We start from the raw sequence: 260,384 nt of genomic DNA, 5'->3' as shown, positions 1-260,384 counted from the left end.
TTGAAGTGAGATGTCTGCTCTCCCGCTCTGCCACTTCTGTGAGAAGCTGTGAGGACAGAGTGAGAAACACAAAATGCAAAAGGAAATGTGTTAGTGTTGAATCCCAAATGCAAAATGATAATGTGCTGCTTGGTAACAGGGTGAGGTTGAAGATTCTCGTTAATTTGTTCAATAAAACCCTCAAAATGTCTCTGTATTCACTAATCAAATAGCACTGAATTATTTTGTTCTTATAGTCTCGATTACTCTACTGATCCACATTAAACACAAATAAAAACTACATGAATTTGCATGTATTTATAACATAGGAGCAGGTGAGATCCCTTCAATCACAGTTGGTTTCCATCCAGTCTGATGCATATGTTCTTCAAAATTGCTTGTGTACATGCTGCCCCTGACTCAGTGACCCTTGTCTGTCTCTACGTGAATTGCTTTCACGGTGTGTTAAACGAGCCGTGGTCGTGTTGGTGTTTCCCTCCACACGGCCGCTGGGGCTCTAATCCGCTGTCTGCCAGAGTTATGTCACACACCAGCTATTGTGGAGGGTTTGATTGAAGACGCCAGATCTGACTAATTGATCCCTCGCTGCAGAGGTGCTCAGACACGTGGGCCAGGGCTGAGATGTGTGAATTGGCAGTCGAGTCACATGACTGGCATTGAGCCAATCAAAATTTTTAGATTCAGACCGAGTGCAGCTTTGTTGTGAAGGGGCGATACTGACAGATGGTGTGTGAGGAACTGAAAATGATTTTAGGTGTGTACAAATAGGGAAGGGTAAATTGGATTACACAAAACCTTCGCTTTCTTATTGCCTTTTATAGCCTGTTGTCCTTTAAAATATTGTATTGAGCTCATCCCTCTCTCTACAGGTCTGCACACTGTAGAAAGCAACAATAACAGAATAATTTTAAAACAGCACAACTATAATTATTTGGCAGGAAGGTGGAATTTATGATGCTAAATGTAACCTTGACTCTCCAGGGACCAATATATAGAGTGTAAACAATTCCCACCTGACAATTACGTTCAGTTTAATTCAGTCAGGTCATATGCTGTGGCTGCAAGGCAGCATGTGATGCTACCATCTGTCCAAACACTGTGAAACAATAACTTCAATTATCACCAAGCACATAGCTAAAATTTCACAAAAGTATTTATACTATAATAATTGTGCTAGTGTAATGTACTTGCAGGCCTATCAGATCCACAAAAGTGAGCATTTTTAAATTTGTATTATTTTTGCCACACTGAAAATGTATCATATGTTGTGTTTATGTTTCCGTGTTAGTCTGTTTACAATTATATTTTACAAGTTGAAAAAAATGCAGCATTAGGAGTTGAGAATTTAAATAGAACAGAATCTGAATGACACTCAACAGTTGTATGTTTTTCATGTGTATTTTGCAGATTAAGGCTGTCTAACACAGGGACAGGTACCATCTGAAAAGTTTTGATGCTGATATGATACCTGAGCTTCGTTACAGTTACCAAAATTATACTTTAATGAAAAATCAGTGCTATCGACACACTAGTTAAACACTGCATCAATACATAAATAGACATATTCACTTGGCCATTTTTTCAGCTCTGCAGAAACCCCAAGATTTACAGTCATAGGTTTAATGCTAACAGCAGGTCTCCCCACACACTCAGACCTCTAACATCAAAGTCTCCATCAGAAATCTTCAAAGCATTTAGCTCTTTCTTTACATCATCCCTCAGAGAGGGACAAGTCTCAAACAAGGCCTGAAAGTGCTCAGTCAGTTTCAGGAAGGACACTGTGGGGTTTGTGGTGGTTTGAACCCATTCACCCTCGCTTATGCTGTACTCCATATCAGAGGCCCACTTTTTCAGTACATCACAGTATGCGTCTCTAAATTTCAGGTGTTTTTTGGCCAGGTCAATAAGAAGTGTAATAGGCAGTGCAGAACACATGTGCCTCAGCATGTTGTGTTTTTTCTGCAGCCAGTCCATGAGAAAATCCTGCGAAGCAGTTTCTGCCACTGAGTTTTTCATTGTCAGCAGAGCTGCAGCGATGACCAGACAGAAATGTTCTGCTGCTCCTTCACATCCCTGAAGGACAGAGTCTAAAAAGTGCTCCGTCCTGCAGGCTTCACTGCTTTGGCTCAATAAAACGTCCAGCCTTTCCATAAGCATCACCCCCTGCACCTCAGCATCAGCACCAACAGCTGAAGAGCCGGTGAGGGGACTCAGGACTTTACACGCAGATTTGCACTGAATAATGTGGCTGCAGAGGCCTGTTACATCCTGATACGCAATGTGCTTGGTGTCTGCAGGACTCTTGCTGTCAAAGAGTGTCGTCATGATGGAGCTGGGCAGCTTAGGGTTGTTCAACAGCCCAACGAGCAAGTGGTGTTGGCTCCGGGAGAGGTCCAAGAAGGAGACCTCTGTGTATCCTGGGAGGGCGGCTCGCAAACTTTGATTTGTGAGCAGGAGCTGCTTCTCTATAACCCTCCTCACCGCGGAGTTATTGTGAAACCTGGAAAAGAGGTGTTCGCAGTATCGGGCCCAGTGAAAAGCTCTGGACAGAGTTTGTTTATCCCACTGCTCCACCACATCACTGTGCGCCGCCACGGCCAGCAGCTCCACCGTACTTGCCAAGTTTTTCAGCACCGCCTCCATGTGGCGCTCTCTGCGTTCAGAGCTCAGCCTCTGAGCCGTGGACAGCCACTGTGGAGGACAAACACAACCTAAAGGTTCACACAAACCACCCCCTGTCGCCGAAAAACTGATATAACTAACTTTATGGAGCTAGTGAGTTAGCTACAGGTTAGTTAGCTAGCGCGTCAAATCAACGAAGTGTAGATAACGTTAGACAGGATTTCCTGTTTCAAAACAAAATCCTGCGAACAGCTAGCGTTACACACAAAAGTGAATATAAAACATTTATAAAGGAATATTTTGTGGAAATAAGCATGACTGCTGTTGTTAAATAAACTCACTTGTTGTCTTCTCTCTCGCTTTCTCTGCTCCCGCCACCCGTTAGTGCCGCTTCTACCACTGCGCATGCGTCCATGAGTCCAAAAATTCAACAGCTGTTTTCCTTCAAAATAAAAGCCAATAATTGCCAGACTGCAGAACTGAGGTAGGAAGCTAAACTAACTCAGTATTTTACTCACACATTAATATTCTCTTATAAATGATCTTCAGTATATGGGCAACATTACTGTAAACAACAACAAAAACATCTATTTTGTAGGATTATAAAAAAAAACTAAACATTTTTTAAATACTGTCTATGTATCTGTGATTGTGTGCTTCATAATGATGGTCATGTATTACTTACCATTTGTCTACAAAACTGCAAAATTGTGTCATTAAAATTTGGTACTCAGAGTTACAGCGAATATAAATTAACGAGATTTGACACAGTTAAGGTCTGCCATTTGGATCAGATTACATGGGCACACATAGGGAAAAAAAGAAATCTATTGAATCAAAGTAAATTAAATTTCACGGACTAACCTGCAGAATTCAGCCCAGAAATGTCATATTGAGGCAACACACAGAGTAGAGAAGAGGGAGGCACTGCCAGCAGGATCATACTTCCCTCCCATCAGCAGCAGCAGCAGCAGCAGCAGCTTGCTGTGAGTGTATATGTGTGTCGGTGTGCGGTCAGATCCTTGTGCAAATGCTCAGTGAGAAAGACCTCCCCGGTTCACACTGGCTCAGTGCTTTTGAGCCTAACCTGCGGGTCGATGCACCGCTGTGAAAAGCATGAGCAGAGGGATCCAGCAGTTCAAAAGGACGAGTGAGAGGAAGGTGCGCACCAACGAGCTGAACCCTCAGGGTGAGCACAGATAAGAAGCTTTTTGTGGACTCATGCAAGACATTTTTTCTGCTTTCTTTCTGCCAAATGAATGCCAGACTTCTGAATGTTTTTATGCACATTCTGTTTTAAGTTTGGGGTGTAACTTGTAACTCCTAACTCCTCTTCCAGAATAATGTCATTTTCTATAGCTTGTTAAAAAGTTGGGGCTCAGTAAATTCTTGCTTCTTCACAATTAACAGAAAGCTGTTAATTTTTGTCATTGTATTTCTCTCAAAATTCAATTGCAGGTATCTTTAATTACACAGGCTCTGGCATATTTTCTTCAGTTGCAGCTCTCAGTCATTTATTTGGTTTTAATTAGTGTATGCTCAGCTGGATTTCAGTCATAACTCATCAGGCTTCCTCCCTTGATCCTATTTCCAGAGTGGTGAAATGTCTGTTGTGGTTGTTTTTATTTGTGACAGTTGTAAAGGAGGAGACAGCTTTAAAATCTTATTGTAGTTGTAAATGAAATGTGTCGCCCAGTGTTTTAATTGGCCAATGCAACACAGTCCAAAACCAAGTTATGGCTCCAAAATCAGACAGAGCAACAAAATATGTGTGTATCACATTCCTCATATGCTGTTTGTTGATGGTGCAAAAGTTTACAATGCAGGGGTCTTCAATTGATGGCCTGGGGCAGCCTGTTAAATTTTAAAATAGGGCAGGATGACATCTGAGGATTTATGGCGCTCCATGTGGGCACTAATAAACACAGAGTGATATCATATAAACAAGCTTCATGTTGAATATATAGGCTTTTGTTTTTTGTGTGAGATCATACAGCAAAATATTCTGCTTTTCTTGACATTTTCTGCTGGATACATTGTACAGCTGCTGATACGTTCTGATACCTGAATGCAACACTCACTCAAAACACACACACACAGTACTTATCTGCAATAGAAACATGATGAGTTCCCTTGTTTATATGGACAAATCAGCCTCCAGATCAGTTTACTGTTGTCGAGGAGAAAGGCATGAAGAGCGGCCAGCCTTAGGAGGACAGAGCCACTCTTGTTTTTCTAATTGATGTGATTCAGCAGTCAAAATTCCCATCCATATGCCTTTCCTGGAGCAATCTGCAGCCAACTGTGGCATGTTATGACGGCTTTACTGAAGTCATGAGGCCTCTCGGACAGAGAAAATGTCTATACAGTATAGATATCCCTGTATATTTGAATATCTTTGAGCCATAAAGGTTATTTGTGTCTGATTCTAATCCCAAATCTAAAACCAGGTGCTTAGCCTGATTCTTAAACATGGTATATGGTACATGCAACATAAAGCCTAGCATAGTGGTGGTGCTGTCTGTGTTTTTGGTTTGAAGTTGAAGAGGTCAGGCTACAGTGTGGTGAGAGGAACCAGGTATGTTTAATAACAGCTGGTTGTTTCTCTAAGGGCTCTTTCCTGGGAAAATGTAGGGGAAACCCAGCAGGATGTTTGGTCATGGTTCTGTCAAGAAGAATACAATCTTTTGAAGTAAGATTACAATTACATCAAGAGAAATGATCAAGCCCTTTAATTTGAGTCAACTCAGCAGAAAACAATATAGAGTATATGTAAAATATATTAAAACAATGAATGACAATACTTAAGAATACATATTTTGCTATGCAAGACAGTGAAATAAATTTGCTGTGTTGAGCACTGAGAGATATTTACATATTTTCAGCTTTGTGATAATGCATTCTTCTGCTAATCTAAAGATTTTTTGAATTATTTGTTTATCTTAAGAAGTAGGTGAGTTTTCTCAACCTACAAAGCAGTACTACAAATGAGTACAGTATATTAAAAACAGGGAATGAACGATTACATCTAATGGGCTAGAAAATAGAATTATTTTTGCAGAGTTTCCCATCAACAGATATGTCAAACACCCGTGTTTTTATCTACACACAACACCGGTGAATGGGCTTGTGTGAATGGGTTTTGTACTTTGAGACATGAGAATTTGTCCCAGTGCCCTTGTTCTGTCTGACCGCCTGCTCCACAGTGGACATGAGAATGTAGCACCTGTGTGTGAGTGCTGAGCTCCAGAGTTTAGTGTGTGTACGCAACGAGGAACTCGTGTTTTCAGGAAGATAAGACGACCTTGGTCGGACATCAAGGTCCTGATGTCCAGTGTTGCACCTCTGTGTGATTTGGTTACAGCCAACTCCAGTGGGACCTTGAAATGTTACACAGCTTTAAAGGTCAGATTCCTCACATTGTGTTGCACTCCCTCGGTATTCAAAGGAAATTTTCAGCTACCACACACTATGGACTAATTGTTCATGGCAGCTTGGCTTCCTTGTTTACATAAGCTCTTCTTATAATTTGCATCAAATGTCCAGATGCTATTTGCCTGCCATGGGGAACAGAAGATGTTCCTGCTTGTGTCCATGGCTGGAGGTAAAAATGTTAAAATGCGACAAATACATTTCATTCAAATTTTCTGTTTCTTTAATGTGGCCTGAACACAGAATGTAGCAATGACAAACATACACGATGGATAGATTAGAAATAGTGTCATCATATCATCCATCTGTGATCTATGCTCTCAACCTGTAACAATAGAGAAGTTAAGGCATGAACTATTAAAAGGACCATGTCTTTAAAAAATTCTGAAAGTTTTAGCCTATTTTCTATTTTCTTTATAAATCTTTAATTCTTAAAGTAAAGCCCCTGGATTAGATGACTACAGCAGCCTTTGAAATAATGCAAGCCTTGAGAAAAAACAAAATTCCTCAGTATCCCTATGATGGCACCATCTCTAATCCTTGACTTTTTCACCTCTCTCTGTTTCACATAGTCTTTCCATCCCAGAGTGAACTTTGGAGACAGTAATCACAGCAGCCGTGCTTTTAAACTGTGAATATTAACTGCTGAGCTGTTGATGTGTGTTGTTACGCTGCTCAGGTCCTAAATCTGGTGCCCAGTTATTTTTTCAATCACTCACTCATCTCAGCAGCAAATCCATTAATAGAGTGACACCGGACTGAAATGTGAAAGATCTTCACATTAAAGCTCATACAGGGAACACTTGCCATACCATGGCAGGATATTGGAAAAGACTGTGAGAAATGTCTCATTTACCCAATGACCTCACTTTAAAGGCATTAAGTAGCTGTTAAATATTGCTCTGAATATTGATGTCAGTTACAGTCTCTCCACCAGGTCGTAATTCAGGGCCTGCTGCAGTGTCGACTGCACTGGATTGATTTGGACTGTATGATTGTCTGTATCATAGATAGCAGCGTCATGTGAAGGAGCTCTTTGTGTCTGGTGTTTGTTGAATAAGAGTCCTGCAGTATGAGTCTGGCTGTATGGTATAAAAGGTTTCTCTTGTCCAGTGAAGAGGCTGGCAGGAACTGTGCTGTCGGGGTCCATGAGAACATCTCACATCATCAGGTGGACTGTAAGCCACACCAGGATTTAGCCAAGAGGACAAAAGCTCCTTTTGGAAATAACAAGCCTAAATGTCAGCTGTAATTGAAGAATGTTGTCATATAGATTAATTCAGGTCATTAATTAGAGTAGAAGTCATTTTAGAGTAGAAATATTACTCTATTCTCTCATAAGTATTACAAGTACTGCATTCAAAAGAAAAAGCGCAGAAGTATGATGAGCTAATTGTCCTCAAAGTCTTCAAAGTAAAAATCCTCGTTTTTCAGTAAAATGACCAATGCATATGCTATTTTATTGAGATGTGTTTATTTCATCATATATTATATTAATGTGTCATTATTACTGATGCATCACTGTGTACGCCGCTTTTTAAGGTTGCAGCTGCTTGAGGCTGAGCTAATTTACAAACTTTATATGCTGTTGGGTAGTTTAATCTGTGACATCACATTATATTTTATGAGTTAATTATAAGTTTTGTATTTTATTCTGCAAAGTAACTAAATGTAGCTGTCACATTAATGTAGTGAAGTGAATAATACAATATGTGCATCTGAAATATTGAGTGGACGTATAAAGTAGTGCAAAATATTAAAGTAGCCTACTTGAAAATCGTACTTACAATACTTTCGTAATTGTATGTAGCTACGGTTCCATTGGCTCCTGAAGAGCAAATTATATACAGTATCTATATATGAACCAATTCAAACCAACACAACAATAGAAATCTGGCCCAAAAAACTTCAATGGAGTTAAATGAACACCTCAGTGACACAGTCACAATACACTGTTATATCAATATAGCGTAGATTTACATGCATTCTCTGGGGTTCCTTTCAGTTCACATTGAAGGTTTACTCTGTCAGAAACTCTGCACGTCTTGTCTTCCTCCTCTCCTTCCTCTTCTCAGGCTGTCGATAGGGAACCATGTGCAGCTCCCTGAGCCCCAAACAGCCCAGTGGCCCTGGCCTCACAGACATGCAGCAGTACCACCAGTGGCTGGCCAGTCGACATGAAGCCAGCCTGCTGCCCATGAAGGAGGACCTGGCCCTGTGGCTCACGAATATTCTTGGTAAGCAACGCTCCAACACATAAAACTAACACCAATCTTATATTTCTGAGGATTCGTCAGCATCAGGGTTCTGTGGTAGGTTATGAGACATTTTATTAGGCATAGACCAATGCAATTCTAATTTACACAACCAGAATGGGCCTACATCTTGTGGAAGTGTTAACTTTCATCTGTTGGTATCTGTTATAGTCATATACACTCTGTTGGTTTAAAAGAAATTCACAAATTTACGTACAAATCATACAGTTGTCGTTTATATTTTCGTATTATAAATCTTCATGGCAGCAAAATGACAAATTTTTCTGGTGTTATTGCTGATTTGTTCAGATCATTGTCTCAGAAATAGCTTGGCTTTGAAAAGCATGGCCTTATCTTTAACATTAATTGAACTGGTATTGCTGATGTAAACACCTCTGCACAGGGACTAGAATCAATCTGAACCTCATTACAAACTATTTTAAAGCACCAGAGTGGGTGGACCTGTTTCCATCTTTACACACTCTCCCATAGATTTGCCATAATTGAATAATGGGGATCATTAATGGTGCTTGAGTAATTCGCAGCCAGTGGAAAAGATTAAGCAGCAGAGTGAGAATCAGCAGAAGCTTTGTGCAAGGTTGCTGTTGTATAATAAATCTACATGAAGCAGTCTGCCAGTCTGACCTGAATTTAGTGACTCCAGTTTAACACAAATCAAGTCTTGGGCATGTTTGAAGAAAGTTGCGTTTCAGGGTAACACATGATAGACTTAGTGTGGTTCACACTTATTTCCATGTCCCTCTAAACCAGTGGTTCTCATCCTGGGGTTAGGTCTTCCACATGTGTCTCAAGATGAATCTAAAGGATCATGAGATGATTTCTAGGGTAGTAAATAATAAAAAAAACATTTTCTTAGACAAATTATATTCATATTTCTGACTTGTCTCTAGTCTTATATACTGTGGGTGAACCTGTTGCTTAGAATTTTTTGTCAAACTATTTATAATGTTGATAATGAACCTTCAAGCTCAATGTACTGTGTATTTTCACACCTTCACACAGCTAATATGATTCAAATAAACTGTCTGTGAATGTAAAATCTCTCTGAGATTTAACCACCTGCAACTCATAGGCATCCACCCTGTGATGGAGGTAGACATGGAGTAGACACTGCTTCATATTAGGGGTTAACAAAAAAGTTCAAAACACAAAAAAGCTTGAGACCCACTGCTCTCAAAGGTGTTGGTTGGCAGGTTTAACTGTGGCACCACAGACCTGCCAATGTCAACACAAAAATGTTCAAATTATTAGAATTGCTCAAGCAGGTTACAACCTAAGAATTAAGCAGTTGTTTGCTGAATTTCCAAGAGGTAAACTGTGTGTTTGTCAGCAAGTTGTGCTAAAGACTGTATAGACCTAACGTTAAAGAATGTATAGACTTAACAAGATAAGAGACAGTCTACTACCTCATTATTTGAGGTTATTCTGTAAAATGTGCTTTTTGATAAATGTATTACTGCATTAAATCTGGTTTAAAATGGTCCACCTAATGACTGGGAGTTATTGGACATTCTGCAGACTTTAAACGGTCAAACTAACATTTGACAAAGGGACTGGAAGCCAATTAAGTCCCTGAAACTGACTCCTGCCTTTGTGCGGACAACTTAAAACAAATTCAGTATCTTCCCTTTTACCTCTGGTGCTCTGCGTGTTTGCACTGGAACCAGCTAAGCCAGAAACCTTTGGTCTGATGTGGTGAGGGATCAAGGATATAAAGGCTTCAAAAGCACAAGCACCCATGTGTTACCAGTAAATACACAGTATCGAACCAGTTCGAGTAGCTTTAAAGTCTTTTTATTCAGAGCAGTGTTTACAGTTTCAGGTGGGAGGAGCAGTGTGGTATAAGGATGAGTCCACTGATTGAGTGGGAGGTGGATGCTTGGTTATACTGATGAGTCATATTGTTGTTGAGAAGGGAGGTTGGTTGGTGGAACGGAGCAATTTATAGGACTGAGTATATGAGCTAAAATATTTCCCTGAGAGTCCTCTGGAATATATTTTTCCTCAAACATTGAGGAGTGAGGGAGAGAGTGAGCGTATAAGACGGGAGCTCACTGAGTGTTTCTCAAGATTTCAATCTTTCTTTTCTGGGCTCATTTACAACATTTGGAACTCATTAAATATCGAACCCCCAGACCCCTCCTCCTATAAGAAACAGAAAAGGGATAAAAAAAAAAAAAAAAAATCTCTCCAGTTTCTTTCCACAGACACCCCCCTGCCACCACCTCCTATTTCACAGTGATCTAACTAAGAAAGAATGGTCCTCTGGAAGTCAGTCAACTGGACACCACATGTTGATCACCAATCCATTTCTGCAAGTGTGCAGGACAATGAAGTGTTACTGTGTACAATCAGAATGATCTTTTCTTATGTAGTTGTCATTGCCACCCCAAGATGTTTTTCCAGAAAATCCCCCCAGATTCCCCCAAATTATGTTGTAAAATTTGAACATTTGGCTTCTACAGAGCTGCATAAATCCAGCAGTGCAAACCAAGCTCAATCAGCCAAGCGGTTTCTGAGAGTCAACAACACCGCATCAGGTTCAGCTCCAACTGGGAATGGACTGGAGATTAGATTTTATTTCCTTATACAGTATATATATTTTTAAATGAGCATTTTTATGATGAATGTATGGTGCTGGACTCCGCTTTCTTTATGTGTCCCCCGGTCAGGTCTGGAAATCACCGCTGAGAGCTTCATGGATCGCTTAGACAATGGCTTCCTGTTGTGCCAGCTGGCTGAGACACTACAGGAGAAGTTCAGGCAAAGTAATGGAGACCTGTCTGCCCTTGGCAACAGCAAGGTACAGAGAAACCTGAGGATTACAGTAGTCTGGCATGATAACACATACAGTGAAAACACTAATCTCGAAGCCAAATCTTGGCAGAAATTGTTCCTAAACTAACTTTCAGCTTGAATGATTTGACAGACAATTGTTTCTGAGGGGGGAAAACATCAGTCTGGCAGTATTGAAAGATTGGATCAGACTGACTGACAATCACTTTAGTCTCAGCTATTTTAACAACTCTCCCGCTTGATTATTAAAGATGTGAAATCCAGACATACTCAGAAATATAATTTTTGTGATTGTTGTTAACTCAAATCCATATTTAGAGTCATTTTATGGTATTGCTACATAAAGTAACTATTAAAATCCTGTGTATTTTTGTATAATTTATCAGGCCTAGATGGCCTAAAGGCATCAATATTGAAGCTTTATTGACTATCACTGAGACAGAAAACAACTATACCCAAGGTTTCCCTCAACAAGATCAATATAAACTATACTCACCTCAAAGAAATGTCAATATCATAACCTCTGGTTGATAATGAAAACTAAAAAATATTAAATAACATCTGTTTTCCATTGTATGTCTCACATATTACTGGTTGATTGGTTCTGTCAGCTCAGCAGCAACTATGAATCCCTACTTTGCAAAGGCCTCCACAATTTCAGAAAGCAGTGCACAAAGGTGGGATGGGGGTTTGGGGGTGGGGGATGGGGCCCAGCAGCATTCAGCAGGGCAGGAATGAAAAAGTGAGGCTGGCAAGGACACATTAACTGACGGGGCCCCACATCCCCTGTGAGAATTGGCAGAACTAGTCCTGAGTCTTGAGTGAGGGTTTATGGAATTGAAAAGATTAAAGGATAACTTTGCAAGTGGGTATCTGTAATTTAACCCAAGCAATCAGCGCAAATGTATATTTCACTCAAGAAAACAAACAACTGGGGTGCAAATCCCTAAAATGTATCAGTGTCAGGGCTACTGCAAGCAAACAATTTTGAGGTCACCAGCACATTACTGACCAATCAAAGGAATAACGTTAAAACATTTTCACATATATTTGTATTTGTGTAAATGTCTATAGAAGCATCCTATTGAGAGCATTTGCATTGATGACCTCTGCAAAATCTTTCAGAGCTTGGTTGGTAGTCTTCAAGCCTCAAGTGTTTTGTCGAGTTTCAAAATAAAAAGAAAATTGTCTTAATCCCTGTTGACTAATATAACTAAATCATTATCTTGCAGACATGAATGTCTGTTGCATTTCTTTCAGTATCTGCAGTTACTATGGAGATCTACTTACACATTGAGCTGACGTCTGTTGCTCGGTGGGATCATATGTTTGATTAGCTCATGTTTCTGCTCAGTCATGAAGGCAGGAAGCTTTATGGTTGGCTCTTTAGTGAGAGTTGTTGATGTTTGCACTGAGGCATTACTGTGCTGATGACGGTAGGTCTCCTGATCTCAGTGTGAGTGCAGCAGCACAGATGTGGGGAAAATACTTGAGGTCAATGACCGTGGGATGACAGAGGAGCTACTGAAATAGAGGAGCCTATTGATCACGGAGGCCAACAGAGCGCAGAGGAGTGCTGAGACAAATCAGGCAACTTCAAAATCAAACAAAGCTGCGTTATGATGTTTTCTAGTGGGCGTGATTTATTGCTGTTTGTCCATGTTATAACTTTATACACCTCACATTAAGTGCTTTCAGTTTAATGAGCTGTTAAAGATGAATAATGTTCTTCATGCCTGATATACTGTACCTCACTTTATGACACATCAGGTTTACAATTCACTGCAAATAACTGTTGCTTTATGGTGGTTCTTTCTGGCTGTAGTTGTTTACTGTTTACCACTTTAAAGAGAACCTCCATCTGTGTTGAAGTCCCATTACAAGTTGATGTGGTGTGTGGAGTGGGACTAAGTGATTCCAGCACAGAGAAACAATAAATCACACTCTGCAGATGCTGTTTCCTGCTCATCTTCCCCTGTGTTTACATCAATCAACATCAACTACAGATGAGGATTATATTTCTTTCTTGTCATATTACCACCATGTGCAAAGTTAAATACAACCGTCACTTTAACTCTAATAATTTATTGCCACACAGACTGAAATTTTAAGCATTATTACGTAATACCAATCACAAATCTCTCTGTTGGTGACAGCTGGTTAGCTCAGCTATTAGCTAAGCTCCACAAAGACTTGAAACAGGGGAAAAGATTGCATGACTCTAACTAATATTCCCCCAAAATGTTGAATTATTCCTTTAAAGTGTCCACGTACAGCTGTGAGGGTAGACGTGTTGAGAATATGCTGCAGGTGCTGCAGGTTTTCTTCCCAGTTGAAAGAAAAGCAAAGTACTTCCTCGTCCTCATTATTAGTTCACATCCATTTAAACATAATGTTTTCCAAAAGTTCTGTACCTCCTGTGCAATTATTACACACGTAAAACTGCAGATATAATTCAGTGAGGCACCCCAGAAATAATAACTTGTCTATCTGATTGTTAGATCTACCACACTGCCAATGTGGTTGAGATTATTTCACCAGGAATGCAAAGTAATTCAACAACAGAAAGGATCCCAGAAAAAAGTCAAAAGGAGAGCCTGGAAAGAAAAGAAAAATACCCACAAAAGCCTGCATATTTCCAGCATGAGCTCATTGCACCTTTCTCATAGCACAGACGCACATATCCTGTATAAAACCACAGGAAGGCGCATAAATCTCTCGGAACAGACCGTGTGGGGGCTGAGACCCATAAGCATGTCATTTGATCCCAAATCATAAAGGGCCTGGTAAAGTAGCCCTGGTTTTCTAACCCGCCGTCTACCATATTGATCTCTATGAAAAAAAGGTCCTTGATCCTGATTTGAAACCAGAGCCTCAGCAGATGGAGAAGAAATCTGTGTAGATAAAGAGTGTGTGGCTCAGTGTTTTGATGGAAACTCTGGGGGTTGGGGGGGACAAGTCACCCCGGTGGGCTTTTTTTTTCTTTGTCAAAGACAAAATAAAAGCTCATGTTCAGTTAAGAGTCTATTCATCATTGAAAGTTAGGGGAAACTCTCCATCTTGGGTTCATTTTTGAGTAACATACATGAGTACATCTACTGACCTTTCTGTCTGCAGCAGAGTATTCCCTATCGGAGGATACCATGTCGGCGGAGCGCCCCCTCCGGCTCTTTCTTTGCACGGGACAACACAGCCAACTTCCTTGCCTGGTGTCGCGAGGTTGGGGTTGGAGAAACATGTCTGTTTGAGTCAGAGGATTTAGGTGAGTCTGCCATAAACATCAGTAAGCTAGAAAACCAGACAAACAGGATCTATAAACAGACCTCAGTTCTCATAGAGGTACAACACTGTCAGCCTTTGGCTGCCACTGGCCACTGCCAGGGCATTGGACTCAGATTTCTGTTTCCTGTGAATGGCCTGATTGTTCAGGTAGGGTATCACACAGGTTGAACTGTTTCCCTCTCCTCCCCTCTGAGGTTCAGAGGACTCTCATCTCCAAGCTCTCTGTCAGCTCTTTTGACATCCATACAAAGCTCACAAGGGCATCAGTCTGCTGGAAGCACTGTGAGGACAACAGCTCTACCTGACCATAAGGACATGTGCATCTTCAATACTGTGCTCAAGCACAAAATGTCTGGAGTAAAACAAAGGGAGCACAGACAGAAGGGTGTGAGTTAGTAGGAAAAGTAGGCCAACACTATGCAAATGTTTTCCTCAGCTCATAACAGGGGCATTTTGCTCTTTTTCTCATTCATGCCCTCAGTATGTTATCTATCTCTCTAAGCTATTGCAAGGATTTCTTGCACGTTATGTCAATGAAATATGTTCACAGTTGAGATATGTGTGGATTGACAATCAGATGTACAGTATGTGACCCTGCCTGTGACAGAAATACCTAAAATATTCACACATTCTTGTAATTTCTGACTAATGGCTCCTTGACCGTCGGTACACAATTTAAACTACGCAAATCATTTCTCAAGACCAAGTTACACGCACACCTTCAAATGCAGCAGAGATGTAATTTTGATATAAAATGTTGTGGAAACACTTTAGAAAACAGTAACAGCTGATGTCTGTCTTCTGTCTTTCTTTCTCTCTCTGTCTTTCTCTCTTCCTTCCTCTCTTTCTCTGGATGGATTTATCAGTTCAGCAGTAGATGTTACAACACCAGGTTTGCTATCATGCAGTGGATATTCTGTCTATAATGCATGGTGTGGTGTGTCACATGTATCATTCATCCTGTGTCCACTCTCACTGTCTGGTCATATAGTCAGTGGGGTTAAAATAAACACCTCAAGCCTGTGTACACAAGTTTGGACAACAGTTTTTTTCATTTGGTATAAACAAAGGAGAGGAACATTTGAATGCATGAAGCTTGTTTTTTCCTGCATCTTTCTGTTGTCTTTTCCATCGCACAGCCACTCATTCTCATTCGTTGCCTTATTACCGATAACATACAATGTCTATGTACTGTAAATACCCAATGCTGACACTTTGTCTCTTTCTAGTTCTTCACAAGCAGCCACGAGAAGTGTGTCTCTGTCTTTTAGAGTTGGGACGGATAGCATCACGGTACGGACTGGCTATTTCATATTTCCTCTTTATTCATTTCAGTTTATCTCTGACTATTTCCCCATATCGCCTGCTTCTCTGGGTTATTTTGTAAATCTTTTCCTTCAATGATACTAATGTAATGACAATACAGGTATAATGTGGAGCCTCCTGGCCTTATAAAACTGGAGAAAGAGATTGAACAAGAAGAGAAAGCGCCTCTACCTCCCCCATTACCTGTTTCTCCAGCTCAGCCCCTCCCTCCATCTCCTGCGTCATCTCCTTCCCCGTCTCCTTCCCCATCCCCAACTCCTCCCAAAGTGACTTCCAGCAAGAAAAGTACAGGGAAGCTGTTGGATGATGCTGTAAGTCAACACAGTTCACCTCTGGTTTTGTTTCTGTTTTTAATATCGTATCAGAGGGGGAACATCTGTAAGAAGTTTATCTTTGTGTTACAGGTAAGACATATCGCTGATGATCCCCCCTGCAGGTGTCCGAATAAATTCTGTGTGGAGAGACAGTCACAGGGTCGATACCGTGTTGGGGAGAAGATGCTCTTTATCCGTGTGAGTATATTATAACATCACCCTATAATGTGGCTTCATGTTTATATGTATTCAGGATCAGCAAATGGCTCTGTTTTTGCACAGTGGTAGGAACATATTCAAATCCTAATGAGCTTAAGGCTATCACGGTGGGAAAATAAAAAAAGAATAAAACTATTAAATGTTTAATGTTTTTGCAATTCAAATGTAAAAGTAGCTATTCATTCTGAAGAATGGTCTCTTTGTTGATTAACACATAAGCAGTAGTTTATTGTTCAGAGAGGTTGAGGTGGCATTGTTTGCTAGAAAATAAAATCTAAAAAGACAGATAATAAAAAATTATAACAGGTTAAAACACAAGGGAATTCATACAATCACAGAAGATTTTCGGGCAGAGTCAAAAGTCAAAAGGCTTGTGGCTCCATTAAAAGAGCATCATCTATCGTCATAACAACAATATCATTTTTTAGGAGCAAAACAACCACAATCAACATTCATGCTCTCAGACCAAACCAGTGCAGACCAGAATCAAAATATTGTTCAAAATTGAAAGGCATATTTTATAAAACCCTCTGCGGATAAGTTTACAAAATTACTCAGAGTTGAATTCACTGTTAGAAAATCTGAACTGTGCAGGCTGAAACTGATGAATGTTCTAGTTTTACAGTTATGAATAGTGTTAAGTGTACTGAAATAATCATTAAAGCCAAAAGACTCAGTGTTACTGAAAAACAGAGAAAACACAGAGCACTTACCTTTTATGCTTATAGGTGGTAACTGAGTATATTTTTTCATCTACTGTTTTGAAGTTCAGTTTTGAACTGCAACTCAACTAGACACAGTACAACATTAAAATCTTACACGTCCGTGCTCCAGTAATGAGAATTAAACTCTGACATGGACATGCTTAATGAGTACTTTTCCATGTATTTCTCCTGATGATACCACTGTCCCCTGTAAAGGACTTTCACCTTTAATGGAGTATTTAAACATTACAGCATAGCTACTTTTTCTGAAGTAATTAGTCTGAATAGTGCATGTACTGTTTGGTATATTAGAGACTAAATATGCAACATATTATTGCTGCATCAAAGATGTATTCAGCTAATGGTAACTGGTAACAGCAAATGCAGCATAATCATAGTCAAATAATAATAACATTGAAAATGTGAAGTAAAACTATGAAGTCTAACAAAGTGGAAATAATAAAGTGTCAGTATCTGTTAACTGAACTGTATAATAAAATGCATTTCTACTATGAATCTGCAGATAGTGCCTAATGAATGAAAACACGTCTTAACTGTGGAGAATTACTCTAATTGTTTTACAGAATTAATAGATTTTAGAGTGGAACATAGGACTGATAACAATAAGGTCTCACACTGCACTGCAAACTCCTCTCCATTCACCCACCATATGGCAGTGTGTTGATACTTGGCTGGCTTTGGGATGAAAGTCATCCATTGTGTCTGAAGAGCCCGTCTTTGCTGTGAGGTCTCATTTGCTGGTAATGGTATTCTGACAATGTCCATCTTCAGCCAAGCATAATGTGGCTCACTGGCTATAAAAGGAGAATAAAAGCCACACATTTCCATATGAGCTGATGACCAAGTTATTACTTGGAAAATATTTTACTAAGCTATATCGCCGAATACTGGCTGTTGCATTAATTACATCTTATAATCACATTGAATCTATCAGTCCAGGCAATGTTACTCGACTTTGGAGTGGAGGGATAAAATGGTTCTGGAGAAAGATAAATGGAGGCTAACACAGATTAGAGAAGTAGCACTGGTTCCCTTGGGATCTTGGTTACTTGGCAACCCACAACCAGGATTCACACCTCTAAGAATGTGATTCATGCCGACGGTATGTTTAGGATGTGCAGACGTGCAAAAGAGTGGCTACTCTTGGATGTCCTCTGCTGTCAGCACATTATATTGCAACTGCTACTGTTAAATCTCAACCACATCAAATCTCAGTCATTGTAAGGTTTGGAAGAACAAAGCTGTTTTTAAATATTAGTGAGTAAAATAAGACACTAATTTGTGAGATAAAAGCATTTCCTGCTAGACTGAACATGACCAACTGTGTAAATCTGAATATTTATTATTATTTATGCCTTTTCTATATCTGAATGCTTTTTCATTGTGTTGCTGGGCAACCAAGGACAAATGGTGAGAAACTCACAGTCTAAATAAAATCACAAACTGGCTTCAAAGGGCTTTAGACCCTTATTTCAGACAAGGAAAAAAACCCTAACATAACCCTAACCCCCTCCCAACAGAAAGGGGAGAAACCTCAGGAAGAGCAACAGAATACATGTGCATTACCACATTACCATATGAACTAGTCACAGTTACAGTATGTGAGATACATCATTTGATCAAGCTAGTGTTAAACCTCTATTCCTCTGTCTGTCAGCCAGCGCTCTTCACGGAGAAGATTCTTTAATTAAAATTCCTCAGATTATTTTACCCCCCCAGCAGCTGTTCCTACTGAAAAGGCATGAATACACGAAGGCCAGTCACTGTCTGTATGCAGCTGCAGAGCGAGGACAACAGTGGCATGCAGCACACATAAGACTCTGCTTCACAATAATCTGTGCAGCCTGAGCGGCTGACCTTCTCAGCCTCTGGAATAAATGAGGTGGTTGTAGCTCCAACAAGGGAGCAGCACTAACATTGGAGTGTCTGTGAGAGGTGCTGTCCCAGCTCAGCCCCGGGCCGGGTTGCTGAGGGGAGACTCAGCTCCAGCAAGGGTCTCGTCCCAGAGCAGCATGATTGAAACCGCTCTGCATCACACAGATCCATTAAATCTACAGTCACAAACCCTGAAGGCCTGTTGCTGGTGATTGGAAGCGCTGCCCTGCCACTGCCCTCTAGATTGATTCTTTTAAGAGGCTTATAAATGTTGCATGTTATGATGCTGGAGGGCAGGAAGTCTCATACCTGGCCAGACTGAGGTGACAATCTCAGGAGGTAGTTTACCCTTTTTATCATTATGATTTACTTTGGTATTTGTCTAGCTCATTCTTCTACCGATTGTGTTTTTTAAAGACAAATGTAGCATCACAGAGGTCTCTACAGTAACCTGCTTATTTACTCTGCTTCTGAGAAAGGCATTCGGTAAACAAGCTTGTTTTAGTGGAGGTGTAATGATGTCTTAATGAGGTAGGTGGTGATTAGGCTCCATAGTGAGGCGGACATGTTTTATGTGCGCGGCCTCTGGGGAATGCAAGTGTCTGAACGTCCAATATACCAGAGCCTTTTATTTCTTCTTCTCTTTATTATAATGGCTAATGTTGCCATGGTAGCCAACCTTGAGAATGTGCCCTGATGCGGCAGGTGGAATCATTTTGGAGCAAATGCTGCAGATTTAATGACAAAAAAAATAAATAAATACTGCATATAATTAAATAAAAAGTCTTGATGGAGACATTCATTCACGTAATGACTTTGGTGATCCCCTGCATTTGTCTGTAGCACCACCATGAGAATTACTGGATTTTGATTTCATTCAAAATTCATGTCCCTCTCAGGAGGAACCATTAGCAATGTGGTGATCCTTTCACTTTTCTTAATCTTAATCTTGTTAATGTAATTCCAGAAATCAAACAGTGTGTTTGTCAGTAGCCTGCTCAACAAGGCATTAGGGTGGTGGGAGACAGAGGAAGCTTCCCTCCTGGGATATCAACCAGTCCGAGGCCTCCACATCAATCAACAAGCTCTGACATCAAAGCCACGCTTAACTGTTCATTCAACTTCAACCCAAAGCCTCAATCAGTGAAATGACATTAATCCTGTAGAACGGAGAGCTCGGCAACAACTGTTTAAAGCTCTCCACTGACACACACCAACATCAGAAGTGATACCATAATCCTATTTCTCCCTGCAGATGCTGCACAACAAGCACGTGATGGTGCGTGTTGGTGGAGGTTGGGAGACCTTTGAGAGCTACCTCCTGAAACACGACCCATGTCGCATGCTCCAAATCTCCCGGGTGGAGGGCAAGACGTCCCCTGTCAGCGGGAAGTCCCCCAACATCAAGGACCTCACCCCTGACAGCTACTTGGTGGTAGCAGCTCACTACCGCAGCAAAAAGTGAGGCTGAAACGAGGCAATAATAAAAGGACACAGAGGAGGACTTCTGTCTGTTGTTTCCTCTATACATAATGGACATGGCTATCTAACACATGCCTGTTTTTATAAATAACTTGGCCACAGACACAACAACATTCATGGAAAGCTCACTTGTGCAATAGTGATGCTTGGTTTTGTTTCCTCACATGAAGAGAATTTAATCAGATGGATGGTTGTGATCAGATGAAGTCTGGAGGCACATTAGTAGGCCCTTAACAATGGCCGGGACTGTGTTTTATCTAGTTTTGCAGAACTGTGGAGCTGGAGCTTTGAAAAATGTGTTAATCATTGCAATATAATGACTTATTTGGGTGTAAGAGAAGCTGTACATTGTAATTGTATTTTAAGCAATATACAGGATCATTTGTAGTAGGTAGAATATTTTCAGTTTTCTGAAAGAAGTTCAGTGAGTGATGGAGGTTTCAGGACCTTCAGGAAGTCTGCAGTCCTTGGCAACCTGGAGTGGATTCCTCGATTTGTTTGTACATGATGGCAGACAGAAAGTAGGCATTCTCCACCAAGGCATTATATTGTTTTTCCTGTTTTCTTTCTTTTTTTACTTATCATTTGGCTCATCATTGTGGCACAATCCAAAGTAATGTCATTAAGCAAATATTAACACAATAGTCTACTGTATAGTATTCTTGTAAAAACGACCACATCTCTCCTAGAAACCAAACATTGTTCATAAAATGTAATGGCTTTTTCTTTATAATGTATGTTTTATTAGGCTAACACAATGACGCAATGCTTAGATTGTTTACATGTTGAATAACTATTCTTTGCAATGCATTTTTATAGCATTATAATTTTTAATAGTTATTCATTATTAGGATGACTCCTGTTTCATATCATTTTTATTATAAGAATAGGCAATCACCTGTACAAGATGCACTATGTAGTTAAATAGAACCTAATTACCCATCAGAGGTTTGCAATTCTTTGATTTATCATGTTACTGGCCTCTAGAGGGAGCACAATCATTGAAATCTGAAGAGTAATCTGTTTCCTAGGTTTAGATTCTTGCAGTTAAGAGACATAATTCACAACATAATCATTCAGTGGGCTGATTTCTCCATCTTCCTCTTTGAAAAATGAATATGGGACCATGAGATCAGTGGCTATGCAATGTAACCCTCAGGCTTGTATGTGCAGTAAATAAGTCCAGTTTCTGTTTGTAGATTTAAAATTTCAATAAATTCTTAAAACTTGAAATATATTTGTGTTTTCATGATTTGCAAAGCATTATTTGGTCAGCTTTTTATCTTGACTTTACCACAAATTATGCTTAAAACAAAGGCAACGGAAGCATGATGACTTGAAGTGTTTAGTCTGCTTGTCCTGTTTTACTTAACCTGTACAGCTGAAGACTCTTAAAATATACAACTACAGGTAAATATTTATTAGCAGGCATAAATCTAAAATGCATGTTGCAAATTTTTATCACTGATAATTTTAACCATATCAAAATCTTATCTGAATGTGGATCATCTTCCTGTCAATTCCAGAAGCGAGATCCACACAAACGTAGCAGAAATGTGATTTATTGTAGCAAATAACATTGGCTTTCTACAAAATGGTGAGAGCACTGGAAGCATTTAAGGATCAAGTGAAGGCTGTAAGAAATGCACTCAATTAAGCAAGTCAAAGTAAAAATTTCACAACATACACAATTCACTTATTCTTTCCTTCAGTTTCTTCACATCTCCATTGTAGTTGACATGAATCTCTCCCAATATAGAAAGTAAGCAAGCCTATTCGCTGTTGACCAAATATTGACAAACTGTGTGCAAATAGATGTCTCACAAAAGCTTGTTTGTCATATGGCAATCCATAAACACATTTCATTTGTCATTTAAATTAAGCAGGCAACACAGTTTGCATACATTGCATACATTATAATTCAATACAACAAACTGAAATTGTGCAGAGAAAAACCAAAAAAAGGCTCTATTAAAGGAGTAATGGGTCATGTGAATGTGGTCATTAAAGGTATTTTCACTTCTTTTCACTTTTACTGGTTGCATAATGTGTTGTTCTACATTATTTAGCATTTATCTGTAGCTGTAGTTTGTGCTTACTGATTGAATCATCAAATTAGCAACTACACAACATTGCACCAAATACAGACCTGTTCTGTTCAAAATTTCATAAATTTGTTTTTCACCAAAACACCAACAGTTTGCATTCCTCCTTCCTCATCAATGGGGGACTTCTATGTGGGATGTGCACTGACTGGTAAATAAATAAATTGCAACTTCAGAACCTGCCAACAAGTTATAGCACTGTTTGCACTTACCTTTGTGCTGCCAACAAACAGAGCCCTGAACAAGGTGAAATGAGCCTTAACTGGATTTTTATAACTGCACATTAATACTACAGTAAGCACACTTAGATTTCTTCGTAAACATAAACTGTGCTCAACTTGTGAAATGTGTCATTTGCATAATGGATTTTAGGAGTCATACAAAAAGTAATGTGGCCATTAACGGATATACAGTGAATATTGATAATTGACTATGAAACCAAAAAAGAAAAGTGTCGTGATGAAGCCTATGTTATTAGTGTGTTGAGGACAGCTCATCTTGATATGACAAGAGTCACCAGAGATACAACTTCACTGTATAATTATATTCTTTTGAGTTATCTAATGCAAGCCACTATAAGACTCTGTCTAATCAACTGTCAAATAAAACTAATACAGTAGTTCATGTATCTTCCTTGACTTGTTCAATGGTCCAAACTGGCTTACGTAACTTGGCAACAAGGGTTGTAGTCCTGCTGTTCTATCTGTAATCATTTAATGACATCATAAAAAAAATTTAAAAAAAGATTAAACAGTGGACACCAGTTCGAACATCTTTCAAGTCATCTTGCAGCAGTTCTTCATGTTGTTTTGGACTTCAGAGTCAAGACTTCAGGTGGTACAATCATGGTTTTCATCCTACCTGCCACTACAGAAAAAAAACAAATGGGGACAAAATATCATATTACAACATCGTTCAGTTGCCAAGAAATTGAGCTTGTTTGTGTATATATATATATATATATATATATATATATATTTAGCATAATACATTAAGGTGCTTTATGTAAGTTTTCTCTGTCACCAAATGTGGTTTCTTGGCAAGTAAAGAAATTAAGCTATGAACTGAACTCACAAATTTTCTTCTAGACTGGCAGGTAACAGCTGTTAATGCTAACGTTAGCTATGTAGCAACAGCAAAGACTTACATAGAGCATCTTTAAATGACAACAGTTTAAGATACTAGTATGCATCAGTAGTAATCACTAAAATACTCACATTGTCAATAAAGGCATTGAATTAAATACAACTGTAAAGTCATCAAGTTCTAATTAAAGAACTCTAAAAACAGAAATGACAGAGATTATCTGTTTTTTTAATTGATATCATCAGATATGAAATTAGTGCTGCTTATTTGACTTAAGAAAGTTGATTCAGTATGTCTGCATTCACAGATATTCATTTGCACTGCACCCAGTAATGACATTTAAGTTGTTTAAGAACTAACACAGCTCGAAGATAAACACAAAACTAACCTTCAACCCACCACCGCCAGACACAGAGGTGGTCATCGCCTGTTTCTCAGTCTCTTCCTGTTTTTTCTTTTTCCTCTCGACAGCTTCTGGATTTTTAACACCCCTGTATGCTGTCTAAAAAACAGAGTGGAACATGACCAAGCGCTAAAATGCAATGGGTCATCATTAACATGTATTTATTTCTTGTTTTTATGTTCAAATTCAATACAAGCTGTCTTAAAAACATGCATGTGTTTCAAAAGCATTTTCTACTAAATAGTATAACCACAACCTCTTCAGAAAGCTCAAGGCGTGTTCAATCACAGCTAGCAAAAGGGCATTCAACTGCCAAATAAGGCAATTCAGCTAAAGGTGCTTTGTATAGTGCAGTACTGCTAACGTGACTGTGGATTAGGACTCAGGAGCTTTCATCTGTGGTAGTGAAAGTGTGAACTGACAGGGTGCCAATTTAAAGATGAAAACAGTGACTTGGAGTAGAGAGATGTGGTAGTTAAAATACTAGCCAAAAGATTCACCTGATCAAGAAGAGGGTTCATTCTGGTTCATGTCTACTTACCTTGATAGGACTTTAGCATGTCTCTTACGGGTTTGCAAGTGGCTTTTCTGTACAATAAAGAATTACTCACCACACTGTCAAGTGCATCTACCTTGAGCGGGGTGTATGTATTTAATAGAGGGCTCTGATGTTATGCTGAACTCAGTCACCAGATATTATTAGGTACATCTCGCTAAAATGAATGCACTTAGGAACAACAGCCTCCAATAAATACCATCTTTACGTTCAACCTTTGATGAATCAGTTTCAGATAAGAGTATAAACCACAGCCTACAATAAATCCAGTCTTCATGGCTGTATGATTTATTACTGTCCTAGTTTAGCTGCATAAGTGTTTTAGCACTTGACACATTGATAAGCATACGAAACCACTTAAAGCTTACCTCTTTTTGTCTCTTCTCGGCAGCCTCGGCTAATTGTCGTCTCCTTGTATCCTGTTAAAACATAGAAAACTTAAGCTAACGCCGCAGACAGACCCTCCCCGCTCAGTTCAACATGCTGGGCCTGGAGCATACTTGTCATGCCAATGTGTACACAGGCTAAACACGGTTAACGCCTCCTAAACATTACCAAGTAGGGCCTACACTGATGATTAATCAAATTCACGTAGGTTCAAATAAGGTGCCTGGTTTTTATTGTTGATATTGGAAGGAAATAGTGAAATTATGACTTATCCAGCGTCACAGCTGGTATTAACAGCTGTAGTAAATTAACTCACGGGATCTGGAGTGACAACAACGTCGTCCGCTGCTCCGCCAAGGCACGGTAAGCACATCCCCATACTTGTTTTTCCAGGCAGAATAAAAGGCAACGTTGAAAATTAGTTAGCAGAGTCTCAGATTAGTCTAAATGGCTACCTGGCTAGGCGGTAAGCCAGTTTCAAACTACCGGGCTGACAGGTAAGGCAACAGCAGCAGCAGCCTCCACTCCCAGCGGTTGTTGTTGGGTCATCTAGCATAACGTTACCGTTACCTAACGGTTGGGTCTGTAAAGCTATGGTAACGTTAGCATTCTAGCTAACGGCTGGTTACTGATTCACTACAAAGCCGGTCTCTGCTACAAGCCGCCTAATGAATAGTTTCTCCTCACACCTCTTGTTTAATCGCATCGGCATTTGGAAAATAGCTGTTTGACAGTCAGACGTCTAAGCCAAATATTTTTTCCTTCTGAGTTTGTTTTGGTTAGAGTTCAACTGGCTGACAAATCCACCAGGGTATGTTCAATAGCGTTAAATTAATAACCGCAGTTGAAGATTTCTGCTAGCTTACTCTGTACACAAAAGTAACCTAACTATCTTGTCAGCAGTGAAATCACTACGAGGCTACTACTGTTTGTCATAATTAACGAATCGGGAGTAGCAGTGTAACTAACACCGTTTAAAAATGTGTTCATTGTGCTTGTGATGTGTGTTTGGTTATTGTGAACATAGCTCAGTGTGGCCGTGGTGACGTGGTGGTGACGCCTCTGACAGCTGGTCAAACAGCGCCACCCCCTGGTGAGGGACCAGACCAACACCAACACCAACACCACGGTCACCATCACCACTCCGGGCTCCATACGAAAGGTTGGGTTGCGTTTTGACCAAAAAAAAAAAAAAAAAAAAAAATGCTGCTTTACTGCTTTTTTTTTAATTGTTGCTCTTAATTTCCCCCGGATTTCGCTCCTGACAACTCCACCTTGTGGAACAATAAGGTAATTATGTATGAAGAAGTTTTTAACCAAACCAGATTGGTTTTCTGGGTCTCTCACAATTTTTGTAACAGGTTTATTGAATTGTTAATGCACAGCCATCCCTCTCGTTCCTCTGCATTTAATAGAGAACAATTTAAAGTACTGTGACAGGCCCAGATCCTCACCCAGCAGCTGGATTTGTTCCACAGAAAAGCTCATTTCAGGAGTTAATCAAGAGGAGCATTTTTGGAGACTGTGAGGCTAACATCCAGATCCATGCTTGGGTCTTAATCTTCATATCTGAAACTTTTAGCTTGTTATTTATATTGGCAGGTTGCCCCCAAAGTTAAAGAAACACATTACTAAACTGTAACATTTATGACATCAGTGTTTTGTTAGTTTATTCAGGTTTTAATATGAACTGTGCTGTTTGATCCTATCCCAGTCTTTCAGTTTTCCCACGTTAGATTCTTTACCATCTTAATCTCTTCCATCTAATATATCTGATTTGGTTAATCCACATGCATATTAATATTAATATATAACCTATAAGCTACAAATGAATTTCTGTGCAATAGCGCGAGATTTGAGAGAAACAGGACATTCCCAGAAATCTCAATTTGGGACTTCCAGAAAAAATCGCAAAAATACTTGCTTAAAAAAATGAATTCCAACAAGGATAACCAAATCTGTCAAAAGTGTAACTAATCCAGGTCAAACTTACCCTTAAGAGAGTGGATCTTCCCTTGCTAGAATCTGTTGTCAATCGTGTAGACTATTGAGAGAGCGAGTGAGTGAGTGATCCTCCACACAGCAGTTCCGTCCAATCAATACTCAACAATCAGTATCCTGGGAGTTAAATGTAGTATGCTACAGCCCAACATCTTAAACTCCACCCATCCATCTTCGCTGCACTGCCCGGGCTGTTTCACAGCTCAAAGGTGCTGCACTGTGGGAATGGCAGGTCCATGAGATTGCACAGTTTTTCTATATATACAAGTTGTCATTCAGAAAGTTACTGATGGGAGATTTGTACTGAAGACGCCAGTACATGCAATGGAAGTCAACGTATCACAGGCTCTTGGCATCTCCTCGGGTAGGTTTAACTCACTGCTGAAGGAGGCACAAGGGATTGTAGTAAAACTGCAGCTGATAAACTGATTTCATAGCTATTGCATTTGATTTCTTTTTAACCAGATATGTGTGTTTAGTGGTTTGTTCTTTGTTATTGTTTACTGTATACTGTCCAACCTGGAGTAAAAGTACACTTGTCTAACAGTTGACCATCATAATGTTCAGTCTTATTTTAAAGCTGTAGCAAACTACTGTAACATATAGTGAAGGGTGCAGGTGAGTTCAGTGTGTATAAAATATGCTGTTAATCTACTTGATGATTTAGTCATGAGCCAGGATATGTAGTGAATGAACAGGGAAGTTAGTGAAGGTGCATCACCTACTGATAGTTTTCTAAGAAGAGTTCACATGGATGCTTCCTTCATGGCATTTTTCATAAATGAGAAATAGATAAAGTAGCCTGTACATGCTTGTAGATTAAACAGAATAATAGTTATCTAGAGCACATTATGTGTCTTTCTTGTGTACAACATTCATTTAGTCTCTGGCATGTTTGCACAGCACTCAGAAAAGCTCCTTGTAATCTTGTGGTGAAACATCTATGGTCAGCCAGTCTGGAGAAAAGAGAGCGTGACTATTTTCTAGGGAAATATCCATTATCGTTCAGTTTAATGAGCTATCCAATGCATGACTGCTGAGGCTTTTATTAGTTGTTCTAAATCATCATTGCCCCAGGCAAAGATGAAAATGGCAAAACTCTTGGCTATGTCGTGATAGCTAATAGGACAGTGTTTTCATCTGTGTTGAGCCATGTGGATAATGTTCAGTGGTGTGCAGAGACTCTGAGGGGGTCATGGGGGCAAACTGTGATGTGGTGGCTCTGCTGGGTGAAGTGTTTACCTCGCTATAAATCATCAAGCATTTGCTGTTGGTTTAAATCCTTCAGTGTGAACCCCCTCATCCAATGATAGATGAGTTGTGTGCACAAAAGTTCCCTGGGAAGAATCTCATGAAGATGAGATTTTGAAAACTCATCAGCCTTTTTATAAGGGAAATAGCAAATATTTTTTTCATCTACTTTCTGAGCAGTGATCACCAATAAAAAAAATACTATAGAGCTATAAAATAAAGCTGTGTATAAGCTTTATTCACTGATAACTTCTTCCTGGAACTTGTCTCTCATTTTGTACAAAACAAAACAGCTTTTCGGTCAAAACTGAACTCTCTCTGGGGTTCGGAGGATTTGACAAGTGCAGGAGAATCTGCATCACTCTGCTCAAAGTCAAGTCCTGTTGTGGAGTCATGATTTTTTTTTGTTTGCCTTAGGGCTACAAAAATAAACAAAGTATAATTGAAAATGCAATATGTGCAAGTGCAATATCCAAATCACGGGAGCTGTAGTTTTTTCAATAAAGGTAAAATGTGTTGCAACATTGTGGTGCATTGTTAGCACCATTGTGGTGCTACAGAGACGCCCCGGCCTACAAATCATATTCTACAGATGCAGGGGAAACATCATTGTTTGGTACAAGGTGCAAAAAAAAAAAAAAAAAAAAACCCTCACCATTATCATTTTTAAAAACTTAAAGTAAAAATAAAATACAAAATCGATCATTCCAACTGAAATCAAATCACAATGTCTGCCAGAATTATCACAAGATGGTTATTTTTGCGTATTGTTCAGCCCTGGTTTGCATGTTACTTTACAACCATGCTCATTGTTTAAAACAGTGTTTACAGACTCTAACTGCTGTTCCTTCATGCAGTTTTTCATCTGATGCATCCCAATATTATATCTGCACACAATGGAAATATGGAGGGAGGCAGTTATGATGTTATGATTTTATGGAAACATTTATGTTCCCTGAAGTGATCACTGCTGACTAATGTAAGCTGTTTAAGAGACATAAAGCTCACAGACCAGGTTGGTGTAGCCATCATGTAATGGAAACACTGCTATATAAATTCCCTCTGGACTTGATGTATACCCCCTTTAGCTTATAGGTATTATGGATATAAACACTGATGCCATTTTTATTCAATTAACAAGTTGCTGGAGAAGATGTCCACCTGGCTGCACTCAAACTTAATTACATTTGTTGTATCATCTGCTGACATTTCAATGTTATGAAGTGTTTGTATACCTACACTAATTATGTTATGCAATGTCCCAAGCTTATCAATAAGCCCAAGATGTGTTTGTGACATTTGTTGCAAAGTGGTAATTTAGTCATGGTAATAGTATTAGTCAGACCATCTGGCTGTGTTGCTTATTTGCTCAGATAAATCATACTTAGGTAATGGAGTGGATACATGGTTAATGGAGTCACACGTTTCTGAGCGGTTACTTGGGAGTGGAATTTGGGGCACCAGGAAGTTCACAGAGGAAGTACCTGCTCATCATCAATCGATCTACTTAATGTTCCCATACTTTTGAAATCTTCAAGACAGTATATGAAGGCACTTAGACTAAACAGCTGTAATGGACAAAGCACATTTTAAGGTAAGTGATTTTTTTTTTTCTGACCAGTTGTCCAGTTCTCTGGTGACCTAGGTGCAGCAGTTTCCATCTTAGTGTTATGACTTCGACCTTCCCTTCAAGTGCAAGAACCTCATTAATGGCAGTCTATGTGTTTGTCAGTGAAGCACAACTGAGAGACAGGAAATTGCACTACATTGGAATCACAACGTACTCCTGTATTTTCAGTGTATTGCACCACACTCCATTCTTGTAGACTTCTTGTAAAAAGCCCTTTGGTAGTAATTACTGTTGCTGTCACGAACTGAACTGCATTTTTAATATTTAGCGTTTCAATAACATACTTTACGCACCAGCATGTCTGGCAGCCACATCTTATTCTCTTGTCGGCTCCATCGAGAAGAGATGCTGAAGGGAGATGTTGCTATTGAACGTGTACAGAGTCATTTCTGTGATGCAAAGTACATTGAATTGTTGGTGAGTCACGCTGTTTGGACTCTGAGTGCATCCCCACGGCTCTTCCTGTTGGTTTTAATGAAGCTGAATGCACACACGAGGGAGGGAGCACACATCAGCACACACTGAATAAAAATCTCTGACTATAGATGTTATTTTTCCATTGTAAACAAATTAAAATACATTATTGTATGTTAACTTGGTTGACCTTAGCAGTGACCTGGTTAGGAGTCAGAATGATAGCCTCTCCATTATGTAAAAAGGCAATTACTACAAAAATAATGGCTCAGCTATAATTTATAATGCACATCAATCCATTTTTAGTCTTACTGTGCTGGTTTTTCCCTTCTAAACATCCACATTTGCGGATTAGAGGAGCTGACATTTAGCATATAATACTGGGTTGGATGACTGTTTGAATTCAAGAATGGACAGTTTATTAATATAGTTCTTAACATCAACATTAATTCACATCCTGAATGTGTAGTTGAAAATAGAAACATTATATAATCATAGAGGCCTTAATATTTAAGACATACACAGTATATTGACTCAGTGCTGATTATTACTATTTTACTTTTGCTAAAAAAGAAAATCAGTTGACATCTTGCTCTAATTTTCCAAAGCTAGAAAACAGACTCTATCACAACAAAGCTGCAAATTAGACAAATGTTTATTCCAGTAATCACCTATCCCTGAACAGTTTAAGTGAATACCTCTGTATTCTGACATCATGAGACATTTCTGCAAGTTTAACTGTTTTATGGTTTTCATTGACAATCTAACCTGATCAGGTGAGTTACACAGTTGGTTTAGAAGGCCAGAGGCTTTTTGCTCCCCATTAGTGTCAAGTGTCAGAGGGTAAAAGGAATTTTAAAGAAGTGTTAAAAATGTATGAGCACAGTAACATGAGAGGGATAAGTAGAGAGCTGTACTGCTGTGATCACCTACACATTTTACTGATCTGAACATACAAGCAATTACATTTTCCCACTGATGACACAAGCAACTGCTATAATGGTTTGAATATACGACAGGATGCCCTTCAAGATAAAAGCAACAATAAGAATTCCTTTAATAACATACTCTGATCACTTCCTTGTCTGATGCTGATGTGTGTCTGCGTGTGTGTTTTGCAGGACCATGTCATCAGGACAACTGTATGTTTGTGCCTCTGCTGGAGAGTCAGGCCTCCAGCTCCTCTGGAGGCGACAGGCATGGTCCTATCAATCGCACCATAAGCCACTCAGTGTCCTGGAGCTCCTCGCTCGCCAACAGCTTCCACTCAGAGACCGAGACCGACCAACACTCCGGTGAGTTTGCCAACAATAAATATGGACCTTTCTTACCCATTGTACACCTTTGTTGATTCTGCCATCGTAAGTGTCAATGAGGCTGTCGGCCGTGGGAGTCTCTGTGCTGTGGCCACTGGACGCCAGATGTACTCAACAGCACAGTAATGATTGGCTGTGTTGACCACACTGTTTATGCCCTCAGTCGAATTGTTTGCTCTGAACTTTTAGAAAAGCTTCATCAGCAGGTCCTTTGGCTGTGAGGCCTCAGAGTAGTAGTAATTTAGTTGAATGTCTTGATCTTAGATGTCACTGTCATTCAGCAGCCTCTGGAGTGAGAGTGAGCGGGGAGCTCTTTGATTCTTTGAACAGCGGGCAAACACAGAGATGTGTTGAATATTAGTGAAGGCACAGCTTTGATTGTTCTTGCTTGTAACATTTCCTTTGACTGGAATATTTAATTGCTAATTTTAGCGTTGAATAACCCTTTTACCATTTAATAACTGCAGTTATTTTCAGTTAGATCATTTTGACTGCTGGAGGATTTTATATCTTTTAACTGTAAAAAATATTGTTTGGCTTCAGATGCAAAGATGATGGGACAGTTAACCATTTTGTTTGGACACTGGAAGAGTATTAGTCAGTATGACAGTCTAGTGTGAAGTATTTAATGATTTCATATTTCCATGAATAATGCAAAAACCCTTTGTGGTTCTTGGAATTTAATGCTGACAGCCCAGTTAGTCATCTTTTTAACCACAGGGTGGCAGTATTTTATTTATCTAAAACCTTGCTCCCTCTGCAGCCTGTCATCTGACCTACATCTCTAAACTAACTGGCAGGAATAGAAGAGATAAAATTTTAAATGGCACTGACCCTATTTATTTATTCATCGGCCCAGTGAAAGAGATGCATTTGCCTGGTAGTTCAATTACATGTTATAAAGGTTGGCATGCACAGCTCTGCCACCAGTGCTCAACAAACATCAGAACAGTGGGAGGAGGAGAGGCGTGCTGAGCTGCAAGAAAACAGATGGTATTTGCATCCACGACAGATGCCAGACTACTCCACAGAATACCAGCACAGACAGAGATTGATACACAAAAGTAGGGTCACACACCAAACCGCAGCCTGTGTTGTTGTTTCCCAGTGAAGACTGACCACATCACGGCAGTAAGTGTGAGCAGTGTGTGCTCACATAGAGACAACATGAACAATGCAGGGCTTCTCCTCAGCCATGGCTTTGAGATCCTGATTGGAGGTCTGCTGGTCTGCAGCTCAGTCTGACTGACATTGAGATAAGACCAGTGACCTTGCAGATAAACCCTGATAAGATCTCAGTGCTTCTGTGCAATTGAAGACAGGGTAAAGTGATGGAGTGACAGAGACAATATTTTGTGGTTTGTCTTTATATTCTTTCTAAGATGAAGGTTTTGCAGTCACATAAATTGACTGTGTGATAAATAATATGCATCCTGTTCAATGTTTCATGCTACATATAGAAGCTGTCAAAAATGTATTTACAGGATCTTCTTTTCAACAGGCACTGAATATTTTTTTTAATTTAACTACATGTACTTGCATTCTTACTACTACCTCATATCTAAACTAACTTACAAAACCCCTAGATTCAGTTCAGCCTCTTCAACATTTTACCTGCGTCTTAATAAATCCAGCAGGACAAATATTCAATAACTTTTAATATGAGGCTATTAACCTATACTACAGTAATTTCCACCTGCACCCTGCTCAGTTTTCATGACTGATATTACATTTGCTCTTGAAGGAGGGATCCCCTGCCACTGCAGCAGCAGTGTGTCTGCACAGCTGATGTGTGAGCCCTGTAGTAGTAAGCCATAGTATTGATTGTTTAGAGTTTTTCTCACAGCCTCTCAGTTGTAAATGCCTGCCAAAGCAAAGTGTTCAGCCTAAAAGAAGTCAGCTGGTCCATATTTCTTTTGTTGCTGTTTTGGTTTAATTTTCTTTTGATAAAGTTACATTTAAACCTGATTGTGGCTGTCAGCCAACAAACTGATGGCTTCAGCACCACAACACATTGTCATCTGTGATTTATTTTAGGGATTACATGATGGTCAGTGGGTTTAGACAATCTGATGGCCTTTGTGCATGTGAAATTCTATCTGAATTTTCTGCAATAGTACCTTGTAGTCTGTCTAAGAAGAAAAAGATAGAATGACTTTTCAAAGATTTTACATTAGTGTAGTAGCTTATCACTTCAAGGCTGATAGAAATATGCCAGAGGGGCTTATAATGTCTTAAGTTTGAAATGATCTTGGCCTCAAAATTAAAAAATGAAATTTATATGCACATTTAAGGTGCTACTACAAAGGGTAATTTCCGAGGTCTTTTTTTTTTTTTTTTTTTTTTTTTTTTCAATCAGCACTGACTGCCTTATATTTAAAGTAGCACCGCAGCCTAACTGTAGCCTGTTTCCGTGCACATATGATCCCTGAGGCTACGAGCAGAATGATTGATGAACGAATCAATATATGTCCTTGTCGGTCCATTTGAGATCTGCTGCCCCTGGTAATTTCCCGCAGCTTATTTGGAGTCAGTAAATCAGGACGGAGGGGGCACGTGTCCATCGCGGGACCTCCCCTACCGCCCGTCACCATGACAACAGCCGTGGATGGTGGCGGATGGGGAGCGGGGGGGGGGGGGGGGGGGGGGGGATGCGGAGCTGAGACAGGTGTTGCTGGGGTTTGCGCATCGCCCGTGAGATCGCTCGGCAGCATGGGAGCGGAGAGAACACCTACGCCTCCTCTCCACAGTTTCTCATGTATTCTGCAATTCTGCTTTTCGAAATACGGAATTTAATCAGCGCTGGAAACCAACTGAACGCCGCAATGGTGCACCACTCGGGCTCCATCCAGTCCTTCAAGCAGCAGAAAGGTTGGTGGCTAATGTGCCAGTTCCGCGTCCCGCACTGATTTATCTCGGAGCCGAGTGTGATGAGCGGTGACTTTCTTCTCTTGTTAAATAGTTTGTGATGTGAAATGGCACTCAGAGCTCTCTGACTCTCTACTTGCTGTAAGAGTGACGCAGAGTTGGAGGTCTTGCAGCTTTCTCCTGGGATGAAGCCTGTTTCTGAACCCTTTTGATATTTTATCCACTTATATATGTTACACTGGCTGGTGTTAACTCATCGTATTTTCACAGTTTCGTATAGAAATCGGGATTATGCAGGTATATTCAATTAACGCCTCACATATGACTAAATTAAACAGAAACACCAAGCTATGCAAACCACATTTGTTATAACACAAGGGAGGGTTGCATTTGTAATGCTGCACAGGAAAAAAAGACCTTTCCACATAATTCTAGCAATGCAGATCTTGGAAAGGTTATTTTGGTCATTTTTAAACTTGGAGTGATTGAACTGCACTCACAGTCATGTATGTATGACATTCAAACATTCACAACCATATAGGTTAGTTCAAGCAACGATAACATCATATTGAGGAAAGATACAAGCTGTTCCATACCGATCTGTTCAGGAGCCTGCAGAATAGTTTGTGCTAGAAGGCAAAGAACCTTCTTTATTTTCTACACCTATCACAAATACCTGCACTCAGGCTTTGTGGTTTTGAAAGTAATAAAAAAAAAATGGATGAGGCTGTTAAAAGTTCCTGTGATGCAGTCAAATGGAAAATACATCTCCACCCAGCAAGTTATTGAAAAAGCAATATGAGACATCAGACTCCAGCTCATGTTGGAGTCCATTTGGCATCTTTGCATCCAGGAGTGGCAATAACTTAACACATGTCATGTAAAAAACTGTCTCCACGCATTGGAGTAAATTCTGTCAAATCTACAGGTAAATACCTATCAAGTCATTCATCTGTGTCTTCCTTTTCAGCGAGACGACACTGATGCACCAGTATTGATTTTAGAGCTCTTTGGAGAACATTAGTGGTTCTTTAACACTTTATGTTAATTATACATGTGCAGGCTGTCTAAATTTAGAAAAACGGAGAAGAAAGTTCTTGTTTCCACGCTTTTACAGCCTCATGAATGAGGGGGAATGACCTCTTAGTGTTTATGTACCTGGCTGAGGAGGATAAAAGGGTCTATCCCCTGGCGTCTGATAAGAGGATGCTGAGCTGAGCCGAGCAGCTAGGAATCTCATGAGTGAGGGATGCCCTGCTGAACAGGGTTTTAGCTTATCTGCTTGTGAAAACAAGCAGATGTAACCGAGCAAACAGGAAAAAACATTGACAAGAGATGTGCTTTTCTTCAAACTTCATTCTTCAACCATGCCACACATGCACAGTGTCGATTGTACTACATGCATTCATCCTGGGTTTAGGGTTTGTTTGTAATTTTTATGATAATCTAAATAGATAATTATAGATAGAATTTTGTTTTATGATATGAATTGTGTTCCATGTAGCAATTATATCATTCCACAGGAAATATTTATCACAGATCGAACCCCTTTCTGGCTTCAGTCCAGCCAGCAGGAAACATGTAGCACAGGATGGTATCAGATTTATGTAAAAATCTGACTACAGGCTTGAGGGCCCACTCAATATGTCAGTGACTGCTAAGTACACCATTAAACTGAAGGCAAACAGGGTGAATGTTGGCTCACAAACTCTTGCTAAGCGATATTCAGAAACTGCACTTCCCCAAACACACATCAACACTATATGAAAGCATAAAAGGCTTAGAGCTGAATATGCGTGTTTAGCATTGATCTTAAAATCAACTGGAGACCAAAATAAATCTCTCTCCAAGTTTGCCTTAAAAAGTTCTCGGCTGAGCTACAGGTGAGAAAACAGTTTTGGTTGAAGACAATAGTTGAAAAGGAGACTGATTATGAAATGAGGTCGATGGGTTTTTACTTCCTGCCTTAATAAAAGATTTCTCTCACTTGACAAAAACTAGAAAATACAGCTACACTGGGACTTTAAAGGTGAATTTCAAATGTTGTTTGGCAGACGAATCATAATTAGCAGCATGTTGATGAAACTCGCTGACACACTGAACGCTCAATATCTGCTAGAAGGTATTTGCTTTCAGGAAATCAAGGTTTAAATGTTACCCAGTTCTTTGTTCATGCTTTTCTATGTTGCAATGATTGGTCGTAGATTAGTCCATGAATTGATCAGTCCATCTCAAATGTCAGAAGTCACTTCTTGGTCTTATATGCTGAATAATTTTGCATGTGTGACTGTTGATCAGACAAAACAAGACATTTGATGATGTCACCTTGTGCTGCAGGATATTTTAAAAGGCATTTTTACTGTTTTCTGATGTCTTATAGACCAAATAACTGATTTATTAAATTATCAGCAGGTTAATTGTTGATGACAATAATTCTTAATTACAACCAACTTCTCTTTCTAACTGATTAATATTGTATATCAAGCAATATCCTGCTCTTCCTCATGGAAATAGTTCATGGATTAGTGATTTATTACTGTTTGTTTATAGGTTGTGTTCAGTGGCTGCTGCGGGACTGAGACTACTGTCCTTTGTTACACTACACTTTTTAACTTCGTATGTGTGCATATACAGTAAATGTGTGTTAACCATGTGTGTCTGTGTGTGTTTGTGTGTGTATGTGTGTTCATGTGCAAACCTTTGGTTGCACAGTCGTAAGCAGGCCACCTGTCCTCTTATGCAAGCAGACAGATGGTTTTATAGATACAGACAATAATTTGAGGACAGATTTGGGGAGACAACATATACAGTATCATCTGTGATTTAAACAGGCTACTGAGGAATATTAGGCAAACATTAGTTTTATGTTCGGTGAGTTGATCTATACTGTGTATAAAGTGCATTTTACAAAAGTGTAGCATGCAAGCTAGACAAACAGTTTACAAAATGATAAAACAAAGGGGTTCTTTTGTTCTGCATGTGCAGCTTTGACACTTTCACAGTCTTTAAATAGTCAGCGGCTGTTTTGTTGCTAGGTTATAAGAACATTACAGCCAGAAGTTCTGCTGGAGCCCAAAGTTATTGTGCACTTTTTAATCAGATTTTGATGACCATGGTGGCATTATGAAACGAAAATGTTCTCCTGTGAACTTCACGCTTGATTTTGTTTACTGAGGACAGTGCAGTTCACAGGCATTCCCAGATGAGGTGTTTACCCGTGGACACAGCAGAGGCTTTGCAGAAAATCCCTTGACGTAGTAGAAATCACAAGCAATCAGCGGGAATAAGAAGATAGTGTGACATTAAAGGAATGGGGAAATATAGAGATTGAGAGAGAAGGAAGATCTTTAATCTGCTAAAATGATGCAACCCAGAGGTTGTGCCAGGATTGTATAACAGGCCCCTGAACGGTTTAAACCATGGGTAAAAAGTGCCATCTGCTCTGAGGTGTGTCCACGGTCAGACTGACGCGCTCAGCTGCACGTGACAGACAGATGACAACAGACAGTGTCTGAGGAGCAAATTATTACCTACTCTGCGTGCACTATTATTCATTTGTGTTGTCCAACAAATACAAATTAAATGGTCCAAAATCCAAAATGTCATTGAACCTCAAGCCTGAATGTTTAACACAGGAACAGTCAAAATGTTTGTTTATTCTTAAATGTCGTAAATGTCGTGAACAACATGACAATTAAATAACATTTTTGACCTTTCAAAAATATTCAGTGACCAATACAGCTACCCTTCTTTTCAATAACTTTTTCCATTGAGTCTGTCTTTTTCTTGATCTGTTCACAATCTACTTTCCTCAAGCAGTAACTACAGCCACCACAATGCCGTTCAAAGAGGTGCATTGTCTTCTTTAACTGTTAATACCATGTGCGAGCAGGTCCCACATGTTCTCAGTAGGATTTAATTCAGCTGAGGAAGGGGGTCATTATTCTGTCATCTTTGAGGCCTTTGCTGACTAGAAGTTGCTCAATACTTATGCACACTTTAATATAAGGTGTTAATCACTGAAGGCTACAACCTCCCTCATTACACAAATACTGAAAATGATTAAATGTAATGAGCAAGTTTATTCAGAAAATCTGAAAAGAATTTTTGTTTGTTTGTTTTTTTTAATTCAATATTTTTGTGTTGATCAGTGTCGAAAAATTATACCTCATGTAAATCAATGTTGTTAGAAATAAAATATGAGAATGTCAAAAAGGTGAACATTTGGACACTACATTCATTTAGCTATAATATACTGTACAGTATGTCATTATAGTCACTTAAGTCATTAGCATGTGTAGCTAAGTCAGTAATCTATAGAATACGTCTGATTTGAATAACTAACAATAATTTATCATAAACATAGATACTGACATATTATATATATGATATTCATGTGTTGAGTGATCACTCTTCACACAACATTTTAGGAAGTACTTGATTCCTCCCTGCTGTAAAGAGAAAATCAAAAGATACTTGATATGCTCCATTCAATCTGAACCTATGAACCTGCAGTTAGTGGTGCAGCAGTTTTTATAACACTCCTGTGATACTGCATCAAAATGTCTTTTCAAATAGTTGAAATGGTGTTTTTTTGATCTTGAATTTATATTATCTGTTCCATCCAGTTAAAGTGAGATTTTATCAGATAAACACAGCAAACACAAGTGTCTAAATTTTAACATTTTGTGATTTATTTTCACACTCTCTGCATGGACTAAATTGAAAATGCAAAAATATTTACTGAAGTACTCATATAATCCAAACTTGAAATCACCATTCGCTGCTCACTTCTGTCCTTGGTCAGCAAGAATTGTTGGTGTGCCTTGAGTGCTAACCATGTCACATTAGATATGAGCTGAATATTCAGGGGCTGATAATGATACCAGTCTAAATCCTAAGTCTATGTGTTCTTTGATACGGTGCCAGGCGGATGAAACACACTCTAATTGCTTTGAGAACGTTTGTGTTGTGCTCGCCTGAGTCCTGCCTCCACGTGATCATTTTTTAAAATCACTGCAGCAGCGTTTTGGACCGGCTGTTTGTGAGTGTGTGTGTGTCTTGTGTTTACTTCTTTGCCCACTGTTTTATAGCAGGGATTCCCTGACATGCACTGTGTAAGAGGAAGGCACAGTAATGATGTGTGTTGTGCTTAAAAAGCTCCTGATGTAGAATGTTCCTCAGTTAAAAGCTGTGACGCTGGAAGTGCTATGGGGTGAACATGGATGAATAATTCAAGGTATAGAAAGAGGAAATATAGATGCATGATGGGAAACAGCCCACTGACCTGAATTCTCTGGTTGGTACTTTGTGCAAAACATCCTTGCAGATAATGAAATAATTGATGCTTCAGTTTCTGCTCAGGTCTCTCACAATGATCATTGGAAAAACTTGACTTAAAGCAAAAGTGATGTCTGTTTTTACACATTTTACACAGTTTTGCCTCATTTTTACAGCATTGTTTTTGCTTCTTCTGCTATTTGATAGCTTAATATTGATCAGAAAATCCTTGACATTTTTCAAATTAAATTCTTCCAGCTGGCTCAGCGTAGATTGGCTACAGACGCACAGAGGAATAGTGCTGTGACACTGCCAGCTATATGCTTACTCTTCTTTTTTATGACAGAGACAATTGAGAGGAGCATAGCAAAACCGATAAACACAACCTCCATTCCTAATTTTTATGTTTGTCACAAACACAAATATTTGTAGAGAGTATACAGTAACAATGGCATATTCTATATAAAATATCATACCCACACACATGCACAGACCGAAAGAAATCCTTTTAATCTCACATCACAAGACTGTCATAGACACGTTGCACAGGAGAGATCCAAATCCCAGATCACGACCTTCCCTGAAGCCCGTCCAGCTCCCCCTCGGCTGAGCCTGAGTGGGTGTTTGTGAGAGCGCACACAGGATTGTTGTCAAGGTCCTGTGTCACGCTGATAAGGAGAAAGTTCAGACATGTTTTTTTCCCGTACCACCTCACAGTGAGCGTCCAGTCCCCAGGCCTCCTGATCTTTCTTTTTCATTCGTCCCTCCTCTGTCGTCACTTCGTTCCTCCTCCTCATGCAGGACTCACAGGCACTCACTCAAAGCCCACAGACTCCCATGCACACGCACGTACATGCGCATGCTCACACACAGACACACACACCCACACACACAGGATTAACTTTCTCCCGATAAACCAGTTTTAGCCAGCACACAGCGAGATTAAACACAGGATTTCACATTAGATGAACCCTTTATATATTTATATAGACTTACACAATACACTGTCTTCAGAATGACAGTGGGACAGAGTTCAGTCTGCCTGCATGAGAAAATCAAGCCAAAGCTTTGGAACAGGGCAGTGATTGTCAGATAACCAGTATTATAGCCTCAATATCCACAGGCTGAGAGATTTGACCAGTGAATTTTTTTTCCATCTACACGTGCTCTGAAATTTCCATGGAAGCAATTTCACACAACACCAGTCCTGTCCAATTTGTGGGTCTATTTTAAACTTTGAGAGTCCTTTGGGACCACTAAGCCTCACCACTATGGGCCCATTAGCTCTCTCTGCTCTGTTGTATCATCTCAGACATGTTGAGCCTTGCCAGTGTCTGTTGGGATTATCTAAACCACCTGGAGTCCAGTAAAAGTACCATTTGGTTACACATACGGGGCTTCCACACTGTAACCATTGTCTGTGTATCGATCAGCGCGATGGAGAGAGAACGGGCAGGGTCTTCTACCTGAACAGTTGGAGTAAGATAGAATGCATCCACTCTAGAGAGACTGTGAAATTACAGCACTTTAGGCTCCTGGCCTTTTGAGTGGAGGCTCACAGCTCGCACCAGTTTACAGTCCAGTCATAAAGCATGTTGTTGCTGCACTTGTTTCTGAGAGAAACAAACCTTCCTGCTAACTGGACCATAAAATCTCTGGTTTCTAAAATGTCACTGCAGATGTAATTGGCACAATATGACTCCATACAGAATAATAGCAGAACAACCTGCAGCTCAGTATTGATTTAAAATATTCAGTTGAATGAAATTGATTGAAATATGAAAAGGAGTAAGGAGGAACCAAAGGCTTGTGTACACTGTAGGAATAATTGAAGCACTGGGAAATCAAGCTTTGTAATTGGCCTGACACGAACAAATAGATTCATTTTGAGTTTACTTGTGTCGTATACATATGTCATATTTGTGCTGAGCAATAATAATTTTATATAAAAAGACTTATTTCCAGCTTCCAGCTGGAGCTCACAGTTTTCATTCATTTCATATCTGTGGGGCTGCACGAGAAATCAACAGCATGATTAGTGGCTCCCCTGGGTCCATGGGCTCACATCTTTAACTGGCTCCATTCTCAGCCAACAGCACCGGGAAATCCCACTGAGGGCCATGTCATGAGAATGAGTTAGTGCACGGCACGCAGCGTGCGGCCCTCAGGTTGCAGAGTGAATTATCAATGCATCTGAACGTTTCGGGAAGGTCGCTGAGAGAATTCCTCACTTTAGTAAGTCACGTTCTCGTTTGAAAAGAGAGCGAGAACTCCTTCATTTCATGAATAAATTTTGTCAGGAGCTGCGGCGCTGACGTTGCTGCCTGCTGTGAAGGTCAGATACAGTCTCCCGCCTCCACTGGTGGACATTCATTATTGTCATTAACCTCTGGCTTTCTCTTTACAATTCATCATACAGTATTGTTGAAGCCCTCATTCAACAATCCTGTCAGCCCGCTATCACTGCCCTCTTCCTCCTCTATAGCTGAAATAACCTTGAAAATGACCTCTACTGGTATTAATAAAACAATGACATGCTAATGAGAAAGCTACCGTATGTAGCAGGCAGCGGGGATGAATGTTGTTATTACACATCTTTGCTGAAGCGGTTGCAGGACTAACAAGCGTATGGTGTGCATGTAGTTTAGTTTTGTGGGGCACCATCACGCGGCTCGTCTTGAGGTATTGACCTGTGTGATTTGATGGAGGGGGAACGCTGATGGTTTTAATGCACTCCTCTATGAAGGACAGGCATTATCACCACCACTGTAGCCCATAAAAGGATGGACCAGCTGATGACTGAAGTGATTTCTCCCTCCCTCCCTTTTTTCCACTCACTCCCTCCATTTCAGTTAGTGCACCAGATCTGGTAAGTGCCATAAATAGGTTTTCTTAGATTTCACTTTTCTTTCTTGCTGTTGATTTTCTTTCCTTTTGTCACTGGGCATTTATGCAGAACAGTGACGTTTGTCTGTCGTTATATCTTTTGCAAGATAGGAGATGACAAGATGAAAAACAGGCAACAAACAAACAACAAAAATGACCAAAAAAACCCCCAAAAACAATAAAATGAATCATTTGATACATGCTACTGCTTTAGTAGTGTCATCAAGTCAAATAGCCCCTAATGTGTATATTAATCTAAAGACATTGATTATTAACAGTTACTGTATATCTCCCTAACTGCTCTGCCAACGCCTTGATTGCAATGCCATTTGCTGCTGCAGCTCGTGTTACCACCCCAACCTCTTCCTCATGTACCACAGATTTAGTATTGTTGACTTCTGTAAGATAAAATGTTGTGTGTGTTCAGGAAAATGTCCCAGACGAAACTATATTTTTATTTATCTGTGTAAACATGCATACATATAAATAACATACAACATGAAAATAAATGTATCAAAATATGAACGTAAAAAGTATCCACTCTTCCCTCTCGTCCTCAGGCATGCACACCAGCATCAGCGAGATCCTGAAGGAGAAGAGCCTGAAGCCGTCTCGCCGCAGCCTGCCCTGCCTGGCCCAGAGTCAGACTCATCCAATCAACCTCAACCACTTCCTGTCTGTGCCTCTGAGCCCGGAGCCCAAACCAGAAGTCGATGGTCTGAGCCAGAGCATCAGCACCTCCTGCAGCCTCCTTCCCCCGCAGACAGGTCAGTCCCCTGAGAGGAACTTACAGACGTCTTCCTAAACCCATCAGTGGATGTGGTGCTTCAGTCATGAGAGAGTGGCACCACCAGTGTGCCGATTTCAAAGTTTAATTACAAACAAGGGTACAACGACTTAATATAAAAGGATTTTAGCTGTGAAGTACTGAACTTGATATGACCGAGCTTTGTATGACGCGGTAATTTCAATGTGATTAAGTTATTTTTCAATTCTAAATACAAGGAAGCAAATCCACATCATGTCTGTGACGCAAACTGTGTCACAAGTGTTTTTCTAGTGCACTTACGTTTCTTTCTGTGTGTCTCATGTTATGCTCAGCAGGAACAGAGTTGGTTGCTCCACAGATTTTCATAATGTTGGTGACATTTAAGGCGTGTGCATAAAACGGATTGTGTGGACTGTGTTAACGCTGCAGGAGATTTAGAAAACAGTCACGTGTGTCTGGTGCACTTTCAGAAGGAGTGAGTTAGTGCAGGAAAATGCTGTTGCACGGAAAACAATACATCACTGTATAGACCTTTAAAAAGAAAACGATGCCTATTGAGGAGGAATATTATTTAGTGTCATTAATATCGTCAAATATATTTAGAGGCCATTGACACTGAGGGCTGTATTTTTGCAACAGCACAAATACTAAGCACTTCAGCTTGTTGGTATTTTCCTGACCTTGGAATGACCTTTGCTCGACCCTTCAGTATTTCGTTGCTAAGCACAGTGTGCACCCGTGGGAGGAGGGATGGGAGTTTCATGCAGATGAGCCAGCACAAGGTGAGGTGTTGCTATTTTGGTGAGAACTGGCTCTTTGACGTTGTGCTGAGAATAGAAATCTAAGGAAACAGGTCTGGGATGTAGACAGGTGGAGAGACGGTGTAGACAGAACAACAACAACAGAGGACATGATCCCACACCAGCTTCCCACCTGTGAACACTGACAGTGTGTTACATCCAGCTTGACACTGGGGTCCACTGAGGTAAAGCTGGATGTAATACATGTTGATGTTTTGTTATTATTGTATTCATTTTATATTTAAATTTGACATTTAACATGTGATTGCTCTATTGTCAGATTATACCAGAAACAGCAAGCTCTATTAACGACAGTCACATCTACATGTCTGAGCCCTCTTAAAGACACTGTGCAGTCGTTCAGCTGCAGTATTTATATGTCTAACCTTAATTAATTTATCTAAGTTTTTTTAATTTTTTTTTATTTCTTCCTGAGCTTTACAACTTCTCTCTTGTTGTTTTTCCTTTCTGCGTTATATGTGTATATCTGTGGAAATACAGCATAATCCAGAGTAAATTCAGTCTGCTTTTGGATTCTCTTCAGCACCCCATGTAGCCCAGTCATTTTTCAGCACAGTTAAATCCAAGTGGGCTGTCTTGGCTTTCAGTGTGAAGGAAATTCACAATGGTGTCTGTAAAGAATGATGCCATATCACTGCAATCAGTATTCCACAACTTTCTGGACTAGTTCTGTGTACTCTTTGTTATTGATTGTATATAGGGGATGTGATCGTTTTTGTGATGTTTTGGATTGTTATGGTGGGATAGATATATTCCTCCACTTTATTACTCTAATGAAATCAATACCAAGCAGCTATGGCTTCTTTTTAACTATTCTCTCGAGACAGATGGACAGATCATCACGCTGCTCAGTTGTGGTCTTAAAATGAACAGAACATAAGACAGCTTTCTCTACAATCCCACATGGGATCAGGGAGGATGCTGACTGGAATAAAACCATAGAAACACACAAAAAAAAACTGCCACAGCTTGTGATTTTGCATTAGGACTAAATTCTTTCCTCTTATTTACGGCCCAATTATGAGCTAACACACACTACAACTTGTTAGCGAGAGACTCTAATTTAACTTCAGTTACTTGATGAAGCTGTTATGTCTATGGTGATTAAAATGAAGTGCTTTAGAAGGAGTTTTGTTGTTTGCTCCCAACTTTTTTGTCCGAATGTATTTCAAAATAATAAACATAATTGAAAAAGATAATAAAAAATTTGCATTTTTTTTACACTTGTAAGAAAGAAGGAGGTAAGGAAAAGTAAGATAAGGATCCAAACCACTGAGCCTCTGGAGCTGTTAGAGAAGAATCTGCCTTATTTATCTTGCCTCAGAGTGTGGGTCTAACCAAAAGTTAATTTGTCTGTGCACATCGGTGGGATGAGTTAAGATTTAGGAAGGAAGGAAACACAATTGGCGTTCTCTCAACATCGCTGCAAGGATCTGTTAAATTGCATCAAGGTGTTGCTCTCAAGCTGGCGCCCACGTTCAAATAACTTTTTTTTATTTAGCTCAGATCTAATTTCAATGTTGGCAATCAGATTAAGGAAAATATTGACTTGAGCAACAACGGAAGACTTAATGCAGATGGGATACTTCGTTTGATTGCTTAGCAGTTCAATAACTGTCTCATTGATTGTGCTGTTTTTGTGTGTGTAGCAGAAGATGGCAAAGATCATTATGTGGAGGAATCAGAGGTGACTACATGTGAAGCAAGGGCAGACGAGTCATTTCTGCTACAAAAGCCTGCGACCCGGGCTAAATTAGAGGCCCGCACAGATTCACTTAAGGTACCACACTCGCAGTAATCCAGTTACTGCCATGAATGTTTACACTGTTGTTATTTTGCCAACACTGAGAAGCTTCAGGTATTAGCAGTTCTGTGTTTGGCACATCTGCATCTAAAATTCAAAGGTGAATCATTGTTGCTACAGGGGAAGACTCCAGCTGATTCCTCTGGGCTGTTTTTCCGAGATGGGAAAAAGCGTATTGACTACATCCTGGTTTACAAGAAGTCCAGTCCACAGGTGGAGAAGAGGTGCACGTTTGAGAAGAATTTGCGTGCTGAGGGTCTGATGCTGGAGAAGGAGGTACGAATATCTGTCCAACCAAAGTTAAAATAGTTGACAGGAAAATAACAACTGAAAAATCATGTAAAATCTGATGTTAGAAGGACAAACTATTGACGAATAATGCCTCCATTCTCACTCATTTCTCACATTTCTGTATTTCTTTTTCTTCAAAGCCCTCCTTGACAAACAACGACATCATGTTTGTGAAGGTCCATGCTCCTTGGGACACGCTTTGCAAATATGCAGAGCAGATGAACATCCGAATGCCTTTCAGGTAACTCTAGTTAGAGAAAATGACTGAAACTTGAACTCCAGGAAGTGAAGGTCAGTTTTTTCAGTCAGTCTCTCTAACTCTAAACTCTAAATCTTTTTTTTCTTTTTAAGGAAAAAATGTTACTTTACGGACTGGAAGAGCAAAACCTTGGGCAGGTAAGAAGTGTGTAAAGCTGTGTTTAAGAATGTGAAGAAAGACGAGGACAGAGAAAGTTCGAGGCAAACCCTCATCGTCACTATTAATGAGTCCGGAATTAATGATGCATCTATCCATAGACTGTGTTTAAATACATAGTATTTACAAAGTCTGGGGTTACAATTTTAAATTAAAGTCAACCCCTGTGCACAGTATGGACAAGAAGCAGTAATTGAAATGGTTGGAAAGACACGTTTGCACTAATCACTGATTAAGTGCAGTACTTTATTTTTGCCAGGATTTATTAATGTGAGCATTGTGATATTTGTTGAAATAAATGTGAGTAATTAAACTTTCCAACCTCTACAAAAAGCATAGCACTGACAGAGCTTTTCTATGAGTACTTGTAATTTTTCAGTCAAATAATTGGAGCTGCATGGGCTTATTTGCATACTATTTTTAGAGAGGTGCACTTGCGCTTTGATGTGATGTTCAAGTGTTGTCAAAGCTCTGCACAGGACTCCAACTTTCCATCTCTTCATCTCACTGGAAGGCAGATGAAAACAGCCCAACAGCAGCTTCTTTTGTTTTGGAGAATAAAACCTTTGGTTAACACACTGCATGTGCGTTTTAATACTGGCAGGTCTAGGCTTTAAAGATGAATAAGATATGAACAATCCAGTGACACATGACAAACATTTTCTGTCACACTTTTGGATATTTCATGCGACAAATGTTTGTATTTATGCTTTGCTTGTACTTTTCTTTTTACAAGCTTGGGGAAGGGAAATTGTGATGTCATGTATTTTCATGCACCAATCAGGATTTAGCAACGTTTGAACATTCACAGTTGTAGGACTATGTTTTTTATGTCACTAGTCCACTAATAATTAAAACACACACTGCTGAGTTATAGCTGAGTTTTTGACTGTTAAACACCAAAAGATCCACATTTTTTTTTTTTTTTTTTAATGAACTGTAACTTGTAGTGTTGCTTATTTAGACGTTGATTTTAATATTATAGTGAATTGTTGTCAGAGGCTTTGAACCTGATGTTCATAAATTTCTCCATGTGGTCATTCAATCTGGTGATGACAGGCAACTGAAATGTTTAAACCAAAGGTGGCAGAAGTTTATGTGTAAGCTTTGAATGAGCCCTTGTAAAGCTTTGAATATGCAACAGTCAGTGAAGTATGATATTACTGGTTTTGAAGGACTGCTGGTTTTCATCCATTTAACTGCAAACATGGTGTGACTCGTGTCGCTCCCATCCTCTGGATCTGTTCTGAACAGGGCTCATGGACATAATCAGCCAGGATAAGTGCGACCTGACAGACTAGCTGCAATAAATGTGGTTGTTTTAGTGTTTTATGATCCTTCACAATGGGGAGTAATATATACTGTGTAAATAAACTATTACAAAAACATTATGCATAAACTGTATTCAGTCATATGTTGTTGTCAGTAGATCTCAGAGATGAAGAACAGATGATGTTGAAGGCTTATTTTGTTATTTCACATTTACATACTATGTACATATTAGTGGTCATGCTTGGAGGACACACACACACTCACACCAACACACACTTAGGAGACAAAATCAGACAGACAGCCATCACTCCCCCACCTGTCCAACTGAGAACAAAGCACTTTTAAATCTTGTGTGAGAGTGATCTTAGTTGCTGTGAAGAATGAGGACCATTATCTTTTCCTCCGAGCTGCTGCAGTCTTTCACTAAGCTGTTGTTCTTAAGAGAAAAATCTACCCGAGAAGTAAATAGGCTTTATGTGTTTACTAATGGACTGTCACTAACTCGTGTCCCCGTGAAGCTGAACAAATGGGCCGTGTGCAGATAGTGACAGCTCGCTGGTTTGCTATCATTACTTTCTATACAGTACCTGTCCTCTAAACGACAACATTCATAAAATGTGCTCTCTCCCCTCAGAATTCACATTTATATTCATTCAATCCATATCAGAGCAGCAGCCTCACACATTAGTCAAAGACCTCTCCAGCAAATCTGGAGTGAAATATCACCAAGCCAATTGATTTTCAGCCACACTGGCAGCATGGATCTGGGGATGGAAGTGACAGACTGTTGGTCGGTCCAACACTTTGGTCCAGACTGAAATCTTTCAAAAAGCATTGGATGGATTGGCAGAACATTTTGTACAGACACTCATGATACCCAAAGGATGACTTGTAATAACTTTGGTGATCCCTGAACTTTTCATGTAGCACCATCATCACATCCAATTGGTCTGTTTATGTCCAAATACCTGCAAATGACTTCCAGTGCATTCCCATCCACCTCAGCTTTACTTTATGTTTAGTGATAATTGGCAAATGTTAGCATGCTAATATGCTAAGGTATGATGGTGAACATGGTAAACATTATACCTGTTAGCTTTGCCATTGTGAGCATGTTAGCACGCTGACGTTATCATTTAGCTCAAAGCCCTTCTGTGCCTAAATACAACCTCACAGAGCTCCTAACATGGCTACAGACTCTTGTCTCTTTTAAGTTGATATACGTTAAAAGGGAGTAGGAAATCATTGCATTCCTTCAGTCTTCACCTGGCCCTTAAATCCTGACTGTAATATGAGAGAACAGAATTATCTTTGGAGTTTGATTGAGCAAACTCACTAGATCACTGACCCCCAGGCTCATAAATCATAAGCAAAGTGAAAAGGAAAAATGATAATGTCTGCAATACACGTGCGTACATGTGCCTGATTCTGTAAATGTGGTAGTGCGAGGTTGTCAGGGTTACGTTAAGGAGAAAGGTTAGTTAGAGTCACTGTTCCACATCAAAGAAAACAATCTTCATGTTAATCTGTGCCGTTAATCCTGTTTCTCTGTTCTTCCGTGCAGCAGGTTTCATCTGAGATGTCGTCAGATAAAAAGCTGGCTTCCCAGAAATCCCATGAAGCTGGACAAAGAGGCCTTGCCTGACCTGGAGGAAACCGACTGCTACACAGCCCCCTTCAGCCGTGCACGCATGCATCAGTAAGGAGGACATTTGCATGTTCTGTTGTGCGTTCATGCCACCACATAAACTGGCCTGAATAAACTCATGATCAAAGTGTCACATAATAGCAGTGTCTGCATCAGTAGTGTTAGTCTGAAACACATCCTGCTCTGTAGCCCTAGTTTCTTTCTCATCCTTCACATTCATTCATGTCCTCAGCTCTGAATGATGAATTTGGAGGCCAGGAGATGAAATTTGCATCACGAAGTCTTGTACATTTGAAATCTTTGAGCATGAACTCAGACGCCAGAACAAGTTGATCATAAATAAGATATTCAAACACAGCAGCAGCTGTCCACGAATTGATTCAATTTCTCCTCCATTCCTTCTTTTTTTTTTTTTTTTTTTTTTTAATCTTCTGAGCTTTTGTTTGATGAAAGGCATCATCTAATCTCATTTGTCAGTGAATCATTTCCACTTTTCCTTGTCAGCCTCAACGTTTTTTAGGAAATAATGATGCTGGAATAAACATGAGCTTTATAGCATGTATTGAGTTTTAATGAACTTCCCGCCATTGTTGGCTCAGCTTTCATTAAGTGCCTTGACTGGATGATATTGATATACTGTTACATGATGAATAGCCAAAGGAGTGTGCTGTTATTTTCCTTCCAGCTTCACTATCAACAACAGAGAGACCTTCTTCTCCAATTCCACCAGAAGCAGAATAGTCCATCATGTCTTGCAGCGCACTAAGTACGAGGACGGAAAATCAAAGATGGGTGAGACACCACACTTTTTCTTTCTCTGTTTCTTTCTCTGTTTCTATGGCAGTGTCATGTTAGTAGCTTCCAATGCTCATTGATATATGATAGCTATTGAATTAAAGAACTAAGGTAAATATTTTGTGCAGACACAGGGGACAAGATGACATCAGCCAATCTGTAACCGGATCCCGTGGAAAACAGGCTCAATAGTTATCACACAAAAATAGGAAACCTTGAAGTCAACAGTATAAATGCCTATTAAATAAACTACTGAAATAAACTTACTGATTGTAATATTACAGCCAATGAAAAGTATGAAAAAAATGCTATTTTCAAAAAAAAACATTATCAAATGACAGAGGTGTAATGTAACATCTTTAATTTTTTCCAACAATGAATAAAACATATATCTAGCAATGAATAATAACAGTCAAAATATCTGAAAAAGTGGGTTTTCAGCTCTGGAGCTATATTTAGCTTCCAGATCTGTGGCACTAAATTTTTTATGTAGAACCAAATAACTTTATTAACTCGAATATTTATTAATACTATACAGAATCAATTGTTTAGGTAAAAAAATAAAATATCTATTTTTATTAGTTTGATTACTGTAAAACATTTAGCAACAACTATTTACATGAATACATGTTGCAAATTGTTCAAAGGGTTTCTGTGATGTTCAGTAGAAATTTCAACCCAGTCCAGTGAGAAATAAGTGATTGGTTAAATGACTTCAAAAGTTCATAACTAAGAATTGGAGTAGAGTTATAGGATTTTGCAATGTCCCAAGAATTTGACAGAAGTTTATATATATATATATATATATATATATATATATATATATATATATATATATATATATATATATATATATATAATTATTATTATTATTATTATTATTATTATTATTAATTTTTTTTTTTTTTTTTTTTTTTTTTTTTTAAAGAAAATGAACTGCAAAAGGTTTTTGGAATGACCCTAATGTTAGTTTGTGATTTCATTGTCTGTGATAAAACCATCAGGGGCTTCAGACCTTAAAGATTTTGCTGGTAATTTGACTTCAGAGGCTGATAGTTGGGGGAATTGTGCCTTTGTTTGCTGCTTTGCTGTGGGATGATTAAAATGTGGGCTGCTGCTGAGCTGCTGCTCTCGTCCCACTTGTGGCTGATCCCTCCTCTCCTTCTGGCTGTTTGTTATTTTGGTATCAGCAGTTGCGAAACTGTCCGTCGACTCCCACTCAACTGTCTTGTCTGACTGCTGCCGACATGTTTTGCTGATTAAAGTTTGGCCTTGAGGGTCTAGAAACAGATTTCGCATTAATATTTTAATACTGTTGACCACTCTACTTTCCAACAAATAAGATCAGCTCTGCCACAAGACTGGAAAATCCTTTTCAGATCTGCCCCTTCGTGCTCCTGCTGTCACTATCGACAGTTTCAGTCAGGGGATGACAATGCGAATGAATGCACTATTGTGCTGTGACAATGACATTTCATTCATTACCTGCAGCCCTGTTAGACACAATTCAGTTAATTTATTTAATGTGATTGAGACAATATTTTACAACCTGCGTCAATGATAGTGTGGACACCAAGTAATTATGGTTCAGCAGAAATGCAAAAGGTTGTTTTGAAGTTCTTGCAGCTGTTTGAAGCTCTAACCTGAGTGTTTTAAGCCTCTAATGTGCTTGTGCAGCTTGTCAGTTGCATAATGGAGTAAATTGTTATGACCGTGGAATGAATCTCTCACTGGACCCCTCTACTAAATTTTTAATGTGGTGTCCTTGTGCTATTCTGGCTATTATCTGTGCCTCCTTTGACATGACATGCTTTATAATTTATGTAGGTATCAACCGGCTGCTGGGCAACAACACATATGAGGCTGCATTTCCTCCTCATGAGGTAAGACAACATCCGTTTTTACTGAAGAGATTCACAAATTGTCAGTCTGTAAATTTCCTCCTGTAATATGGATTTTTTCACTCTTCATCTCATCAGGGTGGTTACAAGAGCAGACATCCTATTAAGACGCACGGTGCCCAGAACCACAGGCACCTCCTGTACGAGCGCTGGGCTCGCTGGGGCATCTGGTACAAATACCAGCCTCTGGACCTCATCAGGTAATGAGCTTTGAAGCAGATGACACAGCATCATGAGCTGTGCTTGGCCATTTACCTGAGCTCTAGTGTCCTGGTTATTATGAACCTCATCCTGTCTCTGATCATGTTCAGGAAGTGTGGTTTAAATAGAACAAACGTAACCTAGTTGTTTGTTTTGATGCATACACTGCATGATTATTAAGTTATCCCGGTTTCTGATGAACAGGCATGTTTATCACTCTCCAACATCCGAGTGTGTCTGATATTTCTGAACAGATGCAGTTGCTTTAACAGTTGAGGATGAACCCACTTCAGTCTTTCCATCTTATCACAAGTAAACCAAGTGAAGGAGGGAAGTGACAAGCAATAGTTTGACATTTTGGGAAATATATTCCCTTTCTTGATAAGAACATCAATACCACTCTCATGTTTGTTCAGTAGAGAGCTGGATCTTGGAGGTGATGAGCTTAGCTTAGCATAAAGACTGGACGCAGGGGAAACAGCTACATTACAGAAGTCATTTTCTGGTTTTGTAAGTATTAAACAAACAAGACAGTGTATAAATTAGTGAGTTTCAGGTGTTATAGATGTTTATAGGTTTTACTTTGGACGGAGCCAGGCTAGCAGCTTCCCCATGCTTCCAGTCTTCATGCTAAAATAAGCGAATTTCCTTAAGCTAAAGCTCTTTTCTTAAAGCACAGGAATGAGAACAGCATCAATCTCACCAAGAAAGCAAATGAGTCTGTTTTTCAAAATGGTGAACTGTTGAACATCGTTTTAGAATATCCCAGCTATGCAGCTCATTTATGTCTTTGTGCTTGAATCAACACTGTCTTTTAGGGTTGTGGCATATGGTGTGAGAAAACAAAAGATAACAGAAGTTGGTTAACCATGAGGACATGTTTTCATGCTGTTTGTACCGAGGTATCTATCTCTATCTGGTGTGTGGCTCATGTTGCAAATCAACAAGCAGAAGTGCTTCATGTCAATATTAGATTTAGATTAGGACATACGTTTTTTGCATCAATCTGATGATGTTTGTTGGTTTTTCATTCACTGGATTCGACAGAAACAGACATTCCCTTCCACTTATTTATCTGTAAACAGTTACTCGACTGAGTTTTTTGTAAATTTACTATATCACACAATATACGGCAATGTCCTTATTTAGACATGCCATGTGATTGTCCGTTCCTTATGAGTTTATCAGTCATCTGTGAAGCACTTAGAACTGCACTAGCCTGTGCATAACGTGCTATACAAATAAAGTTTGATTGATTGATTGATTGATTGATTGAATGATTGATGATAAAAAGTTTAATCTATTTAATCTCATTCCTGGGATGGTAGTGTACATGTAAATGTACTGAGGGGAGATGTGTCGACACTGAGCTGCTCTTCTGGAGCAGTTGTGAAATACTGTAAGTGTCTTGCTCAAGGGCACCTGTGGTTTGGGAAGCAGATACAGTTATTGATTCATGTTCCACCACAGCTACTGTGTGACTTTTTAACCTAGCAGCCTCCCTATCCATTAGGACACCACAAACCACCTCACAGTACACTATCTACACCCACAACTGCACTCTACATGAACATGGCCAGGTTTAATGAACAGTCAGCACAGTGTGTTGGTGGATCTGACCGCTCTGTCTCTCTCCCAGGCGTTACTTTGGTGAGAAAATCGGCCTTTATTTTGCGTGGTTGGGCTGGTACACCGGCATGTTGATCCCTGCTGCCCTGGTTGGCGTTTTTGTCTTCCTCTATGGTCTCTTCACCATGGACTCCAGCCAAGTCAGGTCAGTTCACACAAATGGCATACCATGTAAGATACTGCACATACGCTGTTGCCATAGAGTCCATAAATATAGATCACAATTTAAAACATATACAGTTTTGATTTGCTGCCTTTTCCTGAGCCTGGATTCATTGTCTCACCAGCAAAGAGATATGTGAGGCCAACACTACCATCATGTGTCCGATGTGTGAGGACACTTGTGACCCCTGGACGTTGAGTGACAGCTGTGTCTACGCAAAGGTCAGTGCACTTCTCATCACAGTAATTCAGCATGTTAGAGTTTCTCAACCTCCTCTAGCTTGTTATGACATTTTTAGGTTCAAAGTTTAAAGTTAGTTCACGACCCTATAAACAGGAGAGTTGTCAAGTTGTCATTTGAAATTAAATATGCCAGCATTTCTTTTTTACATAGAGGGAACTGAAAATGACTTGAGATGATGATGCTGTTGTAGTCAATGTGTTTAATTAGGTTTTTGTTGAAGCTATATGAACAAATATCCATATTTTAGGGTTTTGGTTAGACTTTTTTGGAAGTACTATACACGTATACATAACTGAGTTAGATGAGAAGATCAACATCACTCTCATGTCTGTCTGTTAAATATGAAGCTACAACCAGCAGCCTGTTAGCTTAGCTTAGCACAAAGACAGGAAATGGGGGGCAAACAGTTAGCCTGGCTCAGACCAAAGGTAAAACCACTACTGGTCATTTTAACACTTTTGTTTTTTTACCAGATTAGATAAACGACACATTCATGTTAAGTAGTGAGCTTTAGAGGTGCTGTTAGCCAGTAGACAGAGCCAGGCCGCTGGTTGTTGCTTCATATTTAACAGACAGATATGAGAATGGTTTCGATCTTCTCATCTGACTCTCAGGCAAGAAAGCAAATAATCCTATTTCCCAAAATGTTAACTATTCCTTTAAGAAATTTGCCATGTGAAGACCCAAACCCAAGGATGAGAAACGTTGAAGTGTAAATTGTCACAAAGCTGTTGAAACTGTAAATATAACAAAGTCATAATTTTGTTTGATGGGTAAACTCCTTATTTCAGGGTCACTCCTCTTCTTTTCAGAGCAGCCCTTCATGTGCTTGTGTTTCTAGGTGACCCATCTGTTTGACAATGGTGGCACTGTGTTCTTTGCTATCTTCATGGCTATTTGGGGTAGGTGGAGGCTGTTTTTGTTTGTCCACTCTCCTGATTTTGAGAACACTTGTATTACATCAACTGTGCTCTCCGCTTGATACAAACCCTGCTGGAATTCAAATCTATTTATACAATAGTGTGCCAGTGCTCATGCTTCCACTGTCCACTCAACTCCTCCAAACACATTAAGCTTTTCAACTGAGAATTCAATATATCAAAACTCTGCAGTGCAAATACAGGAGATCTTCTCTTTCTAATACACTTGTCAGCCAATAAATCGTGGTCAGGTTTCTTACTCTTGCAGTGCTGTCCTGATGTAATTAGTCGGATAATTAAACATTTCTCCAGAGGGAGATGGTATCATTTGGCTGTCAGGGATGTAGAATTGCACCATGATAGCCATATATTGCAGCTATGGTGCTCATAATATCATTGTAACGTAGAGCGTGAGCGTTACTGTGCAGCATCTGGCCTAGATCCATTTATCTGCCATTGTGGTAAATAATCACCTGTGCCCAGAGGGAGCACTTGGCACATTGTGTTCTGTGTTTGGGCTAAATAAAGGCCAAGGGGAGGTTTGGAGCTGAGGGAGGTCAGACCATCCTCACTGACTGAGGTCTGTTGCTCTGAATCCTGCATGAGGGCTTTTGGCAATGTGGACCAAAGTAGCAGAGCTGCACCGCTGAGAGAGTGCACTCTAGGTCTAGTGTCTGAGTGTGTGTGAGCAAGATAGAGATCAAAAATTGGATAGCCCAAAGGACCAAATGTAAGAAACTGAAAAGACTGCTTTTCTCTTTCTTCAAACAAAAGTGGGTCATGCTATATTAAACTTCAAAATCTTTAACAGCAGCTGGAGTGGTTCTGACTGACGATTCACATTCTGGTGCTTTTTAAGGACACAATTCCTTTGTGTCTCCCACATTTATTTAGTTATTTTGTTTTGCTTTAAACGTATTAACAAAAAAAATACATGAAGCGCTACAAGTAATGATTGAAAAATGCCAGAAAATAGGAAAAAATTGTCTAAATGCGAAAGCCGAAGCTGATGTCATGGAATTACTTATTTTGTCTGACCAACAGTCAAAACGTTTAAATATTCAGTTTTCTGTGAAATATGACAAAGAAAAGTAGCCAATTCTTGTAACTGAGTAACTTAGCTTTGGACCTAAGGGATTTATTTTTCTGTCGATTGCCTAATTGATTAATTGCCTAATTGATTAATAACTAACCTTAGTTTAATCTCTCAACACAAATAACATTGTCAGATGTATAAAACATTCATGATGGACAATTACAGCTGTGTTAAAGCTGCACAGCACTGATCAAATCCTCATGTCAGTTTTCATTAGCAGTCCATCCCACTGCTACAGTATCACATGTACAGTTTATTATCTGTGTGTCTAATGAAAACTGACAAATGAGCTGAATCAGTATTATAGTGTTACAGTGTGCTGTCCATCATAGACCACACATGACTGCACTGCTCTTTTCCACTGACTCTGAGGTTCATTTGTCTCTATCTTTGCACTAATGAAAACTCTTTCACATTTACTGATTCTGATGTGTGCATGCCTTTATAAAAGCCTCGTTTTCTACTGTTATGTATCTGTGAGGAACCAGAGTACATGAAAAGTGTTGACAGAAAATAGATTACAAACATCATATCTGGTGCTGAGTGCAGCCCGAGTCTGAAACAAAGGAAATGGTGCCTCCAGACTGAATTCTGCCCACAGAAGCTTTACTTTTGAAGTCTTTCAAGATCAAATGAATCACATCTGACACAGACACGATTAGGGGGTGAAACACTGTACGAGTAAAGCTCATTTCCCATTGCCAATTTTCCTTAACTTCACCACAAAAGGAAGTAGTGTGTGAACTAATGGCTGTAATCAGTTTCCATAATGGGCCATGCGCATCACTGCAGCCTGTGTTTCACTCAGGATATCTGGTGATTGGTTCTGCTCCATTTCTACAGTGAGTGGCCCATATGATTATCATACTGTCATCATGTGTCCTACATGTCAAAGGCAACCAATAATGTGATTGATTCCTGATCTCCTCTGCAGCCACGGTATTCCTGGAGTTCTGGAAAAGGAGGAGGGCAGAACTGACTTATGACTGGGATCTCATTGATTGGGAGGAGGAAGAGGTAAGTCAGCAATATCCTCATATAGATCCGATATCATTTGATTTCCTCACAATTGTAGTCTGTGTTCATGGCATGCATCTGCTAAATTTGACCTTGCTTACATGATATTAAAAGGGGAATTATTGCTGCATCAGGGACACACAGCTACAGTTCAGTAGTTCTTACTGTAATATGTGTTGCTAATCAGGAGGAGCTGAGGCCTCAGTTCGAAGCCAAATACTCCAGGGTGGAGAGAACCAACCCCATCTCTGGGAAGCCTGAGCCTTTCCAGCCCTTCTCAGACAAACTCAGCCGGCTCATGGTGTCTGTGTCCGGAATATTCTTCATGGTAAACCCTTTGATCTTTGAATAATCTGCCCTTTTGGGATTCAGGCTCAAAATGAGCTCACCATTATTTTGTGAGCCACCTTTGGAGCAGTGTGTGTGCCAGTGGTGGCATAACGTCTCCCCCTGCTGGACAAAGAATGTAGTTAGAGGAACTAGTGGATTTAGCCTTTCTGATGGCCTAATTTCTGTTGTTTACTTATTGCATATGAATGGTGAGTTTTTTATACATAGCTTATTTTTTCTTAATCTATAGTTTTTTCCATTTTTCTGCACACTGCTTCATTATAAGATAAGCCTCCTCAGCCCAAACTGAAGTGCTCCAAAGTAGAGTGATCGTCAGACAGTTATTAAAAAACTCATTCGTCATCCCCTCTTCTCTGCTTCCTTCTCTGCTCAGATTTCCCTCGTTCTGACAGCCGTGTTCGCTGTGGTGGTTTTCCGTCTCATTGTGATGGAGAAATTTGCCTCCTTCAACTGGAAATTTGTGAAGAAGAACTGGCAGTTTGCCACCTCTGGCACTGGAGTCTGCATAAACTTTATGATCATCATGTCTCTCAATGTGGTGGGTGTCTGTTTCATGAAACATTTATTTAGAACTCTGTTCCAGGGACTATAATATCCACAGCCAGAGAGATGGTTGTTTTTTGTTTGTTTGTTTGACTTGCACTGAGATTCCTGTTTGCTTCTGTTTCTCATGATCCTCCTCAACCCTTTCCCTGTTGATGCTTATGAGTACTATTATCTTGTCAGGTGTATGAAAAGGTGGCCTATCTGCTGACTAATTTAGGTGAGCATTGTCCATATGCTGCATTCATTTATACCCTCATTATCTCTCACTTCCCAGATGGTTGGCAAAGCATTTAATATCTCCCCCTGTCCACCCCACAAATCCCTGTGTTTCTCCCCACTATAGAGCACCCACGGACGGAGTCTGAGTGGGAGAACAGCTTTGCTCTGAAAATGTTTCTGTTCCAGTTTGTAAATTTGAACAGCTCCACATTTTACATCGCTTTCTTTCTCGGAAGGTAGGCCGGCTGCCATGAGACTACAGTTCCTGTCTACAGTAAATTTAATGAGTGACTGCGCAAAGATGTTTTGTTTCAAACTCCCATGTCATGGCATCTGCCAAGATTCCCTCCCTTTCCCTCTTCACTGTACGGTTACAAAATACTGCACTGACTAGAAATGTGACTAAGCTGTGGTTTACTAGACATAATAGCAGCTTTCAGTGTCTTTTTTTTCTGTTCTGAGTTTTTCCTCAGATTGTATTTTGCAGCTAATGTTGCCAATCTCAATCTGTTCAGGTTTGCTGGCAGGCCTGGAAAATACAATAAACTCTTTAATCGATGGAGACTGGAGGAGGTGAGTGCAATTAGGCGTCACCATAAGTGGCTGATTATTGCAGCAATGACTGGGCGGATTATTGCCTTCTGTTTCAGGATATATTTAGAATTTTCAAGCAATTCATCTTTTTGATGATCCATCCGTATATTACTATGTGAACCATTAATCTCCCACATAATTACTGGGATTTTCAATTCAAATGATCAAAAAAACAGAATGGGATGAAGCGTGTCCCAGGATTCACTCGTGGCTTTGAATTATCAGGCATGAAATATGGATGTCACAGTTTTATTTAAATGTATTTTTCTCAGTGTCACCCAAGCGGCTGTTTGATTGATCTGTGCCTGCAAATGGGAGTCATCATGTTCTTCAAACAAATCTGGAACAACTTCATGGAGCTCGGTTATCCGTAAGTAATATGTTATTATGACCATTTGCTTCTTTCTCTGTGAACCATCAGAAATGTCACATTCACATCCTGTTTAATGCTGTAGATTCAAGTGATTGGCATTTTACACACCGTATGTAATTTCTGTCTAGTTTTTGTCCTTTAGGCCATTAGCATATGAAAAGGCTTTTCTCCCACAGAAACACATCAAATCCTCTTTTGTGGGGCTTCGTAAAAGGGTTCCTGCAGCACTCGTTACATTGTCAGAAATAATTGCTTTGAGTTGACAGTTAGCTGCTTCGTTCTCAGTTTGCTGCAGAACTGGTGGTCTCGTAGGAAGATAAGGAAAGGAGGTGGAGGAGGGCAGAATGTGGAGAATAAAGCCCAGCTTCCACAGTGGGACAAAGACTGGAATCTGCAGCCGATGAACGCCCATGGACTGGTGGATGAATACCTTGAAATGGGTAAAACAGTCCAGCCCTTTGAAGTGTGATATTTGACTTTGTCTAGAGAGGGAAGGAATCCGTGTAAATTTTGGCTATTAACTCAGTATTTATCATTGCTTTTGCCAGTGATGAGACAGACATCCGTTTCTTTCCTCTGCAGTTCTCCAGTTTGGCTTCACCACCATCTTTGTAGCGGCATTCCCGCTGGCGCCTCTCCTGGCTCTGCTCAACAACATCATTGAGATTCGTCTTGACGCCTACAAGTTTGTCACTCAGTGGCGGAGACCCATGCCTGCCCGAGCCACTGACATAGGTCAGTGTGATCTTCACCTCCTCAGTGTCTCTCACACAGAGCCTGTTTTATTTTTGGATCTGAGCCATTTCTTTTCCAACAGTAAAACGTTTGTGGGAACCAAATATTTTCCAAATATGGCCGAAGGCTTCTTGTGGCATGTTGCCCCATAATTAAAGGAAGAATCCATCCTGAAACATTTAGAAATGCCTCAGCTGTAATGAACACATTATGTGTCAGTCACACAGAATCAAAGAGAGGAGCCTCTAGCTTTAAGCTCACATTTACCAATTGTACAGAGACAAATCTAAGGCAGGAGAGGCAGACAGAGGATTTTCCTCCACTGACACCAACCTCAATAGACTTCATTATAATGCCACCAAGGAACAGGCTGTATTTTGAGTTCACCATTTGATTAAATGCTTGCACATTTCTTCAGAAAACAGTTATGTACTTGAATCATCTCTGGAGGCTGTTGACTCTCACTGTTGTATATTATTAACTGAAGAGAAGTAAATTAAGCAGGATGGTGGAAAGTGAGCATATCAAGACTTCCTTTTCAGTTTTTTTTTATTACTATTGCATCACCATAAAGATCAGTCATTGTCCTAACTGCCTTTCTTCATGCTGAAAACAATATTGGAAAATGTTCATTCTCCTCTGTCTTGGCTGTCAGGTATCTGGCATGGGATTCTCGAAGGTATCGGCGTGCTGGCAGTCATCACCAACGCCTTCGTCATTGCCATCACCTCAGACTATATCCCCCGCTTTGTTTATGCTTTCAAATATGGCCCATGTGTGGACAAGGGACACCACCATGAGAATGAGTAAGGACTCAAAATAATGTGTAAGCAGTGAATATATCCGGCAGAGTGGTTTCTGTTATGGTCTGATAGCGTCTCCTTTCGCTCTCAGGTGTTTGCAGGGGTATGTGAACAGCAGCCTGTCCGTGTTTGACATGGGCGAGCTGAAGAACAGCAGCCAGCCCAGATACTGCAGGTACAGAGACTACAGAGCACCGCCCTGGAGCTCAGTGCCGTATGAATTCACCCTGCAGTTCTGGCACGTCCTGGCTGCCAGGCTGGCCTTTATCATCGTCTTTGAGGTCTGTCAGCACACTGTTTCTTTTTTCTCTGTTCCTCAGCTAAAACTAAATCCTCTTATGTCTCCTCGGGTCTGTGCAACTGCAACATTTTTTTTGGAGATTCATTTTTTTTTTACTTTGAGTCCTTTAGGTGCAGGAAGTTGAAAAATTGTACTCAAAATCTACAGAACAAAACTTAAATTACATGGTGGTTCAGCCAAAAAAAAAAAAAAAAAGGCACCATGTTTCTCCCTCTTTTCTTGGAACGTTGTCAAGATTGTCCTCTGATAATGTTGCCCTGTGCATTGATTTCTGAAGAACAAGTGAGACAGTATACACCTATAAGTATACACCTATAAAACATTATGGGGCTTATACAATTCTGTATTGTGTTCCACACAGTGTTTACCCTGGCATGCTCTATAAATTATGCAGCAAATACTGGCGACTGTGTGTGAGTTCTCTGGAAGGTAACTGATAAATGATTCATGCTTTCCTCAGCACCTGGTGTTTGGCATCAAGTCCTTCATAGCGTACCTCATTCCGGACATGCCGAAGGACCTCTGCGATCGCATGAGGAGGGAAAAGTACCTGATGCAGGAGATGATGTACGAAGCAGAACTGGAGCACCTGCAGAAGGAGAGAAAGAAGAACGGACGGCGTTATCACCACGAGTGGCCTTAGCTTTACCCCGACGTCTCCACTACACGCTGCACCTCACAGCCCTCAACTCACAGGCACAACCTCCCCCCTGCCTGCTTATTTGTGCATTTTAGCTTTGAGAGTCTAGCTTCACTCAGCTGATTCTGTACACCAAAGACACCCTTATTCAGTGACCAGATCCAGATCCCCAAGCCTGTTTGGCTTCAGCCCAAGCTCCAGCCTTGACCCCTCCCTCGCCATCTGTTCCACATCCACAGTTGGAGGCTGCTCTTGGTTTCTGGCTCTGACCATCTCCACCCAGCTCCAATCCCTCACCTGGCGTCATCCAGCAGGTTGCCCTGGGGTCTGTCCTGTGTCATGGCTTCACTGGGAAAACCTGTATAATTGTAATGTTTACTATGCAGATCAAGGGCTGCAGATCACCACTGTTCACTCTTGGCGTCCATCCTGCACTCCTCTCTGTGTGGCAGCTAGCACTTCGCTTTAACTCTGCAGTCTGATGCAGCCAGTAGCATGGCCATGTATTTTTCCCCGTGAGTGTCAGCCAAGCCGCTCTTCCAGAGAGCTCCTGCGGCACTTAGCGTTTTTCTTGTTGCAAAAGTGTTTCTGGTGATGTGGCTACCAAATAAAACAGACACTGTTCTTGCAAAGCGACTGTATATTGCCCTTGAAGCATGCTGATTAATATTTGCTGCCGTTTCATGAACTGTAAAGAAAGAAATAACAAACATAAAAGCAACAGCGCTCATCGTTGAGGATGTCTCAGTACATTTGACAGAGAACTCTATGAAGTCATATAAAGTGCATGGTAATATTGTTTTGTACCTTTTGATAGATAAAGTCCTTGTCTTGATGCCTGGTTCACATGTCTCTGTGCTCAGTGCGAGCTGTGTGTTAATCTCTGTCTGTGCAACTGCTGAGCTTGACTGTCTTGAGTTGAAGAAATGTGAACTTTGTGCGATTTGATTGTGCCTAAAGTTGTGCGCACCACAATTGTGTCACCGACATCACGCGTGCCTGTCCGTGCTGCACGTGCTTTTTTTCAAGTGCAAGAAATATTCTCTCTCCTTGTTCTGTTGTCTGATCTGCTGTAAACTCTCTGAACTCTCCTGTAAGGATTTGTGTTGGATGTGAGTTACACCGCAGTACCTACTCGGGTCTCAGCTAATGGCTCTGATGCACATCCACGGTATACGTTGTAATGCGACTCCCATCAGGAACGACGTATACGCTCGCATGCAGGAGCTACAAATCTGCTCTTCCGGCTTGCGCTCACAGCCTGTTTTTCATTTGCTGTTGGAAACCCTGAAGCGTGGTTGAAACTTGGACCACTTAGGCATACCTGTGGCTTAGAGGTTCAGTTTGCAAGGAACATCCATCCACTGTTCTTCCCTCAGAAAGTACACTAACATACTTCACTTCCAGTCTTTTATTAAGCACACGGTCAGATGCGGTTTCAGCTGATTTCTGACCTCTGTCAATGCGAGCGTGAGAAATTAGGTTTTGTTAAGTGCAGAGTTGTGACACTGCCTTTTATTGTGGTGAGTTCTGGTGTCATGGATTAGAGCAGCGTGTTTTTGCCCAATGAGAACTCAGGAAAACAGGCAGCATGAGCGACACATCCATCTGCGATGCTGAGTCAGAATCATACTCATTTCCTGCTGAGATGGAAAGTTATGTGTAAAGTGAGGCATTAATGAGGGAGTTGTACTTGGTAGATGATGAAAACGTAAATGTCATGTTGATCATGTGGTGGTAAATACGATCATATATGACGGTTGAGATATGCACAGTAAAAGTGGAAGTTACACTAAGGTAACATCTAAAGGTAAAGAATATCACTACCCAGAATGCACTGCACAACACTGAGAAACTTATTCCTCATTTTTCAAGAGTTGTACATTACGTGGATTTGTTCATTTATTTATTTTTCAGTTCTTTGTATATACATTTTATGATGTATGTAATGTTTTTTATACTATTTATTTGTGCTACCAGTCTGAGTTCACCTGTTTTCACCCTCAGATAGACAAAGTATCGTCCACATTTCTCAGGTGTCCTCTGAATGTTTGCAGATGATCAACTTTTTACCATATTTTCTAAGATGCAATCAAAGGTATCCTGCTTTTTTAGAAATATATTTTTGCACTGCAGTGCATTGCATGACTATGATGCACACTCATGATTAAAAGCATGTTTAATTTTCCCTTGCATAATCCCAGTAAGTATATTAGAGTAGAGCGGAAATCATGGAATTCAGTCATGCTGTTAATCATGGGGACTTAAGACGCAGGTTGTTGGCTAAAAAATAATGATGCTTCCACGTCATAAAATTCAAGCCAGTGATTCATCATTTCATTCACAAGAGAGAGATATTTGTTTTTTAAATCTTATTCCAATATTTAGGAAACTACTCCAGGTTTTCAGAATATCTTCCCTGCTATGTGAACATTGAAAATCTATGCATGTTGTTATCCTTGAGTGCTACATTTCTTTTGAACAGGTGCAGATGTAAATGTACTGGTACATTTGTACTGTGGAGTATGCATGACCTAACACCTGCTTTGAGCAGTGCTAACTTCTGTAAAGTTGTTAACAGCGTCTTAAACATATCACTTCCCTTTTTCAGTGTTGATCATTTTTGGAGGTCGGGACAAGACATATGTTTCTTGATGTGGCAGAATTTTATACTGTAAGAGTATTTTCTAAACAATAGCTCAGACTCCAGACTGATTCATATAATCTATCCACTTGACTTAATGTCAAAGAGGTAAAACAAAACACAGACCTATTTAGTTTGAACATTCAACTGGGAATTAGAATAATATTCACCCTCTAACAGCTGAAGCGTTTAACCTAATGGGATAGGGGTACATTTTTGAATAATGACCTTGGACGTTTGACTTGCTCAGCTACTAATCATTTCCGGATGGATCTCCTTCCTGTTATCGTCTCCTCTCTGAGAGCATTAGCTCACCTTCTCACTAATACAAATGCTGCGCAGTGGTGGAAAGGTGTTTCTGATGCCTTCTGCTGTTGGCAATAGCACAATTTGGATATTGTATAATAAGTAATAATGGCATGACCTTGCACATCTCTGAAAACATAGCAGTCTAGAGGGGATTAAGCTTTCTGTTCTATGCTATGCCTCCTAATAGGATTGTGCTTGAGCAAGTGATGTACTTGACGTGGAAGCACAGTGACGCTAGACCATAGATTTAGCTGTACAATAGGATGGTATCAGTCGTGACATGAAGTGTATCAATAACATTGTTTACTTCGTTCCTGTTTACATGTAAAAACATATTGAAATGTATAAAAATAATATAACATAATTTGGATATCACTCTTTTCTGTAATAAATCATGGATTGTATCTTTTAAATCAAATCTTGTCTGTTCATTTTTGTTTCTGTTGGTAAAAATGGCAGACAGGCGGTCTCTGGGCCTGGCACATATCACTATGAGTTAAACTAAATCTGCTTATGGAACAAACCAGAGCACAGCGGAGTGCAGAAATTGTTTTCTCTTTTTTTCCCCGTTATTATCACAAACCACAAATCTTCTTGCCAGAGAGTCTTCATATAACATATTGTTAAAAAGATTGTGTTTCTCTGACAAACCCACTACTTGAGTTTTGTAGGATTTTCCCACTACGTTATGACTGTTTACTGCTGCTGCTGCTCAGCCCTCGTCTCTAACTGCTTTTCCGTTCATGTCATGTCAGTTAACACTCGCCTTCATTTTTTACAGTGAAATCTAAACACTCATGAAAAACAAGAAACAAAGTTCTGGTTTGTTTTAAGCTCTAATGACAGATGCTTAATACTTTTTTTAATTTCCTGCATTCCATCTTACTGTCGAACGTCCACACGAAGATATTTCCTTTCACCTCTTTGACCAGCAGACGTCACGTACAGGCCCAAAAAGCTGTGGTTTCACAGCAGTGCAGAAACTGATTTATGCTCTTCTATCTTGTGGTGCTGCCACACCGTATAAAAGATGATAGGTGTTCTGTGGAAAACTTTTAAGGGGATATTGAAGAAGCCCTTTTGAAGGCAAAGACCTTGCAAAAAAAAAAGAGAGTTGAACTGCTAACAACCCATAGAAACTTGGCAAGGACCCACAGCTAGACACTGATTTCTCTGTATAGGATCATGACAGAACTGCAGAACAGTTTTACTGTATCCCCTCAATCAGTCAATCACTGCTAGAGGTAATGATACACACCTGTTTTTACGATCAGTGATTAAGCAGATGATGGAAATACACACGCGCACACACACACACACACACACACAATGTTATTGTTAACGTTAAAGTTGTGAAGCACAGTCTAGTTAAACAGGAAGCACTTTTTTCACATTTGTACCTCCTAAAAAAAAGAAAGATACTCTGGTTCAGCACAATCTCTTATTTTCCAGCTGAGCTGCCTGTAGCTGCTCCAGTTGGATGTTTTGTTCGAGGCACCAAAGGTAAACCTTTGGGTCTGTCTACCAATAAAATAGAAGCAGCACTATTCACCTATTGTGCAGAGCAGTTTTCCAAAGCAGACACAATTCCAACGCAGCCTCATATATCAGTGAATTTAACCACTCCCCCTGTCGTGCAGACTGCAGACATTAGATCTAGTCTCTACAAGGACCCCCAGGTGACTGATGTTATTCACACAGCGCAGATTTACAGTACAGGTTAGGGAGGTAATCAGTGGGCCCACTGAGACTGCAGCCATAAATCCAGCAGTCCTGAGGCGTAAACATGACAAGGAGCAAAGGATGAGCAGCAGGGGCCAAAGGAGTTACAACACTGACGTCCACAAATCATCAGAGCACACAGATAGCATTGTACAACAAGCTCTTTACCTCTTTGTGTTTTCAGTGGGATCTGTTATGTAAAATTACTGTTGGTGTTAAAGACAAAGCAGGTTTCATGAAAACACTTCCCACTAATTTCATTTGAGTAGTTCTTATTAAGCCATGCTGGAGGTGGGGCTGTGGGGACAGCACTGGCAGTCCGTTGGTCAACAACTATTAGACTGTCATGACAGGGGGTTGAATCCTACTGACTTTGTTGATCTGCTTTTACTCTGCATTTACTGTTCTGAGTGAATGTCTTGACAACTTGTGGATGGCTTGTTATGAAAGTTAGTAAATATTCATGTTTCCCTCACAATGAATTGTAATGATTTTGGCGAGTTTTGGTTTATACCTGAAAACTGGATGAAATTTCAGCTGCACTTTGTGTTGCTCGTCAGCAGATGTTAACAGGCTAAATTAAGATGATAAACATCAGCATGTTAGCATTGTCTTTGTGAGCATGTTAGCATTCTGATCATCAGTATTTAGCTCAAAACACCAACATGCATAAGTACAGCCACACAGCGACATAGACAAGGCTGTGGAGTCCTTTTTAAAGGTGCTTCCCAGTTCACAGGCTGTCAGCGTAATTCTTATCAATCCACTGGGTCCAAGTTTTGACTGGCTCTTCTTATTATGTTCCGACATCAATTCATGATGAGATTTAAGCATCTGAAATGACAGCACACCTGGAAAGCCTGGTTTAAAAGGAGCATATATGCAATATTTTAAACATCCGACACCAGATACTATCATAAATTGTTGCTCTAGGTAAATACAGTAATTTAAGATTTGTGCCTATCAAATGAAGACATTATTTGAGAATCCAACTGGGCCATTTCAAGCAATGAAAATGTATTAACAGCTGGTGAAGATAGCAGTACAGAAGGCATGAAAGATGGGTGAGATCCAGATATGATGCGTGAGTAACGGTGACGGATGAATTGACCCGAGTAAAGCTTCCTGCACTGAGACGCAGCAGCCTCGAATTACTTTGCAGAGCCGGATGGATGAAAGAACTGACACCTGAGCATGGGGTCAATTTGATTCATTCTACACAAACTAGACATAATCTACTATGAGTTTACTTTGTAAATTTCATGCTATTTTTCCTCTTTATGCAGGCTGCTGCAGAGTAAAGACCTGCGAGCTGATCCAACATCCAGCATCTCATCCTCACACTTGCTGGTTTATATTCGTGTTCTGCAGCACAAATTAATCTGTAAATAATTTTTTTTGTTAGTTGAGGTGCTGACAGTCCTGATAGGTCACTGTTGTAAAATACTGACAACCATAGTGCTGAATGTGAATATTGAACTGGTTTACATGCTCATCGGTATCCTCAGTTTAAATGATGAATTGTGTAGAGATCCCCTGAAAACAACAAACAATCCAGGGAAACCTGGGTACAGCAGGATCTGCTGAGAACTGGGAATCATTATTCAAAACAGCAACAAAACACTTGCTATGCTAAGTCAAAATACTTGCTCAAGGGCTGAAAAAGGTTGCACGCACGGGAAGAAGACATCACGAGAGCAGACAGCATAGCACAAAACAGTATGAGGAGAAGAGTGAGGAGGCTGAACGACAGAATCCTGGGACGTGAACAACAGTTACAAAGTTTTAACAAACACTGTTTTCTACAAACAGTCCTTCTGCGTGTATCTACTGTCAGTGGAAGAGCAGAGTCAGAGTCTAAGTCTGGTAGCGGCTGCATGTCAGGATTATGGACTGATTAAAAAAATGAACTGCTGATGTGCTGGCAGTGGAGGGAGTCCAGAGAGTTGGTGTCAAGGCTGAGGGCAGATGTTATTAGTCATCAACACTGCTCCCTTTAATAACACTGGCAGGGGTATGATGGGAAAAATTCACTCCTTTTCCCCCTTTGGATACACATCTGTAACCTTCAGTGGGTTTGTTTCCTCTGGATTTGATGCTCAGCCTTTCCAGAAGGTTTGTGACCTTATTGCTTTTAAACATTGTTGAGCACATGGGCTTATCAAAGCGTCGTCGTTCAGCTGTTGTCTATATGTGTGGGAGAAACACAGATAGCACAAAATGATGCGTCTTGTGGAAGTATTACATTATGGTCTAGTGAGGCTCCTGACAGTGGAATAATTACATCCTTGGCTTCACTGAATTTGTTGATGCATGTATTTTTAATTTTGTAAATTTTTGTCAAATTCATCTTTATATTAACTTCGAACATTTCCAGGCAGAAAAAAAACGAATGGTCACCATTCGTATAAGAGTCTGTCACTTTGTGTATTGCAGGTGTTTTCATACCACTCACAGATTCAACATGCACTTTATAACATTTGTATTATTGAAATAACAAAACTAGAGGATTGTTCAGCGGTTTGTGCTCTCTGGGTGTTTTTTTCTTTTTTTTAATGAGTGTTGATTGGTTATATGTAAATGTCTAAATGCCTTTAAGAGCCTGTTGTGACGAAGAGCTACATGGATTAACCCAGCTTCACGGCTGATAGCTGGCCAAAAACTTCTCTCATGTGAATTATTAAATCTAAATTATTCTTCTGGTTGTGATGAGCACAAGGTCATTAAGATTCACTATGAGTCAGTCTCTGCTGCCTCCCACACAGCCTGCAGGCACTCAGCCCTCTTGCTCTCTCAGATCAGCACTGAGAGGAAACCCATCACCACCATCTGAAAGGCATCTGTCCAAACTACAGCCTTCAGTCCCCCGTGTACACACACACACACACACACACACACACAGTATACAGTACAGGATCAACAAGAACATCCCTTGCAACTCCACTAAATTATATTTGTTGTTGCATCTGTTGCTACATCTGCCTTCAGACCAGCTTTGCCCTGCAGTAACCCGCTCTGTCTTGGTCCGTTTATTCTATCAGTGTTTATGTTGAGAGACACTGTATTTGTTCAGGTGTGTGACTTATGAAGAAACAGAATAAGGCTGCATGCTGGGAAGCCTCAAACTGCCTTTGCCTGTATCGTTCATTCAGCAGTGCAACGGTAGTTTTCAAACAAACGACCTTTTTTCTAAAAGGCTTCACTCTGGTGACCCAAAGTTAGTGGGGTAAATACAAAACACATGCATTTACTGGGTTTCCCACTCTTCTAAAGTGCAATCGTTAAATATTTCCATCACTTCATACTGAATGTTGTGACTGCACTGTTCCACAGATGCCATGACACAGACTTTTTTTTTTTTAAGCGCTGACCCCTTGGTGACACCTCTAAAATCTCTCATGAACTACTGTTGAGGCCTGACTCAGACGTTAAAAGATAAATGAAATAGAAAGTGTTGAAAAGGTTGAACTCAGTCAGCAGAGAAAATATCAGCTTCAGTTCAAGGTCCAGAGGTAAAGATTTCATTTCAATAACACTGAAAAAAATGTTTTAAAGCTGCAATAATTATATTTTTTATAACTAATATCAATTCATGTCTTATATATTAACAATAGATCTGTTTTCATGGGACTCTACAGATCCTCTCAGCTCTAAGGAGCATTTTAACGTCTTTCAGTGCATTGTTTTGGTTTTGTGACCCACAACAGTGCTGTTTTGGGTGAGTCCTGCCGCTCTCATTAGACAGCTGTTTTTAGACAAAAGCTCTGATAAGCTCATTGTACACTGCACGTCCGGCACAAAACAGAAGCCAGACAAAGATAGCGACTAGCTGGTGAGCACAGTGGGGCATATTTTCATGGTGGACCTGATATATTTTGGGGACTTTCCCTCAGGAGATGTTGGAGACCAAATGTAGTGGTAAAAATCGTATATAAGTAAAAGAGAGTGAATATTGGACTTTCACTCATCAGGAGGACAGAAACACAACTCAAAATGAATGATTATGTTACTCAGTGTCTACTGGATGTGTATTGTTGTATGTCAGTGATGTGTTTACACCTGCTCCGCTGCCACCAAACAAAAAGATGATTGCCTCCTTGTTTGTTATACAAGAAGAGTTGAATCGAGGACAATTGGACTTGATTTTAGATTCTTGTTCCAACCTCTTGTAACTGCCTTTCTCTATTTAGTGCTACCTGTTTATATTTTTGCCTGTCTGCTTGAACTCTTAGTTCTGTTTGCCTCTGCTTAGCTCTTACCAACCCATAAACCCTGTTTTTATCCCCCTGCGCTAATCTGCTTGTTGGTCTCAATCGAGGAAGGTGAGAGAATGAACATGCAGCAAATCCAGTCAGTAACAATGTGACCAAATACTTTCTGTACTCTCCATTCCTCTATATTATGGAAAATAGTCGGGTCGGTCACATATTATTTTGTAAAAATCTGTGTTTCTCATCTACCATGTTTTGCAGCGACAAAAGCACCCCCCCCCCCCCCCCCCCCCCCCCCCCCCCCCCCCCCCCACAGCTCCAGATACAGCACAGAATATGGATGGATGGATCAAACGAAACCAGCAGTTTCCAGCCCCGTGTTTACAGCCTGCCATATGTTTCCAGTTTGTGTGAGTCCTGCTGACATACTGAGAGCCGTATCTGAGACCACCTAGTGATGATGTAATTATCCAAGACAGGATGTGCAATAGAGGGGATCATATCCCAGGGGACTCTCCCTCGCTGCAGTAATGTAATCACCTGACTGAAGTCATCAGAGTGAGCTCTAACTACTCTACCCCAACTCTCACAGTCTGGGAATGCAATAGAAATGCATCAGCCGCCCTCCTGCACTCTCTTAACACTCACTATATCTGCTGTTTAAAGCTACATATATCAAAACCTCATTCCTGTGTGCTCCCAGGCCTTTAATTGCATTATCAATAGGGAAATTCTTATTGTTTTGTTCTGTTATGTGATCAGGGTTAGTCAGCCTGGTTTTGTGTTATGCAAAAATCATTATATAACGTTCAAAGGCAATATAATAATATGTTATTTTACATGAAATTTCAAATTCTATATTATTTCAATGGTCAACATTTGGAGAATTTCAAAAACTTGTATCTTAACTTGCAAATTTGCTGATGAAGACTTCTGTTGGACTCGCCTTCCAGGACATGAGACTTGTCTTGTCCCAAAAAAGGCTACTTTAATTTGTCTTTTTTTTTTTTATACACTGACTTACATAAATCAAAATTTTATAAAAGCTCAGAAAATGTTCCTGCTAAGAGAAATACAAAGAACAAAGAAGACATAAAATGCAAATTGATAGAACCTAATATTTCTCTTACAATGACTGACAAGCTACATAAGTTACTGATAAAGTCTAATGCTGTTAAACAAACAAAACACAATGGAATGAAATAAGTCTGTCCTGAAATGGGGCTGGATGAGAAAGACAAAATAATAATTTTAAGTCAAACTGTGAATTTATATCGTGAATCCTGCTTCATTATATAGTCGAAAATATGTTGGCCTATATACAGTAGCCTACATATAATCTCATATGAATGATAAGGGGGCCAATAATAGGCCTAGTGTAAATGTATATACTTAGTCCCAATGTTTGGTGTGACTGTTGTTGGACAGCAGCCTCATGGCTCTGCACTGACGCTGTGTGGTTGGGGGCCACCAGGGGCCCTCTTTACTTGAACAGGCGGTCTGTGCCTTTTAGGTGACGGGGAGCTGTGTAACATGAGTCGGGATGAAAACTGTGCGCTGGATCCAGCTCCCAGTACAGATGCTGGTCGTCAAAGAGAGAGAGGAGGTGCATGATGGATCCCGTCCCACTGCTGCTCATCACAGTCGCATCTTTGCCGTTTTGCTCGGCAGTGTACACCGGACCCCTCCAGCCGGAGATCACCAATGGCACTTTCCACCACTTCTTTGTCCCGGACGGGGACTACGAAGAGACCGAAGACCCGGAGCAGTGCCAGATGTTGTTTAAATTCTCGGATGTGTATCCATGTGGCGCCTCCGAGGAGCGGGACTCCGTGGTGCGGGACGACTTCGTCATCACTAAGCTGCAGGCGGAGGACGCGGCGCGGCTGCTGGAGGGCATCGGCCGGGCCGTGGCGCACGACCTGGACGGAGAGGACAGCTACGGGAAGTTCCTCCGGCGGGAGATCTCCCAGATCAGCGAGGCGTTTTCAAACGTGGACAAGTCTCTGCTGGAGCTGGAGGTGAAGTTCAAACAAAGTCAAGAAACTGAGCTGAGAGAGGAGCAGCAGCTGAACGGCCATGTAGTGAAGCAAGTGGGAGACATCAGGGACGCCCTGAGGGAAACTACGGACATCTCCCTGGGACTGAAAGACAGACATGAGCTGCTCACCCTCATTATTCGCAGTCACGGCACCAGACTGAGCCGCCTGAAGACCGAGTATCTTAACTTTGGCTCATAGTGGGGTTGAAGCAGCTTAGTGTGTGTGTGTGTGTGTGTGTGTGAGAGAGAGAGAGAGAGAGATATAGAGAGGACCCTCCAGTTCAACAAACGACTGGAAAGTTCATTGTGGCTTATGAATACCCATCCTAAGTATTTGAATATATCCGGCCTCGGAGAACTTGTGCCATTAAAGGGAGCTCTAACAAAAACATCAACACATTCCTCTGAGTCAGGAGGGGAAAAGGAAATGTGAACATAAATTATGTCTGGAGGAGCCTTCTGTGCCACTTCTGAGGAAGGCTCTTTATTCAGCAGAAAGTAGGCTATGAAAATATAAAGTTGGATTTATTGGCTTCTGGATCAATAAACCAGCAAACTTTCTGTGTGTATGTTTTAAATGATGATGTTTACAATTTTAGGTTATTATAACTCAGCAAATAAAAACGTAATTTTCATCACGTATCTGAACTTTGCGTTTTTCTTTCAAAGCAAGACCAAATATTCTTCACTGTCTTCTATCAACGATTTTGCTTTTGATGTGTTTTCTGTCGGTGTACGCTACAACAGTCACACAGTGTTGTATTGTAAAACCACCTCCATCCTTTGAGGCTTGAAGTTTATATAAACATAAAACCTTTGAAATCTGAACGTTTGATCTTCGGCAGTTGAAAGCGACCCTCCTCCCCTTGTCTTGTCTTTGCATCACCAAGTTTATTTTTTGGCACTACAAGTGGCAGATTTGACTGTACCTTCCACCGGCCCTGGCTAATTGGCTTCTGAAGTCTGTCAGTGCCTCCCACTTCCATCTGGAAATCATCTCCTCAAGTATGAAATATGGTTTGTCTGAAGGCAGCCACTGTCATTATCATCTATTCTTTTCTCTCTCAGTCTTTTGAGTTCATGGTTGATAGGAAATGAGTTGTTTTGGATGGTACCAATTTTTCTAAAAATAGACTTATAACTGACACATAGCTTGTTTAAATCTCTATCGAAATGCTCTGGTTTTGTGTTGATATAGCACATCTCATTTCAGAGACGCTGTTTATGGGAGGAAAATAGTTTTGAATTCCTGAAAGAAGTTAACTCTGCCCTCCAGGATCTCACACGCAGAGAATAATCTACTTGCAGTGCCTTGAATTTAATGTTTTGAATACCTTTGGTATTTCTCATCTGTTTATTTTCTGTCTTTAACTACCGTTTTAAATCTTCTTCTAGCCATCTCCCGCCTCAGCCACGAAGTTACTGCCATAAGCGTGCCAACTTTTTACAGAGATAATGTCTCTGCAGATGTGAGGGAGCCAGATGGGCGGCCATGGGCGCAACTGGGTGTGATTTCCTCTGTCTGGTTTTCCTCACAGTCCAGCTTCCCCTGGAGGACCCCTTTTTAAAAACAGCTCTCTGTAGCTCAGCAGAGCGCTGAGCTACAGCTCCTTGTGCAGCTCCTTGTGCAGAGAAACCCTATATGTCTATATGGCTCTTAATTTTCAGGGGCACTGCACAGGGCTCAGAAGATTTGATTAAAAGATTTGGTTAAAATTTCCACTGTGTAAATAAAGGTAGAGTGGGGCACAAAGGCTCTAAACAAGCCACCCATCATACTTCATTTGTCTTTTTTTTGCTTAAATCATTGATTCCACCTATAGAAAAATATCTTTTTTGTAGATTAGTTTCAGGTCCTCAGTGCTTAAAAGCAGGAAGGCCTGAGTGTTGAGCCTGCTGTTAGAAGAATGTATTCTCCTCTGACATATTCTAAGGACAAACAAAGAAAGGTCAGGAATGCAGACCAGAGTTGACCTGAGAACAGAGTGATCCTTCTTCGTGCAGAGCACAAAGCCCCAAAACCACATGCCTCTGCAGCATTGTTATTATTAGAAAGATGAGAGTACTAGTACTAGTCCTACTGTAATTATCACTGCAATGAATACTACCACCTACCACCGCTACTAATAGTATTACACTCCTTCAGCTACATCTGCCACTGAAACCTTTTTTTTTATTTTAAAGTCCTTGTTTTAGGAAAAGACAGACACTGGTCTTTGTTCACACTTTAATGAGAACAACATGACTCTGACAGAATCATTTTAACCACTTACAAGGTTTTTTCAGGAGGTTTCTTAGTCTTCATCAGGGGCTCAAATCCATGGCAACAGAGTTTTTTTTTGCAAAGTTTTGCATTGCATTTGAATGGACCAATTCCAAGTCCATCCACTGATGAAGACCATGAGATGAGGTTGAAAGCTATAGAAAAAGCTAGCAAGTGAACCTTTTGATACGTTTGAAGAATAAACTTTCATGCCAAGTGTAGAATGAATCTTTAACAAATGTTACTGAAATAACAAGACAAAATGTAAGTCTAACAGACAGTCTCATATTCACTCAGACACAGTGGCTGAGAAGCATTTTTTAGTAAAAGTTGAAATAATGTACCACAGTGTAGAAATGCAAGTAAAGGAACTGCATTCAAAAATACATTAAAATATACTCAAAGTACCACCAAAAATACTCATTTTCCAGAATTACCCATTTTAGAATATATATAGACATATATATATCTATATATACACATTTTGAATTTATAATTTGATAGAGCGGCATGAAAAATATGTACTTAATGAAGTGTTACAGTCAAAACATGCTCTGACTTCATAAGATTAAATGTGTTAACTTGGTCAGAATATGTGGAGTAATTAGACAGCAACAATGTTACATTACTTCTTAATCCTGTGAGCACATATAGGACGCGTAGGATTTTCTCCTCATTAAACTTGTGGTGCAGCTGTTCTGTTACCAGAGAGAGTTTTCAGTTCAATGCAAGGACCATGTAGCACTGTGAAAGGAGCCATTCTTTGCAATGAGTTTATATGAATTTTACTGCACTTAAGTAAAGAACTGCTTGTTCCCCTGCTGCAGTTTGTTCAGCTCATACACGAGCAATCGACAAGAGTGGGTTACTGCTGCACTAAAACAATATAACTGTCAGAGATACTCATCTTCCAGCTTGTCAGAAAGTGCAGATAATCTTATTCTCTGTGTTTTTAATATTCTGCGTACCATTTATTATCTCATGAACTTATAACTGCTCCAGTGGCCAACACAGTTTAGCAACAAGGATTCCTCTCAGAGCTAACAGCTGCATATAATAACAACTCTATGAAGATATCCAATAGAATTTGAATAATACAATAGTGAAGAGAGGATGCTGAGGAGCGGGGAAACCTCAGGAAACGAGTGAAGCCAGCATTTCAATTGGATGACAGAAAGGTTTCATTTCTCGTAAAAGTTGTGGGAAAGTAATTACAACTCACAGCGGCTGGTATGTATGTTGTCAATGGAAAACAAGAAACTGTTCATTAAATACAAGTGTAAATCTGTGCAGTTGTCAATATGTTGGTGAAGTATGTGATCCTAGAGCTTTTGATGAAGTTATCTGGATTTCCTTTTTTTTTTTATGGATCATTGATGTTTATAAAAGGGAGTTTTATTTCAGCAGACAGTTACTTCACGTTTTCTGTTCTATATTTATTTGGATGGTTTTTTTAATCAGTTTTGGTCACTGACTCAAGCTTTGGCCACTGACGTTGGCATGTTTAAATGTTCAGAAGTGGCTGCATAAAACAGACGCCAGTAACACTAACAGCTGTGCTGTTTAAAAGTGATGTAGTAAAGGTTTTGACTCCATTAGCTGCCTCTCAGCCTGCTGACATACCAATAAACTCATGTCATCATGCAAGAGGACAGACAACCACAAAGACATTTATATGTATCTGCCTAGTGTGTTACACAAGTAACAAGTTTGTTTTGCATGGCTGTTTTATTTTTCAAAAATATTTTGATGGGGGTAAGACCTCAAGAACAACAAAACATTTCCCTCAAACACAGTTTGGTCTTAGTGCTCATATTTTTCCTTGGATAAACACAAATGCATCTGCATACATACAATTTAAAAAGTACATGTACATATCTTGTTTTGAATGGGTACATAATGATACACAATTGCCCTTTGAAATGTGACAGTACACATCCATAGATTGATCTTCAATACAGATTTCAAAGTTGTGCTATGGGTCTTCTGCCAGTGTTTCTTTTTTCTCTTTTTTTCTTCTCAAACTAGCAGATTTTACAGGAAGAAAATTTGTATAACTATTCTCCTCTTGAAGAGCAAGCAATAACACTGAACAGTTCATTCATAAAGAGGGACAGAAAAAAAGCACCGGAGGAACTGAAATCCTCTTCAGTCAAATGTCACCTCTTTTTCATTTTCACGTGCACAGCCAGTGTCCTGTGCTTTCTCTGTGCCGAGCCGTGTGAAGGCTCTCTCTGCTCTGAGTCCCTGGGTAAAACTGTCTCTGGAACAGGGCTCATCACTGTTTCAGGATGAGACAGGTGTCTGTTAGATGTGCGGCGGCCTGTCAGACACAGCCGTTCTCCTGCCTGGGCTTGTGCACCACAGGGCTGTGTGGAGGGTAGAGGGAAGGAGCGAGTGTGCACAGGAAACCAGCCAGCAACGTAAGGCCCAGTCCACCCCACGCACAAAACATAGACCAGCCATAACCATGGCTGATGTCCTCGGGTATGCCGAACATGTAGCGGGGATAGCGGGACAGTTCAAAGTTGATCCCGGCCACACATGTGCAGAGAGAGATTATGCAGCATGTCCCTGCCAGGGAGGAAGAGAAAAGCCCATCAGACATCACAGCAACCCAATTTCATCTCCTCTGATGCATCATTTCACCAGCTTTTCATTGATAAAGACCCTACCGCCCCTCTGTGGTGATTCAGGGTAGTGCTCTTTATGTAAACTACATCTTACCTCCCATGAGGAAGAGCAGTCCAGCGACATACTGCATCAGATCATGCTCCTTACAGCAGCCCAGCACACCTATGATCCAGCCGAACAGGATGATGGATATGGCCATGCCTACGAAGCTCGCAGTCATCCTCTGGAGGTCTGCAAAAGCGCACAACACGAGTGACAGCGTTTGTTGGGGGGTGATGCCAAGTTTTTATTAATTAATTCATCAGATTATGAAAGAAAAATGAGGGAGGACTCACGGAGTGCGTGCCACTCATCCTGCCTTATTGTCTTCGTCAGATTGATTGGCAGATTTCTGGGGAGCGCTGATGATGAGTAGTAGTATTTTATTGGTGTGCAGCGCGGAACCAATCCTGTGGATGTAAACAACGCAGAGAGGGTGTCACATAAGCACTGAGATCAGATGAAGAGGATATCACAAGGCTCTCTGCCCCCCCCCCCCCCCCCCCACTCCCTCCCAAAAAAAGCACCCAACCCCCTTCCACCACCACCCACCCATCCACCCACACCATTGTGGAGTATCTTATTGTACGCATCTCTAGGCTTCTGTTACTACAGCTTGCCCTTTTGTGCTGGGAAGGAACACGGCACATCGATTGTGTTGTAACTGTACTCCGTGTTATGCTGCGTAGGCCTTCAGGGTCTGTGCGCAGCATCAGCACCTTGGATAGCGCATTCGTGCACAAAGTATTTACAGGCAGCGCCTCGCACAACAACACTAATGTCCAAAATAAACACAATATAACACAATTATGACCCCCTCCCCCCCGACAAAAAAACAAAACAAAAAACAAACCTTTAAAGATCAAATCCTCTGTCTCCAAGTCAAATCCCTCCCGGTGGCACTTTCTCCACAGTCCGGTGATGGTGGAGTTGAATTGCCGACTGCAGAGGGACTCCATGGCCGAGGCAGGAGGCAAGAAGTGCCGCTTGGCCCGCAGCAGCAGCTCGCCGCTGACACTGGAGCCCTTCCTCTCCACATTTTTCTCCTTTGGCAACATACGAAGCGGGAGGTTGTTGTTGGAGATGTATATGTAGCCGGGGTCGTTTCTTTTGTTTGAATAATTCTTGCAGCGCTCCCGGTGCCTCCTCGCGTCGGTCTCATACCAGTTGTCAGTGCTGATCGCGATCGCGATCAGCCCCAAAGCGCAAAATGCCAAGAAGAGACCTGCCACGGTTAAAGTCCTCATCGCAGCCATGTTCCATGCGTGTCTCGCCTCAGCGCCGTGATAATTCCACGGGACAGCAGGACTCCGCTCCTGGCTGCTGCTGTCAGTGTCTGAGGTGGGGAGGAAATTGAGCAATACAATCAAATCTGAGACGCAGATAAACCCCCGAAGCCCTCATTTCTTTGATTTCTCAACCATCGGCGAAAAGAGCCAAATTCCGAGGCGGAGGATAAATAAATGTGGGCCTCGATGAGCTATTTTGGATGCCTCCTCTATGCCTCTGAACTCAGTCTAGCCTAGATACTGGCCAGTCCAACATTTCTTTTCCAGTAGATGGAGACAGAGTAAATATTTGAGCGCACAACAAGCCCCAGGCCTGCTCTCACTGTGCTGTAGATTATGATCTGTATGAAAAGATTGCCAAAGTCTGACAGAGGCCAACTAGAGGAAGTAAACTCCTTTTCTTTTTTTTCTTTTTTTTTTTTCTTTTTTTTTTTTTGTTGAAAAGACCATCTCCTGTATCAATTCAGCTGCTGCTGTCTAGAATATTCAGTTATGAAACACTGAAAGAGAGACCAGACTAAACTTCACCGAAAGCCTCATCTTCTCCCTCTGGTGTTCAGGAAACAGTTTCATCACACCCAGCAGGTTGTCTCTGGTAACTTTCCATCGCAACAGAGCCAAAACTACAGCGCCATACTGCTTGGTTGATGTGAAACCACAATCTAACAGCATCATGCAGGACATAAGTGTTAGTTGCTAGCTCTGTAATATCAAGGACAGACGCATGTCTCTGAATCTAGGTTGTATTCCATATATCCATATATCTTCTGGGGGGAAATATACAAGATAAACAAGTTACAGGCGACGTGGCTCCAGACGTTTGTTTTCACTGGTTTCATTCTCATGCTCAAAACTTCCTCAATTGAAACCATAATGCCAAACTAAAAGAGGAACAAGCCCAAATCCAAACTTCACTTTTGGTTTCGGCTCCTGTTTGCTGTAACTCTCAAAAAAAATTCCTACATGAATAAATCATTAACAGGGGATTTGTTGTGATTGATAACAAGAAAACAAGTAGATCACATTTTTCTGCACATGCAGGTTTAGGAAAGCTTGCTTTTCCTACTTGACTATGAAGCTTTGAAGTGGGCCTACATAACAAAATCCTGTTAGTTTGGTTTGAGCTGAGGAGGGGGGAAGTTGAAACATGTGAGGGAACACCACTGACTATGTGTGATAACAAATCATGTCTAATAGTGTGACAGCTCACAAAAATGTTTACATGTCTCAAAATGCCACCCAAAGTGGACACTGATACAAATCTTTATTTTCATATGGTTTGGTGAGGAATAATTTTTAAACAGCACAGATTCCTTACTTTTTTTTTTTTTTTTTGGACCTTAACAGGAATATATGGAATTACTATAGATACAGGCAATTACTTATAATCTACTTTGATTGTACAATTAAACCTCTTACTTATGCAGGAACTGGATCTAAACTTGATTGGCTCATACATGACACTTGGCCATCAGGAAGTAACTGATCATATGAATTTGATAATTGGATGAACACAGGGTCCAACTCATTCCTCACTTTCAGTTCCCGTTTGGCGGCTGAAGTCTGTGCTCAGCAGCATTGCGTGTTTGTCAGTGAAGCAATTAGAAAAAGTTAACAATCATTTCCAGCTTGAAGAACCACGATTCTCATGCTGCCTTGTTTACATGATGGACGGCTATGTCATGTCATCTGTAAGTGCTGCTCCTTTTTTGTTTCATGTTTGACTTTTTACAGAAGAAATCTGCCGTTTCAGTCTCTCATCATACCTTGTGACAATGAGAGGATTTCCTGCTGTTTATTCTGTGTTTCTATGGCTGTTTCTGTTTTTGAATAAGATATATTACAGTTAAATGTGCCTGCTTAAAGTAATTCTAGTGATTCATGTCATTTATTGATTAACCATGTGTATCTGACAAGAAGGGAAAGACTTACTTTTGTAATTTTGTTTGTGTTTAATCACATGAGTGTTTATTTTCTCTGTGGGAATTGGGAAAGTAACCCCTGACATAAAGTAAACCCAACCTTATTGATGAGCATTGCCCCTGGTGACCTGGTCTGTTCTATTATTTATTCAAATATATATCATATATCTATATATGTATATTTCTATTTAATTTTTTTGTATTTATGTTCATTCAAAAGCAACAAAAACAAAGTTTACAAAATAATTGAAATGTAATTCTAGTATAACAAGTAATGGTGATATTTGACATAAATTTGGCAGGGGGAACAGACACTGATTTTTACTTTCTCAATGACAAAATCTAATTTTTCCCCCCTCCAAAGCCCTCAGAGGACGTTATTCCAAGTGAGCCAGAGAATTATCGGCCACCTGCAGAGCTGTACCCCTACCTCACGAACGTAGGGGAGATTTATGAAGGTGAGAAAACTGGATTCAACTGTTGAAAAAAAAAAAAAGAAGAAGATAAATCACTACAGGACTGAGAGCTTAAACCACTGTCACTTTTCAGACCACAGATGGACCTTCCACTCGGACCGTGTGCAGCCGTCGGACTTTGAGAACTCACCAGTGAATCACCTCACAGAGCTTCAGTCTGTGTCCCCTCAGCAGCTGATACAACCCTACCGCTACAGCAGTGAGACTCTGCCCCTTCACCTGGACCCTGCGCTCGCACCGCTCTCTGTGTCACCACAAGTAAGTTCATGTGTGGGAAAGCATCATGGCACCGGCATCTCCACATGTTATCTGAAATGCTGAACTGATGTGCAAACACACTGACTGAATGTGTGTAATCGAAGCCACCACTCTAGAGCAGGAGAATGATCCCCAGTGTTATACTATTATTAAGCAGCAGCGATGAAAAACCTTCATGTCAGGTATTACTACATTATGTGATTCACACAAAAAATCTGATTACTCACTATTTTTCCCCTGCATGGGGAAACATTTACTCACTGCAGTCAGATCTTTACAAGTGTGAGATTCTCAAGCATAAAAGCGAATTGTTTTAATTATCTTTAGATTAACTAATTTGACAAAGCCTTTTCTCCATTTTAAGTGAAAATGACAGCAAATTACTTGACTTCACTTGAGTTGAAATTAAAATCTTGACTAACTGCCACTTATAATCATTTAAATAACTGATTCATCTATCAATTACTTTTTTTAATACTCGCAAGTAGTAGACATAACACACATGATAATGTAGTGACTTGACAAGAAGACATCACAAAAAACAAACAAGAAGAAACATTTCAGATAATAAAAATTGACAATATCATCGTGTTTAGTGACTGAAATGTACATGTGACAGGTGGAGCTTTTCACACTCTTAGAGTAAATGTTTACTTATTTCATAAATATACATATTTTACCCTAAAAGAATAATTTTATTTGGGTACAGTTTCCATCCAGAACCCCCAACATAATATTTAAAAGTGCATATTTAAAATAAATGTTGAGTAGCCATAGCCAGTTCTGAATATTGTCCCACAACCTTGCAACATATAAACAATAGACATACAAATGCAACTGGTCTTCCTCTTCCTCATTACAGAGCCTACGCAATGGTGGTACACACACCGTGTATAGGAAATTACCCTTGCTATCTTGTATATCATTTATAAAAACAATTCCATTCCGCTGAAGTCTTTCCCAAAGGGACGACTTCCTGTCTACTAACAGGTCTAATCTATCATTTACTTTTATAATTACTCCTTTAGTCCATAGATGTCAGAAAAGGTTTTTTTCCAAGCATCATCATAGACGACAAAGAAAATCAGCAAATATTCATAAGCAAAAAGCTGAAGCCAGAGAATTTTTGCATTTTTTCTCAAGTGGTTAATCAATTACTAAGATTGTAGCCAATTATCATCACTCTGTTGATCAGCCTATTGACAAATCAACTTATCATTTCAGCAATAACATTAATATAAACAAATGTTTGGGTATACATGCTCCAACATTGAACATTATGTGGGTCAGTAAATGTTTTGCTGTATTACTGCAATTTTTTTTCCATCCTCACAAACACAGTACATGATGTTGACAGTTGGGGATATTTTCACTGAAATGTCATCTACACCACATGGTCTTGCTGAGCTTTGAATTCTATTTTGGCAAAGCTACTTCCTCTTTTACTACAATGACAGCGTTTAAACAAAAATGTCAGACAGCGAATAATTACAAAACCTGAAAGCGGCTGTCTGTCCCATCCCTGTGTAATCCTAAACAGCAACATGTTTTACATTTCTCCTAAAGATCCCATATTACACACCATCCCTGTGCTACCAGTACCAACCCTCCACCTCGCCCGGCCAGTACTACTCAGAGGAGGAACACAGAGAAATAAGTCCCCCGCTCGAGGTATCAGAGGGGGAAGATGAATTTGAAGACCACAACCACTCCTCCTTCAGAAAAGACATCAGTGAGTATTTCCTTTACAAATTTTCATCTGACACCAAGTCCCATTTACTTAAAGTCAAGGAAGAACTGGTACCACACAAAAAAGCTTTAACAAGTCTCATATTTTTCTACTCCAGACAACAAGAAGAAAATCCGCCTGTACCAATTCCTCCTGGACTTGTTAAGAAACGGTGACATGAGTGACAGTATCTGGTGGGTGGACCAGGACAAAGGCATCTTCCAGTTCTCCACAAAACACAAAGAAGCTCTGGCCAGCCACTGGGGTATTCAGAAAGGAAACCGCAAAAAAATGACCTACCAAAAAATGGCTCGAGCTCTGAGGAACTATGGTAAAACTGGAGAGATTAAAAAAGTGAAGAAAAAGCTAACCTACCAGTTCAGTGAGGAAGTGCTGAGGAACCTCTATTTACGTCAGTATTCTCACTGATGAGGGAACAAAAGCTGTCTGTCTTTATGCTGAAATCACAAAAATAGCCAAGATTGAATTTGCTAGTACATTTGCAATTTTACTTAGTTTTTCTACCAAGTTTTCTTACTTATTTATTTGTGGTGCAAGTGCACTTTGTGTGCATTTGCAAACTTCCATGAAGTAAATTGCTTTATTTCAGACTCAAATGAAGTTACAATAAAATGATGATTAAAGCTCAGGGACAGCTATGAAAAAGAAAAAAAAAGAAATTCAAATGTTTTCATGTGACCTTTTGTCATGAATGTGTTTGAATAAATATTATGTTGTATACTTTTTGTCCAATTACTCAGATTAACTGAATCCACCTTTAAAGAAGGACAAAACACAGGCTCACATGTGCACATGGTATAGCCCTGACAAATGAATATCTCTTTTTTTGCCTTATTAGACAACATCAGTAATATTACAAGACAAAGACAGCATTTACCTGATAAATAAAGTAAAGGGGTTTCAACATACAGCCCAGGGCAGGAATGAAAATTCAGAACTTCAACTGGGAGGACTTTGACTGCCAAATCTGCTGTGCTCTATGGAGGCCTAGAAAGAGGACAGACTACAGATACAAACAAAGACAAAACTCAAGCACACCATCCACACAGACGGAGAGGAGAAATCATGCAATGCATAATCGTAAACCACGCCTGATGCAAAAACAGCTATGAACAACAGCAGAGCAAACACTTCCTGAGGATCAAGACCAGGTTAAAATAAACTGGGAAACACAGACACGAGCCAAGGATTGGAGAGTTGGTCCTGAGAAAAAGATAGATAGGTAGATAGATATGCAGATATGCGCCCCTTTTTGTAGTTTTGTATCTTTTTCTGGTCTTTTGTGTACCTTTATAGTCATTTGTTACCCTTAATGGTTGGTTTTTTTTGCTGCTCTTTGGTATCATTTTACATCTGTTTGTCGTCATTTTGTGTTTTTTTAACTGCTTAAAACAAGAAATGGGCTATTAACAGACACTTCAGGGTCTGGTCCAAAGGCTCCTTGACATTAGTTAAGATGTCATACTACATTTGGCTGTACCTAAGCAACTCTGTTCTGTCTGTTCATATGTATGTAAGAACATTTAAAAGTGTTTACAACTGACAGACTGACTTATCTTATTTTAATAGTTGTTCCATTTTGATAGATGTTCCCTGACTGACAGGTTTCCCACTAGTGGCTTATTCTGAAATAGCACCTCAATTAATGAGATATTTTCTTGACAGACATTTCATCAGTAAAAAATACCAAATGAAATAAATCAATATTAAATCTGAGTTCAGTGTCTAATTTTCTATTTCAAAGGTTATTAACGCCACGCCAAAATGTCTGACTAAAGGTGCTGTCCCAAAAGAGATGGGTTATAGTTTCATTTGTGTTGTGACAGAGGGCACAAATAGGGGGACGACATTTAACCTATAGCTTTACAGTAACTGAAATAACAGGATAACCCCTCAGCAATATTTTCAGACTTATCGCACCTTTATTGAAACAAAAAAAAAAATCCCGGGTAAGAACCATGTTTTTCTCTATCTCTACCATTATGTAAATTATTGCAAAAAAAGGAAACAGAAACAGGTTCACTAGCACCCCTCGATTGTGTTATTTTCATTGATTATTTATTTATTATTTGTTTTTGTGCTCGCCATAAGAACAATAAGAACCGCCCCCCAGAACGATTTTTCTGTGACGTCATTTCAACCAGCCAATCAGAGTCCGGACGTTGTTTCGGTGCGAATTTCAAACGCAGTTGAGTCGACTAACGAACCAGCGGCTGGACAACCGTCGACAGGTCCGGTCCTCGTCCAAGATTTTTTTTTTTTTGGCGATTAAATTTAGCTCTTCGCGCTGGCAACATGAGAGTGAGGTTAGTACTTAACAGTTTAATTAACTGGAGTCTTAATTGTTTGCGTTAACAATGTTATATTCAGGTAGCAAACTCGCTTCCTGATTAGCCAGTTGATTTGAAATTAAGCTAACGCACACAGCTTGTTTCACACGCTGGGGCGGAGTAGCCGTCTGTGCATGTTGCAATGAGTCAGTCTGAACGGTAATTTCATTTTTCTGTTAATATCGTGCTACTCATGAGATTGTGTTACTTAACGTTACAGTTAATGCTATGCCATAGCATCGGCAGCTAGCTAACGTTAGCAGCTCTCTGCCAACAACAGACCTATTGTCTGATTGTAAAACCCTCTTTAATGTTAGTACTGGGCTGGTTTGACTGGTAACAGGCGTTTAAACCCCAGAGCACTTAAAAACTTGCTTTTTCTTCCAGTGAAGTCCACGCTGCAGAATCTGTTGCCTACCTCAACAGAGCACTGGTCAGGTTGCAGGACATTTGGGAGGAAATCGGTATTCCAGAGGAGCAGCGCTTACAGAGAACCAATGACGTCCACAAGCACATTAAAGTAAGACCTACATCAGCTTAAATTAAGTCTTAGTAGTCTTAGGGAACTAATAAACTGACGCATTTTCATTTCCCTTGTCATGTAGGGTTTGCTGGACCTAATGATCGCTGAAGAAGAGGAGCTCAAGAAGAGATTAGTGAAAAGCATAGAGTCCTGTCGCAAGGAACTCAATAATTTGTGCACTGAACTTCAACTGCCCCCCTTTGAGGTACAGCCAGTTGCAGGAAATATATTATTTTCTTTCCCCTGAGAAAATTGCTAGCACGTTTGGACTAACTAACTTTGGATTTCTCTTAAGGAGGAGGATGGCTGCACAATGTTGCAAATGGAGAAAAACAGCCGCACACGTCTAGAGGTGATGAAGGAGCACAAGAAGCAAAGGATGGAAGAGCTTAAAGGCCTCATTGTCAAAGATCGTGAGCTGTGTGATATTATGTGCACTACCCCTTTTTGCATTGACCAGGACTCCATCCCATCACTGAAGCAACTAGAGACATATCATGCCTACCTTGATGATCTCACCAAAGCAAAGGTTTTACTGACTTTCTTTTTTTTTTCTTCTTTTTTGCTCACTTAAAAATATGGGTTGTACCATGCCTTACTTGTAACTGTCTTTCTTAGGCGCATCGTCATGATGAATTTGTGAGCATAAAGAAGGAGATTATTGTATGCATGGATGATCTGGAGCAGAGCCCGGAGACCAGTTTTGAGATGGATGTGATGTGTGAAGATGAAGAGGCATTTTGTCTGTCAACTGACAACATTGCTGCTCTTAAACTGCTCCTCAGTCAGGTGAATTTGTGATATTTGCATTTAGATGTTTGTTAATCTCCTGCCTCGACTTGACATTCAACAATAACAGGTATTATATCGTAATATAATGGCTGCGTCATGTACTTGTAGTTACAAGAACGCAAGGCTGAGAATGAGCGCCGTTGTTCAGCTTTTCGCACTAAGATCCAGGAGCTGTGGGAAAGACTTCAGATTCCCCAAGAGGAGAGAGAAGCACTCTCTGAGCATATGGTCAAGTCAAAGAAGAAAAACATTGAGGCAGTAAGAAATCTTACTTTGTGGTCATTTACCTTACTGATTGAATGCAGTAGTGTGTTGTTTCTCAAAGCTCCACTAACCCTTTAATCACAAGTTGTAGTAATTTGTATTTTGTGCTTCCAGCTCCATGCTGAGGTCCAGCGTCTAGAGGTGTTAAAAATGCAGAGCATGAAAAGTGTCATCGAGGCCATCAGAGCTGAGATTGCCCTTTTATGGGAGAGTTGCTTCTACAGCCAAGAACAGCAGCAGGCTTTTGTTCCATATCATGATGGTGAGTAGCTGTTGTTTCATCACAGATCTCTTACCCTGAAAATGTGCAGGGAGTGTGGGTCTTAGTGCATGCTTTCTTACCTCAGATGATTTCACTGAGGAGCTTCTCAACCTGCACGAGGCTGAGGTCAGGACCCTGAAGAAGTATTACGAGGACCACAAAGAACTCTTTGAAGGAGTCACAAAATGGCAGGACAACTGGACCTTGTACATGGAACTCGACGTGAGTACTATGTTAATAAATGTCGTGGGGAAGCATTTAAAACAAACTGTGATAACATGTGGATCTATGTGCTTCTCATCTCAGAAAAAGGCTAATGACCCTTCAAGGTTTAACAACAGAGGTGGAAACCTTCTGAAAGAGGAGAAGCAGAGAACCGACCTGCAGAAAAGTTTGCCCAAGGTGAGAAAATATTTTAAAAGTTAATTTTATTATTTTATTTTTATAAACATGTTTGGTCTATAAAGGCAAAAATAGGATTGCTATTATGAGCTGTTTTCTGCTTGAAAGAGAATCTGTTAGTGGAGATTCAAACAGGAAAAAAATAAACAATAAAAAATCTGCCCAAACAATCCATATGCTGCATTGTGGAAACAGCTGAGACATTGTTAATGCATTACCAGTTTTGGCCAGCAGGTGGGGTTAAGTATCTTAGTCTGCATTTGGTTTTGATTTAGCACTGTCAGTGCTGAGTCTGTTAACATGACAACTGTGTGAAACAAGTTTTGCTCTTATTTTTTTCTCAGCTTGAAAAGATTCTGAAGACCCAAATTGATGCTTGGGAGCAGGAGCATGGCAAGGAGTTCCTGTTGAATGGACAAAAATTCCTGGACTATGTGCAAGAGCAGTGGAGTCACCACCACACTGAAAAGGAGAAAGAGAAACTGGAAAGGGTATGCTATAGTATTGCTTTGGTTTAAAACCTACACTGTCTTAAATGTTCCTGTCACAAAAGTGTTGTGAATATGATTATATTCTTTTTGTTCAAAATAGCAACTGAAGAAAACTAAACAGACTCAGGAGGACATGTTATATGGAACAACAGTGAGGACACCGTCCAAAAGGCGGATTGCGGGGACTCCCACTCCGGGGAAAGTAAGAAAGGTAAGATGCTGCTGCAGTTTGTTTATTGTGTGTGACATGACTGTGCAGTGACACTGGGTGAGTGAATAAAAAGCTGACCCACCTTTCTTCCTCTGTCCACCTAGCTCAATGGCACCTCGACCATCTCCACTCCCAACAGCTTTCTTAGTTCAGGTCTTGGTGGAACCATGTGCCTGTCCTCCATCCAGAAACCACCTCTGTCTGCCAGCAAGGTATGCTCCCTGTCCTTCTCTCATCTCGCCAACAAGATTTGCATTGTTTTTGAAGGCCAACCACACAATGAAAACCATGAAAGTGGTTAGCACTGTAACTGACCTGCTTCATCTTGATAATGAGGTTAGGTAGGGTGTGTATTATCTCCATTTTTATTTAACTTTGTATATGGATGACCTATCAGGGCAGTTTAAGTGAATGTCTTTTTATGCAGATCTGGTTATATTTTCTTACGACAGTGCTGGTCATCAATGGAGTCTAACTGACTCCTTGTTTTCTGCTTAAGAGGAGATGTTCTCACTGTATATTTATAGCTCAAATGGAGCTATAAATATAGTGTATATGGAAATGGTTTAGTATGGTCAAGATGATTCTTATATGTAGATTTTATATGGTCAAGTCTTACTGTTAATTTAAGCCTCTGTACACACCTTAATGATTAAATGGTGTCAGTTTGTCAACATAAATCTGTCAATTATATATGATATTTAAACATCTCCGAAAGCATGGGAAAATTCTACCAAAAGCTGAATTTGTTATGGCAGCTGGGCAGGAGTGTACTTGTACACTTTCTGAGAATGGGTCACGTGGTAGTTTCTCATTTTTATTGTAATGTGCAAGTGTGTGTTTTGATGGGGTGTGTTTTTCCTTTTTTCTGACCTCTCACTATGATCATAGTCTGAAATTAAGATGAAGGAGTTGACAAAAAACATCATCACCATTCTAGTTGGTCTTGTTGTAGGGTCTTGGCCTGCGAACCCCTGGACATGGAAAGACTCCACGTGCGCTAGACCGAAACAAGGAAAACATCTCCCATTTTAATAGAAATACTCCAAGTGGCACACTAAGGTCTCAGGATACTCAAGATCACACCTTCACCTGTAACGCTATTGCTGGCTCCTATTCGGAATTTGCGGTAAATGCAATTTTACATGTTTAGTCCTTAACTACAGTAAGACCTCTAAAGTACAATCCAATCACAGTAAATACTCAAATTTTCCTGGATGACATAAGTACCATTAAGCAATATTCTATTTTCAGGTCTTTTTGGATTATGTAATGAACACAGTAAATGTATGCCTTACCATATTAACACATCACAGGCATCACAGTTGAGCTAAGACATGTAAATACTAGAAATGACATTGTAAATCTGAAAATATTTCTTTTTAAATTTACACATTTGTTGCTAAAGTTTTATATTTTGCAGACATAAATGACCATGTCATTTTTTGAGTTTTGAAACTAGGCAAAAGATCAACATTGTGTAAAATGACAAAGGATTGTTAGCACATTGGCAGCTTGATTACAAGCAGTGAGCCATCTTTTAGTGCTTTGACAGCTGTATGGAAAAAATGGAGCAAATGATCAAATCCAGCAACTAAAGCAACCAGGCGCACCTTTGCCAAGGCTACATAATGCACTGTATTTATTTAAATACAAAACTTTGTAGAAGCTGATCGTGTGCAGCAAAATTCAGAGACAGACAATGCATAATATAATGAATACACATGCCAGGTTCTTTAGATTCATACAAGTGCAGGAGGTCATGAGAAAATGAACAACATCCACTGTTATTCCTATAAATAATTCCTGACCTTCCAAAGACTCAATAACATGTTCCTTGGGCCACAGTTTGTACCACATTACTCTTAAAATGTGGACATCATAACATTAACATAACATTTTTCCAAAAAGAATATATACCACTAACCCTAACACGATTTTCTTGTACATGGAGTTATTTGACTTTAACATTTTGACACCTTAATATGAACACAGATACTCATTGTCTTTCTTTGTTTAGAGAGACCTCACAAAGGCTTCTAAATCGAATGTGAAGTCAGGACTGCTGAACTCCACCGTCAGTCATCAGTGATGGTTCAGATGAGCTGCTCAGTCACCGGGAGTCATCCAGCTCAGCGGTAGTTTGGTATAGTTTTGGAGTTGTGGTTTGTTTTTTTTTTTTCTTTTTTTTTTTTTCTTTATATATATATATAGTGGACAACAGGGAACATCAATGTAAACTTTTTCAAAAAATGTAAATATTTTAATCTGTGAACATTTTGAGACACTGTCTATCCTGTTTTTGTCTATTTTATTTCAGGGTTACTGCTGGAGCAGGGTCCTATGCTGTATGTATTTTTGTGGCAGTTAAATGATGTTTGTACCATGCTTTGACTTTTTCTTTTGCGGTTAAAGCCTTTTTAAGTCAACAATATCTAGAGCACTACTTTAGTACAGTATCCACAAGCAAAGATTTTCTTCCTCCAGCTGGAATGACAGCTAAATTTGTTCCTCAGAAACTTAACTTGAGTGCTTTTTTATAATCAAGCTGTAAATAAACAATTTTAAAAAAGCATCCATCCTCACTAGGTCTAACTGTTTATTGTCCTGACTAATTTTTAATTATACCTGAATGTTTTCATCCTAGCTCCTATGGTTGAGTTGCGCATGTTTTATGTGAACTCTGAGACCAGAGTTCAGTCAGAAGGCAGCATCTGTTAAATATTCCATGTTGACCACTGTAGATGTGAAAATAATCCTTTAGGAAGATGGTCTGTTTAAGCCATGCGTGTCATGAGCTCTTCAAGAGCCCTCTCACGGTGATTTTCATGAACTAACAGCACTTCCTTGATTGCACTTTGCTGAAAGCCCATCTCATTAAACTGAGTCAGAAGACGCAAGAACTCAGCAGCCTATAATAAAAATACAAAAAACGTGTTAATACATGTCAAACTGAGCAAAAAAAGGTGGCTGTGGTTCTGCTTTTTGTATCACTTTCTAAGTAAATCACCTTGCTCTCACAGTTCTGAAACATCTCCAAGGCCTCCTCTACCTGTGCTTCATCATAGCCCAGTTCACATAGACGGTCACTGGCAACCAGGTATTTTAGGATCTGTTGATTAAAGGACAAATAATTATAAGAATGGCATGCTGCGCCCAAACAAAACACAAATAACACAACTTAGACTTCTTGGTAACCTAATGAAATGCCATCACCACTTAAAATATGTTTTTGGCTTTATAAACCACTAAAAGGCTGCTGTAACTGCATGAATAAGACCTCCCCTCCCTTTGATTAACCCTAAAACAATTATTGATTGAACTTTAATTCACACGATTGGCTTATGGTAGGGTTTGGGGTTTTTTTACAATTAGCTGTCAAACCTGCAATGAATGAAGGCAACTCACAAGCATTTTATTTATGCATTATCAGAGTGGAAGAAGTACTCAGATGTTTTATTTAAGTAAAACTGGCATAGCTACAATGAAGAAATAATTGATCACGTGTTCAAAATTTTACATAAGTAAAAGTTTTAACATCAAAATATATTTAGAGTAGTAAAAGTAAAAGTGCTCCTTATACAGACAGCCCATTTTGGAATAATGTTATTTTAATTATTGATGCTTTAACGTGTAAGCATCAATTTAATGTTGCAGCTGGTAAAGGTGGGGCTATATTTTTTATTACTCAGCTGAATCTGCACGTTATCAAATGTAGTGGAGTAAAAAGTACAATATTTGCCTCTTAAACGTAAGAGATGAAGTATAAAGTAGCAGAAAATGGAAGTATAGAAGCAGAGGTACCTCTAAATTGTACTTAAGTATAGTGCTTGTGTAAATATACTTAGTTACTTTCCAACACTGATAAACAACCTCTAAACCCAAAGAGGTACCGACCTTCTCTGGGCTCCTGTAGCCGGTCTTCTGCAGAGCCAGAATAGCTGTGCGTAAGGGGTAGCCATTCTCTGTGATGGTTTCAAGCAGCTCCCTCTCCTCCTGGCTGAGAGCTGACAACAGCTCTGCTGCTGAGTCAAAGAAAACCCCACGAGAGCCCCCAGTCCTCAGGGCCTGATCAGAAGGGAAGAACAGACAAGCATCGTGAGTTATGAAAAATAAATCAGTAGAGAAGTGATTCATGTATGATAAATATTCTACTCAGAGACACTGACACTAGAAAAAAACACAACCTTCTGTCTGCGGTTCTTGACAACAGGCCCGGCAGAGGAGGGTCGCTGCTGCTGCAGTCTGGATGGAGAAGGACCAGCAGGTGGTGTGTTCAGAGAGTACTTTCTGCCCATAAAACCCAGTGGACGCTGCCTCTTCTTGCCGTTCTTCTGTCCATTGGGGAGGGGGCTGGCCTGCTGTGACCTGTGCTGCTCCAGTGCTCGCAGAGGTTGTTTACAGTCTTGGAGGGAGGTGCTTCTATGGCCTCGGAGGCTCTGAGGTGAGTCAGGCTTACAGTGGTGAGTGGAAGGAACAAGGTGCATGTCTTTGACTCTGGAGAGTGGATCTTTGGGTGCAGTGCTCCTGGGCCGCTCTCTGCTCTTGACAGGGCGAGACGCATCTTCAGCAGAGGAGCCTTCATTGTCCTCGAAGTAACCATCCTCATCCTCTGACTCAGATATGAGGAACCTGACGGTGCGATGGTGCAACCAGCGGGCATCTGCAGAGTTCAGACTGTGACTGCGGGGCCGAGGGTTTGGGGGCCCTGGGTCGCTGCTCCTGCGACTGCCCCTGCGACTCACCTGAGGGCTGCTAAACATTAGCCAGTAAGGGGGGCAGGATGGGGCCAGGCAGACTGGCTGCTGCCCAGTTAAAATCCATTTCTCCAGGTTGAATCCATACTGCAGAGAAAACAAACAAAAAATGTCAAAATGTCTTCAGTGAAAAAAAAACCTGTGAGTAACAACAGTGATAAAATGCAAGAGTTTATCACAATAGTAAAGAAAATTGCAACCCCGAAATACTTCTTAACTTTCCAGTAGGAAAACAAAATAGTATTTTGACTATTTAACACGTTCATTAATAAGTATTTAGATAATTACTCATCACAAGAAACTTACCAATTAGGATACAGACTTTTAATAGAATTATAAATACATTAACATGAACATGGAAACCATTGATTTCACTTACTTGGCCAAGAACTGAGATCTAAATATCCCGAGTAAACACTGCTAATCAATGGATCCCAGAAAGCCTTTTACAAACAGAAAACATGAGACTGTTCGCTGAAATGCTTTTGACCTGAGTTTCTCGCAGTATCCGGTGGCGGTCCGGCACGGCGATATCTGGAGCTGTCACCATCCGTGGTTCCTCCTCCAGTGGGCCCAACAGGCTCTGTAACGGCACGTCCTCCAGCGGGGTCATTGTCGCCCAAATGCGTCAGCGGATAACCTGCATCAGAGGGACCACGAAGAGTTTCTGAGTTTACAGCTGAAAAGGTCAAATCTTTGTTGCGTCTCTGTCATCTCTCACCTGTGTCAGGTGTTTCTCACTGTGGTCCGCGGCGCTCTGAAGCCTCCACAGGTGTCTGGAGTAAAGGACTGTCAGACAGACATCACCGTGCGTGATAAGCCTCTTCATCACTAAGCCTCTGACATCATCATCTGAGGGGTTGTTTACCAGTAATATCCCAGACACCTGTTGTTGTACCTGCACAGGTACAGTACAAACATAGGAATATTCAAATATATGTATATATAAATATCTACCAGAATAATACCAAAGGAAAATTGGAAAATAGCACTAAAGGTTTGTTTTTAATTATTGTTTTACATTTAATCCCTCTGTATTAACTATTTAAGATATATTATCATTTTAGAATCATTTAGAATGTGTTTGTTTTATGATTATTTTATAATTTTTTTACTTGCAGCTTCCTCATCCTGTTTTCAGACAGTTTGACTCTCTAACGTAGACCTGAAGGGGATTAGGGAAATGCTGAGGTATTGGGAAACAAAGATACTTTACAGAGATTAGCTGATTACATAAAGGTGACAGCGGAACAGTGCAACACAACACTGTGATGTCTCGTGCATTCATTTCCTGTTTCAATGATTTGTGAATGTCTTCCGCCGCACTGAAACATTTCATTACACTGAATTCAGGTTTCAAGGTATAACAACAACAACGTTTTGTACAGAGATATACATTTTATTTATATATTTTAAACAATCACAATAAATTTAGGAGTCACAAACTGAGGGTTGGGGAGGAGGGATGGGGTGTTCGGGTTCTGTAACAGACCTCTGAAAACAAAAGCAGTTTTGAAACTCGACTGAGAGAAAAGGAAACTTAAAGCAAAAGGAGAACAGATCTAGTTTAATCTCATTTTATAGCACAGACAGCATATTAAAGAGTACAGCAGCGTGGTTCAGTCAGAGAGCATTTAGGTAGACTTTATTACAGACGTGAATTGTGGTACCATTTAGTAATGTGATATTACATCGCTACAGGTGAGGAGAGTTTCCAACGCTGGGGCACATACAAAGAAAATTAAAATACCTGCTGCTGTGAGAGGTGTTTGACAAAGCAGGTTGAGAGCGGCTGCCAGCTAACTGTGAAAGAGATGATCTGTCTGATAAAAGATTGGAGTCTGGAAAATACAGTTGGAATATCTGGTTAAGGAATATACTTCAGTCATGAATAGAGGATAACTACTTCAAAACAAAAACTTCAGAGGATATTTCACTGACACTTAAGTTCCCGAGCTAACCTGCTAATCCTGCTATGTGAAACAGCCCTCTGATCCAGTCCTGTCATAACAGAGGTCTGTAAGTAAACACATATATATTCCCTAAAGGGCGGGCTTGTGGAGGAAGCAAACACTGAAAAATAACCATTCTGGCTGTTTAAAAGGTCACCATTATGTTTCACCTGCTGTGTTTAGTGTGCTGGTGCGTTACACTTTACAATATGTTCTCCTTAATAGAGGTCATGTCATACAAACTGCTTACAAATGCTACCTAAGCAGTGTAGCTTAACATTTACAGCCTGATTTCACTGTGAGCACCATTATTACAATGGTGGTAAAGAAGAAAACATCAAAACATTGATGTGCTCATGGAATATTATGCCCTTATGATATAAGGCATTACTGGACATGGTAACATCACATCTACACTTTCTCTGCACCCCATGTTTTCAAGTGTACAGTATGATCCCATAATTCCCATTTGCTTCCCTTGCCATTACAGCCCGTCACCACAGAAAGAGAAAACGAACACTAGCTACACATCCTTTCATGAATAAAATTGCATTATCTTTATATAGATAAAATGTTAACAATCCCCAGAGATTGAAATATTTTATAAAGGTCCACCATCTAAGTGCACCACCACAGAATTAACATCTGATGCACAGGACCAAAGGTTGTTACACTCTTAACTTGTTCATTATGAAAACACTCCTCACTGAGAACCAGCAGCCATTACCTCTACTTCAATGTCCACAGCATGTTTGTCAGGGGCTATAATAAAACCCAATCTCGGTCTCCAAGGGTTCATAGTAATCTAATGATTTCAGACAGCATTGTCTTTAGCTGAAATGACTGACATGTGGCTCAGTTGTTAGCAGCATCTGCCTGTCGAGGCCAGTTCTCCTCCTCAATGCCGGAGTCATACTCCTCTTCTGCCGACTCCTTGGCTGGAGCTCTGGAATTCAAATGGAAACTCCAGTTCAGGTTTCAAACCACACAAATATGGAGACTCAGTGTGCTGGGCTTGAGGAATCTGATCTCTAACATCACACACATGTGGCCCTGTTCTGTGAGCAGAGATACTGACCTGATATATCTGGGTTGGGATTTTCCTTCGACGACTTCTTTGCTCAGCTCAACAGCCATGATGTCGGAGTGTGGCACTTCAAACATGGGTTCGAGAAGGAGCTTTTCCTATTGAAAAAAAGATATGTTTGATTGTTGTGTTAAATCAACTTTACAAAAAAAAACAACCTTTTTTTAAAGTTTGAGATCCTTGGCGAGTTCACATACCATGATGGATCTGAGCCCACGAGCTCCGGTTTTTCTCTCCAGAGCCATCCTGGCTATGGCCCTCAGGGCATCCTGAGTCACATTGAGATCACACTGAAACAAAAAACACATTTCAGATTCTAAAAATTTGGTCATTAAGGTCTGAACAAATAGATACCTGTGGTTAAGTTTCTCACCATTAAGGTGAGAAAGTATTTTCTTGTAGATCTAAAAGGGGGAAAAGGGCTGGGTTTGTGGGGGCATGTTGTTTCAGGTAACAAACACTAAACTATGATCCAGAAAGGACAGTTTGAGTAGCAGATCCTTGAGCTTGAAGGCTTGTTCGATGCCACAATACTGTGCAGCATTTTATAATAAAGGAGCAACTTTAAAAAAAATTTTGTCGAGTGCACATCATTTGTGAACATGTATTTGACTGGCCAACACAGCGCCTTGCTAAATGACACTTCACATCAGTTCCTACAATTAAGCCAAAATATTGACTTTTTTTGGCAGATGAGCCTGCATTTTGTTTCTGAAGACCTCTGTGGTGGCACCCCCTCTAAGCAATTCCAATGTTTACATTCAAACAAATAAGGAGACTGGGCTGTTATATGTCTGTATAGAGCCTAACACTGTACTGTGTCAACCTTTATGTCAGAGCCCTTACTTTGTCCATGCTGAACAGAGCCTGGTACTGGGGCACTACAGCGTTGCGTGGTTCAGTCAGGATTCGGACTAGCGTTTCTTCATCCAGGCTGTGCAGAGGAACGACCACAGGAAGACGGCCAACAAACTCTGGGATCATTCCAAACTCAATCAGGTCCCTGGCCTCGACATGCTTCAGCAGTCTGTCCTTCTCCTCAATCTCTGCCACCGTGTCTGTTTCACCGCTGGTGTTGGCCAAGTCTGCCGCAGCCGCCGCACGCCGCCCTTTCCCCAGGTTGGAAGGAGTTCCAAAACCCAAATACTTGAGAATCATGAGACATAAAGATCAGGTTAGAGGTAGGAATGATGACAAACAGGGATCATGGCTAAACATCTGCTGACAGTCAGAACATATGAGCTGTGTTAAAATTACCTTTTCATTCTTTCTTCTGCTAATGATTCTGTCAAGTCCATTGAAAGCACCGGATGCAACGAACAAGATGTTTGTTGTGTCTACCTGCACCGTTTCTCCTCTCAGTTTCCTGGAGTTTTTCTCAGGAACATTGACAATTGTGCCCTCCAAGAGTTTAAGCAAACCCTGACAGAGAGGAAAAGGGAAAAATTAATGACAAAAGTCAATGACACAAGTTTTGGTCAAGCAATAAAAAAGTCAAGCCTGCAGTTTTAAATATTGATTTTACAAAACAATACTGTCAAGATACAATTTGTTGGGTGTTTGATGTCTATAAGCAGACTGCTGCATAAAGGTTTTATTTAGTGTAACCCTGGTGTAATACTGACCTGCTGGACTCCCTCTCCACCAACGTCTCTCAGCTGATGGATTCCAGGCACGCTGCCAATCTTATCAACCTCATCCAGAAACACAATGCCTGCACATGAAATAGAAGAACTGAGCCACAGTGATGCGAGTTTGACCTACTACCATCACCTGAGTGAGTCCCTGTGCTGATAAACATTGTGTGTATAAAAATAGTCTACTTTACAACTTGCAAACATGCAGGACACACTACAGTGTGTGTATCCTTGAAAATTTTGCACTTTACTTTAGTTGACTCAAGTTTGAGCCCATGTTTCTTAACCTCTTTCTGCTTCCTTCCTCTTCCTGCTAACATTTTCAACCAGATCTAGTCAGAGCACATTCCTTAACCAAGTAGGGAACGGAAAGTAAAGACGTGATATAAATGTGCAAATTCAAACAGTTTGTAGCTGATTGATGCAGTCTGTGAAAGTAAACCTACAATTTTTACGAGGGGTTAGTCTCACTGAGTGGTTTTTTACAAGGCTGGTGGAGGTTTTATAGAGTTTGCATTAGTAAACATCAACAGCACCAGTAACAACTTTTCTGTTGGCAAGATTATCTTGGTATGTGTTAAAGAGCATTAGAGAGTAGTGTAGTCTGAAATGATATGGTGGTTATAGTAACATAATAAGACTACAAAGGGAGTCTGATTATCTTTGATTTTATCCTTCATTTCTTTTTCTTTTACTTGCACTGGAAATCTCAATTCGTCTGCTTGCTGCTGTCAAACAAGTATTGCTACTGTCCTATACCGTTACTTGACTGCTGGAGGATGGAGGCCTTGTCGTTACCACATCATAATATTCATCCTGATTTGAATGTGTTCATGGCTGGTCTCAAACCCTGTATTTATGCCTTGTAATTACAACTTTCTTGTTTGTGTTTTCTGTCCACTTTATTTTTCAATACTTTCAATACTACAAAACCAACTTTACTTCAACGTTAATCCTCAGTACTGTGTGCAAACAGATTTCAGTATGCCCATACAACGTGAGAAATGACTGCAAACATGCAAGTGCTCCACTTGCCAATGGCCTATCAGCTGTAATTTGTCCGTCTTTGACTGAATGTGTATATCAGAAAATATGGCATGGTGAAGGAGCTCTGTGATATATAATGTTATTGCAATTTGTTCTGATTTTTGTGAGAAACATAAAACACAGGGTATGATTTTCACATAGGAAACTGCAGTGCTGTTAAATTTAGTCCATCTGCCCACCTTGTTGTGCTTTCTCCACTGAGTAGTTGGCATCTTGCAGCAGTTTGGCAATAACCGACTCAATGTCTTCTCCCACATATCCAGCTTGAGTTAGTGTGGTGCAATCGCAAATTGCAAAGGGGACATCCAGGCAACGTGCCAGTGTCTGTGCCAACAATGTTTTTCCTGAGCAAAATTAGAAGAATCATGATCAAATTTCTTTTGGCAAGACAGATCAATATTGACAAATAAACCACATATTTGGTGGTGTAAATCGTTTTGCTTGGGCAAGTATCACTGTGCGGTTTTACAATTTAGGACGATATTGACACAACACCAACCTGAGCCAGTGGGGCCTAGAAGTATGATGTTGCTCTTCTCCAGTTTAATGTCAGTGTGTGTGGAGTCCAGGACCTCCCCACCCCTCTTCTCCTGAGGTGCCTGCTGGCTCGCCTGCTGCTGCATGGACGCTCCCAGAGCATTTCCATGAGGACTGATTCCTGCAATCTGCAGCAGCTCTGCAACAACAAACAAAGCCACAGGGTTAGCTTCATGACTGGAAAGCAATAACTTGTCGAAGAGCATACGGCACCACAGAAAAGCAACTGAAATGTTTCTATTTGAAACACTCCTGTACAATTAAAACATGCCATTCATTCACTGACAGTGTATGTGTCAATTTGTGCATAGTAACAGTTTCTATGCACAGGCTAAAAATATACATGCCCTGGTCAGTGCCCGTTTGGAGTTACTAAGTGAGGAGGGTTGGACTGCAAATAAGTACAGATGTAAATGTAGGTCACAGGGCCACCTTATCTTATTGTCAGTCAAACATGAACCATTTTCATTTTATTGCTACTGTAGCTCTCTGTACACATTGTAAATGGGAAATTAAACACACACTAACCAGTCATTGCTTCAGAACTGGGGCTGTATTTCATCATCTACTGTATGATCTTAATTAATCATTACATTATTAATTATTTAGGCTGAGCAAGACTATAAACGCGTCACAGGAAACATCTCACTGAAAAAGGCAAGGTAACAACTGGAGGATGCAGAGAGGTCTGTACAGTTTGGCATTTGTGCAACTCATGAAATAAAAAACAAAAAAATGCTATAAAGTGTTATGACTTTTACAGTCACCACTGGCAAAGATGGCAGTAACAGTGAGGAGGACCAATCACTTACTTGTGAATCTGTATTCATCCTCTCGTCGTCTCATCTCTAGCTCTACAGGGAGAGGATGAAAGTACTCAAATCAATATTATCATTAATCATTACCATTATGACATTATCAATGCAATCCTGCAAAAACATTACACAGTTGTGTAAGGTAATTATTGAACAAATGCCAAATAATACAGATTTTGATTAAAGATACATTATAACCAAAGGCCACAGCTGTAACCTTTTACCAGTTATTTTGTGTAGATTTTATAAGAGTAACTCCTCATATTGTAACCCTCTTAATCTGTGAAATATTAAAGATATTGCCCCTACATTTTATTGCTTCATTGTGACAAACTTAAACAAATGCCAGTGTATTTGTTTCAGCACTTGTATGTCAACAAATGCAATGTAATCTTGCATCTCCTAAGTGTTTACTTTATCAGAAATTCAAAACATTCATGAGTGTTTACTTTTACTACTCACAACCTCATACAGCAGGATATAATTATTTAATTTTGTCTTTGCATAATATAAATGACGTACTATAATTATTGCATTAAGCCAAACTACCCGGAAATATTCAGAGGTTCAGCACTACATTTTGGACTAAAACAGATTTCACCAAAACAAAGGAGATACAGAATATTAACACTTTCTGAAGTCACTTAATTTTACAATGAGACGCTTTCTTCTCTTGTGAGCCCTTGAGCTCTGACAAGAAAAGATTTGATGGTCTGAGTTTTTGTACATGTATTACTTTTGTTTCAGTGTTTAAAATAAATTAGTTTGAAACAAACCAATGACGTAAGAAACAAAACTGGAGCAGTCACATCTATAAACTTTAGTCTACAGAGAAGAGTAATACTGACCACGAGGTGTTAGAGAGGGCTGTTTTTCCACCTCCACCTGCTGTCGACTTCCGGCAGGGATGTTGTTGTAGATGCGCTTGTAGTGATTGTATACTGCAACTGCTAACACCTTTTTTGCATAGGACTGGCCAACAACATACTTGTCAAGATAAGCATATATCTGGAAAAAAAAAGTAATTTATACATTAATTCAGTATAAAATTATGATAAAATGACCATTACAATAGAATATATATAACACTTCAGTGAAAACATATTTTGGTAATTTTAGCTCCTGCTTTGATTTCTCACCTTCTTGGGGGGAGGGGGAGGTTTCTGTGCAAATGCCAGTTTCACTGCCTCCGCAGCAGATTCTGGCTCTTTGTTTAGCCCCTTCTTAGAATCCGTTTCAGACAGCACCACAAAAAAGTGATGGCATTTCTCACATTTGACAAATCGTGTTGATGCTACAAAAGAGAAACAAACAGCACAGTCAATTATGAAACATTTCACAACCTGGATAAAAGAAATATTTGAGTCAACAAACAAGTTTTCAAGGTTGCAGATTAAGCCAAAAATAAATATGTGTAATGTGAAAGGGTTGCTCATAATGCTGATATCACAGAGAAACATGAAGGTTGTTGTTGTTTGAGTTTGATCCTGACCTACAGGGAAACTAGCACAGGGTCAGAAACCTACATAATGAAATGCCAAGTTACTTTTTATGTTAAAATGAAAGCATGAAGACTGAATTATAGCTTTCAAAGTTTAGTATTACATTGTGAAGTTTCACCAATATGATGCGATGCCACCTCATTAATTGTATTCATTATTTCCAAAGCTTAGCTGTACAACTATGTAATAAGTTGAACTGTAGATACAAAGACTTTGTTCAGTACTATGTGCAGTATGGGGCTAGAAGAGTGACAGTAAATTTTTGACATTACGACTCCTTGCAGCAGCATAAATAAATAAATGTGAAAAATGCGTAAATGTGCCGCTTAGCGCTGCCTCTGCTATGTATTTGCTTTCAGTACATCTGAATGAATTGCTATCTTCAATGCACTTCTATCTTCAACATTTTACTTCTTTAATAAATAACTTGTGACCAAGCTGCATTACCACTGTGAGAGGGTATTTGGTTACCATCAGATGATGATGGACTGCTGCTTTATGTATGACAAAGCAGAAAAAAAGACAAAACAGAGATTGTCTGTTTATACACTGAGAAAAACTGGGTCAGTAGATATCCACAATGGGTCACAGTAGTAGTCCCATTACTGATCAATGTTCAATTCAGTGTAACAATGAACTTTTTCCATTTGAATGTTAAACCAACATTCGTCTTATCTCTTGTGACTATAAACAGCACCTGAATGGCACACTACAAACTGCCTGTTAACTCATATACAAAAGTATACCTGCATAGTTACAGGTGCAGCAAGTAGTAAGAAATATATAACATTATCATTATAAAAATGTGCAAGTAAACAGAGTTAACAAGGTGGTGAGTGATGTTATGCCAGTGATTGCCAGTGAGTGGTTGGGCAGTAAACATGTACAGTAGATGCACCCCTGGTCAATCACTGACACAAACTTAAAATCTCGCAAAGTTACAGAGACAAACCAGTGCAGAAACTGCAAATCTGATTGAAGTAAGCAGCAGCTTACAAACTCACTGATGTTGTTTTCTGATGTTGCAACACATCAGAAAATGCTCATTAGACAACAATGAAACAAATATCTCCGTGTTTACTTGCACGTGTTTACAAATGACTTGAGGTGGATGTTTGAAGTCCACTATTTATGTAATTTACACTACTGTGTTTACAGTTATTTCTGTCCACACCCAAGGTTTGTACTACAGACGAATGTTTACGTTTGTGATGCTTTAATAACAGAAAATATAATAAAAAAGAAAAAGCACACTTCAACGCAGAATCAGGAATGAAAATGATAATTTGTCCATCTGCTTGGGCAGTACGCTATATTATCCCCCCCGCATCACATATGATGCAGTGCTTTCATATTTTGGACCCAGGACTGCTCATCTCCATTATGTTTTTTATGTTTGGTGAGCAAACATTTATTTCCACCAACTTAGCTACACTTTTGATGTCTAGCTGTGTTGAAATTCAACATAACACGTGTTTCCTCGATTACCTTAAGGTCATATTTCTTTATACCTATTGCTCTTAATCTTAAAGGTTTCACATGCAATTTGCACCCAAACTGTACACTAGGCCAGTTTGGTGATATTACATGGTGATATTTTTAAGTTTACTCACATACAAAGGTCTCTACGTGTGTGCAGGGATCTCCACATTTAGGGCAGCGGAGCTGATTTCCCCCCTTGCCTGATCCTCCAGAGCCAGAGAGTCTCTTCCCCTCACTGATGCTCTTCTGTGTAAACATGACTACGTCAGCAAGTATCAAATTACATTATCACCACTACAGTAGAAGGAGGCCACAAATAAAAGTCACCCTGCAAAAAAGATTACCTTTCCACCATCACTCCCACTGTCCTTGGTTGTTCCATCTTTAGAGCCATAGCACACAGCAGTCTCTGAAAATGACCTTACCCGTACCCGGGTAGGTAAGTGAGTTTCCCGAGACCCCTGACGACTTAGAGAAAAGAACTGAATCCGGGAGCAGGACAATCCTGTAACAACAGCAAAAGTCCTTTTGATTCCTAACAACACTGTAGTCTGTAGTAGAACTCTAATACAAAACATTCATAACTGCTTCTACTTGTCAAGTAACTAGAGAGATGAAATGAATAGTTGATTAATTCATTAGTCAACAGACAGAAAATTAAGTTTTTTAATAGTCAATTAAATGTTTCACGCATTTTAGCAGCAAAAATACCAAACAATTTGTAGTTCTAGCGTCCCCACTGTGATGTTCTGCCTCTCTTCTCTCTTCTTTCTCATACTGTACTGTACATGATAGTAAACTCCATGTCACTGGGCTTTGGATTGTTGATCAAACAAAACAAGAATAATTGGACTGTGAAATACTGTAATGCTGATTTTGACAATTGCATTTCTATTCAGTGTCTGATCAATTCATCATGAAGCTAACCCTTACATTAATTGATAATTGAAATATTTGTTAGTTGCAGCCCTGTGTATTATTATTGTATTATTTAGTTCACAACATATCAGATGAGTCATAAAACTCACATAACAGCCCATAACTATGGTTGTATCAGTTGCACAAACATATTATCCAAGAGCAACAGTTAGTCAGATACATAGATAGTCAGAGTATGTCAATAGTATTCATATGCACTGTAGCTTAACTGTTTATTGTTTTCTCTCTTAACATTATGCAATATTTACTGGCAGGCTGGGTGATGTAGAGATAAAAAGCTCCAGAAACACCTGTAGTACAAAATATAACTTTACTGTCAGACCACCCCGTTTCAGGGTCAGGGATGTGAAATTAAACCAATGCATTTCAGCTTGTGGCCTACATTAGGGTCATGTCTGACGAAGACAGAGACACATTTCTGTGACAACAGACTTAGTCTTTAGACTACAAGTGCTGCTGGAGGTTTTACCTCTTCAGACTTTATCCCTTCTCCAAGCACTTTGGAAGCAGGTGAAGCTGTGCCAGAATTCCCAACTCTGGTCAGTGTAACAAGTTAGCATAGCTGTAGCTACATGACGCTATTTTGTGTCTTTCTTCATGCGTTTTCATTCATGTGCTATAACTCAAAAACAAGAAGTCACAGCTGTATAACTCGATAAAAGGCTGGGTGATGTAACATTAGCTTATCCGTCGCTACTACACGCTTTAAGTAACTTTTCCACCTGCTGTTACATGACTGTCATAACAAGCAGTGATCGGGGTTAGCTAGAGACCTACTTCACGGGCTGGAGCAATCAACACAATGTCACGCAGCGTTAGCCAGAGTGTGCATTTTCTCTCTCTTACCTCTGTGGGCAGTGTTTAGGAACAACCTGGCAGCCGAAGTGCACGGACAAGACATAACTCTTCTTTTGGCTCAAAACCCTGGAGATAAACACACAGTGAACACGGTGTACAGAGAGTGTGGAGGAGGTGGCTGAATTAGCTGGAGGCTAACAGGCAGCGGTGGGAAACAGGAGAGGCCGGTTAGGGTTAAACATTTCATAACTTCGACGTCACCGTTAGCATTAGCAAAGAAAGCAGGTCAGTAATTGGTGAAGGTGTTTCCCAGTGCTGCTTATTACTGGTGACACCAAATTTGTTTACACCTCCTAAAATGTATTAACGGATTGGGGCATCACGGATAAGCACCTCCTACGATCTAAGGCTAAAAATACATGGCACAATAAACAATGTCGCTGGCTAGCTGAGTTAGATAAACAGGTAACTGTTAGCTACCTAAGCTAGGCCCAGGCCAGAGGCACATAGCGTTTCTGCCAGTGGAAATGACAAACAGCCATGGCTGTAGAGACGGCCAGTGTATAGTGGTGTAGCTGTGCGGCTTTACCCTGGCCCTAGGCCGCATACACAACTTAATTCAAACATTAAAAACAACAAATGGCGAGGCAGCATGTAACTAGCTTGCTAGTTTTACTCACGGAGCACGATGAAATCAGTCAGGTCTTGACACTGCCCCCTCGGAAAAACAAATTTGCGTTGTCACTGCCGCTTTCGCTCTGCTGTTTTAATGAGACAGGTCAGTGTGTCATACTAATGTCACAGTCGCTGTTGCATTAACTGGGACGCGCTGGTTTCCTCAGGCCGCTGTTTCCCAGGTGGGACACGACCCAAAGTGATGTAACGCTAACGCTGGCTGTTATGAACTAGGTCGGTTACTCCGTTAGCCAGCTAGCCGTCGCTCCGGGCGCTCCAGTTAGCAGAAGTGATTTAATCAGTGTAACCGGTTTAAGTAATATGGAGGCTTCGTTCGTGTCTATGCAGTTCACACCCATCCCGATCTGTTGAGATCTACGGACCCACAGCACCGGCTCACACGGTGCGTTCACTTGATCCTCGTACTGTGCACAGTTCACAAGAGCTTGGCAAACTTGTGTTGCATTTGGGTGACCACTATAACTGTGTAGTTACATGGTTTTCAACCGGATCTCAACATTAAAAACTAGAACTTAGGCAGTAAAATGAATAAAACAAAATAAAATTGACTAAAATTCTGTATCTTATTGTTTGTATTTTCCTTGCATTTTAAGGCCAAGAAACAGCAGAGTAAGCAGTCAGCAAATCAGAGAGGAAAAGCTTATTTCTTTTCTTGCAGGATTACTAACATCTTCTAACAATCCAATCAGGCACACTCTGCCACTTGATCCCTGGGCCCAGTTCCAGGCAGAAAGTTACCATGGCAAGTTCATTCAAGTTAAGTTTTTCAGTTCATTATTTCAAGTTCAAGTTTATTTGTGGCATTCAAAATAGTTACTGTCACTGTTGTACATGATGACTGAAATAAAAAGAAACATTTCATGTGATTTCCTTTAAATCCCCATCCCCATATACTGCTCCCTCCCCAGCTGATTTAACTGGAGACCATTTTTTATCTTTGCACCACAGACATCCTATACCTCTGGCTAAATTTCTGCACACTCAATCTTCCCGATCACTGAGCTGACTGGCTGTATGCAGGCCTAGACCCCAGAAAATGAGCCAGCCGAGTAGCAAGAGGCTGTCTTATATGCTTCAAAAAGGGGACACAACTTCCCTCTATATCATCAGAATAGTAACATCATACAGGTGCACCTTGTTCTCTCGATATTGAACTAAGTCAAGTGACTCTTCTTTGTTCAGTGATAAGTTACAATATCACCATTTAAACTTTGCAATGAAGTAACTTGGATCTGGTGACATCCAAAGAAGGACGATAGAGGCTGGAACTCCTCCACACATTTGTGAACTGTAACAGTGGCATTTGAGGCCTGTGAAGACGACCCACTTAGATAAACATTTCAAGTCTGGTCTCAAATTATTTAAGACATTTCCTCAAGGTCTGCTGTGTGGACTCTAACTTGATGAGAATACAGTTTTCATAAGTCTGTATGAGGTAAATTGCACTGCTTTTACATTACAGTACCACCTCCTGTTATCTGAGTGTTTATATATTGTGTTACCTCCTAAATTTCCATAAGACAGACTCACAAGATGCTACAAATTCTCTGATAAATTACCAAATAATTCACATACATTGATACCTGGGGCCTTTGGGGCCACTGTGGGTCTGGGACCCCAATGCAATTGCCTTGTTTTTTGCCCAGTTTGTAATCCATCCTTGGCAGTCTACAGGCAGAGGCTCTCATGCAAGGAGGCATACTGATTTCCTAGTTCATGTTCAGACCAGGGTTTGCTCTTCTGACTTGCACAGCAGTGACAGTGTCTGTTTATATCCTCCGCGACAAGGCATTAGGACAGTAGAAAGTCATTCATCGGCTCTTGATGTGTAGCCCTCAGCTGAAGCCCTTGCTCCTTCTTCTTTGTGTTTCCTTGCATCATATACCTATAGTGTATGTACAATACCACACAATACATATGGGAAGAGATCACATGTATATATTACTTTGACCATGAACATGCCATTTAAACAGTGAATACTGGGACAAATTTGGGTAAAGCACTTCGTCATATAACGCTAATATGTACAGTGTGTCACTTATATATTTTCGCAAAATCTAAAAGCAGACTGTTGCAACTCAGAATCTCCACAAAATGAATGTGATACAATGTCCAAAATTCCCACTATTATTCTTCATATCATACTGTGTAAATCCAGCATTGTGGTGTCTTGGTATCAACATGCATTCAGTACTCAGTAATCTCAATTTCAATCTTGATCAATCACACATTTATTGCAAATAATATCCAGTGCAACCTATTAAAACTCTACCAGCAACCTGTGTCAAAATCAGGTCATTGTTTCTTAAATTCATTAAAAAAAATTCATTCATTAAAAAACGGATATGTCAAAAAAAAAACAAAAAAAACAACTTTTATTGCTCTTTTTACATGGTGTTTGGTTATCTTTAGATATGTTTCAGTTTAACTCTGCAGGTTTTCACACTGCTGTTGTCCCACATATACAAATGCTTTCTGTCAGGATAGTATGACAGCATTGCCAAGATGCCATTAGCCGGCCTTAAATCAAAACTTGCATCAAAAGGACTCTCTTTCTTTAAATCAAAGGCATAAGTCACTCTTCTGTCTGTGTCATCTGTAAAATACACTATCCCACATACAATGAAAGCATTTCCTGCTTTAGTAGTAGGATAGGCAGTGTTAATCACAGACTCTACAGTCAGTGTGTCAGGGTTGAGCTTTGCAACCATCATTGTATCATCTGTAGCTGATGCAAAAATGACCCACAGTCCATTTTCGTCCACAGCAAACCTGAAGTACGTCTTTGAGTTTCCGAAAGGGTAAGTCAGTCTGTTATATCTGCTGTTTGCCATGGTCAGAGTGTCTGTCCTCCCAGAGTTCAGGTCAAATCTGTAAAATTAAACATCGATCACAGATAAATTTAAAAGCTAAATATAAAAGACACGTTACATAACATAAAAATTTAAGACTTAAAAAGGGGCAAGTTACTGAGGCAAGAGCAAGTTCTTATATATGTTTAACAGAAACACTTACTTTATCAGCTTGTTTGTTCCTGCATTGTGGAAGTAGAATGACCCCTTGTAAACAACATGCCCACAGCCCTGGTAGAACCTCCCAATGTCTATAGTTTTGTAGCTTCTGCTCTGAAATGCTGAAATGTTATTATACTCCACCAAAACTCGACCTGGGGAAGGAATGCGCATACGTTACAGCAAATCCACAATAATTCACAAAACTCTGTGCTATGGTTGCTGTATGAATCACCTGAAAAATGATCAGCTAGCCAGTATCGACCATCATCCAGCTGTGATACATCTGACATCCAGGCTCCAAAAGTGGTGGTCATTTTGTTGGCTTTGTCCGAACATTTGATACTTTTAATACTGCACTCTAAATGAATAAAGATGTGTTTTAGTATTTTAAAAGTTGATTGATAGATAGATAGATAGATAGATAGATAGATAGATAGATAGATAGATAGATAGATAGATAGATAGATAGATAGATAGATAGATAGATAGATTTTTCTGACCAGATTTTTTCCTTCTCTCATTGGCTGTCACATTGACCTTGTTGGCAGTCTGGTGCGGATATGAAGAGTCTAAAGAAAATGGAGGAAGAAAAAAAAAGACCAATAATTATTTTTGAAAACATGGCGGATGTTTATTCTGTGTTTACTCTGTATTTTTTTGTGCAAGGTGATCACTGCTAATGTATATTTTTGAGCCTCTGAATAAATTACATATTTAAAACAGCATTTTTTGAAGATGATAGATGGGTTTTGAGAAACAAGAGACGTCTTATAAATGAAATCTAAATGTGAGTAAGTCAATACTGAAAGGTACACATGGCAGTTTCTTAGCAGTTTTCATGAGTGTGTCCATAATGTCTCTGTGCTGTTAATGAAAGTGTCATGGAATTAAATATGCATACGTATCCATATCCATATATATGTATATGTGTATGTATATGTATATGAGTATATGTATGTGTATGTGTATGTGTATATGTATATATACACTAATGGTGTTATAGGGCAGCATTAGATGCAAAAGAAAAAAAGTCAATGTTTTTAGGTCATTGTTACTTTTACATATAATTCAAAAGTGTGTTTCCCACTTGTTAATAATTTATTTGGTGCCCCTGTAACATTCTCACTTTTGGTATCATTCAAGGTGCCATCGTTGTCCTCTTGATGAAATGGTACTGACTCTAGAAGATAAAACAATACTGGGATTAACATGTTTTTTCATATAGTCAAAGTTAGATTTTTTCTTTAAAGTTTCCCTGTAACTGAAAATGGTTCTTTACCAAGTTCTGTTTTTGTATTTAGTTTCTTTGAGTCAGTAACATTCAAGACATCTCTGGTGCTGGCAGGTGGATGTGGTGTTGGTGATTCTGCAGAAAGAAAGATAACATTCAGCTTGAAAAGATGTACATATATATAAATATCCATACTAACACTCATATAAGTCACTGTATAGTACTGTAATTCACAAAGTTTACTCACCAGTTTTTCTCCATCTCTCATTGCTTGCTAAATTTAGCTCATTGTCCTTGGAGTCTAAAGAAAAGATATGAAAAACACTAATTCACAATTTCTTCATATGATACTGAAACTTAAACTGTTGCAGTCACCATACTACCTGATTTGAAGAGGAGCTTGTGCATGACTGTGGATATTTATTCTGTTTGCAGCCACTATAACTAGTAAGCAGCACTCTCTGCTTTTTTGTGTAACATGATTATATATCACACCACTGGTAATATATTTCTCCCAACAAAAAGAATCTTAAAATACACATTTTGAAGCCAATGGTGAATTTTATTTTATTTATTTATTCTATTTATTTCTTACCACTTGTCATGGGTGTTTGAATCATGGTTCTGCTGCCATTGAAGGCAACACCGTTTTGGTCTTCAGAAAGTGGCTCTGTAGTGTGAAATGAGACATTAAAGTTGACTTATTGTTATCTAAATACAGGAGACAAAAATGGGACATTTTAAAGTTATAGTTTATGTTTATATAATTCAAAACACAGAATTTCCTACCTTTTAATAATGCTATTGGTGTCTCTCTTTTGGTATCATTCAAGGTGCCAATTCATATTTCTTAAGAGATATATTGTAAGTAGTGCCCAGCTATGCTATCATAAAACCTTTACTGTTCACTTTAATTGTACCAGACTATAACTGTAGTTTAATACCTAGTCAATGCATAAAAGTTGTTGGATATTCATGAATGGCATATGGATGCCAATATAACTGGTAGGAAATACACAGTATTTCTTGTGCAGTGTAAATATAAATTTATACCACTGCTAATATATTTAATTGACCCTTGTAAAGAAAAAAAAATGTCTTTAGATCAGAATATTAAGAATGATGGACAGTTTTTGAGGGAAGAGAAAAAACTACTGAAACTAAATGTGTGAATTAGTAAATACTAATACATATACAATACATATGACATATGACATACCACTTTGCATGGGTTTATCAATAATGGTTCTGCTGATATTGAAGGCATCTCCGCTTTGGTCTGCAGAAAGTGGGTCTATAATATAAAATGAAACATTATATACAACTACTCATGGATAGGTGAAATGCAGAGGTCAAATTTCCTGTGTGCAAACATTCTTGGACAAATAAAGCATTAACTATTTCCAAGTTATGGTCACTCACTTAACATATTCACACTCAAACAGTATTTCCTACCTGTTAATAACTGTATTGGTGTCCCTGTAATATTTTCTGTGTTGGAGTCATTCAAGGTGTTGTGGCTGTTGTCGTTAGGAAATGATAATGACTCTAGAAAGTAAAAGGATGTTTTTTTCATGTAATTAAAACACAGTTTATATTTTATGCTTTTGATACTTTAAGTACATTTTGTTGATATGACTTTCGTACATTAACTTAAGTAGGACTTTGAATGCAGGACTTTTACTTGTAATGGAGTATTTTTATATTGTTTTACTATTACTTAAGTAAATGATGTGAATAAATTTTACACCACTGATTGTTTCACAGTTTTAATACGAACCTCTTCTTTGCATAGTTGACATGAAATTGCCTGAATAAACATGATTGATATAATTTCCTTTCGACATAAATCAATTACAGATCAGTCACATCTGAGGAATTTATCATAATGAAGGAAACTTTCCGTTCCTCTAATGATATGTGGATGCCATTAGACACAAGAATAGAAAAGTTAACCATTCATAAATATCAAGATTTGATATAAACGTGTTATGTTATTTATATATTATATTATATTATAAATGATTGCTTACCAGCTTCCTTATCTATGTCTGTATCTACATCCCTGGCTTCCTGAGCTGAGTGTGTTGGTGTTGGTAACACTGGAAAGAAAGATGAGCATAATACGATGTTAAGATCAAGTCTTTGTGTTGAAACATTTCATGAGTTTCAGCATCTCCTACCTGGTAATAATCTAACTGGTGCCTCTGTGCTGGTTTCACTCCAGCTGTCATGTCTGTTGTCTGGACCAGGTGATACAAACTCTGAAGACAATAAAACAGAGGCCGACCATATATTTCTATATCAGATCAGGCAGCATGTGGCCATATGGTACAGTCTGATTCTAAATACCAAATACAGGACATACAGCAGGACAGTTTCTCACCACTTGTCTTTGTAGTGTCACTGATATATTTATCACTGTTGTCATCCAAGTCTAGAGGAAGAACGGCTGTAGAATGAAATGAGACATCATATTACAAATACTCATGGTGTTATTATGCAGAGACTCTAACTGGGACACAAGAGAAAAACATGGAACAGTTTACAACACAATTCAAAACACAGTGTTTCCCACCTATTGACGGTTCTACTGGTGCATCTGTGGCATTTCCTGTGTTGGTACCATTCAGGGAGTCTTGGTTGTGGTCTGGATGAAATGATCCTGACTCTAGAAAATTAAACAGTACTGTCTTTAACATGTTTTTCTTCATAAAGTCAAAGATAGGTTTGTCTTCAGTCTCTCTGCTGCTAAAATGTTTGTTTACCAGGTTCCACTTCAGTGTCTAGAAGTTTCTCAGAGTCAGTAACAGTCAGGACCTCTCTGGCATCGTCAGCTGGACGTGGTGTTGGTGATTCTGCAGAAAGCATAGTTTTGTATTAAACATCTACTGTTTCCAGTGGTGGAGTGACTAAGTACATTTACTACCGTACCCAAATAGAGTTTTGAGGTACTTTTACTTTACTTGAGTATTTCCATTTTATGCTACTGTATACTACTACTTCACCACAGGAGGGACATATTGTACTTGTAACTGAACTACTTTTATTTGACAGCTGAAGTTATCAGTTACTTTTTTTTTTTACATAAAAAACAACAACAACACAAAAAAACCTATGAAGATTATGCAACACATTTCCAAAGATTAGTAGCTCCTGAGCTTTCTGAATTGTGAAACCTGACAAAAAGTGTGTACTTGGGGCTGTTTGTTACATTTCAGATGTCTGTGAGTTGTTAGCAGTTCTACCAAAAAGACATTTCCCCTCCATTTACCCTACAGGTCCAATGTCTTGGTTGGGAACCGATGGACTGCCCTACCTAACTGTGTATATAGTTGTTAAAACTGCTGCTTACACACTGATGTATAAGTATCAACAATCTAATGATGTCATAGAGGAAAATATATCAGTCACAAGAGACATTTTGCTTTTGATACTTTAAGTACATTTTGCTGATAATACTTTTGTACATTAACTTAAGTAGGACTTTGAATGCAGGACTTCTACTTGTAATGAAGTATTTTTATAATGCTGTACTGGTACTTTTACTTAAATAAATGATATGAATACTTCATACACCACTGATTGTTTCACAGTTTTAATACGAAACTCTTCTTTGCATAGTTGACATGAAATTGCATGAATAAACATGATTGATATAATTTCCTTTCAACATAAATAAATTACAGATCAGTCACATCTGAGGAATTTATCATAATGTAAGAAACTTTCCGTCCCTCTGATGACATGTGGATGACCAGAGGACAAGAACAGAATAACACAAGAATAGAGACGTAATTGTGAAAATCTGACATGACCATTGATAAATATCAAGATTTTGACAAACATGATAAGAATTTGTCATTTTTCATGTATTGGTGAATCTTATTTAAAAAATAAACAAGCATGCCAAAACCTTACCCTTGGCAAACACAAGTCTTGATTTATAACCCTAATTTTCTGTATTGAACCACTTTATGAGTTAATGTTGGTCATATTCTTACATTCTTTTCTAATATTAAGAAAGAAAAAAAACAATAAAAGCTTAAATAATTGCTCACCAGCTTCCTTATCTATGTCTGTATCTACATCCCTGGCTTCCTGAGCTGAGTGTGTTGGTGTTGGTAACACTGGAAAGAAAGATGAGCATAATACGATGTTAAGATCAAATCTGTGCGTACAAACATTTCATGAATGAGTTTCAGCATCTCCTACCTGGTAATAATCTAACTGGTGCCACTGTGCTGGTTTCACTCCAGCTGTCATGTCTGTCGTCTGGACCAGGTGATACAAACTCTGAAGACAATAAAACAGAGGCCGACCATATATTTCTTTATCACATCAGGCAGCATGTGGCCATACAGCACAGTCTGATTCTAAATACCAAATACAGGACATACAGCAGGACAGTTTCTCACCACTTGTCTTTGTAGTGTCACTGATATATTTATCACTGTTGTCACCCAAGTCTAGAGGAAGAACGGCTGTAGAATGAAATGAGACATCATATTACAAATACTCATGGTGTTATTATGCAGAGACTCTAACTGGGACACAAGAGAAAAACATGGAACAGTTTACAACACAATTCAAAACACAGTGTTTCCCACCTATTGACGGTTCTACTGGTGCATCTGTGGCATTTCCTGTGTTGGTACCATTCAGGGAGTCTTGGCTGTGGTCTGGATGAAATGATCCTGACTCTAGAAAATTAAACAGTACTGTCTTTAACATGTTTTTCTTCATAAAGTCAAAGATAGGTTTGTCTTCAGTCTCTCTGCTGCTAAAATGTTTGTTTACCAGGTTCCACTTCAGTGTCTAGAAGTTTCTCAGAGTCAGTAACAGTCAGGACATCTCTGGCATCATCAGCTGGACGCGGTGTTGGTGATTCTGCAGACAGAAAGGTGAGATTTAACTAGAAGAAGTGGTACAAACATCGCATCAATGCCAGTAACAGTAATGAAAAACTAAAGCCTTCAGTCACAAAAACCCTATAATCAAAGTCATTAATTCATATAATTACTAAATGTAAATTGTGGATTATTTCCCACCAGTCTTGTTCATTTCTGTCCTGCTGATGTCTCCTGTGTTGATTTCTTTGAAGGCTTCCCTGGTCTGGAAAGGAGGAGATGAAGCTAGAAGTTTCTCAGAGTCAGTAACAGTCAGGACATCTCTGGCATCATCAGTTGGACGTGGTGTTGGTGACTCTGCACAAATTTTAATTTTGTATTAAACATCTACTGTTTCCAGTGGTGGAAAGTGACTAAGTATATTTACTACTGTACTTAAGTATAGTTTTGAGGTATTTATATTTTACTTGAGTATTTCCATTTTATGCTACTTTATACATCCTGAGAGGAGAGACATAATGTACTTGTAATTGCACTACCTTTATCTGACAGCCTCTGTATCCTCTGTAAGGTTACTGAAATCCCACTTCAGTGAAAAAACAATAAAAGCTTAAATGATTGCTTACCAGCTTCCTTATCTATGTCTGTCTCTACATCCCTGGCTTCATGAGCTGAATGTGTTGGTGTTGGTAACACTGGAAAGAAAGATGAGCATGATATGATGTTAAGATCAAATCCGTGCGTACAAACATTTCATGAATGAGTTCCAGTGTCTCCTACCTGGTAATAATCTAACTGGTGCCTCTGTGCTGGTTTCACTCCAGCTGTCATGTCTGTTGTCTGGACCAGGTGATACAAACTCTGAAGACAATAAAACAGAGGCCGACCATACATTTCTTTATCACATCAGGTAGCATGTGGCCATTCAGTACAGTCTGATTCCTACCTAGTATTAAGGTATGTTAAGGCTGTAATAAAATAAATGTGGAATAAAATGCAAAATACAAGCTGATTGGTCTGTATTGATAGCAAATACAGGACATACAGCAGGACAGTTTCTCACCACTTGTCTTTGTAGTGTCACTGATATATTTATCACTGTTGTCACCCAAGTCTAGAGGAAGAACAGCTGTAGAATGAAATGAGACATCATATTACAAATACTCATGGTGTTATTATGCAGAGACTCTAACTGGGAAACAAGAGACAAACATGGAACAGTTTACAACACAATTCAAAACACAGTGTTTCCCACCTATTGACGGTTCTACTGGTGCATCTGTGGCATTTCCTGTGTTGGTACCATTCAGGTAGTCTTGGCTGTGGTCTGGATGAAATGATCCTGACTCTAGAAAATTAAACAGTACTGTCTTTAACATGTTTTTCTTCATAAAGTCAAAGATAGGTTTGTCTTCAGTCTCTCTGCTGCTAAAATGGTTGTTTACCAGGTTCCACTTTAGTGTCTAGAAGTTTCTCAGAGTCAGTAACAGTCAGGACATCTCTGGCATCGTCAGCTGGACGCGGTGTTGGTGATTCTGCAGACAGAAAGGTGAGATTTAACTAGAAGAAGTAGTACAGACATCATATCAATGCCAGTACAGTAATGAAAAACTAAAGCCTTCAGTCACAAAAACCCTATAATCAAAGTCATTAATTCATATAATTACTAAATGTAAATTGTGGATTATTTCCCACCAGTCTTGTTCATTGTTGTCCTGCTGATGTCTCCTGTGTTGGTTTCATTGAAGGCCTCCCTGGTCTGGAAAGGAGGAGATGAATCTAAATATGCAGAGTAAGAGAAATGGAAAGTTAGCTTTTGTGTTTCGTTGATAATTTAAAACTATTGAAAAGTCATAAAGCCACTGAGGCTACTGAGGTCATGTCTTCCAAATTTTTGGGGGGAATTAGTTTATTTATCTATTCTAGGTGAATAATCCTGCAGTTAAGAACCAACCAACACCTATTTTACAGACTAATTCCAGTATTTTTAGACTCACTATATTTAAATTAGACTTTAGAATTGTATTCCTGTCAGTGTGGGGATGCTCTACGACTTTCATGCTGGGAGATACAATTTACAAATGTATGATTGAAGAATTTATTGAATAAACAAAATGTAATGAAATCATATTAATCAAACAATTTAAATTAAAATCAAAATAAGGAAGATTCGAGTTTTATTTTTGGGTCAATGACCTTGGACTCTTGACCTCAGTGTCTTTAAAGCCCTGACTATGTCACTCTCTGTGGACAATTTGATTATTCAAAGTAACCCAGTGCAATAGGACAATATGCTATTTCACCATATTTTGGTAAAATGGGTAAAACAGTGCATGTTACTCTCCTGGCCATGAGAATAGACAGTGAAGTGATGGCTTTTTGACACTAGTTTGAAAGCAACATGAATTCAAGGTGACCACAGCCAACCCAACAAGCCTAACTTCATAGATTTTTATTTTTTCCTTAGGCACTGGTGTCATTTCTCTGTAAAGGTTTTTAGCAGTGGCAATGAAACATGTTGGCTTAGTATAGAGATGTTCTTACCCCTCAGCATGTTGGTTTGCTGAACACGTCCCCTGGTCTTGTTTCTCGCTTTATTAGAATAACAGGCAGGACAGGCTGGACCAGGTGGACCAGGTGGACCAGGCGGGCCTGGTGGCCCCCGTGGACCAGGAGGGCCTTCAAATATATACATAGCTTCATGTAAGATTTAAACTCACCAAGTAAACAATACTGCTGGTCAATTACAAACGCTCTTTACAACAATAAATTAAATTAAAAAACTGTGTGAATTTGTCATATATTGTTCAAAACTTTTAAGGGAAGCTGTTTTTCTAATTTAAAGCTGGGGCAAAGAATCCAAATCAACCAAATTTTTTACCAAAAATAACAGAGGATTAATTCACAGAAGTTGTGGTCTAGTTTGTTTATTATATCCAACCATCCAACCATCAATCAATAGCAGTTGGCCCTCTGCCATTGAGATTTTATTAGAGGTTTTATTTTGAAAGGTCAGGTTTGCCCTGAAAAAATGTAATCAATTCAGGAGACAAATCACATATTTTGTTAAATTAGGTGAAAGCTTTTCAGATTGAGTCTTGGGGGAATACTGGATGTAGTCAGACTGGTTTTGTGAGATGTGATGTCTTGTCCCTGTTAGACATGTTATTCATATCAGGTTCAAGTATGATGGCGTCTCTCACCCTCACTGAGAATGTCTGTGCAGGTTTCACCATTCAGGTGGAGAGGCCCAGGGTCTCCTTTAGGTCCTGGTTCTCCAGGGGGTCCTTCAGTATACATTGACAAGTTTGTTATCATTAGCTCAAAAGAATGAGTCAAAAATTAAAAAAAAACAAAATAAAAAAAGCAAAAAAAAAAAACCCAAAACAGGATAAACATGTTTTAGTTGGACTGTGAACCTGTCAACAGATGAAAAGACATGATAAAACTTTCTCTAAATGAAAAATACAACCTGCTCCAATCTGTGACGCCTTCAAGGAAGACTGAAATGTCCCAGTAAATGGGTGAAAGATAAACACTAGGTCCACAAAGTAACTTTCTTGTTGAAAACAGTTTAAACTACAACAAAATACGGCACAATTAAGGCATAATCAGCCCAGTAAACAGCTATGTGGCAGCTATAAACAAAGTTTCTTGTAAACAGTGAGTGGGATGTTCCTGTTACGTGACCAGTTTCACAATGGAAGACTGTTTCAAACTTGTGACTGACTTTTGTGTGTCTTTGTTTCCTGAGCCACACTTGCACACAGGGTTTATGGTGGATCATTATTATTATTATTATTTTTGTAAAACTCAGCAGATCTCTCACCTCTTCTGCCACGTTTCCCCTCCGGCCCGGGCACACCCTGTGGTCCTGGAGAACCAGCTTTACCAGGCAAACCTAACGGGCAAAAGTACTTTGTTATGTTGTAACAAACTCAGCTGAGTAACTGATGCAGTGAAGTAAAATGTCTGTTTTTACCTGGAGGTCCAGGTGGACCTGGAAAAAAACAGAAACAATATCACACAAACTGAAAACAATAGAGGTATCAATAACCATAAAGAAAATATTTATGAAGTGTACCTGCTGTACAAAGTCCTTTGGAGCTGCTACACAGGTCGATGAAGGATTTGACCTGAAATTACAGAAAAAACAGACAGACACTGTAAACTAAGCGTTGCCTGTAAGTAAACTTCCACAAAGTTAGGAAAGCTGTCGTGTACGACTCAGAAGACGCTTTCCAACCTTACACATTCTGCTCTTTTTAACAAATATCAGTTTTCATTGTGCCACATCCTGACAACTGCAACAGTGGCTTTTGCTCTCAGCATCGAAGGATTACACCTATTTTTAGCATCACATTATTCCCTTTATTAAAGCAGAAACTATTAGTTGACTGACAGAATATTAACTGGCAGCAATTTTGATAATCAATTAACTGTTATTGCATAATTTTAGAAAAAAATGTAAAAAATTCACATCTTCAGTTTCTCAGGTGTGAATGTTTGCTGGTTTTCTACAAAAGAAAATTGAATAATTTTAGGTATTGGACAGTTGATCGGACAAAACAAACAATTTGAAAAATGAGAGATCTTGAGATCTGGGAACCTGCATTGAGCAGTTTTCATTATTTTCTGTCATTCATTAGCTTAAACAATTAATCGATGAATCCAGAGGATTAACTAATAATGAAAATGATAGGTTGCAGTCCTACATGTGTTATTATTAATTATTCATAATTACAAAGTAAAGCTACTGAGTGAAGTCCATGTCCATCAGGTTGATAATGAAACTAAGCTTTATTCTGGTCAAATACTTGTGTCTAAGTGATAAATGTGTTGTCAGAATATATGGTAGCACCCTTCGAAGAAATGCCAGATCCCAGAGGATGTGAGTACAGTCAAGGGAGGAGCAGGCAACAGTCATGCTCCACTACTCCAAGTATTTATCCAGGAAACACTCAATGGAAAAACAGGCCCCGTCTTAATCACTGCAACAGACTCCTGAATTCTTTGCATCGCATGCACATGTTTCTTTTCTCAAAAGGGAAAAGTGAGGAAATGTTTCTTTTAAAGATGACAGGAAAAAAAACAAACTCTTCATTACCCCCCTGTTCTCTCTCATAGTAACAATAATCACAACTTCATAAATGTATTTTTTTCATATTTTACAGTGCAGTAAACGATCTGTAATATTCACAAACTCACAAATAAGAGCCCATTTTTAAGTATTTTGGAGTCTTACAGGGACCATGGAGTATGACATCAGCATCAGCATATCCTTCTTCTCTTGAGTTTGTGTCATTTCTTCCTCCTGGTTCCTTCTGCTGCGGCGGAGCGTCTTCACCTCTGCAGCCTCTCCAGGGTCTGTGGACAGGATCCCTGCCTGCCGCTTGCAGCTCTGTGACAGCTCCTGCATTTGGGCGTCCAACCTGACCAGCTCCTCCGCCAGCTCTTTCTGCCGAACCAGCAGAAACACTAAACCGGCAGAGCTCAGGAGCAGCAGCAGGCACATCCCCACCAGCAGCGCTTTCCACGCGTGAAAAACTTCACTTCTCTCCTTCATGTTTGTGCCCTGCTTCCTGGTACTCTGCTGCAGAGCGATCTGAGCTCTGAAATTCACAAGCACATACAGCACATATCTGAACACCTGCCAACAGATGAAACGTCAGAGGGTAACTACGCTCGGGCTGTTGTAGAGGAATAAACATGTCAAAATCTGTCTGTAACTACAGTGGGAACCACATGAGGCATTGCGCAATAACAGCCATCTGGGAAACAGTTACAGTAAAATCTGAAGGGTTGCCTGATTTAGAAGCAGATAATGGATATGGCTCTTTATTTCCACAATGACATACAATTCAGACAGTGTGGTGCTTCTCATCTTTCTAGTGCTCTTCCTCTCAATATTGTTACCAACCCACCCTACACAAAATGACATGGAAGTGGAATAAATAAGTTGTGAACAAAAGGGGCATTCTTTGGATCCACAAAAGCGCTTTCAGAGCACTTTCAGTCAAAGACTGTGAGTGTCTGGAAGTGGATATGTGTGTGTGTCCAGATATCCTTTTTATGAAAGAAGTTTCGATATTTTAAATTTTTCTGAATATTTATTTTCTAATGAGAAATTAATATTGCATTTTTTTTCAACTTAATTTAAATCTTCGTCAATTTGGAAAAAAAAAGTCTTAATCCTTCCAGTTTAGTCTCGACTACAATGGGGAAAGCAAGTTTTTCAGCCAGTTTGGGATAAAAGCCCCCACCACTAAATGTGAGGCCAATACCTTGATCAACAGCATACCAGCTATTCAGTGGTGCTGAGCTTGAAGGACAGCTCATTTTAAGCACACAGCCCCTGCATGAACACTGTTTTCCCTTTCACGTTTGCATCTATGATATCACGCAAAGTGTAAACAGAATTTTTACATGAAATTGTTTAAGCTTTTCAAATGATAAAGACAACTCTTTCTCATTCCCCTGTTTCCTCATTGGAGCTGCTGGGTAAATCCCTGCTCCATTTGTCACAGGTCAGTCTGACCCAGCTAATTAATTTCCCCCTGAAAAGCCTCCTCGCTTGATGAATTGGACAGTGGGGTTTCTTTCTTTTGTATGAAGCTAAATGTGAGGTAAGCCCATCTAAGAAAAATAATGCAGAGTCCAACTGATGAAAGGGTTTTGCATTTCTTATGGATAACACTTTTTTTTCATTCTTTTTGAAGCTGCTTTGAGGTTCAGACGTGCACAGTTTTCTGGCCTGTTCGGTGTTCTCCCATGTAATGGTACTTGTGACCCCAGAGTGGCAGCGTTCCTAGGCAACCAATAAAGTGAAGGCTTAACCGAGGATTTATAAACGCTGGAATCACTGTGATTATTTTGGTTGGAGAATGCTGTTCATCTTTGATACCAGTGGACGAAGCCCCGTTTCTTTTTTTTTTTTTTTCTTTTTTTGACAAACTGCTCTCTAACTTGTCAGGAGAAGCAAAGGGATAAGAGAAGTAAGTATCATTGATAACTTGATCATTTCTCAACAAAGACTTAAAACTGATTTAGAGCAGTAAAAAAAAATTACTTTTAAAGATACTACTTTAATGTTTTAAAGACAGAAGTACCTCCACACCTTGACTTTTTACTCAGTTTAAAAATTGGATTAAGTGGACTGTGGTTTATTCATGTGAAGAAACTTTTTCAGGAAAAAAAAGTGATGTTCAAAATAATAAACCATTATAAATGATGTGCGACTGTAATTATGTAACATCAATATGAGTTGGTTAGATTTCGACTGTACCCAAATACAAACCACTGTGTCCCTAACAAACAGTTCATCTTAAAGCTTTATGTGGGTGTATTTTGGTTTTAAAGTGTGCTGGGGATTTGTTGCATATGAGCACCGAAGGACAGGAGCATTAGAGGGGATGAAAAAAAAAGGCTGTCCACAGATAAAAGTGCTTTATCTGTCTTCTGGGTAAAGGAGACAGATGCTGTATGAGCATATGGTCAAACTTTTTCTGCAGCCACACAGAAGACACGGTGAGCCCATTCAGGTGTGCGTACCAGGTATGAGGGAGATGCTGCCACTGGAGACACTCACCATCGGACCCATGGTGGTTGACACCGTGTCCGAAGTCACCACCCTTCTGCTCCTTCTTCTCCTGATACTGCTGCTGCTGCTCTTCACCGCCTGGAGCCAAACACACCGGTCAAACATACCAGGTAAGAGACTGCAGCTTCTGTTCCTTCACATTACTTGTATAGACACGTGACTGCAGGTGTAAGCAGACAAAAGTAACACGGGAAACAGGCGAAATATCTGTTTTAAACACATTGTATTTTAAATAGTTATGTAAAAATGTATGTCTTGTAAAGGTGTTTTAGAATCCAAAGAGGGACATAAAGACACTTCCATAAAATTCATGCAAGTTCAGTGTCAGTAAATTCTCTCCAATTCTGAACAGAGACATGAAAATCAGAACCAAAATAAACATTTGTAAATCACATTATTAACAAAACAGCATGATTGTGTATCAATTCACATATAAGAAATCCTCCACATGGACCTGAGAGCATAAAGTCTGAAGATAAATTCAACATCTTTTTCAAAATCCCATCAGCTGACTGGATGCTTGTTAATAATTCATCACCTGTTTCTTTCTGCCAGGTCCCTCTTTCTTGGCAGGTCTTGGTCCTATTCTCTCCTACACCCGGTTCATCTGGACTGGGATCGGAACAGCGTGCAACTACTACAACAACAAATATGGCAGCATCGTCCGGGTGTGGATTGATGGTGAGGAGACCCTCATTTTAAGCAGGCAAGTTCTTTTAGGATAAAACACTTTGCACTCACAGTTTACACCAAAAAATCCGTAATGAGATAAAGTCAAAGCCTGGCTTCACTTATAGGTCTTCAGCAGTGTATCATGTTTTGAGGAGTGCCCACTACACGGCCAGATTTGGGAGCAAAAAAGGGCTGCAGTGTATTGGGATGGAAGGGAGGGGTATCATTTTCAACAGCGATGTCCCACTCTGGAAAAAAGTGAGGACATACTTTTCTAAAGGTGAGTGAGAGGATTGCAGCGCCTCATTTCAACTTTCGTTCTACACATTTCCCACATCTAACAAGTTCAGAAAAACAAATCAAACTCAAATCTGATGATGGTGGAAACACTGCTTCATGGAATTTGAATTACTTTACTGTGATTTGGTTGTTTTACAGCCCTTACAGGCCCTGGCCTCCAGAGGACAGAGGCAATCTGTGTGAGCTCCACTGCCAAACACCTGGACAGCCTGCAGGACATGACTGACTCCTCCGGACATGTGGATGCTCTCAATCTGCTGAGAGCCATCGTGGTGGACATCTCCAACAGGCTTTTCCTTGGGGTGCCGCTCAACGGTCAGCTGCATGTTCACTGTCTGTATATTCTACATTTAAACTGTGTATTTCCTGTCACTAAACAATACGTCCAGTTCTTGCACTCAGGCTGACTATTTTCTGTTCATAATAACTCAGAGAAGGACTTGCTGATGAAAATCCAAAACTACTTTGACACCTGGCAAACAGTTCTAATAAAGCCTGACATATTCTTCAAGATTGGATGGCTGTACAACAAGCATAAGAAAGCAGCGTAAGATCCTCACACAAACACAAACAAAAACACAAACACACACACAACAGTAAACCAACATTTGGTTTTCTATTTTAAAACCTTATCTTTGTGTTTCTTTTTGCGTCAACAGCCTAGAGCTGCAGGATGAGATGGAAGGCCTCCTTGAGATTAAAAGACAAATGATTAATGAAACTGAGAAGTTGGATGATGATCTTGACTTTGCAACAGAGCTCATCTTTGCACAGGTCAGTCTCTCTCTCTATCTCTTGATGAATCTACTCTAACTGTGTCACAGAGTTTCTGTCCTGATGACATTGTTCTTTCTGTCTGGTAGAACCACGGAGAGCTCTCAGCAGATGATGTCAGGCAGTGTGTGCTGGAGATGGTGATCGCAGCACCTGACACGCTGTCCATCAGCCTCTTCTTCATGCTGATGCTGCTGAAACAAAACCCAGACGTTGAGCTGAGGATAGTGGAGGAGATGAACTCTGTTTTGGGTGAGTGCATTATTCTCGGTGCGCTCTACAACAGCTAAATATTAAATTATTCCAACAATGCTGTATTTTCACCTCCAGCTGAAAAAGGAAGCATTTTTTATCAAAGCTTGAACATGCTGGAGAGTTTCATCAACGAGTCTCTGAGGTTTCATCCTGTGGTTGATTTCACAATGCGAAAAGCTCTGGAGGACGACACCATCGAAGGCACTAAAATCAAGAAAGGAACCAACATTATTCTCAACATTGGTCTCATGCACAAGACTGAATTCTTCCCCAAACCAAAAGAGTTCAGCCTGATGAATTTTGACAAAACAGTAAGTCAGCTGAATGTCACGCAACAACATGTGGCTCTGAGAAAAAAAAAACGAAACACCAGTAAAGTCTTTATCTCCTGTGTTTGGCAGGTGCCGAGTCGTTTCTTCCAGCCCTTCGGCTGCGGGCCTCGTTCCTGCGTGGGCAAACACATCGCCATGGTGATGATGAAGGCCATCTTGGTCACTCTGTTGTCCCGTTACACGGTGTGTCCTCGTCAAGGCTGCACCCTCGACAGCATCAGGCAGACCAACAACCTGTCGCAGCAGCCTATGGAGGACGAGCACAGCCTGGCCATGCGCTTCATCCCCAGAACCACACAACCTCAGCACAGTCAGCTCTGAAACATAGTGATGCTGTCACATCATGGATGAATGTGTTGCAGTGTGTAATGGGGCCTGCTGAGCCGCTAATACTCTCTTACACTCCGGTCATCCAGCTCCATCATATTTCTGTGTTTTCCTATAGCAAGAAAACAGTTAATTTGTGTGTCACAGTGATGTTTTTCCAACTTTGACATAACTGAGTTTGACGGAATTCAGTCCGAGGTCAACATGGTTTCAGTTTTCGTTTTGTTATCTTGGGGGTCACAAACTAATTATCATGACAGAAAACACCAGAGATAGTGTGGCACCAACGCTCACTTCAGCACGATGAAAATCTGAGACAAACAGCTGAATGATTTTCATTTTGTATTATGTTAATCACAGTTCACCCTTAATGATGAAGCCAGTGTTATAATCTCACATTGATCATTTACATTCACTATGTCTTTGCATTACATGAGCAGGTTTTTGTACTAAATATGATCAAAGTAACAATATGGTAGAGTGAGCAGTATTAGTACACATCACGTTATAATTTCAGGACACACTTGAATGTATTAATTAGGAACACGTACATTAATAAGATGTATACTGATGAGGTGAGTCCAGGCTTTATTTACTTATTTACTTTATTTCTAATGTCAGATCTGTAGTAGTATTGGATGTAGATGTATTGAAGATACAGATTTTTTTCTTCTTAAAGACTGAGTAATGCATATGGAAAAGTGGATTGTGACACCGACAGAGGTACAATGTTACTAATCCTTTTTACATTTGAAAATTTCCTTTTTATGTCTCATTCAATAAATACTGAAATATTTGTTCCCATGTAGCAAATATGAATTAACCAGTTTGAGTGGAAAGAACATCAGAAAACCTTTAATTCCTCTTTGCCTCAAGTGCAGCACGTATAGCCTGTATTGAATAAACAATCATGGAGTCAAAGTGAAGTTAATTTACATGTGTGGGATTTATTCAGAAGTTAGCAGAGTGTAGTGACAGGCACTCTAAGAAACAATAATTTTCCTCTGTACCACAGGCACAAATCAAACACGCCTGTTTGGCATTAGAACATAAGGCGTTGGGTTAAAGTTGAGTTTCAGACGCTTTGTTAGTGGTGCGTTGCGTTTCAGATCATGACACAAGCAAAAAGGAAAAATTGGTAAACGTAAACTTTCCCTTCAGGTTGAATTAAATTAAACAGGTTGAGACATGTCACACAAACTGAAAACCAATTCTGGTGCAGTGCAATCAAAACAGTACATGAAGCATGAACATTTTTTTTTCTTTGAGTGAAATTAATATAAAATATTTTCTGTAAGAATATAAATCCAATAAATATGTTTTCAATACTGCATTGATAGAAAAATATAATAATCAAAAACCACTAAAATCCACCTCTCACCGAAATGGACAAACCAGAAGCATGAGTGTACAGACAATCATGTCACACAGAAGGCAGCATCTGCAAAACATCACCATGATGATAATGGTCAATATGGACATTGCAGAGTGAGATCCTCGCTGCTACATTTAAGACAAAATATGCATCACGGATGTAAGAATTAAGTGTAACTGCTGCAGTTGGAGGTTAATGTCAGCATAATGTCACCTTTTAGACAAACAAGGTGTAACTGCGTGGACGCTTCAGCATACAAACAGGTTTTCTTTGTAATTATAGTTTGCTTCACTGCCAGGTAGATTATTTTAAATTGTCCCACAATAGTTTGTCCAAGTCCAAACCAGACATTTGAACAAGGATTTGGTGCTCCTAAAACATATCCCCAAACACCTAATAAATAACATCAGTCAATCCAATTTAAGAACTGGTGTTATTCTTTCCATTCTAATCAGTATTACTTCAATCAGTATCAATGAACATGAAAAGAAGCTTAGTTAATAACAGCAGTGAAATGCTTTAAGATTCTCAATGGAAAATTCAGCTCAGTGTTTATGTCTTTATCTTATTTGAATCCAAATGGGCTTCACTGTCATCTTACTTTGTTAGTCTATGTACGTATGTATGACCCGAGGTACAGAAATAAATAATGTTCCGTCATACTGAAAATGTCATCCTCAGTATTCATTTCACTCACAATGTTTGAAGCATTTAAATTTTCAACTCATTTTGTAACCCTTTTATCATTTTAAGACATTAGTGTTATTCTGAAACTCCAAACACCCGCACAGGGTTAGACAAACCCTGAGGTTATTACCAGCCATGACTTTCAAACAGTTGTGACCCTGTGAGATATTCTACTAACGTAACTGCCTAAAATCAATGATCCGTGGACATTAAAACCAGATCCTAACTTATAATGGAAGGGATAACCAAATAGTAAACACTGTTATGTAAAGATGAGAATGCACAACATCAGATGTCTTCCCTTTTGTTCTGCACTACAGCTCTGTGTACCTTCCTCTTCAGTGGTTGAGGGTCTGGTGGTCTGGTTGTTCAGTCGAGTCAGTGGAGGTGTTGCAGTTGGGGCTCAGTGCTCCTGTAAAGCTCTCTGACAGTGGTAGATCAGGCAGTCGGGCAGGTCGGGGACTGGAGAGCGCAGCCACACAGCCAGCGTGCCTGCATGCACACGGCAGTGCATCAGACACGGCTGATCCTGGAGGAGCTGACAAGCTAAAATACCTTCCATCCCTGCGGGGAAAGTGATAGAGGTTACACACCAACAGCATGAAGTACATCAGCGAAGGTTGCATTTAAGATGTGTGGAACTTGAGTTACATATATATATAACTATTAAATTAACTAATTAATACATTCTTTCTAATGAGGCACACTTCATACTTATAAGCTGCAAATAGTAACTCTATCATCAGCTCTATCAGTGTTTCATAAATCATTTATTAATCATTGATTGCTTGTAGACAATAAAGCAATAAAGCAATAAGCCATTAATAAGAGTACATCTTCGTTCATCTTAATGTTTTTATGCTTTCGTGCAGCCTCATGTGTATAGGTTTACATTGTTGTTTAGGTGTCTATTACTTACTAATGTCTTCATTAGTGATTCCACTCATAGGCTTTTAAGCTTACTGCCTGAATGCGTTCGGTTTTGTTAACAGTCATTTTCTTTCCTCCCTGCTGGTGGGCTGCTAAATACAATTGCCCTTAAAAGGGAAAAATAAAGTTGTACAGAATTGAATCAAATTGATTTGACCTTTTGAGTTGCCATGTGGTGAAAATTGCTCCAGCTGGTGTTTATCCTCCACCAGCATAACTGGCTTTTTAGCTTTAATGGCTTATTACAGGTCTACAAAGCAAGATTAAGTGATTTATTAATATTAATAAAGCCAAGAGGAAGTTCAGTGCCAGTTACTAGTAACAGTGTATAAGTGAAAAACTAATGAATAATAACTAATGTGTAAACTTACAAATAAACTACATAAGGTCCACTTGCTTTTTCAGCAGCATCTCATTGTCATCACAGCTGAATATGTATTCAGATGGTAAAAAGAAACCATGAGATGGGGTTGAAAGCTGTGGAAAAAGCTAGTAAGTTGACCTTTTGTTAAGATTACTCAGTAAAACTAAGGGTCAAGAATGAACTTTCAGTCTTAATGCCTCAACTAAATACTGTAGTTACTTGTAGTTATGAATAAATCAGACTACTCTGAAACATAACATGTTGATGCCATTGCAGGTTATTACATGTGACAAGCATCAAGCTTCGTATCCCACATAAACCTACAGCTCAGCTTTGGCATATCAGTTGACAAGGTTGAGATCAACTGAGTCTGAGCAGGACGTGAATGTCTTCTCACCTATGACTTCCACAACATGAAGCTGCAGTTTCCGCTTCAGTACATTCAGAGTAGCTGTGAGAGGTTCTTGGTCATCACTTATCAGTGTCAGGTTCTGCTTTGTATCATGAGAGAAGGCCAGCCACATCGTCCCGTACTCCTCTGTGGACACCGTCAAGGGCCTGCAGGGAAATGTGAAATTAAAGCAAGCAACTAATGGCCTCTGCACGGCCACGCTCTGAATAAAAGCAGAAACATACGTCACCTAATGAAGCTGGTTAGGGGGAGTTTGTATGAGAACTGCACTGCCTGAAGCGTCTCAACAGGCAACTGTTGAGATACCGTCCCGACAACTTCAACATGAACTGAAGGCCTCTTCACAGTCAGGGAATACTGGCACGCTGCTACACCGTGGCCTCTCAAATCCTCCACTGGACTGTCTGACACACAGGATATCTGAGAATAATAATAATGTCCTTTAATATGGAAGACTAATTAGGACACTAAGCCTTCATTAGTAATTTTCACCACTGTACATTACCTCTAGTTGTTCTGAGTCAAGATCTAGTAGAATATGTTGAATAGCAGAGTCAGAGGAGTTGGAAATGAAAACGACCAGCACTAAGGAATCTTCTTTCTGCACATGACAGGCTGAGAGCTCCAGGCTTTGGTTGGTGCACAGAGAAGTGATTTCGGAGTGGCAGAGTTCAGAGAGCTCTGCAGGCAGATGAGAAATGAGACACAAGTCTTTAGCTCTGTCTGGGTCTTCATGTGGGTCTTCAGCAGCAGCTACCAAACCATTATCCCCGGTGACAGAGGGGTTACTTCCCTTTATGTCGCTGTCAGTTAACTCAGCTTCTATATCACAGGTGCCATTTGCAGCAGTGAGGCCGTGAGAGAGTTCGGACGTCTGTTCGGATGAGGAAACGGCCGGTTCTGAGGTGATGTTGGAGTCCAGCAGGTTGTTACACAGCAAGTTATCCACATTGCTGGAAGTAGAGACAAGGGAGTTGGATATTTGCTCTGTGGCACCCGCCGACGAGCTCTGACCTTTGGCTTTCCTTCTGAATCGCTGGGGTGTCGGCTCAGATTTTCCCATCTGTTAGAAATCAATTAAAGTCAAGTCAAGACAACTTTGTTTCTAGAGCACATTTAAATACAGCTTGAGCTGACAAAAGTGCCGTACAAAGGAAAATTAAAATAAATAAAAGCAGGTAAAACAAATCTAACTGTATAAGAGACATAAAACATACTGACAAAGACAAGAAAACAAGCAACAAATATACAATGTGACCATGACCATGGATTAGTGAGCAGGAAAGGCCAGTGAATAGAAATGTGTCTTTAGCCTAGATTTAAAAATGGAAATGGAAGGAGCACATCTGATAGAAAGTGGCAGAAGGCTCCATAGTTATGGGGCTGCAACTGCAAAGGCTCTGTCATGCTTTAGTTTTAAATGAGAAAAGTTAAAGTTAAGACAATACACATACTGCACTTCAGCGCAGAAATAAAAACACTGTTAAGAGGTAAAGGGTTTCTGTCAACTCAAACGCTAGAGGGCTTTTGATAGGAAACTGTTACAGGTGTTGAGTTTGTATTAACGCACAATGCAATAACTTTAACACAACAACCAGGAGCGACTGAAGACAAAGTTTCATACTAGAATACTGGTGTAACCAATTATACATATCAAACAGAGGGAATTTGACAAGCCTGCTTCAAATATGGACCTGTTGCATTCTGCTGCTGAGGTAACTGTCCAAACTGTTGTGGATTTCAGACGGAGGCTGTGCGCTAAATAAGAAAGATATTCTGTTGCTTCTAACTTCATTTTAAAAATAAATCTAACAGAAATCACAGCACAGTCTTTCTCTTTAACTTATGTGTTTGGTGATTTTGTCAGACGATGTTATGGTTATGAAATCAGGAATTTAGCAGCAGCAGAGAAGCAGCTGGAAAATGGCTTGGAAGTGACTGCTGGTTAACATGTGGTCTTAATGGGCTGTAATTCAGTCACTATTTCAAACTTGTTCTGTTGTTTGACATCGGAAACAAAAATAACATGTAAATGAGAACAGCTTTGTTGGAAATACTGTATATGTGAGCACAGAGAGTAGGAGAGAAGCAAACAGATACAGAACTAAAACCAGCTGACACTAGGCAAAATGCTAATATGACTCTTTGAAGTCAGCTGTTCACAGCATTTCCAAAACAGCATCGTCCTCAGTTCTGCACACTGAGCAAACACAGCCCAGCCATATACTTGGTTTTGACTTAGTCTCGTTCATATGAATTTTACCTGATGAAGATCTGAGGACTGAAATGTTGTGTTAATGTGATGGGAAGTGTGCTTTTCTTTTCAACTAATAACGTCCAAGAAATCTATCAAAGGTAACATCTTTTCTCCGTATTGTGCAGCTCCACCTCAAACAGATAAAGGTAAAGCTCACCAGACACACAGAGCTTTGGGAGCTGAGGCCAAAAAACAGAGAAGAAGCCAACTGCTGCTTTTCTTGCTCAGGCTCAGGGGTTGGAGTCGGAGTTGGAGTCTGGCTGTGTGAGCTGTCAGCATCCGCCTGCTGGCTGGGTGACCGGAGGGGACTAGGTACCTCCACCTGGGCAGCTTCCTCCACAGCTTCCCTCTGCACCAGGTACCCCTCCCTCCCCCACACCCTCTTCACTCCATCCAGCTTCAGAGTTGTAGAGCTGAGGCAAAAATGGAGAACCACCAGTGTGAGTTCAAAACAAGAACATCATTGTGCCAGCAGAGGTATGCACATTGTGTCCACGTACCCTCCTTTGTGTGAGAGGTCTGCGCTGTCGCCTGACAGACCAGAGCTCATGGACAACAGTGTAGGAGACTGTCTGTCTGTGATGCTGCAGGAGGACATGCTGATGGGCAGGGACAGGCCGTATGGCTCCAGGCTCAATGCTGAGGCAAACAACACAGTCAGGACAATTCAGAACAAGCCAGTGCACATGTTGCCAAATGTGTCACAGTCTGAAAGCTTTACATTGTTTTTACCTTTCGCCTGAGCTAGTTCCTCCTGCCGTTGATGGGGAGGCTTGTATGGAGCAGCGCCAGCAGCCAACGCCTCTGACACAAATCCATCCAGAAATGACAGAGAGGAATCCACCTGGGAACCAACATCATAACAACTGCAAGTTTGAACTGCTCCTTTAATGAGGAGGAAAAGAGCAAATGGACAAGGTTCTGCAGGATGTCCAAATTAAAGATGTCAATTGTAGTGCTTGCAACACACTATGTCTTTATCATTTTTACTTTGTTTTGTCACAAAAGACAATAAAATTGCAACATGAAAATTACTGTTTTCCACTTGGCGGTAAACTCCACCCTTCAGATTACTCCAGACATGCTTAAACAGCTGCAGTGATAACGGCTGAAATGATGAGCTCTGTTATTTTAGTAATCACTGCTATTAATCTAACTGACTGTGTGTCATATAGGGCAAGTGTGTACAAGCTTTTTTCAAAACTATCAGAGAGCGGGACCCGCAAAATTACATCATCTCCAAAAGCTAAATCATTTCACAGAGTTTCTGGCACCTTATACCAATTAACAAGTTTAACACACGTGAACATTTAAAATCAAATTAACCGTTTTCATGTTATCATCATACCCGATTTCTATCAATATTGAACAAAATTAGTCGCAATATCATACATCATACACACACTTAAACATCATTATTGTAATTCTGCAGCCTTTATGTATGTTACCTCCACGGGCTCCAGGTCAGCGTCTCGAAGCAGCACCCTGGCTCGTAGCTCAGAGTCTTGGCTGAGGTACTGCAGCTCCTGAGCCCTCTGTCTCAGCACTGTGTCCATTGAGCTGCTGTACGTTTCAGAAACCTCCTGAGAAACAGAAACACCTGCCCCACCCTTACAGAGCTTGGTCATTGCCATGAGGACCCAGCTCTTGGTTTCACTGCTGGTTTGCTTCATGTCCAGCAGCTTTGCCAGCAGCCTCAGGACGACAGTTGGTTCAACTTCCTCCCTCAAATGAGAGTATTCACCGAGCACCTGAGCGTGGCAGAGCAGGGACAAAGCTTCAGTATATTAAACAGGTTGAAAGGAGTGCTGTCTTGTGTCTTATGAGTTTTTCATTATTTTTCTGTATCTCATTTTACTTCAAGTACTGCAACATCCTCTACATGCCCTAGTGCCAAACCTTTTTTGCTTGTGAACCCTCAGTACCACTTACATATTTCCACTGGTTGTGACCAGTTAAACCACAGAATGATTTTTCTCTTCATTCTGTCTTTAGAGGCCCAAAGAGGTCAATGAGCCAATATTTCACTATGATGAATAAGTTGATGAAAAATAAACAGATTTTTGTGTAGCAAAAATGTATTTTTGTGGTTCCTTTCCTGTCCTTCCAAACCCTCAAGATCCCCAGCTTTTTCACACTGCAGAGCCAGGACACAGATATAAAACTGCCTTTGTGTTTTTGCAGGTCATGTTTACAAATCAGCCTGATCTAGCTGCACTGCAGATGTCTTCAGTCTCTGTGAGCTGACTGAGCATGACTTTCATCTTTTGGATCTCTAAAGTATAAAATAATCCCCCTTCTCCTCCTCATTATTATTACACAAGAATCACACAAACTGCTCTCAGTGCTCATTATACAAACTGCACTCACCCAGCTGATGACTTGGAGGAAGCGCTGTGGCAGCTTGCCAGGCTCTTCTTGGAGCAGAGAAATGTATGAATCTACCGCAAACAGCCTCAACTTCCTGTCCTCCTCCACACTGTCAAAACCTGGGCCATTAAAGAGAAGTTCAGCCTTGTAAACCTAATAAGCATCAGTATCAAATTACTGAAGTGAAATATCACAACACAGAAACACCACAGACTAATTTGTGGTTATCTCACCCTCAGACAGCAGTTTAAGAAAACTGTTTGGGATGTCAGGCTGCATCATGTCTCCACCCACTGAAAACACTGTGTTCATGGTCTCAATGAACCATTCATTGTCTGGTGCATATGTATAATGTTTATAGGAAAAAGCAACACAACAAATAGGAAGAAACAAGGTATGAGAAATGCGAGAGCATATTTTTAAAGGACTGGATTACTGTTTTTTACTCTGAAACTAATTCAGATGCTATTACTTTACCAGTGGCTTTAGTATTGAGAAAGGCCTCACTGGTCTTAAACCCAGTCCAACACTGTTATAATTTAAGCCTTGAACCACCAGTATAAGTCTGTAGGCGAGTTGAAGACCTTTCTATCAGTTTTGTTTTGTTTGTTTGTTTGTTTTTTCATCTGTATCTGTGTGACGGGGTTTAAAGTAGGATTTGTTTCATGGATCAGTGAAGCCAGTAGCCACTGCAGTTTGTGAATGGCTGTTATTTCAATATTTAGATCAGCATTATTCTATGACTGTGGTTTATTTTTGAAAGGGGTTTCTAGTTTTCCAGGTGCACTGGGCCACACTCTGAAGGATATTTTTCGGCCAGTTCTGCCACCTTCCCCACCAGGTCAATAGTAGTGTAGTCGTCCACACTGATGCGCAGAAACTCCAGCATCTTCTTCACAATGACCACGACATTCTGGGCGTTGGTGATCCGAAAGAGCAACTCCAGTGTCTACAAGAGGACAGAGAACGTACCAAATCATGTAAACCTACAAAGTCTATGACCACAAAATCTAAACTACACCAGAATCTGTCTCACCTCACGCTTGATGATGAGGTCAGAGTGATCGAGACACTCGATGATGGTCATCTGATGTTGCAGGGCCAGCTTAGGATCCTGCTGAACCACGTAGGTGAGGGCTTTTAAGCCTAAAACAAAACCAAATATATAGCGTTTACATATGAAATCTTGATTGTCAGTGGAAAAAAATACTTATATGAAATCATGTTTTCATTGGATCTTACCTAGATATTTGAGATTTATCTTAGGTGACAGAACAAAGTTGCCAATGCACTTTGCAGCTTTTTCCAAAAGATCAGATTTGGGATGAATTGTGTAAATACATTTTACACACTCATATAATATTGCTGGAAATAAAGATAGATGTATGTTAGTAGCTAATGGGGCAATTTAAATGATTTCAAACAACCACATTTATTGGAAACACATCTCTTAATTTGACATACCATAGGTGATGTTATGATTCATCTCTGCTCTTCGTAAAGACTCGTCGAGGACTTCATACATGATCGCACTTGTACTGTGAGCACAGAACAGGTTCATAAAATCTATTTGTAAAAATTCATTAACAGAGCACCACACATGAGCATAAAGACACAATTCATCCAAAGACAGAATATGCAATAATTACCTCTGGTCATTTTTTCCAAGCAAGCTCAGTATTCTGAGAAGCTGGAGCTGAAGCCACGGAGCAGGAACACTGTGATAGTTAAAATCCATGGGCAACTTTCCTCCCACCACCTGCTTCAGGATGGTGACGAAACTTGCTGTTAAGTCCTTATAACCTTCTGGATTCTCCTGTAACAAAACAAAAATGTGTCACATGGGTAGATTATAGGTTTTTTTTCTATAAAAGCAGTTAATGCGATGAAAAATTTACCTGGATCATCTGTAAGTAGATGTGTAGTGAAGCTGTCATCACACCAGGATCCTTGTCACACAGAGCTTTGCGAAACTTGTTGTGGATGTGTTGAACTTGATTCGGTGCTATTAGGTAAAACTTGTACAGTGCCAAGACTGCTTTTCGTCGAATGATTTCTCTACAAATGTCAAATGTCAGGAGAAACACTTATAAATCATACCATTTATCAAGCCAGTTTTTCATCCCTCCTTTACCACATCAGTAAAGAGGTGACTAACTGAACTGGAAAGGCAACAATCATTTCTTACTTTGGGTGATTAAGTTTCTCCTCCACCAGAGGAAGGATTGCAGGTATCATATCTTTGGGGAACATTTGGCTGACGACAGTTAGAGCCATGCATACTTCAATGAGGTTTGTGCTTTGAAGATCCTGCAAACACAAAACACATCAACCCTTATTCTCGTTCAAACTCAAGAAGACAAATGCTGTGGAGACCTAACACTCACCTTCAATACAGTGTTCACAAGAAGAAGCAGCAGCTCGTGACTTTCATTCAGAAACAAGGACACGGCAAGGTAACCTGCAAATCAAACAGAAATCTGTCTTTGCCTGTGGTGTTGTAGGAAGATAAAGTGGAGTTGGTTCACAGTTGGATCAAGTTTAAAATTATTCTCCTTGTGTTGATTGTGAAACTAAGTGAGTAATGCAGAACCAGTGGGTAAGGATTGTGAGGAACGACTAATCTTTCCAGCTAACTATAAAAGAACTTACCAACTCTCTTCTCCAGAGCAGTGCCTTGCTGAGCCAGTTTGATGGCATGAATGTAGCTGAAGGACGCCTCATAACCCAAGCTTTCACAGTAAATCGCTCTCACCATTAGCTCCTTCATCTGCCTCTGAATCAGATTATGTCACAAGGAGGAAGTAAACATGTCAATAATTTCTGGCATCACTGGATTTTGTTCAATATTCTGGTTTCTTGGGCAAAATGAAAATGGGAAATCAGGAGATCTGTACCATGGAGGTGTTGGGGGAGGAAATCTGTTCTTTGATAGATGCCAGTTCACGCTGAATAAGTTTCTCTTCTTCCTGAACAGGACAAATACACATGTAAAGACTATAAGAACAAAGGTCAAAGGTAATGCTCTGATTGCTGAGATTGCCAGCTACTTTTCCAAATGTTTCAAAAAGGTGGGAAAAATTTAAAAAAAAAGTAAAACTAAAAGAGTCCGTGTAAAAAAAAAAAACCATATATCTTTTATTTAATACAGTTCAAGATGATTTTCTGTATACTGGTGTTAAGAAATAGACACTTAAAGTGTCAAACCTTCCTGCCTTCTTGATAAAGGTAAAACACTGCATCTAGATTCTTAAAGTGAATGAAGATATTTTACTGTACACTAATACTAATACCATTCATTGTTTTAAAAAGAAAAAAGTTTTTATATATTTTAAGTCAGTTTCTACAACGAACACTTAATGTCTGTCTGCAACACGATAAAGGTTAGTGAACTGTGAAGATACCAGAGGCAACAGTGGAAATGAGGTCAGGGATATCTCATTCTATCATTGAAGAGTTCTGGTATGTTGTTCTTATAAATATATTATATTATTATATTTATTTTCAATAAATCCACAAACCACTGCACATTATCTCTTACCATTGTTTAAAGTATATCATGCCAAGTCTTTATATCAAGTTGTAGAGACTTGCCTCAGTCCATTACAGTGCACATTAGCTGCATTTTTATGCCACAGTTTTTATATTGTTGCAGTTGTAAACAGGGGCACTTTGATACTATTTCTGATTGCTGCATTCATGTTTTTGTGGGACCGACTGAGAGCTGGCTGATGAACAGCAGCAGAATTTCTTTCGCTCCATGCTTCCCTTCCCATTTTAACACAGTTAAATCACAGTTTGTTGATACAAAGCATATTGACAGCTTGACTCTGAACAATTAGAGTATCTGAGCTTATCACATGCACATAAACGCAAAAGCAAGGACAAGCTATCTCTATTTCATCCGGATTACTACATGATAATAACACAGCAGAAACGAGTCTGTCTGTAAATCAGTCCAAAACTTGGCACAGAAATTTGGGGATACTTAGCATGTAGTAAAAAAAAAAAAAAAAAAAAAACTAGTTAAAAAACACCAACACACCTTTCTGAGTTAGCTTAGTCAGCTTAGCAAGCTAACGTCAAAGCATACCATGAAAAACTAACTACGAGTCCTGTTGTTTCAGCTGAGCTCCAGTTTTAAAGTGCAGACTCACATGTTTGGACCTTAGCTCAGTGATTCCTCTGATGAGGTTTCCTAGTTTGGAGGTGGAGGACAGTTTTGCAGATCCAGGCTGAGAGTCTAAAGACAGGAGGCTAGGCAGAGCTGTCAGGGTCTTCTCCACAACATCGCTCATTTTGGCAGCGAAAAGCGGGTTTGGCAGACGTCTTCTTTCTTCAAAAACACGCTTATTAAATCATCTGTCCATCCCAGTGAGACTCTCTTACACAAGGACAATGAACGGTGACTGTTAAACATTTAAAAGGATCACAAGAGGTAAAGTGCTAGCCTGCCAGTCGGCCATTGTTTTGATTCAGCAGATGAGCTCGTTGACGACGTCACTTCCCCTTGAATTTGGAAAACTTTATTAGAAACCTTGAACAAAAACAGTGGTTGCCGGGTCTAAATGGTAATAATATCATAGACTATATGAATAATATTAGTTTGGCAAGAAAAATGACTGCACTATAAACTATAAGATAAGCCAAAGAACAATATGAAACACACAGTTATGATATTCAAAACTCAGTTTATTATGTTTGTAATATTTTGATAAACAGTCCCCTGTATAACTGTACACTAAACTACAATAAAATAATTACAGTAAATATGAAATTACAGCCATTGGACAACTGCAATAAAAGGAGTAGCCTACATTATAATATAATAATATAATAATATAATAATATAATAATATAATTATATATATATATATATATATATATATATATATATATATATATATATATATATATATATATATTAGTATTTAGATAGCTAGTGAGGGAACACAGGTTCAGGGTGTCCGCAGTTACTGACTGTATACATCGAACAGTGAGTGGTTTCCACAGCTGGAAACAAACAGAGATGAGAGATAAACCATATTTTAAGATCGTAGGGATGGAAAATAAACATCATATATTGTAGGTTTATCTTTAAATGTGCTTTCGTACAGTAGAATAATATTGGCAGGTGAGTTGCAGTCAAGAATGGATAATATATAGAATATAATATGTATTAATTTGCTGTCTATTTCCATCTTTCATAAAGTACAAATTTGTATTTTTGGTCATGATATTTTATGTCAGTGCTCTTCATATGTAATATTATTTGTAATTGCTGGAGACTTACTAATATTCATTCACTTCTACAAGTCAATTTAATCATCCTCACTACTATCCCTAATTTTCCAATATTTCTCATTTACAGAGAAGCCATGTATCCCCATCCTGCCCTCTCTCTTCTCTAACTGAGTGAAGTTCATATAAACCTCACTGCTTCTCCTGCAGATGTATTTTGTTTCCACGTATCCCAGTTTCGTCCGCAGACTGAATTCCTCCATTATTTTTTGTGCAAAAAAACTAAAATAATAAACAAGTAATGTCCTTTATGTGGGCACATACAATACATCACTTTATTGTGTCACGCCTATCCTAGACCGATGCTAGTCACTACCAATTATATTTACTGCAATATATATTTTACATCTTAAGTTATAACCATAATTACTTCTGTGCAATTTTCTTTCAATCATACTGTAATACAAGCGTGCCATTTGGTTTAATTACTGTCTGAAATATGTAAATCTACCCTGGCCATGAGACTGGAGTACATACAATGCTATTAATATGCTCTATGTACAACCAAGACTGAGTCTCTATCTCTGTGATTGTACTCTAGCAAACAGAAACATCGGTGTGTCTTCAGCAGGTCTGTCTACCATTGAATCCTCTGTGTCTTCATCCTTAAGCCCAGACCTGGAAATAAAGAAACAGCAGCCGTTAAAAGATATCACAGCAAAGGTAATTTCAGACTGAGAAGTTGTCAGACCAGACAGTAATAAAAGACATCTCATACCCGAAGAGTGTGGTCCCAGGAACCTGTGCAAAAGGCAGTCCCATCTGGGGAGACTCGCAGTGTACTGACACGGTTCTCATGTCCAAACAGAATAGACACCCGTGTTCCTTTGAGAACATCCCAAACGTTTATGGTGTAGTCGTTGTAGCCGCCAAACAGTAGCCGGCCTGCGAATAACACACACGCAAACACACACACACACAACAAATGCACTTAACAGTACGTAAAAGCAATATCTTTAATATCACGAGGAACTGAATTGCTATGAACTTGTCTTTGATTCTATTTAATTGTGTAAAATGTGAAAAATGTGTTCATATCTTACCACTAAGAGAGAAATCAACACTGGAGACCCCAAATATGATGCTCTCTTTGGAGTAAATAGCCACTTCTCTATCTGCCCTTAAGTCATACAGGCGGCACTGTAACAAAGGTCAGTGTGTGAATCTTCAGCAGGGTTTTAAATGTGTAGATTACCAAAAGCACTTTGTTGAATAAATAACAGGAGTCTCTCCAGTGCCAATTTAAACGAATAGCTTGACATTTGAGGAAATTTCGTTACCTGCTTTCTTTCTTACTTTTCAAGCTTCGGTTTTTATAATGTGCTAATCAGAGATATTTAGACGTGTGGATTGTGTTACATTCAGACAGAGCCAGGCTAGCTGTTTCCCCCTGTTAACAGTCTTCATGCGAAGCTAAGCCAATCGGCTGCTGACAGTAGCTTCATAATTACCCTACAGACATGGCATTGATTTTCCCATCTAACTCTTCACAAGAGAAGGAATAAGCATATTTCCCAAAATGTCAAATGATTCTTTTAAGATCAAACCACTGAATAATATCTGAATACCTACTGTAGCATCATCTGAGCCAGATGCAAATGCATCTCCACTGGGATAGTATCTATTGAAAAAGACACAGACAGCCACAGTTAGGAACAAATTGGTCTCTTAAAGCCCCTTAAAATATGTAGGATATGAGCATATGTGACTTTTAGTAAATTCCAGTGGTAGAATGAAAAAGACACTGGGACTGAGGACAAACATGCTAAAAGCAAAAATATGCACAGAGTCAGTTTTCAGCAGGATTGTCTCATTTTTCTACAAAAACACAGGTCATCAGAATAATCCGAAAGATGTTTTAATCAGATACAAATTCTACACATAGGGCTTTAAAATATATATCTTTAAAATTTGATAAATAATCAAAAAAAAAACTTACCGCACACTATTTATGTCTGATTCATGAGTTTCAAAGGATTGAATACACTGTCCTGAACGCATGTCCCACACATTGGCCTTCTTATCACAACCCTGCAATAATATAAAATCATGCAGAACATGACTTTAAATGATTCAGTTAAGTTGAAAAAGTGACATGTAATAGTGAAGACTGAGGAACAAGTGTTCTCACCCCTGAAACAAATGTGTTTCCGGTCTCGGAGGGGGCCAGGTCCAGACAGAGGACGTCAGCTGCGTGTCCATGGAAACTCTGCAACAGCTGCCCACTCTCAACATCCCATAATGCACATGTACCATCCCCACTGGACGTCAGGATCTTTAACACAAGCAGGTGATGAGGAGGAAGTAAAAGTAAAAGTTAAAATCAGTAAAAGTTGGTGTGGGCAAACACGCGGCTATAAATGGACTGTCTGAAACATCATGTGACCAGGACATCAAACCAGGAGCAACTGGCTGCTGTGAATTATTAACAAAGCTGGGAAGCTGCGTTCACTCAAATATGGAAGGCAGTGATTTCTGATTAATAAGAAGCCGCTGTGTTTGCAGGAGCCGAAATTGTGGGTAAAACAGAAACGTTACACGTGCAACTATGACTTTTCTAAATATATAATTCATTGTGTTGCTTTTGTGTTTCGTTTCAAATATTTATCTATTTAATGCGTATTGGGGAAAGTCTCACCTGCATGTCAGAGTTGGTGAAGCTACAGGCAGACAGGTAGTTTGTGTGCATGGCCACTGACTTCTTCTTCGCTGCCAAGTTCTCATTCTTGTCCAGGGACAGAGGATACACAGAGCATTTATTGTCCAGGCCCCTGTGACAGAAAACAACTTCAGTTCACCAAAAAAGAAGACAACCAAATGGATGATACACCGCATCTGGATCGTCATTGGTAATTAGACACTCACCCACAGGCCACAGCACACCCAGAGGGGGCGTAGGCGCAGGCCATCACCCAGGTGCAAGGCATTGTCACAGCGTGCTCCTATTAACATGAAAAGACAGAGCTGCATGAGCCGCACCAGGACAGGGAGATGAATCAAATTCATCAGGCATAATTAGAGCAGAGCAGCAAGCTTAAGGCCGTTGGACATTAGAGAGCAACACAGTTTGTCCGAACCTCAAAAATGAAAGGGGGGGCTTTTTAAAGACATTTCTACACAGTCTTGTGGCCTTCTGATCTTCAGCTCTTTATATTTTTTGTTAGCCCCTCCTCCTCCTACTTAATCATAAAAAGGGACCTTTTGGACAGCTTCTGTGTCCCCTATAGCACAGTAGTAGGAATGTGAAAATTCCCTGTGATGTCAAGAGCTATCATGGCTCCTCTTTCTAGCCATGATAAAATCTAATGCATAAGCTATCATGGCTCCTCTTTCTAGCCATGATAGCTCATGCATTAGATTTTCTACATGATAATGGAGAAAGTGAAATTCTCAATTATAAGCTTTTTAGAGGAAGTTGTTGCAACCCTGTATAAATGACATAAAAATAACACTAGATTCCAGTTTTTATGAACAAATGGTATTAATAAGCCCTATTATAAATCCATAGCCTACACATATTTTTGCTTTCAATTTATGCTGATTCTTCCAATGTTTCAGTTGTTATATCAGTTATAACACTCAACATCAACATTACATTTGAAGTAAATACATGTTTGTTTGAATTGTTGAGGTGACGACTTGTATTTAGACCCGTGGTTCCCAAACCGAAGAGTCCTGAATAAATCCTAGATAAATCTTAAGGGTCACAAAATTATTGTATTAAAAAATATTTCTGTTACACAAAATAGTTATCTATTTATGATCCAATTGTTGATTTGTTGTTTATTGTGCTCTTTCTTTGCTCTAGGTTTTGCATCTGTCTTGGGAAATACCAAATACCAGACACTAATTATCATCTTTTCAGATAAAATCCTACAAACATAATCTGAGACAGAAAAATCACTACTTGTGTCCACATTATAAGGCACGGTAGACATACTAGTTGTTGATAACTTAATTTTGAGGCATCACAAGCCAACAAGATAGGGAACCACTGATTACACTACAGTTCAGTATGTTCAGGTGTGGTGTAAAGGAGAATAGCTGAAACACTGCTTTGCAGAAAGCTTCTAGGGGGAGAATTTTGGTAAGGTGGTCCTGATTATTTTAATCTTGCAATAAAACATCTGCATATTGGAAAAAACAACTGTTACCTTGTTGGTGGTGAAAGCATCCCATACAATCACTTTTCCATCCTGCAAAGGGGTTAGAACAAGTGCAATGTTAAAAAAAACCAAAACAAACCATAAACTGTGGATTATATCCTGTTATAAACAGTCTCCTCAGAGAGCTGCGAGGTAGAGGTTCAGCTCTGAAAGCATAAAGCTCAGCCGGTTATCTGACCTGCGAGGAGCTGACGATCCTCCTCTTGTCCTTACACCAGTCCATACACAGAACTTTGTTGCCATGTCCCTTCAGAGTTCTTCGGGTCTTCATGACAAACTGACCCAGTCCCTCCACCTTCTCTGCCACCTGATGTACTGTACACACACACACACACACACACACAATATACATTGCATTAAACCATCTACTATATACACCTACTAATATTGTTGGCAGCAATAAGGATTAAACTACAGAGGGCCTATGCTATAGTAGGGAGATTTTTATCTGTCTTGTCATCAAAAATACATGCATTACAGATATCCCGTTTTTTTTTTTCCACGTTTTTATTCATTATCTCCACTATTTGCATATTTCGGAGACATAATTGGACAACACCACCACAGAGGAGATTCGGATGGAAGCACTGGACTGTAAAATCGGGAGGCAAACAAACATCCTGTAAAATCTGAGGTAACGTCAGGCCACTCAGATCAATGATCACTTTCCACAAATTCACATCCCTGTGAAACTGGCGACATTTGACCCCTCACGGAAATACAGGCGGCTATTTTTTTTTTTTTTTTTTTTTGGTAGATTTGATGTTATTTGTCCCGTCACAGTGTAAACGCAGGGGTGAATCGAGGCCTCTCCATTTTCAGCAGCACTCACGCTCGACATCGTGCAGCTTCGCTCTTTCCTCCTCCAGCTTCGACTTCAGCGTCTCCGATTCCGTTTTGAGATGGGCCAGAGTCTCATTCAGCTGTACCTCCTGTGTCGCCATTTCAGGGATTAGAGGGGATCTCATATATTTCCTTTGTGCAGGCAGCGGTCGGCAGCGAAAGGGCTTAAAGCGGAGCTAACAGCTGATGCTGCTGTCATGACGTCAGAGGGAGAAGATGCTCCTCCAGTTTCCAGGGAGGAGGGAGGAGGAGGGAGGAGGAGGAGGGAGGAGGCTCCTGTATCCTGGCGATGCTGCCGCTCCACACGGGCTGCATCCTCACTACTCCGCAGCTAAATAATGCATTTTCATCCATGGAAACACAAAGCTGTTTCTCCATCTGCACTGTAAAACTATGGCTGGTGGACACAGCTGGTTATTCTGACACACGAAACAATTTATTTCTGTGGATTCAGTGATTAAGGAGACATGCTTGCACATTAAGTATCTGTTACAGTAAATAAAATGTGAAGAAATGTGAGTGAAGGAATGACTCAAAATACTGCAGAGTTTTATTGATTACACTTTCACATTTTATCAGGACCATAGTTACAAATGAGGACAATGCGGTTTTGTTCTGAGAAAATATGAAAATAGTCTCATCACACTGTCTGTTAGAATCAATATATATTAATTTGACTACTTTTAAGGCAACTGTTTCCCCACCAGAACTTTATTCACAGCAGTGTGAAGAAGGCTTTGAAACTGCATTGAGACCTTGATGTTTGTTAATAAAATTCAGGGTGATTATTTTCACTATCAATTAAACTATATTAAATGAAACTATTTGTCATCGCAGTTTCTCAGAGTCCAAACTGCTGTCTTCAGACATATCGTTCTATTTGACCAATACTCAAGAATCCAAAGACATTCAGTTTACAATTAATGTAAAAAAGGGAAAACGTTACCAAAATAACTGCCAGTAAACTTTCTATTTGACCACCTAATTGATTAATCGACCATGCATTAGGGAGATATTACCTTTCTTAAACGCTGACTATGGCCCTACACAATTTAAATATGTGGTGTACATTCTTTATTAAAAGTGTCTACATATTTATATATACAATAGCATGCAGCCATTGGCTACTGGGCTCTGAGTCAGTCATGTGGAGTGAAAGGCTAAAGGCCGGCTGTGTCAGATTCTGGTCAGAAAGCCCAGATGAAGACTGCTCGGGACCTGCAGCAGCTCCAGAGCCTGCGAGGACCAGCAGAAAGGAAACATAACCTGGAAACGATAGTCTGTGTCCAGCATCAGCTGTGTGGACCCTTCACGATCTTGTAGTAATGACTGAGAAGAGAGCACGGCACATTTAGTGAAGTGCAAGTAAGACTCATTGCATTAAAATTTGAAAATTTACAACAGATCTCACCTGAACTTTGCGGACAAATGATGACGACACCCTTTTCTCAAAATCGTCAATGGGTGTGTATGAATTCAAAATCTTGACAATCTACAAATACAAAAGAGTTTTGTTTCACTTGACTGTGATGGTGGAGTTTTTTTTATATCAAAATGAGCATAATATGGGACTGAATAAAGTACCTGAACAGGGTTGAGTTCAGTGCATACTTCAGTGATCTCCTTGGCGTCATCATCTGTGGACTTGTTGACTTGCAGCAGCCAGGCAGCCTGAGACAATGGCCTCAGAGTGTCAATAGCATTAGAGCTTTGTAGTTCCTTCTCCTTCAGCCACTCCTCCAGGTAACTGATGTTACACCTAAAGGAACAAAGACGCTATGACACGGAACTTTTTTTTTTTGTCTGTAATTCAAATATTACAAAAGTGAAGCCAGACCTGATTTGCATTCCCTTCCTGCAGGAACACATATCCTTGCGGAGCATGATGTTGTTGAGGGTGGTCGCACCCACCAGGAAGAACAGTTGTTTGACAGCCTGTTTGATGAGGCCCTGCTCCATGCCATGCTGGGTCATGGTGGAGTGGAAGACACTGAGCTGCTGAATGATGGAGGAGATGGTGTAGGTCTCCAAGTCCTCATAGATGCTGCTGGAACGCTTCCTGAATCCTGTCGGCTTCATGCTAGAAATCCCCTGTAAACTCTCGTGCTCCAACATACCAGGCACTGGAGGGCAGTACAGTAAAGAAGCACATTTTAAGGCGTTTATAAAGGTTAACCACCATCATAATCTGCATGTGATAGTAATAGACTGTGGAAAATACCAATTTCAGGAGTGAGGGCCTTTTCCATGACCGTGATAAACTGATGGTAGATGTGGATGGCCAGGTCGCTGAGAATCTGTCTGTGTTCTGACAAATCAAAATTCTGAAGGCAGTTCTTTTTCTGACGGGGAGTGTTCTGTTTCATGAACTCCTTTAGTGAACACACAGAAAAACAAAATAATATATGAACAAAATATGCCTGCTGTTGCATATGAGAGACTAAAACCATATAACAGTACAACCAAGTTAAATACAGCAGATCCAGACCTCCTCTCCGCTGTACTGCTTCAGACAGTTGAGCAGCTGGTACATGTTTGCGAGCCAGAAGGACAGAGACTCCAAGTCTTTGTGGTGACTCTGAAATACAAAAATGGCAGCTGAGCTTTTCATTTATTTTCAGCATCTCAGTTATATAATTTTTCAAATTGTTTAAAAATGTGACACTTTATTTTATTTATGCGACTTGTACATTTTTACTTTTCTTTCCGCCTTTTATCCTTCTGAGATCAACAATATCTCAAAATCAAATTACAAGAGCAAACTAAACTGCTGACAAATTACTACACAGTAATATGACATGGTCATGATTAATACAATATTTACTCTTCATTTGGCGGATAAAGGCTAACAGACTTATAATTAACCTTACCACGATGACCTTTTTGACAGCACCGATGATTGCATTCATTAGAGACTTGAGTTTGGCTTCATCGTTCAGGTAGTCAGCATGGCGGATACACATGAAGAGGATGTACGCTGGCAGACCCGGGATCATGTTGACCACCACACCCTTGGGCTTCAGGTCTGTGGGCAGATTGTGACATGTTTGAAGGAGGATATGTATTTAATTCTTCATTCTGTTCTTATTATAGCTGTCTGCTTATTCCTGCTCAAACTCACAGAGGATCCAGTCTATGCCAGCACTGGAAGAAAGGCAATGTGACCATATTATATAAATAGTACAGAGGAAGAATACCCAGAATGATGTTTTGAATGAGCCTAGGTTCGTCCTCTCTCTTGTACTCCAACATGCCGAGGTAGTCTTTAGGAATAGCAGGTGCAGACGTTTGCTTGGCTGTGTGAGAAACAATGAGGTGATTAACATGGAGAAGTTCGATTTCCTTGACAATCCACACCTACAACCCACAATGCCACCTTTCTGTGATGTCTCAAGGCTCTTTATATGATTCTGGAGTTTCTTTATTAATCTGTCTTTCTGGTCGAGCTGCTCTTCAAAGTCCTAGAAGAAAAGAAAAATTTGTTACAGTCTTTATTAAAGACAACAGATGCATTCGCACCCTCTGTAACCCTCAACCTTTTGTATTTATATGCGTACCATGTTCTCAGCAGTTAACCGTGAGGTCTCCTCTCTCAGTTTGCTCTTGGCTTCACTCTGCATCAGATGCTGTCTCTTCAAGTGATTATTCTCCTCTTCAAGCTCCTCTACATGGCCTTGAATCTCCCTCTTCACCTCCTCCAGCTCTTCAGCTTTCTCCTCAAAGTGTCTATAAAGAAGCAAAAATCAGGCAGACTCAGAAATGACCATCCCATCTTTAATCAAGAACAGACTCCAATCTGAGGATATTACCTGCGTTGTGAGCGCTCTTCTTCAATTTCCCTTTGAAGAATGTTGGTGATCTCCTCAGTTTTTTCTTTTAGATGACATGGAAAAGAAAAAATAACAAGAGAACAAGTAAATATACTAATCTGAAAAAAAGGCCTTGAAATTCTTGGAGAAAGAAAATGCTCAGATCTACCTGCTAACTCTCGGTTCTGCTCCTCGACATGGACCTCCAATTCTTGTTTTTGTCTCTGCAGCTCTGAAACCTGAAGTTTCAGCTCTGGTATAACCTGTGGATCACATCAAATAAGGGAAAGTACAATCACGGTACTTCGGCACATCATCTATACTAAGAAATTAAATATGGAATCAATCAATCATCCAACAACGTACTGAATTCTCACTGCTGAGCCTGGACAGTTCCTGACGAATATTCTCATTGACACTACTTTTCTCCTGGAACAGGTTTTGCAGCTTGCTGTTCTCATTTTTAAGGTGGTCCACTTTCAATTGCAAGCCTTCCAGTTGGGTCTCATAGCTTTCCTTCTGCTCCCTCTGGTGGTTTTCCAGTATTCTGCCATCAAAGGTGGAATTATGTTAACAGGGTCAAGTGTATGCAGATTTGTCAGACAGATCCAACACTCCATAAAATTAAGTGGAAGCACTGCTATTGACAGCAAAGATATAGACCTGGTAGCTTTGTGCAGGCCTTCAAAGGCCGTCAGAAAATCTTCAACTTCATAAATCTTCTCAGAGTCATCTGGAGTTAGCCTTCAGAGAAACAATGCGTGAGATCCAATGTCTACACGGGCTGTAGAATAACTACATGAGAGAAAGCAAAAAGCTAAAATATTTGGATTACCCTAAAAGAACCTCCTCTTCAACGACACCACCAAGAAGTTGTCTCGTAATCTCACTCATTTTAGCTGCAGAAAAATATTCAGGGATTACTTCACCAGTTTTCTGACATGAGGTCGTATCATATTTCTAAATAAGGTTCACTGAATATGGAAAAAGTCTTGTACCTCTTGCTTGTTCTGACTGTTGCTTCATCTTTCGGTCCATGTTGTTTCTCTGATTCTGCAGGTTGCTCAGATCTCTGCGCAGCTCAGGAATGGCCTTGACGTGCTTGGTGAGCTGGATGACTTGTTCCTGCAGGTCAGAGTTCGCCTGGCCCCCCTCCTCTATCTTTCTGTGCAGACTGACTCTCTCCTCTTTCAGTCTCTTAATCTCCTCTTTCAGAGCTTGCACCTCCTTCTCATGATCCTGTCTCTGGATCTCAGTGTTGTTCTCTGCAATCCTGCCAAGAATACTCTCGTCAACAATCAGAATAACTGAACAAGCCAAAATTTGCATTGGCTGAAAAAAAAACTAGATTGCACTTACTTTCTAAGTCTCGCTTCATTTTCTTTCTCGTCCAGAAGATTACTTTTTATTTGATCAAAGCTCTCTGCAGGTGTGTAAAATCAGCCATAAACTGGTCAGAAAAATTACTATAAACAGAGTTGTAAAATAAGCAGCAAACCAAGGGATATTTACTCCTATTACCTTTGGCCTCTTTGGTGGAAGCTTCAAACTTTTTCTCCAAGTTCTGCTTTTCAAGGGTTAGTACTCCTATATCCTTTTGAAGCTGCGCAATTGTCTAAAGTGAGAATAAAAATATGTTTTTCTTAAAGGGCTCATAACTTCAGCTTCATCAGCAAACAAAAAGCTGCAAAGACACCAACAACTGTATCAAATGTTTGGCATGACCTGAGTAGCATCTTCTTTCACTTTCTTCTCTCTTGCTTCCAAAGACGCCTTCTGGCTGGTTGTTTTTTCCAGCTGTGCCTCCAGACCCTGAAGTCTGTCCACAGTTTGAGAGTGGCTGTTGGCCAAGCTGGTCAGTCTTTCTACCAACCCACAGTTCTCCTTACTCTGTAAGGTTACAGGAATTCACATATGGTATGTCTTCCACATAAAAGCCGCTGCTAATAGAACTTTGGAAGCATCTTTACCTGCTCTTCAATCTTCTTTCTGAGCTGCTGCACTCTGTATGAAAGCTGGACATTAAGCACCAGCCGCCGCATGGTTTGAAATCGCCGTCGAGCCAGCCATGCTCTGGCATACTTCTGGAGAACCAGGGCTTTGTGCTCCTTCATCATCTGACAGGTAACAAACAGATGGTAGGGCATAAATCTCATGTGATGACATTTTTTATTTTCATCATACTGAATGATTAATTAATGATCAATTACTGACCTTCTTGAACTGTTTACGGGCCATCCAACCTCGTGTGAAGGCCTGGATGGTAACAGAAGCCAGGTGGACTACCTGGTAGATCTGTCTCATGCGGTAACCTCTCCAGTGTCTCTGGATCACAATTGCTGCCCAGCCCTGCTTCAGTGTCGCAGCACTCACTGTTTTACTGGAGGTTTATAAAGAAAACAAGAAGGTATAGTGTCAAAATCCTAGTTGATACAAAAGGAAATTCAGAATAACAACATTGTTATCGAAGCGTCTAACCGGATTGTCCTCTTTCCACGGATGTACTCTTGGATGATGATGGCTGCCTCTCTAATGCGCAGGTACTTCCTCCTCTGGCTCCACCCACGGACATGTTTCTGGATGGTTATGCAGGCTCCTCGAAGTCGGTCCAGACGCAGCTTCTCTAGATAAGCTACCTGACCAGCTCGAAAGAAGATCTTTGTCCGACCAAACTTGTACTGGTTGGGGTCCTGGAGATCAAGCCATGAGGCCGAAGTGATACACAAACATGGATTGTGAAATAATGCATGACAATGTTGTATTGGTGGATTTTAAAGAGACAGCTAACCTGAATCAACCTCTGCAGCACGTTCTTGCAGGTCTGTTTCTTGTCAGTGAGGTCTGTCTCCTGATGTGACATCAGGATACTGTAACGGCTGTAAAACTCAATGTATGTCCACCTGCAAACAAGGAGCATGTTCTTCATCACAACACAGCCAGGAAGATATTTTTGGTTAATAGAGTCACGCAGTAGAGAATCACCTGGATGGATAGCTCTGTGCACTGATACGAATAGTTTCAAGGACTCCACAGGCTCGCAGCTGCTGCACCACCCTCCTGGAGTCATATCTTAAAATACAAGCAAGCACTCACTTAAACCAAAAATACAAACATATGCAAATGATTCAGAAATCATTCAAACAAACAGAGTAGATCCTTTCAGTCATAGTGTCATTAGTACTCACTCAAAGGGGAGTTTTTCATCGTTTGGCTTAATGCAGCGCACATAGTGTGGGGTGGTAGCATTCAGTGTTTCCATCAGTAAGGAGAGGGAGCTGCGAAACTACATTTGACAACACAGCTCATTAGAAAGACTAAATGCAAAATACAAACTCAGTTGTATTCTATACCCACGTTCAAACTCAGGTTTGGAGTGTCAATAATCTCCAGTGAGCAGTGACAGAGTAAACATTTTCACCTTATCTCCCACAGAGGTTCTCAGCTGTTTATTGGCTGGTTTCACCCCAGGCCTGGCGGGTCTCACTTTGACACCTTTACTAGTCACAGTGCTTTGCTCCTCCTCTTGGAAAAAGTTGGCCAGGAAAGGAAGCTGATAACAGTTGCAATCAGGAGAAATATGTTAAAATGAGAAAAGAAACAACACCGCATGGAACCTCGTTTTGAATAATACAGAAACTCTGATTTGGTGTATTAAAATATGAATAACCAAAATCAAATAGGGCCTTTGATTACCTTACTGTCTCTCATAATGTCCACCAGTTCTTCATAGAGAGTGTCTCTGTTCTTTTCAAGAAAACCTCTGCACTGATACTCCACCTGTTAAAGGAAATAGGCTGACATAGTTTAAAAAAGACATCTGCTGGGAATCCAAAAGCATTAATTATAAATAACAGTAGAAATATTTTCTGCACACACTCATGCAGGTAAGGGTCAATAGACTCCACCTTGTCTGCAAAGTGTTGTATCACAAAAGCCTCATTTGATAACCTGGGCTTCTCAAACAGAGGACTGGTGTCGAGGTAGTTGTACAGCTTTTGCAGCCAGCTTTTGTCAGTGCCCTGAGGAAACTGTGCAGTAAAGGGATGTGTGTAGAGGAGGGACAGCAATGAATAAAACAGTCAAGAAAAAATAAAAACACAGAACTGAAAAATGTAACTGTAGAAGTCCAAATCACGGGCATTCAATCTTACCAAACATTCTTCATCAAGCAAGTCAAGGATCCCCATCTTTGCTTCAATTAGGTCAATGACCGGCTGGTTGTCATAGAAATCTATCAGTGTCCACGGGATGCCCTCTTTCATGTACTCCTCTTGCTCCAGCTTGAACACATGCTGAAAATAAGAGACACGGCCGAATAGTCATACGAGTTGATAAAGAAGTGTGTGCAGTGTTTTGCATGGATTTTGGTTGATGGCGTTACATACCAGGTTAAACTGCTGTTGAAGCTTTTCATTTGCATAGTTGATACAAAACTGTTCAAAGCTGTTGATCTCAAATGTTTCAAAGCTGAGGACACAGGGCATCAATTCATGTCAAAAACGGCAAAAAAGACCTGAATATATCAAAAAGCTGAAGAAAAATGTGTCGTATCTGCATTACCCATAAATATCCAGAACACCTATGAAAGCATGTTGCTTTCCTGGGACCTGTAGTGCTGCATTTATCCTGTTAATAATACAGTCAAATAGATGGGAGTAGATCTGCTTGGCAAGGGCATCTCTGGCATTTACTGCGCGCCCCTTAGGCACTGGCTTCACCACCGTCTCAGCCACCAGAACGATCCTCCGATGGCACAACCAACGCACCAACCCCTCTGCGCTCACACCCAGCAACTCACAGAAGACTGCCAGATGTGGATCACCGGGCTGGAAGATATAAAAATGAAGTTTTGTGTTTAACCTGGTTAATGTTTGAAGTTCTAACCTTGCACACAAAAAAGCAATTTAACGCTTGGGTAGCCAGGACTCACGCTAACTGATGATTTGTCCTCTCCTGAGTTTCTGATCTCCACATTTCCCAAATGCAGAATGGCAGCCAAAACTCTGAAAACATCTGATTGAAAATCCTCCTTCAACCCTGCAGGTGCAAAGAGAGGGAGGTAAAGCTAACACAAAAAGTCACACTAAAAGCAAGTTATAGCCTGACAGCTGAAGCGCTTTTTACCCAGCAGTGAGAAGGTCCGGCGAGTCTCTTCCAAGTCTTTCTTGTCATCTATACCTTCAATAGTGATGTCACCTCCCATGCAGGTGTACTGGAAATTATCAGCACTCACTGCAGGTAAAAGGAACAAATTGTGAAGCAGACTTACAGTAAAACAACCCAACTCTAAGACTTAGATGTCTCTTCTAAGTGGATCAGATGAATCACCACAGCAATAAAGCAGTAAAAGCTCCATCTCAAACATGCAGTGCAAACCTTAAGTACTGACACTTACACAGTCTCAGGTTCTTGAACTCTGGCAGGTGAGCACAGGAACACATCTGGTAGAAAATGTGATAGTTCCTCTCATTGTCTGCCTGAATAAAACAAACAAAAAAAATCATTATTATGGATCAGGTATAAGAAATAAAATAACACTCAGCCACATCCTCAATTCGTGTACCTGAAAAACTACTCTGGATTTCTCTAACAGGTAGGTCCTCATGTTTGCTCCGATGATCCGGTACTTCCTGTCAAAGCTGATCTCCGTGTATTTCCCAAATCGGCTGCTGTTGTCATTCCTGGTGGTCTTTGCGTTTCCTATTGCCTGAGACAAAACTTATTTTAAATTTCTTTTCCGATTATCAGATATTATCAGTCATCTTAATTTGACAATGGGCTCTTAAAAATGGAAGCCTTTTAGTTTAATGGTTCCTGGAAAGAACAGCTATGTGGGTCCTTTAGAGTAGGGCTCCTGTAAAATCATACCTCTGTTATTGGATTGGATGCCAGGACTTTGTCTTCAACCCTGGTCTTGCTGCCAGATTTGCTTACAACAGCAAAGTACCTCATAGCATATCGAGCAGACACTGTTTTACCAGCTCCAGATTCACCACTGACAATAATAGACTGGTTCTTGTGGTTTCTGAGAAAGAAAAAGGGTGTAATACAGTGATATAACCACACTGTATGTTCTACTTTATATGACTATTTGAGGTCTTATTTAGCCTACCTGGCCATCTGTTTGTAAGCCTCTTCTGCCACTGCAAATATATGAGGGTCCATGTCTCCCATGTTCTGGCCTGAGTAGGCATGAATGATTGCATCTCCATAGATAGGGAGCTGTTTGTAGGGATTTACAGCCACCAGTATGATACCTGAAAATGAGGAAACAACAGCGGTTGAGCCAAAAGCACAAACTGCCAGCAGCCTACACCTCAGTGCTTGGATATAGTTCAGTGCAACTGTACCACAGTAGGTATAGATGATTCTGGACTCCACAAATCGCACTTTGAGGTTGTGCAGAACAGCAGGTTCATGGAGGTAGCTGAGAGCAGTGAGGTCATTCTCCCCAACCAAGATGTCTGGGTTGCGAAGAGGAGGGAGTTGTGGTTTCGATGGGTCGACAGGGAAGTAGTGCTCCTTTCACAGTGACAGGTTATGTAAAAGATTCAGGTCAGCTGTTGTTACTCGCCATCATAAACCCACTACAGCTGCATGTGATGGTTTTATTAGTCACATTTTACTTACTGTGCCATCTTCAAGAAGCAAATCAAGAACATTATCTCCAAAATGGAAATCTCTCCTAATCTCAGCTGACATCCACACATGTTCTGCATCTGGAATCCAAACCCTGTTGTACTAAGGGAGAAGATTTCAAGGGTGACAGGATAACAAATAATTAATACTTTACTAAAGAAATTATGAAACACCATTTAACACTTTAAATGTAAGAAATCGGCTATGTAAAAATGAACTAGGTAAACATATGAGGACTTTCTTTTCTAAGTTAGAATGGTTTTTATCCTGAACTATGTTATAAAATTATAAAGATTTACATTTAATAAGTTTAATAAAAGCAAACAGTTGAGCATTTAGACTTTAAATTCCTTTGGACACAGCCTCCTCTACATCCCAGCTCCTTGCCGAGGCTCTGACAAAGTTTCCATATGTCTCAGTTAGTAAGTTAGTAAATATTCTGTCTACTGCAATAACATCAGAGAGTTTTCCTCTTACCTCGGTATACAGTTCCAACAAAGCCATGATTGTGCATTATTATTGTAACTCCTCTTGTCTCTATATTTCACCTGTTGTACCACTGAATTTACCAGGTTACCAACGAATTTCCTCCTACCCCTCACAACTATGCAACAGTCACCGGAGCCAAGTTACACAAAATTAAATCCCTTTTCCGGTTGTAATTTTCAAAATAATACTCAAACGAGTCTTTAAAACAGCCTGTTCTTTTAATATTTTTTCTACATACAAAATTACTTATATGTTATTAATTTTATGTACTCGTCTGATATTTTATCCATTCCTCCTCTTATTGTATATTTATAATTTATCTGTATGTATTGCTTTAATACATTTACTTAACTGATATTTGTTTGCTGGTGCCCTTTTTTTTTTTTAACTGATCAGTAAGGCATGAGATGGCTAGATAAAACGTCAAGAGAAGGGGGATGAGAGAGTGACAATTATATTTATTTTACACAAACTAGTTTTTTCTAATCTTTGCTTATTTTCCCTTGTGGAAAAAAACTAACAATCAAACAATCAGAGAGGGGTAAATCACATCACATGACTTGTGATGTGGGGTCGAGAAGACATTGCTTCTTTTCAGTGGTCATGAGCGAAAAGCTTACGAAGCAGAACTGTGAAGGATCGTTTAATGTTCAAGTAAATTAAAAAAAAAACATAGGCTTTTATTCTGAAAGTCCCGTCACTGATATTCCAGGTTTGTCAGGTCTCTTCCTGGATGGCTTGTACTTGTCGCTCATGTTGTCGCTCACCTGCTGGGGACTTTGGCTGGATGACCCCGCCCTCCCGTCTTGTGACAGCGGCTCGACAGAGTGGGTGTGCTCGTTTGATCAAGGACTCTGACAACAAAGGAAACCGGATACAGATCTCAGCCTGCTCGCCATGTATGAAGGCAGTTCAGCCACTGCTTCACCACAAGTAGTTAAACAAAAATAAAAAATGGAAAAAAGTAAATATTTCACCACCTTGGACCAACTTGACCTACATTATCAGTGGATTTGCTAAACTGAATTTTATAAAGGCCTTTTACAGGCAAACACATTTACACATTCCTAGTGTGCACATCTTTGAAGGTAAGCCATGAGGTTAAACATTAATGCTTTTAGGTATTTTCATATATTAAGCATTTCAAAATACAGAGAAGTGATGGAATGATGGACAGGATGAGTGTGTAAATTCTAAGATATTACAGACTGAAAGGCAAGGGTTAGTTACATCAGTCTGACACTTGTACATTTTTAAATCCCAATGCTTTCAGAGATCAACTACTTTTGCATGTATCTCAGGCAAGGCTGTTTTAAAGACTTTTGGATTAAACCAAAATCTGTAGCTCTGCTCCAAAATAGATGAGAATTGGGGAGCAGATCGCTATTTGCTTTGCTTTATTTCATATATATCATGAGTGACTCCCATTAAATACAGTGTTATACCTTATTACATTGGTATGCATCAGGCACTTAAAACAGTGAGTGCTGGTGTCAAGGTAGAGAGATACAAAACATAATTAAAATATTCCTAAATTTCTTGGGGACTCCCTGGATGTTCACAGACCCAGCTTTGGAAGAACGCTTAGTTTGATCTGCAAAAAACACACCAAACCATCTTACTGAAAAGCTGGCCTTTAATATGACCAGTGGCATTCAGACTGGTTAAATGCATACTTGTATTACTTTCTGTTCCTCCACCTTATCCTGACACAAATACCATATTAGGAGTTCTAGAAATATAAAGTTATAAATATAAAACAGTTCTACTGAATTTCAGCTCGAGACATTTTCAACATTTAAATTGATGCATATAGTTGCACAATTATTTTTTTAAAATTCCTCATGATTATGCAATTTGTCAAAGTTATGTCCACTAAAGCCCTCAAATTCATATTTACATGTTTTGTGTTGTGTTGTGTTGTGAAGTCAAAATTCCTTACTTGGTTTTATATAAAACAGGAGGCAAAATCATACCCATGAAAGAAACCATGAATTCACAACATAGTATCTACACCTGTACCAACAAACATCAGGTGTGGCAAGAGATGATAGATGATAATCAGTGACAGTGAAAATATTACAAAAGGTAGAGACTTTGGTGAAAAACAGTCTTATTTGTTTTTACTCTGGTAAACAGAACTCAGGGAACAAGGGTAAATGTCAAAGGTCACTGGTTTAGATGCGGGTGAGGAAGCTCAGATTAAGGCTAGCAGGGATCTGGATGGTCTCCAGGGCCACAGAGGAGGGTGTGAAGGGGAGGTTGACAGAGAAGATCTTCTTGGCGTCCATCATCAAAGTGGATGACTCGACTCTGTCTTTCAAAAGGCTCTAAAATGTGAAAACGAAATGAAATGAAAAAAGAGAAATGGTAAAATAAGTTTGACGGTGTTAGCTACTGGGGTTTTGTGACAAGAACAGTAGTCCCACTTTATCCTGTCATAGAAGTTGTAAAGTTTGGGGTTTATGATAAGATTAATGAGCACTGCAGGCTTGCCAAAATTTTACAGATACTCACTTTAATGGTTGTGATGAAAGTGGTTGACACTCGCTCTTCAAATTCGATCACTGGAGTGTACAATGTCAAGACTTTAACAATCTGCCAAAAAAAAAACATAAGCAATAATCAAACACTGGCAATATGTTATGACTACACATTAAGAGGGCTGAACCTTTCCTGATAATGGACCTGTTCTGTGGTGAGTGCAGTACACATGGTGCAGATAGCTTGGGCGTCTGCCTCCGTCTTCTTCTTGATCTGCAGAAGCTGCGCAGCCTGCACAAGTGGCTCCAGAGTCTCCTTGGCACCACAGTCAGCCAGCTCCCGCTCCGCCAGCCACTCCTCCAACTGCCAGACATTGTACCTGAAGCCAGAGGCATTGTGGGAAACAACTCAGATTAAATCGAGGTGCTGCCTTGGTAGTGGTACCAAACATTTTCGTTCTGTATTTGTTAACATCAAACAGACAGAACTTCGTGGCCTGTCAGACAAATCACTTATTTTTTTTCATGCAAGAACAAATTTGTTCTGGGTCTGCGAAACTGAAATCAAAAAGTTACCTCAAAACACGTGTACTGGAGGGATTGCCCTACTACTCAAAATTAGACCACTGCTTTCTATCCATATCATGTCTGAGTTTAAATTTTCTATTTTAAATCACAGCACCCTCATTAGGCCAAACAGTGTAATCTTACAACTTTTTAATTCCACTGACCTGTGTGTGGGTCAGTCATTACAAATGCATATCATACAGTTGTGCCTTCTTCAATTCCACATAACATTATTTGAAATGTTAGAGATATCAAATTTTCCAAAATACCACTTACGTCAGGCACAATTTTGGGAAAACCTATATAAAATCATTTTTCCATTCACTGTCAATGTCATAAAATTGTTTACACATGTGAATACAGTATGTACTGTATTAAGTGATTAAACATTGTAATTTTATATAAAAGGTGAAACTTTAGGGGGAATCTTTTAACGTATGAAATTCTATCCTTCAATTACAGCGCTTTCATCATGCCAATCATGTTGAACTCAAATCATTCCTATTTATTTCCTGCAATCCCAATCCCAATCAACAATGACGGTCTTACATTACCTGAGAAAGCTTGCTTGATGTAAGCAGAGACCAAAAAACACCAATCCATACTCTACTTCCCCTCTACTTTAATTACATAAAGTACAATATCATGGCCAATGTTTCTTCTTTGCTGTACCTGATCTGCAGGCCTTTACTCCAGGAGCACATGTCCTTCCTCAGCAGCAGGTGGTTGAGGGTGACCGCACAGATGATGTAAAACAGCTGCTTTACCACCTGCTTAATGAGGTCTGAGTCCATTCCATGCTGACTCATGGTGGTGTGGAAGAGGCCAAGACGCTGCAGGAGAACTTCCACTGTAACAGCCTCCTCCTCTGGGAAACTGGAGCTCCTCTTCCTCAGGCCTGTCGGTTTGGACCCTAGAACTCCCTGGATTGTCTCATGCTCCAGCATGCTTGCCACTACACGTAACACATAAATCGAGGGGGGAAAAAAACAATTCATATTCTTCTGTTATAGTCAGAGTTCTTTGTTGTTGTGTATAGTAAGATTATGCCTCCTCACCTATAAGGGGCTGCAGGAGGTCCTCGAAGCATTTGATGAGCTGACGGTAGATTTGGATGGCTAGGTCACCAAAAACCTGCTGGTACTCTGACAGTTCAAAGTTGGTCAAGCAGTGCTCGTTCTGTTTAGCAGTGTTGTGCGTCGTGAAGACCTACAGTAAACACCGGTTGTATAGACATCCAGGGTTAATTAAGGGACATGACCAGCTGTAAACAGAAGTCTGGCATCAAAACCTTCTCAAGCTTACCTCGTCTCCGCTGTACTGCTTCAGACAGTGCCTTAACCGGCATGTGTTGGCTAACCAGAAAGACACTACCTCAACATCATTTCCTCTTCTCTGAAAAAAAAAAATCAGTGTAAAAGTGAATTCAAGAGTTACTTTATTTACACAGATCAAAGTTATATAGTTATATACTGCACCTTAATGACCCCTTTGATGCTGCTGATGGTGGTATTGAGCAGATTGCTGACCCTCTGCTCATCATTCACATTGTCTGCATATCGTAAGCACATGAAGAGGATGTAGGCTGGAAGCCCAGGAATGAAGCTGACTGCTACACCACGCGGCTTCAGATCTGTGAAGATCAGAACATTTCAAAGCCAAATAAATAATGTTTCCTCTATCGACGAAGACACCTTAGCGTGTAAATATTAAGCAGAAAATGATTTGCTTGAGCAAAACAGCTTTAACATACCTATGACCAGATTCTTAAGCAAGCGGCTCACGTCACCCTCCTTGTACTCCAACATACCCTGGAACTCTTTCTCCTTGCGGGTGATTTGAACTGCTCTGACAGGTGCATTGATCATGGAGGCTTTATCGCTTTGCTGATTGGCGGCTAAACACAGCAAGGACACAACATGAACAATGACAGGACTGATGCTGTGCTATCATCATCTGGAAAATATACTGTGTTAACAGTCAGCACCATGGGATTACCTTCAAAATCGTCGACTTTTTTCATGTAAAATTTAAGTTGCTTTTTCAACTTGCGAATGATTTTGTCTTGTTTTTCTTGCTGCTCCATGAGTTCCTAAAAGTATTCAGACATATGAGATTACAGTGAGGTCAAACAACACTTATATATATGGCCTTGAGGAATTTTTAAAACTATGAAATTAAAACATCAGTAAATAGAAACATGGTGAAAATTCTTATTGGCCAGTAGAGACAATTGACAACATTCTTAAAACGCTTTGATTAATCTTTGAGTTTTCTATATTACTATTAATTTGTTAATTTAATTTCTTTGCTGATAAAATAACACAATTTCTTCTCAAGGATGACTAACTTTAATCTTATTTGAAAAAGTTAACCATAAAACTGTAACTTCCAAAGGTGCAGATCCTGTACCGGACAGAGCCACCTAACTGTTTATTTTGAAGGAGCTTTGTGAAAATGATAACAGAAACTGATAAAAGGCAAAGTGACAGATCTTCAGTTTCTGGACAGCCAGCAAGAGGACCCACCAGGTTCTCACTGGTGAGCCGTGTGATCTCATGCTTCAGGCCTGCCTCAATTCGGGCATCTTCAGGCAGGTGGAGGCTCTGAACCAACAGCTTCTGCTGCTGCTCCTTTTCATCCCTCAACTTCTTCACCTCCTCAAGGAGCTTCCTACACTTCTCATCGTGAACCCGTTCCTGCTCCTGCATCTGTAACTCCAAGAGCCTGGAGGATGGAGAGAGGCGACATAGCATTCAATTCCATGTGGCATAAATGAGCTTGAATGCATTAATGAAGGACAGAATATTACTTTATTACCTGTTGGTCTCTTTCAAGCCTTCATAAGCCAGCCACAGCTCTCCATCTTCATTCAGAGTGTGGATGTTAGGGGATCTGAGGAGGAGTATCAGAACATAAAGATGGCACATTACTCCCGATAGAATCAAGCTCACCAAGTTAGATTTAAGATTTCTTAATACCATGTACAATGCAATTTAATAATTTTTCCATGATCATATCAGAAAAAGCATGAAAGCATGTTGGTAAACCACTGGATGTATAACCTAGAATTATTAATCATTATATTACTTTTCTCAGCACTGTGTATTATATGAACTCATGTCAGCCTGTAGTAACCCTGTAGAACTGGTCTTACCTGTCAACATCTTGAAATGAGGGAATTTCACTGAGATCTAATTTCACACTTCCTCCCAGTGCAGAATCCTAGAGGTCAGTACAAATGGAGTAAATTATTTTCTAATTAATGTCTGAAACAAGAATCCTACTATCAAATATGAATCACAAAAGATGCAATTTACTTTCTCACCTTATGCTTAAGAGCCTCTTGGCGGACCATATGCGATCGAAGGAGCAGCACCTCCTCTTTTCGCATCTCCAACTCCTCAGTGGAAGAGCTGAGTTGTTCTAGCAGTATGTTGTAGGGCAGAGAACCAGGGGCAGGTGGCATCAGTTCACTATCCTCATTGGTCAGAGACTTTCGCAGCTCGTTTAGATCCTGCTTCAACTTCTTGTTCTCAGACTCCAATTCTTGCCGCTGAATTCAGACATTTAGAGAAACATAAAAATTCAAACATCTACGAATGAATTTGTCTCTTTTCACTTTTCAGTGTTTCAATAAGACAAGTTATCATAGACAGCTGTTCTCAGGAATAGTAATGGGGTGACAGCTAGTTTTCGGGCTGCCGGAACAGATCTTGCTTGTATCCACCTGACCAAGTCATACCTTCAGTGTTTCCAAATCTAGTTCAGCTCTGCCAACAGTTCTCTGTTCCTCCACCTCCTTTTTTAGAAAAATAAACACATAATGTAAATATCAACCGTTCAACCACAAATATCAGCAAAAATAACTGATAGCTTTTTAATACAAAACTCCTATCTGTTGGTAAATTTTTCATTTCACCAACAAGAAACATAACTGGTGTTTCAGTGCATACTTTTGCTTTTTCTAGTTGGGCTTCTTCTCTCTTCTCCAGCTGCTGCCACAGTGACTGTTTGTCCTGCTCCAGTTCCTTCACTCTTCTCTGGAGCTTCAGAAGGACAGACAGGTCCACCGCGGGCTGGGTCTCATCCTAACATAACACAGCGAGCATTGACTGATGAATCTCTCCACAACTTCACTAGAATGCTGCACTAATAGGATTATAAAAACACACAAGGCCAGAAAAATCTTCCCACGGCTGTTCCAAGGAATGAGTGGAAAGATACTTTTTAGGAAGAGTATCGCTTTGTGACAATTGCGATTATGCACCATGATACTGTGTGGTTTAGTACATTACCTCTGTTTGTATAGAGCTGTCTTCTCCATCAGTAGAGCCTAAGCTCTGACTAAACTCAGATGAGTTACTGCTGTAATTGGAATCTGTCCTCTTGTGACCAAATTGTCTTGAACTCTGGTTAGGGGTGAAAAAGACATAACAAAACATGTTAAAGGGAGAATAAATATCCAGGCTTAAACTTGTACCATCATGTGAAACATTTTCCTAATGTAATAGATCCTTTTTCTTGGTTTTGTCAACTGGCGGTAGTATGTTCAATAAGTCAATATCACCATGAAAAAAAAATTCAGGGCCATTGAACTTCTATAAAATAAAGTGACTCTGGATTGTGACAGCATCTTGAAATAGCCATGTTATTTAAATCTATGAATCAACAGGTATCAAAGGACAACTAATGTTTCCATTTGAAAACTAAGCCAAAATAAAGTTCCTCACAGAGCTGAGATCCATCTGTTCTTTCAAATCTCTATGCCGCTCCTCCAGATGCAGGTGTTCACTCAGCAGATTTTGGTAGCGAGAGCGTTCTTCACCTAAGTCCTTCTCCATCTGTTTTGTATTCTCAACGTTGGTTTTAATCTCTGCAACAAAAAAGTTCAATGTTATTTATTTATTCGGAATTTAGCTATTACTGGTCAACTGCAAAGGTATAAGGTGAACTGCTAAGTACCTGTTAATTGTCTGACTTGTTCAAGGATTACCGTGTTCAGTTCATCTTTCTCGCTGCTCAACAAGCTGTTCTTCATATTAAGCTCTTCTACCACCTGATTGTAAGAAAAAGAAAAACCATGTGTTCTCAGACTTTATTGCCACTCATTATGGATCTTTGGGATTTAGAAACTAACAGAAACAAGGCAAAATAACTTACTAAGTTCATCAAATGCCCAAAGACTGTAAATTACAAATTTTTGTAAATCAGATGCAGCCCAGTAAAGCCCACTATTGTCCGTCACATGCCACCATAGATGATTTGTAGCAACCTAAGACCCAAATGTAGGGCTGTTCTATTCTTTCCAAGCAAACTTATTTTTACATTATTACAACCAGCAGTACAAGTTATACAAAAATTACAATACATACAAAATCTCTCTCTCTCTCACTCTCTCGCTCTCATAGCTGACCACTTGTCATTGGATCACTGAAGACACATGTTAATGCCAGATCTGAACAGGGCCTAAATCTCTCTGAAGGTACTTATGTACAGTGGGGTCCAAATGTCTGACACCACTTTCCCATTAATGAGTGGTCTCAGACTTTTGGACCTCACTGTTTACCATCCCAGATTATTAAAGAAAAAGCACCATGTAGAACATTCCAGTGAAGTTGCCAGGCAGTCAAATTGGATAAACTTAGATGACTGTGTAGTAGGCCTACCTGTTGTGTCTGCTCTTTGTAGACCTTTGTCTGCTCTTCCAGGTCATCTTTCTCTTTGCGAGTGTTTTCCAACTCGTGCTGAAGGAAGGAGAGCTGCTCCAGTAGAGACGGAAGTGTTCCTACTTTGGCTCTGGTCTCCTGCTCTGATCTACGTAGGTTTTCAATCTCTCTGCTCTGTCTCTCTCTCTCCATAGTCTGGGTCCTCTCCACAGCACTCAGTCTCTCAGTGAGCTCTCTGTTTTCTTTTTGCTGCAGGGAGAGATACACACACATGCTGTGCATGTGATACAACTCCCAATGACCCAATGTTTCTCCAGCAAACATTTTTCCAAAGTAAACAACTATTAACACAGACAAAACTAGACATCCATACTCTCACAATAATCACCTGCTCATTTATCTTGTGCTGCAACTGCATAATCTTGTTCTCCATGCCAACGTTGAGCTTCTTGAAGTGCTCCACAGAGCGAGCCTCCACTTTCAGCTTCTTTAATTCCTTCTTGGCCCTCATGCGACGTACACAGCTCTGCAGCAGGACAATAGCTGCCATGGTGCGTCTATATTTCTGTCTGGTCAACCAGCCCTTCACCCACTTCTGGATGACCACAGCCTTTTGCTCAAACATCAACTGTAAAAAAAGTAAATATATAATATCAAGTTTATAAGTGAAATGGAAATGACATCCAGGGGCTTTATGTACAAAATTATGGATTCTTTCTTAAACTTGATGGTAAGATAATTTTTACATAAGAAGTGTTAACACATGAGTATACGTATCTGTTCCCAGACCATTTCACACTTCCAGACACAAATGTTCTAAATGTGCCATGGTTAATTTATTGCTGCAGTCTATGTGAATGATGTCAGCTAACAGGAAGTAAACACAGACCCAAGCTGTTGCCAAGCGACGCTGTGTTGAAGTGTATCTGAGGTCAACAAATTCAGTACGAATATTGTCAGTCTCTATTCATATGACTTAATGATTAAGAATCTTCCACAACAATCAAGGTTTAGGAACTCCAAAACAATCTAACGTACTCTGTGTACTGCTGCTAGAAGCCTTTACTACCTCAACAATGTTAATACCGGAACCTGGCACATATGGACTTCCTTTGAGCAAGGAACTCTTTGATAATAGGTTCAGGAGGGAATTCCTGTTTTTTGGAGGCACCTGTGAAATCCAGCTGTGGTTATTGCAATAAATCAATAATCCAGTTCCTCTATGGGATAAGTAAACTCATTTAAAACTACATAAAACAAGCAAGCCTGATGTTGATGTTGCCTTGTTGTGTTAGCAAAATGTAATATTGACTACAAAACTTTTCAATAAAGGAGGCCAAAGGCTTCCACATTTTTATCAAGTAGGGCATTACCTTATAATACTGCTCTCTAGCCATGTAGGCCCTCAAGAAGCACTGGATGGTGATAGCTGCAGAGCGCTGCTGCTGGTAGCGTCTCCTATTTGCCCACATACGCACGTTCCGTTGAATGACAACAGCTGCTCTGGTTCTTCGCAGAAACTTAACATAACTGACAGAAAAAAAAAATGTAAGAAATATGCTAGAGAAATTCCTAGTGCCTCTAACCTTCATATTTGGATGTGGCTTAAAATCTCCACTCACCAGCGTGCCTGGTGGCCCCGTACATGTCTCTGAATGGTGATGGCAGATTCCTTCATCCTCAGGTACTTTTTGCGTGCCAACCAGCAGCGGATCGTCTTCTGAATGCGGACACAAGCCACGCGCAGCTTGTCAGAACGCAACTTCTCCAGGTAAGCCACCTGACCAGCCCTGAAGAAGATCTTGTTTTTGCCAAACTGATACTTATCCTGGTCCTAGATATAAAACAGGAAACACAGTGGCATGTGTAATCTATCATATTTTAGTGGGTCTGCGAAAGTTACATTTATTTTGTTATTAAGAATATGGAAATGTTTTATACCATTCAGACACACCTTTATAAGTTTTTCCAGGATATTTTTGCATGTCTGTTTTCTATCCGAGAGAACATCCTTTTGCTTCATGAGAACCCGGTAACGACTAAAGAATTCTTGATAGGTCCATCTGCAATGTTCATATACATAAGACAAGTTAGATGGATAATTTTTACAACATAATTGTGTGAGCAACTGCCCGTGATCCTGTGTAACAGTTGCTGTTGCTACCTAGACGGGAAACCTGCTGCTGAGATTCGGATTGTCTCCAGGACGCCACATGCCCGAAGCTGCTGCACTGCCCTCACAGGGTCCAAGCTTTAAAAGATAACATACAAACACTTTTTACAAAAATGAGTGTACTACTCTTTTATCTGTGCTTGCTGCAGATAATTGTACTTAACAGAAGAGTGAAATCATCCTCCTCACGTGAATGGAGCTTTATGGTCATTTGGCTTGATGCAGCGTACGTAGTGAGGAGTCGTAGCGTTTAATGTGCCCATCAGCAAATGTAGAGACTGTCGAAACTGAGTAAAACAACAACAAAGCCTTGGTAAGTAAGTATGTTAACACATGGATTGTAAAAATGTCTTTAAACATTTATTTTAAAGGTCCAATATAATACTTTGATCATTTAGACATTATCCATTTTTGGTGGCTATTTATCCCATCAACCTTCACCACCAAATGTGATGTTTCCTGCTTTTTCTGCTCTCACCTGCAGTCCAACAGTCTTCTTATTATCCCTCTGACTCTGACCAGCCCTTCCACTGATGCTCGTAAGTTTGCCAGCGGAACTTGTTGCCTTTTCATCATCCTCAAACAGTTTCAGCAGCAAATCGAACTGAAAAGATCATTTTTTCCAGATATCAAAAGGAGCAGAATACAAAGTTGTTATTGTCCAGCAGATGGCAGTGTTTCCCATCCAAAATTCAACAGTGGGTGCATTTCCTCTAATAGTTATGATTGAACAATTCTAGGGCGTGCGCCTGGAGACTTACAACACAAAAATACTTAACAGTAATTTGCTTTTGGCTTCTTGGCAGTAGAAGAGGTGCTGACATTAAATGACACAATGTATTTCTTACTATGACCAACACAAAGACTGACTGACTGAGAATGGCTGATATGTGGGAACAATTGATGAACTAGTTCACCTTGCTCTTTTTCAGTACATTTATCTGCTCCTCATTGACTGTGTCCTTGTTTTTCTCCAGGAAGCCCTCACACTGGTACTCCACCTAGGCACAAAGAACCAAGTCACACAGTGTTCTTTGACTTAAAGAGCAAAGGTCATATTCATCCTCCAGAGTCTGAAAAAGATGGATTAGTCCCACTTAAAAAATGAACAGAATCGTCAAACATATGAGGTGAAGGCATGGAATTCTGACTTTGCAGAAAAACTATTTACAATTTCACACTTCACTCTTTACTAGAAAATATGAGTAATCCATCCATCCATCCATCTTCCACACTGCTTGTACTGTGCTAGGGGGCAGCTGGAGCCTATCCCAGCACACATTGAGTGAAAGTGCAGTTTATATCCTGGACCAGTCGCCAGTCTATTGAAGGGTAAACACATACAGACAAACAAGCACATTTGCACCTACGACAAATTTACAGTTCTCAATTCACCAAACCAGTACACATATGGATTGAAGAAAATCCATAGATATACACCTAGAACATACAAACTCCTCAAAGAAAACTTCACAGTGATGCAATACCACCCCAGCACGAGACATAACTGTGGTTTACTGGGCAGCTAACTACCTTGTCTGCAAAGTGGTGGATGATGAAAGCTCTATTTGATAACCTGGGTTTATCAAAGTGAGCATTCTGCTTCAGGAGGGTGTTGTACAGTTTCTGGGCCCATGTGTCATCTGAGCCTTTGGGCATCTGTGGAAACAGGAAGAGCTGACACATCAGTTACTCATAGCATTACTCATAACCTCTAAACATAGCATGGTGGAGATTCATCCAGTGGAAAGTAGCTGAACAGACTTTTGGTGAAAAAAAGTAAATCTGGCATTTTACCCTGCATTCCTCATCCAGTAGGTCCAGGACACCTAGCTTGGCCTCAATGAGATTAATGCATGGCTGGTTGTCATAGAAGTCAATCAATGTCCAAGGGATCTCCTCTTTCATGTACTCCTCTTGCTCCAGTTTGAAGACATGCTGGATGGAGTGATAGCTTAAAATGATTTATGTGTACATTTTTGACAAGAAAATGACCATGTTGAGCAGGAAAAGACACACACCAGGTTGAACTGTTGTTGAAGCTTCTCATTGGCATAATTGATGCAAAACTGTTCAAAGCTGTTGACATCAAATGTTTCAAACCTGAAGAAAAATCCATGTTTAAATGAAAACATGTCACCTGGGGAGCATAAATTGAAAAACCACAAATCAGCAGGTAACAACATACCCATAAATGTCCAGCACTCCAATGAATGAGTGTTGTTTCGCTGCAGACTTTAAGGCATTGTTAATACTTCCCACAATCCAGCTAAAGAGTCTGGAGTAGATGTGTTTAGCAAGGGCATCTCGACCATTGACCGCATTTATTTTGGAGACAGACTTCACATAGGTTTCTGTAGTTGTCTGGAGTTTCCTGTGACATAACCAGTGGGCCATTTCTTCACACTGCACTCCCATCAACTCACAAAACACCATCAGGTGGACATCATCTGGCTGGAAATACATTAACAATAATGGTCTTATGCAAGAAGAAAAGACACATCCTTGATACAGAATTCTGACATAAAATTAACCAAATATACAAGACAAAAATACTGAGCTCTCTTGTAGAGCCCAAGGGTAGTCAGTATTTACCGAGATGCTGCTTCTGTCTGCTGACTGATCTTTCACCTCCACATTACTAAGGTGGAGAATAGCTGCCAGAATTTGGTAAATTTCCATTTGATCACAGTCACTGATTCCTACCATCAAAATACAATAAAACAACAAATTATGATCAATCATGTCAGGTAATCCAGCAACAAAAATACATATGGACAGTATTGTCTATTTAATATATGCTGTAAATGCAAACTTTATTGAAATGCAACCAACGCTCACCTAAAAGTGAGAAAGCTCTCCTGGTATTGCACATCTCTTTGGCATCATCCACTCCATCTATGACTGGGCTGTGACCCTGGTTAGTAAAGTGGAAGTCATCTGCACAACCTTCAAAAATTAATCATACAAAATATTTTACTGACACAGACTGCTCTATCAAAACTGCTATTGTAGCTGTTTGGTTTTTTAATAATTCCTAAATCATGATAAATGAGAAATAATATTTCAGAGACTCACATACCTAACTTGAAGGGTTTGAACTCTGGTAAATGTGAAGATGCACATAGCTGATAGAATATATGGTAGTTCCTTTCTCCATGGGCCTAAAAGTAGTGCAAACACATATAAAAGGGGAACAAGGTAAATAACATACATACTAAAAATACGCTCAGTTAAACTAAAAGCTTTCTCAACTCTATATGCATGCATGAACACCAACTGCTTTGCTACAGTGAAATCATCAGATTTTGTCTCGAAAATAATGATTTGTTTAACAAAACCTAATGTACTGACATCTCTGTGAGTAAATGGTCAGGCAGGCTAAACTGTGGGTTGTTTATGTTGTTTGTTAATACGCTGTTAAGATACACTTAGCAACGCATTAAATGTTTTAAATCAATTAACTGCAAGATTAAAAAATGGAAGATGGAGAGATAGTACAGCCACTCTCAGACACTGAGGGCAGTCACCTAAAGACATGCATGTTGAATCCATACCAATGAAATTACCTGAAACACAACTCTAGACTTTTCCAGTAAGTAGGTTCTCATGTTAGCCCCAATTATACCATGCTGCTTGTCAAACCCAATCTCAATGTACTTCCCAAAGCGACTGCTGTTGTCATTCCTTGTTGTCTTGGCATTCCCAAGGGCCTAAATGAAACAAATATATGTATCAGTAATCTTTATCTTTTAATGATTATGTCCTATTTTCCTGCACTGGCAAATGTTACCTCCATGATGGGGCTGGAGGCAAGGACCCGCTCCTCAACATTGGCCTCACCGGAGGAACAGCTGACTGTGGCAAAGTAACGCATAGCATACTTAGCAGAGACGGTTTTGCCAGCCCCAGACTCACCACTCACTATGATGGACTGGTTTCTTTCATCCCTGCATGGAAATGTGATAGCACACAGACCAAATATCAGCTAAAACAAACAGATAATCACCATTAAAGATAGTGAACAGTTCACTTGCTTTAAAATGTAAAGTGTCAAAACCTGGCCATCTGTTTATATGCTTCCTCTGCCACTGCAAATATATGGGGGTCCATGTCCCCCATGTTCTGCCCACTATAGGCGTTGATGATGTCAGCTTCATAGATATGCAGGGTCTCATAGGGATTGATGGCAACCAGGACAATTCCTAAATACCACAAGGAGAAAAATTATGTTAGACTTAACACCATTATACAATTTGGTGTGTGTTCCTTTAAGAGCACCTGTGCCACAATAATCAGCATAACGTACTGTAGATTATGTCAGATGTACAGTGACCAGGGCTCCAAAGTCTACAGTGACAGTGATAGTGTGAGTCAAAGGAGATGAGGCTCATTACCACAGTATGTGTAAATCAACTTGGAGTCGATAAAGCGCACTTTAAGATTGTGCAGCACTGCTGGCTCGTGGAGGTAGCTGAGAGACGTGAGATCATTTTCCCCCACCAGGATGTTGGGGTTCCTTAGTGGTGGCAGCTTGTTGGTTTTGGGGTCTATTTTATATTCCACCTCCTAAAAATACACAAGAAATTAGCTTCAAGAAGCAACAGTATTAGTCTGAAAGTAGTAAGTTGCTTTCATTTTATAAAAAAAAATACAAAAACCATGAACAAAACCAGTGGAAAAAGACTAATAACAAAAACAACCACAAATAACTGTTTAAACATAAAAATATTAGCATCAGTTGTACATTCTGTTAAAGGGAATTTAGAAACCACTGTGCCTCCCTTGTTCATGTTCACTCATGATAATACCTTGGCCTTATTTCCATACCTGAAGTACATGCCCAAACTCGAGAGCACAGCTGCAGGTAGCAACAGCACTAAGTATTTTTTTTTTTTTTGAACCACACCATTTGTACCCTTTCATGCAACAATCCACCTATTCTGAAGCCAGTATCTTAAATAGGCTTCTTATATTAAAACATTGACAGAGTTGCAAACAGGGGCACATGTAAGGTTCGTCTTGCCTGGGAATCTATGTGCCTTTACCAAACATCAAAAGCTGCCTAAAATAACCCCACAGCACAGAGATTTATGAGGCTCCATTGCCAGTGTTCTTCCAGAGAAATGTGGTCATGGCACAGAACATTACACACCCATTTCCACCTCAGTGCCTATTTGTGTGTGTGTGTATGTGTGTGTGTGTTTTCCCTGCCTCACCGTGCCATCCTCCAGCTGCAGAGACAGCGTCAGGTCGCCAGCAGTGTAATCTTTGATAAGCTCTGCTGACTTCCACACTTCTGCTGCATCTGGGAGCCATACACGGGCATACTGATGGACAGAGGGGAGACCGGGTCAGAGCCATTCAACCACTGCACCTACAATAACAGTCTTTTACAAATCTACAGCAAAACAGCAGTGACATGTACCTAAGAAAATGTTATGCTAACTTGAAGTCAGCAGACAGAAGTCATGCGTATAATGTGAATGGATACGGGGTATTTTAAGTGGAACAGACAGAAAAAAAAGCAAAAAATTAAGTTTTTTAAAAACCCAAAAGCTGTTCAGTGGACAACTGTGAGTGACCGGCGCCAGTAAACCACCATTGTTGATGGATATAATTAACGATGAGTTGACTGAGGTTAGCTAAAGGAAACCGTTGAAGGAGCCGGACAACGGACGCAGGCTAACAAAGTTAACACGTCTACCTACCTTGGAGTAAAGTTCAGAGGCTGCCATGTCTCTGAACTCGCTCAGTGAGTCCTCAGAAACTTCCCCTGCCCGCAGAGAGGGGGGTTATGCATCCTACGGGCTCCGAGAGCAGTAAAACCTGGACTTTTCTGAGCTCCCCTCCAAGGACCGCTGCGCTCCGCCGGGGGACTGATCCAACTGATTCAACCGCCGACAGCAGCTGTCAGTCAGCGGCCAGCGCGTCGTGCGTGCCTCCCAGCGGCGAGTTAGGTCGTTTCAACTGACCCGACCTGAGGAGGAGGAGGAGGAGGAGGAGGAGGAGGTCTCCACCCTCTCCCCCAACATATTGCATACTGCTGTCAACATGCTGCCGTGTTAAAAAAATAATAATAATTAAAAAAAAAGTGCATTATTAATTCCAGGAAGGGCAGATACATTTTAATTAGCTAGAAAGCCAGTTACTGAGATTTCAAATGTGAGGAGTTTAAATGCCACCTTGTGTTTTCAAATTGCAAGTTCACAATATCAGTTCAAGTCATTTTAAGAGCTATTATCCTCTTCTTTTATAGTGTTATTCATTAGTGAGCACTAAAATGTCGTAGCCTAATACTTTAATTTTCAGTGTCCCCTTTCAGTTCTGGGTCAAATAATTCTCCTCTCTTCTTTCCTGGATAAGATCCTGCTGAAGTACTGCATCTAGTAGACTACGTTTTCTGAGTAGCTGAACACTGACAGCTTCATTTGTTAAACGTTATTTTACACTGCTTGCTCCATATGAGATGGAAATGTATGGTAGGTACTTCATCTCCACTCAATTTTTTCTGAAAACTGTATTCACTTCTTTGGTATTTCAATAACATTTCCTGTATCGCTTATTAGGAGTCTTTAATAAAAACACCACTAGTGGGCTCTGGTTTCTGCTGTACCCACTGCTGCTTTTGCACAGGGGAGGGGAAAAACTCATTTCAAAGAGAAGGTATGCCTTCATTCATGGGTCACGTGTGCCATAAAAAGTATGAACAAATGAGTAAATAAAAACACACCAACATATATGAGCAAACTTGCCTTCCTCAGTCTCAAGACACCTTGTACTACTGGCAACAACTGGCATTTTTATACCTCACCCTACCCATGGATGAAGGCAGTTTTTCCTTTTAGCAATATGCTTATTCTTCAGTGTAATGTGAACAAGGCTGTTCTTAGTGCTTGTAGTGTTGCTGTTTAGTAATGATGGGGTGTCAAAAAAAATATGCAAGGACACATTCAATTGAGTAAGTGTACTTATAAGATATTATGCAAAACTATTTTATTTACAAAACAAATGGCACAGTGTGACTGCACAGTAAATGCACATGCACACTCCAGACATGTCAAGGGAGTTTCTTTCCATAAAATCCTAAGTGATTCCAGTCAGACAGTGACAGACATTTCAGACAAGATTCACAACTAAGATTCTCACTGAGGGAGCAAATATTGCTCAAGAGGAACAACGGTTCATTACTTTTAAGGCCATTTTAGAGGTCAGGATGAAATGGAAACCAGCAGCAAGTCTTGGCAAACCAATGTCACTAAAATGAATTAAAATACAACTGGCTACAAAGTGTGTGTGAGTGTGTGATCTGATCTTCAATACTTTGAAAGCACAGAATCAAACTGCTTCACAAAGAGAGGAAGGGAAATTAACATAATCAAGGTTTAGAAGAAAAAAAAACCCAACATAATTACTTCACTTTTCACTATTTAAATGGACATGCCTCCACATGAGCGGGGGAACACTCAAACGTTTCAAACTGAAAGGCATATCTGTAAATTACACTTGTACTTCATACATACATCAACGCAAACTCTGATAACATCTTCTCTGTGGTCATAATTCATTAGTATTTTTGCCTCTGTAATCATCAATGACAGTATTCCTTTGTGGTGACGAAGACAGTTCCTCTGCACAGTCTATTCAGCTGCTGTTAGACAAGCACTTGTATAAAGGCATATATCCTTAAAAGTGAAAATGTTCTATGAAAATAAGATAGCATTAACATCCATTCATATTTACGAGTGACATCATGTTCATAAATCAATCACTACACAGTCTTTTAAGAGCTTGAGAAACATCTTCCACTACTACTTGGTTGGATTTAACTCACTGACAATTCAGTTGCCAATTTTTCTCAAGTATTTGGCTTGGTACATAACTTGTTCTTAGAGAATACACACAAAGGTGAAAAACAAACAAAAAAGTAAACGGCAGGTAGATGTGAAATGGGGGTTGGAATGGTAACAATACTGTAAACATAAAACCATCAACCAGCCAGTTTGCTTGCCACAATTGAAGTTTTTCGTTGAGGCAGGTCCTGAGGTGTTGGGATGTGGCCTCCTGTGATCTCAGTCTTCTCTGTCGGAGCTGATGGCAACTGTTTATTCTTAATTTTTGCCTTGGCCATGTTGTAGTCACCAGAGTCAAAATACTTTTGCTGGACAAACAAGAAGACAAAAAGTGAGAATATTGCAAGACTGCTATTATTTAAATGAGTACACAACCAAGTTTAAGTCTGAAACACACCCCCTTCTGAAGTCGTTTCCTGAGAAAGTCTGAGCCTCCAGGCTTTGCTCCGAGGTTTGGATACCTGGCCTTAAGTTTGGCCTCCTCTGCTTTCTCGGGACTGATTACTTTGTCATCCATTTCCTGTCGAAAGAGCACAGTGTATGGATGGTATGAAGTTTCTTTTAGACTACACACCAGCGATTAGTGAAACTGCAATTTATATTCTGATAGCAGCAGCAACTAAAGCTAGTATAGCTTCTATTTATTTTTCATAATATGCAGGCGCCGCCATGAGGGAAACTCCCAACTGTTGTTTGCACTAGCATTAATCTTGCCATTTAACTTGGCACGTTTAACTAAAACACTGAACAATGTTAGCTAAGCTATTACTCGGTTTACAAGTGCTTACAGCAACTAAACTCATTGACTTCAAAACAGCTGGGCGTTTGCTTTACTTTATCAACAAACGTTGGTGGCTAATTAGCTAATTACTCATGGTAGCATCGTTTTTGACATTAGCCAGGAGTAGCTACTGGCTAACTAGCTTGATGCTAGCCGCCTGCTAAATTCCCAGATTTGACGTGCTAGCAGCGCTGGATAACTCGTTAAAATCGGTTTTCCGTTGCCACAGTTTACCTGCTGATCTTCCGACGTCCTCGTCTCTTCAACCTCGTCGGACATAGCTGTACTGAATCTCTGCTCTGCTCGCAAAACTGTGGATGTAGCCGTCTGAACCAGCTCTTGTGGGAGATGAAAGGCAGCACTGGCAGCGACGAGGCGGGCGAGGGCAGCAGCCTGTCCAGCAACAGGCCGGTGAATCGATGCCAGATCGGCGGATTGGACTAAAGCGTCGTGTGACACAATGTCATGAATATGACGTGACGTGTGAAGCAACAAACAATTTTCTCTTAAAATTTGCCTTTGTCAAACCTTGTGCTACACAAACACTAATTTTACAGTATGAACATGATGAAGATGCTGCGATGCATTGATTCAGGCCTTCACACGCTTTGACAGTGGTATGTACACAATGATCTTTAATATAGTGACTATAGAGGTACAGACAGACATTATATCGTTATAATCTAAATTATTATAAATTTATTCGTAAAAGTCTTCAAAAAAAAAAGTATTTCCTTGAGACTGATCATAAAGATTAATTATGCTTTTGTTATTTTTCATAGTATCTCTCAACTGTTTTATGTCTCTTTAATGTCAAGATTAAGTTATCCCATCTGCTGTTATGGGTGACATCAAAGCCATCAGAATAGCTTTTTACAATATTAGTTAAAGCTTTTATGGATAAAAAGTGTGGTGAAAAACCTTCTTCTTTTACTTTAAAGTACATCATTTTTGTACCAGTGTAGAGTGGGAAGTAAAATGGTGTAATAAACAAGCTTGTAATTGTACCGTTATTTTTTCAGGTGCAAATTTTGTCTGTTATAATTTAAGATGATAATAACTTGATTGTGGTTAAATGAATGACAGACGTGGAAATCATGAACATAGCCGAACTGTTTTTTGTTTTTTTTTGTTGATGGCATATCATGTAGTACACTTACGAAACAGATTACACACCGGATGTGCCTGCATTTTATAATACTTATATACTTATATTAATAAGTATGCTACTTATGCTATACTAATACTTATTATAATATTGTGCGTGCTGTGAAGAAAAGCAACTAAACTTCTCTTCCGCTATCATGTTCTTCATGCCAACAGAACCATTAGAGATTAAGGTTTTATCAGCAAAAATCCACGTAACAAAAGTAAAATGGCTTGTTTCTTTGAAAATATTCAATCCAAAATTAATTTCGACACCAACCTAGGTTTTAATCTAGCCATGGATATGTATATAGTGGGTTTAATGTCACAGAAAATAAGAAACAGAAGAAAAGATATTCACAATTTTTTTATTATTATTTTTTGATGTTTACCTTTTAATATTTTCTGCATTTCTGTAAAACATTATACTATGCAACATGACTGAGTAAGCTCTGAACAGCCCCAACTACCACACAGCAAGAAGAAAAAAACAAAACAAAACGTTATTGGGATTGGTTAATTGTTGCTGCTTTGGAGGCAGGTCTTTGTTAGGTCAATACTTTCTGTCCTTTTATATCAGTTAAAAACTGAATGCATTTCTGTATGCATCCCCTGCCATTTGGAAATAACAAAAGTACAATATAATACAAGGTCAATTTGCTCTCCACTTTCACGACACAAAAAGAACCCTTGGGCATGAGATTAATTATCCTCATCCCCCATGTCGACGTCCTCTTGTAACTTCTGCACCATTTTTGCTTCCATTTGTTTGGCCTTTCCTGTAAAACAAAAAAAAAAAAAAAAAAGACGAAAACAAATTTTAAACAGTGCTGAAATCACATTGTCTTAAAACAATCATTATGCAGAATTAAACATTTTTCCTTGATATGATTTCCTTTTTAATATTCTTTATATTAACATAGTGCTGTACATTGTGCATACGCTCAGGTATGTTTGTATTAAAATCAATGAAATCAAGTAAATTTCTTGTACATTATTACAGTTCTTGTGTTGAAGTTGGCCAACTGGTGATTCAGATAAGTCTTTACCTGCATGTGGTGCTTTGATAAGGTGAATATTTTTCTTCACTTCGTTGATGGCCTCTTCTTTCTCCAACTGTTTGCCCTTCTTTAATCTATAAAGTAGAGACAAAAAAAACAAAGGTGAAATACAAAAAAAAAAAAAAAAATCTACTCAACATAAAGTAGATGCTGTCAGATACAAAAAAGCTGAACCAAACAAAAATAATCCTTAAACGTCAACACAGAATAAACTGCTCACCTGTTCATGATAAATCTTGCCTGTCGTTTCTGTTTTATTTCCTCCACCCTCTTCATTGCTTCCACTGTGGCAGGTAACAGTGAAACATAAATACTCTGCTCAAAAATCAAATAAATATACTTTATAAAAGATGCTTCTGAGAAGTAAATTCATTTGTTACCTGTCTTGTCCCACAGCTCCCTGTTATATTTAACAGGTGTATTTCTGCGTTTCTCGAACTCCAAAGAGTTATCCTGTAGGACAGTATGTTTCACGGATAAGTAACAGTAAAACCAATCAATGACACTGAAGTAGTGCTCAATAGATAACCAGCTCACCACTGTCAGCTCCTTTCCTGACGCCTTTCTGAATGCTTTGGTCCATCTTGTTTTTCTTGGGTTACGCTTCTTCTTGAAGTTCCTGTGGCATTTTGATCTGCAGAATCTGAAAGTCTATATATATATATATTTTTTTTTTAAAAAGACAGAAAAACAATTAACAGTTGAACTCCATTAAAAAAATAAAAAGGAGTTTGAATGGATATGAACAGATAAACCCGTGGATGGTTTTGGTTTGTGCAATTTAAAAAAAATAGTTACGAATTAGAAATATCCTTTATTAAAGATCTGCCTTTACATCTGTCATAAATTACAAATTCTCTCTCTTTATACATATTTATTAATGGCCAGTATATCAGCTGATGTGAGCTTAGTTGAAGAGATTGTTATCAAAAACTACTATATGCTATATTCTCATGATATCATGATTTACTGTATTAATTATTTTTTAAAAGACTCAAATTCAGTATCAGCCCAAAAAAAAATTCCATTGGGGTAAAATATTTATACTTTTGCTTCTTTTAGAGGGAAAAAAAGGTTATTAATATTGTTATTATTTCAATTTCATTTATTCATATGACCATAAATACAGCATTGAAGTATAATATCATTAAAGTAGAATTATAATAAATGCAAGACAATAGACAACATATGGTTTACAATACAAAACTAATACTAATACTACCCCCGTGAAGCTCATGTTTTGGCACTGATGAGACTGTGTGGGAAGTGGTATTCACATCTTCTACTTAAGTATTTTAATTCAGCATCAATATAGACTTTAAGTGCCAAAAGTAAAAGTATTCATAATGCTGAATGACCAATTTCAGAATTAAATATAATATATTATTGGAGGATAGTTATTGATGCATTTATGTGTTCAGCACTTTCATGTTCCAGTTGGTAAAAGCAGAGATCATTTCAATACGTTTAGATACTGTGGAGTAGCTTAATCTATAACGATATAAAACAATTTCTTAGTTGTGTGTAGTTTGAGTTAATAATCTGAAATGTAGTGGGATACGATTATAAAGTAACAGAAAATGGAAATACTGTGGTAAAGTACCTCAAAGTTGTGGTTAAGGACGGTGCCTGAGTAAAAGTACTTCATGACTTTCCACCTCTGAGGTGCGTGGTTTAAAAATGGCGCTGACAAAATTTCAGCAAATGCTGAAAGCTTAGAAAAGACAGTATAATTCTCAGAGTTTACTGTGGAGGTGTTCAGCATTTGCCAACAGGGTGCTGCTCCAGGTGTGTTTCCACACCAAGCCTTCAGGGGGCGAAACCACCCCATTAATCAAAAACAAGGCCCTTCTGGTTAATGTTCTTCATTCTTATTACCTCTGGCTGCATGGGTATAACATTTAATTAATGGTTAAGTTAACGTTATGTGCTTCAGCCCCACATTATAAATTATGTTTACCTCTGAGTTATTTACTTTCTGACAGCTCCTAAACCCACTGTCCACTCCACGTGAGTGGACCCAGCACGTTATGCTAGCCTCCAGGCTAACGGCTAACTCTGACAGTAAAACATGGACTACAGTCAAAGTTACAGGATCAATAAACCAACAAGACAGCTCCTTACCTTACAGTCGTTCCGCACAAACATCACCCCATGTCCCGGGTACACCGGACCCGAGCAGAAATAACATTTTTCGATGCGCATTTTCACAGCACAAGTGCTGCGTACGACGACCGACAACAACAAGACCGCCCCACTTCTTCTTCTTCTGCTTCTCCTTCTGCTGCTTCTTCTTCTTCTGCTTCCGCTGGAGAGGTACTGCCCCCTGCCGGACCTTCGGCTACACCGTTCAAAGCCTCTACTTAAAAATGTTTCAGAGGCACCGAGGATCCAACTTCATGGCGAATATGGTGAATATGCTGATATGAAATGTCCAAAGTGTTCAATAAATAAATATGAAACTATGAAATAAATATCCACATTAATGCACTATAATATATAAATGAAGCAATATATTGTGAAATTTAAATTGTGTCTTTATTTGAAAGTACCCATTTTCAAACATCTGTTCTATTTCATACTGACATTTTTCACAATGACACTTTATAATGTAATTTTTATGACTGTGGTGAAACAATCTCTGTCACCTTATCTCTCAGCCAACCACATGAACATAATCTCCAACAAAACTCTGTTATACTCTGTTATATTTATATGAGCTTTTCTGTTTATGGGGTTTTACTTTATTCTTAATGGTTCTGTAAACAAGATTTTATATATATATATATATATATATACATATATATATATATATATATAAAATTGTTGTTTGCTGATATATATATATATCAGCAAACAACAATTTTCTATGCAAAAATGTACTGGAGTAATGGCATCCTGAGGAGAGAATGAATTCACACCCCCTTTATTGTAATGTAATAAACATACAGCAGGCACCACTCTCCTGCTAGGTGACACAGTGCAGTAGGAAGCTTTTAGATGAAAGGGGCCTTCAACTCCGTCTAAAAAGGCCCTCAACAAAGACAGAGGTTAGACTAGAGCACAGATGGACTGGCTATGGGGACCACAGATTCAAATCCCAGTCAGCGTATGGCCGGTTAAATCACCCTTTTCTTCTCCTCAGTTCATATGTAACTTAATGGGTTCATAATGTTACATCCGTTTTCATCAATTGCCGGCTACAGTAGGCATGATAATGTTAGCTAACTTGCTGTTACTCATGTTTTTAATTTGTTTAGCAAATGATCTTATCGCTACCTGGGTGTTACTGCTGGTTGTGGCTTGGTTGTGTTTGTTGTTCTTCACTCTCGTGTTGTCTCTCGTGATTGTAAACACTTACAGCCTATAATCCACGTTTACAAGCTGAAAAGGTTAAGAACTACTGTTGAACAGAAAGCAGGTGATTTTATGAAGTCATGCCTGTCTCTGTGATGCTATTAATCTTTAACATCATCAGAACAGAAGACATCCACAGTGTCATGTGAGAAACTGCACTTTACACTTTTCCAGAGGAGACTGTAACACCAACACGTCCATCAGACTGTGTGTTCACACACAAAAAGGATAACACGGCTGCATTTAGAAGAAATTATTCAAACGGTCACAGGTAAATATCAGACTCAGGCTGTGTTTAGACTATGACCAATTTATTTTGTTTTTGTTCCAAGACCTGCACCTTCTCACTCGAAAACATCAAATGACAGGTTAAAAACAAAACTGACACATTTTCTGAAAGGCCAGTATTTTCTTATTGGCCTTTATCTACATAGAGCATTACACTGCCTTCTGTATGTCAGGTGCTGTTCTGTGTGAGCATGACTTGTGAAACTCAAAATCCCGTATAGCAAATTTAAATGAATTTGAAATTCTGAACTTATATTTGCATATAGCAACATTTTGTAGCAACATCTTAGGCGGTATTATAAAGTTGTTATGGAAAATATGTTAGCTAGCAATTGTCCAGCTTACATGGAGCAACAGTAGCATTGATTTGGAGTTGTGTTTACGTGCACATGATGAATGTAGGTCCAATATTCACTCTTACTTCTGTTTGGTCTCCAGTGAGGAAAATATCTGCCTCTTTAACGGCTAGTCTCTAATTTTGTTGCTGTGCTGTTTAGAACTGGTGGACTACAGAGGGTTTTAATCAGAGCTTGGAAACATTTGTCTACCTGAATGAGGTTTATATGAGCAGCATTTACATGCTAGAACACATATTTATTTATTCCATTTTTAATATAAGAATATCGATGTGTACAATTTTAAATACAACAGTTTCTTTTATTCTGTTACAGCCCCACTGTGAATCCACCCGTCACAGACTCTTGTTATTTAATTGCACTTCAACCATAAAAACACATCTGACTCATATTTCCTCTACAGGTTCAAAATGTTAACCAGGTGGTTAACTTTCACAGCTCTTCTGGCTGGCTCAGCGAATCAACAAACAGCAGCTGCTGGCCAGGGCACTGTGACCATTGCACCAACCTGCAGGGTCAAAGGTCAGCCAGAGGAAGAGCTGACTTTAAACTGTGGAGACGGAGAGAACGCAGGTCAGTAAAAAGAATCAACACAAACAGAAAGACAGTACAGAGGGGCTCCTGGCTCCACACCTGAGCAATCCAGTCAGTATTAGTCCTGATTTTAAACAAGATTTTGGTGTCCTGGAAAGCTGTCCTCTGTTCCAATGTATGGTTGTCCAAAAGCATGTTTTTGAAATTCGTGTTTTTTTACAATTCAACTGGTAAGGCACACTGTAGTAACAATGATGATCTCTGTCCAAATTTCTGCTGTAAATATTTTACAAAAGTGCATAAAGTACATACAATATAAATCACCATAGGTTTTGAAGAATGTTTTGTTATTTGGAAAAACAACAACATACTTATTAATGTATTATGAAAAGCACTTAGTAAACAAAAAATCCATCATGAAGTTAACTGTTGCATTTACACCTGGGGTCTTAATTTCATTATTAAATGTGGTGGTTATCTTTGAATCACACTTTTCTTCATATTTTTTAAGTTATTGTCAATAAATTCCATGAAAAGACTTGGGCTGTGTCCAAAATCACTTCCTTGTTCACTTATTTACTACTCCCTACATAAGAGATGTGAAGTCGGATTCACAAGATCACGGTCTGCCCTGAATATAAAGCAGAGATAGGTCGGGAATGTTGCCAAAATCTGTAGCAGTGGATATAATTTTTCAAAAAGGCTCAGTAAAATCAGCTGGATACTATAGTGCTTACAAACATTGCTAAAACAGGAGTAAATATATCTGCAAGCAGCAATGTGGGGGCTCACCTGCCCAGCAGGCCAGAGTTACCATGGAAACGTGATGTTATTATGTCAAGGGGATGGTAGTAAGCACTAACAGCAAGTGTTGTGTCAGTTGATTAAAGTTTGGCTGAGATTTGACTTCATTTCTTTTTTTGGCACCTTTGTCACCAATTTCATTTGGCTGTTAAGGTTGAATGCTTCCACAAATCAAAAATCCATAATCCATGTGATAACTTTTGTGAGTCTTGATCTTCAGATTATCGACCAACTTTGGTAAAGACTGGATAAAGGTTGTCCGAGGAGCAGCAAAAAGACAGTTTCCAATAAAATCTAAAATGGGAGCTCCATCAACTAGGGTAACAATTTTTCTCATTGCAGTGCTCCCCAAGAGGTTTTTTAGCTACCTCGTGATGAAGTCCTGAGTGTAACTCTAACTAAGTTTAGTTTTCATACATAAAAGCATTACTGCGCAATTACCTCACTTCCTGTTTGGTAGCTTGGCTGGAATTTGTGATTGGCTGTGACAAACAAAAGCTTCTGAAAATCAGAAACCCACGTGATAACTTTTATTTGGCTTGGACTTGAAAAACACTTTTATATAAAATCCACCTCCAACTTTGACCTGTTTACTTTCAGTTTCTGCATGGCTGTCACGACGTTAGCGTACAGAACTATACCTGTGACTCATCTCACCTGTAACTGCTCCTCCTCTCATGTGCAGGTGTGGTCCAGTACTGGCACACCCCCTTTGGAGACCTCCAAACCCCTGGTTTGCACAGTAAACTGGACCCTGTCTTTATGCACCATGATGGGAGCCTGGTGGTCCCCAACAGCAGCAGGCTCCACAGCGGTCTGTACTACTGCCTCCTGCGCCACACAGAGGGAACTACACTGTGGCCATACCAGCTCCACATTGGTTATAACAACCAAAAGAACCAAGAACATAATGAATATGAGCAAGGCAGCAGCTGTGATACCGTCAGGCTCAGGAGGGATGTTGGGCCTGAGAGGGATGAGCAGGCAGGTGTTTCAGATGGGCACTTTGCAGGAGCCGTGGCAGCATCAGTGCTGCTGACGTTTGTGTTTGGCTTCAGCGCTGGAGCTCTGACCAGAGCTCACGTTCTCAGGTGTGTTGAGGACCCTTACACCCCAGCTTTTGTTCATACTGACATACATACTGACATACATCAGATTCCTAATTTGACAGTAATTCTGTTAAATTGTTTTGCAGATGTTTTGTCAGTAAATGCTCAAAACAGGATGTTCTGTTAGTGATCAAAGTTGCACGAGCAATTTAATCAATTTAATCCAATTTAACAGCCTAATAATGTGAAGAGAATAGAGATGAATGGTTGAATAATGCAGTGGGTGGGTGAGTGTTCAAAATCTTTAGATTGTTCCATTTTGATATTAAATGGAAAATAAGTGATTTGATAATTTTGTACATTGTTGATCAAAAGAAAGTATGCCCAGTTAAAGTGTTTGTTCCTCTAGAAATACCACTTTAAATCTTTGCTGACCATGCTCTAATGTATGCTCAACAGTTTTAGATGTGGGGATGTATTTTCACTACTGGGCAAAGCAGCCACTGACTTCCATTAATTTCTAACAATATGACAATCAAGACTTGTTAAAGCAAACTCTTGAAGCTTGGTTGACTGATGAAATTTATCACTGTGACCATCAAGTCTGCATTAATAGTTTGACCATGTTACATTATCGGTGTGTGGTTATGCACTTCAGCTTCAGACTAATTTGAAGCAACTGCAATGCATTACCTCACAATGGTTATGTAACTTTGATGAAATTAATGCAGATTCATGAAAATTCAAATAACACCAGCACAGCTTGCTGAGCTGTGTTCTAAGGTACGCATGTGTTTGTAGTAAATAGGTTATAGAATACCATGGTTATTTTTGACTTCTCGCATGCAAAACAAATTCATGCACGTCCAAACATGCTAAATTAAATTATACTGGTGTGGTGATTTTCACTGCATGGTTCTCCCACCAGACAACTTTGCACATTAGCAGCACAGCACTGAAAATTGCTTAAATGGCCATGTGCGTGGTTACCAGCCCTGTACTGTCATGTTGCAAACCTAAGGAAACCAAAAAGAGTGGGAGGAAAAAAACAGAAACTCATCTGAGAAGACAGACATGTTACAGTTGGATGCTAATGTTTGGGTAAATTACATATTTTCTGTTGATGTTTTAAGTGATAAAGGAAATACAACCCCTGCAGAAAACAGCCAGACAAGATCATGAAAAAATGCAACAGTGAAGAAATGCTTGATTTTAATGTCTGGTTGTTCTCACTTCAAAAATCAACAAAATATGTTATTTACCAGGGTGTGGCCTAACATTTAAAACACATGCATGAAAGAGCCATCAGATTGAAATCTGTAGTGTCTCAGTTTGAAGTTTTCTTCTCTACTGGCCATGGTAAAGATGACTTTAGTGGTCGAGAGAACTTTAAACACTAATATGGCAAGTTTTCCATTCACTTCCAGTAGAACATTTTTAAAGGAAACAGATATTAATGTATTAAATTATTATAACCACAAAAAATTAGAGAGTGAATTCATATTTCTGTTAGAAATTATCAATATTATAAAGCAGATATCATGAAGATAAGAGAGTAAATTCCCACTATATATTTCCTCTCAGGTGTTTAGGAGCAGTCTCTACAAGGGTGCGATCACTACGGCAACAACAACGCCAAACTGACACATTGGACCATGGCTCCGAGATCACCATGACCACCGTGCCACCCATGTATGACAACGAGGCCTTTGTGATGGGACAGGTGCAGGACTACCCATCACCCCCTGCCAAACCTCAGAGAAGCTTCAGGCACAAACGAGAGGAGCATCAGGAGACCACTGCCTATCTGGAGGGATGTGACTACATGAAAGAGGAGGAGAAAAGGTTGGAGGAGGAGGATGGAGGAAGAACTCTGGAGGAAAAGAGTAAAGGGGAAGGGGAGGCAGAGGAAGAAGTGGAGAATGAAAGAGAGTTCAGTGGTCTCTATCTATTAGGAGAAGGTGGAGGGGGTCAAACTGAAACAGATGAGGACAAGTGCAGTGAAGATGGAGAGGAGAAAGATGGAAGAGAGAGCAAGGAAGACAATAAGGAATCAGGAGAGGAGGAGGAGACAGATGAGCAGGAGAATAGGAGCTGGGAGGATGGAGAGGAGAGCAGAAGTGAGGACGAGGCAGGAGGTAACAAGGAAAAAGGGAGTGATGAGAAGAGGGAGGAGGAGGAAGGATGGAAAGAGGAGAAAGAGGGAGCTGATGGAGAAAAGAAGGGAGAGGAAGATATTTGGAGAGATTCTCAACAGTCATCTACAGAAACAGACGATGAAGAGACGGGCAGTAAAAAACAGGAGGACACAGAGAAAAATGGCATTATGAGAGGAGGAGAAGCACTGTCCTCCCCGCCTTGTCCGGCCCGCCGCAGCCGTGTCATTCGTCTGTACCAGTACGACGAAGATGGTCAGCGATACTGCCACCTTCCAGACCCAACCACTGATGATCCAGTTCCCCCTCCGAGGCTGAAGCAGCGCTCCGTCTCTCTGACACGCCTCAACGCAATCATGGCTGCCGCCTCATCAGGACCACTGTGCACGACAGAGACAGGGGGAGAGGGAAGAGAGGAGAGGCCAACCTTCCACATGGACATATAATAGAGACACTGGTTTAAAGGGCTTTTCCAGCTTCAGCCACAGAGCTGAGGGACAAACACACAAGACTTTAATCTTCTCGTGGGATTTGAATGACACCTGTCTAAATATTTTCATGCTGTCATATAACTCACAATCACCTAAACCTTAGTATAGAGTTTCTGCAGAAAGGTAAAAAATTCAACACTTCTTAAGACCTTTTTAATACCATGTACCCATTTAATACCAGTTTCATAGTCATATAGTTATATCCGCTTTTTTAGTACTGCACATGCCAGCAGTTCATTACAGTTCCTGGTCGTATAAGTGTTAACATCCTATTTAAGAACCTGGATCCTGATGTTTTAACATGAAACAGATGGATTAACAGATGGAAAACTATTAATTCATTAAGTTCAAGTTTTTGCAAAAAATCAACTCTTTGTCCATTGTGAGTCAATCCCAGTAATGTAGCAGCAACACCCTTTTTTAATTTAATGACATTTATCTCTTTGTCAACAAAAATAGTATAGGGTGTCCAGTGCTTAATGTTTAAGGAGTGATTCATTTCTTCAGCCAGCTGTGGGGAGTAACTCGGGGAATGTCCAGTTTTGGAGCTTTAGGTTTAATCTGTCAGAGTTTGTCTGAACATTTTGAGACATTTAGATCTGTCAACCTGGAATTAAACTTGACAAGCTTGCTTGGGTGGAATAAAAACATCTTAGTGAATCACTGGTAACTGTCAGTGTTTACTTCAGACTTTGTCCCGCACTAAGTGGTACATTTTAATGTACACTAAAAAAAGAGCTGGGTTATTTCTGTAAACACATTGTGCTCATTAATAATTCTGGGTTGTCTGGGGTACTTATGCTAGGTCAAGGGCGTTTTAAGCGGTTGAGTCAAAGCTGACCAGCTGGTTTGGCTACTTTGACCCAGCTGCTTGTTAATTAATTTTCCCACTCAGACATTGACAAACTATCTGGATTATATCGTGCGTTCACAAGAAACATGGTGGGAAGGATTTTATGGTAGGTTAATGTTAAATAAAAGTAACATTAGCTGCTAATTCTGGCCATCACAAATGTAATATTAATGTGAAATGAAACTGTGACAGGAACTTTACCTGCTAAAAACCCACTAAAAATTAATATTAAGGAAAAATGTAAAAAAAAAAACAACAACAACAAAAAAAAAAAACAATTTAATATCTAGATAACATTTTTTTTCTTGTCATTTTCCTATTTAAATGAAACCTTTTCACTAACTTTAGCTTCTAAGTTTGGTCCCCAATAATCGAATGTTTTGACATCAGACACACAGAGGAGAAACATTTCAGTGGAGCTCCTGGACAAGTTGGTGCTTATGGGTGAGTTTAAAACTTTTACAACATATAACATAAAAGCCTCAGCTAAGCCCTAACTGAGTTAAGTTCAGTTCAGTGTATGACTTCCTAGTCACATAAGATTTATGTCAAAACGATTATCTTTTGAAATTCGCTAAATCATTGACATGTTATTGTACAAATTGTAATGTAGTAGTAGATAATAGTTTAGCGTGTAAGTGTTGATAGCCAATCACATTAGTTGTTTGTGTGTTATTTCTCAATGTCTGAATGGTGAACTGAGAAAACCAGCGTTAAAACAGTCATAATGGTGTTAAGGACTTTTTATGCCTTGGAGTTTGTAATTGCAAAGATAAAATGATGCACTGTCCAAACAATAAGTACATCCAGTGCAGCGATGTAGTGACATCCTCCAACATGACAAAAGTGACTGTGTCAAAATATCATAAACTGTTGGAAAGCAGCTGCACATTCATTCATTCATTCATTCATTCATTCATTCACATGCATTTATTGATGGTCTGTTTGTGAATTCATTATGTAATTATCCAAGTTGTGATGAGAATGTCTCCTAATTTGTAGAAATGATTGAATAATGTATATGTATATTTGAGAGCGGAGATATATAAATATCCCAAGTCAAAATATTCTTTCTACCTGATGCACAGGGATTTTCAACCTGATAGAGACTGATGTTTTATTAAAATGTTTTTACAGCTGAAGGATAACAGACCCAGAGGCAGGGGACTAAATGTACCATGATTGTTTTTGATGAATTCTTAGAAGAAATATGTAACAAGACTAAGTCAGCAGCTAAATTAGACCAAATTATTTTTTGTTACGACCACTGTCAAGTGTAGGTATTTAGGCAGCAGTGATTTTATTGAACTGAATCAGACTCATAGTTAGATGCTCACGCCAAGTATTAAGGTTAGGATTCATTTAATAACAAACACATATGGGCTCCATATTATCCCTCCCCCTTCACCTCACAGCTGTATTTCTTCTTGCTCACTTGCCTTTTATTAGAGCTAGACCAATAAAAAAGAAATATTGGACATTATTATCTTATTGCAAATATGTGTATCAGTGTACATGTCGGCCGGTAAGCAACAATATATTGCAGAACAAATATATCGCAGGACAAAAATGTCATCTCGGTTTGAGCATATAGTCTGTGGGTTTGAGGTGGTTTAGAAAGTGAAGCCTTTAAATAATTTGTCCACCAGAGAGCACTGTCAACTTAACTGTTAAATGTCTAAAAAATCCAGTATGAGTCAGACTATACTCTTCAAGTTTTCAATAAAAACTTCTGGGAATGTTCATTTGCTCTCAAACACAGCACACATATACGGCGATAAACCCAATGAAAGACAGTACAACACAAAATTTATTTTTCCATGAACAATTTTATTATCTAGTATTTGTGATCATCTTGAGAGTATCAAAAAATCTGTTGCAACATTTCAGCACTTAAAATATTTTGTTTTGTTGCTCACTTTGGATTAAAAGATGTATTTTGGTATTCAAATGCAGAAATTTCAGAAAACCATAGCTTAAATAATAACAGTTAAGTCTACACTAAATCTACATTTGGCACCTGAGTTAAGTCAGCAAAAATTACCTGTGGCTTTCAAATTAACCTTTTACATTAATGTACTACACTGACAACTTTGAACTTGAAACAGCAGCAGAACAGTTTTTGACATCTCAAGCGTTTTAAAAAAAGAACTATGTAAAATGCCTTTCTAGGAATCAAAACCATTGTAAATCTATCACATTTAAATTCAAATAATGTAAATGAAAACCAAAGAAAATCACTAAATAACAGAGACTTAAAGTTTCTTTGGTTAGGATTTTTTGTATTACAAAGATATAAAAATTGATTATGTTGCTCTTCACACATAGGGTTTCCTTTATGATAGTCAGAATCCTTCATTGTCACACCTGGACAGGAAATATAATGAGGAGATGAAATGAATTCTTCCCCGTGAAGCAATATTGGTGAACGGTGACAGATGATTCTCTACACAAAGAATAAATATCATCATCCATCACTAGCAGGACTCACTGGATCTTTGGTCTTGCGTGAATATCTCCACCTCCCATCATACCAAGGATCAACTGAGTGAAAAGCCACACCCATCTGAGGAAGCAGACAACTCTTTGGATAATAGCACCGGCATCACCGCTGCGTTTAGCAATGGTTTAGAAGGCAAATGGAACACAAGTCTGGGAGACTTGTGCTAAAGCTTTCACCAGAATAAAGCATCAAGAAAATTTACACTGAGAAAAGCATTCAAACCACCATACTAAGAGAAATTTACATCATTGGCAAGAACAATATTTTGGCAAACGCACCCTTAATATACATCAACTATATTTTTGGTTGCCTTATAATATCTATGGTATTATCAAAAACTCTTTGGGAACAGTTTTCCTGTCTTTGGATCTCATTATCTATAGTATGCAAAGCCCTTTTGATATTAAGGCCATATTAAAGCTTTGAGTTCAGTGCACTGAAAATGTCAAACAATAAGATATAAAGCTCAAATAGTTTGACAATATCTAATGCACTTGTTCTTTTCACAGCATACATCATTCAAAGACAAACAATGTGAAACAAAAGCTCTTTTAACCGTGAAAATAAAAGGGAGAGAACTTAAAAAATGAGGACCTCCAGATAATAATGCCCCGACAGAGGTAACAAGACATGGCAACGAAATGTTTTCACCTTGAGTGAGATAATACTGCACAACATGTGGTAAAAAGGAGGTAGTAATGTAAATACAAGAACAGAACACTGAGGTAGGTAATCAGTCAAAAGGGCTCAACTACACCCTTCACTCCAGTGGAAAGTAATTAAATATAATGAAAATGTATCACAGTACATTTCTGACATTCTTTTTAACATTCATCATGGGTGAGCTTTGGTTTAGGACAGACAACGCCAAACACAGGCAAACAGGTAGAAAGTTGTGAAAAAAATAGGAAATAAAATGTTATAATAAACATTCATACAAAATCCTGAGGTAGATCCGAAGCAAAAACACATCTCCTCCGTCCCAGCAGCTGGTTTCCTGATCCCTTGTGCCTCAGGAAATAACCCTGTGGCTCAACTCAGGAAGCAAACAAGGAAGAGGTGGTGTAGCTTCGGCTGCTGGAGAGCAGACACAGGCCGGGTGATGTCAGGATCCGGCTGTTTGGGACGTGTGCTGGGCGGGATGAGAGCCCTCCGAGGTGCAGCAGAGCCGGGAAGCATCAGTGGCGGGATGATGGTTGGGATGACTCAACATCTCCTCATTTTCCACTTCAAAAGACTGCTTCATCTCAGCGACAGTGGTAACATCGTCCGGCCCAAAAGATTCAGGTCTGGAGCTCTGGTTTGTCGAAGGGTTGCTCATCTCTTCGTTGCTTTCTTCGTTGGAGTAGTGTCCGGAGTCTCCTGTCTCTTGGCTGCCCTCACTGGTGTGAGAGCTCTCCGAGTGAAATGGTCCATAGATGATCTCCCGGGAAGAAGGCGGCAGGGGCGCTGAGCCTAAATGCTCGTCATACCTCAGAACAACCTTGCCAGTCTCATACAAACTGGCTCTGCTCTCCACCTAAAGATAAAGAATCACGAGATAGAAATTCAGATAAAAAGAAATCTGAATAAAAAGAAAGCTGATTGACAAGAATAATGTCACATCACTTACATCACTTTGAGCAGGATTCCTGATCTCCCTCCTGAAGAGGAACCACCTCTTGCTTTGATTCTTGTTGCTGACTGGACCGGCACTATTTATGACAATGTTGGATCCACCCTAGGTACATGAAATTTGTATGAGAAAGACATACTCTTTAAACAGTCCTGTGCTCTATTAAACATAAAACATGCACCTGTGATCATCAGAAGCCCATGTGTTTTGTTTCACTCACCTTGGCATCTAAAAAGTGACAATTTATCATGGGTATAAGGGCCTCGACATTCTCTGCATGGCCTTCATTAGGCAGGGATACACCAGCACGTGGACCTTCACCAGTTCCTACAGCGATGACTTTGTGACTGAAGGATTTTCTATTAGCCGTAAAAAAAATAATGATGTAAACAAATGTCAGAAAAATCTCATAGTTTCTGTTTTACAGTATAATTATTAACTGTTTTTAATTGTTTCAAATGATTATAATCAGTACCTTGGTCTGCCCTTGCTGATGAGGATCAAGGCACACATAACAATACAGGCCAAGGCGATGCTCACACCAACAATGATCCCCGTCATTGACCTCTGGTCTATGTGGTAAAGACCATCAGAAAACACTGGAAGATAAACAGGTGGTACAGTGGAGAGGACATTAAAGGACAACACAAGTTAATACTGCTGTTTAACAAAACTTCACATTCCCTACAGGCCAAAATGCACTAACTACATAAGTGGTCAAAATGTTAGTTAAGACCAGAATCTGGTGTCTATATATAAAATTGTAGAAGTGCATTAAAAAGTACAATATGTTTTTATCAGAAAAAAAAACAACAAACTTCTCCATATTCATATCTTAATATGAAAATACTGTAACTACAAATGTTTTTCCAGAAAAAAAAACAAGATTTACAATTTAACTTGAAATTTGAAAACTAAACTTGAATTGAAATGTAAAGAATATGTGAGGAGCCATCACTCACTCAAATGAGTGTCAGAATGACATGTATGGTTTTCTGCATATGTACAGCAATAAACAACAAAATGCAGTTCTGTCAACATAAGATAAAATTATATAAAGTTGGGCTCAGATTAAACCTAAGTGGCATCACAACCTTAATAACAGTATAGCCCACGAAGTTCCATATGGAAAATTCACACCATTTCATTTCAACCTAAGAACACTAACACCAATAAAACCAGTAAAAACTATAATGTATAGCTTTTACTATCATACATAAATAATAAATGAATCAATGAGTCATCAAGATGAGACGTTTCTATCATATATGCATCAGTGTTTCATGAGGCTTACCTGTTGTGTCCGGGGAGCTGTCAGAGTGCCTTGGGTTCTTGCTCCGGTGGGTGTTTCCCCGCTTTAACGCCAGCTCCACAATGTTAGAGAATGGCCCATCACCGACCTGATTGGAGGCAGAGATCTTCACCAGGTAGATGTTTCCTGGCTCCAGCTTCTCCAGCAGAGCCATAGTATGGCTTCCTGTAAATGGCAGCAGAATCACACAGTGAAGATTAGAAGTTCAGAAAACGAATACTGGTGCACTTAATGTTGCATAAATAACTGTAGACAGCATATATAATTTTTTATACCTTCCTATGACAGGTACACCTGAAGCATTCAGGTGATACACAACCAACTAAAACAAGTGCTGAGGGTGTGTCCCTATGTGGTTGGTGATAAATTTCTTAGGTATTGTAGATGAATGAAATTCAACAAAGTCAGATGTATTGAAGAGTTTCTGGGGAGCAAAATGTTCTCATTGTTCAAAACGTGCCCTAAAACATTCATAGTCATAGTCTATGGGGGATAAACTTTGGAATATTCAGTTGTATTTTATTTATCATTACTTTATTTATGTGATACAATGTACTACTCACCCTCCCTCTGAATTATTTGCCAGCGCCCAGCCATCCAGGCTTTCTGGGAAGCATACAGGATGGTATAGTGTGTAACCACCACATTGCGCTCTGTGGGCTCCCTCCACGACACCAGAGCAGTGTCGTCCTCAATCAGAGTTACTCGCAATCCCACAGGAGGTTGGCTGGGTGCTGTACACAGAGAAGTCACATTTATAATAGAAATATGGAATATAGAGAAATATGGAATAATCTGATATGAGTCTGCACTGCAGAAGAAATAGTGGGGTACACAGAAAGCAACATAATCATGACAAAATGATGTTACAGTCCAATTTATTACCTGCTGGCAGCGTTTGGTGGTAAACAACAGAACTCCAGGGACTGGACATCTGGTCCACATGGAGACGCACAACAAACTCATAGCGAGTGTTTGGATCCAAATTTTGAACCATCACACTCTGTTTGGTGCTGTGGACAAACAACATGCTTACATTATGGGCATTTGGCAGGAAATAATCCAGAGCTACTTACTGTATGACATGTACAACTGTAGGGGAAGCTTAAAATCCTGTGTCATCAATTACAGCCAATGATAAGCCTTATCCACCCCTTATCGTTTGCAAACATGTAATACTTATGCAAGCAAACCAAAAATATGTTTTGGAGGCTTTAAATGTCATGCCAGAGGTAAAATATTAAATTGATTTTGGTTCTCAGCTTACATTTGTATGTAGCGTATGGCAGAGGCGTTGTGGGTGCCCACAGGTGTACAGCGGACTGTATAGCTAACAGTCTTTCCAGAGGGGAAAGCAGGACGGCTCCAACGGAGGGACACTGCAGATGAATTACTGGCCAAGACAGTCACATGATCTGGAGGTGGAGGGGCTGCTGCCAGTTGGTCTCTAGCTGCTGAATGATGCAAACAAAATATATTTTTTCATCACATTTCCGAATTTGAGAGGAGGTTCTATGTTAATTTAAATTGTAAGACTTCTGAAATAAACAAATAGAGAGCTGTACTTACACACACATCCTGGAGTACTAACTGTTTGGTCTGTCTGATAGCCATCTCCAGCTTGACTGACAGCCAGAATCTTGACATGATACTTTCTCCTTGGATCTGGAAAACAAATGATCAATTTTCAACTGCTACTACAACTGAAGGCTGCTCAAACTGACATTACTATAATTGCACAAAGCAGCTTGTGCAATTATCGTGCTTGTGCAATTTCAAACAAATAATCTAATACGGGCAAAATAACTTGGCTAATAATGCCAAAGCCTTAAAAATCTAACAAATAGAGCAGTATCTAATGGATAAAAGGCAAAGAGACACTTTGACACTTAGCTGCAGGAGGGGAGGTTTGTAGGTCATAACTGGACACCCCCCATGCATGGGTAATTCGTGGTCTCTTGAGTCACAACAACCTCTCATTTATCATGTGTTGTCATGTGTAAGGAGCATAAGAAAGATATACAGGCCCCAAGGCACAGTAAATATGGTGACATGATCAATAACACACAAATGATACTTTCTTTTCCCCTTTGAAAGCCTATAAAGATTTTACAGCTATAAAACCTTATTAGCACTAGATTGTGCTTTAAACACAATACAAACAAAGAAAGTAACTAACTTTAAGGAGAACAAAAGAGATGGATAAGGTAAAATGTGATGTTGTTTGTATTGTACACTTTGAATAATTACGGACACAAAAGACTGTAAGAAGGCCTGGCTGGAAGACATCAGAGAGATTGATGAGGTCTAGGGGTTCGCAGCTTTCGTTTGAATATGTGCAACAAATTTTGTGTTTTAACTTAAAAAACTACAACTGCCTCAGCTCCTAAATCAGGACATTTTAGGGAGTGTTAAGATTTGTTTTATGCTTCCAGTGTGAAAGGTCAGCGTATGGGTATTGACCAGTGAGGGCAGTGTGTCCAGGCCTGTTGTGGGGGCTGGGCCAGGGGCAGTGTTCAGCTGCTGGGATCCTAGGCCCATGGGACTGGGGGGGTTTGACTGGGGTCACCAGGTCAGGCCAAGATAGAACAGAAGGAATCTGGGCGCAGAACTGTGGGATAGGAGCTGGGCCCCTTTTGTTTCCCCTTTCACATTCTTCCTACTGGCCTTGTATTATAGCCTTCAACTTGGAGCAAACATGGCTCCAAAACAGAAGTTATATTGTCAACAGTGATATTATAAATCTGGAACCAATGACGGTGGCTTGTGATACTGTCCATACAGAGCCATAATAAAAGGTTTGACATTTTGAGCAAGTAATTACAGAAAATATTACAAAAACATTTAAGTTAAAAACAATAACTCACACTATACCTGTTTCTATTTCATTAGTTCATTATTTTGGAGCCAAACTGTGCCTGAAGGCTAACATCAGACAAAATTATACAGTTTTGATCAGTATGGCCCTGGTTTATATTGCATATAGATTGCTGTGGGTTATTTACATGGACAGCAGATGACCAGTGGGGGTGGGGTCCTAATCCAAGACTGCTGTCTCACGGCTAGAGGTCAGTGGCTTGGCCCAGCTCTGGCCAATCCCAGGGGTCTTTGTTTGTCTGCTCCAGTGTCCAGCTAAAAGGGGGTAGTGACCAGAGTCTTACAGGGCAGGTCTGGCCCTGGATACAACACAATGGCCAGGGGTAATTATGCAAGCTGCAGGATGGGAAATGGTGGTGGGAGGGACATCTGGACCCTGACCTCTAACCCTGGGAGCTAGATTTCACACAATACTGCAGCCGGACTAAAGAGGGCTTCTGGTTAGGAAAGAGGGGTCGCCCAGCACAGGGGGTGAAAATGCAAATGCACCATCCAACTGCCCACTGAATAAAATTGAGCAGTGCAAAAGACAAGTGATCTGTCACTATCTGCAGTCTCAACACCCTAACAGAGGTCTAGATGGTAGAAATGCACTAAAACAGTCAAATATAATCTTATGTTTTCCGTTCACTCCACTATCCTGTGACCCCACAACTTGTCAGCTGTAACAACAAGAGAGCATCACTCACCAAGGCCACTGATGGTGTAGGTATAGGTTTGAGCCTGCAGTTGGATGTTGGGCTGCTCTGGTTGGCCTTCCTCATGGTAACACAGCCGGTAACCCTGGACAGCCACAGACTCTGAGGAGGTTTGCCAGCGTGCTACTATAGAGGTGCAGTTAAGCGGCTCAAGTTGAAGAATAGGGGCTGTAGGCACTAAGGGAGGGGGGTTGGAAACAGCAGGCACTGGATCAATAAACACTCATATTTATAATATTACTGAGCACAAAGAAAGACTGAACTGACTGACTGAACCCTGAACAACAACAAAAAAAGATGGAAGATGGAACATCACTGCATTAAGATAATGTTTTTTCAGAAGAGTCAATTCATATTGAGAATTTCGGGTGTTTGTTATAATTTCAGCTGCCTCCTGGAAGAAAATATGCAGCTGGCTTTGTAGCAACAATTACCAATCTACACATTATCCTCAAATCAAAAATGTAGAATACTCTTTGTGATCAACATATACGCCTTAATATATAACCAAACTTCTGAAAACAAGAAAAGCTTTGGTGGACAAACAGCCTCCCCCAACACACCAGGCCATGAAAAGAGGCTATTCTTTCCCCCACATAGACGCCTGAGGCCCTCTCTTTATGACCCATGACTGAGGCCGCTCTCACATCACTGACAGCGAAGGGCAAAGGTTCCTGGGTAACCAACACAAAGACTGTGGGACAATGCTACAAGAGCAAAGTCTAGTCATGAGCCGGCCACTCTGCGTGAGCTCTAGTGACCCTCATGGTATTCTAAGAACAGAAAAACACTGATGTGCCAAAAGCAAAAGGATAGCCAGTTGCCAGTTTACCACCATGTGAATCTATTACTCTATAGCATGTACTTGTTGTTTTCTTATTATTCTATTGAGGATCCCTAACTTTGACCCACTTAAATAAACTCTAATCTGCATTAAAACTTAGTAAGAAATTAAGTAAAAAAAGCTCTATACAACCATGTCATGAGATTGCATAGAAAAAATGCAAAAATTACTTTAAAATACCAGCTCTCAAAGTTTCTTAACATTTCCTTCTCAGCCATCTGCAGGTTTACCTTTGTTGCTGGAGGTCTTGGGTGTCCGGTGCGAGGTCCATGCTGAAGGCTCACACCAGCCCACACGGGTGGCTGCAGCCATACGGAGCAGATAGATGGTATCAGGCTGCAGGCCCTCCAGCTGATATTCAGTGCTATTCTGAGGTAGCTCCACAGAGGTGACGGTGTTGTCTGCAGCTGTGCGATAGGATAGTCTGTATGCAGACACCTGGCCACGGCTCACCTTGGCTGGCAGCGGCTTCCAGTTCACCTGGATATCTGTTGAGCTGGAGCTGATCAGACTTAGCTCTGGGGTACGCAAAGGCACTGCAGAAAGACAAGAATATCACAGACATGCTTGACACTGAATGCATCTCTTCAGAATACAAACTTGTTGGCAAAAAGCTGGACTAACATATATTTATCTATTATTCACACAAATTTGCTGTTAGTGAGTAGAATATACAAGAAAACTCTGCTAACGAAAGCACGCCCATCCCCCTTATTTCCACTCAAAATGGGCTCTGAGTACACACCACTTGCATGCATGTTAGCTTAACTACCAAAGTGATTTATTGCATGGAATGCTGGGAGGCTCAATGCTCTATGCTTACCATCCTCCAGGGTATGTTGACTGACTTGGTCTGACATACGACTGGCTCCCATTGGCATATAAGCCACGATGTAAAAGCTGTAGTTTCGAGCTGGCTCAAGGTCATCGATGATATAACTGGTCGTGTCGTTGCCAATAACAACTTGGTATTCTTCGTTGTTTGACCCTGACATGCAACAGATCAGAAAGTTAGGAAATAGGTTAAGATTATCCAAAGAAGAAGAAACTTCTTTGAAAGGCTGTCAAGCATCTACCATGTAAACAGCCAGTGTTATGAAAGGCTTGATGCTTATAGTTTCCCAGTGTCACTCATGCCTTCTACAAACATATGCAATACTAGGCACAGCAACACAACTGCCTCCAGGCCCCTTGAAGCCAATTCAATTACACATCAACAAACATGTTTGCTACAAAGGCAGATATGATTACATAGAGTTATTTAACTGTCAATTCAATGCTTAAAGTTAAATATCTCCTTACATTACTAGTTTGAAATACTGTGAGGCTTCTAAAAAGTTACGCTGTCCCTTTAACTGCAAGCAGAATGAGCTGGGGAGTGGACAATGGGTTGTCTAAGCCTGTTGTTATTTCAGTGAAGTTGCCATTCTGAGTCCTCCTTGACCTCTGCTCTGTGCAGCATCAACAGATGGCCTTCACCAAGGAAAGTTAATCACATGTGTGAGTGAGATTGTCTATTGTGGTTGACTGTCATCCTCGATCTCTTCACACCTTCTTTCCTTGTTCTCTCCTCGTTTTTTTTTTTAGCTCAAATGCAAAACCTGAAACATAATTCACTGGTTCCTCCTCTTGGCCTCACCTTCAGCCTTCATGTAATGGATGGAGTAGGCAATGACTTTGTCTGCATTGTAGAGTGGTCTCTCCCAGGCCAGTAAGATAGCAGAGCTTGAGATGGTCTCAGCATGGATATTTCTCGGTGCACTGGGTCTGTCCTCGGACATGACGACAATAAGGCGAGCCAAGGACAGCACAGAGCCCTGTTCACTCTCTGCCATGCATTGATAGATGGCATCATCCTCAGGGATGATCTGGGTAATCACCAATTTACTGTGAACCAATAAAAAACAATAAAAATCAGCAAAAATCAAAGAAAAGTTACTTCAATACTTTTAATTTTATTCAACTGAGGGAGGTTGATAGTACTTAGTTATCTCTGATTGAGACCACTACTGTTGTAATTTACCTGTTATACATTTTAATCCTTCCATTCAAGTGAACCTCTTCTCCATTCTTCAGCCAGCTGATGCGTGGTGGAGGCACTCCCTCTGCTTGGCACATAAACCTAGCTGTGCCTGCTCTTGGACGGGTCTGGCTCTCAGGCCTCTCAACAATGGATGGTGGCTCTGAAACAGAGGTTTAAGACAAATGTCATGAAAACACAGTCTTGACAAACACTAACTGTTTGACATCTTGCACCACACAGTGTCTCTACAAGCACACATTCTCTGAGTGTAAAGATTAGTTCACATCTGCAAATGTTTTTGTTGTACTATGGAACATGGGTTACAAGGCGTAGACAGTAGATGGGGTCTATGGTGAACGCATGTGACCCTCTTAATGTTTACAGTACCTAGAACTGTGAGGTTAGCTGCAGCAATAGTGTAGTTGCGCGTTCCAGGGGTAGTGGCCCTGCAGAGGTAGACACCACTGTGCTTGGAGCTGACATCAGTAATAATCAGGTTCCCATTCCCCAGCACTTTGGCATTGTACACATCGATGGGTTTACTGTCAGCCCGGCTCCAGGAGATGATGGGCCAGGGGTTGCCTGTGGCCACACACTCCAGCACCACAGTTTGGTGAAGAGAAACTGTGACATTCTGAGGTCCAGCAATGATTCTGGGCCTCTGACGTGGTTTAGGACGTGCACCTTCACGAGAAAAGGAACATTTTGAAGAATTAATTAAGTTGTCTAAACGGTATGACAGTTATATGATGGTTTAATCAGGTGTAATCTCTTTACCTTGGTTGACAGTTAGCATGGCTTCTCGACTCTTCAAGCGGCTGCCGATGTTAGTTGCCACACATCGATACTGTCCAGCATCTTCCAGCTGTACATTGTGAATCTGAAGGACTCCATTGGGCAAAACAGTAATTCTACAAACACACAAAAGTAACATTAGGTTAAACTGGACAGCTGCAGAATGTGGCGACATAAAACAACTCATACGTTACAAATACATGACAAAATAAAGTTTATTATATGGGGACAACTATATGATGGTGTCTTAAATGACTCAAGGCATGTCAGCAGGTACCTGTCTGTCTGTAGTGGTAATGTGCTTTGGTTGAGCTCCCAGGTGATGGTAGCAAGAGGGCTGGAGGTGACCGCACAGGAGAATCGTGCCACTGACCCCTCAGTCACCACCATAGGCACAGGATGCAACACAAACTCTGAGATACCTGTGGAAAAAATAAATGATCAGTCAAGGCCGGAAATATCAGTAGCATAAAATTCTTACCCTAATCCTTATAAAGCTCCTCTAAAATCTTATTTACTTATTGGGCCATTAATGGGTATTTGTTTTAGTCGTGGGCTAGTGCATTAGATAATTTACATGATTATTTACAAAAATGTATTATGCAGTTAGTTGTGATAGTCACACATTAAATACAGCATTTTTTTCCACTTTTGGTAAAACATTATACATTATGCATGCAAAGCCCTGACTTTGATGGATGTTAACTGATTCTATGAAAGGAATTGATTTCTGTAAGACACCATGATCTTGCTTTTGTGCAGATGAGCTTTCAGGTCCCATACTGACCAGCTGGTCCAATCAATGGATCAATTGATGAATGACACTGAATGATGCATTTTTATAGATAAAAACGAATCAATTCAGTTTGGATAAGAAGGGCTGCAAGCAACCACCAGGAAAAGAAAATATGTAGAATAATGTTGTAATACAAAAGTAAAGCTATTTCTTGTAGAAGTCAAGGATGACACATTACAAAACGGCAAAAATATTCAAATTTAGTCAGTGTCATGTCACACATTTTACAGCTATGCATATGTACATGTGTTTACTTAGACCCTGATATATAGGCACTGATATAAGTATAAATATACCTGCTTTACATTAACTAATACAGTGGTGCACAGTTTGCTGAGTCACGTTCTGTTGATGTGCATTCAAAAGGTCTTTCAATAATCACCACAAATAAGACACCCCCAATCTGCATTAATCTGAAGAACACTATAAAATATGACCAGTGACCTTCATTCATTAAGGTGATAACTCTCTCCCTTCCCCCTCACTCACAGGAAGGAAGTCAATATCATGTTAAAGAAAATCAATACCCTGTTCTCCCACTGAAACTCCACATTCAAATCCTGAGCTTTGGGAGATCCAAATTAAAGAGCAATCCTTTAATTTAAGACCTAATCTCATCAATACTACACAAATAAACTGGTAACCCTGTTTATGTGCTGTGCATTAGGGGTTTAGCCTACACCAGAATCAGAAATGATGACCCTTCGTGGTTTGCTTGTAAGGTATTCCTTAGAAATGGCCGTATGTTTTTGTTTAAGGTACATGACAGCCAAATCCCATGCCAAAATATATTGAATTATCTTCCAACAGTCTGTATTGTCATGAGGTCAGGAAGAATCCACCTATTCTGTCTCCAAACAACATGCCTGACTGGTGAGCATCATGAAAAATCCTCAGCGCCTGGCAGGAAATTAAATATAATATGTTGTTTACTCTCATCTGGGAGACAACAGAGCATCTTTGCTCTTGGTGGGACCAGAGATGTAGATGGTGGGTGTGGCCTGCACAGACTGATCCGCTAATTTGGTCACCTCTGTTGTATGGAACAAATCAATGTCTAGGTCAAACAGCACAAAGGTTTCTCTAAAGAGGTCAGAGTTCGCTTCAACCCCCTGTCCATTCAATTTTAGCCCAAACTGGGCAGCAGATCGAAGTCAGTTTACCACTGGTTCACAAAAGAACACCTTGTGAGTCTTATGTGGTTTATCTCCTCAAATAAATGCTATTTTGTAAAACCATATCATAGAAAAGCCCTTATTGAACTTAGTGAACTTATTTTGCAAATACTATGAGAAATATATGACAGATATCTGACTACCTCTCTAAATCTAAGAGGTACTGAAACTGGTGATGTTGTCCAAGCACTGCAAGGAAAATACTTCCTGGATGTAAATATATTTTGAAAGGACCAAGACTATTTACTGTGGAATTTCGAGTTCACTCATTCACATGACAAACTGGCCTTTCTTTTAAAAAGGGCTCAGCTTGACAGGGCGACAGAGGGAGTGATCCAGAGAAAGGGATTGTGGGCTGGGAGAGAGAACAGCAGGGCAGCCCAGGCAGAGCAGGCCTGTGACATCACAAAGCCTTTCCTCGCTGACCCATGACCCCGGGACCTCTGGACAGAAGGGGAGCACAGAGGAGGCCCATCCTCCACTCCCCGCCCACAGCTGACCAAAAACCTTTAACCCTTTCACTGACAAAGGCTGGACCCCGAGTCAAACTTGACTTTAAAAGATCTTTATGTGGTAGAAAACCTTTTTTTGCCATCAGTTAGATTGGCAACAGCCACAACAAGACTGTCAGAGAGTTGGTGTATGAAAAAGCTGCTAAGAATTATCTCCCAGTTTGCATTTCTGCATTTATAAATCTCCTCCTGCATGATAGTTGTATCTAGGTCTTCATTGTTTTGTTCTGTTGAGTATCACATTTAACAAAATTTTCTATCTTCAGTGTCCTTGTCAAAATCAGTATATATCAGAAGGTTGTTCTAGTTTCCATGACACCAGTCATGGGATATCCTTTCTAAGACCTGTGGAAAGCGGCCATGGTAGACCAGGCCCAGTGAATAGACACAGCTGCCCTGTCCACTGATATGTGGACAAACAAATGCCCTGGAAACCTAGCCTTTTCTTCTGGAGCAGTCAGGGGCACTCCAAACAAAGGCTAAAAGGCAAATGGCCTTTCACAGATTCCTCTGTGTAGCAGACCATTCAGCAATTACACAGCCACAGCCTGCAGTGACAATGCCATTACCATGCAAGAGAGAGAGAGAAGGCTAATTTCTAACTTTTTGCCAATGTTTCTTGACCACTTCCACACATGATCAGGTGCCACTTCCCCTCAAAACAAGGAAGAGACAGTGTACTCGGCCTCAGGGCTGCCTCTTTATGGAGTATTTATGAGCCTTTAGATTGACTCTCCATCTTTCTTTACTGTCTCTTAAAATGTTCCTATAACTGGACTCACAGCTTTAAACTCAAGCATAGTGGAGTCTGAACAACTTCCACTTACATGGAAACCCAGACTTTAGGTTCAGGTTTTGACTCAGTAAAAAAAAGAGAGTACATCTGCTTCCCATCTCTAGGTTATTACCCCATGAACTTGCTATTCTTATGCCTGCATGTTGAAGTGAATACCATCAACACCGAACCCACTCCATCTTGGTCCAGTCAGTGGAAAACAAGAATAAAGTCCATGCTAGCCCCAGAGAATTTGTTTCACTCTGTGCTCCATACTTACTGGCGATAGTCAGACGTGATCTTTGGCTTAGGATAGCTCCGTATTTGTTCTGGGAGAGGCACTGGTAGAATCCTTCATCTGAATCCTCCTTGGTATGTTTTATCTTTGGTATGTACAAGGAGCCATTGGGCAGAAACTGTATGTGTTCGCTTTCTGCCAAACGAACTCCATTCTTTAGCCACTTGATGGTGACTGGAGGCTGCCCATGAGCCTGACAGTCCAAAACAGCAGGGTCCTTTGGTAGCACAGTAACATCACTGGGCTCTGTGATGAAGGACAACTCGCTGAAACATAAAACACCTGGAGGAAAACAACAGGAACATTAGTAAAGAGTTTGGTATGTCTCCGAGTAGAGGGATACTAAAGACAGCTGCACAACAACAGCAACGACATGCCTGACAGACCATATATATTATGTACTACACAGGTATTAAGGAAACTATGTTGCTATTACAGGAAAATATAAACAATAAATAAATAAAAATAAAAGCTCATACAGAATGATGTTACTGAGAAACATTACATTTTGTGACACACTGTATGTCTTGACACAAATGTTGAAGTAATAGCAGGTGTATTAGTTACTGTGTAATGCGCTATCCTGACAAAAAGAAAAAAACATGACTCTTTCAGGAACAACGAGGTGTTTTATGTTTGCTGCCAGTCAAACACATCGGACACAGAGATGATGAGCATCCAAACCGACCTCACACAGTGACAGAGAAGCGCCAGACTCACAGAAAGTGCACAGTTAGACAACAACCTGTGGCAACATCACTGTGGCTCATTAAACAACACCGTCTTTTCACAGAATAGTTATATATATATATATATATATATATATATATATATATATATATGTCTGTTTCGGTCCGCGGACCACGAGTCAGGGCAGCGCACCTACTAACAACGATCCCATCAATCACAAAACAAGACCCTCACCTGATGAAGGAAGAAACAAAACAAAAAGCAGCCAGCGCCTGTAGACTTTCATCTTAAACTTCGCCATTTATCACGACTGTTGTGTCATTTTCCTTCCCCGGCGCGGACCGCCGCTCTCCTGCGTGCTGCTCCTAGATCCCCAAACCCACTTCTGCCGGCGGCGGAGGACCAGAGGCTGCACAGGGGCAGAGCCGGGGACCCCCTCCACCCCGCCCTCTCACGCATGCGCTGACACCACAGGCCGGACGCAAACGTGTGCGTGCGTGTGCGTGTGTGTTTATGTGTGTGTGTGTGTGTGTGTGTGTGGTTGTCTCAAAATGGGGTCCGGGGACCTCAGGGGCCCCCGGGAGGACCTCACACAGAATGCGGAACTGGAGAGTTTCCTCTGCTGATTGACTCATTACACCTCCAGAATGATGCGGCCTTACTCTCTCCTGTGAGATCCTCACCTGGAGTAGGACCTGGGAGCTCATCAGGTACAATAAAATAACCAAACTCAACCAAAGATAAATAATTGTGAACTTTGAAAAGCGCCCAGACACAAGAAGCATTAAACTACACTTTAATGCAACCTACAGCTTCTCAATATTAATAATCTTCACATTTTGTTCTTTGACATAAATAACTGTAAACTTTGAAAAGTGCCCACACACACAAAGTCTTAAGCTACACTTCAATGCAACCTACAGCTTCTCCCTCTGAATTGTATTCTTGAATTATGCCTCTTATGTCCCACACTCAATGTGTGTTTGTGGTAACTGCTGTATGTGGCTGAACTGGCTTATCATTAGGTCTAATGATTATTTTCATTATTGATTGATCTGCTGATTATTTTTGTGATTACAATAGTCTTGTTATGCTTGGCCAACAGTCCAGATATATTTTGTTTACATTCATATATTACAAAGAAAGCAACAAATCATTTCATTTGAAAAACTGGAATCAGAGAATGTTTGTCTTTGCTTCACTATTTATGCTTGAAAAATGTCTGAAACAAAATGATTATTTTTCTGTTGAGTTCAGGTTTTCTGGTCCAGGTTGTTATTAGTGCTTAACTGTACCAAAAAGTTGCTTGTAGTTTTCTCTGATCCACATTTTTCATGTGTTTGCACTTTATTGAGCTGATCATTTTTTTTCTCAGTGTCATTATTTTACTACTACTTTTCCTGCCGACTTTGTATATAAGACCTTCATTACGTGCCAGCCTCTCCTGGAAATGGGATCCCACCTTGCTGCTCTTGTGTCCCTGAGGTTCCCCTCTTTTTCTCTAATCTAATGATGGAGGAGGAGGTATGTTTTTATAATTTGTAAAGCCCTCAGAGTATCTCAGTAAAACTGATTTGACTTGAGTTGTTCAACAAGTTGAGGGTTTTCATTTCATTTAGTTAAATGTGTTAAAAACACACTATATGAAGGTGAAATGCACATTTATGTCAAACTCAGATCAGGTCCACAGATGACATCCCTACATACAGTGATTTTCGAACTACAAACTGGTCCGTAATCAACTACAGATTTCCCCTGTAGCTTACTGAGATCTTCTTTTCTGTTTATCAGATATTTAAGACAACAAAATAAGATGAACATAGTGAATTATCAGTTACCAAGGGCCACTGATAATAAGGTCACACTGAACAACATCTGCTCCCACCACAGAACCTGGTAATTATGAAGAGGTATTGATGGCTGCAAGTCAGCCGCCTAATGAATTCAGATATCGATCCAGCGACCGTGCCTTTTGACAATGACCCTCCCGTCTCCCAGCCCTCATTCAGTGGCAATACAATGGGCTCCAGCTGTGAGATCAGCCATGCTGGATCAGCAAAACACCCACCCACTAGTGCAGGTAAATGCAGTCATCACATTCAGACAGGAACTGGTGTTGTGCCCTCTAAAAGATATTATATAACTCTTATTCGCAACAATATCTATGAATGGTTGTGTAATGATTTCAAGGGATTACTGTCACAAACATGCACCTCCACACTTCAATATCCAATCAAATGAGGAGAGCGAAGTGTAATTATATATTGATTAGAGCTAACTATTGATTTAATCATCTAAAGCCTCATAGTTATAATTCAACGCTAAAAACCAATGGTCAGCTAAATATCATCCCCTAATACGTTTACTCAATAGTTTAGATTTTGAGATCATTTCATTAAGTATTCTAAATTTAGGGAGAAACATACATCTACTATTTTGTATTTAAATTTAAATTTCTTTCATTAGAAAACATACTTATGTTGTAGTTTATTAGAAATGAATTGTCAACTGGTTCACTGACAAGTGTGTTACCGTTTTCAGATAAAGGTTAATGACATGAGAGATTTTTTTATTTTATCTGTGTGGGTAAAAAAAAAAAAATCTTCACTCTCACAAACACTCCAGTGATGATTTTAGTTGTGAAAAGTAAGGCAAGATGTCCGTCGGCGCCTAAAATAAACAGGAGAGGAGTTATCTGTATTGTTTGTCTGTATCTTTACCCATGGTTTCACATTGCTTGTCTATTGATATCTTGTATACAAACAGGAAACGTGATCATGTATTGCTTGTGAAATCTGTCGACTCATGTTGCCAAATGTTGTGGTGTGGAGGTCGAGGTTACACCGCTGGGCTCCACACGGCTGTTTGGCCATGATCAATAGGGTTAAGGTCATTAACATGTTATGAATATCACGAGGCCCTGGGAAAGCCGAGCAGAGGACCAATGAACTGGGCGCTGATTGGCTGGAGCTTGTCTCTAGGACAGGCCACCCCCCACTGACCTTAGAGGTCATTTGAAGAGCTGATGACCTCTAACCTCATGTCAAGAGGGTGATGGAAAGGTTTTTTCTGTGTTTGCATAGACCTGACTGATAAAATATTAAAAAATCTCTTCTTTGAATATAAACAAATAAACATCAGTATTAGCATAATGTCTGGAAAAATCAATACCATCCAATCAAAACTTTGTTTTTGTCTTTCAGCATTGGTATTGGAGACAGATCCTAGATATCTTTTCTAAAATTACCTGGTGATATTTTAACAATACTAACAATGATATCTAATATAGAAATTGTTAAGCTAATAAATCAACCAATTCAACTATTGATAACGAGCATAACTATTATTAAACTACAATGACAACTAAGTCCTGCAAAGTTACTTTCTCTCACTTTATTTGCTGCAATGAAATACAAAATCATCAGCACATAAACACACAAGAACATTCTTTAAAAAAGTTTATTGGCTTTTAAAACCACTTTAAAAATCTCACCAGTGAGTACTTTCCATTGAAAAAAGAAACAACGCGTTTGCAATATTAACAAGCTACTGTACATTAAGCAGTACACCAGACAACACCACAGAGGAGGGTTTTTTTTTTCTACTTGTAGAAATGGACAAGATAGTCAAACAGAGTTGGTTCTGGGTCAGTCAAAGGTAAAGAATCAGTCACTGCTTGATGGAGCTCCTGTACACATAAAGAGGTGCATTTCCTTCATTCAAATTCAAATATCAGTGCCTTATTGTTAAAAAAAAAGAGAAAATGTTAAATTTCTTCACAAATGCATTTAGCAAAATAAGAATATGTAAAATCGACAGAAAACAGTCATCAACATAACATATAGTATAACATTAACTTAGTAAACTGCACAACAAAAGTAATGTAACGCATAAAACTAGCACTGCCAGTTTGGTTAACAGAACCTGCCCAAATCACAGAAGACAGTGGTTACCAAGAATACAAAGTACAACAGAAGTCATCACACATGCGTGCGTACAATCATTTATCAACATAATGAGCATGTAGGTTTTAAAAGGTTATTTAACTTTTTTTTTTTCCCCTCAATGCTTTATATTCTCATGTATGAGAATGAGTAAGAAATGTGTATCTCACTGAGATTAATGCACATTTTGCTACAAGACAATTAGTCATTTTCTGACAATTCAGTTAATTTCCTTACTCATTTTGTCATAAAAAATGTTTCTTTTTTTTTTTTTGCGGGCATCCATCATTACATTTGTCCATAAAGATGTGGCAAAGCCATGTGTCATAAAAATTTAGTGCAATAATGTGAACCTCCAAAGTTTGTTGAAACATGAGTAATAGTTCTTTTTTTTTCCAGTGTCTGCTGAAAGGCTTCGAGCACAATGTCTGTCACAGAGATGTTTGCAACCAGCTAACAGTATCACAACTTATTTTTTTCTCAATATACCATGCTATTGATCCTGCTCAAAGCACACATCACTTCTGCAACTGCAGAGACCTATTATCTTTGAATAGAAAAAAATAAAATAAAATCAGCAAGCGAGACCAGACAGCATTACTTTTACGACACATTGAGCCAGAAATGTAACACACAACATACAGTATCTTGCCGACTATAGATCTGTTAAGCTTTTTTCTTTTAAATGGCACATACTTAGCTAGAATAATGGCCATAATATAGTGTCTTGATACATCAAATCTCTATGTATCTATCCTATTTACAGATGGAGCTTAAACATGACTTATACAACATTGACAATAGCCAAAAAACTCAAGCAAGCATCCTACTGTATCACATAGCCTACCTGGCTAGCAGTGATGGTTTCAACATGCTTTCAGGTCCATGGTTACCTATAAAACATAGGACAGTGACCATTTCACAAATTTACATACTGTACATAAGATTTATGCAACTTAATCCTTTTTCTCAAATGCAATAAAACTTTTATATCTCCGAGGCTGCCCCGTTTCCTGTTGTTATTAATGTTTACTAGGAGTGTCTCTAAGTGTAATAATCTCTTATGTTATTCAAACAGATCATCTTTGGTATGGAAATAAGGCTGGATCTCCACAAACACAATAATTTCTTTTACTCTTGATCTCAAGATGACATCAAAACACACGTCAGCCTTTAGCCTTTTATGTAAGGAAGCCTTCTCCATACCATTAATATTCTTATCCAAGCTGGGAGTATAGCATGCCAAAAAAATCTCATGACTGAAAGTGTGCCTGCCATGGTTTTCATGAAATGACAGCATATCAGATTCCGCTAAATCCATTTCTGATAAGGGCACACACAGTGTAGTCGTTAGCCTATACAATACGTGTCTATATTGTAACACTGCAAAACATAAACAGAATAAGAAATAGTACTGAAAATATCACAGTAACAGCTGCCTTGATATGATGAAGCTCTGGATGGTTCCGAAGATATCTTAACATTATACTATATACAGTCTCTCTAAAGATGGCATAAGGCCTTGGACTTTGGGAATAAGGCAGCCAGTTGTTGATTCCTTCCAATGTATAGTCCACAAAGAGGCCTGAATTCCCATCTTCTCCCTACTGATTCATCTACTCCCTTTATAAGATATTAAACAGTACAAGAAGTATAGGCTTTAAGAAAATTTCACTCTTGGACAATGCTCAGATGTGAATCAGTTTTCCACTGATTTGGTATATGATAAAGTATAAAGATTATGTCATAAATTCAGCACCTGGCAGCACAAGATGCTACCCTTTTTAATATTCAGATATGGCAGGCAAATGTACTACAACTATTATGTGCATATACTACAATCCCAATATTGTCTCCATTTGGTTGAACTTGAACTGCACACACTGAAAATAGTATACAACAGCATACGTTTTTTTGGTGACGTCTTTTGTGCCAAATTTCCTACCCATCTCACTTTCATGAAGTGATAACTAAATACAAATATTGCATTATTGATTGGTTATAACATGGAAGATTACGTTTCTCTTAATGTTCATACCATACAAATCTGCTCTTGTAAATGCATGCTGCCACCAAGTACTCAGACCTCTTACTAGAAATGCTTACATGTCTGATTTCAGATGAGGGAGAGAAGTGGTTAAGTACTGAAACTCTGGGTGACAAATGTAAAAGGGGAGAAGTAACTGAACGTCAGTAGGAGAGATTTTCTGGTAAGCCTGGCACTTTTAACAGAACGAATGGCAAAGTCCAGACAAATCCCAACAAACTATAGTTTAAAAACAGATATACTACATACGCACCAAACAAACAACAGAGAACAGAAATCATACAGAGTAAAAGATAACATTAGCCCAGCATCTCTACTGTAGTAGGCTGGTCTTTGCTTTCTAGCCAGTCAAAACCAGAGTTCACAGTATCACTGCATATCTGCTGAAAAAGCGGGTCGTTCTTCAGTTCTTCCAGTGTTGAGTCTTCATATTGTTCCTGCTGCTGGTTTGGGTCAAACAGCAGGTTGGTGTCCAATGTGTTAAGGTCAGTGATGCTACTGGACAGATCTGAGGTCAGTCTGATGTCGTTTGAGAAGTCAGATGCCACGGCGTTGAGCTCCGAAGCCACCTGACCCACCAACTGGGAACTGGGGTTGAGACCATCATCCCCCAACAAGTCCTTGACAGTGTTGTTGAAATCCAGCTGCTGTTGCTCGTCCTCCACCTCCTGCTGCTGTGTGCTCTGGAGGAGGAGCTGTGGTTGTGTCTGCACAGGATTCTCCTGGAGCTGCTGCTGCTGCTGCTGCTGCTGGTCTTGCTCACCAGGACCCGCTTGTGCTTGGCTGTCCCCAGCAGAGAAACTCACCTGTTCTCCACTGCCAGTGGTGAGGTAGCCATGCTGCTGGAGCTCAAACGCAGCAGGGCTGGGGCTGACAGGCAGCTGAGTCTGGTGAGCAGTTCCTCCAGCAAAGCCAGGAGTGGTCTCCAGGATCTGCGTGAGGTTCATGCGGGCCGTGTAGTTGGAGGGGAGGTTGTTTATGCCCAGGCCGCGGACAGAATCATCTCCATCAGCCTCCATCTTGCTGAGAAGAACATTAGTGATCTTGGCGGTGTTGCTCTGACCCTGCACAGGCAGCATCTCACTCTGCATCATGATGTTCAGAGGAACAGACTGGCTCCGCTGGGCCATGCTGTGGACAGAGGTGACGGTCTGGCTGTTGGACAGGATGCTGAGCACCTCGGAGGTGATGGGGGAGTTAAAGGGTGAAACCACGGCACGGGTGGTGGTGGTGGTATTCGTGGTGGTGGTCGGAGGGCCGGTGTTGCCGCTGAAGTTCCTCTGGCGGACTGCAGGGCTAACGCTGCGGCAACGGAAAGTAATGGACGCAGATGAGGTTGATGCTTTGTTATCTAACGGTGCAGGCACAGCAAAACTCTCCTGTTTGGTGGGAGTAGTTACACCTGTAACCAGCTGCTGCTGTTGCTGCTGCTGCTGCTGTGGTGTTTGTTGTTGTTGTTGTTGCTGCTGCTGTTGCTGCTGCTGTTGCTGCACTGGGGAAATGGGAGTCAAACGGCCAAAGTGAGCTGCATCCTGTCTTGACTGGGCTTGAAATGACTGGCCAGGAATTGCAAAAGCATGTGGCTTACGAAACTGGTCATCGACCAGGTCTTGGTAGCTGGGCAAAATACCAATACTATGGTTGGACAAAGGGCCCCCAGAGGTGTTGTTATAGCGGTTGTTGATCCACTCCAGTTTGGCCTTGTCGGGGTGTGTTGCCATGGGCCTCTGCATGGGCTTCACAGGGCTGCTGGAGACAATACTGGCGTCATGATAACCCGTGATACTTGAGTTTATGGGAGTGAAAGCAAAAGGGTTCCTGCACTCTACTGGGCTTGGGGGGACGCTGCTGCTGCAGTTGGACAGTGGTGTGCTGATGGGGGTGTGGCGACCCATGGCTCCATCCACAGGGGTGATGGGAGCCATCCGGGAGCAGGGGCTCTCTCTTGTCAAGCTGTGCCCAAGTGTCATTTCAGAAGTGGGAGTGGGTGTCGGGGTGGGTGTCGGGGTTGGAGTGGGAGTTTGGACGGGAGTGGTACTACTGTGGGCAGAGTGGTAGAAGGTAGTGTTGGCCTGGTGAGCATTTAGGATAGAGCCTTGGCTGCTGGCTGACTGACCCTGTAGAGACACATCGACACAGCTACCAAACAGACCCTTCAGCTTCATTTGCTCCTCCATTTGGACTAACTCCTCCACGATGCTGTCCTGGGTCATGTCGTCATCATTGAACGGGAAGTAGTCCATGTTGGGCTGAGAGCCTGCAAAGTCAACCATCTCCTGTGTGAGGGTGAGCTGGCCTGAGGCCTCAGGGGGTGGAGCTATAATGGAGAGTTGGTCAGTAGGGGCTTGTTTGTGTTCTGCTGGTATCTGCTGAGCAAACGCCTGCTTCCGAAGCTCATCAAGCTGTCCCTCCTCCCATATTGTGCTCTTTAAGTCACTCATCACAGAGGCTTCGTGTGCTCCTGAGTTGGCTGGTATGGCACGAGGGTCCCCAGTAATCTGCTGTAACAACGCCTGATCAGATGGGTTGTTTCCAGCTGCTCCGGTGCTGGTGTCAGTGCTGAGAGAATGGTCTTCGTGTTTCACCACCAAGGCCTGGGGTTTGACAACAGTCTGGGAGCCCTCAGTGTGTGTGATGGGCGAGTCGGAGAGTGCAAGGATCTGCGTGGGCCCTATGGGTGTGTGTTTCACAGTCACTTTGCAGGGGGCACTCTCTGGTCTGGCAGGGGTTCCCGGTCGGGGGATCCTCTTCACTGCAGCACTGACTCCAGGTTTTGGATTGTCAACTACAGCCAATGGCTGCTGGGAGATAAACACCCTCTTCACAGGAATCACATGAGACTCCCCACCTGGGCCTGTGCGCTTCCTGGGGCTCTTGGCATCTAGACAGGGATCCTTCGAGGTTGGGGTAACAGCGGATGAGCCGTTGGACGACGTGTTGCCACTGGAGTTCTGATTATCAACAGTCAAGTACAAAGTACTGTCATGGCAGTTACTGTTATTGCTGTCCTGGGTCCCAGCTACAGCTACTGACGTGGGAGGGGATGTGGGGTCACTTTTTATCCTTACCCCTTTATCTGGTCCCGGGGAACACTTTACCAGGAAGCTTGGCTCACTGGCAGCCCTGAACTTAGCCATTCTCTCCTCTTTGACCCCAGCAGCAGTTTTCTCTGTGCCAGAGGTGGGGTTACTGTCATTCCCAGCATCAGACACCACTTTGGTGTCAGTGGAGAGAGTCAGGGTAGACGCAGGGGCACTGGGTCTGATAGCAGGAGACTGAGGCGCAGCCGTACTCCCACCATGTAATTGTTGGGAATCATCCAGCGCAGCTGTGGTACTCATACCGGCCGAGGCAGGACGCACAGATGTGCTGCTGCTGCTGCTGCTGGGAGCCAGAGCGATCGCTGTCATCTTCACCACATTGACTGAGCTCACATGGGAAGTGGGCATCACAGTTTTTATGGGGCTGTTGGTGATGAGCAGGGTGGGCGGCGAGCGCAGCGTGATGGCACTGGTGGCAGAGGGCTTGGGCAGGATTTGAGCATATCTTGTACCGTGTCGTGCCAGACGGTCGCCCACAGGACTAGCTGAGATATTCTGGGGAGTTTTGGGTGACTGCTTCAGTGACTGAGTGACCACTTGGAAATTCACAGGCAACACTTTTCCCTCTGCTGTCCCTACAGGGCTGGGTGAGGTCATTAACTGCCTGCTTCTCTGTACCTGGGAGAAAAACAGTGAAAAGATAAAATTACATTTAGGCATATTTATCAATAACATATCTGAACATAATTAGTGGGAAAAAGTCTGCCACATACCGTAACTGGGCTGGGGACAGCTGCTACTACGATGCCAATGGTGGGCTGAGGGGAAAGAAGAGCAGGGCTGCCACAGGGGATGGTGGGGCCGGGGGTACTGGCCTCCGCTCTCTTGACCTGGGTCTCATTTGGCAGGGGCGAGTGGAGCTTCTGCTCCTGTTGCTTCTTCTGAATCTTTCGCTGCAGTTGCTGCTTTGCATCAACAGAGGGAGAGGGCAAGGTCTTCACCTGGGGCTGGAAAGAGTTTGCCTCAGCTGTGGGCACAAACGCAGAGGCAGGAGTTGGCGTCTTCATCCCTGTCCAGAGGAAAAAAATTCAAAGAGTTATGATAGGCAGCTTGCAGTGGCACATATATAGTGAAATATTATCAACAGTATTATCAGTTCAAACTTGCAAAAAGGTTCAAATTGAAAAGCCTGATCCATTTATTGAAAAAAATCTTCTATTTACTGTCTGTCTGATCACCATTTATTCCATTTTCATTCTAATTCATCAGCAAACTAGGCATTATCCCTCCTTAACACATCGATATAAAACACACAGACAACAGTAAAACGAAAACAACAACAGATCAGCCGACATCTTTACCTGTGGGTGTTCCGGTCATAACAGTGAGTGCAGCCATGGACTTAGTACCAATGTAGTGGCTGTTGAGCAGGAAGCGGGCCAGGTCCTCCACGTTGTCAAACTGACGGCTCAGGACCTTTTGCGCCCACTCACACACCAGTCCACAGGCTGCAGATCTCATTTCATCTTCAGCGCTTGGCGACTGGCCCGTCGGCTCCATCAGCTCACACTACAGCCAGACAGAGCAGAGCAGCAAGTCAGACTAGTTTGAAAGTCTAAGTAGATATTTACTCCATGTTTTAAAATTACATAACTCACCCCATCACCAGATTTCTGCAGATCCAAGTTGGGTAAAGATGGCATGTGAACAAAAGCTTTCTTCCTTAACCCGCTATAACAGTATGTGAGAAGGAGTTAAGGTTTCTAAAACATTATAACTCTGGATGCAGAGATGGTTGGAATATGCCATTGCTGACCTTACATAGAACTGAACTCTGTCTAACCTCTGCTGGTCTCTGCATCAACAGAGAACTTGCAGAAACATTTGCCTTTCAGGTCTGTGACGAGGATCCCCAGCTACAGACTTTTTAAATACACCAGCAAAATTGCCAACAGTCTTTTGGCAATATTACTTCTCAAAGACTTTACCGCAGAACAATGTGTTTAGTGCATTGACAAAACTGACAACTACTAACACAAACCACTGTATGTGGCACTATTCTCTATAAACTTTGATTCTTCACTGGCAACTTGTTGACACCACGTACCTCTTCTTGTGCATTTCAATAATATCTACAGTTTGAACATTTTCCTTTAGTCTTGACAAAGTCCAAAAAAATAATCCACTGTACATATTAATGTTTTTACACCACGAGCAACACAGCCAATGAATCACCTTCCCAAAATTAATCAAGTGTAGAGCTGTATGACCACTGACACTTAGCAGGAAGTCTATGAGCTTCTTTGTCAAGAAAACCCGTCAAAACTCTATAATCAGCGGCCATCTGATTTACACGCATCCTGCCCTTCCTAATGGTGGAATTTAAAGGTCCCATATTGTATAAAGAGATTCATGTCTTTTCTGATTATAAAGCAGGTCTAGGTTCTATATTAATAATGTGTAAGTATCAAAGTGCTCAGTCCACAGAGAAATGCACACAGCCTGTATTCAGAAATGGAGCCTTAAAACGAGCCATCAGGACTTCTGTAACTTTGTGATGTCACAACAAAGCAGTCACCGCTCTTCAGCCATGCCCCAAGCCCATCCCTCCCGCACCCACCATGCAACCTTGCAGAATTTGGTTTCTCTGAGTGTTTACCTGTAATCTGCTATATTTAATTCTGTCAACCAATCAGAAAAAGGCTCAGAGCCTCTCTGCTGATTGGCTCACCGACTTGTTGTTCATAGAGCTCAAGAGAGAAGCCTGAGAGAGAGGATGTAAAACTATATTGAGATTGTTTTTGGTACTTTAAAACAAAGTATGGTCTGACATTCTTCTTATTAATATGAACACCAGAAAATGTATATGTGACCTTGAATTTTATGAACATCTGACAAAAGAGTTTCTATTTGAAAATAAAAAACATATGTTAACATGTTAAACATACTATTCTGCCATTGGTTGTGTCCATTTTAAGTTTTTACAGCGTCTATAGTACACATCATAAATTTAGATGGCTGGGCTTGTGTAAACTGTTACAGCAGAATGAGAGCTTCATCAATAAAACGCATCAACCAAACTACTCACAGACAAAAACTGAAACACAAACACTGGGACGCATTTTCTGTTGACAGGTTCTTCAGATTTAAAGGATATTTGGATTTGCCCCTCATGCCCAGTCGACGTGCCTTCATGTTAGGAAAGACATTCTTCATGATCTTTCCAAAGTCTGCTGCACTCAGTGGATTGTAGCCGAGATTGTCACAATAGCTCCTTCAAGAGAAGAGAATCCACCGCAAGGTTAAAAGCTAAAACATGTACAGGGCTCCCCTTCTGTCCCCTTCCCCTCCCCTGACCCCACTGTCAAGGTCACACACTCACTTGTATTCATCATACACCTCTTGCTTTGGGAGGGAAGTCTCTGGGTGCTCTTCTAGGTGATTGCGTATCCAGTTGAACGCGTACATCTGTTGAGTACGGCTTGATGACATGGAACTCTGATCACTAAAATTGGTGCATAAGAGAGACAAATGTGGTGAGGCAGTGTCCTTGACTTGTATGCATCATTTCTTGTTAATACAGAAACTTCAATACCATAATCCAGGAGTGGAGGACCCCCTCTCATTCTCAGTCCAAATGGGCAGAATTTGGGGGTTGGGGTGATGAATAGATATGGGGAAACAAATGAAACACAGACAGCTAGGTATAGCAAAAATCTACATATATCAGTGGTTTGCGTCATCATGATAATCAATCATACAGCTGAAAAATGAGTGTTACTTTCGTAGGAAGAAAAAAACAAAAACAAAAAAAACACCAGTGACCAACAAACCCCCCCAAAAAATGTCACAACGCAAAAAAAAAAAAAAAAACTTATTTCTTAGAGCTACAAACCTAAACTATTTCTGTGTGGCAGCCAGTGGATTGAGACTTGAAAATTTTGACAAGCAATGAGACAACAGCACCAATAATGTAATGAGAGCCACAACAAAGCAGCCGTGTGTGTGTGAGACAAAAAAAAATGCCAAAGGGCAAAGTGGAAAACTTGAGTAAAGTGTGTGTCTGTGACTGTGACATACCTTTTATCATTGCCACTGCTGGGACCAGAAGGCAACTTAAGGTAGAGGTAGAGTTTTTCGATGTCTGTAAACTTCTCAATATCTTGCTGTAAAAATAAAAATACAACAAAGGGATCCTTTCAAAAGATAAGTAAATCATGTGTAGACCGGCAACCTAGAGCTTTAACATTTTCCCCAAAACTGAATCTATAAATGTGTGTTTCATGGGGATTAAGTATTGAATAGAGAATGAAATCAGACGGTGGCAAAAGAATCTAAATCTTATTTCGGGCCTGATGGTTAGGTCCTTACAAATGGACTGTCAGTGGTCACAGAGATTAAAGCACACAGAAAGTTTACCTTCAGAATTGGGGCCGATTTTAAAAAACACTACTAACCAATGACAGTTGCACACAGTGTCCTTACTATTGATTCCACCCATCTACTTCTCACTTGGTCTCTAAGAATGGATTCATCTTACCTGTTCCTTTCTATTTGTCTCTTTGTTGCTAGGGGAACCAATACTTGAATGAATGAGGTGAGAGCTGTCAGCCAATGAGCAGTGAATGAAAATGCTGTTTACTACACTCCTTCCCCACAAGCTTTAAGTGAATAAGCTGAGTCCCTCTCTGCGTCCACCATGGTTGCAGCTTAAATTTCCTTCTTTTTCACATTTACGTTTCTTTATATCTTTGTTTATGTTCTCCTGGATTTTCCAAGATGGCCGATATACCTGCCACTGTATACATGTACACCTTGATTTTCGTTTCATGTTTCAATGATTCAGAAGTGCTAAACTCCATGTCAAAATCTATGGCATGAAGCTCACTATGCAAGCACCACCCTACATTAATATTAATATGGTATTATTAAATGTGAGATGAATTGTTCCTTAGCACGACTGATCCACACACAAACTCTTCATTTCATCGATACATGCAGGAAAAATGCTGATATGTAAGTTTTCAACCCTTAGGAAGGATGACCTCAAATAATGAAGTTTATTTTATATATTACTGGGCCTGGGCAATAACACATCATAAAATCAACCGTCAGAGTTTCCTGTTGTGTGTCTACTTGATAATATAAAAGCATTTTTGCATCTATCTGATTAAGTATCTTGATTTTTCAGGTAGTGAATGATACAAAGACGTTTTAATCTGTTTATTTTATCTATAAAAAGGACTCCAACATCATTATGTATATCATCATTGAAAAATAAATAAATGAAAATGAAACTACATACATGGTGACAGAGGATTGTATCCATTTTGTGCCCTCATCTTTACATATTATGCATATTAATGAACAGTGTTCCTCCTCTACAGCCCATCACCCCCATTTAGATCTTTTAGACATTTATTAACCAGTCCTTTATTGTAGTCCTTTAAGTGTTAGTTGTCCTAATCTGATGAGCTGAGTCCAGCCACGTCAACAATTCAGCATCAGAGGGGCTAAAAGGTGGATATTTTATCTTGCAATGAAAACTGACTAAAGCTGACTGCTGAAATCTGCCAAACACCAGACAGTCTTGTTGAAATTAAAATACAGACTCTAACTGTCTGTGGTTTTTTTTAACTAGTGACATAAAAATAGACAAAAGCTTCATCATGCAGCTTTGATTGTTGCTGAGGGTGTGCGACACTTCAGCTCAGATAAATTCACAACAAAATGTGCATAAATAGATCAGTTTTTACTGACTTAAAAAAAAAACCCACTAAGACACTGATATGCAGTATATCTAAATAATTATAGCTGAATTTACTCATACAGGCACAGATAAATACCTTACACTTGTGTACATGCAAAAAAAACCTGTTGTTTGTATATTCTGAAAAAAATAGTTGAACGTACATTTAGAGGCCAATTCTGTAAAATGTGCACCAATAAAATGCACACTACAGAACATATTTTAATATCATTGTCAACCAATGACCTATTTTGTAGTAAGTAACAGTTAAGCAAATCTAAGTATCATGGTTTCAGTTAGTCATTAAGACAACAAAGTCTCTTCATCAGGTTATAAGCATGAAACACACATTTATGTATTCCTCTTTAACCAAAGCTAAGCCACTTGATCTTATGATTCGCCAATACACAGTTAAATGTGTCTCTTTGTTAATAAGGCGGTGGCAGAGTGTTGGGTAACAAATAAGGACTGTTCTAAAGTAGGACAGTTTGTTATGGATACTCACCAATATGCTGTCCACTTTTGATTGTACAGATTTACTGCAATGGAAAAAGAACAAAAGCCAGAAAGGTGAATGAAGTTACTTGGATGAAAATAACATTGATACATGTGGAATTTATTGATATTTCGACTAGAGTTGTTTTTATTTCCTAATCCTGTTGCCACATTTTTTATACAGTATGAAATAAGATAGAAACTAGTTCTCCAAGTGTGTTGTTAAATGAACAGTCGGTGTACCCACACTGGGGTTATTTGATTGTAAAATATCCTAAATTGAATTCACAATTAGAAGTGCTGAACAAACAACCTGGAGGAAAGCCTGAGTGAAATCAAGACAAAGTGACATTTTATCATCTAGATCTCCTCAGACATCATCACATACAGTGGCTTTGGAAAGTGTTTACACTATTTATCTTGAAATTAAATGAATGTACTTTGCAGCCATTAACAAACCCTGCTGAGAAAGAGAAAACATGTTTTTAGAGTTGCTTGCTAACACATTCAGTATTATTATTCAGCACTCTGGTGAAGCCCCTTCTCCAGTAATTACACCTTCAAGTCTTTTTCCTGGCAGGTCCTCTCAAGGTCTCTCCACAGATGTTGTATGGGATGGTTTTGGCTGGGCCATTCAAGGACATGCGGGGACTTATCCCAAAGCCTCTCCAGCATTGTGCTGGCTCTGTGCTTCATAATCTTGCAGTGTTTTATTGTGGAGATGGTGTTAACTACGTGATGAGCGCTGACCACAACCTGATCTTCTTGGTCCCCTTCCTGACCAAGGCTCTTCCTGCTTGGTTACAGGGTTTGGCTGGACCAGCAGCTCTACTAAGAGTCCGAGTGGCTTCATACTTCGTCCGTTTCACAATGATGGAGCCCACTGCTCTCCTGGAAACGTTCAAAGCTTAAGAAATGCTTTCATACTCTTATCCAGGTCTATGCCTTGTCATAAATTAATGGCAAAGGACCACAGTTCCTAGAGTTCCTTAGACTTTTCGGCTTGGTTTTTGGTCTTACAAGCAAGAACCGTGGGACCTCATATACACTAAGCCATACACTGCACTAAACCTCTGCGGAGTCAACTAAATATGCCACATGTGGACTTCACTAAAGGTCTGGATTGTGTTTAAAACCACTTCCTACTTTATTCAAACTTCGTGTCCCTACACAACAGATCTAACTGAGTTATTTAAGACACTCATGGTATCATAATCATATCATCAATGACGTAATGTAGTGTAGCACTACTGCAATGATCACACTGGAAATTGTGAGGCATTGCATTTTGGGATTGTTAGTAAAAAAGCAGTGGACATGCCATAGACACTTTTAGACTTGTCATACTAGGAAGATCATGTGCAACTAATAACATTAAAAAAATGTATTGTTCCAGTTTTCCCTGAACAGGACCCAAAACTGAAGCAGCTAAGCGGAATTCAGCCATCATTAATTTCATTTTTCTACCTGTGTTGTTCAGTGTGACATGTCAAAATGACTGCTGAAAAAAAACAACCCCCCACCCCCCCAAAAAAAACAACAGGCCTCTTGTGGGATTTTCCGAGGGCATAAATTTCACAGAATCCTGAAACTTAAATAACAATGGGCAGTAGATACAGTGCACTACTTAATTAAAAGTGATAGATTATAGTGATTTAATAGCGATTCCAGACACAACCATAGAGATATGTCAAGAATAACCAAAGCAGGTGCATCAAAGGAGGCAGCTGAATCCCATGGCACAGAGTCTGAACATTTATGTAAATTTGAGATTTTTCTTTCTTTCTTTCCTTCTTTTTAAAGACAATTCTGCAAAAACCTCCAAAAGCACATTTTTCACTCTGTCACTGTGGGCCATCCTGTGAAGGTATGTGAATTCTTCCCAAAGCCACTATAACAACCGGTTGGATTGATATAGATGAGAAAATGCAATGTTACTGACTGCATGATGATGAGGAGTCAAACTGCAACTGTATGAAGAATTTCCAGAGCCACTGTGCATAATATAGAAATGTAAAAACTGCACCACCACCAGAGGCTGTTCTTGCATTGTAACATTATCCCCCCCCCCCCCCCAGCTCTTCTGCTGACAGGCATTAAATCAGAGTGGAGCTGTGTCTGTGGAGCTGTCTGGTTTGACACCTGTCATCCTGAGCATCAGCACCACCGGTGGATCTGGTGTCATCTATAACATGGCCTCCCCTGGCTCGACACTAACGACTGCAGCCACAGCAGCTGGAGGTGCTCCGACGCTGACGCGTTATTGCTGCACAAACAGGCTCCAGACGGCGGAGCCCCCACTCGCTGCTGCCGTGTTCCGGGAGGAGGGGGGGGGGGGTATCCACGGTTTAACACGGGAGCACTTCGCGTTATTTTCAGCCGCTTTGTGCAGCCCACTGCCTCCCCTGCCACTCCACAAGCTAGATACGCTAATTACGAGGCTACGGCTAGCGAAAAGGACAGCGCGGCCGCTTTGAGCACCGTGTCCATCCTTACCAGATTGAATTCTTTATTTTGAACTGCAACGCGTTGGCCTCAGGCCCCTGCAGTCCTGGCACCAGCGCTGGAAGAGAGCCTAATCCCGAGGCAGGCTTCTGACCAGGTTGTTGTTGATCATCAGCCATCGCGATGGAGGGGTTGGTGGGGGAGCTTTAACAAGTAGGCCTCATCCCCGGCTGTGCACTGCACCGGACCCACCGCTGCTGGAGCGGCTCAGGCAGCTAGGACAGCCCGCTGAATCCAGCACAGAGCATGGCTACAAACGCTGTGATCCGACCCTCGCGAAAACGCAAAACAAAACCAGAAAGAAAAAAACACCCGGGCATACAAAAGGCATTTCGAGGAGGTCTCTCCGCTGCCGCAAATAGCACGCCTGCAGCAGCCAGCAGCAGCTCCAGACGAGCCGTCCGCGTCAAGTTCCGCACAGGGAGCGGAGGCGAGGCCGGAAGCGCGGCAGGAGCTCACCGCCGAAATAAAAGCACGAGGTTTGCCAGTGTCAACGGGACACATACTTCTGTGCCTTAAAACAGTACTCACATGCCAAGATGTAGAGTGTTGTGCGAAAGGGTTCAGACCCTTGAGGATGAGTGAGGGCGATTTTAAAAATAATGCCATGAGTATTTTTTGTTTTATCAATTAACTTCGTAGAAAGTGCAGGAAACAGAAAAAAAATCTTAATCGAATCAATATTTGGTGTGACCAGCCTTTGCCTTTAGAACAGCACCAAGTCTCTGAGATACACTTACCTCTGTCTCCTCACGTAATCCCAGACTGAATCCGTGACCAGGGCTCTGTGGAGCCCAGAGAACCTGTTCTTCTGGTCTCTGAAGATAGTTCTTCATGACTTATCTAAAATCTTAAAACATTTCTGATGACAGTTTCTGATTGCTGAAAACATTTTTGCTGCTCATACAGGCTATTAAAATGTCCCTTCCGGCTTGCAAACAATCAATCAACAAAATCCACAGTCCTCCTTCTGCACAAAAACCTAGTACTATCTGAAGTTAATGGGTCTTCAGCTGCCTGGATAAATCAAATCAAGTGAGGATCCTCCAAAGTTAGTCTTTTTAGCACAGAGTAACCTCTTTTGTGTCTCCACACGTAGTGTTTTCTTGGGGATAACAACACAACACAGGAAACTTTTGAGTGTATTTTTGCACAGAATGAGGACTCTGGATTTTGCCCCCATCACATACACTAGAACCACATCAGGAAGGGATCGTCAAATAGTGTAAAAAAGGAGGGGTGATTACTGCAAGCAGGACTTTTTCTGTGTTTATATGAGCGCCTGATTACTGCGTTAACACAAACTTGAAAAATCATGAACCTATCCTTTACAAAATATAGAGCAACACAGTGTTTGGTGTTCACAAGGTCCAGATTAAACTCAGTATACTTACAATTTTGTGGTATTTTTTTTTACTTTACCTGACTACTTCAGTTTTATTCTGCTTTCTTCTGCTTAAGTACATTTCGGGGGGGGGATGTACTTTTTCGCCACTACATTGTCCCCACAGATATAGGCATTAGCTAATGGATTTTTTAATCTATTTATTTATCTATTTGTCTTTTTTTATTTTTTGACATGGCAGATTAATCGGTTATAATCACAACCCTCCTCCAACATACCCCTGGTTAATTAACCATTCAGAACAAATTGTGCATGTTAAATAGACTTTTAATTTTTAAAGTCCTGACCGGGAATTTAGTTTTTCGTTGTGTCTAACTTGACGCAGTGAGTGTGTGTGCGCTGTAGTCCCGCTGTCAGCCGGAGGGGGCGCTGCTGCAGGAAGCTGGCTGAGCAGATAGTGACAATGACGGGTAAACAGCCGGGATGATATCGCTTCACCATGTAAACCGGTCATTTACCAGCGCATGTATTGATCTCCTATCGAATGATGACCTGATCAGACTCTCGGTGAGGAAATGCACAAACACCAAACTGGCTTCACAGACACATTGTCCCAAGATTTTCTCTGTGCTCATCACACAGCTCACTATTTTTTTTTTTTTTTTTTCCTTCGCCTGAAACGTGAGACACAGTTGGCGGAGAAAAATAAAAAATAAAACCCGAGAGGATGAACTGAAAGGAGACTGTGTGTACCAGATATAAATATTATATAAATATTATTTTATATATATAAGGGTCGCTTATGTCACACGGTAAACCTGCCAGAAAAGATACATCATACGCACACGCGTTGTTAAATTGATGACAATCACTGTTTTTAACCCCCCCCCCCCAAAAAAAAAAAAAAAAAAAAAAAATTAGCAGTGATCAATTCACGGGCTGTATGAGAAAGTAAATGTGAAAATCCAGAAGAATGAAGTCACCAGGACAAGAAAAACAAGACCTAAATAAATTCTTTCATCATGACTTATTTTATGCTGCCATCTGTTGACGGAAACAGGCAGCGTCCCTTCACTGATCCACTCAGGCCACGCTCATGAAACATAATGCAAGCCAGCAATAGACTGAGGCACACATGGGAAAGGCATGTATATACAAGTCACTGGGCTGACTTTGAGTCAAGAATAGCAGGAGCATAAGGGAATAATAGAAATGTTGCTACTTGCTTCATGCTCTTGTGCAGGACTTCAAGTTGCTCTGCCCCAGTTTTGTTCGTACATGTGTTTATTTAATGTCTCAGTATGTGGCTGCTGCTCTGTTTGTCTTGCAGTCTTTTGTCAGTGCGTAGACTGATGATGGAGTCAGAGGCCCAGGTTACAAACCGAATGTAGTCACCTCCTGCTCAGCGGCAGGGTCTGCTTGCAGAGGCCGACCTCGAACATTTTTGTGACAAATGTTTTTCAATATTGGAACCCTCTATATATTTTGGATAGATTTTTTTTTGCCAACATTATTGTTTCACAGATCAGTCATTTCAGCAGAAACCTCTCATACACCAGTGCACCAGTCAACAAGGGTCAGTGGTAAACCCTTGAATTTTTGAAGTAGTGACAGTAATTTGACTATACACAGTGGAATGATATAAATAAAAAGACACTTAAATAAACATGCTGGTTAAAAAAAAAAAATCTTCAAAGCAATTAGTATTATTTTTCTTAAACTGTGTTGGGTTAATAACATTTTAAATTGCTTGAAACTGGAATAGGACCTTAGTACTTTGTTTGATATTTGTCCCACTGGGTGTGATTATTTTCTTGCGAGGACACTGGACTTATATGATAAATATGAGCTGTATTCCTGTAATCAGTATTTAAATGGCACTTTTATATTTAGATAGAAGATGATGGTGTTGGAGTAAGGAGAGTCTGACTTGTGAAGCAGCTGATGTCACCCAGTTTATTTTTTTTATCATATATCATCTGAGTCATATTTGTTATTTTCTGTTTGGTGCAAATCAGTTTTTAAGCAAATTCATCATTCACATAAAAGGATGCGCGAGTGTAGAGGGACAAGTCTTTTAACTGGTTGTATTCCCATTATCTGGAAACATATGGGCTGTATATAGTTCATCCGACAACACAGGGGGCTCCTCCACCGTTTCATCAGCCAGGGCCGGAGGCATGTTTTCAGGTTGTCCACCCGTCCCATTCTCATGAACGTGATATCTCAGTGACACCTTGAGGGGATTTCTTTAAAGGTTGGACAAAAGTTAAAGGTCACTGTGACCTCACAAAACACGTTTTTCAGCCATAACTCAAAAATTCACTCACTAACTATGGCACAATTTAACAAAAATGTTCATCAGGATAAAATGATAAAGAGATGACATTTTATATCCAAATGGTCGAAGGTCAACTTCACTGTGACATCATAATGTTCTGCTAAAACACTCCCGGCCATTATTCAACGCTGTAACTTCTTGGATTCTAATAGAGCTTCAGAAAGCTTTTTATCATGTTGACATTATGATTGATTGATTATAATGAAGATATTATTCTCAGACTATTTCAGTTTGGTTTGCATATAAAATATTTTGTTGTTAAGGCTTTTAATCAGGAAAATGTTGCATGTGTACAGGTCAATGGTAGAACAGACTGACTTGTAAGACCCTTTAGAGTGATGTAGGGGGCTTAATCTACTTTAATCTATATACAATATATAAAAATGAATTACTGATGAAAAGAGGCTGGCTGCTGGAGTTTGAGGCCCTGATCTCACAGCTGGTCTTTATTCCTCACTACACTGATGATATCGTTCTTGTAGCTGAGACAGAAAAAGACCTGGGGAGTATGTTAGTGTGTTTTTAGAATGTTTTTTATATTATCATTGTATTGTCATCATGCACTAGCGGAGAGAGTGTGGGGCAAGAAACATGCTTGATTTCTTCACACAAGTCTTGCCATTAGGACATACGATAATGGGGCCATGTAAGATGAGGCATGGAGCAGCTATGGAGAAGATCATAAATATTACATAACTTATGTATGATATATTTGATATACTACACCTCATTTTTTTCTGCTATGTTAACGGTGTTTTGTAGTTGAGATTTGCACCCTCTGCAAGATTCAAATCAAACCTTCATTTATCATACTGAATGCCAATAAAATGGCTCTGAACTTACAGAGACGGAGCTATTTATTTATTTAGGTCTGTTTGGCCCTTGTTTTGTGATCTTTTTTAAACGTGAGGTAAACATGAGTAAAAAGGAAGAGTGGTGATGTAAAGGTGCAGGATCGTATCATTAATTCATTTGTTTTGTGTGAAAGTGGCTGCTTTGGAAACAGTCTTTGAAACAGTGAAACATCTTCTCATACACTTGACAGGCAAATGCTTTAATTACGATCAGACGGCCTACATGTCTTATTTTTATAGCTGTCGTGATTGGATGAAACCAATCTCTGCTTCAACATTTAGATATTCCTGACAGTTTCTCCTTCTTTCCACAACGTATCACACACATCCATCAAACCCTGTCATTTGCTGACTTGTTAACAACACCGGAGGTGTGGAACGGTGACACTTCATCTAAATCTCAAGAAAATGTTGTTTCCTTGTTAGTCATTGTTTTCTCACTCTATTTTTGACCTTGGGTTGCTGGCTATTCTGGACTGATTTATTTTACTGTCAATCTTCTGTCACTTCTGATTTGGGTTGGAAGGTCTCATCTCAGCAGTCTTTGCCCTTGCTCTTTCCTCCAAATATTAAGATTTACACAACACTCCTCCTATAGTGGCTGCCATTTTTGTGGTCATATCATACCACACTCGCACCTCACAATATCTCCTCACTGTCGTCTGTGTTGGTCTGAGACACACGTTGGCCTACATTGCTTCATTATTACACAAAATATTCATTTTATCTTCCCAAGTATTTCAATCTATTTGAAATATAAAGACACATATCAAAATAAAGAGCAAAGCTTTTGCTGTATACTGTAGTTTAAAATATACAATACTTGATGGCCCACTTAAACACATTTATTGCTCTAAACACTGCTTATTTTGTTTGTTGTAGACTTTTGGTTTCATGACATGAATATTGCTCCATGAATATCGACCAGGTCACACGTAAGACTGACAGTGACCTGAAACTGCCCATCTTCTCCTCATAGGTGCTGGTGAATGTGGGACAGCGGGGTCACCGTGGTGCAGGGGTCAGTAAGTCTGGCTCTCACGTGCACCGTGCAGCCACAGCCGATCCAATCCTCTTACACCCCCCCCGCTTCTTCCAGCACTCAGGCCAGACTATAAGATCAGCTCACTGTGTCCAGGTTTTATCCTGAAGTAGTAGATCCTCAGCACAGAGTCACGCCAGCAGGTATCAAACAACACCGCCAACCCGCTTACCTCTGGAGTAGACCTGTTTGCTTTTGAGATGCGTTCACTGACATGTCCTCAGTGGAATATTTCCAATAACATGTTTTCAACTGCTTTAGAAATGTAACATTTTCGAATACATTTGTTTTTTACAGGATTGGTAGGCAGCAGTGTAGGTCTGTTGTGTTTTTCCATGCCAGATATACAGTAATCTCATTATAGTGACATCATATGGTTAATGTAGAGTATAAACCAAATTAGTTTTATCTCTCATGAGCATTACTGTCCATGGTAGCCTACGTCTTATTAAAGTACCCACTCCAAGATATCTGTTTCTCTAAGGAATAGGAAGGCGACGAAAACTGGTTGCTTGGTCGACAAATGAAATGACAGAAAATAAGTTGCCTACTGTGTTGATTATCTATTAATATTTATCCATCATATTTCAAACAAAAATGCCATTTGTTGGTTTCAGCTGTTAAAATGTGAGGATTTGCTCCTTTTTCTTCATATATGATGATTTTTTTAATTTATTTTTTAGACAAAACAAGTAATTTCAATACATCACACTGAGATATGAAATTAATAATTGACATTTTTATATTATTGTCTGACATTTTATAGACAAAAAAATATTCAAGAAAACAATCACCAGATTAGTCAATGATAAAAGTAAAAAGGTTCTGTAAAATCTAAACCTGAATAATAGGATGGGGTCATGTAACACTGTTAGAGTCAAGTATCCACAGTGTGTCTGCAGTTAGGAAGTCAATTTGGTCATTTTAGCCCCAAAATGCTGTTATCAGTTCCCCCAAAATAACACTTTTGTTTGCTTTTTCCTTTGGTTTATCAGTTTAGTACCAGGGTGAAATATGGGAGTCCCTGGATTTGACGTCACTTACACAACCTGTCCCAGGCCGGGCTGTTATTGCAGATTTTATCCAGTGTTTTTTTCCTCCTTTTTCTTGGCGTCCTGTGGAAGAGCGGATGGGAAATTCTGATGTCATCAACCTTGGCACAGCAGGACAGAGGAGCATGCAGACCCTCAGGGTGCCACGATTGGTGCCCATGTATTTGTGCCCCGTAGATGGTGAAATAGATGGTGTGGTGCTGCCCGCCTGTGCTGCACCTGCGTCCCAGCATGCTGATTGATCAGTTTGGTCATGTGGAATGTCACCATCTGCTCCCCAGTCCCACTCACCCCTTCTTGTGTGAATGCCAATCACTGGCAGGAAGATAGTTATTTAAGCCATGTCAAATCAGGCGCGTGACGATGAGGAATATGCCAACAACACTTGAAATGTGTGTTGAAGGCATAGTATGCACAACAGCATATCGTACACTAAAAGGACAACCATGACTTCAGACTGCAAAAAGGTTTTGTTTTTGTTCTTACTTAAGATGTTTTCTTCCATCACAGAATATAATCAGATTTTATCCACCTCACAAATTTATGTCCTGCAAAAATTGAATTTGATAACCGAGGACTGCAATGATAGTATGATTACATGCATGCGTTTTTATTTATTTGCATATGAACGTATTCATTTTATTTTAAGCGTGGTTCCTTATTTATTTCTCCGCCCACCCCTTCAGTTGCTCTTTTTTGGCCTCTTAATGGCCAACAGCGTATCAGGGGGCCATCAGGAGTGACATTCTTCATTGTAGAGCACCATAACCAATGACATTTCAACCATGGGAAAATAAAGATATGCAAATTTGAACTCATTAACATTTGCATTACCTGTTTGAATAATCGCACTCCTGACAAGACTGCAATTAACTAAGATTGATGCAAAGTTCAGGGTTAGGGGACTGTATATATTTGCTCTTGGATCATTTACCCAAGATATGTGTGTGTGTTATGCACGCTTAGTGTCTCAGATAGGAGAACTGATCTCTGTCAGCAGAAAAGGTCATTCAGTAGCCACTGGTGTCCCTGGATTATTTGTAAAATATTTATTCTGAATTTTGTTTTTTAAATTTTTGACACCTGCACAGACATAATTTCCTCTTAATAACCTAAATCTTAACTTCATATAAAAAAAATCATTGGAAAGACGATGTTCCTAAAAAGAAGGAAAGGTCCACAAATGATTGTTCTGATGAAGATGAGGAGGCTGACCTCCTAACCCAGTTAACAGTAGCGTGAATAGTCAGGATTAGACTTTGACTTTAAGGAAGCTGCATGAACTGCACAGCTCACCTTCAGATAGACTTGACAGTAGTTTGTTTTCCTGCTTTCAGATCAGTTTATTAGTGTCATGCTTGTTAAATAACAGTTTTCTGCCAATTATTTAGTGATGGATACTTTGCCCAAAACTATCAGTCTTTTAAAATATAAAAAAGTACAGTTTAAAAATAGTCAACATATTTTTGTAAAAGCGTTTTAACTGCACCAACTGTGCATTGAAAGTCATACACAAACGTTTTCTCAACGATTTCAATAGAAATAGATGCTATGGAAAGATTCCAATGAACTATTAGTTTGGCAACAGTACACCCAGTCCCCTGTGGCTTCAGTGTAAACACTGGAGGGTTAGTAAGACAATGTGTTTAAGATAAACACTTTGCTGCTGTCTCAGTGGGAATTATTTGATTGGATTCTTGTGAGGTCTCTCTAGGACAAAATGCCTTGCCAGGACAGTGTGCCACTCTGCAAGTCTGTGCATCACGCCAACCGCTGTGTTTTTTTCTTTTTATTTATGTAACGTACAGAGTGTGATGCACAAATACTGCAGGCCAACTCCTCGGACCGTTTATATACGCTCTGTTCTGGCTGATAAAGTATTTCAGTGTGAACAGTTGACTTTCCTTGAGGAGAGTTTCTGAAGATATTCGTCAGAAATCGTAACTGTAAGTTGTTCATTCACACATGTAGTAGGTTACTGTGAGTTTCAGCAGCGGGGCAGCAGACAGTGGATTTTCACCTCAAACAGGAAGTGTGACTGTTGTTGGTCATTAGCAGATCACCCAGACAGACTACTGTATAAATAACCTTTAACCCAGCCGCTGGAGGAGCTTGCCACGATACACGTGCCTACAAACCAAGGCTTGGTTCTATTTGTAAATGTGGGTCAGACAGGGGTGTGGTGTCCTCTGTTTACTGGAAACCTCTACCTGTCTAACAGGAGCTAATCTCCATGGCGTCATCACTGATCACTGGTCCTGAGGAGGCATCTCTGAGTTTGCTTGCTTATGATTTTACACTAACTAAGGATGTCACAGGAATAGGATGACACCTGGATAACAAAACTTATGAGCCACATTGATGATGGCTTTATTTGTCCTTCTGGACCGGTGTGGTCACCCTGTTTGGTCATGGCCGGGTGGGGAATTCCCTGGTTATTACAAGTTTCAGTTATTTTCATGTTGCCGTTCTGCACAAACAGGTTCCTTAATTATCACCACAAACTTAACACGGTGTCTTATGACTGAATTTTTCTACGATAAAATAAGAAAAAGGATGCCCATAATATCCTAGACCAGGCTTGTACTACAATAATAGCATCAACTCTTGGCCACCCCTCCCTGCTGCATGGAATGGTCCAGCCCTGATTTGCATAAGTTGTCTGCGGGTAGCTGCATGACCAGCAGGGGTAGGTTAGGGGAAGGAGTGCATGTGGACCATATACACATGAGTAGAGACACGGACAGACGAGCTGTGTGTGGACTGTATTGAGGCTGGAGTCTTGCACTGAACCAGACGGAGTCATGTACTGTGCTCATCCTGTCTCTGGCACAGGGAACAACTCATTGATGTATTGCTACAACATGAAACCAGTGAGTACATTTCTTATATACATTTATATTGTATTTTCCAGAGGTTGCATGACACTGTCAGTGTGTATGGTGTGGATGCTGTTGCATTCTGAAATGGTCTTCTCAGATGTTGTGTCTGTCTGTTGACTTCCACAATTCATCACTAGTTTCCCTGTCCACAGTGGTTCAACAGTGTGTTCTCTAACAGATGTGATATGAAATTTGTGCATCAGGAAGAAAAGCATTTGCATGTGCAACCTCGATGAAAGTTAGAGACATTGTAATTTAACATTCTGTCATTCGGATATACCTTTAGTGAGGCACCTTTGAGTTGGTGGGAATGTTTCCTTCTCAAAGTACATTTGCTGGAATATAAGGTTGTTTCTTCTGGCTTGTTTGCATGTGTGTGTCTTTCTGTGTGTGTGGGTGAGAGACACGTAGAGAAAGAGCTATGTGTTTTAAATGTGTCCTGTCTCTAGTTTGTACTGAATGTGTCATTGTTGTGTCATGATGAGCTGTGAATATGGTCTGAAGCTTACTCTAGTTTAGACTTCAGTGGTTGCAACTTAGCAGAGTTAATGCAAGAACTACAAGAGTCTGTTTAACTATTAGAAGCTTCAATTGGTCATTTCATTTTTTAATGTGTTTAAATTGTTCTGCTTAAACTGCATTTCAACCCATAGGGTTAAACTGTTAGGGTTAGCTAAGGGTTAGGGTTAGGGTTAGGTAACCCTAACCCTAACCCTTTAATTTTTCATTTTAAATATTCTCACATCACACCACCAATACCCATTACCCATGTACAACACCCACAATCATGTTATTCAGTTATTACTCACATTCACTTGTGGTTTTCTGTTGACAAACTCATGTTAAAATGCACCGGCGAGACTCATGCTTCCTGTTAGCTGAGCACCATGTAGTCAAGCCTAGCAGCAGAAAACATCTTGACATGAAGCAGATTGCTGCTTTTTCTATTTGATTTAACCCTGCTATGTTGGAGCAGTCCCTCCACCACTGCAGCCATTATCAAAGGCAGCTTTGATCTCTGTGAGACTAACCATATCCAGACATCGTGGATCACAGAGGCAGAAAATTGGTTGCATGTGGCTGGAGTTGGCCGTGGTGGAGCACAGCATAGGCCCTAAATAGCAAGTTGATATTTCACTCATCTAGCATCATAATGCTGTGTACATTTACAAAAGGGAAAATAGTGTAGTTATTTCCTCTTTTTGTAGCTACAAGTTAATAGGTGGTTTTAGGTTAAAATAACTTTGAAGATTCAAGGACACGTGTTCAAAATGATTGTGTCAAGCAAATGAAGGTGGTGCAGTTTTACGATCCTCTCTTAGTTGTTGTCTTTATTTGCTGAAAAAAAAAAAAAAGTCTCTTATCATTTGTGATGCCATGATTGATGGTTCCTAAATCAATGCTATGCTAAAAGACGATGCCATGGTGACGGCCCCTCTCCAGCGGGGGCCAGAGAGGGCGTGCTGGGGCGGGGGTGTGACCATTATTAACGGGTCGCCTGCTATGCTGATGGTAAGGAGGACAATTGGCTTTATCCTCCGCCATATGCTGCCCATGGCGGCTCAGACGGGCCCAGTGTCGGCAGGGGCTCCTCTGTTTGGCCTAGCCCACAATCACCATGGGACTCATGCCAGCCAGGGTCATGGCTGCACGTATGTGTGTGTGTGTGTGTGTGTGCGTGTGTGCTTAAGTGCGTGTGTCTTTGTGTGTGTGTGTGTGTGTGTGTGTGTGTGTGTGTAAGCCTGTGAGTGTGCTTGCATGAGCATACTCAAGAGAGTCTTTAATAGCCTGCTTTACAGAACTTGTCGTCCGGGTAACTGACACCCCATTGATGCTGCGCAGGGAGGTTTATTTTCATTTCCTGGGGCACATCAAAGCAATCGAGGGAGGTGCAGGTGCAGCCCAGACCTCTTGGTGTGTTTGAGTGAGTGAGCATGTGTTGGTGTGTTTTGTGTGCATATGTGCAGTTTGTAGCTTTGTGCTTACAAGTAAAAGAAAAAGAAAACACACAAGCTTCATGTATTTTTAGATTAATTCTTTGATCTGTTTGCTATTTACAGTGTTTTGGTTCTTACAGGAGAGTTTATTAGGTTGGTTTTTGTCTGAGGGCAAAGCATAAGAAGGCCTGTAATTCAATTTTATTTGGGAGGGAATTGTATCCCAGTCTTCTGAAGCCAGTCGAACCTGATCATGATTAGGGCAGGGATTTCTCATGGTGAATGGTTCCTAAATCCGGATGAGGAGGTGCATGGATCTGCAGCTTATGGATTATCGCAATAGCTCTAAGTGTGCATCAGCTCTCTGCTTTGTTTTCATAATACTGTTGCCTCAGCCTGCACTCATAGCACTCGCGTTTCTGTCAGTAAAATTGGTTTGAGTAATATAGACGCAGTAGAAAATTAGTGTTTGATTACACATGATCTTATGTAAATTGATTTCTGACAATTCCTTACATAAGTTCTTCTTTTTAGGTTTATGGGCAGTCTCCCTCTAATGACGACATCAACCAGAACTCATCTTCACATCCATCCAACAAGGGCCCTGGCAACGTGTTCGCAAGCACCTTCTTTGGTGAGCTCAAATAATCCAAAATGAACATGATCGTCCTTCAACAATTCAAGCACGTTGACAATCTCTGTAATTAGAATATTCTGCTTGGTTCAATGTTCATTCAAACCCTTTGTCCCTTTACAAATAGAGTTTGAGTTTTCAGACATCCTGAAACAGCCATCAGGTTCAAGTTTAATCAAACAACATTAAGATGTGAACACACAATGATCTGCTCTGCCTGCGCTGATTTCCAAATAGACAAAAGTAAAATGTTCCAGACGTGGGTCTTCTCTGTTGTCCTGTTCGTGTTTTTTAATTTTCTTATTCATCCATAAAGTCATGTAATCCTAATCAAAAAAGCCTGAAACCTGAAAAGCATTCCCTTAAAACAAAACCATAGATAAAAACAATTAAAACCTTTATACCACAATAAAAATATTTTCACAGAGACTGAGAGTCTACAGTCATGTGTCAACGGCTCTGTGTGGCTGTATTTAGGAACAACAGTGCTTTGTGCTAAATGCTAAAATCAGCATGCTAACATGCTCACAAATGACAATGCTAACATGTCAGTGTTTAGGAGATATAGCTAATGTTTGCCCTGTTAATGATCTTAGTTTAGCATGCTAACGTTGGTTAATTAGCACTAAATACAAAGTACAACTAAGGCTGATGGTAATTTTGCAGGTGTTTTAGTATAAAGCAAATTGTTGACACACAGTATGGTTTACCAGGTGGTAAAATAACCATAACATTATATATGAGTTATCTTAATTATCATTGTCCAGCATTGTCAGATAAGTATGAAGCTGATGTAGCTTTAGATGAGATTTTAAAGAAAAAAACATGTTTGTATTCTGAGCAAGTGGTAATCATCAGCTTTAATTCAACCAGTGAAACTTAGTGATAGGTCTTCCTTGTTTCCATAGAGGCTGCTGTCGAGCTTCATGTCTGGACTGGCTGCTTGAGATGCTGCTCCAGTACAGGCTATAACATATCTTTATGCATTTTAGAGGGGACGAGCACTTCACCCGACATCTGGAATGCTGTAAATGGGCTGAACCAGCAGGGCTATGAAGGTGCACTGGGAGCAGCCACAACCCACCATACACAGCCGGGGGGCTACAGCAGCCTGCAACCACCACACAGTAGCCTGGTGAGATTTACCTCCTGGACCTTGGATGTTGACAGCACAACACTTTTTGACCCCTGTGTGTTTAACTGTGTGTTTGCTTACTGTTCAGGACTACTCTCCACATGCAGTGATGGCTGCTGATATGAACAGGGGTCTCCCACCAATGTCCACTTTTCACCGCAACAATACGGCACCACGAACTCCGTCAATCAACACCACAGAGAATTCAACAGGTGAAGAAATTGAGAAGATAATCTTTCCTGCTTATTTCAGCTTGGGTTTGACTGTTCTTCATGCTTATATTTAATTATAATGCTGTTTTTTTTTTCAGTCTCAGGGAGCCAGGGAAATGTATCAGGAGGGTCACAGACAGGCGACACCTTGGGCAAAGCTCTGGCCTCTGTAAGTATTCACCACCTCCATCCCAGACCAGAGCATAAAACCAAGCCCTGAGAGTCCCAGTGGTATAATGCAAAAGGGGAATAGTTGTTCCTCCCTGCCGGTAACAGTCTAGTGCATATTAACCAAGGGCTACTTTTGTGCTGCTGGACTTTTTATTGGCTGTCAACTAGTAAAATGACCAGAATTGATGAGTTTAGTTCAGGTTACGAGCCTGCTCCAAAGGCTGTGGCAGCAGCTGTAAAACCCTACGCAGAAATGACAAGTTGTGCTTTTAAAATGATCCATGCCCTGGTCCCACCCCTCCCCCTCCTTCTCTCTCTCCCTGTCTGCCGCCAGATTTATTCCCCTGATCACACCAGCAGCAGCTTCCCCTCCAGCTCGTCCACACCGGTGAGGTCTCCGTCTCCACTGGCAAACACAGCTGAACCTGCAGGTAAACTGGAGTAAAACATCCATGGGTGTCACTCAGAGTGAAATATAATTTATTTTTATCTTGTATATTGCAACCTCTTCAGGTTCTATTTTGGTTGTTTTTCTTCCTCCCAGGTACTAACATGTGGCCCCGGAGTTCAGTTCAGGCACCAGATTCACCACATTATGAGTCTTCACTTATATCATTGGTAAATACCTAGTTTGAGATCATCTCCCTTAGATTATTTGTACATATTGAGACAATTAATGGATGGATGTATAAATGAATGATGAATGAAACTCGTGACAGCAGAAAATGTAATAGAATAGAGAAGGCAAGTAGAAAGTTCAATATAAATGTGCCCAAAAATAACAAAACAATCAGACAGATACATGCCTTAAAAATATAGTTAAACATATATTAATGCATTAGCTATGCTATAGCTATAGCTGTAATAATACATATGTAATGTTTGCTTATTATTCTGGTTCAAGACAAGACAAACAATCAACCAGAGGAGACTGCAAATGGGGGAAAATCAAAGAAAAGCAAACTGTATAGCAAACTCTATAGTTTGTGCTCAATTTTTACTTACTTATAGACATTTAAGGAATATTTCCACATTTTAGGAAATAGCCTTATTTCTTAGTTACCTAAGAAGATCCATGCCACTCTTATTTCTGTCCAGCAAATATTTACAAATATATTTACAATTAGCTTAGCTTAGCATAGGCCATATACAAAGAGAAACAGCTAGCCTGACTCTGTTCTATCGGCACCTATCAGCCCCTCTAAAGCTCACTAACAGACTTGTTATGTCTTATGTTGAGGTTTTACAGGATCTTACGTGTCAGGCTCATTGCCTGGCAGCCTGGTAGCCTTGACCTTATCATCCCACTCTTGGCAAGACAGTGAATAAATTTATTTTTTAAAAATGTCCAGCCATTGCTTTAAAGTTTCCACCATCCAAGTAAAAAGCTTGACCTTTGACTTCTATGACTGTTCCTGTCAAAACTGAGCACAAAAACGTCTGGTTTATGTAATTTGTAAGAATGAATTTTAGAGCTACAAAATGTCCCGTCTTTATTGAACTGAGAAGGTATTTACAGCTTTGCTCTGATTGTCAAATGCCACTAAAGGTGCAGTTTTAACTTTTTGTCTCCTGGTGTTTTCAGTCTCAGGTGGAGGACCGTCTGGACAGACTTGACGATGTGATCCATGTCCTGAGGAACCACGCTGTGGGCCCCACGGCCGGTCTGCCCACCGACATCCACAGCCTGCTGAACCAGACCCACCACGGCCTCCCGGGCTCTGCCAACACTCTGCCGCTCACCTGTCACACTCCAGCCATGGTTAACAACCATTACTTTGAAGTATTTAAGGAAGGACAGGGCAGTGTGTGTGGAAATTCCATGTTGTGTGTGTACAGTTTGAGTGCGCTTGGTATTCAGTTTCAGGAATTTTCCACCCACTATGTCTGCATGTTTTCCTCGTGTAAAGGTTATTGTCCTTGAAATAGGAAACTGAGCACAATGGGAGAGCGCTGTGACGCGTCACCCTTGTATGGAGAGCGTACAGTATGTGCGGACTCTAATTCCACTGTGGGGTGATGGGGGATGCCTGCATTGTGCACTCCCATTCCAGCATGTTTGCCTTTCAGAGGACCAAGGGGATTTTAGCCCAGCTGGAGTGGAAGTATATGCAGGGGAAAGGGGTTTTTAGTGTAATCCTTTGGGGGAGGGGGGTATTAAATTCTATCACTATCATTTTTTTTCAAATGATGTGTCATTTAGGAGTGAATCATTCCTGAAGAGAATTAGGGGTATGTTTAGGGAGTGTATATTAGTTTTAAGGGAAGGATTAAGATTGTGAGATTAAATTAATTGTGTAGAGCGAGAGATCTACTCAGGGTTACGTCAGAAATGAGAGGGCAGATGTTGATTTTGTGACTTATTTCTCATTGGTTGGATCTAAGAGTTGCATACTGTATGTGACTGAGCCAGGCTCTGTGTCTTAGAAGGATTTACTGAGCCACAGCATCGTTCACACTCAACCTTTGGAGAATTTTCAGGTGCTCAATGCCCAGCCGAGAACTTATGAACCCACGAATACTGTCCTTATCTCATCCTGTTCTTTGTGTGTCATAAAGGTTGAAGCTGTCAGTATGAACAGCAACCACTCAGCCTTCCAGAGCCGCACACAAAATGGCCACCCATACCCAGCCCGACAGAGGGCCACACTTCAGCCCATGCAAGGTAGGGATAGAGGCGAGTTCTTCCTCTCATCCATCCACTGCTGTACTTCAGTATTATTTGTCTGCAGCTATTACAGCTTAACACATTTCAGATTGTACATTTATTAAAAACATGTGTGGTATCCCACAGGAGGTCTGGGAGTTCAGGGTAATCTGGAGCTGAAGATGGAGAGCAGGGACAGGGAAGAGATGATGCACACCAATCACAGTCACAGCTCTGACAGCCAGAGATCAGATGAGGAGAGTGAGCACAAAACACAAGGAGAAAACGGCACAAGGTAAACGCACTTTCCTGCTTTACTCTGTGGGGAAAAAAACAGAATCCATCTGGTCAGAAAAATCATTTTGTTGTGTTAAACCTTGTGCTGAAAGTGACTGTGGAGGAAAAACTGCCCCAGACTTATTGTGCTGATTATGCAGAGTCAGGCCTTTCTGCTGAGGCGTGCTGTGCATGATTCATCAGAGTATTGTGTGACACATTAAGGAAGCAGAATCAACATTTATTTTATTTTATTTTTTTAATCGAATTGTACACTATATATCTTGTGTGATTACACAACAGATTTTAAAATGTATTTTCTCTCACTGAAAGGCAAGTATTAATGCCGTCTTGACATTCAGTTGCACTAATTTAAAATACTGTCAGACCCCCCTCTGTGAAGGACAGCTGTGTCCATGGAGTCTGTTTAGCTCCGCTTCATATTTCTTTTCATGTCATGTGACTTTGCAGTTAAATTAAATGATGAAAAAAGAGGGATACGAACAGCTGCTATGGTAGAGACATCACGGCAAACACCTCAGTCAGGATTAAGAGTGAGATACAGTCACTGCACTTGTCTTCTTTTTGACTAGGGCTGCTGTTAACAATTATTTTCATTATAGATGATTAATCGCTTAGTCTGAAAAACAATGAAAAATACCTATTACAGAGTTCCCAGAGGCCGAGGTGTTGCCGACCAAAAAACTCAAAGTCATACATTTTCAAAGACGTAAAACAGAGAAAAAGCAGAAAATCTTCACATTTGAGAAGCTGAAACCAGGCAATTTTTTTTTTTGCTTAGTAAATTAATGGAATCACTAATTGACTAGTTTTTTCAGGTTTGTGATGCCAGCCTTGATCAATGTGGATGAAAGATGGTGTTTTAGATTCATGAACATGGTTTTGGTGCTAAATGAGCCATTAGAAAATGTGGATGTGATGTAAAACCATACTGTACATCTTGAAACATCACGGATTAGACTGTATGTCCTGATGTCTCCAGTCTCAGAGGTCACCTCAGGACAAACCTCTTCCTGACATCAGCTCTGATGTCTGAGTGCATGCTTTCTTTTTATTTAAATCAATGCAATAATCAATGCAGGCATATGTAGATGACCCTCAGCAACATTTTTCCTACTGAACATTGTTTTGTTTTTTTATTCAAACCAAATGATAAAATAATGGGAGATAAAACAATTGTTAAAATATGACACAAAGAGCATCTTTTGACTAAGACTAGACACTGACTGACTGTTTTTAAAGTTAAATGCTATCATGGATTAATTATTAATTTATGAATGTGTGACTGATTACATGAGCCGGTTTTCGATGGTCTATGTAAACCGCTTTCGCAGAACAAATGAGAGTATATCAGATGACCTCAGGAGACTCAGTAACATGGTGTCAGCTCAGTCACCAGCAGAGGGCAGAGAAATCCACAGTATAACTCAGTACAGTCCTCCTGTGTAATCTACTGAGGCTTCTACTTGGATCCACTTAAGTTTGAATATCATTTTTAAAAATGTGGAATTTTAAATCATTTATACATTCATGAGCTTTCTTTATTTTTCTTGTACGTTCTTGTCGTTGTAGCATCCATGAGGATGAGGATCTGAGCCCAGAGCAGAAGGCCGAACGAGAGCGTGAGAGGAGGATGGCCAACAATGCCCGTGAACGTCTGCGCGTGCGGGACATCAACGAGGCCTTTAAGGAGCTGGGTCACATGTGTCAGCTGCACCTGAAGAGCGAGAAGCCGCAGACCAAACTGCTGGTGCTGCACCAGGCCGTGGCGGTGATCCTCAGCCTGGAACAACAAGTCAGAGGTCAGTCCCTTGCTGCTGCTGCTGCAGTCCCTGGTCTGCAGGAGGCAGGACAGGCTTCATGTCCTCGTCTTGGACAAGGGAGATGCAAAGATGGGGCCTTGTCTCTGTCAAGTCAAACAAGTAAAGGAGAGAGTGAAAATAAGATAGAAACCTACAAGAGTTAGTGCAGGTGAGTAACCAGTTGCAGAGTCTAAACATGTTTTTAGCCACGGTTTATCCAGAATAAAGTGTCTCACATTATATGTATTTATCCACAGTTTTGTTTAGGTTGCAGCCATAAAACCAAAACAATGAGCTGAAACAAGCTAAAATGCTCCTTACAGCTTAACTGCAGAGTCCAGTGATATTTATCTGTTAATATAAAAATATGAATTAGAGCAGCTTTAAAGGGTTTGAAAAAAAACTTCAGAAATTCATCAGACTTCAGAATTAATGAGGTGTTTTCCAGTAGTTTCCACCGAACTAAAATAATTGAGTGAGCACTTCACATGGGATGACAATGAATAATATCCCTGTTCAAGCATGCGTCTTCAGTTTCTTTATTTAGTCCGATTCTCACCCTGTTGTTTGTTGAATCCCACAGAGAGGAACCTGAACCCGAAGGCAGCGTGTCTGCGGAGGAGAGAGGAAGAGAAGACGTCCACAGTCATGACGGATCCACAGTCCATGCATCTTGCTTTTCATCCCAGTCTGACCGACCCAGCAAACCCCATGGGCCACCTCTGAGCATCTGATAATACACCACGCCCAGCATCAAGTATTTAACATTGACTCATACAGTTTGATATCAGTGGTGAATTATTTTTTCTAAAATGGGTTGTACAGCATATGATATATGATCTTCAGCAAATAGGACATATAAGTTTCCTTTTGAAATATTGTTCTGGTTGACAAAGTGTTAATATGTCTAAACCATGGACTTCTAGAGCAATTGAGTGGTATGTTTGTATTTGGAGATAAGATAAGATAAGATAAGATAAGATAAGATAAGATAAGATAAGATAAGATAAGATAAGATAAGATCGCCTTTATTAGTCCCACAGTGGGTAAATTCACAGTGTTACAGCAGCAAAGTGGCAGTGCAGAGAAAAGAAAGCTGCAAAGAAACTGCAGTAAAGATATTGAAGAAAGATAAATAATGAGAATATAATAATATACAAATTATATACAGTGTAAAAAAATTACATATTTACAAGAATATACAACAGTATATAAAGCATATTCAGAAAGAACTCTACAAAAAAGTCTATAAAAAAAATCTGTCATTATCTTTTATGTCACCAGATGTTGAGTGAAGAGCCTCCCAGGAGCATCCAGCATTTCTTGTGAATTCGGACCAGAGCGGAGAGGTCCACCTCTCTGATTGTAAAGTGTGATGCAGTTGAACAATCATCTCCTCACTTCCCAAACGGACTTCTAACTTTGTGCCTAAACTTTACTTGTAACAGACAAATGCATTGTAAGCTGCAGATGTTTTGTACATATTTTGTATATTTATTGATTATCTTTATGTTTGATTATATCTGAATGGATGAGACCCAGTAGTGGCAAGGTGTCATCTGCAGTTTTAATTTTGGCAGGGCCAGATATATTTCTGTCTGACTTTTACAGTGTATCACTATTTACCACGTACACTCGTGATTTCCACCGAGCTCAGAGGACTCATTATCCCTTTTTTGTGCGTTCAGACAACGGATTTCATTTGTCCTGTGGTTTGTGTGTGCGAGTGCGTGCGTGTTGCAGGGGTTTGACCATTCTGTGAATGAACAGATCTCCGAGAATGTTCTGTAACGTGTGGGCGTCATCTGTTATTTGTATATTTGTTATAAATTTGTGTTATAGCACTGTTAACAAGAAGATTACACTAACTGAAACACTGGTGGACAGAATCCTTCTTCTTCTCAGTGTAAATATTGCTCTTCGGATGTAGTCAAAGCTCTTTGCATGTTTGAGTTTTTCATAGAACATTCTGTTTTTGTATGTAAGTTATCTTTTATACAGATATTGTGAATTTAATAATGTCTATTTGCTTTTTTTTCATTCTGATTTTACACAAAACACTTTTTGTGCAGTTTTTCTTAGATGTAGCCACATTTCATGCTCTGAGCAATACAGTATTACAGAATAATTGATGTCTTGTTTGCTTATCACACTGCTGAACAGATAATGAATAATAATCCAGAATAATCTGAAATACTCTAATCATAACATGTACAGTATGTGTACAGTTTCAAGTAGCCTACAGGCATGTGTCAAAATGATAATGTAGCAATAAATGTCTTTTTTCAAATAGTTTGAATCTCTGTGATCTATAATAAATTGTAGAGGATAATAGCACACGCACAGACACACACACTCATACTTGCCTCACTTTAGTTTTGTGGACACTCATTGATGAAATGCATTCCTTTGCCCCTCACCCTAACTTTCTTTTTTTTTTTAATGATATTTTTAATTATTTTTTCCAATTTAAACAACAACAAAACACAGAACAAAGAACAACAAAGCTCAGGCACAGCACGGTTGATAAGCAAATCATGGTGGGCGATACATCTATCCATCCTCCCTCCCACTTCCCCACAGTACAAAAATTAGGAATATAAAAGTTAAAAGGACAAGATTGCAATGCTACCCACTGCAAAGCAAGACAGAGGCAGGAACTGAAGCAATAACAGAAACAGAGGCAGGCTAGACTGGTTTAGGAAACCCCTAACTTACCCAAACTTTAACCATGACAAATAAATACCTAACCCTAACCCTAAACCCTAAAACCAAATTTTAACTCTCAATCAGCCCCTTGAAGATGCCAGAATAATATAAATATACAATGATGGTTTCAAACAATACACACACACACACACACTTACAGTAATATATGTAAGGTAGTTCCAGTTATCAACATGTGACAGCTATAGATGTTTGAAACTCATCTTAATTATCTGCCTTTTTCAAAGTAATGAGAGAGAAGTAACACATTTCACAAAAGAGACAAAATATCTGGTGTTTAATGATCACGAAACAGGAAACTACACGAAGAAGTGGTTCTACATGTTGTAAAGCCTGAGCCGTGTGACAGCTAAGACTTAACTTGACAAATGGCATCTGTAAAAAAAAAAAAGAACAATACTCACAAAGTTGCAGTTAAGTGAACCAAATTACAAAAGAGTAGAGGTCACCCCAGTGAGCTGGGGGTGTAAAGTGTTGACCATGCAATGTCCCAGGTTTGAGTCCAAGGAAAAAAGTTGTTGCATGTCATCCCACCTCTCTTCTCTCCATTTCCTGTTTGCTTACTTTTGTCAACTCCCTAATAAAAAAGGTTTTTTTCTTATACACAGACTCAGTGATGTGTGATGTGAAAACCTCACTTATAAATGAAAAATGAGCAGAAAGACTTCTGAAACAAAATATACAGTATGCGCATACACACACATTTTGAATTTTTCAATGATATATGATTTACAGCTGTAAGAACAAACGTTTCATTTTTGGTGTTCAAAAGTTTTGAAGTCAAACTTGCAGCAATCTCCTTAAACTTTTATGGGAACGTTTAACCCCCTTCATGCCTTTAACAGCCTTTACAAACTGGTCCAGTTTCCAGTTCAGGACTTTAGTGGATCAGAATAGTACAGTGTGGTGTCTGGTCCAGTTACTCCCATCATTCCTGCAACATGCATGTGGGTCCATGACATCATTTTAAGCGCACAGTCATATGGGCTGAATCACTGACGCGGAGCAGGCAGTGAACGCCTCCCCGAGCGGGACAGTGTGGTCGTGCCCGGGCGGAGGACAGTCTGAGCGGACAGAGGAGGAGGAGGAGGACGCAGAAACTCAGGCTGGACGCACAGCGGGTAAGTTTCACCTCAGACTGATTTCTGTCTTTGTCTCAAAAGAAACAGCCTCACTATTGATCCTGTAACGACGTGTAGTGTCTGTGCTGTGCTCAGTGGTGAGTTTAGGATCATGATGGAGCTACTTTTCTCACTCTGCCTCTTATGTTCCTCCTGTAAAACTTCAGCGGGACTCTCCAGTGTTTAGCGTGTGTGTACCTTAATGTAATGTAGCTGTATATATATGTATATATTTTTCCTGACTGGAGGCTAGTCTATTTGTTTAAAGGTAACAGTGCGAAGCCAAGTGAAGCTCATCAAGTAAAACCGGATAAACGCAGATCAGACCGCAAATAAAGTAGTAGCCAATTTAGAGAAAATATTTTGTGACCACTTGCTAATAAATCACTATTATATAAGGGTTATAAGATGTAATTAAATGCCTTATTGGTGGTTAATAAATCATTTGTTTCAGAGAACAGATGTAAGTTATTAATAAGAAAACCAGTAATGTTGCCAGGTTGTGTGAAATCCTCCTTCTTTGTCTTTTTAGCAAACTCTTTAATTCATAAAATAAAAAAGATCCCTTCCACGGACAGTCAGGCCTTTTGATAAGTGGCCAGTGTTGATGTTATTAAAGTTGGTGATGAACTGATTTGGGTGGTCAAACAGTCCATTTGTGTGGACTTCCTGGTGAATTTAAGAGTCTGATTTAAGAATAAATGAAGTATCACATCGAAGGAGCACTTTCCACAACCTACCAACCCAAAAATTATTCTTGTTAACGACTTATAACTGAAGTCGTAAAATGTTGAAGTCATAAAATACAACCTTGAAAACTGCTTAGAATTAAAGATGTCATGGTGGCCTAGGGGTTAAAGCTGCTGATCATGTAACCGTATTGTCCCAGGTTTGAGCCTGGGGACCTTTGTTACACATCACCCCCCCTCAATTCCTGTCAGCTGTCTAATAAAGCCATTAATTAACATTTGGACATTTTGAGGAATTAAAGAGCAAACGAACAGGACTCAGCAAGTGTGCTGAAGGAGGATTTTGTACAACCTGGCAACGCAAAATTAGTCCTCATTCATGGCTTATAACTGATCTAACTACTATAATAATTATCAATAAAACCATTTGTTAGAGCTGATAAACCTTTTATGAAGGATACCTCGTTAGAAAGTGGTACCAATACTTTTCTTATGAACTCTGAACACAGCATGAGCTTCAGTCTGTCGTGTTATCAATTAAAGTGTCCACGCTCGGGACGGGGCTCTTAAGAAGATACTGTTTTGTCTGCAGCACAACACCTCTTGTGTTCTTGTGTGTCAGCCTCGCAGTAACATATTTGATGACAAACATTTCCCTCGTGTGTCATACCATGAAGTGGGTGACGACACCTCGGAGACCTCGGCCAGTTGTAGTCGTCATGCAGATGGCTCAGCTTCGGCTGTACAATAGTACTCTGTTATTAGCACACAGAAGGAGCTGTTTTCATTGCACAGCAATATCATGCTGTTGTAAGTGTCTCTATGCTGGATGAGTGCAGCTCACACAGCTGCACTCATCCCTGGATGTCTGTCGTTGTGTACCACTGAGGCACCAACCCTGCTCCAGTGTTTTGTAAACACCAGCCTCAGCTTGACCAACCTGATGCGTCAGTTTTCAGTTCACCTTCCCATACAGCACTTTTAACTTACCTGTCTGTTTTTTTTGCCAGTTCATCTATTTATCTAGTGGAGTCATGATGGAGTCTCACAGTTTGAACGGCTCTCCAGACATCAGGATACAGAGGAGCTACATGCAGCAAGATAGTCCCAGAGGCAGCCAGGACAACTTGTTTGGAGTGAGGGTGCAGGTTCAAGGGTTTAAAGGTCAACCTTACGTGGTTCTGAACAGTTCTGGCCAGGAGAGTCACAGGGACATCTCTGTCATCACTCACCAGGCGGGGTACAACCCGGGCATGGTGAGGAGGTCTGTGGATGAAAGACACTCTCCAGCTGAGACGCTGAGGACTGCAGCCTCCTCTTTGTTTCATTATCAGAAACACCCAGAGATACTGAGACCTTATGACCCTGAAAGTAATAACCTCAACCTAGTCATTCCTTCACAAACAGCCTCAGTCGCCCAGCCTGGACTTCTTCTTGAGACAACGCAGGCTGCTAACATGACCAAACCCAGGATCCCTTTGCCAGCTGAAGGTCTAGACCAGGTTGAGGTGGCCCAGAACAAGGCGCCTCCCTCAGGTGGACACATCCCTGCAAGGTCCCCAAACTTAGTGGACACAGACTCCATCTCATCTGTGGGGAAGCTAATAAGCCAGTTCAACAGCAGCCAGCGGAGGGGAAGGGGCGGCCCAAGGAACAGGCTGGACCTAGAGCAGTATCGAAGGTCGCGCAGCGTGGACAGCGGTCGAACCTCAGACTCCTCCTCATCCTCCTCTTCCTCCAGCAGACCCTCGTCTCTGAAGGGCATCAGGGGGGAGACCCCAGACGGGATGTATCCCCCTGGGTCAGCCAGAGCCCGGCTCCTTGGCGGAGAGGCCTCTTTGGCAAACAAAAGGGAGGAGAACAAGCCCAGCACACTGCTCAGAGGACAGAGTGGAAGAGAGACGATACCTCCACATGCTGCCAATCTGCTTCACAGGACAGAGAAACCCTCTGTGTCCAGATCATGTAGTGACCAGACGGATGAATCTGATGAAAGAGATACACAGGTAATGAGATGCGTTTAGAGCACAGTTGTCCTTTTAAAGATGTTATTTATTTGCTGTGGGCTCTCTGACCAGGTCACTCCTGATCTTCTGAAAGGACAGCAAGAGCTCTCAGTGGACCCAACCGAAGACACAGCAAAACAAATACTGTTCACGTACTTCAAGGATGGGTAAGTTCCCCTCAGCTCTCAGCACTTTTAGTTAAAGGAACAGTTCAATATTTTTGGAAATAATAAATAATAATAATTATTATTATTAAGCAAATAATTTGCTTTCTTGCTGACAGTTAGATGAGAATTGAGCCCTCTTTTGTGTTTTTATGGTAAACATGAAGCTACAGCCAGCAGCTGCTTAGCTTAGCTTAACTTAGCTTAGCTTAGCGCAAAGGCATGGCAACTTTGTTGTATTGTACCATTTAAACACAGAGGCAATTCAAAATGTATGTAAGGCAAAGTACAAATAAATAAAATCAATTAAAATGGAAATGGGGAAAGAGCTAGCATCAAAATAATCATCTAAATGGTCAAATCAACCTAACAACTAATGCTCACTGATTAACATATTAAATCTTGTGTGTTTGATGTGCACAAAATGAAGTGACAAGTTGTGGTTTTATAAAAAAGTTATGTTCTGGACTTATTCTTGTCTGGGTGCAGTAACCTCCTGGAGTCAGACAAAGGAATTGCAACCTGTGAACTAGTGAGCTTTAGAGGCGCTAGTTGGTGGATTTTGTTAGTATTGGACAAATCCAGGCTCCTAGTCTTTATGCTAAGCTAAGCTAACTGGTTGCCAGTGTTAGCTTCATATTTAGCATGAGAGTGGTTCGATCTTCTCACGTGGAAGAAAGAAAATAAGAACATCTCCTTAAAGATCAAACAATTCCTTTGAAACAACATAATAAATTACTTTGCATTTCCGCTTGTGTCAGCTGGAGATCCGCTGGTGTGTAGAGCAGTCAGATAAGGGGTTGCTGATCCAGCTGTGTGTGCTCAAACACACAGCAGTCAGGAATGCAGATCATGAACCCGTTCCCACTGATAAATAACCTATTCACATGGAAAGTTTTTTAGATCCATCCCTGCCTTTTTTCAAGTATGTGCTGAAGTAGGGCACCGCCATGCATCTGTTGAGCTGGCTGATGACTAGATTTCATTTCATCATTACAACCCGTGAGTGTGTTTGTGAAATGTTTTTCCTGCTTCTCAGGACGACTGATGATGACTCCACCACACAGAGGAAAGTCGACCTGCTGCTTGAAAGGATCAACAAGATAAAATGGAGGACTGCTGAGAATGTGGAGGAGGAGGAGAAAGTGAGTGTTGGGATGAGATGTTTGCCAGTGTTGATAGTTGTTCGGCATGATTTGATAACGATACCTCTCTTTTCCTGAAGGATTGTGTGTCTGAGGTGAAGCAGTTGCAGGAGAAACAGGCAGCGCTGGAGAAAGAAGTGTCCGAGTTAAAGCAAAAACTGGAAACTGAGATGAAGGTGCCGTGCGACTCCATCCTGCTGACTCACCTCCAAATCACTTCCTGTTCCTGTGACTGACGATGTCCCTTTCTGTTATTGTGTTGTGCAGAATGAAAAGACTCTAGCCAAGGCCTGTGAGAAGGCCAGGACGGAGAAGAAGAAACTTCAGGAAGAGCTGACCAAAAGTCAGACAGAGCTCTGCAAACTCAGGGACAGACTGGCTGGACTGGAGGGAGAACTTCAGTCTACAAAACAGGAGTAAGGATTTAGCCACCTGGTCACTGAGAAAAGTTTCAAAGTAAAGCTCTGCTAAGTAAAAATACTGACACCTGATCAGCTGAAAGGAGGCTACGTTGGAGAACTCTTTGCTGGCAGTAGTTTCATATTTACATTACAGACATGAGAGTGGTGTTGATGTTCTCATCTAACTCTTGGCAAGAGAGCAAATAAGTGTATTCCCCAAAGTGTCCAACTGTTCCTTTGAATGACTCTTGGAGGTGTGTAGTTTATGTCTTCCATGGACAGCAAATGAAACAGTCATGAAATGCAGGATGAAACAGGACACACAGTTAAGCCTCTACTTGCTCCACTTCACAAAGCTTCTGCTCATATTCCTAGGTCATTCAAGGGAACTGTAATGTGTGATCTGATGATCATTAGAGCGAGGGCAGAGTCAAATACCATTTGGATTAAGTGTGTAGATATCTAGTCCTGTCCAGCACCGTTGTAAAACTTTAAAGCAGGGCAAGCAGGTTCCTACAGCGGCCCTGAGAGCTCAGCATACTGCAACTTAAGACACAACCAAGTTGATCCAGTGCATTTGTGTATTTGGTTGTGTTGTGAGTATTTGCATCACACGAGTTTTCAAATTGATGAAGATGTTTTCTGAATTTCTTTGTGTTTTGTGTTTTCTTAAGTTGCAGTGCACTGTGGGGCACCATAGGTTTCTTATATATTACATATGGAACTGAGACGTGTCTGTCTTTCCTGTATATGTATTTTTCTTTTATGTTAGACTGAGTAAGATGAAGGCAGAGAGAGAAAGATCTAGGACAGAGATGAAAGACCTTCAGCAGCAGCTCTCCGAGATGCACGATGAGCTGGATCAGGCCAAGAAGGCAGAGATGATAAATACAGAGAAAGAAGTCCTTCTGAAGGTAAATGAAACCAGACGTCTCAGATCATCAGCAGCTGTAAACTCAAGGTAGTGACACTGTATTTTGATGGATGTGTGTCAGGATATGGCGCAGCTGAGTTTGGACTTTCAGGAGATGCTACAGGGGAAGGAGGAGCAGGAGGAGGTGTTGCATCGCCGGGAAAGGGAGCTCTGTGCCCTGAAGGGGGCACTCAAAGAGGAGGTGGAGACTCACGACAAATACATGGCCGCTCTGAAGGAGGAATATGACCAGGAGCTTGAGAAGCTGCTCAGGGATTTAGAGCTGGCCAAAGAGGTAACAGGGAAGACATGTTGAAGTCTTTATTTCCAAAAGCTAAAATGTGTTTTATTACGCATCTCATGTTCGTCGTTTCCTACCCCAACCTGTCTTCCAGAGCAATGCTCTGCTGTGTCAAGAGAAGGTGGAGGCAGAGGGGGAGAAAGGTGTAGCTAAGGTGCAGCTGAAGGAGCTGAGCCAGGAGAGAGATCAGCTGAGAGCAAAGGTGCAGGAGCTCAACAAGAAAGTGGATCAGCTGAACCAGGTGATCCAGGAGGCCAAAACCACGGAGAGACTGCTGGAGCAGAGAGCAAAGCAGCTGGAGGTGGGGAGAAGGTGTGGGTGTGGCTGGTGGGTGGAGGGATTTTGATGTTGAAAAAATTTCTTTATGGGAACATGTTTTTTTTTTTTCCAGAGTTTATCTAACTGATTTGATCTGTCTGTTGTTTTTTATCTTGTTCCTCAGAGGGAAAAGCAGCAGGTGGAGGAAATGCTAAGGGATGTGAGGAGGAATGAGGAGGAGATGTGTCAGTCTAACCAGTTGCTGCTCACTCGGTTGGAGGACGTGCAGGTGAGGCCAGATTGCTGTTTTGAGGGCGGCCTAGTGATGTTTCCTGTCTCAAAGAATGACGGCTGGATTGGCATTAAGCTCATGACTGTTATCACGACATGAACAGTGATTGGAAGCTGTTGTCTTGTCTTTTGACAGAGTAAGTTGACCAAACTCAATCATGAGCACAGGGACCTGAAGGAGAAGCTGAAGGAAGAGAGGAAACAAATAGAGGAGCTGTGGAAGACAAAAACTGAGCTGGAGGACGAGAGGAGGCTGCAGGACCGGGCTGTTGAGCAACTGCAGCGGAAGGTGAGAGGTGGACTTCAACTATTAGGCCCAAAGGGAAGATTCAACAATTTTCGGAGCCAAACGACACCCAAAAATCTGTTATCTTAACCCTGAAGCTCCATGAGATCAGCAGAAACAGCTGATATTTCTTGTGTTTGCATAGTTTCTTTCATCCCTTATGTGTGCATACCCAAAGAGGTCCACTTATCTCACTGTAGAGGGTCTGTTTATCCGTCTGCTCAGATGAATAGCATCATGGAGGAGTGCGAGGCGTCTACAGACGTACTTCAGAACCAGGTCGATGAGGCCAGAGAAAAGAGTCAGAGGGAGTTGGCTGAGCTGCGTCGACAGCTGCAGGAAAAGGGAGCAGAGCTGGAGAAATCCCGACAGGCGGCCAAAAAACTGCAGGAAGAGGTGTGGTACTCATTGTCTCACTGATTCATCAGTTTGTGGCTTCAAATGCCTTCGTCACCAATAAAATACAAAGTCAGCAGTGGGTAAAAATGAGTTATGCCCCTTGTTTTAGAATTTTGCTATGAGGATCCTAACAGAAGTTTTCAAACGTTTCGCAGGAGTCAGATTTGTTCCCACACTTCATTAACTCTGTGTTTTTCTGAATAAAGTCTGATTGACTCAGAGACCACTGCCCAACACCGAACCTTGCATGTTACCTTATCTCAGAGTGTGTGTTTACTCAGTGGTGTGTTTTGTGTTCAGCTCCTTCCTCTGGAGGAGGATCTGCAGCGGTGTCGCAGGGAGCAGCAGGAGGCCCAGCTGAGGGGCCGGCAGCTGGAGCAGAGGGTGGAGGAGCTGGAGGAGAGGAACGCAGCCACAGTGGAGGAGAGAGAGCGGCAGGTCAAAATCATGGAGGTGAATGTCTGGGGAAATCCCACTCAGGAAACTTACTGAATGAAGAAGTCGTCACAAGATAAATATGTATTCAGATGAGAATGATCAGTGTCACAGCGCAGGATGTGGAAAATACTTTTCATTTGCATTAACATACATGTTAATAAATGATTGCTTTTGATTGAAAACAGAAACAAAAATGAAAATATGAAAGATATGAAATATGCTCACAGCTGTGTAATCTTCTTTTATTCTTCATTGGAACAACAATGTTTTGTCCACAAAATTGTGTGTCACACTTTTAACTTCCCATGTTTCACATCTATAGGCAGTATGTAAATGTCTAATAAATGGTTTACAACACTCTATAACGTAGTTGTAATAACAGATAGGAGGACATTTCTAAGTGCCTATTAATGCACAGTATTTACCAACAGTTATAGATTTTCTTATAATTGATATTTATATTATTATTACAACTGTGCTTTACTACATTTTCATTTTTAAACTCTAACCCTCTAGTTGACATTTAAAAAATAAAAGTGGGCAGTAATGATCTCTGGCATCTCGATATGTTGTACTAAAAAGCTTCCACTATGCACTGATGACCAGGGGAAATTTTCAATTAGAAAGATGCTCCTCCTTATTGGAGAACACAGTCGAGCGCACTTTACTTTATCACATGCTTTGAAAGTGTTTATCTGTTCAGGTGCCAGTATTTGCACTCACTTGTTCCTGTGAAGTATGAGGGTGCTGAAAGGAGCCATGGCAACAACATCTCGCTGCTCAGCACTGTTTGTCGTGCTGATGACAAAACATTACACAGTGACACCAGTGTGCTCACTGTTGACACTGCGTATCAACCGAGGAAGCTCATGTTTACTGTAAAAAGTTATCAGACCTGTCTGGGTGTTCTCAGGAATCTTCTCTCACTCCCCCACCCCCACTTTCATTGGTCAAACACTTACAGCCCCACAGAATTTATTATGATGGGTTTTTCAAATGTGATTATCTTTGGCGTAGTGCATTTTTCCCAGCAGTCACCACATGCATTATTACCCAGTAACCCTTTCCTCTGAAACGGTTTTCCAGCCACACCCTCTGGGGAAAGATCCATCATGTTCTCTGTTGTTGTGCAGTGTAATACGGATGAACTTGATGATGGTTTGACACATTTTTCATGTTTTTGTCCCGTCTCAGGGACGTCTCAGTCACCTAGAGGAAGATCTTCACGATGAGCGCAGTAGTGCTGACCGCCTGATGGAACGATTAGACAAAACCAAAGAGCAGGCAGGTTCACTCCCTCACTGTCTTTTCTTTTTTTTTCTCTCATTTCGTATCAGCTAACTTTCATAAATTTCCCCAACAGCAAAGACGCAACCCATCAGTGATAGAATTATACCCAGGCTCAAGTTTGAACACCCAGCCCAATATCTGTTTTAATCGTGAGCAGATGTGGGGCTGAGTGCTCAGATTTCCCCTCACACCCTGAAAGCTGCTGGTTGGTGTGTTCAGACCTGCTCGTTAAACAAGTCTTGTTTTTCTTTCTCAACACTGGCTTTGTAACTGTGCTGAAATATGACTGAACCCCCCCCTCACCCCCAACTTCATGTATGTTTCTTCCTCTGATTCCATCATGAAAACCTCACATCCTCAGCGTGTCTGTAAAGTAGGCCACTGTTCATGGGAGAAAAGTGGTGCAGACTAATTGACACAAAACACTGTTTTGGGAGCAGTGCAAAGACAAAAGCAGCTAACTGTTGTGAGCAGCTATTCACACTCCCTTCCCTGGGCCTCTGGATGTTATTAGAGAGGAGAGAGCCTTTAGGTCTGATGTGGCTGCTCAGAACAGACAGCATTTCCTCTGGGTTTAGGAATTAAGCTGGAAAATTTTTCATTTAACCTGAAAGTGCTTGTCAACGTGTCCCGCCTATTTTAATACAGTACGGCTGTGTTTTTATTTAGAATGGAAGAGAGTACATGCACATGTCCTACTATACATCTATGTTGTGCTGTACTGTATATTATGACTGAAACTGTGTATGTGTGACAGATGGATCATATGAGGAATGAGCTGATGCAGGAGAGAGCAGTCAGACAAGACCTGGAGTGTGACAAGATGAGCCTGGAGAGACAGGTACTGACCTCTGACCCCTTCACACAGCCCAGAAATTTCAGAGACCATCCTCTATCAGAGACGGGGGTTATGATCTCCATGCCATGTCTGACTGCCTGTTATTAATGTGTAATAATATGTACTGTTTAAATTTTTCTCATACTGACATTATGCAGTTTTTAAAACCTAAATGACATTTATATTTCATTATCATGCTTTACTTGAATGTTTACTCTTATTCTAATGACTATTATAGCACATTAGTCGTGTAGCAGCTGCTCTGCCACCTTCACATTCTACAGCACATATTAGAAATATGAGTATGTGACGAATAGATCAGTGAGTCTTGAATCGTGATAACTAACGGAACTATCTTTATGAAAACTCTGTAAGAAAACTCAATCTGCTGATGAAATGTGGCTGAAAGCTGCAGACATTGGGACCTTATGTTAAGAATTTTCTTAATCAAATGGTTAACAAAGAAACTTAAAGCTCACCAGAGTTAGAATGATTTTATTTAAAATTTTGTTGTGAACCAACCTACTAAGAGATGCCCTGTGAGGCTTTCTCATAAATAAAGTTTCTGTTTACGTTAAGTTATACTCACCCAAATGCATTGTGTGAATCCTTAAGGTCAAACAAAGGCCAAACAACTGCAATTCCATCCTCATAAAGGGCACATACCATGTGGGCGGAAATGCTCTGAGCAAGTGTGTCCACGGTTTGACTCCAGGCTCGACTCTTTGCTCATTGTCATTTCCTGTCACTCTGCACTGTCCTGTTTGCATAGTAAAGGCACAAAATGGCCACAAAAGTAATAATAATTAAAAAAAAAAAACATCTGCAAAGCCAATTGTTTAGAAGGTTTTGAAACTTCAGAGTACCTTTACATTGTCGCCTCATGTCTGATATTCTCCTGTTTGATTTCCTCTGTCAGAATAAAGACCTGAAGAGCAGAGTGACTCATCTGGAGGGATCACAGAGGACCAACCAGGACTCACTGGTCTCCAAACTTAACAGCCGCATCCAGGAGCTGGAGGAGAGGTTACAAGGAGAGGAACGGTAAGCATTTGCACATTGATATTAGTTATAGATGTCAATGTATACACAGAGTTTGTATTTACCAGTGGAAGCTAATACATAGAAGACACTTTGGATAATAGCTCCATCAGATACTTTATGGTAGCTGTGGAGCGGTGAACCCACTCATATCACTTTCCCTATGGTTGTAGGAGTGAGAGTATCTCTCTCCTGAACACACTGGGAAGGTGTTGAGTTACAGGAAGCTGCTGCAGCGATGTGATCTCTTGGTGCTTTTGCCCTCAGGGACAACAACAGCCTGCAACAAACAAACCGCAAGCTGGAGCGCAAAGTCAAGGAGATGAAGATGCAGGCGGATGAGGAGCACGTCAACCTGCAGAACGAGAGAGACCAGGTAGACGCATCTTTAATCATAAAAGTGCAAAGTTAAGTCGTCAGGAGCGGCGGACTTGACTCACGATTCAATATCTCACTTTTGTGAACTGTGCAGCTGACTCAGAGGCTGAAGACGGCGAAGAGGCAGATGGATGAGGCGGAGGAGGAGATCGAGCGGCTGGAGCACGCTAAAAAGAGGCTGCAGAGGGAACTGGATGAGCAGATCGAGGCCAACGAGCAGCTTCACGGGCAACTGAGCTCACTGCGGAATGAGATGAGGTGACCGCTCACCTTCTGCCACAGACTGTCTGTTTGATTTATTGTGTTGCATTAAATCGTGTTGTTTTACTCCAGTGTTTTTATTCTTTGCACTGACAGGCGTAAGAAGAAATCACCGCCTCTCATTAAGGTTGTGGAGGATGATGTGAACGACGTGGACGACTTCGGCTCCGACTGAGGAATCATTGATTTATTAATTTTGCATTTTAACAACTCAGGTGTGATTTTTTAAGTTTTGTGAGCAGCATGGCACCTCGTCAACGCTGCCCTCTTGTGGCAATATGTATAACTACAACATCTGACAAGCTGACGTTTTACAACATGAAACTCAATTTACTCTTGATTTTTTTTTGTTTCCTAAGTTATTCCATCACTTTGTGAGTTAATATGGTGCAAATCTTAAACTGATGAATTAATGTATTAAAATGCTTTTCCAACATTCACTCATGTTTATACACCTCTGAAATAAATCCAGCTGTATGATGTTTGTGTAAATCTGAGTTTGTCAGTGAATACACACACACACACACACACACACACACACAGACATAAATAAAGAAAATCAGATTTTACAAGACAAACCTCACCTGTCCATCACCTCTGCTTCGAACTTTTTCGTGTTGGCGAGTTGACAAGCAGAGTGGGATGTGATGGTTGTACAAGTGGATCAATGGTCTGTGCTGAGTGGCTGCTGTCGAGTAGAGGTGGGGATTTGACATGAGGGGTCTGATCATCTCCAGTGGTTCACACTGCTGGACATCTGGCAGATTTAACAGCGTTTTGCACGGTGATACATGGAAATACAACAGAAGAGAAGCATGAGGCAACACTGTGCTCTCAAACATGGAATACTCAAGGAATTCCTGGCAGAGTTCCTGGGGACATTCGTCTTGGTTGTAAGTTACACTGTGTTTGATAACCTGTGCAGAGTATTTCAGTGCAGTGTTACTTCATACAGTGTGTTTGCCTCATGGCTGATTTTAAAGTCCAGCTTCTTACTCTTAAGTTTTCAAGTCTGAGTTGTTTATAAGTTTATTTCTGTTTATTTGTTGAGCTCCAGATCACTCAAGCTGATCCTCAGAAATGTAACTGACTCATTTAAATTAGCAGATGTGGGTAAAAATCTGTTGCTCTCTTCCTCCTTGTTCAGTTGTTCGGCTGTGGCTCAGTCGCTCAGACCGTCCTCAGTAGGAACACCCTGGGTGAGCCTCTCACCGTCCACATCGGCTTCTCTGTAGGACTGATGATGGCAGCTTATGTGGCTGGTGGAGTCTCAGGTAAACATCATTTCATGTGGTTATAAGCACTTCTGCACCCATTTGTTTGTCTCCACTAAAGTAAAACTTATCTCACATAACCCCACTATATATGTTTGATATGGTAATCTGAATTAAATGCACGTACACAATAATTTCATGAAAAATTGGGGATGGATGCTGCTATGATCACTTTCCCACTCTGCTGATATTGGCATCCTGTCAAGTCAACTGAAATGTATTGTTGGTTTTAATAATATAGTTGTTAACAGTTTGCTGTTTGCATATTCAGCTTCTTTGCTGCCATGTGATCTCCTGTCCAGCACTACAGACGCAGTGATTAAAATAATTCATAGTTAATACAAACGACCTGTGCCAGGACATATAAAACAGTCTGACACAGGTTGCTTGCATGTGTTGTAATCCAGACATTGTTACTCATGAGGCATTCAGCTTGTACTAATATAACTTTATGGCTTCCTGTCCAGCCATGTGCCACCTCCACAGCTCCAGTGTCAGCAGGAACGTGCCAGCTCTCTGTCCAGATTCAATGAATGTGTACTGACCATTGATTTGTTAGTGCTAGCCCTCAGCCTCTGCGGGGTCATACATAACCCTGGGCACTAAATGTCCTGCAAACTACATTGATCATAGGCTTCGCTCATCTGTCTATGACAGAGACCAGACTCAGTGCAAACCAGACCGCTTGCTTCCTCTGAGCAGCAGCCACCTCCAGCTCTACATCAGAAGGACCAATTGCGTTTCATAAAGACAGATCACACACAGAAGGGTTTCTGATATGCTTTTAAAACATTAAAACTTTGCAGGTTGTGAGTTTGATTAAAAAGGAGCAGAACAATGGTCACTTTTGTTTGTCGACTCACAGGATGAAATTTCCAATATGTGACCATTATTCTGCCTCTGTGCTCTTGAACATACATAACAAAACCCATCACTGCCCTGGGGGCTGCTCCCCTTCTGTTGCCTCTTGTAAATGTGATGGCCTCACTAATGATGGAGGGGGTATCATGCCAGACTCCCCACCCCCTCCACCTACGGCACCCCTCTTTCACTCTGTGCTTTGTCCTCTGTCCCAGGGGGCCATGTGAATCCTGCTGTGTCTCTGGCCATGGTGATTCTGGGCAAACTGAAGATTTGGAAGTTTCCCTTCTATGTCATCGCTCAGTTTCTTGGTGCTTTTGCTGGAGCTGCTGCAGTCTTTGGATTGTACTATGGTGAATACCCCCGAACTTTACTCTTGTTCTGTACATGCTTATTAAACCATAACTGTTGGTTAAGATCTCCAGAGGTTTAGTTTCTTCCAAACGTAAAAACTCCAACTGTGCTAAAACTGAATTTGTCACTATTTAACTGTCATAGTAAAAAATATTCCAGCTACACATCCATCAATATGAAATACTCATGGCTGAAAGCAACCTATTTGCCCTCTGCACAGATGCTTTTATGGACTTCACCAGCGGGATTCTGTCAGTGACAGGGATCAATGCAACAGGACACATTTTTGCTTCCTATCCTGCGAGACACCTGTCAGTCCTCGGCGGCTTCATCGATCAGGTGAGCTCTGGTCGCTGTGACCCAATGACCTTTCCTCTATTGTGACCTGCCGCTCCTATTCAGGCTCTAAATACTGCAAAGTCTGGCAAATGTGACTAATGCAAAATTGATTGCCCCATTTAGTCGGAGAACACCCCCACTTTTACTTAGTTTTAGGTCTAATGACCCATTTCCTGGCTTGCTCTGGCAGGTCAGATCTATACTTAACACCATTTTCAGTCTGTTTAGTTGGTGCAGTGATCCAGAAATAACATGTCTACCAGCTTAAAACTGTTAAAAACCACACCAGGTGACCGCTGAGATAAATCGAATTAGTCTGACTGTGCTTATGTTAGTGTTTCCTTTGTTAGTTCTGTGTATCAGTGGTGCTCGGAAGTGAGGAACAGGTTACGGTCTCTAAGTACCCTAAACACTTAAAACCTATGTTTAGATAAGACTTGTTTAGTGATACACATCCAATTATAAGGAACGATAAACCAAAATGTTCAAATGTGATTTTAATGGACCTAATTAAGCCTGACAACAACACAATTTACTTATTTTTGATTTATTTGTCCACATTCACACACAGTTCCTGTGAAAAGTTTAGACACACTTTTGATTGTGTCCAAACTTTTGGCTGGTACAGACACTTGAATGTAAAGTGCACAAAAGCTTGTGCAGAAGAGGAAGGAAGCTAAAAGCTTCACCTCCCCTAAAAAACTCAAAGCAGGAAAAACAGGAAAACATAAAATAAAAATAATGAGAATTGATGTTTTGAGGTTTTGTGTTCACCCTGTAACTAGCAACATGCCTAAATGATAGTCTGCTTCTCCAGGTGGTGGGGACGGGTATGCTGGTGTTGTGTATCCTTGCTATCATCGATGGTGGAAACATTGGTGCTCCTAAAGGCGTGGAGCCGCTGGCCATCGGGCTGATCATCATGGCCATCGGTGTGTCCATGGGGCTGAACTGTGGTTACCCCCTGAACCCCGCCAGAGACCTGGGACCCCGACTGTTCACGGCTGTAGCAGGATGGGGGATGGAGGTTTTTAGGTAACTGTACAACAGAGGAGGACAGATGAGGATTTTATTTTTTATGCATCTGATTTTTCCCCCTCTGAATAAGTGCCTTATATTAAATTTATCGTGTGTCATACACTTGGGTCGAATCGAATACAGGCAAATATAATATGTGTATATCCTGAGGCAATGAACAAAATTATATGAGCTAATATTAATGTAATGAGAACTATACAGAACTATGGAATAAACATATGGATGTTTACTCAATGGAAACATATACATGCATGTGCCTCTCTGTCTCCACATCCCCCTTTTATTCAATCTATTTATTGAGATTTTTATTGAAGTAAACTGATTAAGACCTGAGCTACTGACACGAGCCACAGTGTTATATAATGTCACATGCACTCGACAGATGCAGTCGATGACTGTGAATGATCCAGTGATGGCACCAGTGACTCGCAGTGACCTCTGTGCCAGCTGCTTGAGTGACTGCCACGGATCAGTTTAACTCGTTCTTCTTTTCATACATCTACGTTCACAGCACTGCAGACTACTGGTGGTGGATCCCTGTGGCGGGGCCCATGGTGGGGGGAGTTGTCGCTGCTGTCATCTACTACCTGCTCATTGAGCTGCACCACCACCACGACGAGCCTGAGAAGTCCCATGAGGAGGAGGAGGAGGAGGAGGAAGACGACGAGGACGAGGACAGCAGTCTGAAGGACAAATATGAGATGATCACCATGAGCTAAAAGAGACAATAACCTCCAGGACTGACTGGTCATGCAGCTGTTTCACTGTCAGTCAGATGACAAACACCCAGCGCACCTTCCATCTGTAAGGACAGGCTTCCTCTGTCAGTGTGCTCTCTGTGGTAGACCCATTAATAGCAGGATAGGCCGTAGTTACACTTCTGATTGACGTTACGCTCTGCAGAGAGAAGCTTTTCCAGCTCAGTGATGTCACCAATAAAACCTTCACGGGTCAAAACGCAAAGTAAAATAACTTAGGAAACTCTTTAGACTGAAAACTGCAGGTAGTTGCGCTGAATGAGGAGTGTGGATGCTGTTGTCCAAACCAATACTGGACTGTCTCCTCTGCCATTTTTATGTTTTCTGTTTCATAAACACGTGAAAATCTCAGTCCCGCTTCACACTGTTATGACTTGTCATAGAGATGTGTTGTAAATACCGCACTGTAAATATCACCCTGGAATTATGACTTAACATGCATGCCAGTTTCCTTTTAGGTTTGCTCCCATTTTCTTCAGTGGTTGTGATGCTACCATCTGTATATTCACTTAAAACTTCTTCTTTTTTTTTTTTTGTTCTAACTTGTAATTATTTTCTTCTTTTGCAAAAGATGAGAAATCGTCCCTCCTGTTTGTTATCATTATTTGTATTTTACTCAATGTTGTTTTGTCTACATTAAAAGTTTGTACAAATATCAATTTCACTTCAGGGACTCATTTCACTTCATCAGTGAGACTCCATCATCTGTTTTATTTATCACTGACAGCCGCAGTTAAGCTGAACGAGTTTGTTGATGTCATTTTCTTGTCAGCATTCACACTATTACCCTTGTACATCCTCATACATCCCCTAAATTGCTGTGCAGGCTGTAATAATCTACGTGATAAAAGTGAAAGAAGACAGGAACAGCGACATGAATCTTCTAAGTAAACCTCAGCAGCAGACAAGTACATTCATTAGTCTCAGAGTGAACACCTTCAACAATAATTGGACCGACATAAGTGATGGATTATTTTTGTTTAGATGAT

The 260,384-nt window shown here is 40.3% G+C and overlaps 24 protein-coding genes across 46 annotated transcripts; 10 read left to right on the top strand and 14 right to left on the bottom strand.

Moving 5' to 3' along the window:
• Positions 1–1,379: 1,379 nt before the first annotated feature.
• On the bottom strand, positions 1,380–3,613 carry fancf (FA complementation group F). The gene is made up of 3 exons (XM_071496888.1): positions 3,487–3,613; positions 2,964–3,064; positions 1,380–2,691 (listed from the first exon to the last, which is right to left on the bottom strand). Exons 1-3 carry the CDS (start codon positions 3,563–3,565, stop codon positions 1,612–1,614), a joined length of 1,260 nt encoding a protein of 419 aa, XP_071352989.1. The 5' UTR covers positions 3,566–3,613; the 3' UTR covers positions 1,380–1,611.
• A 57-nt stretch (positions 3,614–3,670) lies between these two features.
• Positions 3,671–21,578, top strand: LOC139632126 (growth arrest-specific protein 2). 2 transcript variants are annotated; one of them, XM_071496908.1, is made up of 8 exons: positions 3,671–3,811; positions 8,130–8,291; positions 11,003–11,133; positions 14,247–14,388; positions 15,638–15,701; positions 15,835–16,045; positions 16,139–16,246; positions 20,123–21,578. In XM_071496908.1, exons 2-8 carry the CDS (start codon positions 8,147–8,149, stop codon positions 20,330–20,332), a joined length of 1,011 nt encoding a protein of 336 aa, XP_071353009.1. In that variant the 5' UTR covers positions 3,671–3,811; positions 8,130–8,146; the 3' UTR covers positions 20,333–21,578. The 2 variants fall into 2 exon arrangements, with proteins under 2 accessions (XP_071353009.1, XP_071353000.1); XM_071496899.1 differs by having other exon boundaries at positions 14,244–14,388.
• A 317-nt stretch (positions 21,579–21,895) lies between these two features.
• Positions 21,896–25,673, bottom strand: svip (small VCP interacting protein). The gene is made up of 4 exons (XM_071496919.1): positions 25,203–25,673; positions 24,868–24,918; positions 23,929–24,042; positions 21,896–23,321 (listed from the first exon to the last, which is right to left on the bottom strand). Exons 1-4 carry the CDS (start codon positions 25,263–25,265, stop codon positions 23,307–23,309), a joined length of 243 nt encoding a protein of 80 aa, XP_071353020.1. The 5' UTR covers positions 25,266–25,673; the 3' UTR covers positions 21,896–23,306.
• Positions 25,674–25,830: 157 nt separating this feature from the next.
• Positions 25,831–65,444, top strand: ano3 (anoctamin 3). Of its 7 annotated transcripts, none has more exons than XM_071496723.1 (26): positions 25,831–26,048; positions 31,304–31,477; positions 43,093–43,299; positions 45,772–45,902; positions 46,047–46,202; positions 46,358–46,458; positions 46,569–46,613; positions 49,469–49,603; positions 50,238–50,344; positions 52,175–52,230; positions 52,327–52,448; positions 54,089–54,223; positions 54,366–54,462; positions 55,326–55,386; positions 57,435–57,517; positions 57,705–57,845; positions 58,242–58,406; positions 58,595–58,631; positions 58,758–58,869; positions 59,149–59,206; positions 59,500–59,597; positions 59,886–60,040; positions 60,183–60,335; positions 60,991–61,141; positions 61,230–61,419; positions 61,900–65,444. In XM_071496723.1, the coding sequence occupies exons 2-26, from the start codon at positions 31,327–31,329 to the stop codon at positions 62,080–62,082; spliced, it is 3,030 nt and encodes a 1,009-aa protein (XP_071352824.1). In that variant the 5' UTR covers positions 25,831–26,048; positions 31,304–31,326; the 3' UTR covers positions 62,083–65,444. The 7 variants fall into 7 exon arrangements, with proteins under 7 accessions (XP_071352824.1, XP_071352816.1, XP_071352839.1 ...); XM_071496715.1 differs by having other exon boundaries at positions 25,831–26,176; XM_071496738.1 differs by having other exon boundaries at positions 25,831–31,477; positions 45,775–45,902.
• A 7,086-nt stretch (positions 65,445–72,530) lies between these two features.
• On the top strand, positions 72,531–73,641 carry fibina (fin bud initiation factor a). The gene has a single exon (XM_071496705.1). The coding sequence runs from the start codon at positions 72,576–72,578 to the stop codon at positions 73,203–73,205; it is 630 nt and encodes a 209-aa protein (XP_071352806.1). The 5' UTR covers positions 72,531–72,575; the 3' UTR covers positions 73,206–73,641.
• Positions 73,642–76,978: 3,337 nt separating this feature from the next.
• Positions 76,979–79,482, bottom strand: tmem276a (transmembrane protein 276a). Its single transcript, XM_071496693.1, has 4 exons — positions 78,796–79,482; positions 78,239–78,352; positions 77,997–78,134; positions 76,979–77,843 (listed from the first exon to the last, which is right to left on the bottom strand). Exons 1-4 carry the CDS (start codon positions 79,196–79,198, stop codon positions 77,596–77,598), a joined length of 903 nt encoding a protein of 300 aa, XP_071352794.1. The 5' UTR covers positions 79,199–79,482; the 3' UTR covers positions 76,979–77,595.
• Positions 79,483–80,761: 1,279 nt separating this feature from the next.
• On the top strand, positions 80,762–85,353 carry spi1a (Spi-1 proto-oncogene a). The gene is made up of 5 exons (XM_071496681.1): positions 80,762–80,922; positions 81,518–81,611; positions 81,703–81,887; positions 83,454–83,619; positions 83,735–85,353. Exons 1-5 carry the CDS (start codon positions 80,896–80,898, stop codon positions 84,043–84,045), a joined length of 783 nt encoding a protein of 260 aa, XP_071352782.1. The 5' UTR covers positions 80,762–80,895; the 3' UTR covers positions 84,046–85,353.
• A 436-nt stretch (positions 85,354–85,789) lies between these two features.
• LOC139631928 (protein regulator of cytokinesis 1-like) lies at positions 85,790–91,487 on the top strand. Of its 6 annotated transcripts, none has more exons than XR_011693474.1 (15): positions 86,095–86,126; positions 86,355–86,487; positions 86,573–86,695; positions 86,786–87,019; positions 87,109–87,279; positions 87,391–87,540; positions 87,661–87,808; positions 87,894–88,030; positions 88,115–88,210; positions 88,555–88,701; positions 88,802–88,912; positions 89,017–89,124; positions 89,868–90,041; positions 90,933–91,058; positions 91,233–91,487. XR_011693474.1 is itself a non-coding variant. In XM_071496610.1 (15 exons), the coding sequence occupies exons 1-14, from the start codon at positions 86,110–86,112 to the stop codon at positions 91,002–91,004; spliced, it is 1,821 nt and encodes a 606-aa protein (XP_071352711.1). In that variant the 5' UTR covers positions 86,095–86,109; the 3' UTR covers positions 91,005–91,050; positions 91,233–91,487. The 6 variants fall into 6 exon arrangements, 5 of the variants coding, with proteins under 5 accessions (XP_071352721.1, XP_071352711.1, XP_071352740.1 ...); XM_071496610.1 differs by having other exon boundaries at positions 90,933–91,050; XM_071496620.1 differs by lacking the exon at positions 86,095–86,126 and adding an exon at positions 85,790–85,943 and having other exon boundaries at positions 90,933–91,487.
• On the bottom strand, positions 91,079–94,910 carry LOC139631965 (ubiquitin-associated protein 1-like). 2 transcript variants are annotated; one of them, XM_071496662.1, is made up of 6 exons: positions 94,391–94,910; positions 94,160–94,309; positions 93,100–93,756; positions 92,810–92,980; positions 91,923–92,024; positions 91,079–91,824 (listed from the first exon to the last, which is right to left on the bottom strand). In XM_071496662.1, the coding sequence occupies exons 2-6, from the start codon at positions 94,280–94,282 to the stop codon at positions 91,690–91,692; spliced, it is 1,188 nt and encodes a 395-aa protein (XP_071352763.1). In that variant the 5' UTR covers positions 94,283–94,309; positions 94,391–94,910; the 3' UTR covers positions 91,079–91,689. The 2 variants fall into 2 exon arrangements, with proteins under 2 accessions (XP_071352763.1, XP_071352769.1); XM_071496668.1 differs by lacking the exon at positions 94,391–94,910 and having other exon boundaries at positions 94,049–94,190.
• Positions 94,911–95,047: 137 nt separating this feature from the next.
• On the bottom strand, positions 95,048–106,527 carry clpxb (caseinolytic mitochondrial matrix peptidase chaperone subunit Xb). Of its 2 annotated transcripts, XM_071496583.1 has the most exons (15): positions 106,146–106,527; positions 105,514–105,591; positions 104,073–104,233; positions 103,860–103,974; positions 101,884–102,038; positions 101,593–101,752; positions 100,742–100,783; positions 99,892–100,068; positions 99,572–99,736; positions 98,334–98,422; positions 97,966–98,130; positions 97,555–97,854; positions 96,906–96,998; positions 96,700–96,806; positions 95,048–96,567 (listed from the first exon to the last, which is right to left on the bottom strand). In XM_071496583.1, the coding sequence occupies exons 2-15, from the start codon at positions 105,566–105,568 to the stop codon at positions 96,477–96,479; spliced, it is 1,875 nt and encodes a 624-aa protein (XP_071352684.1). In that variant the 5' UTR covers positions 105,569–105,591; positions 106,146–106,527; the 3' UTR covers positions 95,048–96,476. The 2 variants fall into 2 exon arrangements, with proteins under 2 accessions (XP_071352684.1, XP_071352690.1); XM_071496589.1 differs by lacking the exon at positions 100,742–100,783 and having other exon boundaries at positions 106,146–106,413.
• Positions 106,528–108,374: 1,847 nt separating this feature from the next.
• Positions 108,375–120,981, bottom strand: LOC139631890 (uncharacterized). Of its 5 annotated transcripts, none has more exons than XM_071496543.1 (33): positions 120,502–120,981; positions 119,341–119,392; positions 119,239–119,256; positions 119,086–119,157; positions 118,460–118,543; positions 117,801–117,935; positions 116,952–117,035; positions 116,702–116,791; positions 116,512–116,604; positions 116,320–116,385; positions 116,037–116,117; positions 115,883–115,951; positions 115,458–115,613; positions 115,207–115,296; positions 115,017–115,109; positions 114,825–114,890; positions 114,622–114,702; positions 114,468–114,536; positions 113,175–113,264; positions 112,985–113,077; positions 112,793–112,858; positions 112,590–112,670; positions 112,440–112,508; positions 111,862–111,954; positions 111,626–111,700; positions 111,002–111,076; positions 110,654–110,707; positions 110,455–110,541; positions 110,302–110,355; positions 109,677–109,744; positions 109,408–109,504; positions 109,177–109,327; positions 108,375–109,032 (listed from the first exon to the last, which is right to left on the bottom strand). In XM_071496543.1, exons 1-33 carry the CDS (start codon positions 120,820–120,822, stop codon positions 108,570–108,572), a joined length of 3,336 nt encoding a protein of 1,111 aa, XP_071352644.1. In that variant the 5' UTR covers positions 120,823–120,981; the 3' UTR covers positions 108,375–108,569. The 5 variants fall into 5 exon arrangements, with proteins under 5 accessions (XP_071352644.1, XP_071352635.1, XP_071352652.1 ...); XM_071496534.1 differs by having other exon boundaries at positions 109,408–109,533; positions 109,676–109,744; positions 120,502–120,980; XM_071496551.1 differs by lacking the exon at positions 115,458–115,613 and having other exon boundaries at positions 109,408–109,533; positions 109,676–109,744; positions 120,502–120,980.
• A 1,644-nt stretch (positions 120,982–122,625) lies between these two features.
• Positions 122,626–125,960, top strand: cyp19a1b (cytochrome P450, family 19, subfamily A, polypeptide 1b). The gene is made up of 9 exons (XM_071496650.1): positions 122,626–122,966; positions 123,412–123,562; positions 123,654–123,808; positions 123,967–124,143; positions 124,261–124,375; positions 124,488–124,602; positions 124,692–124,854; positions 124,933–125,168; positions 125,259–125,960. The coding sequence occupies exons 1-9, from the start codon at positions 122,732–122,734 to the stop codon at positions 125,508–125,510; spliced, it is 1,599 nt and encodes a 532-aa protein (XP_071352751.1). The 5' UTR covers positions 122,626–122,731; the 3' UTR covers positions 125,511–125,960.
• A 483-nt stretch (positions 125,961–126,443) lies between these two features.
• On the bottom strand, positions 126,444–138,407 carry ap4e1 (adaptor related protein complex 4 subunit epsilon 1). The gene is made up of 21 exons (XM_071496522.1): positions 138,069–138,407; positions 136,809–136,880; positions 136,564–136,687; positions 136,299–136,372; positions 136,100–136,221; positions 135,810–135,969; positions 135,561–135,727; positions 135,376–135,449; positions 135,154–135,276; positions 134,948–135,057; positions 134,721–134,860; positions 134,145–134,257; positions 133,912–134,030; positions 132,990–133,292; positions 132,274–132,385; positions 132,042–132,180; positions 131,699–131,954; positions 129,790–130,347; positions 129,514–129,704; positions 129,270–129,430; positions 126,444–128,142 (listed from the first exon to the last, which is right to left on the bottom strand). Exons 1-21 carry the CDS (start codon positions 138,207–138,209, stop codon positions 127,982–127,984), a joined length of 3,420 nt encoding a protein of 1,139 aa, XP_071352623.1. The 5' UTR covers positions 138,210–138,407; the 3' UTR covers positions 126,444–127,981.
• A 1,038-nt stretch (positions 138,408–139,445) lies between these two features.
• Positions 139,446–144,538, bottom strand: gnb5a (guanine nucleotide binding protein (G protein), beta 5a). Its single transcript, XM_071496509.1, has 11 exons — positions 144,211–144,538; positions 143,557–143,693; positions 143,367–143,408; positions 142,078–142,154; positions 141,851–141,983; positions 141,344–141,487; positions 141,152–141,243; positions 140,785–140,833; positions 140,256–140,352; positions 139,931–140,097; positions 139,446–139,830 (listed from the first exon to the last, which is right to left on the bottom strand). Exons 1-11 carry the CDS (start codon positions 144,344–144,346, stop codon positions 139,819–139,821), a joined length of 1,086 nt encoding a protein of 361 aa, XP_071352610.1. The 5' UTR covers positions 144,347–144,538; the 3' UTR covers positions 139,446–139,818.
• A 376-nt stretch (positions 144,539–144,914) lies between these two features.
• Positions 144,915–155,281, bottom strand: myo5c (myosin VC). Its single transcript, XM_071496495.1, has 40 exons — positions 155,147–155,281; positions 154,661–154,771; positions 154,381–154,552; positions 154,143–154,287; positions 153,899–154,055; positions 153,594–153,737; positions 153,426–153,507; positions 153,155–153,262; positions 152,961–153,067; positions 152,591–152,856; positions 152,416–152,497; positions 152,182–152,322; positions 151,936–152,058; positions 151,724–151,807; positions 151,449–151,580; positions 151,216–151,313; positions 151,013–151,099; positions 150,819–150,930; positions 150,509–150,720; positions 150,245–150,410; positions 150,001–150,147; positions 149,756–149,920; positions 149,552–149,645; positions 149,390–149,453; positions 149,029–149,303; positions 148,866–148,929; positions 148,694–148,774; positions 148,397–148,577; positions 148,200–148,293; positions 148,031–148,094; positions 147,779–147,947; positions 147,598–147,682; positions 147,419–147,517; positions 147,092–147,246; positions 146,710–146,799; positions 146,443–146,593; positions 146,059–146,344; positions 145,806–145,980; positions 145,633–145,713; positions 144,915–145,550 (listed from the first exon to the last, which is right to left on the bottom strand). The coding sequence occupies exons 1-40, from the start codon at positions 155,171–155,173 to the stop codon at positions 145,398–145,400; spliced, it is 5,229 nt and encodes a 1,742-aa protein (XP_071352596.1). The 5' UTR covers positions 155,174–155,281; the 3' UTR covers positions 144,915–145,397.
• Positions 155,282–156,549: 1,268 nt separating this feature from the next.
• Positions 156,550–172,509, bottom strand: LOC139631843 (unconventional myosin-Va-like). 2 transcript variants are annotated; one of them, XM_071496453.1, is made up of 40 exons: positions 171,762–172,509; positions 171,270–171,380; positions 170,448–170,619; positions 170,111–170,255; positions 169,844–170,000; positions 169,620–169,763; positions 169,133–169,214; positions 168,892–168,999; positions 168,646–168,752; positions 168,239–168,504; positions 168,072–168,153; positions 167,848–167,988; positions 167,584–167,709; positions 166,968–167,051; positions 166,529–166,654; positions 166,240–166,337; positions 166,042–166,128; positions 165,832–165,940; positions 165,500–165,711; positions 165,251–165,407; positions 164,266–164,505; positions 163,878–164,126; positions 163,174–163,267; positions 162,942–163,084; positions 162,507–162,620; positions 162,165–162,299; positions 161,954–162,010; positions 161,537–161,764; positions 161,366–161,433; positions 161,029–161,103; positions 160,737–160,935; positions 160,207–160,300; positions 159,962–160,105; positions 159,687–159,841; positions 159,514–159,603; positions 159,267–159,417; positions 158,881–159,163; positions 157,847–158,021; positions 157,676–157,756; positions 156,550–157,488 (listed from the first exon to the last, which is right to left on the bottom strand). In XM_071496453.1, the coding sequence occupies exons 1-40, from the start codon at positions 171,786–171,788 to the stop codon at positions 157,336–157,338; spliced, it is 5,469 nt and encodes a 1,822-aa protein (XP_071352554.1). In that variant the 5' UTR covers positions 171,789–172,509; the 3' UTR covers positions 156,550–157,335. The 2 variants fall into 2 exon arrangements, with proteins under 2 accessions (XP_071352554.1, XP_071352563.1); XM_071496462.1 differs by lacking the exons at positions 169,620–169,763; positions 169,844–170,000; positions 170,111–170,255; ... (1 more) ...; positions 171,270–171,380; positions 171,762–172,509 and having other exon boundaries at positions 168,892–168,967; positions 169,133–169,151.
• Positions 172,510–173,007: 498 nt separating this feature from the next.
• LOC139631864 (cAMP-regulated phosphoprotein 19-like) lies at positions 173,008–175,076 on the bottom strand. Its single transcript, XM_071496486.1, has 3 exons — positions 174,919–175,076; positions 174,301–174,423; positions 173,008–174,211 (listed from the first exon to the last, which is right to left on the bottom strand). The coding sequence occupies exons 1-3, from the start codon at positions 174,961–174,963 to the stop codon at positions 174,041–174,043; spliced, it is 339 nt and encodes a 112-aa protein (XP_071352587.1). The 5' UTR covers positions 174,964–175,076; the 3' UTR covers positions 173,008–174,040.
• Positions 175,077–176,182: 1,106 nt separating this feature from the next.
• Positions 176,183–179,175, bottom strand: rsl24d1 (ribosomal L24 domain containing 1). The gene is made up of 6 exons (XM_071496473.1): positions 179,016–179,175; positions 177,429–177,542; positions 177,272–177,344; positions 177,112–177,175; positions 176,880–176,965; positions 176,183–176,609 (listed from the first exon to the last, which is right to left on the bottom strand). The coding sequence occupies exons 1-6, from the start codon at positions 179,094–179,096 to the stop codon at positions 176,533–176,535; spliced, it is 495 nt and encodes a 164-aa protein (XP_071352574.1). The 5' UTR covers positions 179,097–179,175; the 3' UTR covers positions 176,183–176,532.
• Positions 179,176–181,227: 2,052 nt separating this feature from the next.
• Positions 181,228–186,582, top strand: LOC139627129 (uncharacterized). Its single transcript, XM_071487818.1, has 3 exons — positions 181,228–181,465; positions 182,916–183,321; positions 184,864–186,582. The coding sequence occupies exons 1-3, from the start codon at positions 181,303–181,305 to the stop codon at positions 185,879–185,881; spliced, it is 1,587 nt and encodes a 528-aa protein (XP_071343919.1). The 5' UTR covers positions 181,228–181,302; the 3' UTR covers positions 185,882–186,582.
• A 2,006-nt stretch (positions 186,583–188,588) lies between these two features.
• Positions 188,589–204,128, bottom strand: LOC139631836 (protogenin B-like). The gene is made up of 19 exons (XM_071496440.1): positions 203,927–204,128; positions 202,985–203,284; positions 199,724–199,868; positions 199,429–199,562; positions 199,039–199,335; positions 198,652–198,811; positions 198,268–198,515; positions 197,452–197,616; positions 196,859–197,164; positions 195,776–195,961; positions 193,779–193,874; positions 193,477–193,663; positions 193,095–193,222; positions 192,773–192,943; positions 192,192–192,374; positions 191,373–191,496; positions 191,118–191,256; positions 190,895–191,002; positions 188,589–190,801 (listed from the first exon to the last, which is right to left on the bottom strand). The coding sequence occupies exons 1-19, from the start codon at positions 203,991–203,993 to the stop codon at positions 190,388–190,390; spliced, it is 3,558 nt and encodes a 1,185-aa protein (XP_071352541.1). The 5' UTR covers positions 203,994–204,128; the 3' UTR covers positions 188,589–190,387.
• A 3,009-nt stretch (positions 204,129–207,137) lies between these two features.
• LOC139631801 (DNA-binding protein RFX7) lies at positions 207,138–221,871 on the bottom strand. 2 transcript variants are annotated; one of them, XM_071496359.1, is made up of 10 exons: positions 221,465–221,871; positions 218,979–219,012; positions 216,806–216,890; positions 216,320–216,359; positions 216,107–216,229; positions 215,882–215,998; positions 214,383–214,467; positions 214,086–214,293; positions 213,498–213,793; positions 207,138–213,402 (listed from the first exon to the last, which is right to left on the bottom strand). In XM_071496359.1, the coding sequence occupies exons 1-10, from the start codon at positions 221,590–221,592 to the stop codon at positions 209,983–209,985; spliced, it is 4,536 nt and encodes a 1,511-aa protein (XP_071352460.1). In that variant the 5' UTR covers positions 221,593–221,871; the 3' UTR covers positions 207,138–209,982. The 2 variants fall into 2 exon arrangements, with proteins under 2 accessions (XP_071352460.1, XP_071352470.1); XM_071496369.1 differs by lacking the exon at positions 216,320–216,359 and having other exon boundaries at positions 216,805–216,890.
• A 1,371-nt stretch (positions 221,872–223,242) lies between these two features.
• On the top strand, positions 223,243–242,116 carry LOC139631819 (transcription factor 12-like). 2 transcript variants are annotated; one of them, XM_071496406.1, is made up of 13 exons: positions 223,243–223,385; positions 233,461–233,560; positions 234,553–234,695; positions 234,784–234,907; positions 235,006–235,076; positions 235,413–235,509; positions 235,623–235,696; positions 236,664–236,840; positions 237,638–237,743; positions 237,873–238,020; positions 239,595–239,824; positions 240,408–240,581; positions 241,109–242,116. In XM_071496406.1, the coding sequence occupies exons 1-12, from the start codon at positions 223,302–223,304 to the stop codon at positions 240,548–240,550; spliced, it is 1,497 nt and encodes a 498-aa protein (XP_071352507.1). In that variant the 5' UTR covers positions 223,243–223,301; the 3' UTR covers positions 240,551–240,581; positions 241,109–242,116. The 2 variants fall into 2 exon arrangements, with proteins under 2 accessions (XP_071352507.1, XP_071352516.1); XM_071496415.1 differs by lacking the exon at positions 223,243–223,385 and adding an exon at positions 230,778–230,980.
• A 546-nt stretch (positions 242,117–242,662) lies between these two features.
• LOC139631809 (cingulin-like protein 1) lies at positions 242,663–255,251 on the top strand. Of its 2 annotated transcripts, none has more exons than XM_071496393.1 (19): positions 242,663–243,672; positions 245,372–246,367; positions 246,467–246,534; positions 247,571–247,676; positions 247,757–247,852; positions 247,944–248,092; positions 248,850–248,991; positions 249,073–249,285; positions 249,386–249,592; positions 249,734–249,838; positions 249,977–250,129; positions 250,352–250,522; positions 250,826–250,978; positions 252,158–252,247; positions 253,011–253,094; positions 254,011–254,135; positions 254,400–254,508; positions 254,605–254,768; positions 254,868–255,251. In XM_071496393.1, the coding sequence occupies exons 2-19, from the start codon at positions 245,396–245,398 to the stop codon at positions 254,944–254,946; spliced, it is 3,186 nt and encodes a 1,061-aa protein (XP_071352494.1). In that variant the 5' UTR covers positions 242,663–243,672; positions 245,372–245,395; the 3' UTR covers positions 254,947–255,251. The 2 variants fall into 2 exon arrangements, with proteins under 2 accessions (XP_071352494.1, XP_071352485.1); XM_071496384.1 differs by having other exon boundaries at positions 242,666–243,672; positions 246,440–246,534.
• Positions 255,252–255,375: 124 nt separating this feature from the next.
• On the top strand, positions 255,376–260,054 carry LOC139631829 (aquaporin-9-like). Its single transcript, XM_071496427.1, has 6 exons — positions 255,376–255,664; positions 255,919–256,045; positions 257,122–257,259; positions 257,481–257,599; positions 258,417–258,634; positions 259,149–260,054. Exons 1-6 carry the CDS (start codon positions 255,563–255,565, stop codon positions 259,354–259,356), a joined length of 912 nt encoding a protein of 303 aa, XP_071352528.1. The 5' UTR covers positions 255,376–255,562; the 3' UTR covers positions 259,357–260,054.
• The last annotated feature ends 330 nt before the right edge of the window (positions 260,055–260,384 follow it).

This window comes from Trachinotus anak, unplaced genomic scaffold (assembly GCF_046630095.1).
Source record: "Trachinotus anak isolate AG129_WGS33_773 ecotype Australia unplaced genomic scaffold, CSIRO_AGI_Tana_v1 ptg000002l, whole genome shotgun sequence".
Lineage (NCBI taxonomy): Eukaryota > Metazoa > Chordata > Actinopteri > Carangiformes > Carangidae > Trachinotus > Trachinotus anak.
The sequence above is the reverse complement of the archived record's forward strand: the minus strand, read 5'-3'. Positions and strand labels throughout refer to the sequence as shown.

Excerpts from the sequence above, each read along its gene's own strand:
- fancf (XM_071496888.1), bottom strand. The coding sequence starts at position 3,565 with ATGATCCTGCTGGCAGTGCCTCCCTCTTCTCTACTCTGTGTGTTGCCT. Across the intron at positions 3,065-3,486 it reads TTCTGGGCTGAATTCTGCAG|GAAAACAGCTGTTGAATTTT; the intron begins GTTAGTCCGTGA and ends TTTATTTTGAAG. Across the intron at positions 2,692-2,963 it reads AGCGAGAGAGAAGACAACAA|TGGCTGTCCACGGCTCAGAG; the intron begins GTGAGTTTATTT and ends TGTCCTCCACAG.
- LOC139632126 (XM_071496899.1), top strand. The coding sequence starts at position 8,147 with ATGTGCAGCTCCCTGAGCCCCAAACAGCCCAGTGGCCCTGGCCTCACA. Across the intron at positions 15,702-15,834 it reads TTGGGACGGATAGCATCACG|GTATAATGTGGAGCCTCCTG; the intron begins GTACGGACTGGC and ends ATGACAATACAG. Across the intron at positions 16,046-16,138 it reads GGAAGCTGTTGGATGATGCT|GTAAGACATATCGCTGATGA; the intron begins GTAAGTCAACAC and ends TTTGTGTTACAG.
- svip (XM_071496919.1), bottom strand. The coding sequence starts at position 25,265 with ATGGGGATGTGCTTACCGTGCCTTGGCGGAGCAGCGGACGACGTTGTT. Across the intron at positions 24,919-25,202 it reads TTGTTGTCACTCCAGATCCC|GATACAAGGAGACGACAATT; the intron begins GTGAGTTAATTT and ends ATGTTTTAACAG. Across the intron at positions 24,043-24,867 it reads CCGAGAAGAGACAAAAAGAG|ACAGCATACAGGGGTGTTAA; the intron begins GTAAGCTTTAAG and ends TCTGTTTTTTAG.
- ano3 (XM_071496723.1), top strand. The coding sequence starts at position 31,327 with ATGTTTGTGCCTCTGCTGGAGAGTCAGGCCTCCAGCTCCTCTGGAGGC. Across the intron at positions 58,407-58,594 it reads TCATCATGTCTCTCAATGTG|GTGTATGAAAAGGTGGCCTA; the intron begins GTGGGTGTCTGT and ends TTATCTTGTCAG. Across the intron at positions 59,598-59,885 it reads TTCATGGAGCTCGGTTATCC|TTTGCTGCAGAACTGGTGGT; the intron begins GTAAGTAATATG and ends CTTCGTTCTCAG.
- fibina (XM_071496705.1), top strand. The coding sequence starts at position 72,576 with ATGATGGATCCCGTCCCACTGCTGCTCATCACAGTCGCATCTTTGCCG.
- tmem276a (XM_071496693.1), bottom strand. The coding sequence starts at position 79,198 with ATGGCTGCGATGAGGACTTTAACCGTGGCAGGTCTCTTCTTGGCATTT. Across the intron at positions 78,353-78,795 it reads AGAGGATTTGATCTTTAAAG|GATTGGTTCCGCGCTGCACA; the intron begins GTTTGTTTTTTG and ends TTACATCCACAG. Across the intron at positions 78,135-78,238 it reads GGATGAGTGGCACGCACTCC|ACCTCCAGAGGATGACTGCG; the intron begins GTGAGTCCTCCC and ends GCGCTTTTGCAG.
- spi1a (XM_071496681.1), top strand. The coding sequence starts at position 80,896 with ATGATGGACGGCTATGTCATGTCATCT. Across the intron at positions 80,923-81,517 it reads ACGGCTATGTCATGTCATCT|CCCTCAGAGGACGTTATTCC; the intron begins GTAAGTGCTGCT and ends CCCCCTCCAAAG. Across the intron at positions 83,620-83,734 it reads CTCCTTCAGAAAAGACATCA|ACAACAAGAAGAAAATCCGC; the intron begins GTGAGTATTTCC and ends TTTCTACTCCAG.
- LOC139631928 (XM_071496610.1), top strand. Across the intron at positions 88,702-88,801 it reads AGAAAGAGAAACTGGAAAGG|CAACTGAAGAAAACTAAACA; the intron begins GTATGCTATAGT and ends TGTTCAAAATAG. Across the intron at positions 89,125-89,867 it reads CACCTCTGTCTGCCAGCAAG|GGTCTTGGCCTGCGAACCCC; the intron begins GTATGCTCCCTG and ends GTCTTGTTGTAG.
- LOC139631965 (XM_071496662.1), bottom strand. The coding sequence starts at position 94,282 with ATGACCCCGCTGGAGGACGTGCCGTTACAGAGCCTGTTGGGCCCACTG. Across the intron at positions 92,025-92,809 it reads GCTACAGGAGCCCAGAGAAG|ATCCTAAAATACCTGGTTGC; the intron begins GTCGGTACCTCT and ends TTTAATCAACAG. Across the intron at positions 91,825-91,922 it reads TTCAGAACTGTGAGAGCAAG|GCTGCTGAGTTCTTGCGTCT; the intron begins GTGATTTACTTA and ends TTTTTATTATAG.
- clpxb (XM_071496583.1), bottom strand. The coding sequence starts at position 105,568 with ATGTCTTGTCCGTGCACTTCGGCTGCCAGGTTGTTCCTAAACACTGCC. Across the intron at positions 99,737-99,891 it reads TCTAGGCCCCACTGGCTCAG|GAAAAACATTGTTGGCACAG; the intron begins GTTGGTGTTGTG and ends AATTTTGCTCAG. Across the intron at positions 98,423-99,571 it reads AGTGGAGAAAGCACAACAAG|GCATTGTGTTTCTGGATGAG; the intron begins GTGGGCAGATGG and ends TTTCATGTGCAG.
- LOC139631890 (XM_071496534.1), bottom strand. The coding sequence starts at position 120,822 with ATGAAGGAGAGAAGTGAAGTTTTTCACGCGTGGAAAGCGCTGCTGGTG. Across the intron at positions 115,297-115,457 it reads GACAGAAATGAACAAGACTG|AATCACCAACACCGCGTCCA; the intron begins GTGGGAAATAAT and ends TTCTGTCTGCAG. Across the intron at positions 109,745-110,301 it reads CACCTTGAATGATACCAAAA|ACTCTTCATATCCGCACCAG; the intron begins GTGAGAATGTTA and ends CATTTTCTTTAG.
- cyp19a1b (XM_071496650.1), top strand. The coding sequence starts at position 122,732 with ATGCTGTATGAGCATATGGTCAAACTTTTTCTGCAGCCACACAGAAGA. Across the intron at positions 123,809-123,966 it reads GAGGACATACTTTTCTAAAG|CCCTTACAGGCCCTGGCCTC; the intron begins GTGAGTGAGAGG and ends GTTGTTTTACAG. Across the intron at positions 125,169-125,258 it reads TGATGAATTTTGACAAAACA|GTGCCGAGTCGTTTCTTCCA; the intron begins GTAAGTCAGCTG and ends TGTGTTTGGCAG.
- ap4e1 (XM_071496522.1), bottom strand. The coding sequence starts at position 138,209 with ATGAGCGATGTTGTGGAGAAGACCCTGACAGCTCTGCCTAGCCTCCTG. Across the intron at positions 135,058-135,153 it reads GATAAATCTCAAATATCTAG|GCTTAAAAGCCCTCACCTAC; the intron begins GTAAGATCCAAT and ends GTTTTGTTTTAG. Across the intron at positions 131,955-132,041 it reads GACCTCTCACACAAAGGAGG|CTCTACAACTCTGAAGCTGG; the intron begins GTACGTGGACAC and ends TTTTTGCCTCAG.
- gnb5a (XM_071496509.1), bottom strand. The coding sequence starts at position 144,346 with ATGAGATCCCCTCTAATCCCTGAAATGGCGACACAGGAGGTACAGCTG. Across the intron at positions 142,155-143,366 it reads ATGCTTTCACCACCAACAAG|GAGCACGCTGTGACAATGCC; the intron begins GTAACAGTTGTT and ends TCATGTTAATAG. Across the intron at positions 140,834-141,151 it reads TCAGACATAAATAGTGTGCG|ATACTATCCCAGTGGAGATG; the intron begins GTAAGTTTTTTT and ends CTTTTTCAATAG.
- myo5c (XM_071496495.1), bottom strand. The coding sequence starts at position 155,173 with ATGGCTTTGTTGGAACTGTATACCGAG. Across the intron at positions 150,931-151,012 it reads GCACAGAGCTATCCATCCAG|GTGGACATACATTGAGTTTT; the intron begins GTGATTCTCTAC and ends CCTTGTTTGCAG. Across the intron at positions 148,294-148,396 it reads GGCTCAGCAGTGAGAATTCA|GTTATACCAGAGCTGAAACT; the intron begins GTACGTTGTTGG and ends TGTGATCCACAG.
- LOC139631843 (XM_071496453.1), bottom strand. The coding sequence starts at position 171,788 with ATGGCAGCCTCTGAACTTTACTCCAAG. Across the intron at positions 159,604-159,686 it reads GCATCAAAGGGGTCATTAAG|AGAAGAGGAAATGATGTTGA; the intron begins GTGCAGTATATA and ends TTTTTTTTTCAG. Across the intron at positions 159,164-159,266 it reads CCTCCTGCAGCCCCTTATAG|TGGCAAGCATGCTGGAGCAT; the intron begins GTGAGGAGGCAT and ends TGTTACGTGTAG.
- LOC139631864 (XM_071496486.1), bottom strand. The coding sequence starts at position 174,963 with ATGTCCGACGAGGTTGAAGAGACGAGGACGTCGGAAGATCAGCAG. Across the intron at positions 174,424-174,918 it reads GGACGTCGGAAGATCAGCAG|GAAATGGATGACAAAGTAAT; the intron begins GTAAACTGTGGC and ends CTCTTTCGACAG. Across the intron at positions 174,212-174,300 it reads GGAAACGACTTCAGAAGGGG|CAAAAGTATTTTGACTCTGG; the intron begins GTGTGTTTCAGA and ends TTGTTTGTCCAG.
- rsl24d1 (XM_071496473.1), bottom strand. The coding sequence starts at position 179,096 with ATGCGCATCGAAAAATGTTATTTCTGCTCGGGTCCGGTGTACCCGGGA. Across the intron at positions 177,345-177,428 it reads CAGGAAAGGAGCTGACAGTG|GATAACTCTTTGGAGTTCGA; the intron begins GTGAGCTGGTTA and ends ACTGTCCTACAG. Across the intron at positions 176,610-176,879 it reads TATCAAAGCACCACATGCAG|GAAAGGCCAAACAAATGGAA; the intron begins GTAAAGACTTAT and ends TTTGTTTTACAG.
- LOC139627129 (XM_071487818.1), top strand. The coding sequence starts at position 181,303 with ATGTTAACCAGGTGGTTAACTTTCACAGCTCTTCTGGCTGGCTCAGCG. Across the intron at positions 181,466-182,915 it reads TGGAGACGGAGAGAACGCAG|GTGTGGTCCAGTACTGGCAC; the intron begins GTCAGTAAAAAG and ends TCTCATGTGCAG. Across the intron at positions 183,322-184,863 it reads ACCAGAGCTCACGTTCTCAG|GTGTTTAGGAGCAGTCTCTA; the intron begins GTGTGTTGAGGA and ends ATTTCCTCTCAG.
- LOC139631836 (XM_071496440.1), bottom strand. The coding sequence starts at position 203,993 with ATGGCGAAGTTTAAGATGAAAGTCTACAGGCGCTGGCTGCTTTTTGTT. Across the intron at positions 192,375-192,772 it reads GCAAATAATTCAGAGGGAGG|GAAGCCATACTATGGCTCTG; the intron begins GTGAGTAGTACA and ends TGCCATTTACAG. Across the intron at positions 191,257-191,372 it reads ATCAGCAAGGGCAGACCAAG|AAAATCCTTCAGTCACAAAG; the intron begins GTACTGATTATA and ends TACGGCTAATAG.
- LOC139631801 (XM_071496359.1), bottom strand. The coding sequence starts at position 221,592 with ATGGCTGATGATCAACAACAACCTGGTCAGAAGCCTGCCTCGGGATTA. Across the intron at positions 216,360-216,805 it reads CAGCAGTGGCAATGATAAAA|GGACTGAGAATGAGAGGGGG; the intron begins GGTATGTCACAG and ends TTCTGCCCATTT. Across the intron at positions 214,294-214,382 it reads TGCAGAAATCTGGTGATGGG|TGTGAGCTGATGGAGCCGAC; the intron begins GTGAGTTATGTA and ends GTCTGGCTGTAG.
- LOC139631819 (XM_071496406.1), top strand. The coding sequence starts at position 223,302 with ATGATATCGCTTCACCATGTAAACCGGTCATTTACCAGCGCATGTATT. Across the intron at positions 235,077-235,412 it reads TGGGCAAAGCTCTGGCCTCT|ATTTATTCCCCTGATCACAC; the intron begins GTAAGTATTCAC and ends GTCTGCCGCCAG. Across the intron at positions 239,825-240,407 it reads CCTGGAACAACAAGTCAGAG|AGAGGAACCTGAACCCGAAG; the intron begins GTCAGTCCCTTG and ends TGAATCCCACAG.
- LOC139631809 (XM_071496384.1), top strand. The coding sequence starts at position 245,396 with ATGATGGAGTCTCACAGTTTGAACGGCTCTCCAGACATCAGGATACAG. Across the intron at positions 248,093-248,849 it reads CTTCAGTCTACAAAACAGGA|ACTGAGTAAGATGAAGGCAG; the intron begins GTAAGGATTTAG and ends CTTTTATGTTAG. Across the intron at positions 250,523-250,825 it reads CCAAAAAACTGCAGGAAGAG|CTCCTTCCTCTGGAGGAGGA; the intron begins GTGTGGTACTCA and ends TTTTGTGTTCAG.
- LOC139631829 (XM_071496427.1), top strand. The coding sequence starts at position 255,563 with ATGGAAATACAACAGAAGAGAAGCATGAGGCAACACTGTGCTCTCAAA. Across the intron at positions 255,665-255,918 it reads TGGGGACATTCGTCTTGGTT|TTGTTCGGCTGTGGCTCAGT; the intron begins GTAAGTTACACT and ends CTCCTTGTTCAG. Across the intron at positions 257,600-258,416 it reads TCGGCGGCTTCATCGATCAG|GTGGTGGGGACGGGTATGCT; the intron begins GTGAGCTCTGGT and ends CTGCTTCTCCAG.